The sequence below is a fragment of the Colletotrichum aenigma genome, assembly GCF_013390185.1.
Source record: "Colletotrichum aenigma strain Cg56 chromosome Unknown KSG_Cg56_contig01, whole genome shotgun sequence".
NCBI classification, from domain to species: domain Eukaryota; kingdom Fungi; phylum Ascomycota; class Sordariomycetes; order Glomerellales; family Glomerellaceae; genus Colletotrichum; species Colletotrichum aenigma.
In genome coordinates this window covers 2141059-2395871 of record NW_023500907.1, presented here as the reverse complement: position 1 = coordinate 2395871, position 254813 = coordinate 2141059, and the positions used below count along the sequence as shown (strand labels likewise).

The 254813-nt window shown below is 55.2% G+C and overlaps 79 protein-coding genes across 79 annotated transcripts; 32 read left to right on the top strand and 47 right to left on the bottom strand.

Moving 5' to 3' along the window:
* Positions 1–4297: 4297 nt before the first annotated feature.
* On the bottom strand, positions 4298–6184 carry sebA (C2H2 finger domain transcription factor sebA; the record flags this gene model as incomplete). The annotated part of the gene is made up of 2 exons (XM_037315904.1): positions 4298–5412; positions 5647–6184. 2 exons carry the CDS (start codon positions 6182–6184, stop codon positions 4298–4300), a joined length of 1653 nt encoding a protein of 550 aa, XP_037185845.1.
* Positions 6185–18826: 12642 nt separating this feature from the next.
* On the top strand, positions 18827–19234 carry CGCA056_v000642 (uncharacterized protein; the record flags this gene model as incomplete). The annotated part of the gene is made up of 3 exons (XM_037315903.1): positions 18827–18891; positions 18964–19063; positions 19133–19234. 3 exons carry the CDS (start codon positions 18827–18829, stop codon positions 19232–19234), a joined length of 267 nt encoding a protein of 88 aa, XP_037185846.1.
* A 7250-nt stretch (positions 19235–26484) lies between these two features.
* Positions 26485–28240, top strand: CGCA056_v000641 (uncharacterized protein; the record flags this gene model as incomplete). Its single annotated transcript, XM_037315902.1, has 2 exons — positions 26485–26800; positions 26853–28240. The coding sequence occupies 2 exons, from the start codon at positions 26485–26487 to the stop codon at positions 28238–28240; spliced, it is 1704 nt and encodes a 567-aa protein (XP_037185843.1).
* A 1019-nt stretch (positions 28241–29259) lies between these two features.
* Positions 29260–30919, top strand: CGCA056_v000640 (WSC domain-containing protein; the record flags this gene model as incomplete). The annotated part of the gene is made up of 2 exons (XM_037315901.1): positions 29260–29401; positions 29466–30919. 2 exons carry the CDS (start codon positions 29260–29262, stop codon positions 30917–30919), a joined length of 1596 nt encoding a protein of 531 aa, XP_037185844.1.
* A 3383-nt stretch (positions 30920–34302) lies between these two features.
* PHHY-4 (Phenol hydroxylase) lies at positions 34303–36469 on the top strand (the record flags this gene model as incomplete). The annotated part of the gene is made up of 4 exons (XM_037315900.1): positions 34303–34559; positions 34614–34993; positions 35048–36082; positions 36138–36469. 4 exons carry the CDS (start codon positions 34303–34305, stop codon positions 36467–36469), a joined length of 2004 nt encoding a protein of 667 aa, XP_037185022.1.
* Positions 36470–37204: 735 nt separating this feature from the next.
* On the bottom strand, positions 37205–38833 carry CGCA056_v000638 (uncharacterized protein; the record flags this gene model as incomplete). Its single annotated transcript, XM_037315899.1, has 1 exon — positions 37205–38833. The coding sequence occupies one exon, from the start codon at positions 38831–38833 to the stop codon at positions 37205–37207; it is 1629 nt and encodes a 542-aa protein (XP_037185021.1).
* A 714-nt stretch (positions 38834–39547) lies between these two features.
* CGCA056_v000637 (Methylmalonate-semialdehyde dehydrogenase) lies at positions 39548–41221 on the bottom strand (the record flags this gene model as incomplete). Its single annotated transcript, XM_037315898.1, has 2 exons — positions 39548–40602; positions 40654–41221. 2 exons carry the CDS (start codon positions 41219–41221, stop codon positions 39548–39550), a joined length of 1623 nt encoding a protein of 540 aa, XP_037185030.1.
* A 990-nt stretch (positions 41222–42211) lies between these two features.
* On the bottom strand, positions 42212–44274 carry CGCA056_v000636 (Calnexin-like protein; the record flags this gene model as incomplete). Its single annotated transcript, XM_037315897.1, has 4 exons — positions 42212–42712; positions 42775–43559; positions 43628–43907; positions 44131–44274. The coding sequence occupies 4 exons, from the start codon at positions 44272–44274 to the stop codon at positions 42212–42214; spliced, it is 1710 nt and encodes a 569-aa protein (XP_037185029.1).
* Positions 44275–46257: 1983 nt separating this feature from the next.
* MDE1 (Methylthioribulose-1-phosphate dehydratase) lies at positions 46258–47283 on the top strand (the record flags this gene model as incomplete). The annotated part of the gene is made up of 3 exons (XM_037315896.1): positions 46258–46409; positions 46570–47085; positions 47190–47283. The coding sequence occupies 3 exons, from the start codon at positions 46258–46260 to the stop codon at positions 47281–47283; spliced, it is 762 nt and encodes a 253-aa protein (XP_037185028.1).
* Positions 47284–47692: 409 nt separating this feature from the next.
* On the bottom strand, positions 47693–48384 carry CGCA056_v000634 (uncharacterized protein; the record flags this gene model as incomplete). Its single annotated transcript, XM_037315895.1, has 2 exons — positions 47693–48100; positions 48208–48384. 2 exons carry the CDS (start codon positions 48382–48384, stop codon positions 47693–47695), a joined length of 585 nt encoding a protein of 194 aa, XP_037185027.1.
* Positions 48385–51658: 3274 nt separating this feature from the next.
* Positions 51659–52979, bottom strand: CGCA056_v000633 (uncharacterized protein; the record flags this gene model as incomplete). Its single annotated transcript, XM_037315894.1, has 3 exons — positions 51659–52019; positions 52077–52592; positions 52666–52979. The coding sequence occupies 3 exons, from the start codon at positions 52977–52979 to the stop codon at positions 51659–51661; spliced, it is 1191 nt and encodes a 396-aa protein (XP_037185026.1).
* A 387-nt stretch (positions 52980–53366) lies between these two features.
* CGCA056_v000632 (54S ribosomal protein L44) lies at positions 53367–53767 on the top strand (the record flags this gene model as incomplete). The annotated part of the gene is made up of 2 exons (XM_037315893.1): positions 53367–53547; positions 53655–53767. The coding sequence occupies 2 exons, from the start codon at positions 53367–53369 to the stop codon at positions 53765–53767; spliced, it is 294 nt and encodes a 97-aa protein (XP_037185025.1).
* Positions 53768–54167: 400 nt separating this feature from the next.
* Positions 54168–55359, bottom strand: ipp-1 (Inorganic pyrophosphatase; the record flags this gene model as incomplete). The annotated part of the gene is made up of 5 exons (XM_037315892.1): positions 54168–54309; positions 54378–54461; positions 54516–54859; positions 54919–55038; positions 55177–55359. The coding sequence occupies 5 exons, from the start codon at positions 55357–55359 to the stop codon at positions 54168–54170; spliced, it is 873 nt and encodes a 290-aa protein (XP_037185024.1).
* Positions 55360–57175: 1816 nt separating this feature from the next.
* On the top strand, positions 57176–58479 carry CGCA056_v000630 (tRNA-dihydrouridine(20) synthase; the record flags this gene model as incomplete). Its single annotated transcript, XM_037315891.1, has 2 exons — positions 57176–57317; positions 57368–58479. 2 exons carry the CDS (start codon positions 57176–57178, stop codon positions 58477–58479), a joined length of 1254 nt encoding a protein of 417 aa, XP_037185023.1.
* A 288-nt stretch (positions 58480–58767) lies between these two features.
* Positions 58768–59626, bottom strand: MIC26 (MICOS subunit MIC26; the record flags this gene model as incomplete). Its single annotated transcript, XM_037315890.1, has 3 exons — positions 58768–59397; positions 59454–59540; positions 59600–59626. The coding sequence occupies 3 exons, from the start codon at positions 59624–59626 to the stop codon at positions 58768–58770; spliced, it is 744 nt and encodes a 247-aa protein (XP_037186018.1).
* Positions 59627–61879: 2253 nt separating this feature from the next.
* CGCA056_v000628 (Mitochondrial intermediate peptidase) lies at positions 61880–62365 on the top strand (the record flags this gene model as incomplete). The annotated part of the gene is made up of 1 exon (XM_037315889.1): positions 61880–62365. The coding sequence occupies one exon, from the start codon at positions 61880–61882 to the stop codon at positions 62363–62365; it is 486 nt and encodes a 161-aa protein (XP_037186019.1).
* Positions 62366–62990: 625 nt separating this feature from the next.
* On the bottom strand, positions 62991–64542 carry CGCA056_v000627 (uncharacterized protein; the record flags this gene model as incomplete). Its single annotated transcript, XM_037315888.1, has 5 exons — positions 62991–63100; positions 63174–63838; positions 64142–64164; positions 64219–64349; positions 64407–64542. The coding sequence occupies 5 exons, from the start codon at positions 64540–64542 to the stop codon at positions 62991–62993; spliced, it is 1065 nt and encodes a 354-aa protein (XP_037186024.1).
* A 581-nt stretch (positions 64543–65123) lies between these two features.
* Positions 65124–67279, bottom strand: Ache-0 (Acetylcholinesterase; the record flags this gene model as incomplete). The annotated part of the gene is made up of 7 exons (XM_037315887.1): positions 65124–65731; positions 65784–66201; positions 66254–66303; positions 66354–66509; positions 66619–66760; positions 66814–66990; positions 67052–67279. 7 exons carry the CDS (start codon positions 67277–67279, stop codon positions 65124–65126), a joined length of 1779 nt encoding a protein of 592 aa, XP_037186025.1.
* Positions 67280–70566: 3287 nt separating this feature from the next.
* On the top strand, positions 70567–74293 carry CGCA056_v000625 (uncharacterized protein; the record flags this gene model as incomplete). The annotated part of the gene is made up of 2 exons (XM_037315886.1): positions 70567–70682; positions 70741–74293. The coding sequence occupies 2 exons, from the start codon at positions 70567–70569 to the stop codon at positions 74291–74293; spliced, it is 3669 nt and encodes a 1222-aa protein (XP_037186026.1).
* A 1043-nt stretch (positions 74294–75336) lies between these two features.
* Positions 75337–76623, bottom strand: CGCA056_v000624 (uncharacterized protein; the record flags this gene model as incomplete). Its single annotated transcript, XM_037315885.1, has 1 exon — positions 75337–76623. One exon carries the CDS (start codon positions 76621–76623, stop codon positions 75337–75339), a length of 1287 nt encoding a protein of 428 aa, XP_037186027.1.
* Positions 76624–81831: 5208 nt separating this feature from the next.
* adv-1 (Transcriptional regulatory protein pro1) lies at positions 81832–84035 on the bottom strand (the record flags this gene model as incomplete). The annotated part of the gene is made up of 2 exons (XM_037315884.1): positions 81832–83738; positions 83930–84035. The coding sequence occupies 2 exons, from the start codon at positions 84033–84035 to the stop codon at positions 81832–81834; spliced, it is 2013 nt and encodes a 670-aa protein (XP_037186020.1).
* Positions 84036–95698: 11663 nt separating this feature from the next.
* pob1 lies at positions 95699–98321 on the top strand (the record flags this gene model as incomplete). Its single annotated transcript, XM_037315883.1, has 3 exons — positions 95699–95701; positions 95764–95967; positions 96021–98321. The coding sequence occupies 3 exons, from the start codon at positions 95699–95701 to the stop codon at positions 98319–98321; spliced, it is 2508 nt and encodes an 835-aa protein (XP_037186021.1).
* A 1699-nt stretch (positions 98322–100020) lies between these two features.
* Positions 100021–100988, bottom strand: CGCA056_v000621 (37S ribosomal protein S26; the record flags this gene model as incomplete). The annotated part of the gene is made up of 2 exons (XM_037315882.1): positions 100021–100643; positions 100787–100988. 2 exons carry the CDS (start codon positions 100986–100988, stop codon positions 100021–100023), a joined length of 825 nt encoding a protein of 274 aa, XP_037186022.1.
* A 1364-nt stretch (positions 100989–102352) lies between these two features.
* Positions 102353–103546, bottom strand: CGCA056_v000620 (uncharacterized protein; the record flags this gene model as incomplete). The annotated part of the gene is made up of 1 exon (XM_037315881.1): positions 102353–103546. The coding sequence occupies one exon, from the start codon at positions 103544–103546 to the stop codon at positions 102353–102355; it is 1194 nt and encodes a 397-aa protein (XP_037186023.1).
* Positions 103547–105755: 2209 nt separating this feature from the next.
* Positions 105756–106892, top strand: tpc1 (Mitochondrial thiamine pyrophosphate carrier 1; the record flags this gene model as incomplete). Its single annotated transcript, XM_037315880.1, has 3 exons — positions 105756–105788; positions 105890–105942; positions 106013–106892. The coding sequence occupies 3 exons, from the start codon at positions 105756–105758 to the stop codon at positions 106890–106892; spliced, it is 966 nt and encodes a 321-aa protein (XP_037185114.1).
* A 400-nt stretch (positions 106893–107292) lies between these two features.
* On the bottom strand, positions 107293–108760 carry URH1 (Uridine nucleosidase; the record flags this gene model as incomplete). The annotated part of the gene is made up of 4 exons (XM_037315879.1): positions 107293–107665; positions 107720–108379; positions 108436–108521; positions 108695–108760. The coding sequence occupies 4 exons, from the start codon at positions 108758–108760 to the stop codon at positions 107293–107295; spliced, it is 1185 nt and encodes a 394-aa protein (XP_037185113.1).
* Positions 108761–109683: 923 nt separating this feature from the next.
* Positions 109684–111337, bottom strand: CGCA056_v000617 (uncharacterized protein; the record flags this gene model as incomplete). Its single annotated transcript, XM_037315878.1, has 2 exons — positions 109684–111136; positions 111192–111337. 2 exons carry the CDS (start codon positions 111335–111337, stop codon positions 109684–109686), a joined length of 1599 nt encoding a protein of 532 aa, XP_037185110.1.
* Positions 111338–111791: 454 nt separating this feature from the next.
* rev1 (DNA repair protein rev1) lies at positions 111792–115410 on the top strand (the record flags this gene model as incomplete). The annotated part of the gene is made up of 2 exons (XM_037315877.1): positions 111792–112039; positions 112092–115410. The coding sequence occupies 2 exons, from the start codon at positions 111792–111794 to the stop codon at positions 115408–115410; spliced, it is 3567 nt and encodes a 1188-aa protein (XP_037185109.1).
* A 207-nt stretch (positions 115411–115617) lies between these two features.
* On the bottom strand, positions 115618–116198 carry CGCA056_v000615 (WSC domain-containing protein; the record flags this gene model as incomplete). Its single annotated transcript, XM_037315876.1, has 2 exons — positions 115618–115825; positions 115906–116198. 2 exons carry the CDS (start codon positions 116196–116198, stop codon positions 115618–115620), a joined length of 501 nt encoding a protein of 166 aa, XP_037185112.1.
* A 1412-nt stretch (positions 116199–117610) lies between these two features.
* On the bottom strand, positions 117611–118214 carry CGCA056_v000614 (uncharacterized protein; the record flags this gene model as incomplete). The annotated part of the gene is made up of 2 exons (XM_037315875.1): positions 117611–117613; positions 117672–118214. 2 exons carry the CDS (start codon positions 118212–118214, stop codon positions 117611–117613), a joined length of 546 nt encoding a protein of 181 aa, XP_037185111.1.
* A 1106-nt stretch (positions 118215–119320) lies between these two features.
* Positions 119321–121433, bottom strand: CGCA056_v000613 (uncharacterized protein; the record flags this gene model as incomplete). The annotated part of the gene is made up of 2 exons (XM_037315874.1): positions 119321–120821; positions 120880–121433. The coding sequence occupies 2 exons, from the start codon at positions 121431–121433 to the stop codon at positions 119321–119323; spliced, it is 2055 nt and encodes a 684-aa protein (XP_037185106.1).
* A 1267-nt stretch (positions 121434–122700) lies between these two features.
* On the bottom strand, positions 122701–124407 carry CGCA056_v000612 (uncharacterized protein; the record flags this gene model as incomplete). The annotated part of the gene is made up of 1 exon (XM_037315873.1): positions 122701–124407. One exon carries the CDS (start codon positions 124405–124407, stop codon positions 122701–122703), a length of 1707 nt encoding a protein of 568 aa, XP_037185105.1.
* A 780-nt stretch (positions 124408–125187) lies between these two features.
* On the bottom strand, positions 125188–126413 carry RED2-6 (Dehydrogenase RED2; the record flags this gene model as incomplete). The annotated part of the gene is made up of 2 exons (XM_037315872.1): positions 125188–125945; positions 126020–126413. The coding sequence occupies 2 exons, from the start codon at positions 126411–126413 to the stop codon at positions 125188–125190; spliced, it is 1152 nt and encodes a 383-aa protein (XP_037185108.1).
* Positions 126414–127677: 1264 nt separating this feature from the next.
* CGCA056_v000610 (uncharacterized protein) lies at positions 127678–128595 on the bottom strand (the record flags this gene model as incomplete). The annotated part of the gene is made up of 3 exons (XM_037315871.1): positions 127678–128043; positions 128094–128386; positions 128439–128595. 3 exons carry the CDS (start codon positions 128593–128595, stop codon positions 127678–127680), a joined length of 816 nt encoding a protein of 271 aa, XP_037185107.1.
* A 1756-nt stretch (positions 128596–130351) lies between these two features.
* On the top strand, positions 130352–132945 carry CGCA056_v000609 (Pseudouridine-metabolizing bifunctional protein; the record flags this gene model as incomplete). The annotated part of the gene is made up of 4 exons (XM_037315870.1): positions 130352–130786; positions 130892–131559; positions 131623–131916; positions 131970–132945. 4 exons carry the CDS (start codon positions 130352–130354, stop codon positions 132943–132945), a joined length of 2373 nt encoding a protein of 790 aa, XP_037186080.1.
* A 1044-nt stretch (positions 132946–133989) lies between these two features.
* On the top strand, positions 133990–135765 carry CGCA056_v000608 (putative U3 small nucleolar RNA-associated protein 18; the record flags this gene model as incomplete). The annotated part of the gene is made up of 1 exon (XM_037315869.1): positions 133990–135765. The coding sequence occupies one exon, from the start codon at positions 133990–133992 to the stop codon at positions 135763–135765; it is 1776 nt and encodes a 591-aa protein (XP_037186081.1).
* A 171-nt stretch (positions 135766–135936) lies between these two features.
* Positions 135937–136937, bottom strand: CGCA056_v000607 (uncharacterized protein; the record flags this gene model as incomplete). Its single annotated transcript, XM_037315868.1, has 2 exons — positions 135937–136131; positions 136194–136937. The coding sequence occupies 2 exons, from the start codon at positions 136935–136937 to the stop codon at positions 135937–135939; spliced, it is 939 nt and encodes a 312-aa protein (XP_037186074.1).
* A 5004-nt stretch (positions 136938–141941) lies between these two features.
* On the top strand, positions 141942–145523 carry CGCA056_v000606 (uncharacterized protein; the record flags this gene model as incomplete). Its single annotated transcript, XM_037315867.1, has 1 exon — positions 141942–145523. One exon carries the CDS (start codon positions 141942–141944, stop codon positions 145521–145523), a length of 3582 nt encoding a protein of 1193 aa, XP_037186075.1.
* An 899-nt stretch (positions 145524–146422) lies between these two features.
* SLD5 (DNA replication complex GINS protein SLD5) lies at positions 146423–147176 on the bottom strand (the record flags this gene model as incomplete). Its single annotated transcript, XM_037315866.1, has 2 exons — positions 146423–146963; positions 147052–147176. The coding sequence occupies 2 exons, from the start codon at positions 147174–147176 to the stop codon at positions 146423–146425; spliced, it is 666 nt and encodes a 221-aa protein (XP_037186072.1).
* Positions 147177–147857: 681 nt separating this feature from the next.
* Positions 147858–149142, top strand: CGCA056_v000604 (putative lactate 2-monooxygenase; the record flags this gene model as incomplete). Its single annotated transcript, XM_037315865.1, has 2 exons — positions 147858–148152; positions 148205–149142. The coding sequence occupies 2 exons, from the start codon at positions 147858–147860 to the stop codon at positions 149140–149142; spliced, it is 1233 nt and encodes a 410-aa protein (XP_037186073.1).
* An 861-nt stretch (positions 149143–150003) lies between these two features.
* rds1-1 (Protein rds1) lies at positions 150004–151113 on the top strand (the record flags this gene model as incomplete). Its single annotated transcript, XM_037315864.1, has 4 exons — positions 150004–150119; positions 150177–150324; positions 150382–150909; positions 150967–151113. The coding sequence occupies 4 exons, from the start codon at positions 150004–150006 to the stop codon at positions 151111–151113; spliced, it is 939 nt and encodes a 312-aa protein (XP_037186078.1).
* Positions 151114–151641: 528 nt separating this feature from the next.
* On the bottom strand, positions 151642–153411 carry cct4 (T-complex protein 1 subunit delta; the record flags this gene model as incomplete). The annotated part of the gene is made up of 4 exons (XM_037315863.1): positions 151642–152484; positions 152535–153190; positions 153247–153298; positions 153361–153411. 4 exons carry the CDS (start codon positions 153409–153411, stop codon positions 151642–151644), a joined length of 1602 nt encoding a protein of 533 aa, XP_037186079.1.
* A 473-nt stretch (positions 153412–153884) lies between these two features.
* CGCA056_v000601 (26S proteasome regulatory subunit 7-like protein) lies at positions 153885–155362 on the top strand (the record flags this gene model as incomplete). Its single annotated transcript, XM_037315862.1, has 4 exons — positions 153885–153887; positions 153943–154034; positions 154089–154203; positions 154253–155362. The coding sequence occupies 4 exons, from the start codon at positions 153885–153887 to the stop codon at positions 155360–155362; spliced, it is 1320 nt and encodes a 439-aa protein (XP_037186076.1).
* Positions 155363–156352: 990 nt separating this feature from the next.
* Positions 156353–157237, bottom strand: CGCA056_v000600 (uncharacterized protein; the record flags this gene model as incomplete). The annotated part of the gene is made up of 1 exon (XM_037315861.1): positions 156353–157237. The coding sequence occupies one exon, from the start codon at positions 157235–157237 to the stop codon at positions 156353–156355; it is 885 nt and encodes a 294-aa protein (XP_037186077.1).
* Positions 157238–158600: 1363 nt separating this feature from the next.
* CGCA056_v000599 (Cytochrome c1 heme protein) lies at positions 158601–159888 on the bottom strand (the record flags this gene model as incomplete). The annotated part of the gene is made up of 4 exons (XM_037315860.1): positions 158601–159273; positions 159324–159386; positions 159526–159683; positions 159823–159888. The coding sequence occupies 4 exons, from the start codon at positions 159886–159888 to the stop codon at positions 158601–158603; spliced, it is 960 nt and encodes a 319-aa protein (XP_037185960.1).
* A 727-nt stretch (positions 159889–160615) lies between these two features.
* Positions 160616–161913, bottom strand: AMT16 (Phospho-2-dehydro-3-deoxyheptonate aldolase AMT16; the record flags this gene model as incomplete). The annotated part of the gene is made up of 4 exons (XM_037315859.1): positions 160616–160776; positions 160832–161734; positions 161790–161847; positions 161908–161913. The coding sequence occupies 4 exons, from the start codon at positions 161911–161913 to the stop codon at positions 160616–160618; spliced, it is 1128 nt and encodes a 375-aa protein (XP_037185961.1).
* An 801-nt stretch (positions 161914–162714) lies between these two features.
* On the bottom strand, positions 162715–163470 carry CGCA056_v000597 (UPF0641 membrane protein; the record flags this gene model as incomplete). The annotated part of the gene is made up of 2 exons (XM_037315858.1): positions 162715–162889; positions 162941–163470. 2 exons carry the CDS (start codon positions 163468–163470, stop codon positions 162715–162717), a joined length of 705 nt encoding a protein of 234 aa, XP_037186325.1.
* A 738-nt stretch (positions 163471–164208) lies between these two features.
* Positions 164209–166183, top strand: cyp15 (Peptidyl-prolyl cis-trans isomerase cyp15; the record flags this gene model as incomplete). Its single annotated transcript, XM_037315857.1, has 3 exons — positions 164209–164272; positions 164327–165987; positions 166046–166183. 3 exons carry the CDS (start codon positions 164209–164211, stop codon positions 166181–166183), a joined length of 1863 nt encoding a protein of 620 aa, XP_037186337.1.
* An 802-nt stretch (positions 166184–166985) lies between these two features.
* Positions 166986–169864, top strand: CGCA056_v000595 (uncharacterized protein; the record flags this gene model as incomplete). Its single annotated transcript, XM_037315856.1, has 7 exons — positions 166986–166994; positions 168043–168368; positions 168414–168441; positions 168505–168510; positions 168564–168591; positions 168792–169720; positions 169778–169864. The coding sequence occupies 7 exons, from the start codon at positions 166986–166988 to the stop codon at positions 169862–169864; spliced, it is 1413 nt and encodes a 470-aa protein (XP_037186308.1).
* Positions 169865–170976: 1112 nt separating this feature from the next.
* On the bottom strand, positions 170977–172628 carry CGCA056_v000594 (uncharacterized protein; the record flags this gene model as incomplete). Its single annotated transcript, XM_037315855.1, has 4 exons — positions 170977–171854; positions 171907–172099; positions 172153–172562; positions 172616–172628. 4 exons carry the CDS (start codon positions 172626–172628, stop codon positions 170977–170979), a joined length of 1494 nt encoding a protein of 497 aa, XP_037186309.1.
* Positions 172629–172793: 165 nt separating this feature from the next.
* Positions 172794–174273, bottom strand: CGCA056_v000593 (uncharacterized protein; the record flags this gene model as incomplete). The annotated part of the gene is made up of 3 exons (XM_037315854.1): positions 172794–172918; positions 172974–173144; positions 174126–174273. The coding sequence occupies 3 exons, from the start codon at positions 174271–174273 to the stop codon at positions 172794–172796; spliced, it is 444 nt and encodes a 147-aa protein (XP_037186306.1).
* Positions 174274–175896: 1623 nt separating this feature from the next.
* Positions 175897–177560, top strand: GCD11 (Eukaryotic translation initiation factor 2 subunit gamma; the record flags this gene model as incomplete). The annotated part of the gene is made up of 3 exons (XM_037315853.1): positions 175897–176414; positions 176485–177471; positions 177530–177560. 3 exons carry the CDS (start codon positions 175897–175899, stop codon positions 177558–177560), a joined length of 1536 nt encoding a protein of 511 aa, XP_037186307.1.
* A 314-nt stretch (positions 177561–177874) lies between these two features.
* CGCA056_v000591 (Uncharacterized protein) lies at positions 177875–179521 on the bottom strand (the record flags this gene model as incomplete). The annotated part of the gene is made up of 4 exons (XM_037315852.1): positions 177875–178567; positions 178620–178930; positions 178993–179385; positions 179452–179521. The coding sequence occupies 4 exons, from the start codon at positions 179519–179521 to the stop codon at positions 177875–177877; spliced, it is 1467 nt and encodes a 488-aa protein (XP_037186304.1).
* A 782-nt stretch (positions 179522–180303) lies between these two features.
* NSP1 (Nucleoporin NSP1) lies at positions 180304–182595 on the top strand (the record flags this gene model as incomplete). Its single annotated transcript, XM_037315851.1, has 2 exons — positions 180304–182355; positions 182407–182595. 2 exons carry the CDS (start codon positions 180304–180306, stop codon positions 182593–182595), a joined length of 2241 nt encoding a protein of 746 aa, XP_037186305.1.
* A 370-nt stretch (positions 182596–182965) lies between these two features.
* On the bottom strand, positions 182966–183428 carry CGCA056_v000589 (ATPase inhibitor; the record flags this gene model as incomplete). Its single annotated transcript, XM_037315850.1, has 3 exons — positions 182966–183005; positions 183068–183199; positions 183298–183428. The coding sequence occupies 3 exons, from the start codon at positions 183426–183428 to the stop codon at positions 182966–182968; spliced, it is 303 nt and encodes a 100-aa protein (XP_037185317.1).
* Positions 183429–186546: 3118 nt separating this feature from the next.
* CGCA056_v000588 (14-3-3 protein-like protein) lies at positions 186547–187565 on the top strand (the record flags this gene model as incomplete). Its single annotated transcript, XM_037315849.1, has 5 exons — positions 186547–186607; positions 186664–186970; positions 187026–187267; positions 187320–187390; positions 187440–187565. 5 exons carry the CDS (start codon positions 186547–186549, stop codon positions 187563–187565), a joined length of 807 nt encoding a protein of 268 aa, XP_037185316.1.
* A 399-nt stretch (positions 187566–187964) lies between these two features.
* DPH4 (Diphthamide biosynthesis protein 4) lies at positions 187965–188525 on the bottom strand (the record flags this gene model as incomplete). Its single annotated transcript, XM_037315848.1, has 1 exon — positions 187965–188525. The coding sequence occupies one exon, from the start codon at positions 188523–188525 to the stop codon at positions 187965–187967; it is 561 nt and encodes a 186-aa protein (XP_037185307.1).
* A 412-nt stretch (positions 188526–188937) lies between these two features.
* CGCA056_v000586 (54S ribosomal protein L25) lies at positions 188938–189524 on the bottom strand (the record flags this gene model as incomplete). Its single annotated transcript, XM_037315847.1, has 3 exons — positions 188938–188973; positions 189032–189092; positions 189148–189524. The coding sequence occupies 3 exons, from the start codon at positions 189522–189524 to the stop codon at positions 188938–188940; spliced, it is 474 nt and encodes a 157-aa protein (XP_037185306.1).
* Positions 189525–190143: 619 nt separating this feature from the next.
* On the top strand, positions 190144–192294 carry PRP28 (Pre-mRNA-splicing ATP-dependent RNA helicase PRP28; the record flags this gene model as incomplete). The annotated part of the gene is made up of 1 exon (XM_037315846.1): positions 190144–192294. The coding sequence occupies one exon, from the start codon at positions 190144–190146 to the stop codon at positions 192292–192294; it is 2151 nt and encodes a 716-aa protein (XP_037185309.1).
* A 1593-nt stretch (positions 192295–193887) lies between these two features.
* arg-13 (Amino-acid transporter arg-13) lies at positions 193888–194957 on the top strand (the record flags this gene model as incomplete). Its single annotated transcript, XM_037315845.1, has 2 exons — positions 193888–194001; positions 194067–194957. 2 exons carry the CDS (start codon positions 193888–193890, stop codon positions 194955–194957), a joined length of 1005 nt encoding a protein of 334 aa, XP_037185308.1.
* A 324-nt stretch (positions 194958–195281) lies between these two features.
* Positions 195282–195970, bottom strand: CGCA056_v000583 (Translocator protein-like protein; the record flags this gene model as incomplete). The annotated part of the gene is made up of 3 exons (XM_037315844.1): positions 195282–195654; positions 195709–195802; positions 195859–195970. 3 exons carry the CDS (start codon positions 195968–195970, stop codon positions 195282–195284), a joined length of 579 nt encoding a protein of 192 aa, XP_037185311.1.
* Positions 195971–196741: 771 nt separating this feature from the next.
* CGCA056_v000582 (uncharacterized protein) lies at positions 196742–197482 on the top strand (the record flags this gene model as incomplete). The annotated part of the gene is made up of 3 exons (XM_037315843.1): positions 196742–196813; positions 196887–196955; positions 197390–197482. The coding sequence occupies 3 exons, from the start codon at positions 196742–196744 to the stop codon at positions 197480–197482; spliced, it is 234 nt and encodes a 77-aa protein (XP_037185310.1).
* A 100-nt stretch (positions 197483–197582) lies between these two features.
* On the top strand, positions 197583–200399 carry CGCA056_v000581 (Zinc finger protein; the record flags this gene model as incomplete). Its single annotated transcript, XM_037315842.1, has 3 exons — positions 197583–197706; positions 197818–199823; positions 199878–200399. 3 exons carry the CDS (start codon positions 197583–197585, stop codon positions 200397–200399), a joined length of 2652 nt encoding a protein of 883 aa, XP_037185313.1.
* Positions 200400–201479: 1080 nt separating this feature from the next.
* hpcH-0 (4-hydroxy-2-oxo-heptane-1,7-dioate aldolase) lies at positions 201480–202531 on the top strand (the record flags this gene model as incomplete). Its single annotated transcript, XM_037315841.1, has 5 exons — positions 201480–201648; positions 201711–201803; positions 201865–201890; positions 201944–202211; positions 202266–202531. The coding sequence occupies 5 exons, from the start codon at positions 201480–201482 to the stop codon at positions 202529–202531; spliced, it is 822 nt and encodes a 273-aa protein (XP_037185312.1).
* A 105-nt stretch (positions 202532–202636) lies between these two features.
* On the bottom strand, positions 202637–203069 carry CGCA056_v000579 (Glutaredoxin-like protein C5orf63-like protein; the record flags this gene model as incomplete). The annotated part of the gene is made up of 2 exons (XM_037315840.1): positions 202637–202768; positions 202863–203069. 2 exons carry the CDS (start codon positions 203067–203069, stop codon positions 202637–202639), a joined length of 339 nt encoding a protein of 112 aa, XP_037184623.1.
* Positions 203070–204141: 1072 nt separating this feature from the next.
* Positions 204142–205360, top strand: CHORD (Cysteine and histidine-rich domain-containing protein; the record flags this gene model as incomplete). Its single annotated transcript, XM_037315839.1, has 2 exons — positions 204142–204247; positions 204501–205360. 2 exons carry the CDS (start codon positions 204142–204144, stop codon positions 205358–205360), a joined length of 966 nt encoding a protein of 321 aa, XP_037184624.1.
* Positions 205361–207760: 2400 nt separating this feature from the next.
* Positions 207761–208835, bottom strand: CGCA056_v000577 (uncharacterized protein; the record flags this gene model as incomplete). The annotated part of the gene is made up of 4 exons (XM_037315838.1): positions 207761–208028; positions 208127–208276; positions 208331–208603; positions 208672–208835. The coding sequence occupies 4 exons, from the start codon at positions 208833–208835 to the stop codon at positions 207761–207763; spliced, it is 855 nt and encodes a 284-aa protein (XP_037184629.1).
* A 1051-nt stretch (positions 208836–209886) lies between these two features.
* On the bottom strand, positions 209887–211197 carry CGCA056_v000576 (uncharacterized protein; the record flags this gene model as incomplete). Its single annotated transcript, XM_037315837.1, has 1 exon — positions 209887–211197. The coding sequence occupies one exon, from the start codon at positions 211195–211197 to the stop codon at positions 209887–209889; it is 1311 nt and encodes a 436-aa protein (XP_037184630.1).
* A 1479-nt stretch (positions 211198–212676) lies between these two features.
* Positions 212677–214125, top strand: VRP1 (Verprolin; the record flags this gene model as incomplete). The annotated part of the gene is made up of 2 exons (XM_037315836.1): positions 212677–212805; positions 212869–214125. 2 exons carry the CDS (start codon positions 212677–212679, stop codon positions 214123–214125), a joined length of 1386 nt encoding a protein of 461 aa, XP_037184631.1.
* A 2157-nt stretch (positions 214126–216282) lies between these two features.
* CGCA056_v000574 (uncharacterized protein) lies at positions 216283–217620 on the bottom strand (the record flags this gene model as incomplete). The annotated part of the gene is made up of 2 exons (XM_037315835.1): positions 216283–217451; positions 217518–217620. The coding sequence occupies 2 exons, from the start codon at positions 217618–217620 to the stop codon at positions 216283–216285; spliced, it is 1272 nt and encodes a 423-aa protein (XP_037184632.1).
* Positions 217621–220241: 2621 nt separating this feature from the next.
* NSR1 (Nuclear localization sequence-binding protein) lies at positions 220242–221807 on the bottom strand (the record flags this gene model as incomplete). The annotated part of the gene is made up of 3 exons (XM_037315834.1): positions 220242–220575; positions 220632–221236; positions 221289–221807. The coding sequence occupies 3 exons, from the start codon at positions 221805–221807 to the stop codon at positions 220242–220244; spliced, it is 1458 nt and encodes a 485-aa protein (XP_037184625.1).
* Positions 221808–222351: 544 nt separating this feature from the next.
* CGCA056_v000572 (NADH-ubiquinone oxidoreductase 12 kDa subunit) lies at positions 222352–222749 on the top strand (the record flags this gene model as incomplete). The annotated part of the gene is made up of 2 exons (XM_037315833.1): positions 222352–222577; positions 222667–222749. The coding sequence occupies 2 exons, from the start codon at positions 222352–222354 to the stop codon at positions 222747–222749; spliced, it is 309 nt and encodes a 102-aa protein (XP_037184626.1).
* A 547-nt stretch (positions 222750–223296) lies between these two features.
* On the top strand, positions 223297–224027 carry CGCA056_v000571 (54S ribosomal protein L37; the record flags this gene model as incomplete). The annotated part of the gene is made up of 2 exons (XM_037315832.1): positions 223297–223690; positions 223771–224027. 2 exons carry the CDS (start codon positions 223297–223299, stop codon positions 224025–224027), a joined length of 651 nt encoding a protein of 216 aa, XP_037184627.1.
* A 329-nt stretch (positions 224028–224356) lies between these two features.
* On the bottom strand, positions 224357–225829 carry taf7 (Transcription initiation factor TFIID subunit 7; the record flags this gene model as incomplete). The annotated part of the gene is made up of 1 exon (XM_037315831.1): positions 224357–225829. The coding sequence occupies one exon, from the start codon at positions 225827–225829 to the stop codon at positions 224357–224359; it is 1473 nt and encodes a 490-aa protein (XP_037184628.1).
* Positions 225830–228273: 2444 nt separating this feature from the next.
* On the bottom strand, positions 228274–229362 carry CGCA056_v000569 (uncharacterized protein; the record flags this gene model as incomplete). The annotated part of the gene is made up of 1 exon (XM_037315830.1): positions 228274–229362. One exon carries the CDS (start codon positions 229360–229362, stop codon positions 228274–228276), a length of 1089 nt encoding a protein of 362 aa, XP_037185692.1.
* A 768-nt stretch (positions 229363–230130) lies between these two features.
* Positions 230131–231853, bottom strand: CGCA056_v000568 (Eburicol 14-alpha-demethylase; the record flags this gene model as incomplete). Its single annotated transcript, XM_037315829.1, has 3 exons — positions 230131–231267; positions 231330–231527; positions 231608–231853. 3 exons carry the CDS (start codon positions 231851–231853, stop codon positions 230131–230133), a joined length of 1581 nt encoding a protein of 526 aa, XP_037185691.1.
* A 4355-nt stretch (positions 231854–236208) lies between these two features.
* CGCA056_v000567 (uncharacterized protein) lies at positions 236209–238056 on the bottom strand (the record flags this gene model as incomplete). The annotated part of the gene is made up of 1 exon (XM_037315828.1): positions 236209–238056. One exon carries the CDS (start codon positions 238054–238056, stop codon positions 236209–236211), a length of 1848 nt encoding a protein of 615 aa, XP_037185700.1.
* Positions 238057–243811: 5755 nt separating this feature from the next.
* On the bottom strand, positions 243812–246769 carry kif11 (Kinesin-related protein 11; the record flags this gene model as incomplete). Its single annotated transcript, XM_037315827.1, has 2 exons — positions 243812–245967; positions 246019–246769. 2 exons carry the CDS (start codon positions 246767–246769, stop codon positions 243812–243814), a joined length of 2907 nt encoding a protein of 968 aa, XP_037185699.1.
* A 6169-nt stretch (positions 246770–252938) lies between these two features.
* On the bottom strand, positions 252939–254132 carry CGCA056_v000565 (uncharacterized protein; the record flags this gene model as incomplete). The annotated part of the gene is made up of 1 exon (XM_037315826.1): positions 252939–254132. One exon carries the CDS (start codon positions 254130–254132, stop codon positions 252939–252941), a length of 1194 nt encoding a protein of 397 aa, XP_037185698.1.
* Positions 254133–254813: the final 681 nt, after the last annotated feature.

Sequence of the window (254813 nt, the reverse complement as noted above, 5' to 3'; positions counted from 1 at the left end):
GACGACGAGGCCCTGGGAGACTGGAGATGGCGAAGAGGGTCCTGGCCTCATGGGTTGGTCTCATGGGTATGATGATGGCTTGCTTCCATGCTTGACTTCATGCCCATCCGTCCAAGGTCGAAATTGGCCCTGGGCTAGTGCAGTGTGTCTTCGTAGCGACGTCGTAGCCTCGCAGGCCCGTCTCGCTCTGGAACCTGGAACCGGGGGACCATCGCGGGATCCCATTTGCTACAACGTGCCGAGCAGAACTGAGAATGGCCTGCCCGCTGGAGAAAAAGACCCAGCGGGACCCCTCCCCTCCCCATGAACCCGGGAAAGACTCCACGGCATTATTAGGGATCCCAGTACGGATACGCACCTCAGTGTCCACCGTCCAGCAGGTACCTGACCTGAGGTGCCTTAGGTGACCTCGGGACCCTGGAGGTAAGGTAGGTACTGAAGCTTCTGAGCCTAAGAGGGCGGGCGACGGGCCTGTAGATTAGCGGGGGGGAGGGCCTTCGGGGCCGCACCGCTACCGCCTGGGACGACGGGACTCTTTGGAGACTTCGTCTGAGCGGGCCGCGCCAAAATTGCGCTGGAGCTCCTGCTGGAGTTCGCTTCATGCTTCATGGGCTGATTGTGCCAGACACCGTCGACAGACTCGCCTGTCTTGCTGTTTTTGTTGTTTGTTGACTTTGCGGTGTAGGGACGTCCAACCTGGCCCGGTCAACTCCAGTCTCCGAGTCTTGAACAAGAACCTGGAACTGGAGATCCGAAATGGTGAGCACGGGTGTCAAACATTTCTGAGTGGTGCTTCATCTTCATCTTCATCCTCAGGCAGACCGCTCTACGCAGTAGGCGAGCATCATCGTCGTCGCTGTCAAGGGAAGAACCGAACCGACCGCACGACGGATACCTTACACTACCTTACGGATACTCACACAACCCAAATCTTGTTGGGCATGTCTATCGCCATTCGGGATCCAGATCAATGTCCATCCGGCCCCAGCGCAGTGAACCGTGCTGGCCCCCCATCTTGTCAAAGGTCCGAGACACCACTGACCATTGCGACCTCCATCTTCTTCACCGCGCCGAACCTTCGCAACCTCGTGGCCTGGCCTGGCTTCACTGCAAAGAAGCGCGGTCAACCGGCCCCAACGGCCTCTCTCCGTCTGGCCCGTGGCGACCACGGCCCACGAGACGTCAAGGTTGTCGAACATGCTGTATCTGTACCTGCGTATGTGGTGTGTGCTCGTGCTCGTGCTCGTGCCGTGCGTGCACATTGCGTGCGGATACTCCAACACACACTCATCTCATCTCTTCTTCATCTCATTTACTACTGCTGCACGCACAGAGATAACTGACGCTTGACATGAGATAAACCCCCAAAAAGCTTGGGCCATGATCGAGAGGATGAGCGGTGAACCACTCACACTCACATGGCGTAGATTTCCTCACTTGTATCTTTTTTAATTAATCGGCTCATTTGCGAGGACTCGCGGTCTGGGTGTCACTTCTTGCCGTCAGTCGGCCTGTGCAATCCAATAGTCTACCCCAGGCGGAACGAGACCTTGCCATCCAACACGGGCCGTACGTAGCATTGAGGCAAACCGTATCGGACCTCGGTGTCAGCAACCTGGATATGTGGTCAAAGTAACACCGTCTTGAAGAAGTACATGCTGTAAGTCTGTGGAAAGTGAATGGCTGGCCAGCTACCTAGTAGGTATGCTGTTTATTGCATCCCGCATCGCCCCCAAAGCAACACCACCACCTTCTTAAAACTGCTGTTAATATTGGCTCAAGTGAACGTTGACGAATGAACTCGCGGGCATGCGCCGCATCTGAAAATCTCTGCTGCTGCAAAGGCATGGTATCATACAGGCTGTGCTTTGATTCGCCTTGCCTGACTTGACCAGCCAATCCCCCACCTCGTTATTACCGTAACATCTCGTATTACGGAGGTAGGGAAAAAAAAAAAAAAAAAAAAAAAAAAGCACACGTGTTTGGTGGTCTCTCACATTCTTTTTATCTTGCTGACATGCCAGACATACTTTCCAGTCATCGTCGCATTTGTTCTTACACTGCATTGCAGTAGGAGATTTCCCTAAAAATAAGAGGCTGCGTTTCTAATTTTCTCCTCGATCCGATCGACGCCTGACGCTGCATGATTTGAGTGACGGCGCATCATCATATCATGCCTCGCTCTCGCCCTGGTGCTTGTGGATTTCAAATTCGCCTACACGCGTCCCGTCCCTCTTGTACATGAAAAAAAAAAAAAAAAAAAAAAAGTCAGCCAACAGAAAAAGAAAGAAAGGGCAAAAAGACCCATGCCGGGGATGTACGGACATGCCGAACCGTTGGAAATGTTCTGGAGAAAGAAAGAGCATTTTTCTTCCACCTTGTCAAGACACAGCGCATACATGTGGCCTTGCCTCGTTTACTGAAAAGTGGTCTCTCTGTCCTGGGTCCCTGTCCGGCAGAGGCAGAGAATCGCAGGATTACCGTTACAGCCGGACCTCAGTCCGCGAACGCGGTCCCATGGGTTATGGGAGGGGCGCCGCCCGAGAGGGAGAAGCCGCGGAACGAGAGGGGTGCGCCCACTCCATTGCCTCGCTTTTGGTGCATGTCCCAATCGTTCGTTGAGGGCAGGGAAAAACAGAGACACGGACAAGAGACAAGGCCCAGCCAGCCATCGGATCGCAGATGACTTGGCTAGCCTTCCCACAGTGGCATTGTGAGGAAGAAAGACATGCCCCCAAGATAAACGTCACCTTGAATGCCGGGCGCCGTTGCAAAAAAAAAAAAAAAAAAAAAAAAAAAGGGCACCAGACAAAATGTGTGCATGTCAGCTAAGCCTCGCTCTTTCAGCCAACGCGCGCGCGCGCGCCGCTGCCGCCCCCAATGGTGAATCAATCGGAAGAAGCAAGACGAATAAGAAACGTTATGCTTCAAAACATCCGATACGAAAAAACCACACACCACACCCTCCTGCCCCCATGACGAAATCTGCGTCTCTCGGTAGCGCTGTCTCACTCGGGCACTTTCACAACACACAACCCATGCCTGAATGTGCCTCAAGTCCAGGCTCATCGATCGATGAGCTAGAACATTGTTCACCGAGTCATGGAAGGGCAGGCAAGCAGCGAGAAACATGTGCCAGTCTGGATTTGGGATCTCACCCAGTCATCTGGAGGGATGGAGGCAGTCAGGCAGTCACGATTCGAGATTTTCAGTGTGGAGTTTGTATTTCTGGCAGCGCGAAAAAGTGTCTTTTTTTGTTAAAAAAATGTGTTTGTGTACATGTTTACAAGCGGGTGTACCTGATCCTGCGAAACAGGATCCGGCCTTCCCATCCTGTTTGTGTCTGCTTCCCATGGCGAGCGCGAACTTTCCGATGATTTCGTGACCTGCACTCACACCCTCCTTGATCCGTGACCAAACAAGAAAAGAAGCTTGAAAAGAAGAAACCGAAGAACGAGAGCAAACTCGAACCTTGAATGTTGTAGTAGTGAAAAAGTAAACACATGAAGGCGACGACGGCCCGAAACGGCCCCGGAGGCACCGCGAGCTTCGGCGCCGCTCACCAGAAGAAAGTTCCCTTGTTCCAAAGCGATGGACGGCTGACCCAGCCTCCGAACATGCTGGAGAGATTACAACGAGCGTAAAGAAAAGTACGCTTGGGCCGCTGCCAAAAAAGGATGATTCTTGGTCGTGTCTCTCTCAACCACACTGGCTTCTTCTTGCTGCCTTTCCTTCCTCCTCCCTTTCCTTGCCTTTTGCCGTAGCATATCTCTCTCAAAAAAGTCAAAACTGAAAAACAATCATGCTGCTTTGCTGTGTCTGTTTGTGAAACAAAAGTATCCGCCGTACACGCCGTTTGTCCTGGATTCCGAAATCTGCCCTTGCGTTCTTGAACTTTTTGGTGATCATCATGCAGCCTTTTGAAACAACACATCCCTTCGACGCTTGATCCGTCCCGAGACCTCGGGCGAGGCTCAGCAGGTTTCGGGCGTCGGAAATATTGATATACAGAAGGCAAAGTGTTGACAAAATGCCCGAACCCTCGCTTGCGCTGCTTTGCATTTGGTACTTCCCCCGTCGGTGGTCTATCTGCTGGTGGTTCATGATAGGCCCCCCTTGGCGTGGGAAGGTCCCCCGTTTGACCCTAGTGACCGATCCGCGTAAACGCTAGCGGGGTAGGTCTGGAAAGAAGAAGTTGTCATCATAGTCGTATCGGGCGTAATCGAAGCGATTATTGGTCGCCGTCGATCGTGAAAACGCGCTTGAATGCAAAAAATCAACCTCGGACTGAGAAGACTCAGTCGGAGCGCTTCCTCTTCTTCTTGCCGTTGTCCTCTTCAGATGACAATTCGCTGGCACTGCCGGGAATCTCGGCAGCAACCTGGAACAGGACCTTGCCGAGGTGCTGGTAGTCCTCTGGGTGGCCCATCATGCCGTGGTCGAATGAGTGGACACCGGACTCGTCGAGCTCCATGACAATGGCGCCACTGCCGTGGGTGCGGGCGTGCTGGGACAGGTTGTCGCTGCGAGAAAACTTCTTGCCGCACTCGTTGCACTCAAAGGGCTTCTCCTGGGTGTGGAGCGAGCGGTAGTGGCGCTTGAGGTGCTCCTGGCGACGGAAGCGACGGTTGCAGAGCTCGCAGACGAAGGTCTTTGAGGGATCCTCGGTGAGAGACTGCTTGCGACCGCGGCGGTTGACCGGGGCGGGGAGGGGAGCAGAGGGGGTCTCAGAGTCGGAAGAGCTGTTGGCGTCAGAGGCAGGGGTGTTGCTCTGCTGCTTCTCACTGCTGGCGGCCTGGGAAGAACCGGCGGCGGAAGTCATGACGGGAGTGGACTCCTTGATGGAGACCCTGCGGCGCTTTTCCTGGTGGCAGTCCTCGTCGGAGCAGGAAGCAGAAGGGCTGGGGAAGCAAGCAGCAGAAGCCTCAAGGCCGTCGAAGGTGAAGTCCTCCTCAGCGCCGATGAAGCTGGCGTGACCGAGGGAGACGACACTTGAGCCGGTGCAGGCGCGAGGGCGAGTGGTTGAGGTAGCGTCACCAAGGTTGACCAGGCCGTTGACAAAGTCGTCCTCGGACTCCAGATCAGACAGGTCCTCGAAGGCGGGAAGGCCGTGAGGAATGGCAGGGTTGAAGTCAAAGTTGGAAGGAGCTGAGGTAGGGGTCTTGGCAGGAACGTCCCCCCTGAAGTCGTCACTGACAGTGAAGGCTGCGTACTCGGGGGCCAAGGTCGGGTTGGAGGTGTTGGGCGCAACAGCGACAGTCAGGTTGCGGGGGTCGCAGAAGTCAAGGTCCTGTTCAGACGCGACGGACCTGGCATACGGTGAAGGTGAGGGAGAGAGCGAAGGGCAAGATGCTGTGGAAAGGAGGTCGCTAGTGTTGGTGCTAAGCGAAGGGACCTGGTTTTGCAGGTACACTGCCGAATGAGGTTAGCCTCCACTCCCCCCAAAAAATAACGGTCACCTTTTTTGAGTTGGAAGGTGGGTGCCCCGCTGCAACTGCTCCAACCACGGGCAGCTTGGCCGCCTCTCCCACCGAGGCCGCTGGGACCGGAGCGCCATGGTTGAGAGAGATGATGGCTGAAAATTGATTGCAGCACCACAGCGAGGCAAACACCGCCCACTCACAACCAGGCTGGAGTATTACTTACCAGGCGTCATCGGGGGGGATCCGCAGCTGGACCAGTCAACCGCGAGGTTCTCGGGCACCTCCAGGGTCTCCTTGAAGCTCTCGAGGCTGTCGAGGCCATCGAGGCCGGAGAACATGGGGTTCATCGGGGTTTGAAGGAGCTCGCAGGTGTTGTTGGGGCTGCTGATGGCGCTGCCTGAGGTGGACAGAGGCGGCGTGGAGGGGTAGTAGATGTGTTCCGTCTCGCAAATCTCAGTCTCCAGCATGATTGCCGGCTTGTTGCTCATGGGCTGGGGAGAGGCGACGGGAGTCATGGTCGCAGGGCCGTTGCTGTACAGCGTGGGGCCCATGGGCTGTGAGCAGGAAGAGGTCGGTCTGGAGTAGATGGGAGTTGAGGGAAGAGTCGGAACCATGGGGTACATGGCCATCTGCTGGTGGAGGTTGGGCTGCTGCGAGAAGTGACCGCGGTGCCTTGAAGCATCGGGCTTCTGCTGGTCGGGTCTGTAGTAGAGGAAGGGAGCTTGTCCCAAAGCCTGGGCCGTCATCATGTGGGCGTCCATTGTGATGCGTCTAATCGCTCTAATCAGTCCCCGCTCTACCAAGGTCGAAGTTGCTTCTCCAGAAACGCACCAGACAGGGTTGTCGTGTGTTGGGCTGTGATGTTAGTCGGCGGGATTCGATCCGTCTTTATTGATTAATCGTATTGGGTTGATGTTGTTGTCGCGTTGGTTGTTGTACAATCGAGTTCTTGCGAACTGTATCGTTGGGGGCAGTTGGCCTAATGACGGATGGTGGTTCGGTTTTTCCTGTATCTGAAGGATAGGACGACGGGTCTTTGATGAACAATGACCGGTCTGGGGGTTGTGTTGACTCGATGAGTGATGGTGGTTGTCTTAGATGTACATGGAACTCGTCCTGAGTATGTGTCTATCTGGTCGTCTCGAAGTGACCGGGTTGGCGTTTGAGAGACGTGATAGAGTGACTGGCTTGAGGAGGTATTACGGGCTCGAGGACGGTTGTTGGATACTGGTTTGTCTTAAAGGAAGGACGGGATGGTTCGAGCAGGTCGAAGTGTTTCCCAAATATCGAGTCACAAAAGAAGGAAGAACCGAGAGGTCATAAGAAGAAAAGTTCACAGCGTACCGTAGACGACGGGAGTGTCGATCATGGAATAGCAAGAGGAAATGAGCGTGGGTGGTGAAGGGGGATAAGTAGAAAAGAGTCCAAGATCAACCGACTGGCCCAAGATAAAAGTCGTCGATAGGCTGATGGTAGGGACACCGAGTTACCAGACCCGAGAGGCAGACCAGACCAGACCAGACCCTAGCGTACCATGTCCATATCCTTGTGCCCACTGTCGACGGACCCTCGTCTCGTCCACGTCCCTCGTCGTCTCCCCTCTCCTCCACGCAGGCATGTCTCACCCACAAGTTGGACCAGGAGGGGTACGTATCTGTGGATACAGGGTACGTAGACAGCTGACTAGGGTGGATTGAGATACTCAGGTACGTACTGAGGCCCTCGTCGCGATACGTACCCCTCCCGGTCTCTGGATGTGGCTTCCGTACCTAGCGGGTGGGCATGGAGGGGAGAACAGGGGTAAGGGGGCGATGTGCCACCCACACACACCTCACCACCGGCTCGACTGGACTGGACTGGTGACTGTTGACTGCCACATTCTCCAGGTACTATCTGTACTTGCCGGCTGGTTAGTGAGTTGAGTGGACGGGACGATGGTGACGCTGGTGATGGATGGATGGACAGTAGCGGCGGCGGGCCAGGAACAGGAAAACACCAGCAGAAGAGACGGCGCAAAGGGTGGACCCTTCAGCGCGCAGCACACATCTTTCTCCAAGTCTCTCTCTCTCTGTATCGGTCTCCGCTCTTTTTTTCTGATCTTTTTCTTCTCAGGTTCAGGTTCAGGTTCAGGTTCATCAGTCTCTTGCTTGTCTGGCCCAGACAGAGAGAGCAAGCGGAAACATCAGACGGGTGGGCTCTGGATCTGTGGCACTACCGGCTGGTAAGATATGAGGTATGTAGTAAGTGGTGCGTGCGCGTACGAAGGTACCTACATCTTGCACATAGTAGAGCGCAATGTGAGTGTGTGAGAGCTGTGTGGGTGTGCTGGGACGAGGAGGATGGCGCAGCCACCAGGACGATTCTAATTCTGGACGGGCAACTTTTGGGCAACTCCCAGCAGCAGAGTCTCCCGGAAGTACCGCAGTCTGAAGGGTACCTGACAGCTTGCTGGTCCCTGTGCATGCCAAGGTACTATTGATCCGTCTGCACTCTGTGCCTGACGTCGTCGTCCACCATCAATCACCACACGTCCCTCTTGCTGGCTGCTCATCAACTTTTCCATGCTGCTGGCCCCCCGGGCTGGAGGCCCTTCCACGCCGCCGCCGCCAATGACCCGGTCTGGAAGGATTCCCGTACCGTCTTGTGCGGGATAGAGACTGCTGTCCATCTAACTGACTAGAGGCCGAGCAAGACGGCTACGACACCTTGCAGGAGCGCGCCGCTTTTGACACCGGTAGGCCAGTGCGTTTTAGATGAAAAGCCATCATTTCTGCAGCACGATCCCTAGTCCCGTATCGCGGATTCCGTCCCTCGGCCAGCTCCATCCATCTCCTCCGCAGCTGTAAAGACGATGCCCTGACTGACGGCCTGTTGCTGGTAGACAGCTACAGCAACGAAGCCGACTCAAGCAAATGGCGTTGACGGCGGCCGTCAGCGGGCGCTGTGTACTTGCTCCAGGCCCTGAGCATGAAGACAGAAGCAGCAGCGCTATACACAACTATCGCATTGCGAATAAAAACGGTAGATAGGCAGGCACAAGCCTCAAGTACCGGTTCGGCTCGGGTACAATCTCAACTCTCTGCCTGTGAGGATGAGGATGGACAGGAACCGGCACAGATGTGGAAAGTTATTCACGGGCCACCACCAAAGTTTCCATACGATGTGCCATACAAGATGAGACAGGCCCGACAGTCATTGCTGATCATTGAGTGCATCGAGGTAACTCAGAGAGAGCGTGCTGCATAAACCCGGGGGCTGTGTGCTCGTTGATAGGACGGGCAAATCAAGGCACAGGAGGATTAGTGCGCGTCGATGGAGCAGCCGACGTCCACACAACTTGCACAAATGGCTTCTTGGGCTCGTACTCGCCGTTCGGTGCAGACTGGCGCGTGTCCGACCGCCGGCTCAGGCACGGCCATTCGCTGGTAACGTTCTTTATCGAACCGTCACACATGCAGACACGCTCATGCTGCACACCAGTCGTATCGCTTGCTGTGGCCGGCACACCAACAGCGAGACGACTACCTAAGGACGGAGGCGCGGATGCAAGGCACCCAACCAACGAAGGAGGTGCCTGGATGGCGCTGGCGCCGCTGGTTCTGCTGGGTGCTGATCTTACTCGAGTCTAGGTAAGGTGGCAGCTAGCTGTAATTCGTAGTCGCAGCAGCGGCAAATGGTGATAGCAACGCGCAGTATCAGCGGCAACGAGAAGGATGTGCCTTGTTCTCGTCGCCAGCTTGCCGCCATCTGCCGCTCGTCTCCGTGGTCACGGTGGCTCTGTGGCCCCCCAGCCAGGTTTCGAGGTCGTGGACTGCGTGGGTGCATTCGTAACGCATCTTCATGCTTCGGAGCGGCTGAGTTGGAGCTGAGCTGAGCTGTGCGTGTTTGATGCTCCAGACAGGCGAGCAACAAAACCCTCCCTCCTCAACCCCAAAAAAGCTGCCTCCCGGAGGTCGAAACGCGGAGCAGCCCATCGCGGCAGATGCTGGACTGCCCGAGCAGCATTGACAATGACGGCCAGGGTGGCCGGCGGGTCGGATTCATGTTGCCAGAGCCGCAGCGCGCATCATCGCAACGTCCGATCCCCAGCAGAGACGAACGACGACGAAGCTTGTCAGATGTCATCAAGACGAGGAAACTGTGGGCTTGGGCAGCCTCAGCTCTGGAGAGGCCGTGTGGCTCGTCCATCCGATGTCGTCAGGCACAATAATCAATCAAGAGTTTGCTGTTAAGACCCGGATTTCTGTACTAAGAATAAAAAGCCGCAGCAGTCGATGGTTAATTCGTCCGAGTGTTGGATAAATTGTGAAAATGGTCCAGGCGGAGGCCGCACACCCACCTACCCGTTTATGCGCCGTTACCTCGCGCTGCCTTTTTCTTCCAATGGCATTCTCCGAACCGTTATGTACGAATGTGCGTGCCCTTGTGAATTCCTCGAGTGGGAAGCCAGAGGCATGCGAGGGGCCACAAGCCGGCGGTCCAGTGGTCGAGTGCTGCCCAGTTGGCTCCAGTCTAATGCCAGGGCACAATTAATTCCTTGGAAGCGGCGAACATGTGAGCGTGCTCGAATAATGTTGATGCATATCGGCGTGTGATCCGGATCCAATGCGATGCGCCATCACCAATCCCCTCGAGCCAAACCCAACAGAGGCCTCGCGCCTGAATTGTGATGGAGAATGGAGACGGTACGCTCGACTGGGCGACTGCTGGTGCGGTTGGTTGGTTGGTTGGCGGTTGTGCAGGCACTCGAAACGCACAAAGGATGTGCGATGGGGGTTATGTCGGGCCATTGAGAGTAGGCGGAAGCACACACCAACCCAACAGCACACCAGCAGCCCCTCCAGTGCCGTCTTGGGCGCCTCCATCTGTCCATCTGCGGCCCCCCATCCATGCGCACTTTAGGGCCATCACGACGTTTGCCATGAGGTGCCATCGCCCATACCACCACTGGGCGTCCATCGACGGAGGCTACTCTGCACTTGGCGTCCTGATGGTCGCTTGCACCATCGCGAGGGGTGCGCCGTGCCATTGAGCAACCCCGCGTCGCGCTTTGGACTCGTGCCTGTGGCTCTCATGGCATCGCGTTGGCCAGCCATGACGCAGCCGCCGCTAACACGGCTCTCTCGGTCTGTTTCTCGCTTCTTGCTTTCCGGGCGGGCGCCTGGCCGTGGGGCTCCATATCACACATGGACACACAATATGTTCTGTTTGGCTTGGTTGACGGACGAATCCAACGGGCGTGTTTCTCGTTTGGACTCTATCCCCCATTCTCTGATGGTGACGGGTGTAGGGTACTGAGTCGTCGGCGCGAGGGGCGTCGTTGGATCATGGATGCTGACTGCGTCACCCGACCACGGCCACGACTTGGACCCCGCCAACCCGAGTCGAGTCTGCTTGTCTAGTTTAGATGGATCTGGCAGTTGAAAGGTTGAATCTGGAATGGACGTTCGGTTGGTCCCAGAGCATGTTGACAGCCAAGCATCAACCCTGACATTTGGCCCATTGAGAGTGTGCGAAAAAGCATGCGGTCCTTCGCAGTGACGGCTGGAGCTAATCAAGCCTCGCGAGTGGCCCGCGGCCCGCGGCTGATGATCATGGCGGGAACAGGGCAGGTCCCGAAATGATGGTGAAGCAGGCCATTGAAGGCTGAAAGTCTGCCGGTTGGCGATGGGGATGGGGACCAGGTTGACCGGGACTAGGAGACTTGACTTGGTGGGAGAGAGAGACTTCCACCTTCTTTGGTAGTGTAGACGTGACGGGCACGGGCTGTGGGAGGAAGGTGCGGGCAAAAGTGACATCCGATCTTTTTTTCAGGTCCGAGTTACGTTAAATTGAAAAAAAGAGTCTATTGCCACCGCGTCGCGAGGAGGCCCATGCAGCAGGCATTTTAGTCGAGGCAGTGCAGGCAGGTGCAGATGCTTCCCGTGCATGCCGTCAGGAACAGGAGGATGAGGAGGAGCACTACAGACACTACGGGACAGGCCCAACAGGAACGCGAACGCCGTCAGGCACAAGCACAGGCACAGGCACAAGGCGCGTCGTCCGATGGTATACGGGACGGGTGCATGCAGCATCTAGGAACAGATGAGGTCACTTAATGTATCGATCCATGGATCGAGGTGAGGAGGGCGTCGGTTGATCCGGAAGAAGAACCAACACTACGTAGAGGCTAAACACCTGAACTTTACATGCTGAATGCGTAGTTTGCAGAAACGGGCAGGCAAGGCTTGCTTTACTATGCTATGCTCTGTTCTGCATTGCATTGGCTTGCTTGCTTCACAGGCACTTACTTGGCTTCAGCTTGGCTCTAATACGGATACTTGGGAGTTGCCAGCCTGCACAGTAAGTATGGAACAGACTCACAGCTGCATGCTGAGAAAAGAAAGCCACAGCCAATAGGATGTGTCTCCCAAGTCACCTCTCAACGCATAGAGGCAACGGAAGACAGGGTTGGCGTTGCCGTTGCATGCCGTTGGCTGCCCGTTGCAGTGGCTAAAGCAGGTAGCGGGAAAAAGCAAAACCTGCGGCGTTGAAATGCCCAAAGTCGGGTCTCTTGGAACTCAAGGCGACCTAGGTCCAGTGTTCCCGAGTCCCCGTCTTGCCCGTCAACCCGTCCCGTCTGCATCGTTCCTTCCTTCTGCCAAAGTGGGCGGCGATGCATCATCAGTCAGCCAAAAACCAAAAACCGTGCTGGAGGAAGGCAGAGACTTCCAAAATCGGATGGATACCCGCCATGATCGAACGAACATGCATCGCATCAACGCATGGTGTCCGCCTTACGTACGCACTTGTTTCTGAATAAGGCACCTGCCCACGTCCCGGGTGGCCCAACCACGGCTTGCACGGGCACTGATTGCATGTGTGGCTTCCTGTCCTTCCCAACTTGCTTCCCCTCCCAGGCATCTCGCGAAAAGTGAGAAAAATATCTCGCGGAAATGGGAACAAAAGAAACCAATCACTGCCGGCGCCGTATCTTGCAGGAAACGCAATGCAAGGAACGCAGCACAGCGAACCACCACGTGCAACGTGCAACATGCACTGCGTGCTGCGTGATGCGTGCTCCATTACCCCTCATTCGCCCTCCTTCCACTCCAGCGTCCCTGGCATCACCCCGCCTCATCCTCACCACACCTCACCCACATCACCTTAAGGTCTTATGGCACAAGGTACCGCCGTACGCAGTAAACTACCACACCACCACACCATCGCCAATGGTCGGATGGACGGTCGGACAGCGTCTCCTCCTCCTCCAAGAAGAGAAATCCTCCGCATCATCGTCCACACCACCCAGATCCTGGCCACACCAGGTCGCCATGCCTTGCCCATACCAGATGCAGCCCTTGGCGCAACCGCGACGACACAGGCACAGACACAGAGGACAGGCTACACCACACTACGGACGTCGCCCGTCTGTCGGGACGCAATATTTGATCGTGCTAACGACACGACGCGATGAAGATGATGTTCGCAAGGACAGCGCCTCGACACTCAGACTCAGCCATCCCGACCCGAACTCTGCGCCGCACCAACGCCTGGGAATCGACTCAAAGACATCCCTGATCGCTGCTTCACTCTCCATTGCCCACAGCCTAGCCTCGAGAGAGCCAAATCCGAGAAGGGTGCTCCCTACGCTTGCCCGCACACGGGGCACACGTCAACCCCACGACCGTCTCGTCCAGATCCCACATCACAGATCCCATAAGATACCCTTCGCTATCGGTCATGTCAGAGGCAGCCCACGGCAAATCCCTCGTTGCTCAAGGGACCTGCCAGTTTCTTAACTTTGAGCCAGCAAGTCGTCAACAGTGCCCGGGCCTACGTAACCTACTACTCTACTCCGAACCTTATGCATTTCAAGGAACATGGGCGCTGGTTCTGAATCCCGGGCAGACGGACCAACTCGCTGCCAGTGCAAACTCTCAGCATCATCCCATGGATGGCCACCCCGCCGCCGCCAACGAACGCCCATGTCGATGCCAACTCCAACGCCAACCGCCAACCGCCAACCAACAGAACAATGCACCAACGCAGTTCCAACAATCAACTGCAGAAGCAAACAACTTCCCGCGTGGGTTAGCTTCCTCCTCCTACCCCAGCTCAACATGACTGCTCAAGTAGCGATCGCCCGTTCGGGCGTTGCGCCGCTCCAGGCTTTGGGCAATAGCTGAAACGCAGCATCACCTGCAACGGTGGGCTATCAACTGCCTTTCTTTGACGACGTTTCTGCTCATCCGCTGCTTCACGTGCGGTTTTCAGGTACCCGCGTCGATTTCTTTGTTCATCGCCGCCCATCCCGCATGTTTGGACGGCTAACGTCTGCATACTCTTCCCCTCTTGCCTATTCAGGATCAGAACATGGAGCTAGGAAACAAGTCCAGTTGAAGGCCCCAACGCCCCGAGACTGAGCAAAGAACTCAAATCGCCACGTCCCTTGGGCTGAAGTTACGGACTGCTTCCTATTAGCCTGCAGGAAGAACGACAGCTTCAGTCGCGACGACCACACTAGGCACTGAATACGCTGCCACGTCCGTCGCGTAAAGCCCGCTCACGCTGTCAACGCTCTCAACCCAACATCGCCAATTGTCGGGCTAGGCCCTAACCACAGGTCCAGCCTGTAATTGCACCATTGACTTCCGGCAGCGCCCTACCAATGTGGGCTTAATCGAGTTGGCGACAAATTCTTTCATCATCGCTCATGGTTCTCAGCTTTAAGCCGCCCCAGGCCATATCGGACGGCCTTCCGCCAACTAATTCCTCTAGATGAGACGTTAGCTCTCTGCATAAAATTACACCAGAGTGCCTCTGGCATCGATTGTGCATTAGTTCCAGTGTTTGCTCCATCCAGCTGCGACTGGCCGATGGACGGAGGACGCACGCACAATGGGTCAAACAGCTGCGCCGCCGCAGCACAAAGCGGGCACAAACCGGCTCGATCCCGCGGCTTGCACCATTGACAACCGACTCGACTTGTCTCTGGCCTTATCATCTCGTCACTATCGCATGGCTCGTCCCTCTCTGTGTCCATGGGTGTGGCCCAGGCTCCTCTCACAGCGGGGACACTATACGCTCTCAGCACATCTTCCGGTGCAACTCGGTGTGAAATGCGGGCTGTGCTCAGCATTACGTTGCATAACTTGCATGTACCAACGGCTGAAGGCTCCCAATGGGGCAGCTTATCATGATCCGTCTCGACCACGCTGATCGTCCGCCGACGTTCAACCACTGGTCCCTGGAGCTGGGAAGGTTCCGGCGAGGTTCTGCATGGGATCCCAGCCTCCTCACCTCTGGAACCCCCGGGCGGTGGTCCAATCAACAATTTGCCTCCATTAATGCGGCCACGCATCCACCCTAGGCCTTCCATCCGACTGGTGTCTCTGCTTGTCCACCTGGGGCTGGCCGCTGGAACACGGCGAAGGATGGCGCCATGTACCTCTGGCCAGAAAGTACCTTACCTACTGCTCTGAGCATCTCCACGACACGGCGTGCCTTGCATACTGTACGTTCCGTCACCGTTCCTCGACGCTGCAGTTGGCCCAATGTACCCTCGTACATATGCAGGAACAGACGAACAGTTGCACCACCGTATGCAGGTACGGCGGAAATCCCACAATTTCCAAATGTTTTATCGTTTCTTTCGTCAACTGCCTTTCTTTCGTCCCAACTCTCAACGGATTGCACGCACTTATGCATATTTTCCCGACATCAGACATATTGTAATAGCTTGTCTCTTCGCGACGACGCCCGTCCTGTCTCATACGTCTGATCGCCTTGCTCTTTCTTCCCAGCTGGTGTCACAGTCTGTACCTCAGCTCTGTATCCTTAGCTTCGGGGTACATGCCGATTGACGTCGTCAGCAGTATGAACTGGCGGGCCCGAGCTACTGGGGTGCTGCGGTACGGCACTGCTTGACAACCCACGCCGTGCATCTTTCGTGTGGGATGGCTATTCCTAGCAGGCAGGCGGGTGAGAGGGCTTTGCCAAAGTGTTATCAGCCATCAAAAAGATCAGTATCGAAGGCCCGCAATCCGTTGCAACCAGTACGAATACCACGGCATGGTATTCTCGGTCGAACCAGGGATTGTAGTGGGGTCCAAACTGCCACCCAGACTTCGCGGAACCGGCATCGCAACGCTTGGGATTCACCTAGAGCCCTACAAGAAAAGCGGCGTGCGGATTGTGGGAATTCCAGTCGAATAAGAAGTCAGCTCATGCAGCCGACATGGGATGGCATGGAGAACGATTGCCCGCTAGCAACCTTTGTGGACTTGAGTTCAACTGAAGTTGTCAGGGCCGGGGTCTGACCGCATGCTTGTTGACCTTTTCTGGACCAGGCCAGAGTCGTAGCCCGGGCCTGTCAAGCTGCCAGGGCCCCAGGCTGGCCGACCGGGTGTTATCTCAGCGGATTCCACGGGCAAGAGCCAAGTGCCTGGCTCACGAATCCTCTCGCCACCGTTGGAGTGGTTGGGCCGTTCCTGGGAAATGGATCAGACAAAAGCAAACAGTGACACGATCCAATACACCGGAACACCTTAAGCCCAAAACAGCGGCTTCATCCAACATCCCCGACTCTTGGGTGGATGCCAGCACCCATGTGCAAAGTTTTCCGACAGCCACCCCAGACTTATTGAACGGCGACTGAAGGCGGTCTGGAAGGAGATGCTTCGACAACAAATTGTGGTTGCGAGTGGGAGCAAACATTGTCTTGACCGTGCAAGACGCCTCAACCCACCTCATGAGCTCACGGTCCATGGCAGATCGCCAGCGAACCTGTCCAACCATCGTCAATCGCCCGTTGGAAATCTCCGCAAGCGGCTTCCTAAGAGAAATCCACAGAGAGCCATTAAAATGCCTTGGATGGCGCAATATCAACCATCAAGGACGACAACTCAGCAGATCTGCTCACTGTTCTATCAGGGAGTCCCCGGCGATCCGTCGTTTGATGCTCATGAAGTTCCCAATTGTACCCGCGGGCCCTTCTTTTCCCTCTGGAACGCCTGGGAAGTCCCCTTCTCCGAGTCAACTCCAACGACCTGGGAGCCTGGTAAATGAACATGGTACTCTGAACGGCCCGGGTAGGTAGCCGTGGGGTCCCGGCCCAAGCCAATGCCACCGAGACAGCCAACGGCGACCGGGCCCAAAAACGGCTCTTATTCCGACCTTGCTGCCCCGGATTTTGGGCAAATCTGGCAAAGCCTGCCTGAAATTTAAGTAAAGCAACCACACCATCTTTGTATTGCTCGGCCACAAGGGTCTTCGCCGCAACTAGGCAGGAATCCAGAAGATCACCAAAGGGACCTCCAACAGGCCCGAGATGCTCTGGAGCCTGGGGCCGTCCTTTAGCCTGTCCCGAACAACCCCGACCATCCAAGAGCGGGATGGACAGATTTCCCGCCATCGCCAACCATTATCCAACTGTTGATAACTGCTGGGGTTAACGGTCCGGTTGCGGACAACGTGTTGCAAGGGGCTTCGCTTGGCGTGGAAAATCCTCCGGAATGAACTGGCTCCCGTCTGGGACTTGAGGCCTGGTCAACGCAACGGTAAAAAGCAAACGCCAACCGTCGCCAACGTCTCGTTGTAGCGGGATCCGAGCCAGGCATTCTGCTACTATTTCACATTGGCTGCCCACCTGTCTATACTCGTGCAACAGTGGCAGGGTATGACTTGCCGAAATGTTCATCGAACACGACGTTGGAGATCACGAGGCTGGGCAGCCCGGGCGAGAGATACCAAAACACAATGTTCTCTCTTTCTGTGGGCACGCGGCGTTACAGACAGCAATAGCTCGCCGGGTCACCCAGTGCTTTGCTCTGTTCTCAAGAGCCCACACGCTTCTGAGGATTCGGTTAATCTTTGGGAGCTGTCATTCTGAGGCTTCCCAGTGGGGGCATCCCTCTTTTGGCCAGGGGGACCCCGTCAGACCGGTCAAGCAAGGGTCGGCTCCGCAGCGACCAATGGGCATTCCCGCGGTCCTTAGTTCGTGGGCCTCCAAAGGCACCAAGACCTTCGAGAAGGTTTCAGGGCCTGCATGCTCCGACATCTGGGCTCCATCATAACGCATCCCGCATAGTCTCGAGGATGATCGAGTTGCCTTTTTAGGCCACCGTCGTTATCATGACGCATCGCTTCGTGCGGACTTTTGGAAACATTGGGAAACGTGAAGCAGATGGAGGGGGCGGCATGAATGATGAAGCAGCAACCCCAGAGTATGGGGCCGTTGTTGCGTCCTTCCATTGTTCTAGAAAGAATGGCTTCGTCACCTTGGACGATGTCTCAGACTGCTCGGGACGTGAGAGCTGCGGTCGATATTAACGGACAGACCTATAACATCAGGATACGGAAGTCACGCCGAGGTTCTTCGACGACAGCCGTTCGAAGTTGTTTCGAGTACGTGATCCTCGGGAACATCGCGGCCAGCAGAAACATTGGTCACGTTATTCATGAAAACAACTATTGTCGATCGAACCACGACCAAACCGCGTCCCAATCTCGGCAGACTCAATCGCCTTCTTCGACCCGGTCGCAGTATTACCATGTCGTAACTCGGCTCGGCGGAGATGCGAGGCTGCCTTGTCGCCCTATTAGAGTGCTCACGAATCTCACGAGCCGGAGCTCGCCATCGGCACGACCCATTGACGATGACACAGATAGCAACGTGGGTGTCGAGGAGGCCGGGGTCCTGAACGGCCTCCCGTTCGTCCCGCCACTGGTTTGCGAGTAGTTCATTGCCAAGCGCGATAGGCCCAATATCTGTGGCAGGATCACTTCCACTGCCACGGGGTCCACGGATGGGAGATAATGTCATTTCCATGTCTCTAACTACCGGCGTTCGTCAACCTTCTAGAAGTGATTGGCGTGGGGAACGGGAAATTGGGTGTTCCAAAAATCCCACCTCAGTCTTTGTCATCGAACCGACTGACGGACAGCTGGAGATGACCGACTCATACGACCATATTCTTCCTGTAAACGGACAAGAAGCCGGTGTATCGAGGCGTCGAGAAGACGGGAAACCTTTCCAGCAGAGCTAGCGTGTGCCGGTTGCGCGACTGATGAGCTAGTGGCTCCACGGTCAATAGATCAAAGCCTCGTACCGAACAGAGAGACGCCTCTACTTTTGCGCAGCTCACGGCCAGTTGATGCAGGATTCAGGAAGACGTCCGACAACAATACGAGCTTTATCTACCTGAATGAACAACGGCGGGCAACCACTACGGAAACTTACTGCCACCGCACGGCACATTGGAAAACCGCAGGCCGAGGACACCAATTAGAAATGAGCGACACTGTCAGCCCGCGTCAGAAAAGATTTTCGTTTCAATTGCTACATCCAAAGACGCCGGAGCGATACGATGAACTGAGCTGAAAAGCAAACTTGGAAAACCTGGACCACGCCATGCCGAGTGATGGAAGACGAAGGGGTGCATCGGTCACATTTCTCAGACCTGCAGTGCAGTGGTGTGGTAGTTTGGTATCCATTCGAGCGACACTGCTGTGGGAAAGCTAGCTCACTTGCAGGTTGCAGTTACAAACATGCGCGCACTAGCAGGCGCATTGGGGTCCGGCAGAGCACCTGCATCCAACCTCGCCGGCGGTGGTTACCATTGACGGTCGGAAAACGGCGTGTCTCAATGTCTGTCTGGGTGAGTGAGCGAGTGGGCTCGCGCCGCTGTATCTCTGGTTAGAGATTCGCTAAGAACGACAAGTGACAGGTCGAGTCCACCGTGGACTGGTTGTGGGCTTCAGTTGCTTTTCAGCAAACCGGCTGCCTCTCCGGCACCCGGGGTTCATCGGTGTCTCGAACCGGGGTTTAGGGCGGGCTTGGACGGAACTGTGGGCTGCGTCTGCGTTGCATTTGCTGGTGTCGGTCGACCGCCTGGCAAACATGGGCGTAACGAATAACGCAACGCAAGCAGCCCTCGGTATCTGATCTGATGTCCACTGCGACGAGTCAACAACATCGCGTCGTCGTCGCCACAAGCTCGTGATAATCAGGGACCGATGAGGGTGGGGGCTTGGGAGATGGCTTGCAACTTGCAAGGTACGAATACCTCTTACGCAGTACACCTAAGGTAGTGAAAGTTTCACGGCGAGGAGTATACTACTGCCCGTGCCATTCAAGGCTACTGGCCTAGCAGCAGATGGTTGCTGCCGCGCGAAGATCAACCACATCCACCGGATCCCCGTCGGATCCAGTGACGATGAACTCGCCGATGACTTAATTGCCCGATAATCAATCTTCAGAAGAGGCCCCCAAAGGGACCCTGAACCTGACCACGTTGACGATGTCTCTGCAACGCCTAACTTGAGTTCGGGGTTGATTGGGCTGCTAGCGGCTGCCTCTGATGGCATATTCCCAGGTCGAAATTGTGATCTTCAGCGTCTAATTGAAGATCCAGATGGGGCTCTGTCAACAGCGATGGGGGCTTGTTCATGCGGATTAGCCTTGTGTTACACGCTACTGACCCCGGTGAAGAAAAGAACATTTGTCTGCCAAACCTATCCTTGAAGAGGTTCTAGCCTCTGAATATCAAAATTCGACTGCCGACGCGTTCACCGACTGCTCTCGTCGATCTTTTCCTTTGCCAAATGGCGGCCTTCCTTTCTGCCGGCCCAGTTAGCCATTGCCCCATGGGTGGCATCTGGCCAGTCTGGCTGCTACCTCGACTTTGACCACTTGATCCACGCATGAAATGCGGAATGGAGAACCGGGGTGCGGGAAAGAAGTTCCGCATGATGAGTCGACCGCGAAGGCATCGCAGCGAGTCCGACCGATATCCTCAGGGTGCAGCAATCCATTGCTTCTCCGGGCCTCGGTCGCCGACAGGTCACACACACACACACCTCTTCCGCCCGGCACGGCGTCCCATGCACTCTCGCGACCGCTCCATCTCTAGCGGGACGGTTCGTCCATGACACCGACTTTTTGGTGGTTTTTTCCAATACCCCCCAGTTATGTGTGTGTCTGTCGTTTCTTTTCTCGCTAAGAATGTCTCGCAGTTGCTTTGACCTCTTTAGAGTCAATCAAGAAAGAGGGGTTTGACAGATGGGAGCGCGCTCGGGGATCCGATCCGCACAAGTCAAAGCCGTCGTGGCCCTGCTTGACTCGACGAAGCGTCCGTGTCACCATGCCGGATGGCACTGTCACGACGTTGACAAGCCAGGGGATCCTCGAGGGGATGGGGGCAACTTTGAGGGTCCAGACGGCGGATCGCCCACAGTGAGTCTGTTCGCCAGACTAGCAAGTTGTTGAACTTGAACGCTTGCTGTCAGTCCATCGCAAGCTTCTTGTCAGCCCAGAGCACGTGCCCCGATGCCACGCCACCAAGCCTCTCAAGCGAGGGTATTTGCTCCGACCGACTACGACGACGATAACATCCCGCCTCCCCTCCCCTCCTCCGTCTCCGCTCGTCTGTGGGCTGGGCTCTCCTGCGGGCGCGAGCGGGCTCGTGTTCCGGCTGAGTCTGGAATTTGTAATGCCGCGGCTGGAATCAACGGCAAGACGCCTTGGGGGATGCGCGATTGCGCTTCCCCGGAGAACGGCGCTGTCCAGTTAGTTGCTGCTGACGGGCGCGCGCCAGTTTGGCGCAGATGTGTGAGAGAGCCCAACTCAGAGCGTGTGGGCTTTAGTGAGTTTGACTACCGGAGCGGCGTTGGCGGCCGGAGGTTCGGATTGGATCGCCCGGAGAGCTTTCCCTCCAGGAACACGTCCGCTCTAAATCGGCGTGGCTTGTTTTAGAGGGGCATTTGGTGGATGACTTGCAGTGTTGAAACTCCTGCCGAGAAGCAAACTTTGCTTTTTTTGGGGGGGTGGCCTCTTGCCCCCTAAGCCTCCCGGAGTTGGCTGTCCAAGTTCGGGACCGCGCCGGTCTTCCGCCCCAGATCCCGCAGGAGGCTTTCGGGGCGGGACCATCGCGAGAGGGTTGCGTCCTGGGGTCCCGTTTCCTGACTCTGGCTGCATTGTGGCGCCGGGGGGGAGAGGCCGTTGGGCTCAGGTCGGCGACCTGAGGTCGGTTTGCTGCTGTGTGATATGCTGCGTGCAGGTGCGCCGCGTGGTTTCAGGCGGCTTGTGGTGTTGGTCGCAGGTTTGGGTTGGTATCAAGCCGTTGGTGAGGAAGTAGCTGGCGATCGTCAGGGATGGGGTTGTGTGATGGTGGTGCTATGGTATGTTCGCATTTGGAATGACGACTGTTGTTTGAGTGCTTTGCAACGACGGTCGTTTACGGGGCCGGGCTCATAGAATGACCTCTTGCCTGTGAGGCTTCTTGAGGGGTGTTGTGATGGTACCTATGACGTAACGATGTTGAGCAATGACAAGTAAGCTATGAGAGGAATCCGCGTCATGATGGCTTCGTTTGAAGCCAACTTACAAGCTCAATGCGTCATTTGGAGTCATTGAGTGAAGTTTGGCGTTCCTAGACAAGATCGGGATTACACACGCGTCCAACGTGCTCGCATTGCTGTAAGTCTTGTATGAGAAAAGATGTTGCTGTTCATCGTGGACGACGTCAGTGTGCCGGTTTGGATATCAGGCCATGTCTTTATTCTCATTCGTCACAGTCATGTGACCAGTGCTCGATTCATTTGATCGGGACTCCATGACACTTGCCATCGCCTCCTCGACATGTGTGGTTCCCTTTTCCAAGTTTCTCCGTGAGGCTGGGGCAGCAGAATGCCATTCTAAGCACTAGTAATGACCAAGGCGATATGCAACTGGTAGATACTCACATGCGGAGATACATCAACAGAATCAGCTGTGTTGATTGGTTATGAGAAATAGATCTCATCCTGAAAGCAGCCGGAATGTACTGACTAATTCTCACGAGGCGCATATCGTCTATCATGGGATCACAGTGAAGAGATCGCTATCGACACAATAACGTGTGCTTCTTGGACGTTCATATGCGAGGTCAACCTACCTCCGAGTTGGTCGTGTCTATTCGCCAGCTGGCTTTCGTATGTGTTGAATACAAGTTTCAATTTACACCTTAGGTAAAATAGTGCCCAGCACCGTTACATTCAAACATCAACCACCCCATGGCACCACGCGGGATTGCGAGTGTAATACATAACATGACTTCATCTTCAATGAAGAGTGCGGCATTGGCTTGGTCAACCATGAAGAGGCACACGCAACAGTTGCTTTCTTTCGGTCTGTATATTGATGGCTGGACTTGCGTATGGCAAGCTACCTCGTAACTCTGGTCATACTTAATCGGCAGATCTGTATTGCATGCTAGTCGAGCCCATCTTTGACTTCTCTGCCATTACGTCTGTTGATCCAGTTTACAAAAAGACCGGGACTGATTGAGTATGTGGTGTTGAGTAACACGTTTGGTCTTACGTGCGTTTGAGGTTCAGATTGCTAACCAACTTAGAGACTTTTCTATTAATACTAGTGACGGCAAACGAATGACTTGAGGTGAGTTCTATTTGGGCACTTCAGGTCATTGTGATCTACTAACTGTCAGACGCAGGCAAGATGCTTCTCTCTTTAGGGCCTCAATGTACGATCAATAAATAGCCTAAGGCCGGGAATGTCGATTGCTTGCTATCGCTATGGGAGAGATAGGCACCAAGGAACAAGGCAAGCAACAGCGCCAACATTGTAGACTTACACGCCCTGTTATATATATATATGTATATTGCATAGGTAAGTGAATACTCTATTATGACTCACTACCTAGTGATCTTATTTGAACAAGTAACATGCCGTCTTAGTAAAGAAACGTTCCCTCGTTTTGAACGCCACCCGCAGAAGGGCAAAAATAAGTGCACTATTAAGCTCATAAGGCAAAAGAGAATGATCAGTGGGAGGCTTGAACTCCCGACCTTGGCATTACTGAACATGTCAGATAACATATTAGTACCACGCTCTAACCAACTGAGCTAACCGACCGGGTTGGTGTCCGCATTTGAGGATGTGGATGCTCTCCGGAGCGGGCTCGAGGGCTCAGGAACCCACTGCCGGGCCGGGGACGAGTGTCTCAACGGGTCGCATGCGTTGGCATCAATATCCGGGAAAAAGAGACCGTGAATCGGAACGAGTGAGTGCGTTTGCTGGCGTTAGCTAGGGGCAATTCCTAGAATAGTGCGGTGGAATCTTGTTAAGTTTGAAGCTGCCGAGATTTGAGAGAATGCTAGAGGGACATCGAGTGCAGAGAACGGCGCAGAGAATGAGATCAACATGAGATGTGCTGTGCTACTATATCAATTTATGAGGAACCACAAACAGACCTTGAGATAGTGTCAAGCCCTCGATGCTGATGCAAATCGTCAAATGACCCTTCCGGATACCAACAGAGAACGTTTTCTACGACCTCCTGGAAAGCCAGTATCAAAATGACTTGCCAGCCAAGAACCGGCTGAAAAAGTCTGAGGCTTCTTGAAGAGCTTAGGGAAACCCAAGGCCTTTGAAGAGGAACTGCCCCAGCTCCGTGAGTTCAGAACGTTGGTGACCTCCGAAGCAGGCTTTAATGTCTCGATTCCCGCTCCTCCCCTTCAACAGACCAGGGGCATTTCCAGCTTGGTCTAGGCTTGACTCTCCTTTGGATTCACCGCATCCGTAAATTCAGCAGTGGCTGCTTGAATCCTGAATGCTTATATTAAAGAGGCAATCAGATCGCCAGGGGTACTCTCGCCCTTCTCAGCCGGAGGTTTACTTCCATATGGTCTGGACCTAGCAACCCTTATCCTCCTCTCATGTACGATCTCATGGTGTGAGATTTCATTCGCTTTACGAATTGTTGAGTCTGTGACCATATTGTACGATTGTGGTCGGAGGCTTTATGCTTTGACGAGGGACACACAGTAAGGGACTGTCAATGCACCTACTGCGTGGTCTTTACCAACCGAAAAAGACAGCAATATGAAACATGAGAGCTCGCAAAAAGCTCAGCTCAGGAAGGAGGTTTCTCAGGCGATAATCACCTCGCACCGGAAAAGAGTTCGGGCAACTGCACCAAGATACCGTGCGTGAGACATCTGATATCTCCGTGAGGTAATTAAGTCACTACCGGACGGCCCGACAAAGCCACACACACAGCCGTATTCAAGTGAGACCCCGCTGTGTTCACTACGATTGGTGATCTGAGACATTTGACGACTTTCCGTCTTGACCTTCGTGGGGGAGCGGATCGATCGCACCTGGAAGGGTAGCGAGCGTGGGATCTATCGCATTCGCACAAGTTTAGGCTGTCGTCGCTGAGTTTGACAGGGCCACCCACATAGGAGGAGCCTCCCAACTGTTCGTTGATACCGGAAAGAGTCGCTAAGAATCATTCGTTGAGGGATGCCTAGCTGCAGAACCTTCAGTTGAGTCTCGTTTGGTTTGCTTGCCCGTGAGTGCTGCTAGCCAATTACTCTCCTCCTTATCTCAAGTTATAGCCGCATGTTCTTTTAGACTAGACTAAAACTCAGTGCGGTGGTGACAAACGGTACACATCTTAGCTAGTAGAAATTAGAAAGAACACACAAAAAAGATACTGTAGATACCTGATCGAAGGGCAAAAACTGACAACTGTGAGATTCGAACTCACGCCTCTTTCGAGACCAGAATGCTAATCCTCTGAGAGGACCAAGTTGATCGCTTGAGTCTGGCGCCTTAGACCGCTCGGCCAAGTTGCCTATGACTAGAGGTTCCAAATTCAAAAATAAGTAGGTATGCGGCGATAAGCCGCCGGGCAATCTTATCGCCGCCTGCTATCGCGAGAAAGCTACAGGTTTTGACGGCATCATATCCCAAAATTCATGCAATCGGGCCTCTCTGTGGCAATTAGTCGCTTTGATAAGAGGCGCGACGAACGTTGTCACAAATTTCATGAATGGGTGAAGATCCTCCAGGCCAGTCAGTCATTGTGTTGAGAATAGTGATGGATCGTCCATAGCCATTCGCGTGCTTGACAGATGGTTGTGAGACAGAAAGAAGCCTTGCACACTTTATTGCGAATTCTGGACTTTACGACGCCTCACTCAGACCTTCCAGCTACAGCGACATCAGACCAAGTTGGATGGACCTCTTTCGAGTCCATTCACGCAACGATAGAAATTCAAGGGTGTGGATGCGTCCGGTTGCGGATGGAGAGGAATCAGTGTCTTGGCGTCTTCCAAAGTGTATGCCGCCATCCTCTTCCCAACTCTGCTGGTGCATGTCACACCGATGTCAAGGTCTTCCTCAGAGGAGGAAAATCTTTGGAAGCTCATCTCAGCTGCATCGTGGAAGTGGGCAGGTCGGTAGACAGGATCACGGGCGTAATTGAAGTGTCATTTGCGTCTTGCCGTTTCTGGAGAAAGTCGCTGAGATCGGTGTTAGTTGCGGCCATAACGACGATCCGGACCCATTGCGGCTCTGTTTTAAGCCCAAAGCATCTCGATTTAAGCAGTGACTACGGTTACACAACCGAAGCCTCCAATTATCGCCGCCACTCTGAACCGTTAAGATCTAGCGGAGTGAGACATCTCGTCGAATGCGGCAGGTTTGAGCAGACGAGCTCTCTGAATGGGCGACATTATGCTGTCAAAGCGGCGAATGCTTGGTGACCCGCAAACGTCCTCACTTCGTGGGATCTGGCCGTCTCGGATCTCGACGAGCTCGGCCCGACGATGTGCATCATAGATGAGAGCTACAACGATGCATCTAGCTTGTGCGTAGTAACACAGCAATGACGAACTAGGGTGCAACGGGAGACTGTCACTGCCAGCCGCGTGCAGCGCCACTCAGCTTAACTGACGGAATAGATCTCATGGAGGCCGATCTATCTCCATCGTCAAGAGTCTAGATTCATACGCTTGGCTGTTGTACTCGGATGCAGGCGGCAGCGGAGTTTCCGTGGCAGATGAGCCAATGGAGGAGCTTACTTTTCTTGGATGGCTTGCTTACCCATTGCGGGTTCATCGGATGGGGACTGGATGTAAGAGAAGCATCTCACTTATGTCATTTCCCAACGAGCTGTATAAGATGCCTGTCGGACCGGCCTTCAGACATACTTCAGAGATCCGAAGTACTTGTCCGGTCGAGATGCTACCTCAACAGGAACACAGGTGGTCCCCAGGACAATCAACGACCATGACTGGATATGAAGATAGCAACATGGTAGAGGCCCAGGCTCGGACGCCATACGTCTCAGGGGCCCCCGACGAGATGACTGCCGATCAATTTGACGAGAAAGACCAGCAGGGAGTGGAGGTCGAGGAGGAAATCCCCTTGAGAGATGACAATCCTGTCGTAGGTGACAATCTTCGACTTCCCACGGTCCCTTCTCGGCCACTGCCATTTTGGATTCGCTATCCAAAGGCCTTGCTTTGGTGCTTCGTCCCGAGCTTCCTGCACCCTACAGATCCAGCCAAACCACCAAAACAACTTCATCCGACGGCATGGCTCGGTAATGATCTAATCGGACTCGTCTCGAAAAGCATCGCTAACAACATCTACAGATGGCCTTCGAGGCATAGCGTCCTTCGTGGTCGTCTGCCACCATTGGTCACTCGTCGTTTACCCCATCGAACTGCACAAGGGGTACCTGTCCGATGATAAGCCCATGTTCATCCAACTACCCATCATACGCTTGGCCGTGTCTGGATATTGGGCCGTATGCGTTTTCTTCGTCATCTCCGGCTTTGCCCTCAGCTACAAGCCCATGAAACTTCTATCTCAGGACCGAAGGGCCGACTTCGCCATCGCCGCGGCCTCCTCTGCCTTCCGCCGATACATCAGAATCTTCGCCTCTCCTGCGGTCACAACGCTCGTCATTGCCCTCATGACATATGCGGGTTGGTTTCAGCATGGAGCGAGGCCGAAGACACTCATCTTCCCGAGGCTGAGGCCGCCTGTGGCCGGGACTTTGTATGGTCAGCTAGAGCATTGGTTCGTTAAGATTGTTGGATTCGCCGACCCTGTGTCGCGAAACACTCGGAGGGGAAACAACTTTCCGTACGACGCCGCTCTCTGGACTATACCCATCGAGTTTGACTGCTCAATGGTCATCTTCCTCGCCCACGTCGCCTTCTCTAGACTACGCCCCGGCGTCCGGCTCTTCTTCCATGTTTTCGTCAGCTGCTACACCCTTTGGTTCAATATGTGGGAGTTCTTCCTGTTCTTCGCCGGACTTCTCCTTGCGGATCTTCACTTCCACTTCCAACCGGCGTCGGGTGAATTTCACGAAGGTGAGGGCGGTTGGAACGCCCTCCCCAGATGGACAAACAGCTTGCGACGGGACAGTTTCGCTCGCTTCCAGTCCATGATCGCTGGCTCGCCGACCTTTTCCAACTTCAGGAGCTCTATACAATCCCGCCGCGACAGTCTCTCATCCTCGCCCTCCCTGCCAAAGTTCAAGAAAGTCATTGGCATCGCCGCATTCATCTTCTCGCTGTGGCTGCTCTCGTACCCGCACTTGGTCAACGATGCTGCCGCAACCCCGGGCTACAGGGCTCTGACTGCCATCACCCCCAAGCAATACAAGAGCGGGGATTCCCTCTGGATTCCACTTGGTGCCATCCTCCTCATCTTCACCATCGACAGGGTCCCTTCCCTGCAGCGCATGTTCAACAGACCGTTGATACAGTACCTCGGTCGCATCTCATTCATGTTGTATCTGGTCCATAACTCGATGTTGTGGGTGTATGGGTGGCACACTTGGCAGTTCATGACGTCCATCACCGGAGTCGCCACGTCTTGGCAGTACTTCTGGAGCGTTTTCTGGGCGAGTTGCTTCTTCCTGCCCGGTGTCATCGTGGTGGCCGACTTCTTCCAGCGATATGTGGACTCGAATGCAGTTGCGTTCGCAGCTTGGCTTGAGAAGAAGTTGATTGACAAGACGGCCTGAGCTTAATGATATGAACGGCTGTTGGCTGGGACTCCCACTAATAATTAATAATGTTTCTTTTGTAACAAGCATCATGGATTGAGCGGGCGTTCGGGTGCAAGAGGCCGGGTACTGTAACCCCAACCCTTCATCATTGGTTTAACTAGAGATTAATAAACATTTCTTACATCAATTTGCCTTACCTGCCTGCTATCTTCTAATCGTCCAAAACAAAATCAGCATACTGTAAGAACATCCAGCGTTTCCTCATGGATAAAAGAACGCCGGGACAGCGCATAGGCGGCCCAAGAACGACGAGACATGGGATGAACGATATTGACCAACTTATTCCACCGAACCACACCCAATCCGTCATCGTCTTCAGCCCTCGACTCGCGGCACTCCACAACCCTGCCGTTAATTTAGACCCCTGCTCCATCAGATAACTTTTTCGCATCTGATAATCACCCGCCGGGTATTCCGCGCGGGTCTGCCAACTGTTGTCATCATTTTTAGCTCAAGGAAAAAAAACATTGATGTTGATACGACCACGATTCTCCTGGTCCAAAGCCGAACGGAATCGTCCGAAACAACGAGGTCATCCATGCATTGTCCCTGAGTCCCTGCAGGAGAGGGGATGCGGGAAGCGGGAAGAAAGTCGCAACCGCATCGTCTGCCCGTTCCGCGATCCACGACGCAGCCGGGCAGAGATGCTCCATTGGGCCAGGGACCCGATGCAGCACATCCATCTTGAACGCTTGGCGGCCTGGGGCTTTTCCCTTTCCTCTGCATATTTGGCAAGAAAATACCCGCTCCGCCGCTATGGGCTATGGAGTCAATAAAGCAGTCCGTCGTTGGACGATGCGCCAAAAGAGAAGGAGAAAAAAATAAAAGAGGGATCCAATACGATGCTGGATATTAAAAGCACGGCTGCTGCCGTTCGCGCGACTGCTTGGCAGCACGAGAAACTCACACTTCCCCCCGCCCGCCCGTTCTGACCTGACTTTCGTTTGGAGAGTGCTCTCCTTGAGTTCGAAGCGATGAAGGCCAGAGTCGTGATCGCCGGCGCCGTGGCGTTGATGCGCTCGGCGGAAGCTGCATATGTTTGGCCTTCTCAGTACGACGAGATCGAGGACATCCTCTCCTTGCAGACGGGCTACCGCAGTAGGGGCTTCGTCGATGGTAAGACCACTCACTCCAAGCTTAGAGAGAGAGCCCCGAAGCCCACGTCTAACATTCTTCACAGGCGTAACTCCCTGCTCCTTCGGAGGCAACATCGCCGGCCGCCAATTCGCCGCGGAGTGGATCCGGACCGCGTTCCACGACGTCGCCACGACGAACGCCGCCGCGGGCGAGGGCGGCCTCGACGGCTCCATCTGGTTCGAGGTCCACCGCGCCGAGAATGGTGGCGCGGCCTTCAACAACACCTTCAGCTTCTTCGCGAACCTCTACTCCGCGCGGGCCTCCGCCGCGGACCTCCTGGCGATGAGCGTGGTCGTCGCCAACGCCGGCTGCGGCGGTGCGCGGATGCCGTTCCGCGCGGGCAGGGTCGACGCGCAGGAGGCCGGACCCGCGGGCGTACCGGAGCCGCACACGCCGCTGAACACGACGATGGCGCGGTTCGCGGGCGCTGGGTTTGGCCAGGGGGAGATGATCTCGCTGGTGGCGTGCGGACACACGCTCGGCGGGGTGCACAGCCGGAACAACCCCGACATTGTCGGTCTCGAGCCGACGCCTGACACGGTGGTGCACTTCGACAGCACCTCTGACGTGTTTGACGGCAACGTGGCGACGGAGTATGTCGACGGGACGACGACGAACCCGCTCGTCGTGAACGCGAACGCGACGCTCAACTCGGATAGGAGGATTTTTGGCAGCGATGGCAACAAGACGATCACGGAAATGGGGCGCACGGGGGATGGATTCAAGACGGCGTGCGCAGACGTGTTCACGAAGATGATTGATACTGTGCCCGCGAGTGTGACCTTGACTGACCCCATCGACGCGGTTGACATCAAGCCACATGTCAGTATGACGCTCAGCAGGAACGGAAGTATCGCGCTCAGTGGTTGGGTCAGGGTTCAGACGACCGAGGGAACTGGGCGGGATACCTCGGATCTGGCCGTCCACCTGACTTATGCTGACCGCAATGGCGACGGCGACGTCGTGGTGGCCACGACCCTCGACGAGGGCGGCGTAAGCACCGGCCTTCACGGAGAGACCTTCGCCTGGTACCAGTTCTCGACGGCCGTCGACGCAAGCCGTGGCATCAGCAAGTTTCTCATCCATCTTACCACGCCCTCCACCAATGCCACAACCGTCTACAGGAACGACGGCAGCGGGTACCCGCTGGACGACGCGCTCCTATACCAAGAGTCCGAGTCGTGCGTGAACCGGACGAGTGTCAACAACGAGCGAGCCTTCACCGTCACGGCGGCGGTGCGCAAGGAGCGCGCTTCGGACTCCGTGACGATGGACCTCGTGCGCCTTGTGAGGAGGCAGGGTGTCATTGTGCGAGGGTTGGAGGTTGATACTATCGACTTGTTGGCGACGGGTGAGGAGAGGGGGGAATATGTCATTTTCGAGGGGACGACGGGGCTTGCGACAAGCGGATGGAGTACGAGCTTCGATCTTGTGCTTGGTGGTGAAGAAGAGGTCAAGGTTGAGTTTCTGAAGACGCAGGCATGTCCAAGGTCATGAGAAAGATGACGATGCTGTAGAGATGGGTGCTTAGGGCAGCAAATAACACCATGAAGGTCTTGACGAATCCATGATTACTTTCTCTGACTGACTTATTGAAAGCTGCTTGACGCGTTGCTCTTGGGTTAGTGTGGAATCTCACTTCTCACCGTATATCTCAAAAGGACCCAGGACTTGTAAACCACAGAGCATGGTCCTTACACCGGCGAGGTACTCAGCAGACCAACACGGTGTGGAGTCTCCTACTTTAGCCATGCGGTACAAAATGATAGCTTTTGGAGTGGCTGAAGGTAAAATCAGAATCGAACGACATGGTTTGCTTCAACCTCGCACGACACATTTTCACATGACGGGCGGAAGCTGCCTGTGAACCCGGGGTAGCACACGTCTTCACACATCTTCAACGGTCTTCAACCACCAATAATGGACGCAGTCACGTTTCGAGGCCCCTCTTGACGTCCGATGATCTTGGTCGTTACCCCTGAGCCCCTACATCATGAGGACGGCAAAAGTTGCCGTGCTCCAAGCAAACGCCATTCTATTGCACTCGGGGAATTGCAGACAACCATGCCATTGTGTCAATCGAGCCGGGGCGTTGGGATAGCTGCATCGATAGGCGAGCCATGTGGCGTCTGAACCCCTCTCTGCCTTGGAAGAAGCAGGTGCTCAATCTGTAACCAGGGACGAAGCAATCGACGGTCGGCTCCGGGTTGCAGAGGCAGGCTTCTGGGGCGGGGACCCACGTCGATCAAGAAAGAAAACATGGGCAGCAAGCAGCCAATCTTGTCAGAAAAAGGCGGTCGGCATGGTGGTAGTGGTGTCTTGGCCTGTTGAGGGATAAAAAGAAGAACGAGTGGCTGGTGACTAAGACGCTCCAGAAACAAGCCCGGGGACGACCAGGTTGGCGGTATCCTCGGGGGGTCTGCTGTTCGTGGCGTTGGGGTGGGGTCAGATCGGAAATCTGGAGAGCATCCCCCGTGGTGTTGCGTTCACTGCATACGGCGCACGCATGAAGAGCAACAAGCCAAGAGAGAGGTGAGGGTTTCGAACGACTAGTAGGAGAAGTTGAGTCCGCCAGGCACTGAGGACGGCAGTCTAAAAGCAGCACACTATAGGATCAGGGGTAGGCATATGTCGTGCGATTTACCATGCTATTGTACTGCTGTGCCACCGACCTCATGCGAAGGAAGACATATACAGACTTCTGTGGTGATGATGATGTGATGGAATTGGACTGTCGGGCTCTTGACTTCAGAAGTCCTGCGCATGCATCAGGCAAGGAAGAGGTGGGAAGGGGGTTGCGGAGGGATTGGGAGGTGTGGAAGGTTGGGACGTGGAAGGGGCTCTGGAAGTTGCGGAAAGCCGGTGTCAGAAGTTCAAAAAAGAAACGAAAAGTGCCCCGCCAGGGATATTGACAGTGACATGTCAAATGCTGTGCTGCGACGTTGGGATGGGAGGTTCCGTACGTAGTAATACCTAGATGAGCGTCTGCGGATACGCAGTACATACGATGGATGATGCAGTGGGTTGCCTACCCTAGGTACTGCATAGTTATTGTCTTGAGGGTTCCATTGTCTTTTTTCTGCTGCTTCTGTGTAAAGCCGCATCCGGTAGCTATTGCAGAGGAGACCAGGAACAAACATCCGAGCTTGTTGATGAGCGTGCGGCATCGGGGGTTTCCACGTTTCCAACCTCTCCGTCTCCGCCGGACCTAGCCCCGGGGGAGGATAGGAAGAGTGGATGGCTAAGGGTATGATGGAACATGACGGGGTCAGACAGGACAAGGTATGTATAGTGTACTAAGGAAAGGTGGGATAGGGCGGCCGTTTAAGGGTTTGGCAGTCTGTCAGATGCCGTGATGGTGTTGGCAATATGCAGCAAGGTCGCATGGCATGTTTGTCGTTCGTGTGAGCTGCTCGAGCTAACATCTGAGAAAGGAAAGGAAGGGAACGAAAGGATCCATTCTGATCCATTGTGGTGCTTCTTCCCCCTCTCACTGAAGGAACCTAATCGCAGCCCACTTGGCTTGGAAGCTGCACAGGACGTCTCGCGAGATACACTTGCAGGGTGTTGTTGACGTTGGAGTTGTAACTCAGTACTTGCAAGTCAAGTAAAGAAATCAAAAGAATTGGACCGAGGCGTCTAGAGGGCAAAATGGTAACAAGAAGCATCCAATTAAGGCCGGGTGTTGTTCAAAAACGAGCCTAAAAGTGGCCTCATCAACGGTGCGGCCTTCCACCCCGCCGTGTACGTACCTTGATTCCATGCTTCTAACTGGTAGGCAGGTACCTAGGTAAGAGGCTAAGGTAGGTGCAGACCTCAGCGGGCAAGCATCAAGTCGAACGCACCTGCCACGTTCTGGAGCACTCCCAAACAGGATTAGCGGCTCGTCGGCTGGACCCTGGCGTCCGCTCGGAGGGCCTCGTCCAATGGGAAGGCGTTCATACTGGGGACAAGCATGCCTGCCACACTTAGATAATCCGCAAAATCAGCCCATTCTCACTCCATCCGCCGCGCTCCAAAGCTCATGTCATGCCATTTTCCAAAATCGTTTGAAGCATCCGCGAAGCAATCTCCAATTCTGTCGAACCACTTACCTCCGCCAGCTACCGCCCAGCTATCAACACTCACCCTCGCCGTCGCAAGCTTGTCCGGTTCCTGGCGCGCCCCTCCCCTCTTTTTTTTTTTTTTTTTTTCCCCCTCCCCCGAGCAATCGCCCTCATTGATTTTTTTTTTTCTTTTCCTCTTCTCTCATTGACACCCTTCACACCGTCTGTCCCGTGTCTCGTCTGGTCTGCAAGCCCTGGTCAGGTCTAAGGTTCTTGTTTCTGGTCTGCTCGCTCGTGGTTTGCTGCTGCTTCTGCTGCACCCACTGTTCTGGTCCTGGTTTCTGATCTGCCCTGGTCTGGCTGCATACCCAGCGACCCTACCCAGTACTATTATATCTTGAATACCACCTCCGGACCCAACATTTTTCCTGTCGCACACACACACATCCTCGGACGAGAACACCACTGCACCGCTCAACGGCTGGAGCCGTACCTCTGTTTCCGCCCTCGCCTCGAGCTCGAGCTCCACGCCCGCTTTAGTGTGTGCCGTGTGTGCGTGTGTGTGCGCCAGTGTGGTGTATCCTACTTCAACTGCGCATAGCACACGAGAACCCCACGTTTACGTCCACCTCCACGTCCAACAACAAGCCAACCTCTGCCGTGCGAGCGCGGCTTTGTCTAGACAACCCGACTACTACGAAGCCTCATTGCATTGCCTTGACCTTGCATAGTTAGCCCTCCAATTACCTCGGCCCCTCCACACAACTACCTGCCTGCTGTCCCCGAAAGGCCAACCCCGCCTGTCTAAGAGACTGTGATATCACTGTACGAACTATGGCACCCGGTATACTCAATTCCGACGGTTCAATGGACGACCAGCACGCCGGCACCGCCGCCGGGCGTCTCAACGCCCTGGACGCCACCGTAGATACCCTCACTCTCCTTCGGAGCTTGCCTGAGCCTCCTATAGAGTCCCAGGTATGCGTTGTCGGCGCTGGACCTGCCGGTCTCATGCTGGCTGCCAACCTAGGCCGTATGGGTATCAAGGTTGAGGTTATTGACGACAGAGCCGATCAGACCCCTGTTGGAAGGTAGAGCGCACATCAACCACGTCCGACTGTGTCGGTTCGCTAACACCCACGTAGAGCAGATGGACTCCAGCCCAAGACCATCGAGACCTTCCGCCAGATGCGCCTGGCCGATCCTTTGTTGCAACGAGGCGTCCGAGTTTACGACATTTCCTTCTGGCGAAGCACGGCCGATGAGCCTCTCCACAGACTGGGCCGCGAGATACACTACCCACCCATAATTGACGTGCTGGACCCCTACATTCTTTTGGTCCACCAGGGCATGGTCGAGGGCATCTTCATAGATGACTTGAAGAAGCGCGGAGTTGAGGTGCGGAGGAACACGGCGTTCGAGTCCTACAGCGTACCGGAAAACAAGGCCGGGCCCCTCCAGGTCAATTGTCGCACGAACGTCACCCAAGACAGGCGGACCATTTTGACGCAGTACCTAATCGGATGTACGTCTGGCAGAGTACTCTGTTCTTCCGATGCAAGCAGCTAACGAAATCCAGGTGACGGTGCCCACTCAAAGGTTCGTAAGAGCATCCCGGATGCGCGGGCCATTGGTTTGTCGCAGCCCGCCATCTGGGGTGTTCTTGACGGCGAGCTGATTACCGACTTTCCGGATATCTGGTCCAAGACATTAGTCTACTCCCAGGAGTACGGCTCGATTCTGATTATTCCTAGAGAGAGGAACATGACCCGCTTCTACATTGAGCTCAAGGCGAACCCCAAGGCCGACAAGCGAGAGCTTGGCCAGGAGTTCGTCATGGCTCGCGCAAAGAAGATTATGGCTCCGTTCGAGGTTGACTGGAAGTACATTGAGTGGTTTGGTCGCTACCAGATTGGTCAGAGAGTGGCCAGCCGGTTCTGCGATTCCCACCTGAGGGCCTTCCTTGCCGGCGATGCCAGTCACACGCACTCCCCAAAGTCTGCTCAGGGCATGAACACCTCGATGCACGACTCCTGGAACTTGGCATGGAAGCTTAACCTGTCCATTCGCGGACTTGCGAAGCAAGTTCTTCTCGAGAGTTACGAGGAGGAGCGAAGAAAGATCGCTGTGGACCTCGTCAACTTCGACTACGAGCATGCCAACCAGATTGCCGGCGGTGACGCTGTTGCACTGGCGGAGAACTTCAAGACGAACGTCCGTTTCATCTCTGGTATCGGTGCCGAGTATGCGGAGAGTCTTCTGAACAGATCGGATCCCCAGGGTCTCGTTATGGGAGACGCCAGACCCGGTTGCTTGCTCCCTCCCGCCAAGGTCACCCGCTACATCGACTCCAACCCCGTTGATATCCAGCTCGACATTCCCATGCTCGGCCAGTTCCGCATCTATCTCTTGATGTGGGATATTCAGGCTTCCAGCCCTTTCCTCGAGACATTCTGCCAGTCAATCGCCTCTGCCAACTCCTTCATCAGCAAGCTCTCTGCGTCTGCGAGTGCGTCATATGCCGCGCAGCCCAGGCTGCCATCTCCCGAGGATATTTACTACCGACCCGAGCGATACACAGCCGTTAGCCATCTCTTCACATTTGCACTGCTTAGTAAGTTGAATTGCACGTGGATCCATTCCTTGTACCTGCGCTGACAAAACCCCAGCCACCATGCCGAAGGCCGATGTGGAGATCTCAGACCTGCCAGCCCTGCTGCAGGACAGCCGCTGGACGTTCTACCTGGACGACATCCCAGAGCAGGACACGCGCGGCCAGCTCTGCACCAACAAGTGGCTCGGCAGCCTCGGCCCTGGCGAGGTTGCCATCGTCAACGTACGACCCGACGGCTATGTTGGATCCGTCGGCAGGTGGGACTCGAGCATGGATGACGCCGGCGAGGAGGCTGCCCGCTGGCTTGATACTTACTACGACGGCTTCCTTCAGCTGCCCAACGGCGGCGCCTCCCCCACCCCGACAGCAACGCCCATGGCAGTCTAGACATGTCAAATCATTAATATCTAGTCTGTTCTCAGGGGCGACTATTTTGAAGCGTTTCTGTATCATACTACACATCTCACATCACGACACATAATCAAGGTGCCTGGAAACAGGGCATCACGCATTATCAAGAAAAAAGCAACGCAGGCATGAACTCATCACACTTTCTCTCTCCTTCCAACTTGTCCAGCAGGTGTTGGGGAGTGCGGCGGCGGTGCGATTGTTATCTCGGCATTTTCAGGAGCTAAGGGGGTAGAGATGGAACAGTAAGCAACTTTGCTGCAAAGCGTGCTTGGTTTCTCTTGGTATCTCTTTACGGCATTCTGGGTTTATATTTGTGGCAGCCGATTCTCTTTTTTTTTCCTTTTTTCTGGGATGGACCACCATAGCCAGGCAGAGAGACACATGTCAATAGACGGAATCTTCATTGCAGATCACACATCCTTTCAGCTCCACGATGCCACGCGCAGACTGGGGCCATCATCGTGAGAACATGGCACCATGGCTTGGGATCCCTGGTGAGCTGTCATCTCCCTTTTTCCCATAAACCCACCGTGACAGCTCCCGATCCGTCCAGCAGTATGCCGAGGGAACTCCTCTGGCCTTGCCCGAAGGAGCCGGTGCCGCTCGCTGCCTGCCGCAAGCTCATGGCAAGGCAATGTCCCTGCACGGCGAAGCAACGGCTAGCTTTGAGGCCAGCTATCTTGCATCAGACGACCTTCCACCCCAGCCCTATCAGAATCGTACCACGCTCACGTCCCCCGCACCGTCCTCGCCGACAACCCACCTCTCATCGCCCGCCAGCGCCGCCCCCGACATAACGGCCCTCCACATGTCATCCGGGAACTGCACCTCTGCCCGGCCTGCGTCTCCACCGTCCTCCACTGCCTCGGCCGTCGTGGTCCCACCACCACCACCACCAGCAGAGAAGGACCCATCCACACTCGCGCTGACCGTCTCCATTGCGAAGCACCGCCTGCCGCAGACCCGCACCCCCGCCGCCTCGTCAACGACCTCGGCGACCGTGAGGTAGGGGAACTCCTCGTGGCGCCAACAGGGGGCGCCGGTGGCTCGTCCAGGGCTGCTGCTGGAGGAGGAGGAGGCGGGGCAGAAGGACCTTTCCGCGTCGCCCTCTGCGCCGCACTCGTCGACCCACGCCGGGCCGAGAGCCGTGAGCGGGACGCTCGTGCTCCGGAGAAAGTGGCGCGCCGGCGGGGTCTCGGAGGACTGCGGCCCCGCGGCCCACTGGTGGTCCTCCTCCTGCAGCACGACGTTGCCGCCGCGGGCCTCATGGGTCGTGTCGAGGACGAGGCGCATCAGGCGCGGGGTGTCGCGTTGCCGGATGCCCCAGTGGTCCAGGTCGCCGTTCGTCAGGCGCAGGACGATTTCCGGGCCGGCGTCGGTGGTGGGTTTGTGTGTCGAGGACGGGTCGAGGGAGGGTCTGTACGCTGAGGGGGCGTTGAGGGACCACACGACGAGGCGCTCGAGGGGGGTGTCCTCGCCCCAGGGGGAGCGGGTTGGCTGGTGGGCGTAGAGGGCGTAGTGTGTTGCGTTGTGTGTCGAGAAGAGGCGGTCGAAGGGGGAGAGGGGGAGGCCGAGGTAGTGGATCTTCCACTCCGAGCAGAACTCGACGATGGGTGGAGACGACGCGGAGGGGTGGAGAGGCGAGGAGGTGGTGGTCACGGTGAAGGCGGACGCGAAGTGGCGGTGGGCTGTTTCCGAGTCGTTCAAGGGGTGGGAGCCGTCCTCCTCAGCCCACTCTATGACCAAGAAGGCATGTGAGAGACGGACGCGACGGACGATTTTGGAGGACCAGTCAAAGGGGACGGTGGTCTCGCTGTTTGATGAGAGATCTAGGGCTTTGAAGACGGGCGGAGAAGAGGGGGCGGGGTAGATGATGATGCCATCGGAGCATGTCCACCTCCGGTCTGGGAGCTGGAGAGGAAACGTCATTTCATCGCGGCGGAGGGTGCGATTCCAGGGGTTGAAAGGGTAAAATTGTTTCCCATCTTTGAGAACCGAGATGGTAGTGAGAGTGTGGTACGTGCCGGACGTGAGGCTGTGGTAGCGGCGGGCCACGGAGGCAAAGATGGACGGCCAGTCTGAATCTGGGTCTGTTCCCAGCTCCGTAGTTGGCCCCAAGGCTGGTTGGCTTTCGGTTGCTGACGAGATTTGGCGTCTCAGAGTGCGGCATTCTAAGGATCTGGGGAAGAAGACGTGGAGGAGCGCCTGGGACAGGTCTGGTCTTTTGAGAGCCGCGTAGGACGCACGGGAGACGCGGCGGTGGACGACTATCTCGCGAGGCTTCAGGTGGGTGAGTATGTCGAGGAAGAGGGTATCGGGAAGGTCTGTCAATTGAAACATCGTGCCCTGCTCCTACAGCTCCTCCTCCTTTCTTCAATTGGGCCGTAGACGAGCGACCATTGGTGGGTCTTGAACGAAGAAAGTCTGAAGCTTGAATGGACACTACAAAGCTATGAAATGAAATTACAACCCATTCGATGCAGGTGAGGGTCAGTATGACATTGAAATTGTCAATTTGGTGACTAGTAGAGGTCAAGATACATTGTCGCAGCAGGTGCTCTGTAAGCTTGCATGAAGTTGAGATGCACGTCTGAGACGACCAAGAATATGGATCCATATTACTAAGGCGTCGCAGGCCAACTAGACTGGCTCGCCCTGTTGGACGATCCTCGCAGCCGACCAAGCTCTCATCAATAGTTCAGATTATTACAACCCTCACAAGTAAGAGGAAGAGATACCCATGTCGAAATGCTTCATTTTGGCAACTATGAAAATACAATAACTCTCAACCTCATTTATCATGCGTGAACTGCTTTAAATGCCTCATCCTTTTGATCAACCTGACATTCCTTTTTCAGTCCAGCCGGTTACTTATCAAAACCCTTGAGATAAGTTTCATTAGCCCGTGTAATTCGAAACCAAAAACACCGTTATCGCTCCATCGACGGCTCGACACCCGGCTGCGGATAGCATCCCGTAAAAAGCGGGACCGGCCCCGCCGACCGGAAAGTTATCGGAACCGGACCGGGCATCGGATACCCCTCCAAAACATGATTACGATTGGGTGGGCATGGAGACGTCGGCCTTCTGCGACACAGCGTCGGCGCTGGACCATAGAGCGGTGACGGTCTTCTGCTGGGTGTAGAAGTTGATGCCGGGCTTTCCGTAGAAAGTGTTGGCACCGCCGCCGGCGATAGACTTCTTGTTACCGGTGAAGGAGAACATGGGCAGAGGGACGGGGATAGGCACGTTGATACCAATCTGGCCAGCCTCGATGTTGCGGCGGAAGGTCTCGCCGGTAGCACCGGAGCGGGTGAAGATGGCGGTGCCGTTGCCGTACTCGTTCTTGTTGATCAGAGCAATGGCATCGTCGAGGGTCTCGACGTTGAGGCAGACCAAGACGGGTCCGAAGATCTCCTCCGTGTAGCACTTCATGTTAGGAGTGACGTTGGAGATAATAGTAGGAGCAACCCAGTTGCCGTTGGGGTACTTTGCGGGCTTGAAGCCACGGCCGTCAAGCAGGATAGTGGCACCCTCATCCTCGGCGCTCTGGATCAGGCTCTCAATGCGCTGCTTGCTCTGGGGGGAGATGACAGGGCCGAGATCGGCACCCTCCTCGAAGCCACCGTTGACGCTGAGCTTCTTGGCCATCTCGGCCAGCTCGGGAAGCCACTCCTTGGTCTCGCCAACCATGACGAGGGTGCTGAGGGCCATGCAGCGCTGGCCGGCGGCACCAAAGGCAGCGCCGACGACGGCGTTGAGGAACTGGTTCTTGTTGCAGTCGGGGAGGACAGCAGCGTGGTTCTTGGCACCCAGGTTGGCCTGGACACGCTTGCCATGGGCGGAACCCTTGTTGAAGATGTACTCACCGGCCTTGTTACCACCGACGAAGCTGACAGCCTTAATAGTGGGGTCTTCGAGGATGAAGTCGACCGTCTTGTGGGCACCGTGGACGACGTTGACAACGCCCTCGGGGAAACCTGCCTTCTGGCAAAGCTCGGCGAGGATCATAGCCGCACCGGGGTCGCGCTCGGAAGGCTTGAGGATCAGGGTGTTGCCGGTAACGGTGGCGATGGGGATGCACCAAAGCGGAATCATGGCGGGGAAGTCTGGACAGTTAGCATCACTTTCACTCATCACTTACACAAGAGGCAACTCACTAAAGGGGCAAATGGCAGCCACGACACCCAATGGCTCGCGGTAGCTTCTCGTCTCCATGTCCTTGGCAACCTCCAAGACCTCACCCTTGAGAAGCTCCGGGGCACCGCAGGCAGCCTCGGCGACCTGCAGGCCACGAAGAACGTCACCCCTGGCGTCGGCAAAGGTCTTGCCCTGCTCGAGGGTGATGCTCGCCGCGAGACGGTCCCAGTTCTCACGGATGAGCGCGACAAACTTGAACATGATCTGCTGGCGGGCGAGCACGCTCATGGCGCGCCACTTGGGAAACGCCGCCTCGGCAGACGCAACGGCGCCCTGGAGCTCCTCAGTGGTCATCTGCGGGACGCGGGTGACGAGGTTGTTGGTAGCGGGGTCATGCAAGTCGATGAAGTCGGTGGCCTTGGAAGTCACAAACTGGTTGTCAATGAAGTAGGGGGTATCTTCTGGCTTCGCGATCTTCTCGTGGGTGTTGGGGTAAGATTCGGCTGTCGAGGCGAGAGCAGCGTTGAGGTGCTGCGCCGTGGCGTGTATCCTCCTCGCCGCAACGGCGGGAACAGACTTGGAAGCCATTGCTGGTGAGGAGAAAATGGAAGAGCGGGCGAGAGAGAGTCCAGAGGAACGGCGCGCACCGGTAGTGATGCCTCGAGAAATGGCTCGACGCATTGTGAAGAGAAGAAGGCGGGGGAGGGGAAAGGGAGAGAGAGGTTAAGAAGGGGGAGCTCTGCTTGAGGACACAATTGGCAGACTAGAAACAGATGGTGCAACAATTGTCGGTCAGTTCGTCCCTACTGCAATGCGCACTAGACAGAACCAATTATCAGCCACGTCGACGGAGGCCGGAGTCGAGCGACATCGTAGTCCCTTATAAAGTCCAAGGGAACGCGGCGAGCTCCAAGAGTGTGGGGAAAGGTTGGGGTGGGGTAATGATAACGCTGCTTCGGATCCCTGCCCAGTTCCCCAAGCTCCCACAGTTGCCCTTCCCTCCTTTTCCTGCCGAAGCCGGCCCAAATGCCGCCATAAACCGAGTGGCCGAGCGTCAGGTGCACGCAAGCCAGCGGCGGGGAAAATCATAGGCGTAGCGTATCCAGCGTAAACGGCGCGATGGGATTCAACTGTCCCGTTCTTAAGCGGAGAACAGGCGGGTGGGCCTCTACCTTGATACAGACCCGACACAACTCGACAGATCCCGGCTGCCACCATCTCCCCGCGGGATTCAGATTACCTTATCCGTATCACTCGCGGACACATTCCAGATTCAACTGCACTCCATTCTCTCTCACGCGCATGACATCCAAAAACATTGGTCAATCCTTTTTTTGATTTGCTAAGGTTGCTATAATACACCTACGCCATGCTTCTCTGCCTGTCCCTCTCATGACCAAAACAGACATATAGTGAGGGAGGTTAACTGAAAAAAAAAGCAGCATCCGTATACCTCTTCGTTCCTGATGGTAGGACCCTGTTGCTCTGCTTCAGACAACTGCCACGGCCCATTTTTTTCACCGAGAGTATGAAAGAGAAAGCGAGCTAATTCACATTTCCACCTTCAGCCACGTTCATTTACGAGGAGCTTCTGGTGTTGCGCTTGGTGGCCTCCTTGGCGGTGTCGGCGCCAGAAGCGACGGCCTTGGTGGCCTTGTCCTTGACCTCCTTCGCCTTGTCCTTGGCGTCGGCGGCGGCCTTCTTAGCGGCAGGGGGAGCGCCACCAGAGCTGGCAAGACCGACAATGATGGCGATGAGGGTGACGAGAAGGGCACCGATACCACCGGCAACCTCAGGGACGAACTTGATGGCCTGAATGGGGTCCTTCTGGGCGATGGTGATGAAGAGGTCAAGCTTCTCCTTGATGAAGTGGACGGGGTCGTCGAGGAACTTCAGGTCGTTGGGGGACTTGGGCTTCTCGGCCTCCTTGGGCTTGTCAGAGAGCTCAGCGAGCTGCTCAATGGGGTGCTTCTCCTTGAAGGACTCCTCGGCAAGCTTGGCGGCATCCTCGACGGAGTGGCCAATGTAGATGTTGTCGAAGAGGATGTCGCTCTGCATGGTCCAGATCTCGAAGCCAATCTGTTCAATGAGTGTTAGCAGGTGATGGTCATTTCAAACCAGCAGATTGAGATGTAACTTACAGCTCCCATGGGCTCGAAGTTGGCAGGGGTCTTGTCCTCGTAGTAGTCGGGGTTCTTGATCTTGCGGGGAGCCCAGACGCCCTTGTAGGCAGGGTTGTCGATGTAGGGGGCAGTCCACTTGCCCTTGTAGTCGGGGTTCTTCTTCATGGGCTTCTTCCAGGGACCGCAGCCAGAGGCCTCGGAGCACTTGGGGTTGGGGACAGTAGGGGCGATCCAGTCACCGTCCTCCTCGTCATCCCAGTCCTCGGGCTTCTGGGCCTCAGGGTCGGGAATGGTGAGAGGCTCCTCCTCGAGCCAGTCCTCGGGCTTGGTGGCCTCCTCGTCGACAATCTCGTAGGGGGCATCCTCATCCCAGTCCTCGGGCTTCTTGGCCTCGGGGTCAGCGATGCGAGCCTCGTCAACCCAGTCCTCAGGCTTAGTGTCCTTGGCATCGTCAATCTCCTTGGGAGGGTTGACGGCGGGGGTGAAGTCCTCGAGAAGGGAGCCAGTCTTGACCTGGTCGCCGTTCTGCTGGATGATGTAGGTGTTGTTGGGGTGAACAATGAGGGTGTAGAGCTCGGTGGTCTTGACAATGCGAGCGGTGGGGGGAGAGTTGAGGTGCTTCTCCTCGTACTCGCCAGTCTTGGGGTTCTTGTGGTTGAAGATGAAGTGGACCTTGTTAGTGTGGCCGCACTTATCAGGACCAAACATGATCACATAGGGAGTGGCGTTGGAGAACTCCTCGGAGTGAAGAGCCTTGTTCTCGCGGAGGAGCTTGAGGTAAGCACCACCACACTCGAGGCCATCTAGAGAAATTTTGGTCAGCACCGCACACAATTGAGCTGTCGTGTTTTGGGGCATGAATGAGACTCACTCTGAAGCTTGACCTCGTACTGGACAACGAGAGTCTTGCCCTTGTTGTCAATCTTCTTGGGGAACTTGGCGGAGATGGCGTGGTGAGCAGCGGGGTTCTTGACAACAAGACCCTTGTCGCCCTCCATGCCCTTGTAGACCTTGGGCTCCTCAACAGCCCACTCGCCAACGTAGGCCCATTCCTCCTCGTCCTTGCTGTCCTTCTTGGCGTGGGAAGGAGACCATCTCTGCTCCCAGTCGTCGGTGAACTGCTCAAGGAAGGGGGCCTTGAGGGTGGTAGGCTGCAGAAAACCAATTGTCAGCGGCTTGCTACTTGTGAGGTTGGAAGGCATGAAGATGAAGAGTCAGGTGCGGAGAAGCTTCCCCAGGCATCCGGACCGCTGCCACGTGCATTGAGCTCGTGCCTTCAGGCCAGATGCTGGCACACGGCGGCGGTGAGGGGCGATCGCAACAAAGAAGGTGCTGTTCTGGAGAGTGTGAGAGGGATGGAGAGGAGCAGCTTACGGTGAAGGTAGGGATCTGAGGAGTGACCGAGGTAGCGGACTCAGAGGCAGAAGAGGCCTTGTCGTCGCTCAGAACCTTCTGGGCATCGTCGGCGTAGGCACTGCCAGCCAGCAGAGCCGCGGCCGCGACAGCTGTAATCTTCATGATGGAAGAGACCGTTGGACCAGGTAGAAGAAGGTGTGGGAAAGATGAGAGACCTCAAGCTTGGTAGCTTAGGCAGGTACGGGTAGGAAGAACTGTCAATTGAATGACAAAGTCGGTTGCTCCCAGCGCGCAGGTGTACGGAGGAGAATTGATCTGGTGAGGAATTTCCCAAGGAGAGGAAAATAAGTTTCGGAAGAAGGAATGGGGTGAGCGAAGGGAGACGGATTTATTATCTGTCTGTGAGGCAGGAGCTAGCAGAGGCAGGTGCAGGTGCAGGCGGGTGGTGCAGGCGTGGACGGGTTGTGCTCAACGTGTCCTTTTTTTTGGGTAAGGTGTCGGCAAGCAGCTGCACCCAGAAAAGGCCAGCTGGAGAGAGCTATCACCTCTCGGGGTAGAGCATCGCACTGCTCTGCACCGGGGAGCACCTCACACAAAGAAATAAAATTGGGGAACCTACCCTGCTGGGCCTGGAGGGTGCTAGGGGACCAGCACTTGCCGTGCAGCGCCTCACCTTACAACTTCAGGGGTCGTTGGGGTAGCCCTTCAGTGTTCACCTGCAATCCAGGCTGCTCACCGCACCAGCACACCAATACAATGAATGCCTCCAAGAGTGCTCTGGTACCTTTTACAGTGGGCTCTGGCCTGTGGCTGACTGGCTGGGCAAAGTGCGGGGACGCGGTCCAGAGGCCCAGGGGTGGGATCCACACCTGCTAGCAGTGAATGGAAGGAGGGGAGATTCAAGGTGCTTCGATGAGCTTCCAAACCACCACTGCTCATAGCCTCATCCCGGTCTGCTCTGGAACTGAAGACCGAGCTTTGGATGCTCCTTCCCTAGCTGGCAACATGGGGTATGGTCCTAATTTCTCATGTTCTATTTGAGCAGTTCGCATGTCACTTGGCCAGAGTCGTTGGTCTGCTCTACTCGAATAGCCTGCCATGCCCGCCTGGTTTGAGATGGTGCGCCTTACCAGCCACCAACATTGCGAGTGGTCGGGCCCAATGGACGCATGAAGTTGATGTCTAACTGGAGGAACTCTGAAATACGCCAGCATAAGGGACGCGGGCTCAGATATGCCTCGGCCCACGCCTGACACCAGCCCGCAATGCGATATCTCGGGAAAGTTTCAGCGTCCCAACGGCTGGGCAGGGCATGATGCTGTTTTGGGTAGGCAGGCGGGCTGCGGAAATGGGCGATTTAATATCACCCAGAGTCATTCCTTCAATCGCAATTATTACCGTCAATCTCACCTCACGATGGGGCACCCAGTATGTACCCACCCGTAAATAGCAGCACTGACATGGCGCACCTCACATATCCGTATCTCTGTCGCCCGTAGTCGGAAAGTGGTTAGGTGTCCTTTCGCATCGACTGCCCTGCGCCAATTCAGCCTCATCTGACGGGGCTAGCCGCCGATTCTTCACCGGTCTGTCACATTAGCCTTTAGTGCGGTCGACTGTCTATCCGCATATCCGCCAACCCGAATCTCTGTCTTGATCCAATCGAGTATCTTAGTAAGCCGCTCTCGTTCAGTGGAGAGAGGCGAGCACAGAGACCCCGTTCGATACCTAAACCAACGCAGCCAGCCAATCGATAGCCGCGGACTCGTTCTCGCATCCCACCCTGCCAGCGAAGAGACCTCACTGCAGTGTGTTCTGTGTCTTGCGTGCTATGCCATGTGGGGAAGAAGGAAGTCGTCACTGGCCAATTGAGCCTCATCTGTATGAGCGAGTGTGTGGCTGGTAGAAAATTTCCGTGATCTGAGCGACTTGCAATACCTGATTGTGACGAATTTCTTCAATCTACCTTTTGGACAACAAGAAACGTTTGTAAAAGGAGGCATACGACTGCTATACTTTGCGTGCATCGCCTCAAAATTTCCGAAATTCATCGCGCTCGTGGCCGAAGAGTCTGTTCCGGCGCTTTTACCCCGCGACTCATCCTCGTCCACCCGTCGCTCATCTCATCTCATTCCACAGCCCATCATGGCTTCTGCCAGTGAGATCGAAAACCCCGACCAGCTTGTTACCTCCGAAAACCCGGAACACCCTGCCAACCTCATCCCTTCTCTCTGCGCAAAATTCTGGCATCTCGGTTGGGTGACGGGTACTGGTGGTGGTGCCTCTATTCGTGATGGGTAAAGAATCTCCCCCAAATTGTCCCCTCATACAGAGCCATTGCGCTGCTATTGTTCACATACAAAATCTGTTTGTCGTATTGTTCCACCTCAAAGAACCATACTACACACACTATACAAAAACCGCTCACAAACATGATCGTACACTTACACGCTTTAGCGACCTCGTCTACATCGCCCCCTCGGGCGTCCAGAAGGAACTCATGAAGGCCCAGGACATCTACGTCCTCTCCCTCGCGGCCCAGGAAGCCTCGCTCAAGAACCGCGTCTACCTCCGCTCCCCGCCCTCCTACAAGCCCTCGCAGTGCACCCCGCTCTTCCTCGCCGCCTTCACCCGCCGCGGCGCCGGCTGCTGCATCCACACCCACTCCCACTGGGCCGTCCTCGTCACGCTCATCCTCGAGGGCCGCGGCCCGGGCAACGACAAGCTCTTCGAGATCAACAACATTGAGCAGATCAAGGGCTTCGGCAAGGGCTTCCACAAGCAGGGCAACCTCGGCTACCACGACACGCTCCGCATCCCCGTCATCGAGAACACGGCCCATGAGGAGGACCTGACCGAGTTCCTCGAGGAGGCCATGGACAAGTACCCCGACACCTACGCCGTGCTCGTCCGCAGGCATGGCGTCTACGTCTGGGGCGACAACGTCCACAAGGCCAAGACCCAGTGCGAGAGGTGAGTCAAATAAGTTGCCTGATTATGTTGACGCGCAGCATTGTCCCCCATCTTGCCTCTTGTGTGTCTCAGTGGATCGTCATGGCTAACACGGTCTGGTTTAGCTTGGATTATCTGTTCCAGTTGGCCGTTGAGATGAAACAGCTCGGCGTCCCCTGGCTCAGCGACATTCCAGTCACCGTACCTACTAGGAAATAGATGTAGCATGATATCAATAACCCAAAAGAATTCGAGTTTCCACTTTACCTATGCCCATGCCACAAGGACCCTTCTCGGTATCGATTGCGGGGTATTGCATGGTCGACAGCCAACACGCTCGCGCGAGGGAGGATATTGCCTGGCAAGTATCACAAACATATCGGGTGCACATCTAGACGAATCACAACGTGGTTGTCAAGGAAGTGGAATAGTTGATGATTTGCAGCAGACGATTTCTCGTCTACTGGCACATTACGATTGTTCCATATAGTCTGCCTACTCATTATTGACCGCATATACAGTATACATCTCCCAAGTGGTATCTTTCCATCATCATCACCTCCTGATCATCCAGCTCATTCGTATTTTTCCAACCTCAGATGCAAGAAACGAAGAATGCCTATTTCATTTACAGAAGGGCAGCAGCGACGACACCGATGACACCGAAGGCTGCGGAGCCAACGAGAGCGGGGGCAGCGTTTCCGGTAGTGGTTCCGCTGGCAGCAGAACCGGTGCCAGTAGCAGTTCCAGAGGCAGAGCCAGAAGCGCGGGTAGCAGAGCCGGTGGCGGCAGCAGTCTCGGAGCCGGTAGCAGTGGCAGCGGAGGCAGAGTTGCCGGAGCCAGAGCCAGAGCCAGAGCCAGAGCCGGAAGAGCCAGTGGGGTTGGGAGTGCCGCCGCTGGTGAAGTAGTACTCGGAGATGCAGCCGTCACGGCACTTGGCGAACTTCTCGGTGGCAGCGGCAGATCCGTCACCCTGGTCGCAAGCGGCAACGCACTCGGTGGTCTTGTTGATCTGGTCAGCGTTGGGGCTGGGGACCTGTATGAGCAGCACGTGTTAGCAATCTGTGATACAATCTCTGAGAAAGCTTGGCTTCATTGCGCCTCCGCCAGGGAGACACCCCAAACTTTGTATGTCAGACTTACAGCAATGCACTTGGCCTGGCAGTTGACGTCGGTGGCAGGGCAGGCAGCCAAGCACTTGGTGATGGCAGCCTGAGCTGAAGTCTCAGCAACGGCGGCGCTGGAAGTGGCAGAGGCTGAGGACTGGGCGCTGGCGACAACGGCGAAGACGCCGGCAACGAGGATGGAGGTGAAGCGCATTTTGGCTGGTGTTTGTGTGATGTGTTACACGGGTGTATTAAGAATATCGATAGTCGGTATTGGGTCACAACGAGAGTGATTGTAGCAGGCGTAAAGCAACGAACGTAGAGCAGAGGCTGAAGAGGGAGGGAGAGAAGGGAGAAGGGAATCATGTGGATGGACCGGAGGTGGGTTTATAATAGCATGTGCCCTGCGGGTGGTCTCTCCTCCTACACTAGGGGGAGGGAGAAAAAAAACCCATACCCATCTCTCCAGACGGGAAGTCGACATTGGACCAGGGCCTTTTCCTGCTTGGGGGTGTTGACAACCTGGGAAGCCAAGGTCCGCCCCAGGTGCCATGCTATGATTAGCCTCGAACTGGAGCGTTGCCGCCCCCCTTCTTCTCGTGGCTTCTCATCACACCCACCCCATCTCTTCAGCTGATGTCTTGTTCGTGTCCTGGGGCCCGGGTATGCACACTTGTGCCTGCACGCAAGGGCGGTGTCTGGAGGAGTGGCTAGACGGGGTCTTGGGTGTGAGCTCAGAGACTCCAAGGATACGGATACCCAACGACAGCACCGAGGGCAACAGCCAAGCAAGCCCAAGACTGCGCGAGAAAAGGCTCTGTCCTCGGCAAAGCAACGAGAAAGCGAGTGACTTGTGAGCCGCTCTTCCAGCCGGTTGCCCAGTCCCTGTTGCTGTGGGCAGAGACGCAAAAGCCAAACACAAGCGAGAAAGGGGAGCCATAGCAAGGTTGACTGACGATCGAATTGGATCGCGCCGCGTCCGGGGAAAGATTGGGGCCTCGAGACCTGCAGGCCGCCGCCCCTGGCTGCTCGATGGATTGTCCCAAGGAGGTTAAGGCACACGCCGTGCCTGACGTTAAATTGAAGAAGGTTGCCAGGTACTACTTCACGTAAGATTAGAGTAGAGGTACCTCCCGTCACCTTAACGGAGGTAAGGTAGGAGCCATTGAGAAGCCATTGGAAAGGTCGCGCTGGGCCCCTGCGAGGGAGACAGAGACCGGGAGAGATTGGGAGAAGGTTCCCTGTGACTCGTGAGGATGCCTGCGCAAGTGGATCTGCTCAGGACCAACTTGCCCAATTTTAAAATTGCGCTGGGCTTTTCCCTTTGGCGACTGTCGTGCACCCCCTCGTCTTGCCATGTTGATTCGCCCGTCGCCTGCTCCGTTCTCCATTGGAAGGACTTGCCGGGTACCCATTATTACATCAGTGTGGAGAGCCGTTGGTCTGGTGGTCTGTTCGTATTCCACTCTCGATGTTGTCGAGGCCTCTATCGAACCTTGCCACGGCTCCATCCACCATTTGTTGTTTGTTTGCACGCTGTTTTCCTCGGAGGGGCTTGGGATGGCTGACCTTTCGCGAAAGTACCAGGCCAGCGTGGTGTGGCAGTCGATTGACCTCGACTCGTGCAGACTTCGGACGAAGTTGGGTTGACAGCCAAGCAATGGCTAGGGGGGAAGGAGAAGGGGAAAAAAGAAAAAAAAAAAGAAAGAAAAAAAGGAGCACTCGTTGACCGTGACACGAAAGAAGCGCGTCTCGAGGAAATGCAAGGTTCCTGGGGAAATGGTACCGTATCATTGGCCCAAGTGACCTGCACCTGTTTCAGGGCCCCAACTCGACAGCGCACCTCAGTCGACCTGTCGACGGAACAAAGCGCTGGATGCTAGAGCGCCACACTCTATGCCACCGCTGCAGTAGCTTGGTGCCTGGCCTGCAGACTCGATTTTCTCGACGGCCCTCGTTTTTCTGCTAGAAGCAACAGACACTGGTACAAATGCCTGTCTAGGCCAAATTTCGGAACGTCCAGGAGGAATCAATGCAGCCGTGCGCCAACGGTCTGTTCTGAGGAGTCCAAAATGAGCACTAAATGCGAGGGAGTCTTAGCGAATCCCATCTGCCGCCAAGCTGTCGTACTTTTTCCTCCCAGGCACCATGGCTCGACACTCGACAATGAGTCGAAGGGAATAGCGATCCTCCATTCTTGAAGCGGCATCGGTGACTTCTTCTCCATCAGTCCACTGGGAATACTCCCCCAAGGCCCCTTGCGACCTGAATTCGTTTCAAACGACAATGAGTGACGGCTTCCAGCAGGGACGGCATGGACATCCGTCCAAACGAACTAATATCGGCCAGTTTCATTTGCGCACTTTACTCCCGACCGACAGCCGATCATCGTCATATGCCGTCACCCGTGAGCCAGCGCCGACTCCGAAACGGCAACGACTTACACAGGACCAGCGGGCTGGCATGGAGGGGATGCGCAGCGCCGTTTGGCACACACACACAGCATTCCCACCACCGCTCACATGCCCGTCGTCAGCAGCGGCGAATGGGAAAATCCAATGCCCAGTCCAATGAGTGTGTTCACTTCGCCTCATAGGATTTGCGTACGAAGTGCATGAATACGAGATGCCCATCAACCACACCACTCGGTCCTGGATCTGCGATCTACATCCTCCGGATGTAGTACCACCTCCCAAGACACCAATGCCGTGCCGGTAGGCCCGTACGAGCCACCACACCCGCCTGAGAGGAGGCGCCGTCAGGCCTCCGTGCGTGGCGATGCGCCAGTCCAACTCGCGTCCTTCTCCCGGTGTCATCGAAGAACGATTTGGAACGAAAAAAGGAATCCGTTCTGTTGTGGGAACGTCGACCTAAACGAAGCCGGTACCACCCCGGGCTGCTGCTACACAATTCTTTTGGTAATGGGAATAAACGAAATGGCACCGGCTGCATAGACCAATGCTGCCGTCCTGCCCGACCAGCCCATGGCCCGGAAATTTCACCACGTCATGCCGTTCTTCTTCCATCCGAACGTTAAAGGACTTTCAATGCGAAATGCGGCGATCCCTGCGCTGACTACACGCCATCTTATTGGCCAGTTGCCCAGTAGTTTTCGACTGCGTACTAGGAAGAGGGCATCTCAACGACATTTGTTAGATGTCAAAATAAGCTCGGCAGGACAGGACATGTGACGAGTCGCAAATCCGCCGTCTGATGTAAGACTGGTAGGGAGGCCGGCTTGAATATCAACCCAGGAGCGCCTAGTTTCAACGAAAGACTGGTGCCAGGAACAAAGAATAATCAACGGGGCATCTGACGGTTCAGAGACATGATGTGCGCCACCCCCAGCTCACCCATGAGCCGAGAGCTGGAAACACCATGGCGTGAATCGGGTATTTGACCATGTGATGGTATTTCTTCTTCTAACGAGACCGTCGGGCGTTTCGCGCCTAAACGATGCAATGCTAGCCTTGCACACCTGTCTGACTTTACAGCTCATCTCTCTGTCTAACCTCCTCTTGCGCCCCTTGCTTTAGATCATTGTCGGGCACCGGGGCAACCACGACCTCAGCATCAGGCTTCTCGTCAACAACACCATCGTCACCTTCTGTCGTCGCCTCTTCGCCGATCTCCGCAGGCATCTCCTCCACAATCTTACCCACCTTCTCAAGCAGTGATTCGGGATCCCCACCAACCGCCGCCGATCGTTGAGGCTCACGCACGTCCAATGTGGGCAAAGACTCGTCAGGGAGACCCTCGACGTCAATCTTTCCTTCGCCCCCAACAACCACGGACTCTGATGCGCCCCCGGAATTGGCGTACTTGACAACCGCCCTGCTGCTGCCGATGCTAACATTGAACATCAGCCGCAAGGGCAACCAGACCACCCACCACATCGGCCCATACAGCAACCTCCTAAACAACAGCCACGCCCCCGTAGCCATCAGCATGTAGAGAGCCGTCTGCAGGTACCACGTATCACTCTTTTGCGACCGCAACAATGTGCCCAGAAGATCCTTCGAGCTCGCCAGCATCGTGTCGAGGGAGCCGTACGACTCGTTGAGCTGCTTCAACGCCTGCGACGACTCCTCCAACGCTTGGTGCGCAAACTCGCTCCTCGCCAGCTCCGCAGCGATTCGTTCGTGCGTCTGTCGCAGCGCATTCGTGACATCGTTGCTCGCCCCTACCGTCTGCTTGTCGTCCTCTGTCAGGGAGCTCGTGTTCCAGTCGTCTTTGGCCTGGCGCACCTGCCGGTGCCGAACGATGTCGGGCAGCGGTGCCTTTTGCGCGCCGAGGGACGGGGAGGACGCTTCGGACACGGGTTGTGAATAGGACTGTAGGAGGAGCTCGCGCTCGAGGCGTTGCGCCTGTGTGAGGTTGCGCTTCGCTGTGAGCTGTGCCTTGCGGAAAGTGACTCGAGAACTACATTCCCAAGAAGTCAGTAAATGCCGTGAAAATCCCAGACAAGATGTTTGTGAACGAGGGAATTCCTTACCTTTTCAGCTCCTGCCTTAAGCGGTCGAGGCCATCTTTAAGCCGCGTCTTGGTGTGTTCCGCCTCGCTTCCCGGTCGCCCGTCCCTAAGGTCCTCGACCTCCTCGCCCAAAAGCTCAAGCTCCTCCTCTTCCTCCCTCAAGATCTGACTGATCTCGGAGCTCAGCTCTGCGCTGACATCGCTGTCCTCGTCCGCGCCGAGCGGCACTGAGCCAGGCTGAAACTTGAGATTCTGGAGCCTGTCGATGAGCTCCTTGAGCTGCCCCGTGGTCTCTTGCAGGGCCGTCAGGCGCTCCTGCAGACCCTCAAATGACATGTCGTCTCTGTAATTCGGCTTCGTTTGCTTGCAGAGTTTCGAGAAAGCGAATAATTAGAAGGCGTGCGGCGAATGTGGTGGTTTTGGCTTCCTAGGGAGCAAAGCTGGCCTTGCAGTGACGAAATGTCGTACCTGAGTGGGATCGCCACATCACCTATGCATGCCCCTGGCCCCGATACAGTGATATGCAGTAAACCCAGCCGAACACAAGCCACATCCGCCGTCCAAGCTCCCGGCCCCGAGCCACGCGGAAATTTTGGTGACAGCTTCACGATTCCGACCGCAGGGCCTTCAGGAAAAAAAGCTCCTCCGCCTTGAGACCCCTCCGAGAACGAGCATCAGGACATAGGAATCAATTGGCGTCACCGCCCAACACCGTTGCCCAAGATGATCACCAAATTCATGACCGAGATCACCACAAAGTTCAACCCTTTCTCTCCGGCAGCAAAGTCCGCACGCCTCTTCCTGTCCTTCATCCCGCCCACGGCCCGGTCGACGGGCATGGTGATCAACACTCAGCTCCTGCCCAAGGGCTCAACGGAGGCCCCGACTCTGAGCGTCAAATTCAGTACGTTTAGTCCCGCCCTGCCTCCGCTCGCTGCGGCTCTACGGGCTGCGATGCAGACCAGAGGACCAAGCGCCGGGAATGATCAGAAGCTAACTGAAAATTTGCAGAGGACGGCAAAGTGATGAACCTCGATTGCGAACGCTTGGGAGTCAAGAACCTCATTGAGGAGGTCGACCGGCACTCTCGTGGTCTGCAGAAGGCCGCCGACTTGACGGACTAAGGTGGGACATAGACGGAATGTGTATTATTATGGCATTTGCATGTACGGTACGGCGTTTATGGGATGGGCATGAACGATATCCCCAGGGAAATGTCGATTGAAGTATACATGGTGGCTCAAAAGGTGTAGCATGTTCGCAAAGCACAGAGAGGGGCTTAATATATAGCCATTAGCATGCAATAGGGCCGCTCACAGGGCTCATTTCCCAGCTCATCTTGATCTCACGCGCATTGGATCTGATATCATATGGGGAATTTTTACTTTTTGGTATTTCTAAGTTGACGCCTCCTCACAATCGGTCTTCGACTTTGTTTTCAGTTGCATTTACTAGCAAAGCGACAATACTTCCATGGAAAAGGAGGCGTCCGCTCGTACCTGCTCAGGCCGGCACTGAGCACGTTTATGCGGAGGCACCGCTGATGAAGAACCACTTGTCGATGGACGCGTCGATCTTCTCGGCGGGGAGCTCCTGGTGCTGGGGCAGAGGGGGGAGCTGCTCGGGGGCGGTGCGGGCGGGGGAGTGCTGGACGGTGACGTTGGCGCTGTAGGCAATGGTTAGTCGATGTGCTCTCTCAAAGGGTTTTGTCCAGGTGTCGCATGATGGACTTACGTAGAGACGGAGCCGGCAGCGGTCTTGCCGGTGATGAGTCTCTCCCAAGCCTCACCGCACTCACGAACGACGTCCATGGCGTAGCTGTGCGATATGTTAGCTATTGTCCAAACACGTCAAGCCATAGTCGAGACCGACCTCTTGTTCTTGCACTCGCCAGTGAAGGCGAACTGGTTCTCGGGCTTTCCGTCAGGGATCTTGTAGATGCGGAACCACTCGTTGGTGGCACGGAGAAGGCCGGGCAGGTGGCGCTCGACGTCCTCGACGTCGTTCAACTTGGGAGCCAGGGGGTCGTTGACGTCAATAACGATGACCTTCCAGTCGGTCTCCTCCTCGTCGAGAAGGGCCATGACACCGAGGACCTTGACCTGCTTGACCTGGCCGGTGTAGCCAACAAGCTCACCGATCTCGCAAACATCGAGCGGGTCGTTGTCACCCTTGGCCTTGGTCTCGGGGTGGACAGCGTTGGGGTCCTCCCAGGTCTGGGGATGGGTTAGACAACGTTGTGTGCAGCGGTTCTTGAGACGGCGAGCTATCGTACCTGGGGGAAGGCACCGTAGTTCCACAGGTAACCCTTGTGGGGGAAGCAGTTGCGGACGTAGCGAAGCTTGCCCTTCTTGATGTCCTGCTTGATGGGGTTGAGGAGCTCCTCCTTGGAGATCTGTGTTCGAAGTGTCGGTCAGCGCCACATGCCCATTGTGTGTTTTTCTACCCCCGACTAGAATCAACAATGTTTGCAATTGCCAACAAAGGCAGCTGCGTACATGAGATTCATTGAGGGGTTGAAGGTCAATCATACCTCAAGCTTGGCGTTGGTCCAGCGGGGGATCTCGACGACCATGTTCAGGATGGTCTGCTCGGCGTTGGCGTACAGAGGAATGTCGTGGAAAGGGGAGACGGGGACGCCATCCTTCTCGACGTAGACGCGGTGCTCGAGGGTGTTGGGAGCACCGACCTTGCGGACGGAGTACTGAGAAGCCATGGTGGTGTCTTGCTTGTGCAGGCTCGGGTCAGAGTCTTTGGAGATGGTAGAGAAGTGGCGGGCAATCTGAGCGGTGCGCCGGGAGGGAATTTTGGATTTAATATCGGCTGCAGCAGATTGTGATGGAGGAGGAGGGGTGCTGCGGTTGGCGGATGATGCAAGGAGGGATGGAGGGGGAGGGGTAGCAGACCCGGCTGTTAGCTTGGTGCGTGCCGCCAGGGTTGCTGAGTGATTGGCCCGGGACGGGGCCTGAATCGGGGACAGAGGTGAGAGGGTGGAACGGGCGCTGGGTCGGGCGGACGGTACGACGCCTGGGAGCGAGCCTGAGCCTGAGCCGGAGGGTGACTTCGCTGAGAAGAGACGTGTCTTGGTGAGCGTTGGCTGCAGCTTAATGCCTCGTAAGAGCGGCATGTATACAGTGGGTGAATGGAAAGACGGAAGAAGGGAAGGGTGTCGTAGATGGGGATTAGGGGGTTTAAGCTCTGTTACAGCACACGTCTTCAGAGGGATAACTGCTAAGTCGGTCTGTGAGCGGTGTCTGCATCCGAGGTTCGACGGGAGAGAAGAGGTGCGCCAGACGCTAAGGCGAAGACGAAGCCGGACTCTCAGGTCTTGTTGAGCTCGGTAGCTCGGTGGTTCTGCGGTGGGAGGGGCGCTGGAGCTCTCACCTTCGGATTTAGAAACACTGCGCCGTACACGCGGCAATCGGGGCTGCAAGTCTGCTGTTGATACAACGGGGCAAGCAAGGCAAGGGACGAAACCGGGAGAACCTCTTGGTCTGCGTTCTGGGGCCTCTGTCGCGACAGCAACCTTGCCGAAAAATCTTTACCAGCCTCAGGCGCTATTGTCTGATCCCTGTAAACTGCCCCTCAATTACCCCTCCACCGCATCTTGGACAGTGAATGCACAACGCAGTATCCATGAAGTGTCATGGCTATATCGAGTACAGCAAGGATATGAAGCCAATTGAGCCGTTCCCGTGAGGTGGCAAAGCTGTAGATAGGTATTGGTTTGCACACGAGAAGCCAGCAAACATGCCGAGTCGAATTGCGGCATGGAGTCAGCTACTGACCGACATTCCAGGTTCACATGTGAGAGCTATGACACCTTGAGGTCCTCTCCAACAATTTGGCCCGGACAAACCCAAGCTCATCAAGCCCATTCAAAGCTGTTTCTTCAAGACCGTCTGCGTCTCCTGCATGCCAATACTCCGCTTGTGTTGACATGATAGTTGCTGGCGGTTGAGGATGCAACAGGAATGATACAAGCGGTCGTTCGCTGGCAATCTCTATGTCTTCGTTATGTTTATTCTTGTCATTATAACTGCACTTGCTAGTATCACCCGAAAAGTCTGTCCTGATTTGCGCCGTACATCACAGAGAGGCGAAGTATAGTAACTGCTATGTGTTCCAGGAGGTGTACATAGAAAAGACTGCCCTAGACTGTTAGTATCATTGCATGTAATCTAACTCTACTGATTCGGGTCTGGCCAAATCTACCTGTAGGAGGAATAGTCGGTTAGACCAGAGAATCATAGACAACGCCAATAAAATTAAGCAATGCAGAGTCTTGGGCAAAGGGTCGGATTCAACGAGACCTTTCAATGTTGTGAGTTCGATTGAAGAAAGATTAAGTGGGTCCATTTCGATAAACGCTTATCGATAAGGCACAGCCTGTCACTTTTCTCCGTTGCTAACCCGTCAAGGCATCGCCGCATTGAAGATCCCTCGCGCGCAAGACTCACATCTTCTCCAGTCGCAGACTATGTGGCATAATTTCTGTCCCTGACATGTCGGTTCGCAGTATCCTCAAAACGATGGCATCCGAGATCAAGAGAGTTCCTATCCCCCGTCGCGGGGTCGACTACAGGGGCAAGATCGTCCTTGCGCCGATGGTCCGCTCTGGCGAACTCCCCTCTCGCCTCCTAGCCCTGCATTACGGTGCCGACCTGGTCTGGGGTAAGTCGCAAACACGCAAAAGCACAATGACTCAACTGACAAGTTCATAGGACCCGAGACTGTCGATAAAGCCATGATCGGCACCACGCGCCGAGTAAATCCCGTCACGAATACGATCGACTGGACCAAGGTCCCCTCCTTTGGCCAGAAGAACCCTCCTAAAACGAATCCCGAAGCTTTGATCTTCAGCACCCTCCCTGAAAAAGAGGCCGGCAAGCTGATATTTCAAATCGGAACGGCCGACCCTGAGCTTGCAGTTCAAGCGTCAAGGCTCGTTGCGGCGGATGTGGCTGGTATCGATGTCAACGCCGGCTGCCCCAAGCCCTTCAGCATCAGCGGCGGCATGGGCGCGGCCTTGCTGAAGACTCCGGACAAGCTTTGCGCCATTCTGGAAGCTCTTGTCACGAACATCATGCCCGAGTTTGAAATTGGCATCAGCGTCAAGATCCGTCTGCTGTCCACCCCCGAGGAGACAGAAGCTCTGGTACGAAGACTATGCGCCACTGGCATTACCGGCCTGACGATTCACTGCCGAACGACTCCCATGCGCCCCAGAGAACGCGCAATCCGCAACGATCTGCGCATGGTCGCTGAAATCTGCCATGAGTTCGGTGTTGCCTGTATCATGAATGGCGACGTTGAGGGCCGCGACCATGCCGTGGACCTCATTAAGGAGTACGGCGTCGACGGCGCCATGATCGCCACGTCTGCAGAGGCGAACTCGAGCTGCTTCCGTGCGGGCGTCGACGGAGGCGTAGCATCGTGGGAAGAGGTCGCTGCAACGTACGTCAAGTATGCCTTGGAGGTTGCCAACAAATTCGGCAACACCAAGTATTTGCTGTGCCAGATCGTCCCCGGAAAGAGTGGCATGTACCAGAAGATGAACCAGTGCAAGACCTACACCCAAATATGCCGAGCGCTTGGTCTCGACGATCTCATGGATCTTGCTCGACAAACAGACTGGGACAAGGGCATCGATCCAGAGGGCTCAGGCAAACCAGAAAAAGCCGAAAAAGCCGAAAAGAAAGCCAATCCCAGTGCTATGGCAGCTGGTGGTAACATGAAGGCGAGCCGGGACAGCCAGACATCCCGAAAAATGTCTGAGCGAGGGGTCACTGCCGCTGCTGAGTCGAAAAAAGCGGCTGTCCCTTTGCAGACATGAGATGGTGATTTTGACGTTTAATCGGGAGGTGGTTTGCATCGAAGGCGTTTAGCGGGGTAACAACAAAGCATAGCAACACAAATATCACAATACCCCAGGCCGGCCACAGATAATAGGGAAGACTAGATCTTTTTATGCACGAGCTGCGCATAGTCAGAAATATCAAGAAGCTGAGTAACTTCACTCAAGCACATTTCTTCATGATGATAAGTTTTGTGGAATTACAAAGGAACCGTCAGCAGCGGCTCTGGCCGCTTCTGCTTCTATGATACAGTCCCAACCCTTCTTTTATTTGCCCTTCTTCACCCAGTCCTCAACAGTCTCACGAGCATCCGTGACCTTCTCATCGACATATCGTACACCAATCTGGCTGTGAATCTTTGCCGCCCTCAAGCTGTCCTCGATGCTGTGGCGAATCTGGAGATGTCCCTGGGCGATGACAGGGAAGCGCTGCTCGTACTTCCAGGCAAGGTTGGAAACATTGCCCATGGTAATGGGCAGAACAGTCCAGCCGGCGGTGATACCAAGGGCCAAGGGCGCGGTGGCGCGGAGAATGACACTGCGGTTGCGGGTGATGATGCTGCCGGCCATGGCAGCGACGAGGACGTAGATGGCGCCGGGCATCAGCTTCTCGCCGCTCTCGCGGGGAGGTGCCAGGGATGCGATCGTGCTGGTGAAGGATTGCTCGAGGTTGAAGGCGCGGTCCATCGTGCGGTTGACGGCATCCTCAGCGCCGACGGCATATTGGTACAGACCCAAGCGGGCCTTGCCGATCTGGACGGCCAGACGTTCGGTAGGCGTAGGTCCTCGGGGCTTGGATGGCTCCTCGGCCGGAGGGAGCTGTTCCGTCGGGGGAGGAGGAGGGAGGGTTCCGCTGGTCGGGAGAGGCGCCGGCTCGTCGTAAATCGGCTTCTTAGACTGCGGAAACATTAGTATTGTGTGCGTATTGACTAGGAGTCCGGCTGCGGACGTACCTGGGCGGTCTCGGGAGCTTCAGCATGGACAGTCCGGGGAGCCAGGGCGAATCCCATCACGACGGTCGCTGCCAACGGCGCGGCGCGCTTTTGCTTTAATGTCAGCTGTCGAGTAAACCATGAAGCAACAGGATACCACGACTTACCCGTTGTAGCAACACTCTAGCAGCCATGGTCCACTCAATTGGTCGATTGAGGGAATTGGATGTTGGTCTCGCGAGAATATTTGGAAGTATGATGTACAGGAAAGTCTCCAGGCCCACGCTGCGGCTATTTCCGGAGCTCGGGAATTCGATAATGCACCTCGCCCAAACCTGGAAGCACCTACCTGGAGCACCTGCACAACCTTGCACAAAAATTCGGTCCATGCACCCGCATGCGCAACTAATCGCATTGCCGGCAATTCTACTTCACCCAAACATATTTCTACAATTCCGGATACAGATCCGAACTCACCCAACTCCCCATTTCCTTGTATCCTTACAACTAGATCTTTTGCCCCGACCAGCAGTTATGGTCTTTACGTCGAAGGGCTTTTCATAATGTTCAAACCCCCAAACCGCGGCCTCTGGGTCTGCACTCAATGTGTTCGACAAGCTTCCCGCGGCCAACAGCGCCGGTGGATGGCAGCCGCCTCCGGCGCCGCCCCCTCGAGTCTGCCCGCCGACCATGCACCCCCGGGTAGAAACGCTGACGATGCGATCCTGCGGGAACTCTTCGACTCTCCCTCCCGTGTAGCAAAAGCATTCAAGGCTGCTGGCCCAAGCGTCGGCCTGTTCAAGAACCGATACCTCACGAGCCCAAATGGATTCTACGTATTTGCTCGCCGAAGCTTGGACAAGGCGCAGAAGATTGTCCATCGAGTCCTCCATGCGTCGACTGCTTCCGAGTATCAGGACATTGTCAAGGACTTGGATCGGTTGAGTGACCTGCTCTGCAGAGTCCTCGATCTCTCAGATTTTGTCAGAATGACGCACCCTGACCCGAGGTTCCAGCAAGCAGCTGCAGGGGCCTGGTCCATGGTATACCAGTACATGAACCAACTCAACACCATGACTGGGTTGAGCGACCAGCTTGTGAAGGCGATGGCAAAACCCGACGTTGTTGCGGCTTGGTCGGAGGAGGAGAGAACGGTGGCAGAGATACTGAAGTTGGACTTTACGAAGTCGGCCGTCGACCTCCCCCAGCAAGAACGTGACCGATTCGTCGACCTCTCTCAGCAGATTAGTGAGGTTGGATCTGCCTTCGTCTCGAACATGGCCCCTGCAAAGAGGGAAGTTGTGCTGCCGTCGTCCAATTTCTATGGGTTGTATCCCAGCATCGCTCGAGCACTTACGATGAGGGGCAAGTTGCGCCTCCCCACCACCGGGCCTGAAGCTCAGGCCGCACTCCGAAGCGTCAAGGACGAGAACACCCGGAAGGAAGTTTTCACAGCGATGCGCACTGCTTCGAAGCAAACCGTGAACCTGCTGGAGACTATGCTGAAGCTGCGAGGTGAGCTGGCGAATCTGGCCGGCTTTTCCAGCTACGCCCACCTTGCCTTGAAAGACAGGATGATGGCCAAGTCCCCCAGTGCAGTGTTGCAGTTTCTCCACGCGCTGCAAAAGTACAACACGCCCATGGTGCAGGCGGAAATGGCAGACCTGTTGAAGTTGAAGCAGACCCGCCTTGACAGCACGTCTACTCAGATCCATCCCTGGGACAAGGATTTCCTAATGGATGGCATGAGGGCTGAAATGAGACTTCCCGTTCGTCATCCTGACCACCTTCCCTCCTTCTTCTCGATCGGCACCGTCATGCAGGGCATGTCAAGGCTATTCACTCGTCTTTACGGCATTTCGTTCAAACCTAGGGAGTCGCAGCCAGGCGAGACCTGGCACGAAGATGTGCGACGTTTGGATGTTGTCACTGATACTGGCGACTTGATCGCAGTTCTGTACTGCGACTTATTCTTCCGAGAGGACAAGTCGCCTAACCCTGCTCATTTTACGGTGCGATGTTCTCGTGCAATTGCTCCTTACGAGGTCCAGGAGGCAGCGGAAGACCTGCACCACAACTCGTCTGACTTGCCCAAGTTTGAAAGACCCGAGCAAGCTGCCAACGATGGCATGGAGAGCTTACAGGAGAACGGCGTCTTGATGCAGTTGCCAACGATCGCCTTGGTCTGCGATTTCCCCAAGCACGATGCAAACAGCTCTGCACCAGCGCTACTGTCGTACTATCAAGTCGAGACCCTGTTCCATGAGATGGGTCATGCCATCCACTCGATCCTTGCCCGCACGAAGCTTCAGAACGTTGCCGGCACGAGATGTGCCACCGATTTTGCCGAGCTCCCTTCCACCCTGATGGAGCATTTTGCCGCCGACCCATCAGTTCTTGGCTTGTTCGCGCGTCATTGGAAGACGGATGAACCTTTACCTTACAAAATGGTCGCGGAACGGATCCGCCTGGCCAAGCGTTTCGAGGGCATCGACACCGAGAACCAGATTCTTCTGTCTCTTCTCGACCAGTCCTATCACGCCCCGGAAGTCACCGAAGGTTCCTTCAACTCAACAAAGGTCTACCACGATCTGCAGAGGCAATACGCTCAGGGCGGCCCCGATCCTCCCGGCACCTGCTGGCAAGGCTTTTTCGGCCATCTTCACGGCTATGGCAGCACCTACTACAGCTACGTCTTTGACCGCGTGCTTGCTGAGCGAGTTTGGAGGGTCGTGTTCAAAGCCGGCGCGGATGGCAAGGCGCTGGACCGCGCCAACGGAGAGAGGCTCAAGGAGAAGCTCCTCAAGTGGGGTGGGAGCCGCGACCCGTGGCAGTGTCTCGCGGATACGCTACAGGATGATCGCCTTGCTAAAGGTGACGACAAGGCCATGGCGCTCGTCGGTAGTTGGGGTATCAAAGACGACCATGTTTGAGATCGTCCTTTTCCGCGCTGGATTGTACAATTAAGAAATACTATCGCTGCAAGATGCGATACTGTTCACCATAGACTTTGTTCTTTTGCTTTCAGCAACTCCACTATACAACGATAGCGCCTGCCCTGTTGTCGAGCACAGGATTGGGACAACCTGTTGCCGGTACATAAATTGCCGTTGCTTCAATTCGAGGCGACTTGCCGAATGGGGCAAGTTCCGAACCATAGAAGAAGACGAGTATATCATCTAGAGCTGCGCCTCTCTGCGAAGCCGCTGAGGGACAAAGGAGAGAACGACTGGTTTTCCACCGCGGAAGTATCACGCAGGGAATAATTCGCAGCAGCAGCAGTGACAATGCCATTGCGTATGATTACCATAGATGAATAGACGTTCATACAGACAAGAGGCGCTCGGGGTTCTTTGGGGCCGAGATGGTGGCGTCGACCGGTGCATCGTGAAAGCCCACCGTCAAAGCTTGTCGCTCTCACCTCCTTTCAGCCGCTTGGGCTAGCTTCAAACTAAAGGCGCGATCCTTCTCATCTCGATTGTATAAACACCCCAAGGATCCCTGGCTCGGCAATCTCTTGCTCGTCGTCGCGTCTGTTTTCTTGTGTTTCTCCTATTCTCATGATCCCGTCCCCATGATGCTCCTCCCGATCTTGCTGGTCTCGGCCCTGGCGGGGCAGGGGTTATCGCAGAGCACGGCGACGTCTGCTTCGCCGTCTGCTTCTTCGGCTGCCACGCCATGCTATGTATGTCAACCAATGTTTGTTTTCCATGTTTTCAAGATGGGCGTGTTTAAGCTGACAGAATTCTTTTTCCGCGCTGCAGGTCCATTGTTTCTCGCAGTTCCTGGTGGGCATGACCGACTCGTGCAAGACGAAATGCGCCTGCGCGGGCTCCTCTCTCCTGAGCGACTTTGAGTGCTGCATGGCAGACTGCCCTGCGGACCAACAAGCCAACATGACGCTCTCTGTGCAGAACTCTTGTACGGACGGCAAGGACCTGAAGCTCGAGTACACCTGCGCGAACACCACCCCAGACACCACAACAGCCGCGACATCGTCGACCCCGACGGCGCTGTTCACTTCGATAGTGCTGGTATCCGCCCAGACGGCCGAGGGGAGTGCCGCTACAGGTAGCGCGGGCGGGATCGGCGGCGGGATCGGGAGTGATGGCGGGGGAGGCGGGGCGTCGCCGACTGTCGGGCTCGGGGTGGGTCTCGGAGTCGGGCTGCCGCTGGCGGCGGCGATTGTGGCGGGCCTTGCGTTTCTGTGGAAGCGGTCGAGCAAGAGGAGGAGGAGCCGTGGGTTGGATTCCAGGGGCGGACCGGCAGGGGGGTCGGCGGATGGTGTTGGGAGGACCTTTGTGTTTCCGAGCACGATGGTTCTGCCGACACCGGGGCTGCCGCCGGGGGAGGCGCAAGAGTCGAAGGATCTTGCGGGTGAGATGGAGATTACGCCTCTTGAGATGCTGGGTGATTCGAGACACCGTCAGGAGTTGTCAGTTTGAAATGTAGATTTGACTCAAAATATTTCACGCAGGAACACTCTGCGTTGTATATGCTCTATTAATGTAATTCTATTGCAAAGCGTCCTGTTTCCGATACGACTCTCAGGCTTGTGGTTTGTCTTGCTACATATAACCATCTGGTGTGCATATCTTAGGTTGCAAAAGATACTGCCATGCCTAATTTTCCTGAGAGATTGTACGACAGGGGCCATCCGCAAGGTTGACGATGAATAAGTTTCCAGGTCCGGTGCTCAAGGTAAGTACATTGCGCCAGCAAAGCAAAACAACTAGACGCCGATGTCAGTCATGGAACTGGGTATGTTACTTGACGGAATACTCACAAGAGCCAAGATTCCTCCCTCCGCCTTGTCATCTTTTTCCCGCTCACGCAGCCTTCTCCGGCGACGTTCCGGCTCCTCGCGCACGAGCAGGCCCCGGCGAAGATCCGCAACGTCTCCTGTTAAGGAAGAGTCTTCATCGCCTGTCAGTGTCTTTTCTATGTAATGCAGTCATGCTCTAGCTGACGTACCGTTATCTTCACGCCTGGAATTCCGCTTACGTTCGTCCGTTTGGCAGTCTTTGGTCACCTCGCCTTTCACCGAGTCGTTGGTGCTACAGAGTGTGGCGCCATCCAGAGACTTGCGCTTAGAATCGTTTGGGAGCATTGTATGAGAATTCTTGCAAGGGCCGATTTGTGTGCTCTGCGGTATTCGGAAGCTGGGTGTGTTGTGGTCTCGGAGACGTTGAATTACAATTGATGAACGTCGTCGTGATAGTTATTGCCAGGTATGATGAACAAGTTCAATCACATGAAGGCAAAACACTGCCACAAATTTGAGGCATGGCCAACAAAAAGGCAACATAGGTGTCCGCCTGACGAATTGTTGTTGGGCGTTTGCGGCACAGCCCTTGGCAATGTGTGCCCGGGTTGTGTGGGTTGGCTTATGTTCACCCCACCATGGCTGTCATGATCGGTGAGCCAAGAGACCCCAGAACAGTTTCGTGCAATAGATGTGCTGATGTACATCAGCCGACAGCTGTGGGCAGTTCACTGCAAATCTGGACATGTAAAGGGGCTGGAATTATGCCTCTTGTAGTCTGAGCACACATTAAGGCCATGATTCAATGCTGGTATCAATCCAAAAAGAAAAAGAAAAATGCCGATCCTCTCTCGTGTGCACCGTAACCCGTATGTAAACGCCTCATTACCTCCAGGTCATTATGCCTCTAATCCGTGCCCGTGTGTCTATTGCTCCATGACCTCCGCAGCACCCTTCCAAAACTCGCATCGATCCTTCTGACCGTCGTCAACGTTCTCCATGCGGTTGTTGTTGATCTCGAAGACGAGTCGCGACTGGTTGTTCTTGCCTCCCCACGTCTTCCATTCAGGCGTGTCCGCCAGCTTGTGCACATTCGGATCCAGGCTGCGGATGAACGAGATCCAGTAGTTCATCATGATGGGCACGACGGGCTTGTTGTACGTGCGGAAGCTGTCGGGCGTCGGGCAGGCGTCGATGCCGAAGATGGCCGGGGCCTCGAAGACGTGCGGGACGCCGAGTCCGGAGGCGGTGTTCGTCTCGTCCTGTACGTTGAAGCGGTAGGACCAGCTCACGCTCGAGAGATTCGAGGCAGCATAGGCGTTCAGGATGTTGTTGGCCGGGCAAATGAAAGTCGTCTCGCCATATGCTTGGCTCGCCGAGGGAAACCAGGCGTTGTGGTTCGGCAGGGCGGGCAGGATGGGGTATTTCTCGAGCATAGTGTCGGTTTGGTTCTGACCGAGTTTCGGGTAGTTATCTATCATGAAGTTTGCGAACTGATCTTGAGTCTCGACGTTTGCTGCGAAGACGGATCCCTCTAAATATAGGTGAGCATGAGAATTGGTGCCTCATCCGTACGCAACACTTACCATTCGATCCAGTCCCAAAGAGCACAGGGACTTTGATGAACTTTCCCTGGTCGTACATGGCGTATGGGTAGTCTTGAATGAGATCTCCGTCTATGCAGGGGGTCCAGTAGAAGTGCGGGTTCAGTTGTCGTCCGGGGAATGGCGATCCTGCGTTGGCTTCCTGTATCGCCTTGATGTCCTTGCCACGTAAACAACCCATTTGATCCTTTTCGTCTTTGCAGCCCAAGTTCTCCGTCGTCTTGTTAAATTGATATTCGAGCTCGTTTACGCGTGGCTGGGCGGGGAAAAATACGGATTCGGCCATGGCTCCCACAAACATCTTTTCGTCCTTGCCGCCGTGTGCTGTGAGATGAAGGGCGACTGAGCCGGCGCCTGCAGAGACTCCATGAATGACGACGTGATCCGGGTCACCGCCGAACTGCAAGAGTGAGCCAAACCAATGCTGATATGAAGGAGAAACTGGTATTCACCTTTGAAATATGAGTCTTGACCCATTTCATCATCAGTCGCTGGTCGAGGACTAAAGTTCATCAGCTTTGATTTCCACGGTAGTACCTTATTCAAGCTTACGTCCAACGTTGAGATCGCCGTCTTTTCGTACCCGCTCACTCGCCAGAAACCCCCACAAACCAACTCTGTAATTAAAGCCGACGAAGACAATGTTCTTGCCCGAAGTTTCAACCACTTGAGAGCCGTTCCAGTTTGGATTAGCATTGGAGGTGTAGCCTGGATGGTGTTAGTGACCTTCGACACCTGGTCCATGCATGAGAACAGAGTGAGACAGGGCACTCTCTGGCTTCAGCTGCACAACGACAGCCTTCAAGGGTCACCATACCTCCACCTTGGATGAACAACCATACGGGCAATTTCGAGTCTGGTGTTGTGTTGTTGGGCGACCAAACGTTGACAAACAAGCAGTCTTCATCTTGTCCTGCCGTGGGGTAAGAGGCGTCTGTTGCGAGACAAATCGAGCCAAACTGAGTGAGATGCGGTCAGCCACAGCAACCACCAAGCAGAAGGAAATTCTCACTTCAATAGCATCTGTTGTGCCCTCTTTCTTCTCCGGATCTTGCGGTGCTCGCCATCTCAAGTTTCCTATTGGGGGCGCAGCATAGCGCATCCCCAGGAACTGATTCACCCCGCTTGGCAGCACATTTCCTGAATAATTGGCGTAGCCGAGATCAACCGCGACCCTGGGCAGGTTGAGCTGTCACGCAGTGTTAGCTTGCATGCGTGGGGGAGGTTCTTTGAAATCAGGAAAATCGAACCTGATCCCGCGCGCCGATGTATTCACGGATGTTAAAGTAGAGAACGACAGTGAGGGCAGCTAATATCATGCTGGCGATGGCGAGCGGGACAAAGTGTTTCCTCCAGTTGAGGAAGCCCTTCCCCTCGAAGGCCGGGTTGAAATTTGGGCGAACATGTTTCCAGGTCATATGGTCCAAGAGCTGGTATCCCACGTGAGAGGAGCCGAAGCACTTAGCAAACCAGCTCATGAGGGGTTTGAGGAAGCCGAGCGAAGCGCAGCGCGGGGTGACTGGACGAGTAAGAGAGAGCGAGCTTTGCGAGGGAGAGTCTAAGCTAGCGGCGGCGGCATGTCGTTTCCGAGGAGGGATCCGTGCCAGTCTCACAGACTTGCTGCAGCGGGTGAGATGGCGCGGGTAGGACGCCGAAGATGAGGCCCCGATGAGATGGACGTACACGAGCCTCGTTCAGTCGTTGATGTTGGGCGGTTGGTGATTTTGCTGGATTTTCCCCGTCCCGGCAGAACCAAGAAAATAGGGGCCAAGACGTATGGAATTGGCGATGATATCTCTGAGAACAAGGTGGAGGGTTGAACCTTGGCAGTCCCCAAGAAATGGCTTTGTTGACAGGAACGGTACTTTGGCCTGCTGCCAACGGGAAGTGGGAACGCGGGTTCACTGGGGTATCTACCTGCTTACTGCACAGTTCCTCACCTGTCGACAAGTCGATCGATACGCTGTAAGGTACAGACAGATAATCTGCGACACTGGCACACGCACTCTGCGGAAACCGAACCTAGACCTGGGAAGCCACGCTCTGCAGAAGTGATGGGGGCACGGCCGCCTGTGTCATTGCACTGCCAAGTTGAAGCTGCAGTGACGTCGCCAGGGGACATGTCGGTATACAGGGGGTGATCTGGCTTCCAGAACCTGGCACATCCGAACGGGAGCCACTGGAAACACTGGAGCGGCAGCCAACAGGATGCTCTAAAGACGCCGGGTTTTGGCTCTATTCGGCAACGGGACGGCAGCAGTTCACCGACGAGGGACCCGCGAGGCCCATCTTCATCTCTCCAAGCCCGGAGCAGCCAGGCCGTCCGCTGTACCTACGCATACACTACCAAAAAGCGTTGTCATTGTAAGGTAGGTGTTCGTCGGAGAAGGTGGGAAGAGAAAGGTTTGCTCAACCGGGAACCTCGACTGAACAGAGTTTGACGCAATGCAATCTGCTGCACTGGCAACAGAGAGTCCCCGGCACGCTTCGCAGCAGACAGACGGTTCCTTCCCCGGCGCGCAGGGTGCTGCCGGCTTGGCGCTTCATCTGATAGATGAGGTTGAGTCTCTTGCTGATGCTGAACATGGCAACTGAGCAACACTGGACGAGCTTCCATCCTTGCTGTATCTCTGTCTTTCCTCTGCCAAGGTTCGTGTTGATCGCTATCGTTATGGGCGCCTCTTATCGCTTCCTCCATCGGGGTTCACTGCCTTTTTCTCTGTTGCATTTCGTTGGGCCTGGAGGGGAAAAAAGCTGGAAATTTCTCCGGGGACCGTGGCATAGATGAAGCAGAAATACTGGGGAAGTCTCCAGCAAACATGGGGACGGAGACTTGAAGCGAACAGAAATAGAGCCGATGAGACCGATGATACGATTAGACGCGTCCATTCGTTAGCGCAGCCTGCTTCAGACCTCCAGGCTTTCCCATCAGCGAGCAAGGACCTCATCTCGGTCCCGAGAATTCGTGGCTTAGATAAGCGAGACAGATGGCTTGATGCCAACCAACACTGAAGCTGAAGTCCCGTGATGCCGCCGTCAAGTCAGCAATCAATCCGTCCGCCCTGGACAAAGACGGGGCGTTGCCGTCTTACATCTTCTCACTGTCCGCCTGCCTGTCTTACTGCTGCCGCTGTGCGAGGAGCATCTTCAAGTGGCGGCTTGGCCCGCACGAAGCACCCACTCTGATCCATTGCAACGGCCAAAAATAGCAGCATGACCTCGCCCGAATGTTGTGTTTGGCGTCTCGCTCTTGTTGGCTCTTTGGGGGAGGGTGGTGCAAGGCCAGAACACCGTGAAGAGCTGTTGGACGCAGCCGCATGCGGATATCCCGAGTCTCGACGGCGAACCGCTGGCCTCCGTGTGTGGAGGAGGGGCGACTTGACATGACTGATAATGGCCGCCGACTCCTGTTGGTGCTGGGCGGTTGGCGGCGTGGAGGCGCACATACTTGTAGGTAAGGTAGTGAGTGGGTGTGAATCATGGTGGCTCGCAGAGAAAGGCGACTGGAGGGAGGACTGGTTGCAACATGCCACGCTTGTGTGATTCGACCAGTAGGCAGAAAAGACATTTCCCTATTATTGGGGTCTCAACTTGATTCAGTTAGGCTCTCTCCCTGCATATCGCAGTGGTGTTGCTCAGGGTCTGCATGTTTCAATCCCTCTCCGCCGCGTCAAGGCGGTATCTCGCAGAGAAACGCAGCACAGCGCAGTTCGACGGGAAGCCAACAGCCACTGTTTGATCTCATGTCCGAGGTAGACACCCAGCACCCCTGGCCTTTGGTTGGGGTGAGGGGACATACAATTGCGGTAAGAAGTTAACATTTCCATTCGAGTGCCAAGATCGGAGAGCGGGAGAAACACGTTTGGCGATGACCAAAGGCTTTCATGTGAAGGCAGTCAGCGCTCTCCAATGACAGACCGAAAACATGTTTGTTGGTGACAAAAGGCGGCATTCCAGCCATCCAACAGCCTGCAAAACGGGAATCTCAACTTGTGTTGATAAACAGGCGGTTAGCAACATGCAGTTGTGGGTGTGATGATATGCGTGTTGGTGGTGTTGGTGGTGCTATCTGTGAATTTCATGTTCCCCTCTGCCGCTAGACTGCTAGGCTAGGCCGGTGAGAATGTGAAGACAGTTGAAAAGAGACTAGCACGGCCAGAGACTGACCAGTAGACAGCAGGACGCCTGGAGCCGTGTGCTAACAGTCGATACTTGGGGCGCTGACCACAGTGAGGTGCTGTCAGGGAAAGGGGTCCCCTGTCCGTTTGGTTTGTTTCCCCCCGGCGGCTCGGAAGATCTGGGCCGGGGCAGAGCTACGCCATTGGCCAGCCCAGGGGGAATGGGTACCTTCCGCTAAGAAGTGACGATGCTTTTGCTGGGGACCAGCAGGCAGAGACTTAAGATCCCGACATGGCCCTTCAGGTAGCCATTAGCGTCGCTTCGCCACACCTTGCTTGCGTTCGCGCAGGTGCAGCCGCGAACGAGCGAGCCACGCTGATGCATCTGTGTGTGATCCCACACTCTTCTTCCCGCCATACTTTCACTTTCAGCCCTCGCTGGCCTGGTTCGCTTCTAGTTCTGCTTTGGCCTTGCTCTGCCTTTTTTGTCTTCCCCGTCTGCATTCATCTGCTGCAGAAGACTGCAGTTGCCCTTCTCTTCGTCTCAACGCCGGCCCTACAACTCCAGACGATTTCATCATGACATATCCCACCCGCCCCTCGCGCTCTTAGCTCACTTGCGACAACAATTTCGAGGCTCTTTGACCATGGCCTCCGGCACTGACATCCGTGGGGAAGGGGCGCCGCGGTCGTCCATCGAGAAACCCCCCATTCTCTCCCAAGATCCCGCCTTTGATCGATTGCCCGACGAAATCATCCAGCAGTATGCCTTCTGTCCCCCAGCTCTAGGCTGCAGCATTTCCTAACCCACCCTGCTCTAGGATTCTTCAGCTTACCGACCCCGACTCGTTTGCCTCACTCGTCCTTCTCAACTCGAGATGGCGTCAAGTCTCTCAGCAAGCGCAGCTTTACGCTCTCCACCTCTCGAAATGCGAATCCTACTCCGCGAGCCATCCTCTGCGCGAAGCCGACGTCAAGGATGAAGACCTTCCCCGACTCAGGCGATTGTTTGCCAGAGAAGTCAAGCGCAACCTCTTTGAAGCCTACCTGCGACCCCGCGAGACCGTTATCCGCTTGATATCCAATTCCATTAGCTCCTCGTCATGCCCGGGCGGCGAAGGGATGCAATTCAGTCCGTCGCCCCGCGGTCACCATGTTCTGGCGTACAACTCTTCTCGAATCTATGTGCTTGATATGAGAGGGAAAGAAATAGACGTCAAGAGGGAATTCAAGATCTTGCGCCGACCAGTTTCAACCTGCATAAAGGACGACGGCTCTACGTTGGCCGTCTTGTCCTCGGAAATGCAGGTCGATCTTTACGATCTTGAGCCGTCACCTCCCCGCCGCACACAGTCCCTGATCTTAGACCATGCCCCACGCACGATCGCCTTGTCGCCATGTGGTTCCGTTTTGGCTGCAGCTTATGAAGGCGGCATTGAGGTTTCGATGGTCAATCCAGGCGCATTGCCTACGGACAGGAGAGCCGTCAAGTGCGATGGTGTCGATTCCCTTTCTTTCTCTTTTGACGGAACACAGATCCTTGGAACTACTGTCCACTCATCGCCTCCCAACACTGTCATCCTGACCGCTCCCTACTACGACCCCGGATCCCAAATGGCGGATGATAACATCAGCGCTCTTTGGACGACTTCAATTCTCTTCCCCAATACGAGTCGAGATTGTAGTCATGCCGTGCTTCTTCAAGATTCAAGCCAGGAGGAGGCAGCTTGGACCTTTACTTATGATCGTAGCTTTGAGACTTTCAGGGCTGTACGCATCGACGACTTGCGCAACGGAACGACATATTTCACTGGTCCAAAGCCTCACCCGGCGTCTCAAGCGAAACTCACGCCGTGTACGCTCCCAGCAGCTACCTATCACGGCGACCTGGTCAGCGCCGGCTTCCAAGGCAAGGACATCTGGCTGTACGGTGTACCAGAAGATCTTGACGCTGTGCCCGAGTTCTCTTCTGGGTCCGATTCATCATCTTCTACGGGTCAAGGACGACGCAACAGCGGTCCTCCGTCCCGTTCATCCTCTGCGCGAGCGCAAGAGAACCCCAGAGTGCCGCAATGGCAGATGCTTTGCGACAAGCTGCGGAACACCTTTGTCTGGGGAGCCAAGATTGCAGAGCTTGAGGGCGTGAGCACTGTGAAATGGGTTTCTGGCTTTGGCGAAACATCCTCACAGGAACGTCTGGTCGTCGCGGCTCGCGGCATCTCCCCTACCAAATCCATCGTGGACGAAGACGACATCGACTTTATCGATGGCGGCAGGGTCACTCTGCTTGATTTCGACTACGGTATTGAGGACGGTGTTAGGACCGAGATTGAGATCGAAGTTGGCACAAGAGAACCTGAAGTCCTAGAGGAGGAACAGAGGGACATCGACACCGAGGTTGCTATTGTTCGCCGTAGGACTGTAGCACAGAGACGGGGTGATCGCGGTCATTTGATCCGTGCCGCCACCAGTGCTGCGATCCGAGGCAACCCTATGCCCTCAATTCTTCCTCTGCCACAGCCGAGAGAAGAACCTGAAACTGCCGAGGACGAGGACGATGACGACGACCCGCTGGTTCCCAGGCGTGTGGGTGCCGCGCCCCGCATCAATGTCGAGCAGCCAGCATCTGCTACTACCCGAGACGAAGGAGGTGAAACAGCTTCCATGATTGAGGAAGAAGAGGCCGTTGAAGCCCCTTACGCTCATGATGGACCGCGATCTACAAACACGCTCCGCCGCGCCGCAACCGCGGCTGCAATGAATCGACGTCGCAACCCCGCGCCTCCCGTTGCTGGGCCGGTTGAATATCGGCGTGCTGATGGCCGACGTGAGCATCCTCATGAGAGCGATGCTGACAACTGGGTTCCTCCGCCGCCGCCATACCAAAAGGAAGACCCAGGCGACTTGCCGTCTTTCTTGCGAAACGCTGCCATTACACCCAACGGTGTACATGTCCCGCCCCAGCCATCTAGGACACAGACAGCCGCGCCTACGATTGGATCAGCCTGGCCCTTGCCCAGTCGTCCGACTCTCACTCAGACATCTCCTCGTCCTCTTAGTTACCAGGAACCAGGCAGCGTCAGTCCTGCCAATACGAGCCAGCATCTGCGGGTCGCTAGTGACACCGCGCACGTGAGCCGACCTCGCACAGCGGACTCAGATCGACCATTGTCTATTCCTGTCTCTCGTGTGGACGATGAGGACGACATCTACGACGTTTCACCACCTGATTCTCCTCGGGTCGCGGCGAGGAGACCGAGTCAACCCGAGCCCACGGATGAACGCGAACGCATCGTTAGCGAGGTTTCAGTCATTTCGCCGATGAGCAGAAGGGTTAATTCCGACTTGGTATCTCCACAGGATTCTTTGGCTTCACCAGTCATTCATCAAACCCAGTCTCCTCCCTCTTTGGGCTTGGAAATACCATCCGCAGGCCTTGGTATCATCGCAGGGCCACTCATGTCCCAGCCAATCGACGATACTCATACACCCCTAGTGAGGCGTCTGTCGAACGCACAAACATGGCCAAGATCTGCTCAGCCTGCCAGTGAGCCCCAACTTGGCCCTGAGGTTGATCCGTTAGCCAGCCATCCGTACTCGGCTCCCGCGATCAATGCGAGTGTGGACATGATCATGGCTTCCGCATTGCCGCCTCCACCCAGAGCCGACCAGCTGGCTAGCTTACAGCACCATGATCAGCAAGCTCCCCCTCGGCGGCTTTCTGGTAACTTCAGTTCTGTACAGCGCGTTCCTGTCGGCAGTCGTAGGCCCGGTTCACGTAGAGCGTCCGTTCCCCAGCCTGGGCCTCCGTTGAGCGCAGAGCAACCCCCGGTACCGAACAATGGTAGCACTTCGCCCGTTGAGGATCAGCCACTCATCATCAGCACTCCTGGGGGCGTTGTGGGTGCCTACGACTTACCCACACGCCAACAGTCCAACCGCCGAGGGGAGATGCCTTTGTTGGCACCCATTCCTCGTCATCCTCGTCCGGCGCAAATCGGCCCCCTAAGGCCGACGGTGGAGCGGCTCGAGACTATATACAGCGTCAACTCGACTAACCCTGCTGCGCCGGGGCCCGCTGAGGCCTCCGGAAGTAGAAGTCTAATGCCGGCCTGGCTCCAGGCGCCGTCGACAGCTTCAGCTGGTCGACAGTCACATTCATCTGTCAGCCGTAAACCCAGCCGTGCCGAACGGAGTGCAGCCAAAAACATCAAGGACGCGAAAAGGCGAGGATGGAACGGCTCCAAGAAGAAGAAGAAAAAGAAGATTGACCCCGAGGTTGCCAGCACTGCTGCGTGGACTGATGTCTCGGGCGTGAGCCGAAGTGAACACCACGGCAAACCAGAAAAAGAGAAGAAGTGCATTGTCATGTGAGGACTTGGTCGGAATCTAGCTCTCCACTGGGGGCAGCGACTCTGCTCTCGTGTCTGGCTTGGATGCATTGACTCTTACGATTTGAATTTTAGCACTGGAGTTGGACAGGTCAAGAGACGGAAATCTGGTTGATTATTTTGGGCACTTAGCGCGGAAGGAAAAGCAGCATGGTGATGATTTGGAGGGTTTTAGATTTCCTTCCTACCTGCTAGGGTCCACGGGACAGCCATACTCTAGTCACAGTCGATATCTAATGACGATCAGCATGCGTCGGTCGACGATGTCATTTCTTAGCGTATACCACTTCTCAGTACAGACGTGCACAATCTAAATGTATAAATTCTCAGAGTTCTATCGTATTTTCGCACCTGCCTCGTTCACCAAGCGGCCGTGTCGGCTGTGTGCATCCAGACTTTATGGGGTAAGAAGCCTATTCCGTCTGACGGATCCTCTTCGCGACTTCCTCATATATTTCCTTTCGTTATCTACACGGCTTTTGTGATGGCCTACATATAAATACTCGACCGGCGACGAAGCCTTCAGCAAGTGTGGTGGACGAACACGGTCGGTTGTCACACCAAGCCGCCGTTTCACGGCAAGTACGCAATAGTTTCGTTCGAGGCGGGGAGACATTTATAGTGTTGAACTTTGTATGTGTATACTCTCAATTTACTTTGGGTACAGCACCTAGTAGGTGACCGACAACCATTACAAAAAAGCGACCGTGGGGTATAATAAATCCTTTCCAAACAAACGCCAAACGTATCCCAAGCCCATCAACAGGAACGCCGTCGCCCAGAGGAGAGAGGGCTGTAATCTAAACCAGATGAAAAACGGACTAAAAAGCAAGAAAAAGCGAACGTCTATGCGATCTTTTCTCCAAATCCCCATGCCAGCATGTACCGTTATCATCCCCCTCAAGAATAGTATAGAAACGAAAGTCTTTGCACCGTAGATAAGGGGGCAGAAGAAACAGGAATTACAAAGAGTGATAAAACGATTCATGAGAACTTGTCAACCCACATCAACCCCGACGTCGTCCATCAGACTTGCCTCGGGGTCTGCGGCACATAGGGCTTGCCGCGCCGCACGTCGCCCAGCTCGGCCTCCTCCATCATCTCCGTGAAGGACGTCAGCCTCTTGTGCCCGGGTCGCAGGACGGTGCGCGGGTCCGCGAAGACGTTGATGCTCTCGCTGCTCGGCTCGCGCGGGAGCAGTGGGTTCTGCGCGCCGGGCGGGCGCCGCCCCGAGTTCGGACGCATGCCGCGGATCGGCGGGACGGGGATCCCGGGGCGCTCCGGTGTGCGATCCGGCGGGGTGCGCGGCTTCACGGAGTCGCTCCTGGCCAGGCCGATGGGGGGCTGCTGGTGCGCGGCGAGCGTCGTGGCGGTGGAGGAGGAGTTGCGGGAGTGGTTGTAGGCGCTCCAGCCGGTGCGGGAGTTGTGCGAGTGGACGGTGGAGGGTGTCTTGAGGATGAAGTCGGTGCGGTTGGCGGCGTCTGAGATGGGGATGGGGTCAGAGATGATGTTGCCGAAGGAGGAGGTGGACGTTGAAGGACGGGGGCCGCCGCTGCGCTTCTTTTCGGATCGGATGGTTGTGTTGCGGCGGCGGCGGCGGGCGAGGAACAGGAGGAGGGCGACGCCGAGACCCACGCCCGCCAGGACGCCGCAGAGGACGCCAATGACGATGGCTGTCGGGAACGTGCTCCCGTTGTTGTTCTCGTCCTTGCTGTCGCCGTTGCCGCCTTGTTGGGCCGGCGCGGTGGCGGTCGAGGTTGCAGAGGCAGACGCTGCGGTGGTTTCGGGGGAGGAGGTCGCGACGGTTGTTGGGATCACGGTGACGCTCGTGATGGGCACGCTGGATGTAGCACCCGGCGTGGTCGTGGGCAGCTCGGAAGCCGGCACCGTGGTCGGTTTCTGGGTCTGGTTTGCGTCCTTCACGCACTGGTTCGCGCCGTTGCAGGTGTAGCCGAACGGGCAGCATTGCGTGCCGCACGTCGGCAGCTTGCTCTTGAGAGCCGTGGTCTTGATCACGGCGTCAGGGTGAGCGTCGGGGTCTTGCAAGGAGACGGCGCAGTTGATGGGCGTGATGCGGTCACAGTTGCTCCCCTCGGGACAGCAGAGGACGGTGGTGTTGCCGGCCAGGGCGATACATGTCGAGCCCGACTTGCAGCAGAAGGACGAGGGCAAGCCGGTGCCGCTGCAGGGCGAGAAGCCTTCGGCTGCACATGTCGACTGTCGTTGGAAGATGGAGGGGAGAGAGGCTGCGTGAGCCGAGGCGAGGAGGATCGAGAGCAGCGTGGCTCGTGTGCATTTTCGTAACCTCGCCATAGCTGGGGGATGATGTCGAGTGTATGCCGTGTAATCGGCCAGATCCTTTTAGCAGAGCGCGTCGTGCGAAAGATTGACAAGTTTGCGTGGAACACAGTTCTTGCTCTTCGGAGTCAACCGCGTGTGTAAGTCAGAGGCAGGTGGTGGTGTGTGTCAACAGGTAGAGAGGACAAAGAGAAGACCAGAACCGTCGGCGGTTTTCGAACAGAGGCACAAAGGTGTAGAAGTAGGTCGAGGCTCGGAGACGTTTCGTGGTAGGGCGAAGACAAGTAGACAATGAAGTTGTCACTATTCGTGGAGTGATTTGTGAGAACAAGGAAACGACTACTTAGTTGTTCATCGAGTAGGCAAAGAGGCCGCACAAAAGAAGCGAGGACACGGCCCAAGGAAACGGGCAATGATGACCTCAGAGAAAGAAATGAATGGAATCAGATGTCGGGTAGGAAGAGGAAAGGAAGAATCGTTCGAAGGATGGGCTGGAAGATGACGATTCTGTTTCCACCCGACGTTTAGACAGAGGCCGTCCAAACCCAATCTTTTTTCGTCCTGCACATATCGCGGCAAGGCGGCAAGGGGCCCTCTACAGCCTCCAGTTCAGCTCTGCCACTCGGCAGGAGGACTCCCACGGCACCCATACGCAAGAAGCAGTCTAGCAGACTTTTTTCCTTCCTCGCCTGCTGCGCGGCTGCGAAACGATCGAGCTTGGGGTCCTATGCATAGGACGGTAGCCACCCGATCGACCTATGCTGCTTGGGGACCCGGCTGGACGGTGGCCAACCAAGCGGCCAGCGGGCGGCATCGCGGTGACTTGGAAGGGTTTTGCCTGCAAAACTCCTATGCAAGCGCGACTGGATCGCAGGGCATTGCTGCTATTCCTCGTCCGGAGCTGGGGTAAATGGGGTGGAGCGATGGTGTTGCACGAGCCGTATGGTTTGGTTTGCAATATCTCTGGTCCCCAGCGTTGCAGCGCTTCCTACCTTACGACCCCCAAGATTGGGCGGCTCAGAGTCTGGCCTTGAGGCAGTGCAGGTCTGGGTAGTCGCCGGGCCGTTGAAAACGAGAGGCTCTCGACGAAGCGCCGGAGAGTCGTCGCATGTGGGCCCCCGGTCCCCTTGAGCGGCGGCCGGTTCGAGCAATTTCTTGTGGTGAAGGCCAAGTTGTGAGAGGTTGAGACTGCAGTGCAGCGAGAAGCCGCCGACGAACGAAAAGGCGAAGGGGTCGCTGCGCAGTGCCAGAGTGTAGCCGCGCACCGCAAACGCGCGCCTGTGATTCGCCGACGGCGTCGACCACACGGCGGCCCCTGCATCTGATGCCCTGGGGCGACTCCATTGTGCAGTGCAAGTGCCCCACGCTCCCTGTTGTCGTTCCCTTTTTAGCGTCCGTCCCTCTGCTATTGTCTTTTGCTTTTTTCCGGCTTGTCTTCTTTTGGGAACCTACTGTTAGTTGGCCACTATTCCCACCGTTCTTCTGCATAGACAACGACGCCAGGAATAAGTCGGTATTAATTGAGGCAACTTGGCCAGGGAAACAAGGTTATTCATCAGGTTTTCGAAGCGAAGATGCCCTTGCCGGAGCCAACGTCCAATAGGCCGCCGCCACCTCATGCGTCCAAGCCACATGTGACGTACGCCTCCATTCCAGCCACTCGCCTCCTGGTATGTGGCATTTGGCCCCCGGCTTGACATCAGCTCCAGCTCCAGCTCCGCTCTCTTCCGGGCTCCCTCTCGGCGGCGGTCACAAGACCCGTCCCCCGTCTCGCGAAAGCCTCACCTTGGGGCGCCCGATCGGCAGCCGGCAGGACCTCGCTGCCACTGACAAGCCGCAGAGTCTCCCCAAAGGAAGAAACCGGACCATTGACAGCGGCCACGACCCAACGGCCTCCCCAATACGCGGTAGGCCTTGCCCGTCCGCTGCAGGGCCAGCATCATCAACCCGTCTGGTCTCCTTCAGCTTGTCAAGGGGGGAGGCGTGTGTTGTGGCCGATGTTCGTCTGCAAGTCAGTGCCGTGCAAATGTGCCCGAGGCAAGAACAACCCAACGACGACCACGTCCCATCGTCGCAATCGCCGTCGGTGTAAGTCGGACATTTCCCAGGGTCCCCATCTCCAAAATGTGAACCCCTCCGTGATCTACGTCAAAAATCCGCCTTGTCAACGTTTTCTCCCCCCCTCCCCTCCATCCTCCCCCCTCCAGTGTCGCGCCTGTCGCGCCCCTCCGAACCAACAGGCCCCGAAAATCTTCAACCACGCCCCTCCCACGCATCAAGACGGCATTCGTCAAAAATGCCTAACTGACAAAACAGAATCCTCCCCCCGCCAGAAACAGAGAATCGCACGCCCGATCCAGTGGTCTCTCCTCATGTCCTCCTGCATCTGCAGGGCCCCCTTCCTTCCCTCCACCCCCAGAGACAACCTCTCAAATCTCGAGGAATGGGTGCAACTTTGATAGTCATAAACTCGGCAAAGGGAGAAGAACCATACCATACCGCCAATATGGCAAAAGACAAATAGCAGCCGCAGTTCGGCCCATCACGTGGGTACCCATGAAAGGCGTGACCTACCTACCCTACCCCCTGGCCCTGGGCCTGCTCTGCCGTTTTCCCTGTTTTCCTGCCTTTTCGCTCGTCCCCTAAACCCTTTCCACTGCCTATCAACCCATTTTCCCAGCCCCAAAGAGGCCGAACGACGGAGGATGCCCGGCAACGGAGACGAATTGCCAGCCCAAGACTCCATCTTTGCCAATTCACGATGATTCACACTCCCGCGCGCTGTGACTCGAAAACGGCGGTGAACGTATTTTTTTCGACTCCCTGTGTCGCTTTTCGTTTTCCTTCCCGCCCTGCCATCATCCATCATCCACGTCCCCTGCCTTTTCTTGAACCGTGGGGTTGGAAGTGGGCTCTCCCGTCCCTCGTTCTTCCGTCATCCAAGACAACGAACCCAAAATGCTAGACCACACACCCCTGCCCTGTCTCTCGTCTGTTCAGATATGCCCACACAGAAAATACCAACAGAGGGGTGTATTGTAAATTCAAGCATTGGAATTTGCAGGTGAAGATCAAGAACAAGACACACTCTCGGTGTATCTTCCTCACAGTTATTCCAATACTGTGATGCCTTTTTCCCCAATCTACACACACCCCAAGAGACTAAGAAAGAATTGAACCATGTGACCTCCTCTATGGAACCTCCAGACCGCACGAGAGGCGCAAAACACCTCCCGTTTTCCCCATTCCCATTCCCATCCTCGTCAACCACCGTCCTATCACCCGTCACAAATTGTCATTGACCCAAGAGCCCTGACGTCGATGGCGGGCAGCATGGGATCTCTTTTTCACTCTCTCTGCGTCGCGAAACGTGAGTGAGAGAAAAACGCCTCGGCCTCTCTCCATAAACCCTGCCACTTACACCCTGGACGGGTTTCCTCATCCGTGCAAACCGTCGGCGTCGGCTAAGAAACAACACGGAACAATGAATAACGTCAGGTGGACAACGACGACGGGCAAGACCCCGGACAATATCTCACCGAGGCCCCTGCCATCCCTCACCGCTACCTACCGGCCGGAACCGACACTGACCTAGGTGAGTGAGTGCTACATACGTACTACCTCACGCACAACCCCACCTCCGGCATCGCAAGCACGAGGACTGCACCGTCTCGTCGTCTGTGAAAGTGGCGGGTGGGGCTGGGGTGGAAAGGAAGGGTTTCCAAGGGAGACTGGAGCGCGGGCGCGTAAAGTGCTCACGCATCGTTCAAATGTCTCAGTCGATCTAGATATTCTCCTCGCGGTAGGAAAGAATGACCAATGACGATTTACAGCTGGCTCAAGAGGTGAAGAAAGACCTGGGGGAAACACGAAGTTACAATTCTGCGAACCTTTTTTCGTGCTTACTCGTGCCAAACAAGTCGGAGCCAGTCGCCTTCCATCGGACGGACGCCTGCATGGGCGCGCACACAATGCCAGTGTCCCTCCTCAACCCGTGATGGGATGTGTTCCCGATATTCCCGTCAAGTAGACAGACCGAATCCACGTCCCCAAATAAACCTCTCACCAAAGATGAAGACTTTCTTTTTGGTTTGGCTTGGAATCGTCCCATGGTGCTGACCATCCCCACCCCCTCCATCTCTGTAAGTCGTAGGTAAGCTTCGGCTCAAGTGCTTCCAAAGGGAAGGTGGTGGTTGATCCGCCACACCAATCAGCAGTGCGGTCGTAGTCCGACACCCCTCCCCCCCCCCCCCCCCCCTTGACGCAGACTGGCCCAGACACTCGAACGATGGACACCAGTGAATTTGCTGCTGTCGAGTGCTTGCGAATCATTCACAGACCTGTGCAAAAAGACACGAATCATACCGAGAGAAAACCCTGAAGGTAATCACTTTTGAAATTGTTGGGTATATTTGGTATTACATGAATCCCAATTCCTGCTCGATTCGCCCCGATGACTCTAAAGAGTGAATGCGGTCGATCGAGCCCACCCCGTGTGTAAGAAGTCAACAGGGAAGCTAGCCCATCACAGCTCCCAGAGCCCTTCTTTCGTTTCCATCCGATCCAGTCCAGATGCACCGAAATGCTTGTTTCCCGAATGTCCCAAAAAACCCTAAAACTCCGAATGAAGGCGCCCCGATTCCTTGGCTCATGCTGAGGTATAATGTAGAGAGGGGAAAAAACGAAGATGAGATCAGGCGGAACCCTAAAAGATTGTCCGGTCTGATGAAAAGGGAAAATGTATCGTTCATCGCATCTCGTATCTCCAAGCGCATGTCAGGGCCTCATCCCAGCTGTTACCCGTCCTGTCTGTCATCCATCGTCATCGGTCATCCTGGCAGCCAGGCCTAGCTGCCCCGTGTGTGAACCCTCTCAGAGATAAAGTTGTCCAAAAAGAAGAAGAAAGTGTGGTCCAAGTGTCTTTGCTCTCTCGTAGTTCATGTCCGCTCCGTTCGCCTTGCGGCGGTGTCCTTCTAGTAACCCTGAAGCAACCTGGGATCAGGTTGGTGTAAATCAGAAAAATGTGGTATCAAAACAATGAAATGCAAATAAAAGAAAAATGGTTGAATGTCCAGCAGAGCAAGACTGGCTTGCAGCAGCCCCGGTTCACGCGAAGGGAAGTTGGCGATTGCCCGCATCACCTTTGCGGAGGCGATACACATACCACGCGGAGAGGGGAAGGCCTCTCTACTGATGTGCACAGCCCGGGACCAGCCAGGCCGTTTACATCAGCAAAAAGTCCCAGCCCTTCATCTGCATGACATCCCGCCAGTGGATGTATGGTACCGTCTCCGACCCATGCGAGGAGCCGGGGCTGGCAGCGGGGCTACCGCTGCACTTGATGCTACCAGTCTGCGTCCAGACTTCGTTGAGGAGCGAGGCGAGACGACCAAAAGAGCCGTAGTCGGAAACGTCGCCAAGCTGAGAGACGCGGTCATCGAAGAGGGCGCGGAAGGAGCTGTCAGGCAAGCTGACGGAACCACCAATGAGGTAGACCCAGACGAGACTGCGGTCGAAGCCTCCAGGTCCAGAGGGAATAAGCTGGAGGACGTTCGCGAGCTTCTCAACAAGGCCAACGCAAGAGGGCTGGGCCGGGTTGAAGCCGGGGACCAAGCTGCAGAGGTAGATGCGCGCAGCGATGCGGAAGGCAGCCGTGATGTTCTTGGAGAGCTGCTTGGGAGAGAGGCTACCGTTGGTGTTGTAAGGCATCTTGGGGCTAGGCTCGCCCATCTCGGTCAAGTTGATCTGCTCACCGAGGGCGTGGACATGCTGGCAGAGAGTGATGTCGTCCATGCCGCTGCCCTTGAGATTCTCGAGGCAGGCAATCTCAGAGATGAGGTACATGACACGGTCCTCGCAGCCCATGAGCTCGCGGAGGCCCAGGCTGGGTATGGTTGACAAGTGCTTCTCGCGGTAGGTGTGGGCGAAGGTAGGTGCCTGTCCTTGCATCGTGGCGCCAAGGATGTCAATCCAAGAGGTCAGGGTCATGTTGAAGGGAGTCTGAGAGACGGGCTCGTTGGGATCTGACACCACGCGGGGAAGATCAAGCTTCTGGACGAGACTGATGGCCGCCTGGAAGTGCTGGTGCCACGGGATGTCGGGCAGAGAGTCATCATAGCGACCGACAACACACTGGAAGAAGATGAGACCCAAGGCGGCCTCGAGAATCTCTTGGTGGTTCTCGTCCTTGTTGAGAGCATCGCACAAGGAGGAAATTGTGGCATAGCGGTGTCTCATGATGTCCTGGTCAATCTCCTCGCCGGGGACGTTCATGGTTGCCTTGTAGTGCTGGGCGGCGATGCTGAGGCAGCAGTGCAGGTAACCCTTGTTGCTCTGCAGAGCGGGGAGGATCAGGTCAGAGCCTACGGAGCCGTGCTGGTTGGACTCGAGGATTGGGAAGACGGTGGGCAGAACGAATTGGATGAAGTGGTCCAACAAGCGCTGGTCGTTCTCGTCAAGCTCGACTGCGACTTGGCGGTTGGACATGGCGGGGCCATGGGAGAAGTCGAAGAAGTTGACGTTGAGAGCCTCCTCGCTCAGGGACTCCTTGCGCTCGGAGTAGACCTGCTCAGTCCACTCGCCCTCAAGAGGAACCGAGGAAGGCAAGATGGTGCCGGCGGGCGGGGGAGTCTGGTAGGTGCTGAAGGTTGAAACATGCGACTCTCTCAGAGTGGGCACATCGTTCATGTAAACTTGGCGTTCCGTCTTGACATCGATCTCGTACGGCGAAGGGAAGGCGCCGAACATAAAGTCAGGGTGCATCTGGGGGTTGTAGGCAGCATACTCGGCAGTGGGCGGGCTGTTGAAGTTGAAAGCCGTGGAAAAGTGCGAGTCGATGGAGGCGGAGCGGGTGCGGTCAAGAGGGTCTGAGAAGGTGGCAGAGGTAGGCAAGGAGTGCGACAGGCCGGGAGGAGAGCCGACGGAAGTCTGGATGGTGTGCGACGCCTTTTCCGAGAGCTTCTTGCGCTTGATGATCATCTTGATGTCGTCCTTGTGCTTACGGCGGGCATCGTTGTTGCTCCACCACATTGGGCGCTTGTATTCGCATGTCAAACCAAGGTGTTTGCAAGCGGAGCACATTGGCGAGCCCTCGTCGCACTTCTTGCGGCGTAATCTGCAGGTGTAGCATCCTGTGGGAGAAACAAATTAGTCTGGAAGCTTCAATGGGTGAAAATTGGCGGTTGTTGCGTTGCGGCTCGGAGCAGGTGTAAGTGGCAAACTCGGGTGTAAGCCGAGAGAGCAAGGTTGAGAGTGAGAGAGAGCTCAAGCTGTGCGATAACGGCAAAGATGAGAAAGGACGATACAAGAGACATAAACGTACCTGTCCTGGAACGGCGGTGCATCTGTGTCTTTGCCTTGGGGTTGGCGCTGTTGGCATTGCTGGATTTGCAGGCCGACTTGGCCTTCGCAGAAGATGCGACGGCCATGTTGACTGCAGCTGTTGATTTCATGAAGTCGCTACGACTGTGGTTGGGGGGTAGTGTTGACATTTGTACCCTTCTTGTGGCTCGCGATGGAGGTACCTGCGTTGAATGGCAAGCCGAGCAGCTTCGTCTAAGCTGTAGGCTGGGCTGGGGTGGTGCGTGGGAGGGGAGGGAAGCGGACGAGGGTCGGGGGTGGGGGGGGGGGGGGGGGGTGTGAGGTGAGTGATGTGCAGTGGACCGTCCTAGACCGGGGTGATCAGGGACAAGGATGCAGCGAGGAGGGGGGTGTGGCAGGAACCGTTGCACTGTACGATGACTGCGCGGAATGGCACTGTGCTCTGGACTGGGGAAAGGCGGCCAGGGGTGCAACCAGGGTATGAGAGCAATCAGGTGCGTGCCTTGGATGCCGCTCTTCTGATTTGCCGTGCGGTCGAGAGAATTTGACGAGTGAGCGGCCGGTTCTCTGAGGTATTCTCCTTGGCACCCACGCAGGAAAAGCGGGACGTCCTTTCGGAAAATGAAGACAGCGAGAGATGAGGAGTCGAGTCGGGTCGATTCGAGTCCAGGGCCTGGCAGGGTAGGGCAGCTCGGTAGGGCAATCGCAGACGATGTGATGTGTGTGTGTGTGTGTGTGTGTGTGTGATGGTCGGATCAGAGAAATGTCTGTTCGCTGGTTCCGCTGTCAACGCAATTTGAGATGGGAGACCGGGTTGTTTGTCGGAAGGCTGGCTGGCTGCTCGTTGCTGTCGTCCAAACCCAATTCTCAGTCGTATCAGATTATTAAATTATTCCTTTGCTTCCTTGTCGATCTTGTTCGCTTCGTCAACTGAAATCAGTCTCGTCTGCGGCGGGGTTTGCAATAATTGCAAATGCGTGTGTGATTTTGATGGGTGCAGTATATGCAGTGTTTTGTGTCGAATGAATGACTGGTTTTCAAGCAAGGCCGGCTTGCCTTTCAACTGGATATTATCGATGAACTCGAGTGGTTGGGGTTCGGAGGGTGGAGGGAGATAAAAACACGATATGAAAAAAGAGAGAGAAAAACCTCGGACAACACTTGGATCGCTTTCCTTCTTCCTGACTTCTACAACACAACAAGAAGAGAAGCCAAAAGATAGCCGCTGGTGATGGATGGCCCAAAGTCTTATATTGTGGCCGCCTTCATCATGGCCATCTTCTTCTTCGTTGGCCAACTCGCCTGTGACCGCATCTCAGAGGCACCATCTGCTGTTGGCTACGTAGCCTGCCAGTAGTCTTGTTCTAAATTTGGACACACCTCCATCGAGCCCTTCCCAAATGTGCTCTTGTGTGTGCCTTCGTGCAGCCGGGCCAACATAGACACAAGGCAGGCCGGCCGGCCGCACTCACTCGAGTGCGTAAGACTTGGGCCTGCGCTTACAGGTGCCAATGAGAATGGGCCGCCAAACATGGTCGCACTCGGGGTTGGGGGGGCCATCGTTGGACTTGGACCCCACCCGAGAATAGAATAGGAATAGGAATGGAGAGACATCAGAGAAGAGGGGGGAGAGGAGCTTCCAAAGGCCCGACATGGGTCAAGGTAACTGTCGAGGGACTAAACGGGCAAGACGGTCGACGCCTGCATACGGTGGCTTGCCAAAGCTGACCTCTGTATGGTAGACGGTCTCCCATCTGGGCCCCGGTATGCCTTCAACCACACGGTCCACACGCGATGCAGAGACATGCAGAACCATACATGGGGGGTTTGCTGTTTGCTCAACCCGACTTGCCAACTTTGTAAGCACTCATCTGGCCATCTGCCTCCCGGCTGTCCGCCGTCGATACCGCGTCCAATACCTCGCCCGGGTGCTGTCCGCTCGCCGTCCCTGGTGCTGATCTCCAATATCAGCATGAGTGTGTTACTGGCGATGCCCAAGTGTTGTGGCCCGGACAGATGCAAGCTCATTCCGCGGCATGGTCCTGCGCTGCCGGAGCTGCAAGAACACAGAGCTGGCGTGTCTTGCCCGTTGTCTCCCCGTGTTCCCGATTTCTGCATTCCGATGCCATCGATGTGTGACCCTCTTGGCCGCAAACTTGGCCTGTCATGACACGATGCGGGCGAGAAATTCGGGGGCCGACATATGGAGAGACGGCACAATGGCTGGCTGGGCTCATCCTTGCAGACAAGGTCCGTCTACTGCACCGTCGAGCCCTCTTCTGCGAACAAGCTCCGTCTTGAGGTAGTACGCACTTGCATGGAGCTCGCCAACCACCAACAGAGCCTTCAAAGCATGTGGAGCTCAACTCAATTTTGAAAGGCCGGAGTTTTCAGCGTCGGCGAGAAGGCGATGAAAAGTACAAGGGAAAGAGGCCCAACTTCGCCGGCCCTACCAACCTTGTTCTTGCGATAGCCCTGTCTCTGGCAGACGAGGTGGATTCATCCGATCATCCCATGAGAAGCCTCGCTCCACGCTTGCATGATGGATAACGATGTGCGGGACCTGACTTGCCCGTTGGGCTCCCACTCAGCATCTTCAAATTTGGCAATTAGCCTGCAAAGGTTCTGGGCAAGATCTTCAATCTTGGCAGTATGTTGCGGTTGCGATTTCCTCGTCAGCCCTTTGTCCTTTGCCTTTGTTCCAGTCCTAGATCTTCAGCAGAGCTCTTAGCGAGGTCAGAGCCAGACCTCAGTCGTCGTCGTCGTCGTCGAGGGCTTGCTGAACTGGACTGACGATGCAGAGTTGCTGCAAAGAGAATCCACAAATCAGAATGACCAGAATGGCGGTCAAGTGCCGGATTGGCTGGTGCACCCGGCCAGTCGCCGTCGGTTGAATGTGGCTGCCGGAGTTGCTCAAGACGGTGGAACCAGGACCTTCTGTCGTGCATGGTGAGCGTTCAGGGTTGGCGGGAATGGAGAAAGAGAGAAAATACCTCTCCCATCGTGGAGGCAAGCGTCCCGTCGTCCGTCAGGTCAGAACAAGGACAATGGCAATGGCGTGCAAGCTGTGCGATCCGAGGGCCCGTCGAAGGCGGAAGGATTTTCAGAGCCTGGGTTACAACAACGGCGACGATGACAGGGGCAGATGCTTGTCTCTCCCCAGTTTTCTCTGCTTTCTTTTCCAACGAGTGGTTGCGTGCTTCGCAGTCGTCTCGTACGTCTCTAGCGTCATTGTTCGCCAGTCGAGGGCTCTTTGTCAAAAAGACCTTCTGCCACGTTGATTCGACGAGAGGTGTGACGAGTTGAAGTCTCGTGCAGGGCTTCGGGACCAACCGTTTATTAGCGCCTGTGATGCGGCAGGGATTTAAGCTCTTGCCAGAGCGCCGCAACGGCCCCGGATTGGCTGCTGGGTCCTGCAGCCAGAAGAATCGTGCATGATTATTGACCAAGGGTCCCTCGCTAGCTCCACAGGCGGAGAGGAGCTGTGGCCACTTGAAGGCGGGAGCGCAGCAACTGACAGGGGCTCTGCTTGCGGGGTTTGCATGCCCGCCCCACATTGTCCGCCCGCTAGAGGGAAGAGCGCTGCAGCCACGGGCACGTCCCTCAGACCTATGTTCAACAGCCCAATCTGCCCGTACCTGCTCTGAGAGTGAGTATTTCGGCCAATCACATCCTCCTAATACTCTTCTCCTCTCTCTCAACAAGGCAGGTTTCTGTCTGCACGCAAGACTCGTCGGGCAAGGTCCGCCGATGATCTCCCGCCGATAATGGGCAGCTGCCCATGAACGGCGGACGGACACGGAACACCCTAGGTCGTCATCATACCATCCCTCCTCCTCCTCGCCGTTCATCTGACGGTTCGCATGCACCAGTTGGCAGCACAGCTTACGTGATGGACCTATTTCTGGCGGCCTAATTAGCCGCCCAGCTTTTGGTAAGTGGTCAAATTAACCCTCTTCCGGACTGACATCCGGGGCTAATTTGAGCATCTAGTGTAGCAGCATGCCATCAACTTTCACGTCACACCGTCTAGCCGCTGTAGATGTTTGTCGTCACCCGCAGATTCACGCATGACGACTAACAGCAACCTATTTTTGTTTTACCCCCCTTCTGCGTGACTTAACCCGCTTGGCGGTCAGTTTAGCCCGCATCTCATGATCCTCCTCACATCGATAGTTGGGCTAATTTTGGAATTAGCTCGACTTCCATCTCGGAGCTTTTGGCTCCTGTTCTCCCGGCCCCGCGAGCATCTCACCTTGGGCAGGATGCCGTCAATAACGGTTGTCTCTTGGCGGTTGCGACCAACAGCCCCCAAGCCAACCTCCACATCATCCGCACGGCTACTGTGCCTCTCCAATGCACCCTCGAGCAAACTCTCAGCCGGGGTCTTGTTGCTTTTTCGCGCTCCAGCCCGCCCAACCGCCCGCAGACAATGACAAACACGCTCCTCGGCCTGCCATCATCGCCAATCTCCTCCTCGCCGTCCACCGAGCCGATGTACATACACGATTCAATACCCATCCCGCCCGCCTGCGCCGCACTATTGCCTGCCGTTCGTCAGGCTGCGTGCCGCGGATAACGCACGTTTTCCCGGATGTACGCCAGCTAAATCCTAACGCTATCGCTGTGCCTCTCAGCCTTAGGTTCAGTTCCTGCCGGCACCTGGTCGACATCTATGCTCTGCTACGATGCCTCGTCCGACTTTGATGCTTTTGCTTTCAGCTGCTGCGGCACATACAACACATCATTGCATCTTTTGCAACCACACGGCCTATTTTCATGGATCGACCGACATCTGTGCCCTCGTCCCTGGCCGTGTCCATGATCACTCATTTCATTTCCTTTGCCAGAGGGTGGGATTGAGCCGTTCAATCGTCTCCCGCTGTCGCCAAAAACAAAAACATTGCATCCAAAATTGGGCGTCGAGTATGCTGTTTTCAGTCGGGCACCACGAGAAAACACGCCGCTGCCACGCCGCAATTTCGATTTCTGCAGTATCACACATGGCATCGCCTCGTCAACAATGTATGTCGTCGGCCTCGTCGGTTTTGTCGTCGTCGAAAGCACGACGCGACCATCGGAAGCTCAACATAATCCGCGGACGGGGATTGAGGCGTCGAAGTGTGCCCATTGTTCATCACCACTCGCCTGTTGTGGCTAGTGTGATGTGATCCGATGTGAATAGCGTTGCTGAACCTTGAGGGTTCCCGATATCAGATTGCAGGGAGGCGGCCGCTTGTTGTTTTTTGCGGAGAACATGGCCGTCGCCTGGGCATCCCAGTCTTCCCGCCTTTCCGCCAACAGCTCGCGAACGGCGCGACATCCGCTTGCTTCTAGACCCCAGCCACCACGCACGGCACATCACCACAGACCCTTGTAGGGCTCGCAGATTCTAGCGCAGCCTGGATGAGGATGGGCCGCATCGTTCGCCTTTGACGAGAATGGAATGCTACCACGGTTTACCCTACGTCCGTAACCCTCTGTAGGGCCAGCAAGCCGTCGCAGGTGCATTGCGACGTCGTTGACATTCAGCCCGCAAGACAGGCAATTGTGGGTGAAGCTCCAAATCTCACGAGGCGAGGAGACCCCAGCCAACCCCCTCAGCTCCAAGCTCCAAGCTCCATACCATACGGGAACACTGTACCATATCCATGTCCTCCCGCCTTCCCGCTGAATCGGTGGATCTAACCTCCCAGGTTCAACCCCCGACTTCTGCCCAATTCACTCAAATCCCTTTTGCGGCACGGATACCTTGCACAAATCCTGCACTGCTCGAACCGAACGGTTCACCAGGGTCAGCGAGGACGACGGTCGCAGAAAGTCAGTTGGATGCCGACCCCATCGCAACGATGACGGAGTTTGCATGAAATTCAACGTCGCATGTAAGGGATTCTCAGGATGACTTGCAGCCCTACAAAATGCATTTCCAATAGCCGAGACAACACAAATACCGCTGGGATTCGACGACTCGTCACCAACATTCAGTGCTTATTGATAAATGATCAATCTCGAATTCGAGGTTGCATCCAGACCTGGACGCGAATGTCAATGACAAAAAGAGCCCTTGAATGCGTTCATCAACGGACAAGGCACCCCTCGTCCCCGTTGTGATATCGACTGCAATACGACTCGTGGCAGATTGCCAAGCATAAAGCAGATAAGCCTGGCATCTCAGGCTCTCAGCATGAGCTTGCCCTGTCGATTGCGAAAAACGGGCGCCCATTTTCGACGATTCACATGGCACTAGTGGACTGCCCGTCGACGGACCGAAATCACAATGACCTGCATCCGTCTCGCTCAGGCCATCTATTCGTATGCGCCGCATCGCCATGCGATCTGACAAAGGAAATTTCCAGGGTCTCGCGAACGGCCACAACGAGGCAACTTTGGACCTGCAAACAAGGACTGAGAAGCTCAACACCATCAAGAGCTTTCCGCATCGCCGCGATCCACTGGCTGTGCTTACTTCAGTTGGAGAGTCGCCCATCCACAGAAGATGGTGCGAAACTCGCATTAGCCCGCCATCATGTGAGAGCGCGTGAGAACGTGTTCTAGGAGGTTCATTGGAGGGCACAAGTTGCGCACTGGAGAGCACTGGAGACATGTCTGGACAACCTCGTCCTCTCACGAACACACACACACACACACACACACACACACCACAGAATATGAGCGCTCAAAGATGCGCCAATTCGCCCCGAGGAAGACCTTTCCCAAGCCAGAATCAACCCCCTGGCCCCATTGTGGGCTGAGGGGTGTGCACTGTGCACTGTGCTCTCCTTAGGGTTAGCCATGCTCGATGATCCTCCTCCAGGATCAGAAATTGAACTCGGAAACCCTGGCCCAATTGCTTTGGGGATTCAGCCATTCGTGCACAAGATTTTGAATACCCGTCGGGTAGACTCGGCCGCGGAGGTCATTAATCGACAATCACTTATCCATTGCCGGGGTTTCCATGAGGCATTCGCATTTCACCAAATCACCATCTCACTACAATTGTCGACCCCAGCTAGGTTGTTCCGCCTTCCGTTGTCAGGTGCTTCCATTCAACACCCGGACTCCGGTCGGACATCACTTCGTTGGATGCCGTTGAACTCAGTGAGACATCGCGAGCTGGCTTTGCTTGAGACATTGTACCATGGTCGGACACGTCTCCCTGGCGAGCGGAATTCATCGGATGAGGTCATCCCCGAAGATGCCAGGCAACGTGAAGAGTCGGTGAAGAACGACGAGACCGTCGACCGCAAATGATTCACATTCTCTCTCGTCCCGCCCGTCGGGTCTTGCCACGGCGTTTCTATTGTCTCGGAGACTGCATCGAACACCGCCTGGAATGGATATCGAAGACGGGGACGCATTGGTGGGAGCGTGCTTCCTGCTTCCCTGCAGAGCGTCACACTGCTAACGCAAGAACGGGGTTCGATGTTCACAGCATCCTTAGCCGTCAATGAGTCAGCGGGAGAGGGAGGGGGAAAAAACTCGCTGTGGTGTGGTCCAAAGAAGACATGCAGCGCTTTTCTCGCTCCCTTACATGTGGAGTGTGCGGGTTTGCTTCACCGACAACGACACACGAGAATGCGATGTATGTCGCGCAACTCAAGGATCGCAACCCAAGGGGTTGGGGAGGGTAACAACCGGATACTATGTGGCTGCAGCGGGATCCAGCGAAACAATGCTCCCGCTCTCCGCGACTGGGTTGACCAGAACACCATCGCTTTGCCCAGGCCGGACGAGAAATCATACTGGTTCAACAACAGATTTCGCGATACCAGATCCTGTAGAGATCATGTCGAATGAGTGAGAGCTAAATCCTGCGCAGTCCGATACGGCATGGCTATCAGATATCACCATTAGCATGTCACCACATCCCCAATCTATCCACTTACACACGCAGTGTGTGCGTGTGTGTGTGTGTGCGCCAGAACCGAGCCTCTGCTCTCTCCAATAGTCGACGACGCAGATTTGTCTCAACTGACTCTGCGGGGTAAGACTTGGACTATCCGAACTCTTGCCGTACCACCATCTTGAGACTCCCAAATCGCTCAACCACTCAGTCGTCTCCGCCAGCCACCCCTTCTCTCCCTTCCACGGTGGCTTACCTGATGTCCTATCCAGCAAACAAGGCCAAGAAGATTCGTTCCACCGCATCAAGCTGTGCGGGCTTGCATCGGGAGCACGCATACGGACTGCAAGAGTCAAATGCAGCTCCTGCATCAACCATGTCTTCTCGTCACATTTTGACCGCCATCTGCAAATCCCATGGGATATGAAGTCATACGTGGGTAAAAGGTGACAAGGGCAGTCTACAATCTTGTGAGAGAGTCGTTCTCGCTGCGGTCAAATCTCCCCAGTAACGACGGTGAGCCAGTCGTGCAGGTCATGTGCCTTGAAAGAAGCTCATCTGGTCACGCTGTCGTTATCGGCGGGGGCCCATTGGGCAGCAAGTACAGGGACGTTTGATTTGCGAGCGAGCTGAGGGCAAGGCGAGGCGGGCGAGGCTAGTCGTGATCAACGGGCAGCGCCGACGGTTACACGCCATGTGGAGGAGGAGGATCGCGAAGGGCCAACGGCCTGAGTTGAAAGCTTTTGACAGGACCCATTGTGATGCGGGATAGTCCCATCGCACTATTCGTACCTACGCGAACAAAGGCTCGCCTATGAAGACGTGCGAGCAAAAGTTCGCCTCATCTTGAACGTTCCGTGAAGAGAGGCCGTCTTGAGAGGCCATTGGCCTCGTCGCCCCCGGCCGGAAAAGGAGTCTCAGTTTGATGGATTTCACCGATGGAGGCCCGACGAGCAAAGCAAGTGGCTGAAAGGGATTGGTGAGGGGCAATCGGTTTATGATGGTGGGGTATCTAGCCTCTGGCCACGAGCATTCGAGACTCGTCGAGATCGGAGGTTGCGGCGGTGGCTGTAGCGAGCCGGGGGTGCAACGTTGGATAGAACTCAGAAGCCGGGGTTGAGGGCTTTCTTTTTTAGCCTTTCCGCCGGTGGACGGTCAGCAAGCGAGTGGCCGGCTGTCTCTGGCTGCTTCCGCCTCCGGAAAGGCAGCAAGAAAGGAAGGAAACGGCGCAAGTGCTGCGAGAAGCGATGCAGGTCATTGTCTAGATTCTGATTTCCCCAGCCAAAGGGGCCCGGCGCCATCTTTGCGACGGCGCCGTTGACGGCATTGGCATGGCGGGATGGCACGGGATGGACGCGAAGTTCTGGTCCGGTCCACATGTCCATGGCATGCCATTCCCATTGAGGTGTCAAGATGCAAAGCCTGTGCGCCAGGTCGGTCTGGGGAAGGAGGACTTGATAAGATGAAGGATGGTGATGACGGGAGCGATAGTGACAGTGACAGACTGGCTGGCTAGTTGATGAGGATGGTGTGGTGTAGGGCGCCGCGGCGGCGGCGGTGGTGGTTCCCTAGAGACTGAAAAGGGAGCCCTGCAGAGGGACTAGGTGATGGATGGCGGCGAGCGGGAGGGCGGGTAAGCAGCTGTTGCTTGCTGCTTGCTGCGCGCTGGTTCTTCCGCTACGGAGTTGCTGCGAGGTCATCAAGAGTGTGTGTGCCGGGGAAGCTCATCCTGCCCGTGGGCCCTGGTCGAAGGGTGACATTGCAGAGGTGATGGACAGGGCCTGTAGATTTTGACTCGATGTCCAGAGTGGGGAAGCCGAGAGTGAAGGCGAGAGAGAGAGAAGAAGCAGCGAGTCGAGGGCGTACAGGAGGAAGAGTGCGGACGAAGACGAGGGGACGAGGAGGAGGAGCAAAAGCGTGGCATCGGGGGTGGGTGTGTCGCTTCAAGGTGAGAAGAGGAAGAAGCGATTGAATGAGAGTGAGTGAGTGACGAGAGAAAAGGTCCGGTCCAGGGTGTGAGGTGAGTGAGCGAGCCGAGCTTAGCGTGGCAGGTGGTGGATGCGGCATACGGACCTTTTGCTTGACTGTGAAGTGATGTGTAGCTATGAACAGTGCACTCACAGCTGTGGCCGGCCCCCACTTAAAGGCAGATGTCAGGCGACGGCGACTGGCTGGCGGCGGCAGACGCTTGGAGGTTCTCGACAGGACGCGGGCGCTTAGAGCCCGTGGTGGCAGGACGGGGGTCACTGGTTAGGTGGTGTTCTGTCTTATTTTCAGCCAATGGCGTGTTAGCGCTTCCTCAAATAAAGTAGCACAATGTGAATTTAGGCCAATGGGAAGCTCCAGCGCCGCCTCGCAGCTTCGCATTCATGTCCGTCGGCTGCGCTATGCACGGGAGTTTTCCCGCATCCGCCCAATCAGCAGCGAGGGACGGGGGTAGCTTCGCGCCCATCCCGACCCTCCATCCCGGTCTCCTCCTCTGAGCTCCATCCCCATCAACTCTTTCCATTGCTCTGCTCTACGCAGTGCTCCTCTCCTCTACCGCAAGCTGCAGTATCTGTACTCGTTCCACACAGTCAGTCCTCTGCATCTCTACCTACCTCTCTCTCTTCAACCATCACCCCTTCTCTCATGCCGGCCGGCTCTTCCTGCTGTTCCTGCCCAGTCGGGTCTGGGTCTGGCTGCTGTGCTGCGTCGTGCCTGCGCCGTGTGTGTGCTGAGAGTGCGTCTGGAAGCATGGCATGGCTTCTTTCTCCTGCTGCTCCTACTGCTTCCGGCTTCACTGCAACTGCAGGTGCAAGTGCTTGCTTCTCGGTTGTGCGCCGTTGTCCACATGGATGTCGTCCGGCACACACACATCTTCACACCCCCCTTTTGGCCGGGGAACCAGGTCCTGGCCAAATTCCCTCTTCTCCTCACCACCTCTCACCTCTCAACGGCCGCGCAGTACGGATACGCACCCCAAGACATCCCGCCGGTGACGGTCTCGTTCGCCCAGCCCCGAAAAGGGCCCCCCTTTCGTTGCTCCCTCGTCTATCCTCGTCTAAGTATTCGTACGCCATGCCAGGCCATGCCATGCCATGGGGTCCATGGGGTCCATGGCTGGGCCCGTCGCCCGCTCGACCACCCGATCCACGCAACCACTGGGGCCACTGGGCGCTATTATTATATTCTTTCTCAACCTGACAGACACCCAGGTGAGTGCCTGGCCTGTCGACACTGCCGCTATCGCCGCCGGCTGCGAGTGCTGCCCCTCGAATCACACCAGAACCAGCTTGCATATGGGCAAGGGGGGTCAATACCTACCTACCTTACCTCCCTAGGGGATTGTTGTGTGTGCGTGCGTTGCGTTGCGTTGCGCTACAGTAGCAGGGTGCTGCTGGCTGTGTGATCCGACCTCAACCACCATGGGTCTCTCTCCTCCTCTTCCTCCCCTCTCCTCTGCCAGCCCTGGTAACTATTTACCGCCCAACTTTACCAGGCCCCTGTTCATGGACGCACTAGACATACATAACTCGCGGTAGGCGCCCATCCTGTGCAGCATCCCCTCCTTCTTCTCTTTTGCGACCCGTGGCATACCATCCGAGCATATCCAGCTTTGCTTTGGTTTTGGTTTCTTTTCCTTTTTGTCTGCTGCTGGCTTCATTTGGCTTTCCTATCTTGATTCCCAAACCCGAGTCGTCCCAAGCGTGCGTCTCGACTATCTACAGGCTTCATCATCAGGAATATCTCTCCCCCTCCCCATAGACCAAAAGAGCTGCCGGCAACGGCGCTGTTTTACCCGCCTTCTCGGCCGGAAAAGCAAAACAAGCCCCCGGAGAGGCTGCACTGCGCTGTAAGCCGCAAGCCGGTTACAGCCAGCTCAAGCCTCATTGTCACCCCACTTTCCGCATTTGCGATCTCACTTACACACATATAAACAACAGAATGGTACGGACTCTAGCTGCAGGCTTTGGCTTCTGGTATCAATGATGCTGACTCTCCTGTCGCAGGGATATGTACAAGAATACGCCAGGGGTGACCGTCACCTGCATCGCGAGATGCGTGAGAAGGTTCCCATGCGCGACACATTCTTTGGCCTGAAGAGCGAGCCTCAAAGGCCAAGTTCAGTAGCAACCGAGTTCATGGATATGGAATGGGACGATGAAGTGCTCAGCGAACTTGAAGACAACTCTCCGCGCATAAGTGTCAACTCGGTAAGTTACCGCGCACGGCGACCATTACTTTGCAGTTGCTGATTTGCGCGCAGTCGAGTGGTCAACCCAGTATTACTACTCTTTCGTCTTACGATGAAATCCCAACACCGAGGTCAAGCCAGGGTCGGGTGGCGTACCCCGATATTCAGTCACTAGACAAGCCGATCGAGGGACCGTCGGGACCGCATCTGTTTCGCTCTTCTGCGGAAAGCTATTTCGACGAGGCCATCTTGACTCTGTCTCCTGTCACTCCGAAGACAGCACGACCATTCGACGATTTCAAATACACGAAGCTGCCGCCACCGCCGGTACCAAGACAACAGAATGGTCCTTTTCAATTTACCTATGAAGAGTTTCAGTCGAGAGAGCTTGTCTCGTGGACCCCTGAGATGGTGGCGCAGTCGATGCTTAATGCTGGCATTGAGCTCTCTGTCGCTGGCCGTTTCGTGGAAAACGACATCAACGGACCCATCCTCATCACTTTGAAGTTTGAGGATCTTAAGGAGTTGGACATCCCGTCATTTGGCATGAGGACAAGAGTGTGGAACCAAATCCAGCTTCTGCGCGACAGCAGGCCGAGCTCTCCTCGCGCTCCGACGCCCATTCAAGATGAACCGAGCCGCGAAGTCAAGAAGGAGGCCCGCGAGATCAGGGCGGCAGAGCGTCAGACAGACGAGTGCAGCCTCAAGCCAAGAAAGAGCAGCAGGAGGAGGCAAAAGAAGGCGTCCCACGACGACATCATCACCCCCATGGAGTCTGTGTCGATTGTCGGCATCGAGCAAGTGGTTCCCAAGCCTCATCACTGCCCGAAAGGAGAGGACTGCTCCCGTTTCAAAAAGCAGCAACGTCTCATCGCGGCGTTCAGAAAGGAGCATCCCTTCGTCGATATGGAGAAGGAGACGGTGGTCATCACTGGCAACCCCGGCAACCCAGAGACCGCCAGAGCTTTGACTCCCAAGGAGATTCTTCGACCCATCTCAGACTCGGGCCCGTCAGTCGTCGCATCTTCTGACGTCCTGGGTCCCGGCAACGCCACACCGTTGCAGTACCTACAGGAGGCTACTCTGCGAAACGTCACCTCAAGGGATCCTCAGGATAACGTCCGTCAGTTCCTTGACTTCCAGAGACGCCAGAGCAACAGCGTCCCTCCTACTCCCCCCTTTGAGATGGGCGCTCCTGCTATGAAGCCTCAGCCTGATGGTCTTCGCAAGCTGCCGAAGCTGTCCATCCCGGGCAAGCAGGCTCCTGTCCGTCCCAGCAACCTCAGAGCGTCCACGGTGCCGCCCGTCACTCAGCCAATCGACAGAGTGATGTCTCCTCAGCAGCAGCAACAAAGCTTCGTCCCGTATGTCATGGACCGAGCCGAAGCCATGTCGCCTGACTTGCAGAGCCCCGTCAATCCTTACCGCTTTGGCACGCCCTTCTCCGAGATGGACGTCCCCGTCACTGCCATCCCCATGGACCGTGTCGCTCGCGACATCTCCCAGTCCGTCCCCCCTGAGATGAACTATCGCGCAGGCACGCAGAAGCAGCAGCCCCTCGTCCGCACGCAGTCGCGCGCCTCTGCCCGACGTCCCTCGTTCCCTGTCCTCCCTGCCCTCGACGAGAACAATGCTACTCCTATCGCTCGTACTTCTCCCATGCACTATTCTCCTCGTTCTCCCCGTTCATCCACCCGCACTCAGCCTCTTCAAGCTCCTCCCCGCGTCAATTACCCCTGGTCGCCCGTTGGGCGTACCCACCCCTTTGAGCAAGCCATCCCGCCCATCTCCCACCTTGCGGGCGCCATTCCTGTCAAGCAAGCCGTGGAGGAGGCTCAGCGTGATGGTGTCACCTTCCAGGGCCCCATGAAGAAGCGCAAGACAAAGATGCTTCGTCACGAATGGAATGACACCTTCTGCACCCTTAAGGGTACCCGTTTGGCTGTTCACAAGGACGAGCGCACCGTCGACCGCACTCTTGAGTACGTCGACATCGACGACTACGCCATTGCGTGCTCCAGCCTGGCTTCGCAGAGCAAGCTCTCCGCCGCCTTCCGCGCAGTCCACTTCTCCTCTCACTCGCGCGAGAAGAGCGACCCCGTCGCTGCCTTCAGCTTCCAGCTTATCCCCCAAGACAAGAACGCCGCCAAGCTGCGTAAGCGCGAGAGCGCCCTGAACGGGTTCACCCACCAGCACTCCAACTCGACCTCGTCTGTCCCTGCCGAGGGTGCCAATGGCACTGGCAAGACCCACCACTTCGCCGTCAAGAGCCGTGACGAGCGCATCGACTGGATGCGCGAGTTGATGCTTGCCAAGGCCATGAGACAGAAGGGTGATGGTTTCGAGGTCAGCGTCAACGGCAACATGATCTAAATCTTCCTCCTCTCTCCCACGACTAATTTCCTTTCCGCAATCTTTCAATCTCCTGGGAGGCGAAAGTCATACACAAAACGAAAATGAACCAAAAACACCCAAAACAAAATGATGGATAATGACCCGCGTTTGCATTTCTTATTTCACTTCAAAGAAAGCAAGCACGCACCCTGCCTCAGGACCAAAGTCTGCAGTGGCTCAAAAAGGATACCTTCTTGTTTACGCGTCTGCTTTTTTGTTTGCTTGTTTCTCTCTTTTTCATTACGTTGCATAGTTCTGGAAGGCGGCATTTGTTATATCCTTGCTCAGATTCTCCTCCCCCCTTTACCTGACGCCGGGTTGATGATGAATTTTTGACGAAATCAAAAATACGGGGGGGAGGGAAAGGATAGGAACGGGGATTTGGTTACTGGCTTAATCTTTTTCCTCTTTTCTACCAACCTTGACCTCATACTACCACACGACCTTTGCATACAACAAACATCACACACAAACACGCCCCTCAACACTCTCCGACGAAACGAAAAGACGCTCCTTGATTTTGTATATAAGTTTAGGGATGGCACCTATGATACCTAGCTAGCTTTTGTAGCTCGAAAATGAGAAAGAGATCCGTGAGGGGCTTCGTATGAGGCCTGGGTCTGGTTATGCATGACTTTTTGGTCTCAACTTGTGAAGTGGATTCATGTTGCGAAGTGACTAAAAGATCACGTGCCGGGTGGTACGTTGTAGGGATAAATCGAATGATTACATGTCGCCTTTGACCAACCTTCCCAGCTTAGAACTTCGGGGTCTATGTCGGAGACATGATATTGAAGCTACATCGTTTGAGGCAGTCCTGCCTCCTTTGCACTTAGCAATCAACCTGGAAATAAGTATTAGAGAAACACGAAGACAATAAATGTAAACGGAGACTGGTATAAGTTAGGCCGTAAAGTTTCTCTTTTCTTTTCTTGTTTTTGAAAAGAACAAGTTGTTGCCAGCAATTTCAAGGTAGTTGGGGTAAATGCTATACCCACAAGTGACGAGGTCGATTTTTTGTTCTCAATGGTATCACTCAAGAATGGATCATTCCAAGAGCTCCAATCATTGGCCAAATTTAACGAGTTGCGAATAAAAGAAAGGCTGTGGCTGAAGTCGTGTATCCGTCAAGAGTATTTCTATCCTTAACGAGCTTTTGGCAGCATCTCGGTAATCGATAGACTGCTTAAGCGTCTATACTCTTGAGTCTGTAAATCCATACCACTTTGTAGATCTGCAATGTCTTTCATGTGGGCTTTACTAGAAGTAGGAGGGAAATTATGCTTGTAGCCTGGTGTTTAGACGTAAGTGAGGGTTGGAGAAATTTGTATCCTGGCCGCCGTACAATCTGGGTCGAGCAGTGCATGGAAGGGCCAGCAATTCTGCGGTCGAAATTTCCCCCAGACGCAGCGTCAACATCAACTAAATCACCTGTGTCAGGCCAACGAGCGCGGTAGCAACGGGTTGAGATCTTTAGTAGTACAGCATAGTACATTTTGGCTTCATCTGTATATGCGGATGTCTATTCATACAATTCCTTTTTTGTTGTAATTCCCACATCACCACCACCGCCGCCACAGCGCATGTCCAGGCGGGAGATCCGTATCACAGGATCTCAGCTTCATTCCTGACTGCCGTGCACCACCCTCTCCCATGCAACAAAACGCCTTCATCGACTTCATGCCCTCATGGCAGGGCGGCTAGTGAGATGGGCCGCCTCATGCACGGCCTGCCAGTCGATAACCTCCCACCACGCCTCGGCGAACGCCTTCTTGCCGCCGATGCCGCCGACGCCGAGGCCGTAGTCTCGCAGCCACGTGTGCTCCCACGTGCTCAGGCACAGGACGGGGTGGGCCTCGAGGGCGCCGGGGGGCTTCGAGCCGGACGTCTGGGCCTTGACGACGTTGTCGAAGTAGGGCCTGGCGGTGCCGGTGTTGCCGACGGTGTTCATGTCGACGTTCTGGCCGCGCCAGTGGGCGCCCGGGTACGGGCTGCCGGCGAGGTAGGTGGTGAGGACCTTGAACTCGTCCTGGGAGTTCTTGACGAGCCAGACGAAGCCCGGGCCGAACATGGCGGAGGCCGTGAGGATCATCTCGCGGCGGAGCGTCTCGATCGAAGAGAAGGAGCGGAGGAGCGAATCGGCCAGCGGCTGTGGCATCGGTTTCGGGTCCGGAGTGAGGTGCTTGAAGAAGAAGTGCGTGTTGTGCGCCATGGAGGCGTGGTTGAAGATCGGGGCCTGGTCGGGGTCGCGGGCCGTGGCGAGGATGATCTGCTTCGGGTCGCGGGGCTCAAGGTCGGTTCCTGGGAGGGTGAACGTTAGCCCTCAGTCTTTCTCCAGGGTTCAATTGGCGTGTGGCATGTCATTCCCCGTTCAGAGCTCCGGGGTAGGTAGGTACGTTGCATGCTGGTACATGGCGAACGAGGCGAGGAGGAACGAGACGAACCTGCTGTCAGAGCATTGAGCTTGTCGATCATCAGCGTCATGTACTGCGTCCAAGCCATGTCGTAGCCGTCGGCGGAGAGCAGCCCCGGGACGCCCTCGTTGAAGTCGTGCCTCAGCTGGGGCACGTAGTGCACTGAGCGCTGCTGGCGCACCACTCGCGCGGCCACGCTCATGCGCGGTATCCTTAATGTTGAGCGGAACATGGCTGTGTGTGTGGTGGGTGGTGATGTTCCGCCGCGTTGGTTTCGACCCGTCACGACGTCTCTCCCAAGTCTGGTGCAAGTCGCTTTTTGGTGGTGAACTTTTTTTGGGCGGCTCGTGGTGGTGCGTGCCGCTGCAATTGGCGCTTGGTGGCCTTACGATTGAGGCGTGAACGGTGCGCTGGGCCGGGGCGGGTACATTTTGCCCACTTTAGGGGGGTAGTTCGGCCAATGGGGAAAGAGGGGTTGCTTGTTGGTGATGGCTTCATCAGGACTTACAAGCTACTTTCCACGTCCAACATCAACATCTTTGCATCTCATGTTGGTGACCATATTGAATTCGGCCCTCGGGAATGTGACCCAAGCTCTGGGTCGATTCCTACAACCTAAAGAATGACTTCCGTTTTGAGCAACCCGAACCACCAACATCAGCAGACCGGCAGTCTGTAGATTCAGGCTCAGGCCGTTATGCAACATGCCATCGGAACACTCTCATCTGTCGATCACCAACATAAATGCCATCGAAAACAGGAGATGGGGAATAGCAACACCAACGGCGGCGGCACGTACGACTCTTGACCCTGGCCGCCCACTTAGCCGCCCATCTCTTTGAAGGGCGCTTAAAACCGTAAGGGCGCATCGCACAACCCTGACCCTGGGGAACGGTGATCTTGACGCGGAGACGATCGCGTGGGCGGCTAATCTCAACCTTGCTAGTGTGATCATGCGGGAGAGGTTCTGCCATTCCATGTTTGCCCAAAATTGAACGCGCTTATTCCAGTCAAGATCGGACGGCCCCGGCATGCGTCGCCTCATTTTACCCCTCTTGCTGGACCGATGAAGGGTGCCGAGGCTCGTACAGAGTTCACAACAGTTGGGACTGGCGCGATAGCGGGCTACCTGACAATCCCTCCTTCGACATGATCATTTCCAGTAGAACATCAATATTTGCCGTTGCCAAAGCACCCTCATTAAAATTCGCTGCCTCCTGATTCAATTCGCTCTACATTTCGTTCCCTCGACTCGGTCGCTCTCTCGAGATTAAACAGCACATTGCACATGCCGAGAAGGTATTGGCTTAGCACTGAGACTAGATCTCCGTTCCTAGCTGCTTCGAATTGTTGAGCTCTCAGATGTTCAAGACCTTGAACATATCTGTCTCTTCGCTTTTGACACCACTCTTCATTTTCTTCCAATGATTAATCTGAATAGCTTTCGCTTTGAATTGTTGATGTATGGCCAAGACTTAACGCCGATACACATGCAGCCGACCTATGCCAAATGATCATCCTGACCCAACGGATATCCCCACGGAAAACCACCAAGCACAAGAACTCCTTATATACAAAAGGCCGTCAGCCTCAAAATCACTCCTCCTCATCCTCAATCATGCCGAGGACATCCAGCTCGGTCTTCACGAGCCGCTCAAACTCCTCCCTGTCAATGCCAGACGAGCGTGCCAGCAGGAAGAGGCTGCGAAGGCTTCTTGACACGTGCTGCTTTACGCCGAACTCATTCGCGCCTTGCTTCTCGGCGGTCTCCTCGAGCTTCTCGACCATGCGGCTTCCGTTGCTGCTGGCGCTTGAGGCCGGGCGGGGGTGGAGAAGTACGGCCGCCCGGTCCTCGTCTTGGCTGTGGATGGAGGGCGAACGCGGCGGCTCAGCCATAGTCCAAGAGCCGTTGGTTTCGGTGAGTCCTGCCTCCGAGATATCTTGGCTGACAACGGTACCCAGACCCAAAGGCGGTGCGACATCGAAGCCCTCGACCTCCTCATCGGGATCGTGAGCATCCATCGCCGGCTGCACAGAATCGTATTGCGCATAGTAGGCATCCTCTGCCGACTCTGTACGGAACGCACCGAGCTGCGACGCTTGCGATGCGTGTGGTGCAGGCGAGCGCTTGACTGCTGGCGTTCGGTTGGCAGGCGTACGAGCAGGCGTCGCGTCATATCGGTCCCAGTAGCCGTCATCCTCATCCTCGTCGGCCTCGGCAGCGTCAAAGCTTGCAGCCGGGGTTTTGGAGCTGCTCGTCTTCGATGCCTTGTCGTCTGCATGGGCCTTCTCAGCCTCCGCTATGGTCGAGTAGCCACCAAAGTCGCCGAACGGAGCATTCTTGTCGACGACGCTGACCTCGCCGACTCTCCAACCGTCACCGCCGCCGTCCTTGTCGCCGACGCAGTAGATGAGACGAAACGACAGTTCGAGCTCCTCGAGTACAACGAGCGCCTGCAGCGTCTCCAAGTCGAGTCGCCTGTATCGCGTCTTCGCATCGTACTCCCAGTCCACCTCGACCTCGCCTGATACAGGATGGGGTTCTAGTCTACCGCTCTGGACAATCTCGCTCAGTCTTGCTGCCTTGTCTGTGTCGTAGGCAAGCAGGCGAATCCAGGGTTCAGTGCTAGACTCTGAGAGGAGCTGAACTCTTTGCCTCAGGATTGGGCTAAGCAGCGGCAAGACGCCGATGGCCGGCTGTGTGGAGATAGAGGCAGGAGGCAAGGCGGGCAAGATGGGAGCCAGCAGGCCGCCGATGTTGGGCATAGGCGGTGATGTTGTCGTCGCCATTGTGGTTGTGATGTTGGAGGTAAAGATTGGTAGTTTGGGATTCCTCGCCAACACTCCTCGCGGGGGATACGTGGAGTATTATATGGGAGGCAAGGGGCGGTGGCCAAGTCACAGAGACGGCGGTAGTAGTAGTAGTAGTAGTGCGGATGGCCAGGTGTACGGTATGGTAAGGTAGGTAACGATATCACATGCAGCCACTGCTGGGGGTAGATGGATGTCTTGCTGGTCAGCCTGACTCGGAAATCTCTGCCTTGGCGTATCGAAGTTGGGTGAGTAGTAAAATAGGTATTGAGAGAGCAAGAAGATATGATCGTGACGACACAAGGGGAAGTCGCGTCTATAATAAAGAAAACGGAAAAGAGGAGGAGAGGAAGGCGGGCAGAAAGTCTAACTCGGTCGAGTCGACGGGGCTGTTACGCAGGCGGAACGGCAGTCGGCGGTGCCTTGGGCGAGCTTGAGGTGCAGTGTCCAGTTGCAGTGTAGTGTCTAAGGTAGTGTTGTGTCGTAGGCTCCGTGTGGCTCCTGCCCCATCCAGGGCTGGACTGGGTTTTCCCGCTGGTCGCGCATCGAGTTCAGCGTTCGGTCGGGGGGCTGCTCCCCACACTGAGGGGGGCGAGGGGCGGCCGGGACGCCAAGACTGGCGGTTCCAGCCAATGCGGAGGCACCTCAAAGGCAATTGCGACTCCGCCTAGGGGAGTCGTCTCGGACGGAGGGAACCACTAGCGATGAGCCAATGACCTTGCCGCATCTTGCTTAGGAGCAGGCCGCTCGAGCGCAGAGACACTGACGAGCTAACTTTGGCACGTGTTACTGGAGCCCCCAGAATCCGGGTGAAGCTGCCCACTTGCCTCGACCTGCCCTTTTTTAGGTCGTCTTCCATTCGTCTCAACTTCGCTGGTTTCTTACCCCGACGACAGGGAAGTACATTGTGGCCATGCTGGACCTCGAGAGTACCCTCCCTCCATGTCCATCTGTTGCCGTCCCTCGTTGCCGTACACCGGGTCCTTCGCTGCGAATTCAAGGTACCTTGCTGCCTACACTACTCGAGTGCCCCTCGAAACAGCCAGTTGCCGGGCATTGATGAGACAAAGACATTTGTCAGGACGCTTCCATGGGAGATTCACATTGCGATACTTTTTCCAAACATTCAAACACGTCTTGGTGATTGTCTACCTGCCGACATCGTCCTTCCTTCCGAGTTCTGATAAGATTGTTTCTTCTCGGCAACTCCTCCTGACTGAGGCGTTCCCCTCTCATCTCTTTCAGATGCTAATCCAGATGGGTAGGTTGTCAACCAGTGTCGTCAGAGCTGCCGGTGGTCACAAGACGCAAGCAGTCACGAGAACATGGACAAGCACGCAGCCTCGTGGTTTCGATGAGATCAAAAAAAAAAATTCCTCCCAATTCTTGCACGTCTCGCAACGAGTCCCGTGAGATGGCAACCCGCTCTCGTCGACCATCAGTCCAAATAAGACTTGCATTTGCATCTTGCATCCGCTCCCTCTCTCTACGTCTTTGATCTCCTTCGCCTGGCCCGCACGGGTGAAAGGGACCAGACCCTGCGTGGCTATGCCCACTAAATTTGCATGGAGAAGGCGGGTGCCCTTGCTACAGTGACGCCCGCAGTGGGGTTCCAGGGCGCTATCTCTCCCAAGATGCAGTGGTAAATCTCCCTGACAGCGCGCTACCATCAGCATTGCGTCACAATGCTTGGGGGGTCCTGGGCGTGGGTGGACGGGAGCTATCTCACCCAAGATGTCCATCTTAGGTAACCTGAAAATTTCCCACGCGAGCGACGAACAGACGTACAACGGAATTGAGATTAACCAAAAAGAACCAACATCGAAACGAACAGCGGACAGACCCTCGACATCGGTTTCTAGCTATTACCGGGACGATCCTCAAACAAGTTTCTACTCAATTGAGACCCCTCAGCCTCGCTCGCTGGAGCCGCCATCTGGTTGTTTCGACTTGCCGAGCAGTGCCACGCTGATAGAACTGCGGGAAGACGCCCCGTCGTTGAGATCTCGGACCGCGCCGCTTGGACGAACTCCCACAGACACGCGACTCATCTGACCCTGATAAACCTCGTCCTACGGTCCCGAAATCAAGTCGCGCATCTCCGACGACTACCACGAGCTGCCCTGCCAGTCTCGTCCTCCCTTTACACGCCTTCTACGCAGGTCCCCACGAGGACACAGCCGGATGCATGTCGCCCAGCGGCGAACGCCTCAAAGATGAGGTAAGGCGACACTGCCCCCACGAACGGCCTCTCCGATTTCGCTGCCGTCATGTCTGCATGTGCTGTCGAAACGTCACGATGCTTACACACTGTCCGCCCAGGGCTCCCGCCTGCAGGTTGTAACGGCCGGCGCCACCGCTGGTCTGTTTGCTCGGTATGCCATCCATCACCTGCCAGATGGGAAGTCAAACACTTGTGACCCAACGCTGACTTGAATGGGAAAGCTTTGTAATCGCTCCCCTCGATGTCGTCAAGATCCGCCTCCAGCTGCAGTCACACTCGCTCTCCGACCCTCTGTCGATCCAGACCGCCAGGGGCGGGCCCGTGTACAAGGGCACTCTGAATACCATGAAGCTGATCATCGCGAATGAGGGAGTCACAGGCCTGTGGAAGGGCAACGTACCAGCAGAACTGATGTACGTCTGCTACTCGGCAGTCCAGTTTACGACCTACCGCACGACGGCCCAATTGCTCCAGAGTATCTCCGATAACCGACTCCCCAACGCCGCCCAGTCCTTCATCGCCGGAGCTACCGCCGGAGCTGCCGCTACGACGGCCACATATCCGCTCGACCTACTGCGGACTCGCTTTGCCGCGCAGGGGAACGAACGGGTGTATACTGGCCTTCGACACGCCGTCACCGACATCTACCGAAACGAAGGACCCCGCGGCTTCTTCCGAGGGCTCGGGCCCGGTGTGGCGCAGATCGTACCGTACATGGGCATATTCTTTGCATTGTATGAAGGTCTGCGCTTGCCGCTAGGTGACTTGCATCTACCATGGGGCGGTGGCGACGCCACGGCTGGTGTTATGGCCAGCGTCATGTCCAAGACAGCCGTTTTCCCCCTTGATCTGGTGCGGAAACGTATCCAGGTACAAGGCCCCACGCGATCGCGATACGTGCATAAGAACATTCCCGAGTATCCCGGGGCGGTGCGTGCCATGCGAATGATCTTTGCAAGTGAAGGCATACGGGGACTGTACCGCGGTTTGACGGTCAGTCTTATCAAGGCTGCCCCAGGAAGTGCGGTTACGGTGTGGACTTATGAGAGGGTCCTGAGAGTGTTGATGAGATTAGAGAACTCTGATGAGAAGCGATTTTGACTTTGGAAAATGGAATATAGAAGGGCATATGATACCCCATGATAGAAGACAGGATTGGGCTTCGTTGAAAAGCGGCGGCTCTGTTTGAGCAGAGGAGTAACGGAAACCGCGAAGTTTTCAACAAAGAGTCACATCTAGACCTAATACATATCCAGTTGGGTTCATGTTAACGTAGTAGGAAAACTTGAGCGTGAAGCAACTTGCGCTGCTGAGATTGACGCTCAGCGTTCGGGGTCGGAGTTCTTTTTCAACCTTCAAAATCTTCCCGTCGCACCGTGAGTGAGAGGACTTGGCAAAGCGCTGAAACTTGTTGGTCTATCAATACTGAATGCAGACTCGCTAGACAATCGCGGCTTGACACGGCGTATGCAACCCAGACCTCGCACCAGCAGACAACTTTTTAGTTCTCCAGAGGACCATTCTCCTTCAACCCCGTCACCTCACCGGCGTTGACCCGATCCGCCCGCTCCGTACACTCCTCAATGACCTTCCAGAACATGGGAATGTCGAGACCGCGGGGTATCCTGACGCCCTCGCTGCCCGGCTCCAGCAGCTTCGCGACCGTCCTGCCCAGCTGCGCCTTGCCCTCCTTCGCATCCTCAAGAGACCCCTCCGTGATGACGGTCAGGTCGAAGCGCTCGTGGTACTTTACACAGTTGCCCTTCTTGGTGTCGAAGTCGTAGAAGGGGATCTCGTGCTTGGTGCCCGTGAGGACGGCGGCCACGGCGAGGGGGTCGTGGAGAGGCGGCCCGGCGGTGATGCCGAAGACGTCGCTGTACCGCCAGTCAGTTTCCCACACACACACACAAGCATATCATCACACATACCTATACGTCTTGGCAAAGAACATGAGAAGCTCGACCAGCATCTGCCGCAGCGTGGTCTTGCCCTTGCCCGTCTTCTCGCCGGCGGCGTCCTTCCCGTACAGCAGCAGCTCCCTCACCTCCTCCGTGGCGAGGACCTGGTGCGACAGGTCGAGGGGCACGAGGGTCGTCTTGGCCGCGAGGGCCTTGTTGTGGAACACGGCGGCGGCGGCCTCCGGGTCGATGATGATGTTGAACTCGGCCCAGGGCGTCCAGTTGCCGACGCGCGCGACGCCGTCGACCTTGCCCATGACGATGTCCGTGAAGCCGTCGCCGATGGCGCCGCCCATGATGCTCAGCCCCCTGATGTGGGCGACGAGGTCCGGGTACTTTGCGAAGAGCTGCGCGACGTTGGTGAGGGAGCCCGTGGCGACGAGCCAGGCGGTGCCGGGCGCCTGGACGGAGAGGGCGGCGGCCATGGCGTCGATGGCCGGGGTGGTGCGGTCGGCGGCCTTCAGGGGCTGCGGGAGGAGGTCGGTGCCGTCGAGGCCGGACTCGCCGTGGATGTCGGTGGCGGCTTGCATGGGCGGCCGGGCCATGGGCTTGGCGGCACCGACGTAGACGGGGATGTCATTGTGCTTGCCGATCGCCGTGAGGATGGACGAAGCGTTGGCGGTTGTCTTTCTGGGATGTTGTTAGAATGAAGTACACTAGGGGGGTATCGTGTGTGTGTCGCTCACTCTAGGGGGGCGTTTCCGAAGACCGTTGAGAGGCCCAGTAGCTTGATTGTGGGGTGGTAGGCGGCCAGGAGGATGGCGAATGTGTCCTGGTGAGGTTCGGTCAGCGTGAGTTTGGTTTCCGTACAGGCCGATAGTGGCTAAGTGCAGTGTCGTGCATGACTTTTGTTTTGCATGCGGCGTGTGAGTGTGAGACTCATGAGGCATGCAGGTTCATCATGGCCCCCTCACACCACACAACATGATGACGGCGGCAACTCACATCGTGGCCCGGGTCGCAGTCCAGCCAGACTGGGACTGTGGGTTCCGTCAATTTGAGGTCAACCATGGTAGCTCAGAAAACTGTATTATCCAAAATTGAGGGATATGGAATTCCACGGAATCGCTGAGGATGTCGGACAGAGATGAGGGCGGCGGACAGCCAGGTATGCGAGGGTTGGCCGCCGCGGCAGGTAAACAGCCACGGACTGGTCGCCGTGAGCTTCATTGGAAGCGTTCCCACTCACAGTGGATAACACCAACCAAACGGGCACGGGGGCCCCTCCTCTGGGGCTTTCGATACGGGGGCGGGGGAGCCGTTGGCCTAGGAAAACAGACGGAGACAGGCGGAGGATGGGTGGATGGGCACCTGGGCGGGTGCCCAGACGGGGAGAAAAAAAGATTGGGCCAATCCCATCACATGATAATCATGTATGCGGTGTTTTATTTTGATTCTGATTAGACGAAACCTTATGAACGGTCTCTCCTGTCACCTTCACTGGTGCCTACGCCCTACAGACACACGGAGTGCCGAGATCTTGGGGCGGTGGACCCCACGGGCGATTACCTCAGAGAAACACTGCGAGACGAAGCTTCAAGCGGAGGTGCGCGGCTATTGATAATGAGGCGGTGTCCTCCGAGCACTCGACATGCGCCCGTTTCGGAAGGTCCAGCAGACCCAGCACCACCACCGAAAACACTTCCGTGTTTGCCGGGTCTCGCAGCAGGTCATCTGCTGCTGAGTCATCGAACTCTGATATCTTCAACGTCATTTTTCCCTCTGAAGCTAGGTTAGGTCCACGTTGCCCCTATGCAGCACGCCTGAGGCAGTGATGAAGGCATGCAATATATACGTCGTCCAGGCGGCGTTGAGAGGCCAAGACGAGACAATCAAGAGGGCGTGACTATGACGATGATACTGTTGGTCGCCTTGCAAGTGTAGCCATCACTTACTTGTAGTTACGGCTTTACTCACCGTGCTGCCTCCGCTATTCAGGACTTCTCTGCCGCCTTCCGCTGTTCCATGACCCTCAACACATCTGCTGCGTTGTTACCGTCGCCCTTTCTCTTCTTGGGACCTCTCTTTCTCTTCGTCTTGCCACCGTGGCCACCCTCGTCGTCATCGTCGTTGCCCCATTGAGACAACTTAATTGGTTGGTCGTCAAAGTCGGCCTCATCCTCAAATCTGCTGGTGCCAAAGCCCATGTCCAGATCTTCGGCATCACGGTCGACCGACTCCAGCATCTTCCTGCGACGTGCCGCACGGGCCTTGGCCTCTTCGTCGTCTTCATCCTCATCATTATCCTCTTCCTTATTTGCTGCTCTGAGCTGTGCGGCCCTCTTGAACGCTGCCATGATTGCAGGGTCTTCCATAGAGGGTGCCTTGATGGATTGTGATGAAATAAGCTCCGTCTTGGAGTCCTTGAAGTAATTGCGCGGGGCGGCTGGCTTGGGAGGTGGTGCCATTGATGTCGAGTCGGATTTGGGTTCTGCCTTGGCGTCCTCCTTCGCCTCCTTGTCCTTTACCTTGCCTTCGTCGTCCTCATCCGAATCGCTGTCCATGCCAGCAAGCGGATCGTAGTCGTCTCCCGCATCGGCGAAAATGTCATCGTTGTCATCTTCCTCGGCTTCCTGCTGCTGCTGCTTCTTGTAGAATGCAGGAACCTCCATGCCAAGCGGCTTCGCGTCCTTATCCGGAATGAACTCCTTCCTCTGCTCTTCTTCTACCCCTGGTTGTACTTTTCGGACCTTTCTCTTCTCGTGACCGTCTTCGTCGACGATGATAAGAACCTCGCGGCCCTTGCTGTCTCGCTCAATGCGAGTCCCGGGCTTTTGCTTCGCTCCAATCTTCCTGAATTTGTCGCCCAGATTATCTTGCGCTGCCTTTGCAGCCGCTCTTGCAGCCTTCATCTCCGCCAAAATCTGGTCTCGTGTTCTCTTTTTCCCAGGTGCAAGCGCTATAGATGCCATCTGGCCCTTCTTCTTGACCGTCTCCTTTTCAATGGCTTGCACCTCTGACTCCTCCAATTCGTCGAATGCTTCATCAATGTCCTCTTCGGGAGGCGCCTCCTCCTTCTCTTCTTTGTCTTTTTCGTCGTTCCAAACGTCTTCACCTCTTCGTATCCTCGCCAGGAGCTTGAAGTCCAAACCCTTTACCAGATGCGTGCTGGAGATGTCGCCTCCCGCAATCTCGTTGCGGAGCTTCTCAAACGTCTCCTTGTCAATCTCTTCGTTCTTAAGAGACTCCTCCAACGCCTTTATCCTTTTCGCACGGTCGTCTTCCTCTTCATCGTATCGCTCTTTCGATCGATCCACGTAGCCTTCGGCGAGTCGGGATCCTTTGGGTGCTGACGATCGGAACTTCTTCTGGGGCTGAGCTGCTTGATTTCTAGCAGCAAGTTGTCGCGCAAACTCGTTTCTAGGGTTCATACCACCAACAGATCGGCTGCAGCACGCGAGTTAGTCAGATACTTGAAGCGATGCGTGTTAAGAAAGCCTACGGCGTCATTGGGATGCTTGATCGTTGTCGCGATCCCAGAGCACCAGCGCCAGATGGCGTGGCGCTGCCTGGAGTGGCTCCATTACTGGGTGATGATGATTTGGTTGAATTCGCGCCTAGCAGCTTCCGAAACTGCTCGTTGTTCATGGTCGCAGTTCCTCGATGGTTCTTGGGTCTGGGAGGTTGTCGCAAACATGCAAAACAACGAGCTCTTGTAAGTCGAAGTGCTTAACGCCGAAAAAAACGTACCCTTACTTTGGGCGGTTACAGATTAGTCATGCATCTTGACAGACAGGGGGCCGTGCACCTACACGCGTGAAGGCCCCACTCCACTTTACGCGGTCATCCGCGTCGCAGGCATCTACGCCGTCGGTGCTCCGTCAAGAGCATCTCATCGCCAACTCACTTGTGCGCCCCGGTCTCGATCTCCGTACCACACGGGCGCTATCCTTACTCTTCGATGAAGATGTTTGATGTCATGCGCTCGATAATTTGGACAGGATTTCGTGTGAGGGATTCATTGCAACGCTAGCATTTGGGTCATCGGCTGTGCTCCCAGACATTCGCCATCTATACGAAAGCACCGTGACCACCGAACAAGATGGGGAGCCGTCTCGAGAAAAACTCCTCTCAAGTGAGGAAAAGAATCGAAAGTCATGAGTTTACCGACGAAGGAGGCGAGGAGTATGAGCCAAGCGCCTTTGGCGGCTTTGGCGACTACTTCAGAAGAAAGAAGATCAAGCTACAGAATCTGGATGCCGATATGAGAGCCTCTTCAAGCGAAAAACCTCAAATATTCAAGGGTGTCGTTGCGCATGTTACGGGCTATACGCAGCCTCCCCTTCACATGTAAGTCCCAAGGATGAGACGCGACTGCAAGCGGCTGACCGTGGTTTTGTAGCCTTCATCGAGAGCTTGTTCAGCATGGCGCAGGCTTCCTGCAGTACTTAGACGCGAAGACCATGGCCACTCACATCATCGCATCCTCTGTACCGCCCAAAAAGTCTGTGGACTACAGCAGATACCGACTGGTGAAGCCTGCCTGGGTCACTGATTCTATTCAAGCCGGGCGACTTCTGCCCTGGTCCGATTACCGAGTGGACAACGACGGTCCTCGTCAGAAAGTTCTGAAGTTTGATGAATCCAATAAGCTCAGTCAAGCAACACCTCAGTCCAGGAAAGGGTACAGGGAGCAGACGGACAACAGTTTCTACACAAGTCAGTTTAAAGCATCTGCTGCCAGTCCTGCCACCCCCTCACTGAGTCGATTTGTCGAGCGCGCCGAATCGCCGCTTGTCCGCAAGCATGCTCGCAGTTCTGACAGCCCTGAAACCATCCCTTTCCCCTCGGCTCAGAAGGTTAAGCTGAAGGAAGAAGTGGAAGAGTTTGACGACATGGAAATCGACGAATTGATGGTCGATATTCTTCCTGGGGGCCCAGCACCCAAGTCCGAGCTGTCAAACCCCGAGAAGCACAATACCAAGCAGCCGCATGTTGCTACGGACCAGAAACTTGACGAGCGGCCCAAAGCTGTTGGGGAACTCAAGATCAAGCAGCCCAGCCCCGAAGCTCCCGAGATCGACGTTGGGAGAGACACGATCACACCTGCGTTGATCGAGGAGGAGATGAAACGAAATTCCAAAATGCCTGAGAACATGACTTCCGAAGAACATAATGCCTGGCTTCTCTCAGACCCGAAAATGTGGAAGTCTTCAACGGCGAACCCGGACTTTTTGAAGCAGTTCTACTCCGAGAGCCGGCTCCATCATCTTTCGACCTGGAAGGCCGAATTAAAATCAAAGATGCAGAAGCTTGCCAAGGAAAAGGGCACCTCAACCATAAAGAGAAAGGCCGGGTCACGACGGTACATCATGCACGTCGACTTTGACAGTTTCTTCTGCGCCGTTTCCTTGAAGCGCAACCCGGAATACGTTGACAAGCCAACCGTGGTCGCTCACAGCAGTGGATCTGCCTCAGAAATTGCAAGTTGCAACTACGTGGCGCGGAAATTCGGTGTAAAGAACGGCATGTGGATGAAGCGGGCTCTGGATTTGTGTCCAGATATCAAGGTTCTGCCATATGATTTCCCTGCCTATGAAGAAGCCAGCCGTCACTTCTACGAAGCCATTCTCGACATTGGCGGAGTCGTCCAAAGCGTCAGTATTGACGAAGCACTTGTTGATATCACGTCCATCGTCCTCTCCAGCGTCGGTTCAGAAGGCGCTGGTGTAGACGAGGGTAGTATCTGGAGGGAGCAAGACAAGGCGGAGCAGATTGCTCGCGGCCTGCGCGACAAGATCAAAGCATCAACCGGATGTGCTGTCTCGGTCGGCATCGGAGGAAATATCCTACAAGCAAAGGTCGCCCTGCGCCGAGCAAAACCTGCCGGGCAATTCCTGATGAAGCCTGAGGAAATGCTCGAGATTATCGGAGAGATCGAAGCGAAGGACCTTCCCGGTGTTGCATACAGTCTTAGCGGCAAACTCGAGGAGATCGGAGTCAAGTACGTCAAAGACATCCGAAACGTGTCAAAGGAGCGTCTGTCTTCCTCTTTGGGACCCAAGACCGGCGAAAGGCTGTGGGAGTATGCCCGTGGCATCGACCGAGCTGAAGTTGGAGAACATCCTCCCAGAAAATCCGTTTCGGCGGAGGTCAACTGGGGCATCCGTTTCATCAATCAGCAGGAAGCTGAAGAATTCGTCTTGAATCTTTGCAAGGAGCTTGAGCGTCGGCTGCTCAACGAGCAGGTCAAGGGAAAGCAGTTCACCATGAAGATCATGCGCCGTGCCCAAGATGCCCCCTTGGACCCAGCAAAGCATTTGGGGCACGGCAAGTGTGACAGCTTCAGCAAGAGTGTGATGTTTGGTGTCGCCACCCACAACGCGGAAACCATTGCGAAAGAAGCTGTTTCTGTCCTCCGATCTTATAGGTTCAGCCCTGGCGACCTTCGAGGTCTTGGTGTGCAATTGACAAAACTCGAACCTATCAAGACTGGTCCAGCCGGCCCTGAGAGCAGTCAACGCAGGCTTACATTCCCAACTTTCAACAACGCTAACTCGTCTAAAAAGAGTGCTGCTGATCCCATTGAGGATTCGAAAAGCCCCTCAAAGGCCAAGACGACCCAGGCGCGGGGGAGTGTTGCACAAGATCCTATTGCAGACGATCCTTTGACACCAAGGAAACCCAAAGTGCATCCAGCACTGGCACTGGCGCGAGCTGGTGAGAGGGATGAGAAAGCAAACACACCACTGAACATCATGGGTACCCAGTTCATCCTGCCATCGCAAGTCGACCCAGCTGTGCTGGCTGAGCTGCCTAGCGATATCCGATCCAAGCTGCAGAGGGGCCAGAAGCCACCGCCTGCAGCTAGACCAGCATCGCCGAAAGCCAAGTCAAGGAGTCAGAGCCCTGCGATACCAAACGATATCCCATCTCAGGTTGACCCAGAGGTCTTCAATGCCCTGCCAGAGGATATGAAGGCAGAGGTTCTTGCACAGTACGGACGGAAGAGCGCGCAAACCCGGTTACCACAGTCACCGCGCAAAGACAGGATAATCCAGCCAAAGAAAGCAATCACACCAACAAAGAGGGGTAGGAACTTGTTCAATAATGCAAGGGAAAGACAGCAGGATGCCGCAGCAAACCGTCTGCAAACAAGTTTCCTGCCGAGCAAGGGGGCTGCCCCCGCAGCGCAGAACGATGAGCCAGAGGAACTGGACCCGGAGTTTCTGGCCGAGTTGCCGGAAGACGTCCGCCGGGAAGTCATCGAAGACCACCGGAGAAAACGCCTCGCCCAGAAATCCGGTCTCAACTTCAACGCGCCCCGGAAGCACCTCCCAGCCGAGGCCAGCGACTTCTTACCCGGCGGACAAACCAAGCTTCAATTCCCTGCACCTCCGCCAAAGGTCAATTTCATGGGATCTGCGGTGAAGTCGGTGCAGGAGATCAAGGACATGATCGAGGCCTGGCACGACGGGACTCGGGCGGAGGGTCCACACCAGGAGGATGTCGTCATGTTTGAGAAGTATCTGGCCAAGGTCGTGGCTGAGGAGCGCGACATGCACAAGGCATCGAAACTGGTCCAGTGGCTCGAGTGGTTGGTGGAGGAGGACGGCAGCGAAGGGCGAGGGAAGCGGGCTTGGAGGAGGACAGTCTTGGATATCAAGGCGGCGGTCCAGAAGGCCGTAGAGCGGAGGGGCTTGGCGCCCCTCAAGCTATGAAGTTGTATGATTCACGATTGATGCCAGGATACCATTGGGTGGCGTTTGGGAGGCACGAGCTGTAAAGATTTTATCGTTCAAGTGTCATCGTTATTCTATTCATGGCTGCTTGAGAAGGATTAAAGATCATTGCCGTCCAAACTTAGGGGTATCTCCTAAGAAGTTTTTCCAAAAATCAGACGCGCTTAGCAAACCCCAGTCAAACTCTCAAAAAGACATAACCGCCAGTGTGCCAGAAAGCACCAAGCCCCAGGCCGTCGCCGCAACCCGAGCGCTGCCGCTCTGCATCATGTAGACACTCAACTTCAACGCGCCTCCACAAGCGACGTCCCGGTTTCCGTCGCATGGGGTATTGCACGCCGTATCATCGAGCTTCGTCGCTAGACTGGACAGCCTCTGGGAGCACCAGCATTCGCTGCGACACATTCACAAGTCAAAACGCGCTCGAAGACCTGAGACGATTTCTTATTCGGGGGACGGGTGTCGCAGACTCACCGAGAATACTCAACACCAGCGTACTTGTACTGGGTGTCGGTTCCGCTGTTGCAGAAGCTGAGACATATCGGTACCGTCATGTTGCCGTCGACGGGGTATGTCTTGCTCGCGCCATCGGCGAGGGCGCGCACCTTGGCCGTGTCCGCGAGGTCGACGGTCTCGTTGAAGCAGCCCTGGTACTTGTACTTGTCGGAGTCCTGGTAGATTGAGAGGGACTGCGCGGATGCCAGCGGGGAGAGGAGGGCGAGGAGGATGAAGGAGGCGATGAGCTGGATAAGCATGTTGCGAGCCATTTTTTGAGTTCGGAAGCAATCTGTCGACGAGAGACACGACTTTGAGAGGCGATGAATGGTGGGAAGGTCGGCGTTCAAGACTCGGGATCGCGATTCGAAGTGTCGCCCGATCGTGAAGATGAAGATCGTGAAGATGAAGATCGTGAGATTGGTTACGGAAGCCTCGCTGGCGTAATCGGGGGTCGCAACGTTGCTGACGGCGGACGATTTAAGGGATCAGGCTGGAATCTCACGGCAAGCACGGCGCGTTCTCATAACGGGACCATATCGGTGGCAGAAGTCGGACTGCTTCAGGAGAAGAGAGGGAGGGAACAAGCTGAGGCTAGACGGGAGAAGGTGAGAAGACGCTGAGGTCGCAGCTCGCCTCAGCTACGTTAGCAAAGCCGCCGGCCGGCCCATTGGAGTAATGATAATTTTTCTTTGCGACGGACACAGCGGCCGGCCAGCAAAGCAGAGACGCCAAAAGGAGATTATGCACCCGACCACTGCGCCGCGATGGCGCGCCTGAGGTGATTTAGCCATGCGCACCAGGCCCTTCGGGCGTCTTGATAAACGAGAGGAACGGGCCTAGCGGGGTGCACGCCTGTGAGCCCGCTGTAGGCCTGCCGCTGGCGTCTCAGGGACTGGGCCTGTTGGAGCCCGTCGAGACCCCACCACAGCTGAGATGTGGCGGCGGTCTAGGCCCGAACGGGATGGGGAAGGAGGGAACTCGCCGGGCGGTCTGTGTGCCCCGGCAGTGTTCCTGGGGGTCTTGAGGGTCTGCTGGGAACATCGCCGCGAGATGCAAACCTTGATTGGAACAACCACCCATCCTTGGCTGCGACAGCACGTTTCTTTTCACCACGCCGCCGTGATCTGCGTGTTGTACAATAACGTTCCACGGAACGGGTGACTCGACCCTGCGTCTGCGACATGATGACTTTTATTTGTCTATCATTGTTTCCTCGGTCTGTGGCTGAAGGGGCAGCCTGCAGGCAAGCCAGCCAGCGGCCACGATGCCGTGTTCTCGGTTCCATTGCAAATTTCCCCGAACGATCTTCGTTGGTTCATCAAAAGATATTCACAGACTTCAACTCAGCACGTCTACGAGTTGCTTGTTGGTCTTTTCGTCCTTTTCAACTCGCAGACTGAGTCCCGTCTGGCAGCTTCATCTCGGCGGTTGCGGATACCCCTCGGGATGGCATCACTTGCCGATCTCCCTTTTCCCATGCACTTCAAACCATTTCCAAAGCTTCCAACGATGTTTCTTCCTTTTTCCAAGCGGAAAACCTCGTGGTCTTCATGGAATGGCCAACGAATTAGGTCTAGAGGGAAATGAAGCATATCATTTGACACCTCCGGCTCATCTTACTGTTACAATTTCTCCTTTTCTTCGTTCGTGGTCTCGTCGAATCTATCGTTTTCATAACTCGTTACTTGCAGGGTATCAGCGGCAATCCTTCTTACAGTTGACAAAGCCAGTCAACCACTTACCAGCATGCTTAGCTCCAACCCGCCGTACACCCTTGCTTTCAGGGACACCTCAACATTGAGATTTAATCCCAAATGCACCGCAAAGCTTCGACTCTCCCTAACCGTTGGTCCCTTGGGCTCTTCTGGCTTGGGAGAATCGTGCCTCATCGGCGGTCGTCTTCGTTGCCTTCGCTTCCCTCGGTTCGCATCCTGTGCGGGCTCCCTTGGAGGAACATCTTTATCGGATTCGCTTTCTGAGCTTGACGGATCTGTCGGTTCGTCTGGTATATGTACGCTCGGGGGCGGGGACACCTCATAGTCCATGCTGAGATCGATGCCGGAATCTCGATTACGATCATAGTTCTTCGATACGGGTTCCACTACCGGCTCACGGATGTCGATCTCTGCTTCTTCCTCCTTCATATGGATAAACGACGTTTGTTCCAATGGTAATGAGTCGTCGAAGGGCATGGGGCACCAGATGAAATGTTCTGGGTCGGCGAATCTCTCAACGGAACTGTACAGCTCTTTTGGGAGCCATACGATACTATCTCTCGACGTCATCTTCGTTGCTTGTAGCGAGTGTATGTTGAGCGAGTGTAAGTGGATAAAATATTGTACAAAAAAGATGTTCAAGAAAGCGAGAGATGATGGAACATGGCTGTGGTCTTCTTCCCAAAGACGGGGTGGAGAGCCTTTCCATCATAAAGGAGAGCCCAAGGGGCTCGAGGAGGCCACACTCATTTTATCAGCATCTGACGACCATCAACAAAAATCTTGGCACACAAGCACAAGCAGGATTGAGGCTCACCTCCCAGAACGCTCAATGAAATCATGTATGGGGTCGGGTTGCACTGGTTGGCTCCGCGGCTCCGTGCTGTGAGCAGGACTTGGCCAGGCCCTGGCCGAGATCTGCAGGCCGATCGCTGTGGGGCCCAACGGGCGAGAACCCGGATTTGGGTCCTCCCCTCCTGGAGTTGCAACCTGCACGCCACCGACGACATTCCACCACGTTTTGCCCTGGGCTGTTTTGTGGTCCGTCGTGATTGGATTTGGGAGAGATGATTGAATATCATCGACTTGTTTCCACTTTTAGGACTTTTCAGGGTCCTTTAGCTCAGTCCACTTAGGTATTGTTAGTGCGCCATCGCCCTGGATTTTGAGAAGAGTCCCCCCTGAGATGCAGAGCTAGCATGTAGGCCATGAGAATCGCGATCGATTTCTCCAGACTTTGCGACAACCCCAAGGCTTTCTGTATGCATTCCACTACACGCATTGACTGGCATGGATGGATTGTTTTCTGGCGACCTTCATATTCTGCTACGATATCTGAATTACGTTGGCTTGGTCTACCCCCAGGAAGAGGACGAATCGTCCCACAAGTGAACTGTCAGAGCATATAGAACATACTCAGCCCGGCCACAGAGCCGTTTATCTTGGCTCAAGAACTAAAAAGAAAAAAATAAATTCAGGTCTGGCGAACTACCATCTCTAAGCTAACCCCAACTCCGGCATCCAAATGCACTGAGGATCTCAAACAAGCATGAATGACCGCTGTATGTATGTTTGAGACTTCAAACTTCATCTTGAATTCTGGACGGTTCCTTCGTAACATGAACCAGCTCTGGACCCCCATCCGAGTCCTCAAATTTCACGTCCAGACTTCTCACCTAGGTTGCGATCTGTTCCCCATCACGCGCTTCTCTCAAAAGCGCTCTCGCCTCCACGCCGAGACCATGGGCCAGAGTTGCCAGAGAACTTCCCCGCCACGCCGGTAGCCCGAGTCCTCGAGTCTCGAAGATGGACATGAGACAAAAGATGCAGCCTCCCAGGAGCGATCCAATGGGCAGGATCAGAAAGGACCAGCTGACCCGGATCCGAACAACCCACTCTTTTCTCGCCCCGACGAAAGATTCCGTCTGCAACGAGCGGTTGCGCATCCATTTTGTCAGACTGGCCGCCACGGTTTCAAAGGTTTTTGTAAGGTTGGTTGAAGCGCCTAATCTGTTGATGACGAACGGTTGTTCCGTTTCACCCGACTGTATTACCGGGAAGTTCAGTTGTTTGCTCCATTCTAAATCGGTTCGGGAGAACGCGCCTGAGATCCAGCGCAGGAGGCTCGTAGTGTTGAACGTGATACGGAACCGTAAGTCGTTGGGCACGCTAATTCCAGTTTCGGAAGAGAACTCCTCTTCAGGTAGCACGAGGTAAAGGTCGGAACGTGGAAAGGGGGATAGCAGAGTGTAGTTAACATACTTATCGTAGACTTTCGACTTTTCATCAGGTTGGTTGACGATGGCGTAAGAGTCCATGTCTCGGAACGTATATGAGCCCAAGATTGTTTCGTTCAGCCTGCCCTGCTCGATGGCGGATCGGTACACGTTAGTACAGAAATATAAGGCGCACTCCTCCGCCGTGACGGTACTGTCCTCCCAATTTTGTTCCCTGTTGCGGTAATTTTGGCTTGCTTTAAGCATGGAAATGGCTGTGATCAGAGTCTTGGAATCCTGGAACGCGATAGTTCGCCCAGGATTGTTTATTGCTCTCGCAGTCAAGTACGCGCTGTTTTTCCCAGTCGGTGACTGCGCGTTGGTGTGCTCTTTCGTAGCGAGCCCGTTGAAATTCGATATTGACAAATTCTGACTCTTCAACTCATGCCGAGTACAGTCGAATGTCAGATTTACGATCTGCATGTTCGAATGATTGTCATGATAAACGGTAATGAGCGTGCCGTCAGTGACATCCGCAATGCCGCTGGACGTGGTGATGTGGCTCGATACGTCTCTGCAGGAGCTGCAAGTGGCTATCGACGCATACGAGGGCCAAGTGCAGTTGCCTGTAGAACATCGGAACTCTGGTTTGAGGTTCTCTGCCGTGTTGATATCGGAGAAGCCCTCCCAGACAGCCGCAAGCGCACCGAAATCGTAACCCCACCGAAATGGAGCTCCGCCGAATTGTCCCCATGGCTCTGGCAGGGGCTCTACAAATACGGGACTCTCTGAAATCTCCGTGAACGTTCCAGAATCCAGAGTTACGGTTTTTCCGATACTGGTGGAGTTTTCTGACCCTACAAACTCAACCTCTTCTCCAGAAAATGTTATAACCGCTTGCAGGAACGGCTCGAACCCGACGAGAACGACGGCCGAATGGGCTCCAACAGCCTTCCAATGTCTTTTCACTTATGTCAGGCTCATGGTGCTTGGAGTTTATGAGGAATCAAAAGACATACCTAAGTTTGGTCCACCATAGCAGGCGGAGGCTTCCCCATGGGCCACGACTGGCCTCCTCGAAGCGATCAAACACCATAATATTGTCGTTTCTTTGGCGGAACCAATTCCACTTTCCCTGACTGATACACGCACTGATGGCAAAAGCCAGTGATGCCCGGGAAGTAGCCCCAAGAACCGAGATGATAGCGTTGAGAGACACCGGCAACGGCCACGAAGCCAATGGTCGGTTCTCAGAGATGGGTAAAAGGACAAGTATGGCAACCAGAGAGGAGATGCTGATTATTATCGCCCCTATTTCAAGAGCCCAATGGTATTCGCCCGAGGGAATCATTTCACGGCTCTTTTCCCATGCAGTCTTCTTGGTCGTCGAGGGTCGGTTTGATTGTGTTGACTCGGCATCGGCAGCCAGAGCTGCTTCCTGCTCAGCTCTCAGTGCATGCATAAAACTCTCGCGGGAGTCTTCGCCATTGTATGATGGCGGACGTGAGGGAAAAGATCGAGCAGATGAAATATCTTGTCCATGGACTTGATCGGTCAGAGCCAGAGACGCCATGGTAGAGCTGAGAGACCTGAGGTCAAGCCGTTGGAGAAACCTGCCTGTAAGAGCCGATAACAAACGTTGTCTATATACATGACTGATTCGCTTCCTCGACAGCCTGATCAATACCATCCAACAGGAGTGCCATCGCCCGCTGCAAGTCATCTGCCACCAAGGTTGGCCAACAAAGTATTCTCAGCTCTGCAATAAGTCCAAATGTAGTTGGCTGACCAACTGCCAAGCGTCTTCGTGTGGGCATGATGTTGGAGGAAGTATCATCATGATTGGTTGCCTGACTACGATAACCAAGCTTGTCATACAATGACGGCATGCGTTGGGCAGATATGTCTCAAATGCTGAATGTGGCTCAGTCCTTTTCAGCTCGATCCTTTGAACGCTTCTTATGCGGCCGGCTTTGAATAGGTTGCATGACGAAGCTCTGGGAAGTGTACAGCCTCCACCCTGCGAGATGAGCGTTCGCAAGATGATGATATTCACTCAATGCAAGTCCTATTTCTCTGCTCCTGTCGGTATAGTCGATGAGGGGGGAGGGCGTCGAAGCTTCATATTGACACAGGGAACAATCCAAGTTGGAGCGTATTCAGGACGAAAGTGGCTCTGATGAATTCCCTGATTCACCGGGGCTGCAGACGACATTGATCCATGCAGTGATGGTGTTCATGAAATTGGGTACTCGTTCGCAACGGAGAAAAACGCGGAATCCATGCATGCAATAGAGCGGATGTCGATAAAGTATTACAGCTGCTCAAGAAGACCCAGCCACTATGTAAATATATGTAGGCAGTGGGTTGCACGCATTCCTTCCGTAGTCCTGTGCTTCGCTATTCAAAGGCAGATTGACTCATAGAATTCCGAATTTTGATGCAGTAATACATTTGACGGTCGTCACGATCAGTAACTCGCTGGGTATGCATGAGGCATGAGCAGCCAGCACTACAATGAGAGCACTATACGAGATGCAGTGCCATCCTGGAGACTCGGTGCAACACCGATTCTCAGCTCGATCTGCTAAAGACCTGAAGAGCCGTTTGTGAACAGAATGATTGATCTATCTCTTTCTTACGTTCGATACAAATTATTTCATTTTCCACAGTCTAGCATCTTAACCCTAAAGAGCGATTTGTAATAATCTGAAAGCGAACCTTGACGAAGGTCGGAACTCAAGAATGCTAGGGAAGCTGATGATATAGAAATCTAGATAGAAAAATTGCTCAAGAGCTCTCATTATTTCATAAGATACCTTCAGAGAGTATCAGTACCCCTACACATTGGACCGCCAGTGCCCCAAAGCCACCATCTTGTCACGCGAGGCATACGGCCGCTCAAATCTCGGCTCAAACGCATCTTTCTCTATACCGACGCCCCTTTGAAGCCCGTAGCCCGTGAAATCTTCTGGGAAGGGATTCTCGCCGTTGCCATAGATGAATTTCTGTACCTCGTTGTCGAGCCACACTTTCCGCGCCGCGACACGGGCGTCCGAGTCAACTCGGACGGAAACACGAGGTCGAACGGATCTCCCGCGCCAGTCAAGCTCGTCACGGATACCCTCAAGCAGACCCCTAAAGCTTCCGGAATTTTTCATGAACCAGAGAGAACTCAGCTCGACAGATTGAAGTGTTTCCGGAAGCGCCCCCAGGAAATCGAGGAGATCCCGTTGTTTGACGAGGAAGGCTGATAGCCCAAAGTGTGTTAACTGCGTCCACGACTCGACCGGGAAGACGGAGCGCAGCGGAACGAAGAGATCCGGGCGAACTGCATTACCCCAATCTTCTTGTAAATCATAATTCCGGTCCTGATCTAACTCCAATGTGACCCTTTGAAGATTCGCAGATAACAGCTTTCGGAGACGACCGTTGCGGAAGGCACGATAGCTTTGCCATTCCTGGCCACCCGTCATTAGATGCAATGTGAGCGCGGAGAACCCCGGCTTATGGACCAACGCGAAGAGATCGTCGTACTCCTTGCACTTTTCGTCTCTTGAGAAGATGTCAGCTGTCAGGCCTGACCCGATCTGATTGCCCTCGATAATGAGTTCCGGGACCTTGGCTCGCGTCTGTTGCGCCAGGAGTGCAGTCACGAGGCGGAAGCCACGCCACCTCTCCTTGACGTCCTCGTTGTCCCAGTTCTCGGCGCCCATTGTCCATGGATCGGGCGATGCGGGCCAGCCGCGGGGGATCGGGTAGTTGAAGCCGTGTGGAAATTTCCGAATCATGGGTGTAGGGTACAGAGGCGTGAAGAGGACGCCATGCGCGAGGGGGGTTAAGGTGATCTTTTTTAGGTTGGGAAACATATTGCCGTCTAATGCCCATCTTAAAGCGGCGATGTCGGCTCCAGAAGCTAGGACATCCCTCTGCTGTTGGAGGAGACCTTGATAGTAGGCGTATGCGACATCCACGGGCAGCTGCGCGTGGACTTGCTTCGCGGTTTCGATATGTTGCGGCAGGGTTTCAACGTCTGCGTGGCCTAGTGCCTGTAGATCCTCGATATTCTTTTCGCACGCTCGCACGTAAAACCAAGGCACGCTTTCTACAGGGTCGTCTGACTCTTCGTCATCAGACTCCTCGCCGTCGAGACGAACATCTTCGAATCTATCTTCGTAATCCTCAGCCTCCAGCAAGCGAGCATCATCCCACGCAATCTCACGAACGGCATGTCGGAATGTTTCGTGTTCTGCGACCGCTCGGAAAACCTCGATGTTGCGAGGATTGGCCGAGATGAAGACTCGCTCGAAACGGAAGTAAGGACGCACAATCTCAGAGAACTTGACGCAAGCGAGACGTAGGCTTTTGAGATGGCGATTAGATAGGTGTGAGAAGATCTCATCAGCCAGCTCGGTGGGTAGCTGGGCTATACATTCAACGACAGATGGAGATCCCGTAAATGAGTCCGGTAGGGTTGGCGGTCCTGGTAGTGGTAAAGAGGCGGCTTTCGCAGAGAAAAGGTTGCGATTTCCACGAACTTTGGGCATCTTGTCGGTATCGCAGACGGAATGGGATGCGTGTTCGAGAAGTGGAAAACGGAAAGGCGCTACTTGGCCCGTTGGTTAAGTACTGTTGGAATGCCAAATGAAGGGTGCGTGTGGACCAACAAGCTTGCAGGGAAGCTCAAGACAGCAGCTACCCATGCGATTTACGTATCGAGTAATGTCTCAACGCTCGTGATATGGATGGTAAATAACAATATTTCGATTGAAGTGTGGTCGAGACTGGGTGCAGTATTAGTCTACCGTTGTCATCCCGCCTACCGCGCACCAGTCGCTTGAGTCAATAATTTTGGCGAAGAAATTGCCCAGCGTACGAGTCTCGAGAAGGTCATTTGACTATCTAGTAGCTTCCCAGGCCCAAGACGATGATGAAAATGCTTTTATCGTAAAGGTGAGAAGGGGTCACGTGAAGAGAGAGTCGGCCCAAAAGATATCTAGGGAGGTCTGCGTCAGGCCTGAGCAACAGCGCTCGGAATAAGTGGCCGTGAATATGCCCAGTATGGTAGAACTAGTATGCAAGCTGAACACAGAGATCATGATTATCCAGCGCTGGAGCCCATGGGTTCGAGCCACTTTTTGAACTTTTTTTTCTTTTGATGTTCCTTCTTCAGTACCTGATCAATGGAAATTGCCGAACCAATACCTCCCGGGAAGCGCTATGAAATACCCACGACGGGGAAAATTAGAGTTACAACACCCATCCGAGCATAACACTCACTCGTTTTGATGTCCCTTTAAGACACTACGTCCTTCACCTGTTCCACCTCATTCGATCCCATTCGCAGCCTGCTGCTCCCCGACGAGCACGGTGCTTTCCTCTGGCCTGTCCTGCTGGTCCTTCTCCTCGTAGTACTTCTCAACATCCTTGACAACTTGCCTTCCGGCAAAGTTCTTCATCAGCTTTTGCCCGTCGCACCGCATGTGGTGCTGGTACCAGTGTGGCATTCCTCTGAAAGATCCCAGCAGAGACCCAACGGCGGGCAAGATGACTTGTCCGCTAGTACCCTCAAGCACCTTCTTAACGATTGCTTCTGCCACGGTCTCAGGCTCCAGGGCGGGTATCAAGAACTGCAAACCCTGCTCGTAGCCGGTGAATAGCGGCGTCTTGGTGTATCCCTGGTTGATCAGGACCGTCCGCACGCGAGGGGCGTTATACTTGGTCACGAGTTCAGCAGAAAGACCTTCGTGGAAGGCCATGGCGGCAGCTTTGGAGGCGCCGTAGTCGACCATGTTGGGGACTGTCAACCACGCGGCGTAGGATGCGATGGTGACGACCATGCCGTGGTTGGTAGCGATCATGTTCGGGAGGAATTCCTTGACGGTCCAGAAGTGGGCAAAGGTGTTCACGTCAAAGGTGAACTTGACATCGCGCTCGGTGGAGTCGAGGATCGTCTTGCCGCGGGCGACACCGGCGTTGTTGATGAGGACCGTCGGGTGGCCGATGCGAGCGCGGATCTCCCGCGCCACAGCGGCGAGCTTTTCGGTGGAAGTGATGTCGCAATTAAAGTAGTGAACGTTGGAGGCTGTTGATTGTGTTAGTCAACGACTTGAAGCTAGATGCCAGGAAAACCTCGAACGATAGGGGGGAACGCTTTACCCGCAGTGTAGGTCAACTCCTGGATGTCGAGCACCACGACGGTCGTGCAACGCTCAGCGAACAGTTGAACTACTTGACCTCCAATACCACCAGCGCCACCGGTCACGAGGACGATCTCCTTGGACCAGTTGTAGCGGTCAGAGACCCAGTTGTTCAGCGAGCGCGACGAGAGCCACTGATCGGCCGTTCGCAGCACCGAAAGCCATGCCAACTTCTTGAGGCCCGAGAACACTGTCGGGTGTAGAATGGCAAGGTCGCCGCCTTTCTTGGTGTAGCGTGCCAGCAGGAGCAGCGGCAGCACGAGGGCTGGGTTGAGGGCGGTGCGCCCGATGAGGCGGAAGATGGGATCGGCGACGAGACCCTCGCGAGGGAGGAAGCCCTGGTGCATCGGCATTCTTGGGTTCGACGCGGTTGTTACGCGTGGGCCGTTCCACGAGAGGAGGTTGGCGGTGGAGTGTTGGGCCAGGTGAGTTTGTGGAACCAGAGGCTCTTATACCTGGGAGGGCAGGAGCGGAAGCGAGGTGTGGTTGACGGCAACCAGCACAACTGGAATCAGAAAATCAGATGGCAGCTCAGGGTCGGAGCGAAGCCTGGCGATGGGTTACAAGAATAACCGTAAATCGACCAAACTTCTGGGCGCGGGCTCAACCTTTTCCAAGAAGCTTCTGCGGGTGCTCTCACAACGTCATCAACACTATCAAGGGTAAGATGCGAAGGTGGGAAAAAAGAAAGCAGGCAATGTCTAACATCACACCACCGCGTTTCCGGCAAGCGACCCCCATACTTAAAGGAGTTTCAACGGCTGGGGGGAAAGAGGGCGTCCGGGAAATAGACGAGCAAGGGTCGTTGGACCTCCAAGCTCCTTGATGCTGAGTACCTTCATAGTGTAGGTGTTGCTTGGCGAGAACAGCTGCCGCCATCCATGTGCTGTGCTGTTTCTGCCCGTTTCCCAGCCTTTTGCAGCTTGAGCAGCGGTAGCGGCAGGTAATGCGCAGCCGAGGTTTGGTGCGGCCGAGCCAAAGTGCGGGGAATCTGGGGGAGGCACCGTTGCAGTTGACGGGACCAGGGACTAGGACTGCTGATTCGGACGCGAAGTCCGCCTAAAGCGCGTTCTGATAGGGCGAGCCATTCACTGTTGTACGAAGGGAGAGCTAGAAGGTCGGTGGGGATGGTTTTGCACTTTGCACATGTGAGGCGGTTATCGGGCGATGGGCGTTGCCATTTCTGGAGAGCAGTTCGTCGGCGAATGATTGGGGAGGGGGGCCACCGGATGGCATGGACGTCGCGGATGGCCACCGACCCGGGGGCTCTGAGAGGAGGGGTGGAGCCCCGGAATGGGGTTCCAGCTGTGTGCGTAATAGACTGGCCGACCAGATCGCCTGAGAAGAAATTGAGTCTAAATGGATTCTTTCTTTTCTTGTAAAGAACCCCTGGCTGGATTCGCCAGAGTTTAAATTGTGGTTTTTCTAGAAGGGGAATATTGTTCGGCCGTTAAAGCGTGTACTACCTTACTACCAGGTCGCTGCTGGTGTCATCCGTCCCGCCAACGAATACGAGCAAGTCTCTCGGCTCGATTAAGCAGCCATGTCCTATTATGTACAGCACATCGTCCCGGGTATCACGAAAATAGGATGATTACGTCTGATCCGCCGTCTCACTTACAGCATCAGTGCGGCTCCGATGCTCAGCAGGCACAGCCAATGCGCCCCGTCTCTCCAGCTGAGCGTGCTGCCGGCTCCGAGGCCGTCGCCGGGCGTCGCCTCCGGCTTGGTGTCGCCTAGCCCGTCGTCGTTGCCGTTGCCAGCCTTGACTTCAATCTGCGTCGAGTCTCCCGGCGCGAAGAGGACGCCGATGGCGTTTGCGGCTGTGGCGTTGAGTTCTTGGTCGCTGAGCAAAGGGTTGTTCAGCGCATCGCAGGAGGGCCGTCCGTTCTTTTGTGAGATGCTGTTTGTGACGGAAATCGGCACGTCAAAGATTGTGTAGTGGTCTTCGCCGTTTAGGCGGTAGTTTTGGCGGATTGAAATCTGGAAAGCTTGTTAGCGCGAGGGATGTGTGGAGGAGGCGGGTGGCGCACGTTGTAAGCGCCACGGTCGCTGCCGGTCGAAGCTGGCTGGCCATCGCCGACCAGGCAGTCGGGCCAGATCCAGTTGACATGCTTTACCGTGCTGCCGGGCTCTTGGAACATGATGTCGCCCAAGCTAGCGTTATTGGCTGATGCCGTGCCGTTGGTGATGGTGAAGTTACGGCCAGTGGTGTAGCTCGACAGGAACATTGTGACGTTGAAGATCTTGGTTGGGCTGTTGGAGGCATAAGGCGGCAACGGCATCTTGCCGTTCGTGGATACGTCCAGCGCAACATGGAGATTGTCTGCATCTGTCAACACCAAAAAGCTCACCATTATTGAAAATCAGATGCTTACCTCCTCCGAGTGGTGTGCCGGGCTGTGGGGCGTCGAGAATGACCAGACCGGGCGTAAAGATCTGGCCGTTGGCAATCGTAAAGTTCAGGTTCTGGGCCGAGCCGGAGGCCGCGAACAGAGACAGCAGCGCCGCCGCGAACGAAAGGGAAGAAACCATCTTGACGGAAGTATGAACGCTGCGTTGCAGCTAGACGGCGACAAGTGAATCGAGACACGCGAAAAACGGGTGAAGAGGATCAGAGCTGCAAGCCCTCGGAAGGACGGCAACAATGAGTATTTAGGCCGCCTGAAGCATCCAAGACTCTGGGAATGACAGGGTCCTGGATTCAGCAAAACGAAGGGAAAAGTGGGAACCGGCCCTAAAACAGAGGGTATTTAGATGCGGGCTCACTCTCAGGAAATGAGCATTCAACACCCGCGGGATGGGTGCTGGGATGGGTTGGATGAAGAGGGTGGGAGGACGGAAAAATAAGACCAGAACAAGATCCCAAGAGACTGGGACGTCCGCAGGTCTTGACTCTACCAAAAGAAGCCGACGCTGGCAGAGAGGGCAAAAGCCTGGAACCTCCCATCCGTTCCATGAACACCTCCTCGCCCGTTGACAGCGGCGATCCGACACGGCGAACGGCAGATAACCTTGAACTTAAGAGCATTAAAGTCATGCCGTGTCCCTCCCGGATGACAGCACCGGGCCAGGCGTTCCATCGCGACAGGCTCAGGCTGGCAGGCTCACGATACGCGATCTGCCCTTCGTCTGTGCATGACGTGGGCAAGGGCAGAGCGAATGGAACACGACAGAGAAGCCATATAACAGCTGGGGATTAAGATGGCAGCCCCGCGGGTGTCGAAGGGTGCGACGCCCTCTTGATGCAGGGCAGGTTTCAGATTGAACAGGCGTAGAGACGGTGGAGGACGGATTCCTGCAATGTCCATGAAGTCGAATGGTGGCCCCCGCTGAATGGAAATGAGACGCTGTGACGCACGAGCCAACGCCTAATTAAACCCACAGCACACGCTTTACGCTAAACCAGTGGAGTTTTTGGCCCCCTCGGTCTCTTCGGCTCGCTGTTCCGCCGCCAAGGAGCTTCAATTCTCTTTCCCTCATGCTTCCACTCACTCATATCGTCACAGGTCATATTCTTTGCCTAAACTCATAAAATCTTGATATCTCCCCCCTCCCTTTGTGTGAGAAATGTTCTTGCCTCTATCATTCTCGATGGCGACTGAGCAGCGCATCTGAGGCGAAGAACACATGAAAGTGTATTCTGACTTGCCGCCGTTATCTCATTTATTCAGCGTTGAATCCCACAAGATGTTCAAGTTGACCGGCCTTTGCGCGGCCGATGCCCAGGGCAGAGCTTGACGAGACTCGCCGCGCTTACTCTGTTTGAGATCAAGTCCCTAATTCCGTCAGATGAGAATTTAATCTCTTGTATTCCAAAGACTACGTCGCAGCAGTCAAAAGGATGTCCTTTTGATGCACTGCGGTGACTTCCATGAGACAGGTAATAGTTGAGGGTAAGAGTGAGACTAACGGCGCTGAGGGTCTAGGTAGGTTAGGTCGATTGAGCTTGACCTGATAGGCGGAGACAGTGTGGTCCAGTGGATCAAACCGTGTTCTTCAGTGGATCGCCCTCCCGATTACAATGTCTTCGAGAGGGCGTGTGCACTTCGGCCGGTTCCGACCTCATCCTCAATTCATATAAAAGTCTCCCGGCCTTGCTCGTACAGCAGTTGGCTCATACGCATCGCGATAGCATCAATTGACCACATCTGAACTACAGTGGACTCGCTCACACAGTAACAGCACCTTTCGATTCTTGGAACGGGTTTGCCACCGACCAATTCCGCGCCGTTAGCTACCTGTTCGTCGCTCGCACGCCGTGTGCCGAGGCACGCTCCAGCCAGCAAACATGATCGTCCCGCGCTCCTCTTGCCGGCTGGCGAGACAATCTCTCTCACAGCTTCAGCTCTGCCGGAGGTCAAATTGCATCGCCCCCGCCGGCACGATCCTCGGGCGCCAGACACAGCGGTACATGAGCGCCGCCGCCTACCAGACCCCGGCCGGCTTGAAGGATCTTCTGCGTGTATCGGACGAAGTCGCCGACGCCGTTGCAACGAACAAGCCCGTTGTGGCTTTGGAGTCTACCATCTACACTCATGGCGCGCTAGGCAATGATCTCGGTCTGGAGGACGTCGTCCGTCAGGGCGGTGGTGTGCCTGCTGTGTGCGGTATCCTCAATGGACAACCTGTCGTGGGTTTGAACGAGGAAGAAGTTGCTTTCATGGTCAACTCTGGAACCGCCAGCAAGGTCTCCAGACGAGATGTTGCTCACTTGGTCGGCTTGGTAAGTCCCGTCACATTGAGTCTGCTCATTACATTGGACTCGCTGTCTGGCATTCTCCCTCCTCGCTTGCCCGACATGAAAATCACGTTCACTAACACAGTGCAGGGCATGACCGGCCGTAAGGTTCACGGTGGCACAACCATTGCCGGCACGATGCTCCTCGCCCGCCTCGCCGGAATTCGCATCTTCGGCACCGGCGGCCTCGGCGGCGTCCACCGCGGCGGCGAAAACAGCATGGATGTCTCCGCAGACCTCACTGAGCTCGGCCGCACCCGCGTAGCCGTCATCAGCGCCGGCTGCAAGGGCTTCCTCGACATCCCCCGCACTCTTGAGTTCCTCGAGACCCACGGCGCCTTCGTCGCCACCTTCGCCGATGGCCGCACCGGCAAGGTTGACTTCCCCGCCTTCTGGGTCCGTGAGAGCGGCACGAAGAGCCCCCTTGTCGTCGAGACCGAGCGAGAAGCCGCCGCCATGATCCTCGCCCAGGAGAGGTTGAACATTGAGTCCGGCATGCTCTTCGCCAACCCCATCCCCGAAGAACACGCGATTCCTCGTGAAGAGATGGACGCCGTCATCGAGACGGCCGTCAACGAGGCTCTGGAGAAGGGCTTCACGGGAGCGAGAAACACCCCGTACGTCCTCGGCAGGATCAGGGCGCTGACAGAGGAGAGGAGCACGCTGGCCAATGTAGCGCTGGTGAGGAACAACGTGGCGCGGGCCACCAAGATCGCCGTCGAGCTGTCCAAAATGCTGAACGAGGGCACGGAGTCCGTGTAAGTGAGCTGCTTCGTGTGTATATAGCCCAGCCAGAAGATAGGTTCTGACTGCGTAGATAGCTCTTCAAGCAAGTTATTTACCGGATATGACGCTGCTGCAAAGCCTGCGACGAAAGTCGAAGCCCCTAAGTCGAGCAAGGCGGATGTCCTCGTTGCAGGCTCGGTAGCTATCGATCTAAGCTGTGACTACCATCCTCTGGGCGGCGTGAAGGAGGTCTCGCCTCACATGCACACTTCCAACCCCGCTTGTATTAACCAGTCCATCGGCGGTGTCGGTCACAATGTCGCCCTTGCCGCACACAGAGTGAGCAAGGATATGAGCGTCCGCCTTTGCAGCATGGTCGGAGACGATGTGTAAGCTATCTCCCTTCCCCTATTCGAATGTTACATGACTGAATTTCCCGCAGCGCAGGAAAGACGGTCCTATCCTCCCTTGAGTCATCCGGCCTCGACACAACCTACATCCGCCAACTTGGGTCCGAGTACCACCACTCGAACCGCACCGCCCAATACGTCGCCGTCAACGACGCCGAGAAGAACCTCGTGGTCGCCATGGCCGACATGGGAATCTTTGCCAACCACTCCTTCCCCGAGTACTGGAAGTCTGCCGTCTCGGGCGCGAAGCCAGGCTGGCTCGTCGTCGACGGCAACTGGAGCCCCAAGGACATCCGCGCCTGGATCCAGGCCGGCCGCGAGCAGGCCTGCGGCGTCGCCTTCGAGCCCGTGTCGACGGCCAAGTCGATCGGTCTCTTCCCCAAGGAGCACCCCCACCTGGGCGTGTTCCCGAACCCGGGCATCGATATTGCGTCGCCGAACAACTTTGAGCTAACGGCCATGTACACGGCTGCCAAGGAGAACGGTTTCTTCGACACGCCGGAGTGGTTTGAGGTCATCGATGCGTTCAACATGCGCGGTGCGAGGGATCGCTTCGTGCAGCTTACGTCCGCCGAGATGACGGATGCGGGTATTACGGTGCAGACTATCCATCTTCTGCCGTATATCCCCACACTTGTGACGAAGCTGGGGTCTAAGGGTGTGCTGTTGACTACGATCCTGGGACGGGACGATCCCCGTCTCAAGGACAGGAACGAGGAGAGGTGGCTTCTTACGAGGGCGCCTGTTGATCATCCTACTGTTGGAGGCGTGTACATGCGTCTTTTCCCACCGGCGGAGAAGGTTGCGATTGAGGACATTGTGTCAGTCAATGGTGTTGGAGATACCTTCCTGGGTGTCATGATTGCGGGCTTGGCAAAGGGAGGCAAGGTTCAGAACTTGATTGATGTTGCGCAGAAGGCGGCGGTATTGACTTTGAAGAGCCATGAGAGTGTGAGCCCGGATTTGGGTCGGTTAGATGAGGCATTGAAGGCTGCCGCGAGGTCTTGAAGGCGGAACTTTCAGGATTAGGACTTTACTGTGGAAATCAGCCAAAGGTCTAGGCAAATTTCAAGTGCAGCAAAAATGCGAATCTCAGGATCGGGAGGCTTTGGAGGAATGTTTCTTGGCATCGAGTATTCACGCTGCAGTACTGCCTCCAGGATGGTTAAAATTGCAGTGAAAGGAAAGGTAAAGAGACGATGTGACGGAGGGTACGGTAACCGGTAGGATTCCTGACCAAAGTGCGGCATGGCCTTTGGTCACTGGGCCTTCATGCTGTAGTAACATCTCTAAAGTGGTTAAAATCACAGAGAAATCCCGACAAATTCCATACTGGGTTCCCTAACCGAAGGACTTCCTAATCATCCGCGATCCTGCATTAGCTTGCTCCAAATTTCAGAAGCGTTGGCGCCATGATGCCCGGACAGAAGGCAGGCTCGTCATAGAGGAACAACACCAGAAATAGCCTCAGATACGTTTCAATGGTAACTTTCTGGTTATTTTCAGACATACTTTTATGTATAGAAACACACTCTGACCTGAATACCTTAAAATGCTGTCGTCTGCTAAGGTCGACGCCCCGCAATGAACTGAGAAAAAGAGTGAAGACTCCAGTCATGGTCGGCCAACTCCCGTCCTCAACAATGGCGTTAAACAGGTCTCTCGATATATCGGTATTTCGAATTGCTTATTACACTGAACCAAGGGAGCATAACTGTTCACTCAGCATACCCTACCTACGTACGCACCTTGGGTGATAGAATGTGTAGTAGCTCGGTCTGTGAAAGTGGTAAGAATGTTGTCCAATCCCTGGCTTCCTAGCTGTGATGAGGGGCAGTGTCCCACTTTCAGCCTGAGGAAAGAGCTTCGTCTCATTGGCTACCAGCCACTTGTGGCTGATGTCATCTGCCAATCAGACTCTGCGTCTTTCTGCAAGGCTGTGCGCCCCCAGTAAAAAAATTCTGGACGTCTTTGCAGTCGCCAACCCGCTCCCACCTCGATCGCTGGTGCGCCGAAGACCTCAAAATCCTTGTCATTCCCACGACCCCGACAATGGCCAACGAGCAGCCCTTCGAAGAGTTCCCCGACGAGGAGGAAATCACTTCCTCTTCGGAATCTGAGCAATCCGAGCTCGAAGAAGCCATCCGCCAGCGCAACCCGCAGACTGTCTTTGACGAGAAGGATTCAGACGAAGAGGAACTTGAGCGGTTGGTACTGGGAGGCAAGGCCGACTTTCGCGAACAGCTCTTCCGCAACGATGTTTTGGGCGATATCGAACGGTTGGAGAAGGAGAGGAATCAACAACTTGTCGCGCAAGACAAGACCACACTAGAGGATGCCGCCGACCATGACTTCTTCATGCTCGACACCGGTGTCCCCTCGGCCAAGGGCTCGCAAGCCGGCAAGCAGCAACCCGCCGCTGTTGATCCCAATGCACCGGCATGGGAGGACAGTGATGACGAGCGATTGACGGTGTCCCTGGCGAACGCGACGAGGTTACGGAAGCTGAGAATCAGCGAGGGCGAGGATGTCGTTAGCGGCGCCGAGTACAGCAGAAGGTTGCGACAGCAGTTCCTCCGACTGAATCCCCTGCCGAAGTGGGCTCAAGAATCTGAAGAGCGCCCCTCGAAGAGGAGAAGAAGGTCGTCAGCCGCTGCCTCCGACTCCTCCATCAGCTCCGACGAGGAGGGCAGCGACGATGACCTCTCCGCCGCTCCGCTGGAGAAGTTCCTTCGCGACGTCCACCGCCTTGCTGGCAAGGACTCGAATGGCAGGACCCGCCTTAGGCCAGAGACCATCGACATCCAGCGCACGCGCGAGATCCCCGACGCTCACAAGGCCTCTGTCAACAACCTTTCCTTCCACCCGAAATACCCCGTCCTCCTCTCCTCCAGCGTCTCGTCCGTCCTGTACTTGCACCACATCAACCCGACGGCACACCCTACTCCGAACCCGATGCTCACCTCAGTGCAAGCGAAGGGTGTCGACGTCCGCCGCGCCGAGTTCCTCTACCCGTCAGGCAACCAGATCTTCTTCGCCGGTCGTCGCAAGTTCTACCACAGCTGGGACCTCGAGACCGGCCAGGTGCAGAAGACCGCCCGGGTGCAGGGCCACCAACACGAACACAAGACCATGGAGCGCTTCAAGCTCAGCCCTTGTGGCCGGTACATGGGTCTCGTTGCATCCACCAGGAAGGGAGGTGGTATCGTCAACATCATCAGCACCGAGTCCAGGCAATGGATCGCCTCGGCGCGCCTCGACAGCAGACACGGTATCGCGGATTTCGTGTGGTGGAGCAACGGCGAGGGTCTCAGTATTCTTGGCAAGGACGGCTCCGTCGGCGAGTACTGCGTGGATGACCGCAAGTTCCGCGCCGTATGGCATGACGAGGGCTGTGTGGGCGGCATCGTCATCGCTTTGGGAGGCCACCAGGGCCCTGAATGTTTGGGCGAGGACAGGTGGGTGGCGATCGGTTCCAGCAGCGGTATTACCAACATTTACGACCGCGAGGCGCTCGTCACAAAGTCCAAGGCGGGCGAGGTCAAGGTTGTGGAGCGCCCCGAGCCGACGCGCACCTTTGAGCAGCTCGTCACGCCCATCACGACGCTGACGTTCTCTCCGGACGGCCAGCTGATGGCTTTTGGTAGTTATGAGAAGAAGGACGCGCTGCGTTTGGTACACCTGCCTACTTGCACCGTCTACAGGAATTGGCCCACGGCGCAGACCCCTCTGGGTAGAGTCACTGCTGTTGCGTTTGGAAGACAGAGCGATCTGTTGGCGGTTGGTAATGACACGGGCAAGATTAGACTGTGGGAGATACGGTCCTAGAGCAGAGAGCACGGGCAGGAAGTTTGTATAGACGGCTGGCGTATCAAAAGTTGGCTGCTGGGTAATTACTGTTCCATGAATACCAGAATCCCTTCATACCCCTCCAATGATCCCTATCCATCTCTGATTCCAATCCAACCCAAGACAAATGGCCGAAGTTCGTTTCCATGCTTAGTAGCAGCGACTGAGCTCACGCATGAGGGCGCGCATGGGAGTTCCGCGGGTAATGAGATCCTTGGGAACCAACTTCTTGCTCTTGCGCGACCAGTGGGCAAGCTTGTAGACGTTCTTGAAGAAGATGACGGTCTCGGGCTTGGGGACGGCGTCGAGGAACTGACGAATATTGACGTGGACAGTTCTGATAGCCTGAGAGATAAAACCCGTGGAGTTAGCGTGTATTCGAAGGCTATGAAGTCTCAGACGCTTACTTTGCGACACTGTGTCTTGCTAGGCAGGTCGGTGGGCAGACCCAAGTCACCGCAGAGGCGCTGCCAGTCGTCGAGGTCACCATCTCCAAAGTACTCATCCCAGTCCGAGATGAGCTCAGCCAAGAAGGCCTCCTTCTGGGTCTTCTTGTCGGTCTCCTTGTCGGCGATTCCAATATCAGACATCTTCTGGGTCATCTCCTCGTTGAGCTTGTCGACCATGTTCTGCGCAACCTTCTGCGCATTCTGGAGACTGCGGATCTCATCGTCAATCTGCTTCTTGGCGAAGGTGACCTCAGCCAGGGTCTCGGCCAGCTTCTGATGGTTCTGGTCGGAGATCTGCTCGTTCTGGTTGGTGACATCGGCGACGGTGTCCTTCTCCTGCACCTTCTCCTGCACCTTCTCCTGGGCGCGTCTCTCCTGGGCACGCTTCTTGTAGGCACGTCTCTTCTCTCTCTTCTTCTCTCTCTTGGCAGCCAAGTTCTCATCGACGTCCGTGGTCATGTCCTCCTCTTGCTGGTCGGTTACCTCGCCGTCGGCCTGCTTATCGTCGACGGTGGGGCTCTTGGTGACGCCGTTGACAACAGCATCGCGGGCAGACTTCTCGTTGACAGACCTGTTGTCGCCAGACTGATACTTGAAGGAGTACTCGTGGACAAACTCCCAGTCCTCGACATCAGAGCCGGGCTGATCGACCTCTTGAACACGGCCGCCGGTGTTCTCCTGGTTAGTCTTGTCGGTAGCCATTTTGTTGTTGCAGGTGCAATTAATTTGTGAAGCCAAGTTGTCGATCCGAAGAGCTGTCTGTGCAATTCTACCTCAGTAAGGTAGTTCCTCTGAGCAAGAAGAGGCTGATTAGATGGAATTTCGTTCCTAGGGACGTGTTGGGGGGCAGGCAGATAGGCTGCCAACCTATGTTGTAGGGTTGTGATGATGTATGGTGAAAACTTCAGAGAAGAAATCGGAAGCAAAATATAAGACAAAGGTCAAGGTGAGATTTAAATCGAGAGGGCACAAACGAAGGAAAGAGCTGCAAGGTCCCGTTCGACTTGAAGGGTACCGTTTGATGGTCTTCGACATAAGGCCTGCCAGAGAAAGTAATGCATGGCCAAAGAAGCGGGCTGCAATGACAATGGGTGAACCCAAAGAACTGCGCAAAACTCATATCACAACCACGACAATATACTGAAATGGACTACTGCAGTGCACGGCAGCTCCGTCTGTCTTTGCTGGGTAACCTCACTGACATGGAAGTTAGAGTGCCAGGGAAATGATTGAGGTCAAAGCTCGCAAAGATGGCCTGGCCAAAGACTCAAAGACTCGGGAGTTTTGAATGAATGAATTCGATTCTCTGCTTTTTAGTCTTTTGACGAATGATGAGTTTCATCTTCATCACAACTGACATAGTGTGTCTGAGAACTGATACTGGGCTTTGAAATGGAATAGTTACTACTATAACAAACAGATCACAGCCAGTCATATAAGCAAGTGAGATGAGTTGAGCCTACAGTAACTGTAAAGTCCTATCAGAAAGATTCATGGAGCTATCATGTTTAGCTTTGAATGATGGATCAGATATGATAACTATGGTCTTTGTGATACTCTGCGAAAAGGACTGTCTTGTGTATCCTTGCTAAGCCTTAACAGCCAGTTTTATCTTTTATCCTCACTCACAACTTAATACATCTTATCTTGTGTGAGGTTATAGCAGAAGCTAATGTGCTTGAAAAGCTTCTTGGGATGAGTGCTATATGACCTGAGTACGTACTTGAGACCAAGTTTTGTCCACATCTCTCATAGCCTTCCTGAGATGTATTTGGCAGAGCCTCGTGAATGATGGGCGTTGGGTATGAAGGGTGGAGGACCAATAAAGTAGTTTCAAAGAACGCGCCCTGCCACCGAGTAAGCATGTGCTCACCTGTCAGAGCTCCATCAATCCTGAACGTTAGGCAAGATTTAATATCGAAGGGTAGCCTTTGCCTTGAAGCAATGGGTGACCCCAGTACATTCACTACGGAATGAACATGAGCAGCTTCGATGGTCATGATGATAACATAGCAATTAGAGGGGGCTTCAGGTTTGAGTAGTGCAGCTTTTGATTGATCTCTGACGTGTGACTTACACGATGTGGCCAGAAGCCTAGTCATGTTGTTGATGTCGAGACAACTAGGCAAGGCGGAGGTCGATCAGATAGGAAACAATCAGTTGAATGCTCATCGTCTCGTCACCTTTACCATTTATCTACAATCCAGCTGGCAGTGGCCGACCAAGAAAGGCCGAAAGCAGATATCGAGCCGACTCAGCGACGACGACGAGCCAATATGTTCATGCCTCCTAGCTTCATCAGAGCTCCCATTCCATTTCTCGAATGGACGCCATGCAGGTACTTCATCTTTTGGCTCAGCTGCGGCTACTTTAAAAGTAGCTGAGAAACGAAAACCGTCTCATGTCTCGGGCGAGCTAAGCAGCCCATCCGAAGACGACAGGCATCATCGTTCCCAATTGATACGGAACGAACGGATCTAGAATCTCAGTGTCTTCAAGCCACCGGGGACCCCTCGAATAAAGTGACAAAGTGGGACGAGGACGCTTTGAGGCTGGCAAGCTGGCATCGATGACGACTCACAGAACGCGGGTTTGGCGATTAGAGTTCAACAGCTCTTCAACCGTTTGCGGGCCGGATGAACGCTATCTCAAAGTGGTGACGCCAGCAACGTTCAGAGGCTTGACGTCGTGACATCTCTTGGCTGCAGGACGGACTTCCCTGGAGCTCTGGAAGCAGCAAGGAGCTTGAGCCTTGACCTCGATGCATTTCCGCGACTCGATCGAGACGAACTGATCTGTGCGCGCGCACTTAGAGTTTAGAGTTGATCAATGACTCTTTTCGTAGGATGGCTTCTCTTCCAGCGGTGATCGATGTTTCGAAATATCGACTAGCAGACCGCCAGATGCGCGACTGTGCGACTTTGCGACTCTGGACGCCGCCGCGGAGTCTTGATATACCTCAGGTCTGATAAGGGTGAAAATTCACAAGCATTTCCCCCACAGTCGCCAATCGTCGGTGAGAACTTTCGCATGACGGGGCTGCAGAGGGACTGCGCGGGCGGCGGTTGGCGTGCTCATGTCTCGGAACTACTGCAGAGCACGTAAACGGCCTGCATGTTGCTTGGAATGAAGCCCACTCTGCCATCGGCTCGGGACAGAGGGGTTGCGGCAGTGGGCACGAGACAGTCAAACAGTGAGGCGGCGGCTGAGAGAGAATGTGCGTGGCTGGAAAGATAACCGCGCAAGAGTGACTCTTCGATCGCTGGAGAGAGTAAAAAAACGACGTCGTCGTTGTCTTGCTTGGTCCCTGGGAAACTCAGTGTCTTCCGTTCCACACGGTTCCCACTTTGGCGCATTCTGGGTGGATTGTCCCATCCCATCGGAGTGGACAGAGTGGACTGACCACGCATCGCAGGCGTGGGTTCGACAGGGATGGTGGCGTTGGCGGCCCCGGGGCTGACCGACCCCTTGACACTCTGGGGTGCTGCGGTGCTGCGGTGCTGCGGTGCTCCTCGCCTTCCGTGTTGATGTTGGCGTGCAGTTGCGTTTGCGGAGAGCCCTCACTTATGTAATACGGAGCCCCGATTGGCGCGCATTGTGGGTTTTGATGCTTCCACAAGTGTCGCTTCATCTTCATGCAAGGACTTCCATTGGCCAGTGCAGTGTTAATGCGGGGGGTTTCTTCAAAGCGAGTTGAACGTCAAGATTTTTCCTTTCCTTTTTTCTGCTACCCGTCTTCGCTTCCCTGACTCTGCGACAAGTCTTGGGCAAGCCGCAACTGGGTCAAGCAACGGCTCGGAGGCAGGGTGTTGGCTGTTGTTTCCTGGGTTCCAGGTTCTGTCTTGCAGGACGCCCTACCTATCACCGTCAGACAAGTTCCAACGGCACTTCGATATGCAGCAGCAGAGGAAATACTTGCCTCGCCCGCCCGCTGGTGCAGCTACTGCGAAAAACGTGACCGAGAAGAGATTGAGGTCAGACCGCCAGCCAGGCCCGCGAGCTCGCAGTCACAGCCTGCCTGCTGTGGCCGCCCCTCTCTCCGATCTGTGCCGCGCTTCTCCTCACCCTGGGTCGGTATCTGGCAGCTGGTTCTGACGGAGATCATGCCAGGATCTGATGACGGATGCGGGTTTCTTCAGGCGCTTTAGCGAGAGTTCCCGACGCCCAGGTTCAGCCCAGGCCGTCACCCCGTCCAGTCCGGCCGTCTCGCGCGCGGCCTGGTCTCTCGTCCGTCTGTCGTGCGCCTGACCCATGGGCCTCTGCGAGTCTGGTCAATTACACAGCGCCATCGCTGAGTCGTCGATCGACTGGTCAAATCGCTGACGCCGACGACCGACTCAGGGAGGGGGAAAAAAAAAAAGGCCCCGTCGACCCAAACGGTGCGGTTTGCCGCCCACCTGTGCCCGCTTTCGCTACCCTTGTCACTGCAGTTAGTGGTATCCAGCGGTGTTATGCGTTGCAAAGAGGCAGGACACTGCAATGCGAGGCACATGCTAAACACAGGAAAAAACACCGCACAGCATGCAGACGCACGAAGGAGGAGCAGCTCCAGAATGAGGTGCAGCAGTTAGCAGCAGCCGCAGCAAAAACGAGGAAGACTCGGCACCTGGCCAAGCGGCACCTTTGGCCTTCCTTTTTTCCTGATAGACGTCGCAAATATCTCATGCAGTCATTCAGCGCAGCGCAGCGCAGCGCTTCGCCGCACTCCTTCGAGCGCAACGCAACGTCGTGTTGGGTTGTCCTTCGGGTTGCTGGATTCGGAACTGAGATAAGCAACGGACGGGACGGAAGTTGAACACGGTTGGGATTGAAGCCGCTTTTGTTGTCATGTTGTGTTGTCTTGCCATCATTCGCTGCGACGGTACAACGCAGCAGCCGTCCGGCCGTGTGGCAGTCAATCAATCACCACGGCAATCACTGCGACACTACGCCTTCTTCTTGGGCCTTCAGGTCGTGTTCTCGACCCAAGCAATGCGGGTGTTATTCCACGACCTGCTGCTTGTTTCCCTTCCATTTTCAGCCTTATCCCCACGAGCGTGGAACTGCGACCCTGACCTTAATCTCCTACGGGGAGAAGGGCCCCAAAGAATCGCAATCAGAGGTTGTCCTGCGCCGGAAAGCTTCCTCAGCAGAGGCTTCCCCGGTTGGCCGGCAATTCCCTGTTCTGGGCCATAATGGGCATAATCATGCCATGGGTTCCCAAAGGTCGCCCAACCTCTTGCGGCGGCGCGTCACGACCACACCACCATCATTGCCATAACATCTCATACTTATTCCTCGCGTGACCCGCTCCCGCGCATTTGGCTGTTTTCTTTGTCTTGCAAGCCTCTTGCGCCTTGTTCGTGCTTGACATATGCGCTTCCCCAAGCCTTCCGCCTCCTACCCTTTTTCGTCACTTTGAGTCTTCCTTGGTCCTGTCGCTAATACCTTAGCCTTGGAACTCTTGGACCTTGCTTTCCCTGTCGTACTACTGCACTTGAATGGATGATTCGATGGAGCCTTCCTGCACTAGGGCTCCATTTTCGACTTTGTCCTTCTCCGATTCGAAACCGCTTTTTTAAACCCCCGGCGTCCCCCTTCCTCCCCCGGGCGCCATCTGAAGGAGATTCGGTTTGAGCCTGGTGGAAACTAGTAGCCGACCTCGACTTCACCACCACCATCAACCAACTTATTGGGGTTGCTTCAACTTCAAATCATCTGACGGTCATGGCCGAGGCCGACCTCGTTCGCCCTGCAACGTCGTACTCAGGCGCCTCGGGTATTCAGAGGAGGTTCCTTCTCTCCAGCCCGGGGCGACCTCGAACTGCTTCAGGACTCGGCGATCCTAAATTCGAAAAGACGCCATCGACTGCCTTGTCTGTGAAAGTCACAATCAAGTTTCAGCCGTCCCTCGATCTCACCTACGAAAGGCAGTATCAGGCCTCCCACGGCTTCCGACCGACGGACCAACTATGCCACACCCTCATCCGTCGTCTCACACATTGCTCAACCGAGCTGCTCACCCGCAGAGACTCAACCGCTCTCGAGCGTTCCATCCCTCAAATTGGAGATGGTAAGCCGCTGCGGTTCGAGCTAATCTACCAAGTTTACAGAGGAGGACCGGAGCCATGGGCAACCAAGTCCTTCAAGTCATATCAGAAGTTCCCTCTCGACAAGTCAACGGCTATGGAAGTCGCCCGCTCTACCGACCGCATTATCGGTTCCTTCCTTAAGCTCCACGACCGGTCCTTCAGATGGATGCATGGCAAGATACGCGAGAGATCAGGAAGCGAGCTTGAGATTCTCAAGCCCCTGAGCAACCCCGTATCTCTCCTTCACATTCCACAGTCACGTTTCATTGATACCACCCAAGACTGGGAGTTTGTCCCTGGCTACGAAATCACCCTGCATTTCCGAAGTCGATGCAAGTCCCGTAGACAAAGGGAATGGGAACGGACCATCACCCTCAAGAGCACTCAGAGCTCTCCACTAACGCTGTCTCATGGCGAGGACATGGCCTGGGTCTTGTCGACAGCTATGCAACGCTCTCTGGATTCTAGAAAGATGTCCTTCGATAGGCAACATCGGTCCTGCAACAGATTCGATTACCTGGAGGAGTGTCACCATTCAGAACAGAACGCCGTTCACGTCAACTTCCAAATCCGAAATCAGCTGGGCTTGGATCACAGACATCTCCGCCGTGAGCTCGACAGCAACTTGCTGCTGTTTCAAGACGCCAATGGTCTTGACTGTGAACAGTTTGTAAATCAACTCGAGCACGCATTTACTGCAGTGCGAGATGACACCGACAAGGAGCTGAACGAGATGGATGATCTCCGACTGACAGTTTACGAACTCTCTGGCCGGGGTTGGAAGGCAGAGAAACCGTTCGCCGTCTGTCTCGCCTCGACTGCTTGTTATTCTAGGAGGACTGTTAAAGCCGTCCTCGATCGAGTTCAGACAGGTGTCGCAGATATCCTCGGTGGTCACGACATGAGCATCACTCTCATGGTCCACAAGCGTGGCCATTTGGTTCTGGACAAGACTCTCGTGGCCCGTTCGCCATACTACGCAACGGGACAACGCCAAGGCGAAGATCCTGCGACAATCAAGGAGATGTTCTTGACGAGACTCAAGGACCGAATCCGATCCGACATCTCCATGGTGGTGAAAGACACGTGCTCGCTGTCCGATGCCGAACCCCAGAATATCCGTGTGGTCGAGCGCCCCGTCTCTGCAGCGAATGACCCTGCTGAGATGGAAGCTTTGCCGTCAAGCAGCCCGCTCCCGATCCCGACGCCGCATGGGCCCGTGCCGGACTCCTTCGATGAGAGTTCCAACGAACCGTCCGAACCTTTGGCACGAGATGAAACGCTTCAGAGTGATGGTGGGGTTGAAACGATGGCCGACGGCGTCATGGGCACCGTGGGGCATTCGCAACAGCCTGAAACTCCTGCCAAAGCAACATCGAAGAGTCTGTCCTTTTCGTCGGCCGAAGATGCCACTTCTACTTATCAGTCTTCGTCGTCAACTCCTAGTCTTGTTGACAGCGACATTGGTACGCCCCGCGAGAGCTTGTTGATTACGCCCACCTTCTTGCGAACGCTATCAGGCCGTCCCCAGCCGTTTGATGCGAACCCGAATATTGCGGATTCCGAGACCTCCGACAGCGAGCTAATTGAAGATTCAGCCGTAGGACCGTCGACTCTAACAATGGCGCGTTTCAACGGACCACGACAGTTCAACTTATTTGGCAAGGGACCTCGCTCCATCTCTCGGCAGTCTTTGACATCGATTGACTCCGATGCCGACAAGCGCTCACTGGCTGATTCGCAGCGCACTCACGAGCCCGAAGATGTCCAGGTCCCAGAATCCAAGTCCGGGTTGAATTTGGCTGAGTCTCGATCGGCACCTGTGGCCGACTCACTCGAGCCTCAGCAGGCAACGGCCACCCAAGAGCCCGTCTTCGAGGGTTGGTTGGAGTACTGCTGTGTGCCCGTCGAGGAGGAAGAGGTTGCCGCGCCTGAGGCCCCGGTTGAAGAGCTGACTCCTGCAGCCGAGGAGCCGATAACAGAGCCTGTGGTTGCCATTACCCCCGACGAGGAGTCGACGACAGAGCCTGCGATTGTCATTACCCCGGAAGAGGAGCCAACGCCACCGGCATTGCCATCTCTGCCCTTGGAGGGTTACTTGGAGTATGCGATTGAACCAATTATCGAGAAAGACGAAGACGACTCAGACGGCGAATATCACGATGCGGACTCTATCGCACCAGCAGCGTTCATGTCTAGTCCCTCTAGCTTTGCCACCGCGGCTGAGACTAGCCTCAACTCTCCCATCAGCCTGGATTTCGCGATGTCCTCTAACTTCAACGCCAACAACACCACGAGCGCGCCTGACTTCCTCGAGGTGACAAAGACCGATCCGGTTGTCGAGGACGCGGAGCAGAAGCCCGCCCCGACTTCTCAGGTCGATGCCTGTACGTCTTCACATGACACCACCAAGCCTACTCCAATCCCTCTCGTTCCCGAGACCATCGAAACCTCTCCTATACCCGAAGCCGAGAAGCCTTCTCCGGTTCCCGCAGAACCCCGCGAGCCGAGACTTGACCCTGCCGCCGAGATTCACCGGGACCCGTCCTTCCTTGTTCTGAACGAAGCACCGTCTGTATCGTCGGAGGCCCCGCGCACGCCGACGTCAGACTCCGCCTCGTTCAGGGACAAGGACGATGAGCCCCATGAACCCTCCACCTCTCCGCTGATGACAGAGACTGAAGACTCGGACTACTCAGAGCCTTCCGAGCCAACTGTGCCGTTTCCCGAACTCGCAGTCGATGATACCCCAGGCCCCGATGACGCAAAATCAAAACCACTATCCCATTGGACACTCCCGAGAGCTTCTTTCACTGCCGACGACTTTATCGACAATTATCTCGGACATCACCGCAAGATGTCGATCCCGCGTGCATTGTATCCTCGGCCAAATCCGTTGTACACACTGAAGAATAGGAGCACAATGTCGTTGGGCCACGGCCGCAAAGTTTCATTGCCAACAGCGGGCATTTTTGGTATTCACGAATCAAGTCGTCTTGATCTGGGGCTCCGCGGCGCCCTCTTTGGTCTAGCCTCGTTGAAGAAGCAGGGTGGTTTGGAGAGAAAGAGGTCACAGGTTTTGTTGAAGCTCGAGAACGATAAAGGCATGGTCATTGTGCCAGGCAGTCACAGCAATCCAAGCAGTCGCCGCAACAGCGAGGCGAGAGGAATCGGGGGTGCTGGTGTACTAGGACTTGGTAATGCTTATGCGTTTTGAACACACGCACGAATCCCTAGGTGGATGGGGTCATTGACTTTGGGAGGATCGCAACTGGCATTGGGAGGCATTGGACGGCACATAGGATAATTGGAAACTGGGAATCTTGGGTTAGGAGTTCGGAGACGTTGTCCGGATGGAATTCCGTTGACTCTTTGCGATTTGGCGTTTTGGGGGCATTTTCTGGAATCTGGAAAGGTTCCATTTCATCTCGCAAGCGATGCATGGCGGGCACAGGTCATTTAGAAAAAGAGGGCTCCAGCTGGACTCCCGCAGAGTCCGGCCGCAGCAGCATTGCTAGACATGCACGAGTATTGGAAAATGTATCAAATTTTTGCCATCATACCTCATGATTCTCGTGATCTATCTTTGATTTGCAAGCACCATAGCGAATATGGCTTCCATCCAAATTGCAACAGCACCCTTCACGAAGGAGTTGCGTCAATTTGCCCCTCCTTTCCGGCCTCCTTGACAAAATCTGGCCACTTTCCCCTGTCTGACCACCATTAATTGACGTTGATCTTGTAGCTCGGCAACGCGGAGATGCTCAGCCTGACTTCGGAGAGGCCCGACGCGGGGCAGACGTACGACTGTCATTTCCGAACACGCGGGGGGGGGGGGCCATCCCCGGGCGTTCGTCCCCTCCAAGGCTGAAGTTCCCCAGAATAGTCGACTGACCCAGGATCCTTGACCTGAGTTGACATCACCACGTGGGCTTAGCGAGTGAATGTCACGCCACCCTGCGCAGGGCAGGTCAACGCCGCGAAGAGAAGGGCTGTTGCCAACTCTCCGGCTTGACCCGACCATGCAGTCGCCGCGTCTGCCGTGACCCCGGGATCCGCGTCGGCGAATGCATGCTTCGCAGCCCGTCTTGTATGTCCATTCCGTGCTCCAATCGCTCAGACGAGCTCAGCGCCGCCCGAATCAACCACGGTCTTGGCGCTAGACCACCTCAGGATCAAGATATCACCCGTCTTGCCGTCCACAACACCATCCGAATCCGTGCCCTTTCCCTCCACAGCCACGTCCCGCAGGAGTCGAATGAATACGGCCGTATCCAGGTCTGGACCGTCAATCATGCTGATGTTCCCCGCCGTATCGTTCAGATTCTGCAGTGCGGGCGGGAAGGACGACAAGAAGGACGAGAGGTAGTGGTTATGCAGAAGGGCCTGGTGGCGCGTCGCGTAGGCCAGCTCCGTCTCGGACAGGCGGCCGCGGAGGAGCGGGGAGGAGAGGTAGTGCAGGGTGTGCTTGTCGATCTTGGCGATGCGGGCGCGGAGGAAGCTGCGGACGAGGAACTTGAAGCGCTCGAGCTCGGTCTGGATCACGATCAGGGCGAAGTTCGTTTTGGGGTCCATATCGCCCGTCAGGTCTTCCACTTTTTCGATTTGGGCCTTGATGCGGGCATTGACGCGTTCGAAGAGGTTATCTGGAGGCCATCTATTTTATTTCGCGATAAAAAGTCAGCTTCGTCTCTCTTTCGCCCATCGTCTTTCTTTATTTGGTTCAGAGTGAGGGGGGGGGTTACTCGAGGAGCTCTGGGGCGGAGCGTTCTGCCACCCAGGCGCGCGTCAAGGCTTGCAGGTCGCGTGTCTCGGCGGGGATCGATTGGAAGACGGGGTCGACCTCCCGGAGGATGTCGTCGATATCCATTTGTGGCGGTGGTGCTGGTTTGGCCGGGGTGCGCTATGGCATTGTGTGAGGTTCGGTGTAGAAAGCGACGGAAGTCGAAGACTCGGCGGTGGGATTGGAAGAATGAGAATCGCGGGGTGTAAGGCAATTCACAATTCGATGGTGGGGTCACACGTCGCGCTGTGGATGCAGCTCACTGCAGGGGTCTTAAGGGGTACATTTGGGGGTACCGGGAAGAGACTGTGGGGAAAGAGCAACTCTCTATCTTCATGATCGAGAGTTCAGCTATTCACTCTTCAATATGTTACCCCTTTCGACTTTCTCTTCAGAGTTCTCGGCTACGATGATTTGCATAGCGGTTCAAGTGAACCAAGCTACACCGGGATCTGTTCCGCAGCTCCATGCTCGCAGTGGGGAACTAGCATCACAGCTGGGACACAGGCAGTGCCTTTTGATGTTACTATGACGAAGCTGCACGGAAAGCTTATGCCGAGGCATCTCACTCGACCCCAACTCCGCAGACTCCGAAGTGTTCATAAAGCTAAACAAATCCAATCTCACTTCAGCAGCTCTCAGACTTGAATCACAAACCAGCTATCATCTTGCATGTTCACCGGTTGTTCAACAACTCTTACAAAGTCGGCAAAGCTGTCAATTTGATCAAATTCAATTTCACAACCGTAGACGAATTCACTTTTCAAAATGGGCGACGATGGCGAAGGCCGCCATCCCTACTCTTCCTATGCCGTCAGCATCTACCAACAGGGCATCATGACGGGTCAATTGCCCATCGTGACGACAGACCCCAACAAGTTGGAGGAGCAGGCCAGAAAGGCCATGGGCAAGGAGTGCTTCGGCTATGTCTTTGGAGGTGCCGGCGAGCTCTCTACCATGGACGCCAATCGCCTCGCTTTTAGGCAGTGGAAGATAGTTCCTCGTTTCTTGAAGCCAACCAATCCACGAAACCTGAAGACTGAGCTCTTTGGTGTGACCTACGGTACGTCTGAAGCCCCGGGGGAAGTGGCTATTCAAGGCTAAGACATGCCCAGATTCACCGGTCCTTATGGCTCCCATCGGTGTCCAGGGTATCTTCCATGAAGACAAGGAGACCGGACTCGCCTCCGCCTGCGCAGAGCTTGGCGTGCCCTACACCCTCAGCACAGCTGCGACCTCTACAATTGAAGAGGTGGCATCCGTTATGGGCGACAGTCATCGTTGGTTCCAACTCTACTGGCCTATGGACGGCGACATCACTGGCTCTCTGCTGCGAAGAGCAAAGGCCGCAGGATACAAGGTTCTTGTGGTGACTCTTGACACCGTGACGCTGAGTTGGAGGCCTGCCGATCTGGATTCCGCCTACCTTCCGTTCATAACCGGCACGGGCAACGCGGTCGGCTTTAGCGATCCTGTCTTCCGAAAGAAGTTTGCGGCGGAGAACGACGGTGAGGCGGTCGAGGACAACGTGATCAGCGCATCCCGGTACTGGATCAGCCAAGCTTTCCCGGGTGACCATCACACTTGGAAAGACTTGGCTCTTCTCAAGAAGAATTGGGATGGGCCCATTGTTCTGAAGGGCGTGCTAAGTGTAGAGGACGCCAAGTTGGCTGTTGAACATGGCATGGACGGCATCATCGTCAGCAACCATGGCGGAAGACAACTCGACGGCGGCGTCGCCTCGCTGGAGATGCTCCCTGAGATTGTGGGTGCCGTGGGCGACAAGCTTACCGTCATGTTCGATTCGGGCATCCGCACTGGAGCGGATATCGCGAAGGCGCTCGCATTGGGAGCTAAAGCTGTCTTCATTGGTCGGCCAGCCATCTACGGCCTGGGCATCGCCGGCAAGGAGGGGGCGAAAGCCGTTATTGCTGGCTTGCTGGCTGACCTGGATCTGACTATGGGATTGTCTGGCTTCAAGGGCGTGTCGGAGTTGAAGCCATCCATCTTGCGCCAGGTTCGTTATGGCGGGGACGTTAAGGCTAACCTTTGAGTGTGGACCGCGGCAAGTGGATGAAATCATCCCTCTTTGGAATAGAAAACCCATCGTTAGGCCGACATGTAAGCTTAATTGGAAAGCGCAGATCGCAAGCGATTCCCCATCGAAGCTCTGTGTTGACAAGGTAGTAGTGCCGCGAGCGACCAGTCTCGGAATGCATATCATCCGGTGATATTGAGGACGGGAATGAGAGATGCCACCAGGCTAACCTGTCGGCTGCTGGCGTTGCCTCGAGCTAACATACTCTAATGCAAGCACCAATCTCATCGTGCACCAAAAACATTCCAGATCTGCTCCGCACTTTCAGAGAATTCCGGACCTTCATCCGACCGAACTCGTTGACCCAAGCTTCGGTAGTCATTTCTGCTCATCCCTGGGGTAAAAGCCCCTCACTCACTAACACACTTGAATTCATAGACAGTGTCTCACGCGGCTTCGGGCCCTTCGGGTCATCTGGCTGGCCCTCTTCTTTTGGGGGCGACACGATATTGTTTGATGGCAACGCGCCAAGTGACGGGGTCGATCCTTTCTGCTTGGAATGCCACGCCTGGTCACCACGAGATTGACTATCGCTAGCATGCATCCAGTGAGCCCAATAGCCTCACGGAACGCCTTCAAGCCGCGGAGATCCGTATGCAATGTTTCTGAGCAATCTCGCCGTGAATTCTACGGCTCAAGCATCGTCACAGCCCACATGCTGACAGCCGGGGTGAATAAATACGATGACTGCTCCCAAGAAAAAGAGAGAAACGAAAGAAGTATAGCAGCATCCCTCTATCCACTATCCAACTCTTCTACATTCTCTTAGATCCAAGCTCATAATCTTCGTTTGTATCCTTGTTAATAATAATCAAGATGCGCGCATCGTCAATCCTCGTCGCTGCTGCCTCGGCGGCTTCAGTCCTCGGTGCTCCCTTGGAGAAGAGGGCCAACTACGATCCTCTTCCGGGCGGCGATGTAGCCATTCTCCAGTAAGTCCATGTTGCAGGTATTTCTCTTCTTGATGCCTGAACTAACCACCCGCGAAGGTATGCCTTGGTCCTCGAGTATCTGGAACGCGAGTTCTACGGACAGGGTCTCGCCAACTACACCGAGGCAGACTTCTGCGAGTTCGCCGGCGCCGATGATGGCAGCAGATTCTACAAGAACCTGAAGAACATTTACGAGGATGAGAAGGTCAGTTCCATCTTGATGAGTGAAGTTTCCTAAAGAATAATACTAACAAACCTGTAGACCCACGTGGACTTCCTCAAGACGGCTCTCGGAACTTCCGTCTTTGACGCACCCACCTTCAAGTTCCCTACCACAAAGGCTCACGACTTCATCGCCCTCGCCTCTGTCCTCGAGGGCGTAGGTGTGTCGGCCTACCTCGGCGCCGCCGCTGTCATTGCGGACAAGGCCTATGTCACACCCGCCGGCTCCATCTTGACCGTCGAGGCCCGGCACTCGGCCTACATCCGCGCTGCCCTCGGCGCGAAGCCCTTCCCCAAGGCCTTTGACACTCCCCTCGACTTCAACCAGGTCCACAGCCTCGCCGTGCCGTTCGTTGCGGCGTTGGCCCCGAACACACCTGCCCTGCCTTTCAAGGCCTTCCCCAAGATCCAGACCAGCTTCGTTAAGGGACGCAACATCGTCATCTTTGACGGGGCGTACGCTGCTGCCTCCGCCGCGGGACTCGTCCCGGCTGGTGCCAAGGTGTATGCCGTCTTCTACAGCGGTCTGGACATTTACTATGTTGAGGTTACTGTCAGCGGCAACGATGTGAGTTTTACCCCTTTCTGACTCTGCGCGTTGTTCATAGACTGATAAGCGATGCAGTACGTTGCCAACGAGATCCCCGATGGCGCCGAGGGCCAGGTCTACGTCGTTCTCAGCACCGCCGATGGTACCGCTGCCAAGGTGTCGGACGAGAACACGATTGCTGGCGTTGGAATCGTCGAGGTCGGCGACGCTTCTTACCACTAAACTCTTTGAGCGAGAGTCCCAAAGGGGAGGCCTGGGAACGTGGTACATACTTTATCTAATACCTCTTTTTACTTTTTCATATCCGGGCAGCCGATTGCCTCAGTTTCCCAGCGTAATTCTATGTAAATCATATTCATCCGCTTCGGGTTACTGAATAAAGATATTTTGAGTTACTGAGACGGGAGTTTCAACTGAATCGTAGCTGAGTGATGTTCATTTGTGGAGTTACACCTCATGTCCCCAATTCGTATGTACCATTCAAGGTGAGATGCGCAGTGGCTGAACAGTTGGAACTCAGGTAATCGCCGACTTATGCATCGTCTTGATCAGTAACATGGGCTATCCTCAAGTGTCATCAAGGTATCTGTTGTGATCAATTGCTCTTAGCTTCTAATAGTTCTGACGCCTTAATCCCAGGCCCACGTCTATACCGTGATTAAGCCAGGGCAGCCGTAATGTACATGATCACCAAGCCCGGATATCCCCTTTTGCTTTTTACTTTTCATTTCGTGACTCATATCTCCCCATTTATCGGGTGAGAGCAATGTCGTCTATTCGGAGAATCATCTTGACCGTCTCGGCAGCCAGCTCGATGGCGCTAGTGCTCACCAACAACGGTTGCAGGACGTTCTCCTTGGAGATGTTGGTGTTGACGCCGCCGGACTTGATACTGACACCAGCATTCTTCTCGCCCAGCTCGTGCCTGTGGCGGAGCTCGGTGACGACCTTGATGCTGTTGAGACCGGCGTTCTCAGCCAGGGTCGTAGGAACCACCTCCATAGCATCCGCGAAAGCCTTCCAGCAGATGGCCTCGGTGCCCGTCAGAGCACGAGCCTGCTTGGCCAGCTGGGAAGCGATCTCGATCTCGGCGGCACCACCACCGGCGATAAGAGCCTTCTTCTTCACCAAGCAACGCACAACGCAGTGGGCATCGTGCAGACTGCGCTCGGCCTCATCAAGAATGAGGGAGTTGGCGCCACGAACAACGACGGAGACCGTCTTGCCAGTGGCCTTGGCGCCGCTGACCTTAACCATGCGGGCACCGTTGGACTGGGCCTCCTCAACGAGGTCGGCCGTGCCGAGCTTGTCCTCAGTGAAGGAGTCGATGTCGGCGATAGGCTTGCAGCCAGTGGATTTGCAGATGAACTCAACCTCGTCACGCTCAATATCCTTGACGGCAAGGATGCCCAGCTTAGCCAAGAAGTGCAGGGAAAGATCGTTGACGGCGTCGCGCAGAATAGACTTCTGGATGAAGAGAACATTGCACTTCGCCTTCTTAATCTTTTTGACCATGTTCAGAAGGTAAAGACGCTCCTCCTTAACGATTTTGTCCATCTGTCTGTAGTCGTTCACCTGAATGGTGTTTTCCATCTTGATTGGTCAGCGAAGGTCGAATAGGGGTATTTCCGGGGCAAACATACATCAGGCTTAGGAGGGCTGAGCTGGAACTGAATAAGACCAATCTTGGCCTTCTCAATTCTCGCAGGTCCTCCGGCGCCCTTGAGAACGGGCTGGGTCAAGACCAGACCGTCCACAAGCTCACTGTCCTCGATAGTTCCGCCAACCTTCTTGATTATTCTGATGTTCTTAAGATCGACATTGTCGGCCGTCTTCAGGTCGATGGTCTTGACAACAGAGTTGACAGCCATGGGACCCAGAATGTTCGAGTATTGCGATACAATCTTGGAGGAAAGGGAGGTATTGGCTGCCTGGAGCAGGGAAGCGGTATCGGTGAGGGAGATAGGTTGTGACATGTCGTGAAGAACCTCGACAGCGGCGGCCGCAGCTCTTTGGAAGGACTCCGAGATTACGGAGGGATGAATTCCTTTTGACAGAAGGCGGTCCGCAGCACCCAGCAAGCTACCGCAGATAACAACGACCGACGTAGTACCATCTCCCGCCTCCACATCTTGCGCTGCCGAGAGGTTGACCAACATCTTCGCTGTAGGGTGCATGACCGACATGCTCTTGAGCATCGTGTTTCCGTCGTTGGTAATGATCGTCTCGCCCTTCCCGCTTCGGATCATCTTGTCCATGCCTCGGGGGCCCAAGGACGTTCTGATGGCATCGGCGACAGCTAGCTGGAAGTCAGCTTCTGCTCTGTGGAGCTCGTGAAGAAGTCGTGTTGCTTACCTCTGGCAGCAACAATGTTGGAAGAGCGGACCGCGACGGGCTTCTCCTTGTCCTAGGAAATTGTCAGCAACAGCTCTGCTACCAGAGCTTCGTCACCGGCACTCCCCGCCATACCTTGAAGGCAGCTTGGTGACCCCCGGCGGGGGCAGATGCAGCTGTGGCCATTTTGGATGTTTTTGCTGGTTTCCTGGGTTGTTTCTGAAAATTCAAGGTCGGAATAGCAAGATAAAGTTGGCGGGGAGAGATATGGGTATCGTCTTGGTCGTGTCCCGCTGTCGCCTTCTTTTGCGATCGCCCACTTTCTCTCAGGTAGCAGCCCCCCAGCGGTGGGATATTTTTTAGCGGGCGGCAGGTTGTTCCTTCCCCGGCACCTCTGTTTGCATTTTGCCCCAACCGGCCTAGCTCCACAGCAGCCTCGCAGCTGTGGCCCGTGCTTGGGGAGCTCAAGGCAACCTGGGATTACGGAACCGTCTTCCATTACCATCTCCAATCCACCCCAGCATTACCATCTTGACGACCATACCTCCCACTCGAGAACCTCACGAATTTACGCAAAAGTCCTGCCTTGATCTCTGAACTTCCAGACCTCAATCCACAAGAATTTCCGGCAGCAGGACGCCCAGTCCTCATTCTGCATCATGGTATTGATGACCCTTGCGTGTGCATCCCGGTGACAGATGCTAACCAGTCAATTAGCCTTCCGCTACCGGCCAGAACTGGGAGAAGTACCAGAAGACCTACGCAGACGACGAGATCGAGGAGAAGAAGATCACGCCACTGACCGATGAGTGCGCATTTCCGAAAGCTTCGTAATCCGTATCACGTCGACTAACGATACCCAGAGATATCCAAGTGCTCAAGACCTATGGCGCTGCGCCCTACGGTGCCGCCATCAAGAAGCTCGAGCAACAGATCAAGGAGAAGCAAACAAGTGTAGATGAGAAGATTGGTGTCAAGGTAGCTCTCTTATTTTGCTGGCAAATTGGTCAATGACTGACTCGGCCAGGAATCCGACACGGGTCTTGCCCCTCCTCATCTCTGGGACGTTGCCGCCGATCGTCAACGAATGTCAGAAGAACAACCGCTCCAGGTCGCCCGGTGTACGAAGATCATTCCCGACGAGAAGGACGACTCCAAGAGCAAATATGTCATTAACGTCAAGCAAATTGCGAAGTTCGTCGTCCAGCTCGGCGAGAGAGTGTCTCCGACGGATATCGAGGAGGGAATGCGAGTCGGTGTTGACAGAAACAAGTACCAGATCCTTCTTCCTCTTCCTCCCAAGATCGACGCCAGCGTTACGATGATGACGGTCGAGGAGAAGCCCGATGTGACATACGGAGATGTTGGTGGATCAAAGGAGCAGGTTGAGAAGCTGCGTGAGGTCGTCGAGATGCCCCTCCTGTCGCCGGAACGCTTCGTCAACCTCGGCATCGATCCCCCGAAGGGTGCCCTGCTGTACGGACCTCCCGGAACGGGAAAGACTCTCTGCGCGCGTGCCGTCGCCAACAGAACGGATGCTACGTTCATCCGTGTCATTGGTTCTGAGTTGGTCCAGAAGTACGTCGGTGAGGGTGCGAGAATGGTCCGTGAGCTGTTCGAGATGGCGCGGACGAAGAAGGCCTGCATCATTTTCTTCGACGAAATCGATGCCATTGGTGGTGCTCGTTTCGATGATGGTGCTGGTGGAGACAACGAGGTCCAGAGAACTATGCTGGAGCTGATTACGCAGCTTGATGGTTTCGACGCTCGTGGTAACATCAAGGTCATGTTCGCTACGAACAGACCCTCTACCCTCGACCCTGCGCTTATGAGACCCGGTCGTATTGATCGTAAGATCGAATTCTCCCTCCCAGACCTCGAGGGTCGCGCCAACATCTTGCGCATTCACGCGAAGAGTATGTCAGTCGAGCGCGATATCAGATGGGAGCTTATTTCCCGTCTTTGCCCCAATGCGACGGGTGCCGAGCTTCGTAGTGTGTGCACAGAAGCTGGTATGTTCGCCATTCGTGCCCGCAGAAAGGTGGCTACGGAGAAGGACTTCCTCAGCGCCGTCGACAAGGTCATCAAGGCCAACCTCAAGTTCAACTCTACGGCCAGCTACATGCAATACAACTAAGGAAATCAAGCGGAAGAGGCACGGAGTTGATTCAATTGTTTCAGGCTGTAAGAATAGGCTTGGGGTTAGGGAAGGTCTAGAGGGCGGGATACCTTGCTCGAGAGAAATAGATCATGCTTTTCCATGCGCCAATATGACGATGTCGCCTCAACAGTGACGTTGAGAAATGTGAGACTGGACTTGGTGGGCGTATTGATCAGTCGCAGCGCCGATGGGTAGTATTCAGCAGCGTCCCACCAGACTCCTATGGAGGCAAAGCCTTACTCGGAGCCAAAAACGCAACTTGAAGGACTTGCTTAATATTTCCAGCATCTGCACGTCGAAGCCGAGAGAGGGGCCCTACTGCTGGCCTCATCTACGTTTCTTCCGGCAGACATTGAGACGATGAAGCAAGCTGGCGCCTGTAGGCATTCGTCCTGGCATACTCGTTTGGCCTTGCTTGCGCATGAAAACATGGACGATATAGGCATCCTCGTTCTAACATCTTCGAAATGACAAGTATCCTATAGCCTTCAGAGTAGTTTCTGAATGAGGCACCACATGATGCTGGCATGTTTGACGCGCAAGGCTCGTTGACAACACCTCAAAGATTGGAGATCAAATTATAGGTCAGACATGCAGACCCGCTGTCTCTTACTCGATTGTGATATTGATTTGTAGAATTACATTTACCAATGGGGCTCTATAGCCTTCCATTCTATGCATAGAGCCTTGCTGTTCACTGGCCCCTTTCCCATGCCTGATGTTGGCTCCTCCACTACAGTAAAATCCCATCATGCTGCCTCAGCGGTGCCCAAAAAGTTTCCAATGCCAAGTTATGATAATGCATGCCTTCATTAGCAGCGCCTCGCACTCACCAGTGCGCCAGTCCGGTGCGACCACCGCTGTTGTTACGTCCCTCCTCATAAGAAACCTGTTGGAATCATGTGAACATGAATAGAATCCTCCGCAGTCTCCCCATTGCAGCTTTCGAGGAACGGCACCTCGCTTTTAAACAGATTCCATCCGTGACAGACAACCCAGACAAGCGACGTCACCCTCGGCGCCCTTCTCTATACAGCACCGACTGCAGACCATGGTCCTGTGCCCGCCGCCCGTCCAGCCGTCATGTCGTTTCTCCTGTCCATTTCGAGTCTCTCTCTCGTTTCTCTGTCGTTGTCGTGTGTCGTCAATGTCGTCCATGTGGAATGACCTCGACATATCCTCCTGCTCAACTTCGTCGCCATCACTAGGCCGGCCGTCCTTCTTCCAGCCTTGGCATTGTCTGATGCACACGTAGCACGTCCGTTGACCACAACCCTCGCAGTCCGCAAAGGAGTCCAGGTCTGACTTCTTGGTTGGCCGTCGATGGCAGATGTGGCACGGGCTTAGAGAGGAAGCCGGGGTTCTTGACTTGCTGGCCGTGTCGGCCTGGTCCTGGGGCCCGCGGGCAGCTTGTTGAGGTGGGGGCGACTTGCTCCGTCGTTGCCTATGCGATGATGTTGCTGTGTCCCATGCACCCGTCTCGGCGCTGTCGTCTTCCTCGTCGAACATGCGTTGTCTTTTGGAACCAGGCAGCGGCGCTATCTTTCTAGGAACGGCGTCAAGGCTGTGGTATTGTTGGTCGCCGAGGCCGCCGTGTTGGAAGACGATTCCATTACTGGGCAATTGGGGGGAGAAGTCTGGATGCTGCTGCTGCAGTTGTTGCTGTTGCAGCTGCTGCTGAATGGGCCTGCCAAAAGGGCCGTCAGCTTTCCAGTTCGTCGAGGCGATGGCCGAGTACTGGGCGAGTTTCTCGTACAAAGGCCCCTGTATCTGCAGGTCGGTTTCGTTGTCTCGTCTTCGCTTTCGGCCTGGCAGCATCAGCCGAGGATGCTCCTCGGCGATGGACGGCATTTGGTGTGGTTTTGGGTGGGTATCGGGTGTCGTTGAGATGGGAGGCGAACTGCAGAGGTGGTGGTATATCGCTCGCTCCTTGCACAGATTCGTGAATTCCAGATAAACTCCGCAGGAACGACGATGGAATATGGGGAGGGGATGGAGGAGAGAGAGACTTAGAAAGAAGACTTGGTTTGGAGATCTGAAGGAGGGGGGGAAGAAAAGAGGAGAGGCCGTTAGAAGAGGAGAGACAGAAAGTGTGATGATGGTGGAAAGGTGTGTCTGCCTCTCACTCAGCGCTCTCCTTGAGTCGGGTTGATTGCTCCTGCAGGTAGGTTCCGTTTTAGGTGGACATGCCGCCGTGCGTTTATGAGGGTGGACTGGCACGGCGCGGAGCTTTCACGCCTGATTTGCCTGTGTAGGGTGCCTCGGGTGGGTTCAGCCAGCGGGCGGCGCGGCAGCCAGATTCGCTCAAGAGGTGCGGGCTTGTGTTCCCACCACTGTCAGCAGACTCAACAGCGCTCCGTTTAGGTGCTCGGAAACCGCGCCGGCGGCTGGAAAATCTGCAGGTCGTTCTGTCCAGCGTTTTCCCAGCTCGCTCAACTGAGCAGGTGCTGTGCAGCTTTCACAGGTTGAGTGTTGTTGACGGCAAGTCGGGACTGACTGCGACCCACTGATTCGTCTATCGCACCCGCCAATTGACTCTAAAGGTACCTCATACAACCTACCTGCCTGACCACTGTTCCTCATCCAATGTGAGTTATTTGTACTTCGAATGTCCTCTCACACTCGTAAGTGCCGTGACCACACAGCATCTTGACATGCAATCCCTAGAACTTTCTACGAATTAGGGGTCTTGGAAGCAATTCGGACGAAACATGTCAAAGACCCGATAAGAAGTCATTTGTGAAGTTGCCTCCGATGTTGCATTTGACCCTTTGTGGGTTGACTCCGTCTCGGTCATGGATTCGCCGAGGTGACTCCAGGATGCATTGTTTGTTGGTGTCGTTGTCTGCTCAAAAGTTCTCTCTCTCTGCAATCATATATCATGACAGTTTGCAACGTGAAGGCATTGATTACCATCTTTGCGATTCCATGTGCCCAAGTCGTCTTTCTATTGTCGCTTGTGCGTGGTCGGCAAGATGATGAATGAGTAAATCACACAAGTCATTGTTAGGCACGTGAAAGAAGTAAGCGTAGACATAGAAGACTTGTCATTATCAAGAAATCAGGTATTGAAAAAGGACCATCTGATTTACACTCTATCGCTCCCCCGTTTGCTCCCAACGATGAATCTCGTCTCTGCCGCCTCCACGAACAAAGGAGCTGTTTTAGAGAGCCTAGTATAACATACACAGAGACAACCGAAAGTTTGCGTAATTTAGTGGCGAACCTTGGTCTCCTTGGGAGGGTCGTACGCGAGCTTCCTCGACTTAAGCCAAGCCCACTTGTACTTTTTAACCCAGACGCTGATAGCCCAGAGCGTGGCCGAAACGACAAGAACCTTCATACCCATGCGCTTGCGGTCATCCATCTCGGGCTCAGCGGCCCAGTTGAGGAACTCGACGACGTCCTTGGCCATCTGAGAGGTCGAAGCCGGGGTCTCGTCCTCGTACTCGACGAGGCCGTCGTAGAGGACACGGGCCATGGCGATACCGGTACCGGGGAAGTAGGGGTTGAAGTTCATGCCGGGGGCGACGACAGCGCCGGCGGGGGGCTCGTCGGGGTAACCAGTAAGCAAGCTGAAGATGTAGTTGCAGCCACCGTGGCGGGCCTTGATGATGAGAGACAGATCGGGGGGGAGGGCACCGTTGTTGGCAAAGCGGGCAGCCTCCTCGTTCTTGTATGGGTCGGGGATGTAGTCGGACAGCTTGCCGGGGCGCATCTCGATGTCGCCCTGCTCGTTGGGCTCACCAGGGTACTCGTTCTCCTCGGCCATCGCCTTGGCCTCGTCGACGGTCAGGACGGTACCGACCAGGGCACGGTAGGGAACACGGCTGAGGGAGTGGCAAGAGGCGCAGACCTCGCGGTAGACCTGGAAACCACGGCGGAGACTGCAATTGTGTGAGCGTCATTTACCAGGTATCGTGGGGGGATTGCTTACGCCTGGTGGTCGAAGGTCTTGAACCATTGCTCGTGAACCCAAGGGTAGTTGGTAGGGTGCAGACTGGTATCGAATGTCAGCTCGACATGCCTTTGTTTCGGTGCCTCCGGTGCATTTGTAGATTATGCCTCAACCCAGCAAGGGATCTCGGAATCCGAACAAATTGGCCCGCAGCAACCTTTCTCGGATGGGGAGAACTCACCCCTCCTCAGCGGGCGTGGCAGCGTTCGCCGAAGGTCCGTAGAGGTGGTAGTACCAGGCCATAGAGCCCAGGGCGAGAGACGTCGACGCAACGGCGGAGATGTTCAATCGGGAGTGGGAAGCTTCGGCACCAGCGCCGGTGGAAGTGGACGCCGCACGCTGCGTGGATCACTGTCAGTGTTCGGTCCCAAAGTCATTGATATCTCTCGATGGCCACTGAGGCGGTTCCGGGGGTGTCGTGTGGCGGTAGGTCGGATTGCCTCGGGAAATTGGCTTCTTGATCAGCTCATGTGCGTACCTTGGAAATGGTGACGGCGCCATTTGTGAAGGTGCGCGCCGAGCGCAAGCAGGACCTTGCCAACATGATGGGCGAGCTGTATCCGCAGCTACAGAGACAGCCGCGAACAAAATGATGGGGCAATGGGTGGTAGGTCCTCTCGTGACGGAGGTCGTTTCTACGGTACAGTAGTCGAGGCAGGAGAAAATCGCTGTGAGGCAGTTTTCGAGTGCCTTAGGTATGGGACGTCTCTGATTGGCTAATGGCTTCGGTCAGCAACATGTTCCGGTCCGGTCGTTTTTCGCTTGATTCCTCCCACCCGGTGTTGCCCGTCGACCAGAAGTATTTCCGATCGCCCGTCGCACCCAGCGCCGTCGTGTCGTCATGCACCGACCTGAGAAATATGCCTCGCTTGATTGGCCTGAACCCATGCAGCCAGCCAACTTGACCTGCATCACGATACAACATTGGACGAACATTCTTTCCTTTTTGACGATCACTGTAAGTATGCAAAAGACAGAAACCAGCAGCGTTTCGCGTTTTTGGCTGTTCCATGGCCAATTTCGATTTACCACCTAGCACACGCAATATTCTCTTGAAGTGTGCGACAAACATCTCACGACAACGCAATTGACGATGGTAAACGGGTATCAATGGCCGTTTTTAATTTTTTTCAGAAAACACGCAACTTTTATCTGAGCCCGCAGGCTTGTGTAGCTTACACCTACGTTGATGGCAGGCAAGCTGATGGTATTATGCACAATTCCCTTTCCCGATCCAAACTCAATGCTCCGAAATCAATAGCTTTCCACTCTCAGGCGTGGCCATTTCTGCTGAGGATTTCGCGGCGTTGCTTTACTGCGCTGGCGAGCTCATCCAGAACTGAGACGGTATCGTCCCAGTGGATGCACGCGTCGGTGATGCTGACACCGTACTTCAAAGCACTGGGGCCCTCCTTGGGAACCTTCTGGTTGCCTGCAACTTATTAGCTTATGCTTCCATCATTCTCAGCGCCGCGACAAGTACTAACCCTCATTGATGTTACTCTCAATCATGACACCCATTACGGCGGTCTCGCCCTTGGAGATTTGGGCTGCGAGCTCGCTGGCGACCTTGGGCTGGTTCTTGTGGTTCTTCAAAGAGTTGCCGTGACTGCAGTCGACCATGAGCCTCTGGGGCAGGCCAGCCTTCTCCAGCGCCGCCTTGGCCTCGGCGATGCTCTTGGCGTCGTAGTTGGTACCCTTGGTGCCGCCTCTCAGGATAACGAAGCAGTCCTCATTGCCTACTGTGCCGACAATAGCGACGACACCGGGCTTGGTAACAGAGAGGAAGTGATGGGGATGTCTGACGGCGCCAATGGCGTCGATTGCGACTCCGAGCGAGCCATCGGTACCGTTCTTGAAGCCGACGGGGAAACTGAGACCGCTGGCCAACTCGCGGTGCAGCTGGCTCTCCGTGGTTCTCGCGCCGACGGCGCCAACGGACAGCAAATCAGCGAGGAACTGGGGCGAAATAGTATCCAGCATCTCGCTAGCAATGGGCATACCCTTGTCCGTAAGATCGACGAAGAGCTGTCTTGATAGGCGGAGACCCTTGTTGATCTTGAAGCTGTTGTCGATATCGGGGTCGTTAATCAGACCCTTCCATCCAACAGTTGTGCGCGGCTTCTCCAAGTAGGAGCGCATCACAATGAGCAGCTCATCCTTGTGCTTCTCCTTCGCGGCGAGAAGAAGGTCGCAGTACTCGAGAGCGGCCTTGGGGTCGTGGATCGAGCAAGGGCCAATGATGACCAGAAGTCTGCCCTTCTCGTCGGTGCCATTGACTACGGCTGCAGCCTCCTCACGGCCCTCGATAACGGTTTGCTTCGACTTGGGAGTTTGGGCAATCTCGTGCTGAAGCAGGTCGGGAGGAGTCAGAGGGTTGTAACCGCGAACTAGAAAGCCAATTAGCCTTGAAAGTTATTTTGAGGTTGCCAATTGAAAACATACTTCTCCAGTCTTCACTCTCGGCCTTGTTGCCAACGTTCTTGTTCTCGATGTAGAAGCTCTATGGTGGAAGGTGAGTCAGAGGTAGGCGCAGACAGGGTGTCGAGGGGCGCTGACTTACAGACATGGTGAATGCGGGGAAGGAAAGCAACAAATACGCTGGAGTGAAATGGTAAACTTGGGTGAAGCCGAGTCTGCAACAAAAGTCTCTGGAGGTAGACAAGTGAAAAGGAAGAAAATAAACTTTTCTCTCTGCTTGGAGGTTGTGTCGAGAAGAGAGTCACAGCAGCGCAAAGGTCGGAGCTTCGAGGAATATCAGCAATGAGCGAGGACTCATTCGTTCCCCCCCTGCCCTGTGCCTGTACCTGTCGCCCCGTCGCCCACACTTGCGACCCCCCGGTCGGCAGTACCCCGCCGAGGACCGCTCGAGAAAGAAAAAAGAAAAAAGTTGGTCGACGTGCAACTTGCCACCAGTGAGGGGCATCCTTGCTGTACTTTTTTCGCCGTCTTTGCTGTGACGTGCCAGTGTGGGACTGTCCGACTGCGCTGAGCATTAGACATGGCGCCACACACTGGGTCTCACCGCCTGGAGGGTATCCCCAAGAGCACCGGACACCGGACCTTTGCAGGCGATGCGAGGCCTGGAGGGGACGGCAGTCGGGTGAGCAACAGCATTGTGTGCCTTTGCAGGTGAAAGTGCAGGACAACTTGGGATGGCGACACACCTTCAATTCATCCCATGCATCTGACCTATCGGGGAGGCATACTAAAAGCACATGTCGTTTCATTCTCAATCTAACTCTAGCGGCACATTCTACTAGTAACATCTCAAGTCTACCCTTGCCGACCTCGCTGGCATTTTCGTTCAATCATAGGGACAACGTCTGCCTTACCCGGTACTAGACCAACGCAAGCACCAACACCCCGCCTATAAAGTCTTCTTAAGGGGCTTGTAAGCCTCCTTCTCCATACGTTCAACGCCGTTGAATCGCCCGTAAACGAACTTGAGAAAACTCGTGCTCAATGTCATCAACATGGCCGAGAAGGTGAACAACCCTACTCTCTGTGCCGTATTCAAGACTGCGAAGATTGGGTACGGGTAGCTGGGACACGTTAGCCTCCTAAGTCTTCAATTCGGACATCTCCGTGCTTACGCTCCGTTCTTGCTGAAGCACAACTCAACCCAGCCCCAGTACAAGAAAGCAAACACCATGCTAATAGTCATGGCTGAGTACGCGCGGATAGTCCATGGAGGGCTGAACAGGATCAAGTCGAGGGTCAGGACCACTGCCGGCACAAGGTGAAAGCCGACATCTGGAAGCCAGTGAAGCTCGAAACCCTCGGGAATCAAAAGACGCTCGTCGATTGACCGAATTCCCCAGTACAAGATGCTGATGAGGACTTCGAGGGGAGCGGCCGTAGTCGAGAGAGCGTTCTTGACGGCGAACAGTTGAGGGATCAGAGTAATGTCGGCTAGCAGACCAATCCCAAAGGTGGTTGCAGACAAAATCAAGCCGATGTTTGTGAGATGCTGATAGTTGCCTCCAAAGCCCATGGAGATCTCGTGCGTGAGAGTGCTCAAGAACTGGAACGAAGCAAAGAAGGAGCAAAGGCCGGCAACATGAAGCAAAAGCGACAGTGTTCTCGACGGGGACTCAAGCCGCTGCAATCGGTGACGAGCCATCTTGGTGAACTGGCAATTGGTGTTGATCTCGCGCGATTCGTGTTTGTTATGGTCTAAGTTGTTGGGTGAAGGGATGACAGGTCCAAGGCCACGATGGCGGGTCTTCTAAGAGATGAATGTAGAGGGATGGCGGCGGGCGCAAGGGAGGATCACGTCCGAGCCACTGGTTTTTGTAGGTATTTGAGACGAACTTTGTTAAGAGGAGAAGATTATCGAAGACATGATGCTCGAATCATTTTTAGACATTGTCCCGACGGAGCGTTTTGGGGCCAATCAAGGGACAATGGGAGGCATCGTCAAAGTGACGGGGCCGCGGCATGTTGCAACTTCCCGGCGCCTTCGGCAGGCTGGGCTTCGTCATGAGGTCACTGATGGAGCAGAGTCCGCCAGAGTGGCCCCTGATCTGAAGTCCCAGGCAGATCCACGCAGGCTGGGTCCCCCGAAGAGCCACCCTTGAAAGCCCAATCGGCATGTGCTCCAGGGGCAGCCAGGGCGGGCTAAGCTTCTTGTGGAGCCGGACAGAGTAACGGCGTCGAGGAAGCAACAAGGCTGCACTAGCTCACGCCAACGACAAGTCCGATTGGGCGCAAGGAAAGCTTCCCGAAAACCATCACCTAAGCTTCGTGCACTCAATCTTCAGCCTTACATCTTTTGAATCAGGAGCTCGGGACCCCGTCAGGCTACTTTCAGACGGCAGCTTTTCTCAGACATTGACCGAACTACACATCCACCGACACAATGGCTGACGAAGACTCCAAGTCAAACAAACGAACACACGAGGACTTCACGGGACAAGATGATGGTACGTGAAAATGTTGCGCGACGATGGGCTTCGGTACTGACAATGTTTCGTCAGACAGCTCCTCCGACGATGATATGGGTCCTCAGCTTCCCAGTGAGGCTCCGAAGAAGAAGCGCCGAGTCCTCCCATACGAAAAGCTTTACATCGCCGCCCTACCCAAGTCCTCTCGATACTCGAAGTCCCTGATGCACAAGGAGCAGCTATCCTTCGTGACCGTTACGCCCTTGACCGACTTCATCATAACTTCCTCGACCGACGGTGTTGTAAAGTTCTGGAAAAAGGTGGCAGAGGGCGTTGAGTTTGTCAAGGAGTTCAAGGCACACAATGGCGAGATTAAGTCAGTCTCGGTCAGCCAGGATGGGAGAAGCTTCGCGACAGCTGGAGAGGACGAGACCATCAAGATCTTTGATGTTATCACTTTCGATCTGCTAGCCATGTTAAAGCTCGCTTTTGTGCCTCGGTGCATCTGCTGGGTCCATAACAGGGGCGCTTCGCTACCGCTGCTCGCTGTCTCCGAGGACGCGAATTCAAACGTCCACATTTTCGACGGGAGGGGAGAAAGACAGGATCCCATTCACACGATCAAGTCGCTTCACAGAAGCCCTGTGTCGATAATGGCCTTCAACAGCGTCTACGACTGCGTGGTCTCGGCCGACGACAAGGGTATGTTGGAGTATTGGCGGCCAGGTGGGGACTACGAGAAGCCCGACAACGTCTTCGAGTTCAAGGCCTCTACGAATCTCTTCGAATTCAAGAAGGCAAAGTCAGTTCCCACGTCAATCACCATCTCACTGACAGGCAAACATTTCGCAACCTTCTCCCAACCCGACAGAAAAATCCGCATATTTGACTTCGCGTCGGGCAAACTTTACAGGACTTACGACGAGTCCCTGCAAGTCATTGAGGAGATGCAGCAAGCTGGATCTGGACTTCAGAAGCTGGATCCTGTTGAGTTCGGGCGCCGATTCGCGGTGGAGCGCGAGATTGACTCCCCAGCATACAAGCACAAGGCCAATGTAATTTTCGACGAATCTGGCAACTTCATCCTCTACGGCTCCATTGTTGGCGTCAAGGTGCTCAACACTTATACTAACCAAGTAGTCAAGGTATACGGCAAAGAAGAAAATTTCAGAGCCGTCAACTTGGCGATATACCAAGGTCAACCTCAGAAGAAGGGCATTACCACTGTAGAAATGGGTGCCTCGAGCAACCCCCTACTTCAGGAGTCAGAGTCGCGAGATCCGATTCTGATTGCCACAGGCGTGAACAAAGTGCGGTTTTACATGTTCACCAATGATGAGGACATATCCAAGTCGGTCAGAGATGTGCAGAACGAGAAGCCAACTATGCTTGGACAGAAGAAGGCTACCGAGGCTAAGAAGGCAGAGACTGGAACCGCAGCGGTGATCCACACGACATACGGCGACATCCATATTCGCCTCTTCCCTGACGCGGCACCGAAAGCCGTCGAGAACTTCGTCACTCACTCGAAGAAGGGATACTACAATAACACCATCTTCCACCGTGTTATTCGAAAATTCATGATCCAGTGTGGTGACCCCCTGGGCGATGGTACCGGCGGCGAGAGTATTTGGGGCAAAGAGTTCGAAGATGAATTCAGCAGCTTGAAGCACGACAAGCCATACACTGTCAGCATGGCTAATGCAGGCCCGAACACCAATGGCAGTCAGTTCTTTATCACCACAGAAAAGACGGTGAGTGGCGGCCCAGCCCCCTTAGATGTGCTTTCGCTAACGTGTGGGTGTGATGAAGCCTTGGCTGGATGGCAAGCATACAATCTTTGGACGTGCCACGCAGGGTCTGGACGTCATTCACAAAATCGAGAACGTCCGGACGTATAAGGAAAAGCCTGAGGAGGACATCAAGATCCTGAACATCGACATCGTGTAGCCGGTAGAGCGGCAAAACAGCAGAGAGCCGCCAGACGGAAACTAATGAGACGAGAGCCCAATGATCCCGCACGACCCCACGTAAGGGCTGAGTGAAAAAGCAATGCGACGATGCAGCATCCCCGCAAGTCCGATGAGGCGGCGGCTAGTCAAATGAGCTTCACGATGCAGCCGCATGCCGATTCAAGTCCACCCAACTGAGTGAGGCTGTTGCTGCTCACGTGGACGAAAGAGGCCAGCATTGGGCCGCTTACAATCCCGCAATCGGCGCTGCATCACCGCAACCCAATTCGGGCCTGATTTCGTCGGCCAATGACTTTACTTAAGGATGAGGTCGGGACGCAATGCTTCTGTTCTTTCGATTTCGCTGTCGCATGAAACTGACGTTGTTTTCAAAAACTCTCATCAATCCCAGTCCGTGGATATCGTGAAAAGTGAAGTCGGCTCACAATTCCACTGCAAGCAAGTTTGCATAGACACTCGCACCGCATCGCGTACCTGCGCTGCATATCTGCGTATCGTACCTACCGAGCCAATCATTCTCCCTCGACCCCGCCCTTTTGTCCCAGCTCGTCCAGACGGCGCCTTGAGACTGGGCATGAACCTCGGGTTGTAGGATGCCGCGCCCAAAGAAGCCGGGGGCTCCAGAACCGAAAAGGCGAAGTCGAAATGGATGTTGGTGAGTTCCGTGGAGAAGTGCAAGAACCTCCTTCAGGGCCCCATTTTCCTGTTGTGCCATGCCACTCACTCAGGTACAGGCCATGCAAAGGTCGCAAGGTAAAGTGCGGTGAGGAGCATCCAACATGTCTCAAGTAAGTGCGCATTTCTTTCGTCGAACACGCCTCCCGAAGACAGACTTCCTTGATCGGACCAACAGCACTGGCTGGAGAGAGGTTTGATCGTTTTGCGCCTAGCATAGTTCGAAATATCTCATTCCGCTCTGATGGCGAATTTCTAGTGGAAGCAGGATGCTGCAAATTTTGGGCAGACTCTATGAACGGCGTCCATGAACATGGAATCGAATCATTGTTTCTCCCGATCTTTGAGACCTTCTCTTCATTCAAACACCAGATACTTAACACAAAACTTTAAGCAAGATTCGACTAACAAACAGCAACTAGTTGTCAAAGGACAGGAGAGGTCTGTGATTATAGCGTCCGATTAAACTGGGAAGGTCGTCGGACGAAAAGGTCTTCATCGTTTGGGACCCCAAATCAGACCAGTCTACCATTGCAGGAGGCCACGGCTTCACAGATTCAACCACCATCGTTCACCCACGCATTCTCCGTCAATGCCGCATCCACCAATATACAACCAAAGCCGATAGTACAACGCATACAGACGGCTTCGAGTAGTATCGAGCCCACAAGGAGGAACCAAGAACCCACGGATATGCGTGTCTTTGGTATAAACGAAGCCGGAACGAGCTCCTTTTATTCCACACCACCACAAGAAATCCAAGCGAGTGTCCCATCGCCTATCATTCCCAAACATGTCGTTGACAGTTTTGGCTCTCTCCGTCGCAGTTCATCTGGGACTGTAAGCCCGTCATCACAGCGGCCCCACAAACGATCCAAATCGTTCGCCGAATCAAGTGACTCTGAGTTCCATCGCCAACCTAGCCTGCTAGCTTCTCCGGCATCACTTGTTGGAGCGAGTCCTCCAATATGTCGGATGCGTTCTAATACTGGGCTCAAAGTTCGGGTATTGTCTTTAACGCCAGTGTCCTCAGGAATGAATCCCGACGATGACGCAGCAGCTCCATTGCTTACCCTTCCGTCACCAGCGTCCCCTGACAACAGCAGATTATCGGTAGACTACCTATTATCGGGGTCCCCGGACTTAGCTCATCGACCAAAGAAGCACGCTCAATACAACTTCGGACCACCTCTGCCAGACCTACGGCCTAAAGAGGATGTATTGGAAGATGCCATCTTCTATGGCTATGACCTCGGGTTTCGAGACGCCGATATAAATCAGAACAACGATTTAGACGCTATCTCCAAGACAACCTCGAACGGTGAGAGTTCTATGACTGTCATGGGTGATGGACGTGGTGGCTTCCCGCCTCTTCAATTCAGTGGCATTGGTTTGCAGAGCAGTGTCCTACCTCGAATGACAGGGGGCTACTATGACAGGCCCATCTTGATTCGAATTCCTCGTAATCTCGAGCCCCTCCCTTTGAAGTAAGTAGCCAGTCGCGAGCCTTTTGGCGATTCTAACAATGGTAGGCTTCAAGACAACCCGATGAATCTCTTGGTAAGTCAATCCGTGGTCTGCGTGGCACCATGTTTGTTGAATAAACCTGCTAACTGAAATCAGTATTTTGTTCGTGACCTCAAATCTCGTCTCTGGAGGCTCAAACTGACTTTCATACAAAGCATCATTTTCTTAATCACACAGCCAAGAGTAAGATTTCTGCTCGGTGAATCAAGCACGGCGCTTACACATAAAGTTCTTGTTCCCTACGATGACCCAAGCTCCAATCCATTCCGCACAGTCCTACCGCAAATGGCCACTCGAAACGATCACCTCTTGAGTTTGCTTTTGGCATATTCAGGCAAGCAACATGTTCATGCTCTGGGGACTCCAAACTAATCCCTCAGTAGCGTCCCACCGGGCCAAGCTTCTTCGTCAAAGGGAACCCGAGATGAGAATCGCCCTTTGGGTCCAAGATATTTTCCCCGTCCTCCGCCTCGCGTTGGGTGACAGGGAACAAATCATCTCCAACACAAGCCTCGCAACCGCTATCATGCTTGCGTCTCTGGAGATCATATCCCCCACGGCATTCGGCTACGAAATTCCTTGGCAGACGCACTTGAACCTTGCTCGCGATCTCATGCGAAGACGTCTGGCCGATCTTCGAAGAACCTCTTACAGTCTTGAAGAGGACCGCGTCTGTTCCTTCTTATGGAGTTGGTTAGCCTACCTAGACGTCTTGGGAAGCCTCAGCGGCGGTACGGGTTCCGACCCATGTAGGTCATGGGTACTCGAGTACACAATGTATAACAATGCCGACGACCAGTATGAAATCGACTGTATCATGGGATTCACTACGAAATGCGTTCAGTTGCTTGCACAAGTATCAGAACTTGCCCGCCATTGCGATATGCAGCGCATCAGATCCGATGGCCAAGCACGACCGGAATGGATCCCAGACACTGACTGCGTCCGCCGTGCCCAGCAGCTTGAGCGAGAGTTGATGGAGAGCATGACGCAGCCGTCGCATCCTTGCAGACATGTGCAGAATGTCGAGGCTAGGGATAGGCAGGAAATGGTGCTGATGAACGAGGCCTTTCACTGGGCTGGGCTGGTCCACATACACCGGCGTGTGTTCGGCAAGTCGTCAGGCCACGCGGACGTCCAAGGACCTGTGCAGAGAATCTTCTCTTGCATGGAGTACGTCAGGGCCGGAGGCACCGCGGAGACGGGGTTTCTGTTTCCAATGTTCACCGCTGGGTGTAACACGCTTGACGAGGATCAGAGGTCGAGGATTCTTGAGAGGTTTAGGAGTGTGGAGGGCAACGGGATGACACAGGTGCGACGCCGTCCTCCACTTGCGTTCTACTTATTGAAAGCTAATGTCTCGGTATAGGTCCACAAGGCGAGACGACTGATGGAGAGAGTCTGGATGACAGGACAGCCATGGGAACCACTCTTGTGTACGGAGTTTATTGGCTGATTGATGAGTTCAGTTGTTGGTCTTTCTATCTTGTATGTTGCTGTCGGCTCTGTTGTCAAAGGGATTTTTCGATTGTCCAGGTCGAGGAGCATTGTAGGAGCATGGATGGGTCCTTAACGACCTAAATGAATCATGATACTACCATACACGGCTTGGGAGGGTATAAGAGATTAGGCAGGAGCATTGGAGATGCTTGATGAATTATGAAGAAACATCTTGGTTTTGCTGCAATTTGCGTTTACTATAATATTTTGTTGAAGAGCAGCTCCCCATAGAGGCTGAGTTGTTAATCTGTCTTCCCTTCTAGTTATATGTGTCTTGAATTGGATTGACGCCTCGTAGATACTAGAAAACAACGAATATTGAAGGGGCGTCTAAAAGCAAGAAAAAAGCGTGGGCACATGAAAGTCTGAGAGAGAGAAACAAAAGGCGAAGAGAACGACTTCAATGAGCAAAGGAAAAAGTCCAAAAAAATGAATGCTGGTCAATCGCGGACGGGAATTGAGCCCGACGTGGGGGTCGAACCCACAACCTTGAGATTAAGAGTCTCACGCTCTACCGATTGAGCTAGCCGGGCGATTGGAACCCAGCTGGTGTTGTTGAGGTCGGCGGACGATGGAGACAAGGATAGTGGAATTCCGTCGTCGGTGGTGGTGTCGTTGGTGGGAGAAGTGGAAAAGGGCAAGGGCACGGAGGAGCCGGTAAACTGGGGCCATCCTTCCCGGGCCTCGCCGGGGTACTCACTGGCAAGTAACCATGACTCAACTAGGTCGCCGCATCATTAAGACGAGAACCAGGTATAGGAACAAGAAACGAGGAGTTAAAAGAGTTATACAAGGGTTGTAATTACTGCCTATTCGCTAACGTATGTCCAAAGAGCCAATCCTCATGACATGTGGACGAAATGAAATGGACGTTTCCCATCTTCGTCTTGCCTTTCCCAACGCCTGAATGGTATATAGATCGACTCGTGTCGAATTGTAAGAAAAAGGGGACTTGTAAAAAAATCCAGCTCAGCTGATACAAAAGAAATATAAATAGTTTTCTTTTTTGGTGGCATGTCAATTTCATCCTCATCCGTCTCGTACATCATATCAATCTTTTCCCCCGTCTTATCTGGTGCCAAAGTTGAACTGGTGTGGTGGCGGGCTCTTTACCGGAGCATCCGCGTAGGCACCTGGGATAGGCACGGCCTCGTAGACGGGCTCGTCGGCAGCCATTGGCGCGTGGCCTTGAGGCGACTCTGAACGCTGTTGCTGCACTGGAGGGAAGTTCGGCTCGGGGCCGGTGGCAGAGGTCGGCGTGAAACCGGTCGCGTTGGTCTTTGGTGTCGCAGACGGGGCCTTCGTTGGGGGAGCCTGGAGCTTGAAGGTAGACTTGGGCTTGGCGAAGCTGGACTCGGGCTCGACGAATCGGGTTCCGGGAGTGAAGGGAGAGGCCTCCTCGATGCGGGACAGGTTCTCGAAGGTCGCCTCCGGGTGGCGAGGAGACATGGTGTACTGGGAGTAGAGACCGGGAGACTTGAGGCCCGGAGTGTTGGGGGCGGACTGGGAACGCAGCTGGGCGAGGTAGAGGTCGGAACGAGCACGGTCGCGCATGTCCATGGACTTGTGCAGGCGGCGCTTGGTGTAGTAGCGGTAGAAGACAATGCTGTAGAGGAGAACGCAGATGACGTCGATGACGATCTCGATGACCATGCAGATGAGGGCCCAGTTCTGGAGACGGCAGAGAAGAGCGTAGTCGACCTTCTCGCTGAAGACCTCGGCACGCTTGTTCTCCTTGCAACTCCATCCCCACATGTCCTTGCCTCCGCCGTTGTTGCGGCTTGACTGGAAGATACCGGCGGCAACAGCCCAGAGAACCATGGAGAGGATGAACCAGCCGATGGCGAAGAGCGTGTAGTATGTTGCGACTTTCTCGGCTCGGTGGTGGCCACCACGGCAGTATGCGATGAAGACTCCTAGGCAGACGGCGAGAGAGATGGAAGACACTATTTCGACCATTAGCACAAGACGTCGGGTTAAGAAGAGTTAACTACTGACTGGTAATCACAAGGACTTGAGGCCAGATGGCGGTGCCTTCAGCCCATGGTGGCAGACCACTCTGGGCGGGCAGCTTCCTGGTAGCGTTGAAGATCTGTAGGGTCGCGGCGATCATGGAAATGATGATCAAACTGCAGCTGAAGTTGACGCCACGGAGTGCAAACTTGGCCATGCGAACGCGTGTCTTGATTTTCTGTGAAGATGTTAGCCAAGATTAAGCTTTGGTAATGGGATAAGACGACATACGAGATCACGAGCCTGCTCCTTGTCGGTTGCAGCTTCACGCTTCTCGAGAATTTCCTCTTCTCTGAAGGTCGGGCTGAGGGGGTTATCAATCTTGCGTGCCGGTGTCCCTGGCACCCTCATGGCGCTCTTGAGTGGTGATCTCGGTGTCATGGGGACGGCGACGGACTCGCGGTTGCCGTTGTTGCTGATGTAGCCGAAGCCAATGTCGCCAGGCTGGGATTGAGGAACTTCTGATCTCGCGGGAGGGTCGGCAAATGGCGATCGAGTGCCTTCGACAGGGGAGTGTACTGATGTTGCTTCCGCGAAGCGAGGAGTACGAGGGGGCTTCAACGATGAGTCGGATGAAGACGAGTCTGTGGATGCTGATCGAGTCGGCGCGAGGTTTAGTGCGGCAGGCCGCCTCTTGTCATCTGGCAAAGATGTCAGATTGTTGCTGAACAGCATGTCTTTGTTAGAGACGTACCTTGAGGGTTCATGGTTGTGGAGGTTTTTGTCTGTGTCTCCAGAGACCACAGAGAACAAGAGAAACGAGTCTAGTATGTAGGAAAGGCAACCTAGAACTTGGGTCGCCAACAGGAAGGATGAACTCAGGACATGCGACAGATAGCGAAGATCAAAGCAGTAATGAGGCACGATAGGAATCAGATTTGGCGAGACCAGCTGTCGAAAGGGAGGAGAGAGAGGTCCAGCAGACCGGTTCCTTGGGGATGAAGGTGGTTTTGAATTGGCGCCGCCACAGAGTAGGTCCAAGGCAAGGCCTCTTTTACTAGGAGGGAGATCAGCATGGTGTAAGTGGGACGAAGCGGAATGGGGACTTCTACCTGCAGAGCGGAAGGGTAGGATGGCGCGAGTTGAGCAGGGCTCTGATAGGTGAACCGCCAGGTTCCAGGCCGGCGATTCGGTCGTGATGGAAATAGACGCCCACGAGAGTGGACGGGGTGGCGCCGAGCTGTGGTTGGCCCGATGCTCTGAGAGCTGTCGTGGAAACTCGCCTGTTCCTAGCTGGCGGGTACTAAATCGAGCGAGCTCGTTTTTGTGGACAGCGACTACTGGCACAATGAACGGGTAGTCTCTTTAGTTTCGAGAAGATTGCAGCAGGTGAGGGACGGTTCGACTTGTTAAGCAGAAAAGATGAGAGAGAGGAGCAGCCGGAGGAAGAGGCAAACCAAGGCGGAGGAACTTTCAATAAAGCCAAGGATTGCGCAGTTTTTCCAACTCGCTGGACGAATATAGAATATCCAAAGCAACCCCAAAAGGCATCTAGAGAGGGGAAAAGAGGCACGGGTGAGGAGAAGATGCACACTCGGTCATCTCTCAGAGTAACCGACCTCCCCTACCCAACTTGCAGCTTCTACCTGGGTGGCCATGTACGTACTCTAACTGTACACTGATACAGACAGCGAGAGAGACCTCGACAAAGCTCACTGGAGCTTGGCGGCAGTTGCAGTTGCATCCGCATGGTTCGACGATGGACATAAGGATGGTGATTGGACGTTGACGTTCAAATTGAGAGGAGGCAGGCCAGTAGCAACTGGGTGAACAACGATATGGTTGGACGGAGGATGGAAGAGGAGGCTTGCGGAACCCTTGCTCCTGATCACCCACGGGCGCCAACTCTTCCAAATCGACAAGTCGACCCTTGCTGCCGCCCGCCCCCCCTGTCCGTCAACTGCAGTCATGATAGGCTCAAATCGTACATGCGCTCCGGATGCCACATGCTTGCACGTTGGCGCAAGAACACCCGGCCAATCAGCGAGTAGAAGTGCGTGATGAATGTCCAGCCACATGCAGCTCCGGCGGTAAGCAAAAGTTGGGGGAAGAATTGGGTGAATGGCAAACACAGAATGGCCACAACGCCAGCGCGGCCGTTTTTGTCTCTTGCGACTCTGCTCCTCAGTCACTCGAGTCATCTCATTGCGCTGAACTTGCTCCAAGCGGTACAGAAAAGTGCTCTTCGCGGTGGGTCTACAGACCATCAATCAAGGTCTGCCCATCCTTGGCTCGCAGAGTAGGCAAAGCCGCAGAATGACAGCCCGGCGAGTTGGCGAGTGACTGTAGCGTGGTGGTGTTTGCATGCAGGCTGGCTGTAAGATACACAATGTGTGATATAGGTGTAGCCATGGATAGCATTTGCCCCTCCACGTCTACCACCCTCGACGGAGGCACCAAAATCTCACGTTGGCCATGCTGGGATTTGGGGTAACCGACAATCGCAGGCGCAGTTCGGGCATCCGAAAGCCTGGCGACACCATGTTTTCGAGCCTCGAAGACGATGTTGCGTGTGCTGGTGCGACTAATTGCGTCGAGCCTAGGTGTTTGGGGTCGAGTGCCGTCGATCCGTGAGACGCGCCGACAAAGAATAGAAATGGATATCACCACATCTTCCCACGCGTGTCGCCCTCCACCTGATGTTGAGAAATGAGCTAGGCGCCGTCCGGGCTATCTGTCAACCGTCAGCGATCGCCCTTGTACTGCAGATGGTGGTAGGCAGGTTTAAGGTAGGTAAGACTTGGCCCGTGTCCCGTGGTTTTCCATCTCGTCCGAACCTATTTTTAGGAATCTCGACCAATCAGAGAGACGTGATGGGAGACGAGCTGCTGTAGCCTTTTTCTTGTACATGGCCGATGGTGTGGTGTCTATCTGTTCGTCTAGAACTGTGCCGTGATCCCATGGCTAAACTTCAACGCCGGTTGACGGGATGGCTGACCTTCTAATGCAATATCATCCCGAACCTATCGTCTTTTGTCTCTTCTATTCTGGAAGGAGCAAAATGTTCCTTCGCCCCGGCACTCGTTTCAACTGTGTGATGTCCGTCGCTCACTGAGGCTAAGGGCTACACGCCGACTTCAGTGAGTGACAAATCTACGTAGTAATAAGAGCTGCTCGTTGAAATCACTGGCAATGATGTTTCCATGTCGCGTGAGCCTTTCTGGAAGCTTTCGAGGAGACTCAGAAGCATGGCTTTTCTTTGTTGGAAGGTGACTCAGGAAGCGAATAAAGTGGCACCATGCTCTGGGCCGTGGAATGGAGCATGCTAGTCGTTTGTGCCGTTCTGCGAGTACCAAGATGTATTGGATGGATCGTTGGCTCAATATGACGAAGTCGTCAATGTGAGGAGGATCCAAGCCTCAAAAGTCTCTCAAGGTGTTGATCAGAGACATCAGCCAAAGTTACTAAAAGTGCTGGTTGCTAACTGTGTCGAAATTGATTCAGAGACGACACGCTGGTGGAGAAATTGTGACGGGTTTGTCCCGCCTCGACATGGTGGTAGCTAGAGAAAAATATGCCTGCGATGAAGGAAGCACAAACATCGCCTGGCTCTTGAAGCTCCTCAGAAGACTCTAGTAATGCTATCATTCGCATCATACTGAGATGGGATTTAGAGTTGGGGAGAAGGGGTTCGCTCTTTGGGCATTCACCTCCTCCACATGAGAATTGCCCGGAGGGGCACCCTTATCTTATCAGTCCAGAACGGGACTAGTGTCGAGTCACCTCTTTCCACAACCTAGAATTTCAAGAGACGCTCATCGGCGAGGAAAAATCAACCGACCCGACGTCACGAAGCCCACGAACTGAAGCGTCATCTTTCCCCCGGTACCGTCGAAACCGTCAAGGCCAATACCTGAGTCAACAGGCGAACATAAAGTCCAAATTTTTCGACGCCCTCCCCCCGTCGCAAATCCCCTCGACAAAGCCGCCTCGACAAACTACCCCGCCATCAAAACCATCAAACTTGTCGCGACAATGTCTGCCAACGGCGATCCCAAGTACGACGATATCGACTCCGAGTCTGACTCTGGCGAGTCCGTGGAGGAGCAGACCGAGCTCAACGAGGAGAAGGGTCTCAAGCCTGCGCTCAAGAAGTCTTCGAACCCCGTTACCGCCGACACCACAGTCCAGCGCCCCCCTCTCCCCCCGCAAACCGACCCCAAAGACCTCGACGTCAAGACCCTCACCCCTCTGACCCCCGAGATCATCGCCCGCCAAGCAACAATCAACATCGGCACCATCGGTCACGTCGCTCACGGAAAGTCCACCGTCGTCAAGGCCATCTCCGGAGTTCAGACCGTCCGTTTCAAGAACGAGCTGATCCGTAACATTACCATCAAGCTTGGTTACGCCAACGCCAAGATCTACCAGTGCGACAACGCCGAGTGCCCTCGCCCGGGATGCTTCAGGAGTTACAAGAGTGAGAAGGAGGTCGACCCTCCCTGCGAGCGCGAAGGATGCAGCGGTACCTACAGATTACTGCGCCATGTCTCGTGAGTTGTCTACAGAAAGAGCTTACCCCGGAATCGTGAAATGCAAGGTGGCTAATAGTGCTCCACTTAGCTTCGTCGACTGCCCCGGTCACGACATTCTCATGAGCACCATGTTGTCAGGTGCCGCTGTCATGGACGCCGCTCTGCTGCTCATTGCCGGCAATGAAACCTGCCCCCAGCCCCAGACCTCCGAGCATTTGGCTGCTATTGAGATCATGAAGCTGGACAAGATCATTATCCTCCAGAACAAGGTCGACCTTATGCGCGAGGAGGCCGCTCAGCAACACTACCAGTCGATCTTGAAGTTCATCAGAGGAACCGTTGCCGGGAAGTCTCCCGTCATTCCCATCTCTGCCCAGCTGAAGTTCAACATCGATGCCGTCAACGAGGCCATCGTCAACACCATCCCCGTCCCGATTCGTGACTTCACCCAGGCTCCTCACATGATTGTCATTCGATCTTTCGACGTCAACAAGCCTGGTGCCGAGATCGACGATCTGAAGGGTGGTGTTGCTGGTGGTTCTATTCTGCACGGTGTCCTGAAGCTCGGCGACGAGATTGAGATCCGCCCCGGTATCGTCACGAGAGACGACAAGGGTGCCCTCAAGTGCACGCCCATTTTCAGCAGAATTGTCTCCCTCAACTCCGAGTTCAACGACCTCAAGTATGCCGTTCCAGGTGGTCTTATCGGTGTCGGTACCCGTATCGACCCCACCCTTTGCAGAGCCGATCGTCTGGTCGGTTTCGTCTTGGGTCTCAAGGGCCAGCTGCCCGAGATCTACAGCGAGATCGAGGTCAACTTCTACCTCCTGCGCCGTCTTCTCGGTGTCAGAACCGCCGACGGAAAGCAGGCCAAGGTCGCTAAGCTTACCAAGAACGAGGTCATCATGGTCAACATCGGCTCTACTTCCACTGGTGCCAAGGTTGCCGCTATCAAGAACGATGCCGCTAAGCTTGTCCTGACCAGCCCTGCTTGCACAAACATTGGCGAGAAGGTTGCCCTGTCTCGTCGTATCGAGAAGCATTGGCGTCTTATTGGCTGGGCCACCATTGCTGCGTAAGTCACCTCAGATCAGTGCTGAATGTGAAATTTGCATATACTAACCGTGAAATAGTGGTGTCACTCTTGAGCCCAGCACCGCCTAATGTCGGGCCGGACACTGAGTTTAAAAAAAATAAATCTCAAAAGCCCCTTCTTCAGCATCACAGGAGTCTAAAAAAGAATCAGTCTGGTAGAGCCGACGGGGAGTAGGGGGTTGACGGCATTTTTTGAGTACCAGGCGGGTAATGAATGCTTATGACAGGACACACCACCGCGTTAGACTTGATGTAGCCGGGGCATTAGGAGCTCTAGCAACTCGAGACGGCGTAGTGTCACGATTTCACAGGGAATTGCGAAAGGATACTAGACGGTGTATGCTGATAGATAGGCCCGGAAGATGAACAAGCCTCTTCTATTATTATTTCCTGACCTTGCGTGCATGCTTGACCAGGTTTTCTATCACGCCTTCGAAGGCTTCTCTGTCGCCTATCTTTTCGTCCGTCTTTTTCGTCCAGTATTCCAGCACCTCCTTGGCGGTGCCTTCCATTGCCTGTAGTTTCGCGACGTGGGCCTTGATCTCCTCGTCCGTCATGCCGTTCAAAGCCTCCTCCGTCGTGGTGCAGAGTTGCTTTGCGGACACAAGGTCCAGATCCGGTGCAGTCGGCGCGCCCTTTCTCTTGGCCACCGATGGTTTCCCTTTGGAGTCAACTGACGTTGTGGATGCGTTTGCTTCTTGCCGTACCCTCGATACTGAACGAGAGTCTAAGGAAGTCCTTGGTGAGCCTGACGAGTTGACCTGCAATGAAGGAAGTACAAGCTTCTTCTGCTTGGACGCAGGGAGAATCTCGTCCAAGTCAACTGGCACGCCGAGAGAAACGAGGAAAAGGCGCCTGATGCGAGAACGAATCCAGTCTGGCGGTGCGAGCGGTGGGGGAGCCACTAGTTGAGACCATAGCGATGCGCTCCGTGGGGTGAGGAAGATGGGGTTCTCCTTCGTTAATGGCGGGGGTGTTGAAACGTCAAGCGATTCTGGAGGGAAGAGTGTGTTGAGGTATGGGTCGACCGCTTGGAGAACGTCTTCGCTATCCAGGCCATCGAAGTCGGGTATAGACTGAGATATGGACGTTAGCTTCGTCGAGCGCGTACTTTATCTAGATACTTACGAATGGCAATGACGGAACTTGCGGCAAGGCCGGCGCAGGCGCAGGTGCTGAGGCAGGCGCATCGAATTCTGGTTGTTGGAATCCATCGTCAAAGTCGTCAAAGCCACCGTCCCCTTCCTCCCCCTCTTCGAAGTCGTCAAAATCGTCACCAAAGTCGTCGTCATCGCCATCGCCGTCTCCGTCTTCCCCATTGGGCGGCGGTGCGAGGCCAGCACTCGAAGGAGCAGAGGACAAGGTATTCTTTGACGGTTTTCGTCTCATACGAGGGGAGGCTGGAGGAGCGGAAAGCGCAGGTGATACAGGTGGGACATCTACGAAGGACGCCAGGTCAATGACGAATGCTCTTTAAATTTCAGGGATCTCTACATCGTACCGGTGTTGCTGCCATCATCCTTGATATCGTCCTCCGCCTTGAGGACCAAGTCGGCCGGTGCATCTGCCTTACGCTTCTCTGCGTATTCCTCTGAATGCGGCCCTGACGTGCCCGGCACCTCCTCGACAACCGTCTTGGGGATGGGTTGCCCGCCTGGTGATGGTGGCGGAACGGCATCTGAGGAGGTCTCTTCTTCGCTTTTGTTCTCCTGGATAGCAATCTCGTCCGGTTCAGCGTCGCCCTCCCTCATGCGGTAAGCCTCCGTGCCGGGAACCTCGCCATATGACGGCTCGTCGTCGACCTTCTCTACACGGGTCTTGGGAATAGGCGACGTTCCGGGGCTGAGAGGGGCGGACTGCGCATCGGAGAAGTGATCTTCTGAGTCGGACTCAGCTAATGAATTGTTAGACAAACTGGGACGATCATCGAGGGAGCGAGGGGTGACAAGGGGGGTCTTACCCAGATCGTGCGCACCAGGATCGCTGATGCTAGACCGCTTGGGCGGCGAAAGGGTCTCGTCTTCTTTCATGGTTTTGAGATGACGCCAATTGCGAGCTGTCAGGAAGTGATCTGGGAGGATGCAAACACTCAAGGCAGTTTGAGAGTTATCGATGATGAGGAATAGGAGTGGATGTGGAGGGGGTAACCTGTCGATTAGCGGATACGTCAGGTGTGGGCCAAAGGAGGGACGTTGCACGATGGTATCCCCAGGGTTAGAGTTCTAGCCCGCAACTCTTTGAGAACCAGAGGTGAAGAAGGGTTTCGGCCCCTGAGAAGACTAGAAAGAATAGACTTCTTGGGCAGGGAGGCAGGGCATCAAGCAGACCCGAAGATGGCCATCAGGACCTGCGCAGCTCTAGGTCAGCTCGCCAAGCATCACGTGGGGCTAGACCCGGCAAAATCGCGCTAGTACCTATCAGTGAGTCTGAAGGTCACCATAAGTCCCTGGTCCCGGCGCAGCAGGTACCAGTCCAGCCCAGCGCGCCAGTGCGCCAGTCGCGTGGAGGCAGACCTGAAAGGCTGGAGCATCACAAAAAAAAGCCGTCGGTCGTTGTCAACAGCTATCCTTCCTCCGACAAGCAGCCTTTATACCCCATCGCAATTTCCCTGCGCAGCTCGACACACGGCTACCGACTGCGATTAGACGGCGAGAATACTTTTGAGGGTTCGATTCGCAACCCAATGCGAAGATAGTGAACAGCAACAGTCCAAAACCCCTGACGAAAGCAACTTGCGACTTGCAGCCTGCGAGAAATCGTCAACCATCACCTAGACAACATCAACCGATCGACATACGAAGCTCCGACCACGATGTCCTTCAGCTTCGGAAACACAAGCGGCACGCCTACATCAGGCAGCGGCACGAACCCGACAACTTCTGCGCCAGCATCCGGAGGTCTTTTCGGCGGCGCGGCTACTGGAGGAGCGGGCAGTGGCTTTTCCTTTGGCAACTTGGGCAGCAACACGCCTGGAGGAGCTGCAGCAGGCTCAAGCAGCGGCACTCCTGCTGCCGGCGGAGGTCTCTTTGGTGCGAGCACCGGTCAGAAGCCCGCAGGCGGTGGCCTCTTCGGCAGCACGACACCAGCATCGACTGGAACACCGGCATCGACTGGCGGCGGTCTCTTTGGAGCGAAGCCTGCGGCAGGCGCATCCACCCCGGCCGCTTCTGGTGGTCTTTTCGGAAACACAAGCTCGAGCACACCCAGCACATCCGCTCCGGCGTCCGGAGGTCTTTTTGGCGGAGCCGCGAGCGGCACTCCCGCCGCTGCATCGGGAGGTCTCTTCGGAGGAGCTGCGGCGTCTAAACCAACCTCGAATCTCTTCGGCGGTGGAAACACGGCAAGCCCTGCTCCTGCCGCTGGCGGTCTCTTTGGACAGAATGCCTCATCAACTCCTTCATCAGCCCCTGCACCTGCGGCTGGAGGACTCTTCGGCGGTATGAAGCCTGCGGCATCTGGCACACCAACCGCCCCAGCAACAACAGCGACGCCCGCGAAGCCTGCCTTCTCCCTCGGAGGATCAACTACACCTGCTGGAGCTCCTCCGACTGGCGCGGCCAATCCTGCCGCTGGCGGTCTCTTCGGCGGTGCCGCGGCATCTGGCTCTGGCTCAGCTGCCCCCTCTCCTTTCGGTGCTGCGGCCGCGGCTAAGCCGGCAGAGAGCAACGCCGGCGGTCTCTTTGGCGGTGCTGCCCAGTCCAAGGCTGCTTCAACCGCACAGCCTGCAAGCACAGGAGGCCTTTTCGGTGGTGGAGCTCAGACAACACAAGCGCCTGCCGCCGGTGGTCTCTTTGGCGCCGCAAAACCAGCTGCCTCTCCTGCTCCAAGCGCTGGGGGTTTGTTCGGCCAAGCTGCTGCTACCACATCTGCTCAGCCCGCTTCCACAGCTACAGCAGCTCCTGCTGCCGGTGGGCTCTTTGGGGCCACTGCTGCCGCGCCCGCTGCTGCAGGTGGTCTCTTCGGCAACGCAGCTTCGACACCCGCAGCTTCAACAGCCCAGCCGGCGGCCAGCGCCGGAGGTTTGTTCGGTGCAAAGCCCGCTGCCACCACGGCCGCCACCCCGGCTGCTACGACTACTGCTGCCCCTTCATCTCTGTTCGGCGGCGCGTCGTCCGCCGCCGCCGCTCCCGCGTCCAAGCCTGCCGGTGGCCTCTTTGGAGCTGCCCCAGCTGGCACATCTCAGCCTGCTGCCGCCACCACTGCGGCAGCTACTCCCACAGCAACCACAACGTCGGCTACCGCTGCCACCCCTGCCGCCGCTGGCGGTCTCTTCGGCGCGAAGCCATCTACTCCCGCTGCTACTACGACCCAGACCAGCACCGCGCCCGCTGCAAGCACGGCCGCTGCCGGTACTTCAAATGCTACGCTTGGTGCCTCTACCACTGGCCCAACTTCCCAGCTGCCTCGCCTGAAGAACAAGTCCATGGACGACATCATCACTCGCTGGGCCTCAGACTTGTCCAAGTACCAGAAGGACTTCAAGCATTACGCCAACCAGGTCGCCGACTGGGACCTGGGACTCGTCGACAACGGCGAGAAGATCCAGAAGCTCTACCTCAACACATTTGAGGCTGAGAAGGCGAGCCACGAGATTGAGCGCCAACTGCAGGCTGTCGAGAGCCAGCAGGATGAGCTGGAGGAGTGGCTGAACCGCTACGAGACCGAGGTGAAGGAGATGTTCTCCAAGCAGATGGGTCAGGGCGAGACCCTTGCTGGACCTGATCAGGAGCGCGAGCGTACTTACAAGCTGGCCGAAAAGCTCACGCAAAACCTTGACGAGAAGAGCAGAGATCTGTCCAAGATGGTTAAGGAGATTAATGACATTTCCGGCACTCTGAGCAAGGGCACCAAGCCCGAGGATCCTGTAAGTTGCCCACGAAACTCGCTTAGACATGCAAACGCTAAAACCTTATAGCTGAGCCAGATTGTCCGTGTTCTCAACGGCCACCTGTCGCAGCTGCAGTGGATTGACACCAATGCTGCTTCTCTACAAGCCAAGGTGTCTGCTGCTCAGAAGGCAAACAATAACCTGGGAAGTCAATACGGAGCTCCGGAGACGGATGCGGCGGAGAGCTTCTACCGGTCTTACATGGGTCGGCGTTGAAAGGAACGGGATAGATCAATTAATTTTCACGGTAGCACACGAGAGATTGGGAATCAACACGAAGACTCCAAGACGGAGGGACGTTAATGGCTCAAGCCTGGACTTTTGAACTCGCTCGGATTGAGTGGGATGGTCGGCACGTGGGGCGGGTGCATCCCATATGTACATGTACACTAGCCTAGAATGTGGTGAATACCAGGTGTTGACAAGACAGCTTTCGATTTCGATGGTTTCGATGATTTGTTTGGGAAGCAGCTACAAAAATGCGCCAGTTCCTGTGGATATCAATCTTCATGCGTATGCGTCCATTCCGCGCTTTTCATTTATGTTTTTTGACCGGCTCTGTCGGGTACTATGGCAATGACGTTGCTTAGTTGTGTTCTCCACCCTGGTTCTTGGTGATCTCGTCGCTGTTGAAACCGATTATTAGTGGAGCTGAAGCTGGTGAGAAGACATGTTTTGCGAGACATACATGTGGTCAGAGAGCTGCTGCAGGTGAGCCTGCTGCTCGGCGAGCTTCTTCTTGAGCTCGAGGAGCTTCTCGCGCTCACGTTGGCGGATGGCCATATCCTCAGCGGCCTTCTCACGGCGCTGGAAAGCGTCACTGCGAATGATCAGCATTTGAGGAGCAGGAGAATACAAGAACGATCGGCGGCAGTTGCCAAACCGTCGTACGATGCAATTGAGCGAAAAAGAACTCACCCTTGACCACCCATCTTGGGAGGAGCTCCAGTGTCGCCCTCAGACATAGCTCTGCTGGTGGTGGTGAAGGCAGCTCTGGAAGCAAGGGTCACAGGGCGGACAGCGGCCTTGGTGGCAGCGACGCGAAGCATTTTGGCAGTGTTTGGAGGAGTGGTTTGGAAGAGGAGGATGTACAATAGCAAAACAATTGCAGTTGAGGTTTGGGTTGTCAAGATGGCCGATGACGATGGTGCTGGGACCTTCGCTTTTTGTGATAGGTTGGATTGTGGAGGTGGGTGGTCGGTGCTGACGAGCGCTAGAACGGAGGAAAGGGAGACCTCGGTGCTGGTTAAATGCCTATTGGCAGGAGGGACCGAATAGAGGGGAGCTGCGGCTGTGATTTTGTGTGGCTACGCTCCTCTTAGGCCCTTCTGCCTGCCATGATCTGATCCTTGGAACGAACCTGGCCTTGGAAGGCGTTGGAGGGCGAGGGAGCTTTCGGTCAACTTCTTTACCCGAGTACGGGAAGCGATACGTCATTTTTACTGTAGGTTGAGGTACTTTGCTAACAAGGAACCTGCCGGCATTTCTCGGCTTCGATGCTTGGTGGGCAGAATAATTGAATAAGACCATATTTACTCAGGCCACTGATATCGCCCGCTTCCGGCCAGCGGGAGGGCGCTTTGCCTTGTCCAGACTGTTGGGACTGGCAGCTGGACGAGTAAGCATTTCGTCCATGTACCAAGCCCGCATAATTCCGCGATAGATGGCGGCCTTGTCCCTGCAGCATGGACGACCACGACCAATCTGCTGACTGCCTTTCTGCTAGAATCCGTGCATGATTGATTGTACCTCATCAGGGCGCCTGTAAGAGTCATCAAGCTCGTGACTTTCTCTGCCCGGCTCGTGTGGTGATGGACGACAGACCACGAAACAGATTCGGATAGGCTAGCCGGTCTCCAGATCTACGACGTGCCGTCCGAGAGCAGTAGGGTAGCCTTGAGGCCATGTCATCTCCGGCAAGGCTGAATCTGGTTCACGACTGGGATTGTCCCTCTGGTAGCTTGAGATGGGAAAGATGGGGGAGATGGGTTGGGCGATCTGTCTCTTGCGAGATGGCGCGGCTGACGGGGTTTGTCGCGCACGAGTGGTGCGACGTTCTCCGTCTTTGTCTTGCAAGGTGAGGTGCCCTTAGTGGAGAGAGCGAGGCGGCTACTAGGCGCCGTATGTCGGCCGCGTGTGTAAGTGCTGCCTCGACGAGCATGTCTCCGCCTTGCTGAGCCTGGTTCTTATGATGATAGCTGCGATTTCGCTCCGTCTCGATGCATTGGAAATGTACAAAAAGGGCACATGGTTTCTGGTCTAGAACCCAGACAGGCAGGGGCCACCGAGGAAGCACCTAATTATGGTTCAAACGGGACTGCCGCTACCCAACTACAGGCAAGGCAGCGGGACTGCACAAGTGCCTGAACTCAAAGGACGACACCGATGGGCACGGAGGACGGCGATTGCATGAAAAGAAGAGACGAAGTGGGATGGGGAGACGGGAAGGAGGGGTTCGGCTTCGGTTTTTGGCATTTGGAGTCCCTGATATGCGTGTGGCATGCCACCTAGCAGACTGCAGAGCTGGAGAAGCCTGCGGTAGCTCACTGTCTGAGCATGCCTCCTTATCACCGTGGGCTAGGAGGAAGCATGAGCATCAACATCAGCATCAACGTGCTGGACAGTGACGCGAAGAAACGCCGCATGGCTTATCAATAAAGTCACGGCTGCAGCAAGAGACAGGTATTCGTACTTGCTGAGGTCATCAAGACTTGCTCCCGCTGGTGCACTTGAACTGCCTGGTACCAGGTATTGCTTGTCAGCCGGCGGCAGCAGAGGCATTCGTGCTGGAGTCCACCGACCAAGGCCGACGGCCCTGGGGAAGGGGCGCCGCGTGCTGGGGAAGTCGATCCACGCAAATGAAGAGCATCCGACGCCAGGTACCGCTTTGTACCTCTGCTGTCCCCCCACCGTGTGTCGCAGAGTCAGGTTCGCAATAAAGGGGGAAGGAAACCCAGCAATTGAACGCGAGGAAGGCACGATTCAAACAGACTTTGGCGGCGCTGAGGGGGAGATTCGATAGCACTTTCCCCTCCCCAGACCCTCAAAAGGCATACGCAGTCTCAGCCGCAGCGCACAGCCGCCACGCCTTATGCTACCTCGCGGTACCTTACCTCACCCGGGCTGGGCACCTACTATGTAGAGGTGAGGTAAGGACTGGAAGGCATCTCTGTCCAGTCAGTCCCGTCGTCTGGGCTGCTCTAGGCCGCCTAGGTACCTAAGGTAATTCACGTGAGCCAGCCATTCCAGGGCTAGCAGTACCAAAACACAAGGGCACCTGCTACAGTGGATGCGAAAAAGGGGATTGGCCAGCGTGCTTGCTCGTCCAAGCCAGCCAGTAAGGTACTGTCTAGTGAATGTCGGGCCCCCGTTCCCAGTCCAGTCCCAGCAGGTCCCGGTCCACGTCCAGTCCAGTCCCCAGCCAGTCCACCACGTCCAGTCGCTCCCAGGCCCAGTCACTCACTGGTCAGTCGCCGCCTTGTCTTGCCCGGTGCAGTGTCCAGAGCCCCTTCCTCAATTTCCATCCATCACCTTTTCGTCTCATCAACTTTCCCAACTTCAAAACTCTCGCACTACATTAGCAAACGTCAACACACCCGCCTCTTTTTACCCTTCGACGCATCCCCTTCCCCTGCTCCGGATCTTTCGAGTTTCGACACGGGATTTATCCATTGCCAACTATCCATCGTTCCACCAGAACATCCCCGCCGTCTTCAAAACATCGCACCAAGGTACGTGGTCCCCTCCCCCATCCCCCGTGCCCCCTCTGTCGTCATCGCATCCCTCGCCGCAATCTCCTTCCACCGATTCCCAACAACCGCCCTCGCCAAAGACCGGGCGACCGCTCCGAGACGATGCCGTCCATGCCTTGATCTCTTCCCGATTGAACGCCTCAACAAGTTCGCGCGCCCTATCAAGATCGGTCAGGCGCGAAACCCCACCAGGAGCGGGGAGCCTCATTCAAGTGATGAAGTCAGCGAGGCGCATACGCTGCCGTTCGCCCTATCCGTCCTCAATCGCCATGCCCGCCCTGCCACCCTCAATTTGCCTTCTTCGGCGCCTCTCGTATCGAGTTCTTCCTGATTCTCCATTTTGAGCGCACAATCACCGTCGCCGCCGCCTACACGTGCTAATCCGTCTCGACCGCCACAGATCATAACCGCCAAAATGGGTCACGAAGATGCTGTGTACTTGGCCAAGCTTGCTGAGCAGGCTGAGCGCTACGAGGGTACGTGGTTTCCGTTGCTCATGTCCGATGGATTATACTGATTAACGGGCTTCCAGAGATGGTCGAGAACATGAAGATCGTGGCCTCTGAGGACCGTGACCTGACCGTCGAGGAGCGCAACCTGCTCTCCGTTGCTTACAAGAACGTCATCGGCGCCCGCCGTGCCTCCTGGAGAATCGTCACCTCCATCGAGCAGAAGGAGGAGTCTAAGGGCAACTCTTCTCAGGTCGGTCTGATCAAGGAGTACCGTCAGAAGATCGAGGCCGAGCTCGCCAAGATCTGCGACGACATCCTTGACGTTCTCGACAAGCACCTCATTCCCTCCGCCAAGTCTGGCGAGTCCAAGGTTTTCTACCACAAGATGTAAGGATGGACGTCGAAATTGGCTATTCGAAAGCAATACTGATTACGTGAACAGGAAGGGTGACTACCACCGCTACCTCGCCGAGTTCGCCGTTGGTGATCGCCGCAAGGACTCCGCCGACAAGTCTCTCGAGGCCTACAAGGCTGCCACCGAGGTTGCCCAGACCGAGCTTCCCCCTACCCACCCCATCCGCCTTGGTCTCGCCCTCAACTTCTCCGTCTTCTACTACGAGATCCTTAACGCTCCCGACCAGGCCTGCCACCTGGCCAAGCAGGCTTTCGATGATGCCATTGCCGGTTAGTACTGCCGATATCTATGCTATGATTAGTTTGCTGACTATGCTATCAGAGTTGGACACTCTTAGCGAGGAGTCCTACAAGGACTCTACCCTCATCATGCAGCTGCTCCGTGACAACCTGGTAAGACAAGTCAACGTTTCTTTCAAGGATAGTCGCTAACTCCTTTTAGACCCTCTGGACCTCTTCTGAGGCTGAGCCCGCGGCGTCAGGCGCCGCTGAGGCCCCCGCTGCGGCCAAGGAGGAGGGTGCCGCCGAGGCACCGGCTGCTACCTCTGAGGAGCCCAAGGCTGAGTAAGGGGTTGGTTTCGTAGCATTCATTCTCTGCAAACCTGCGTTATTCGCCGGAATTTGGGTGGACTGGTGTCTACGGAGTGTGGACTGGAGATTTCATTTTGCGAAAGGCATCGTTTAGGCAATACACAAGAATCGTGAGGGGTTGATTTTTCCTACGGGACTAGCTGAGGCTAAAGAAGAGCATTTTGGAGGTCGTACCCAGGTTTGCTTTCTTAGACTCTAACGCAAGACCGTCTGGACAACAACAAAAAAAGACTAAAATTGCTTTCAAAAAAGCACACCCGGCAACTTTTGAACATTGGCAGAATGTGATGCTTGCACTGTAGAGATTGACCACCAGACTTTGACACGGCAACTCACTTATCTGCAGCTAGGGCTCGATTTGTGTTTATAATTCATCTCACTCATCCACTATAGCGAAATGGACCTTCATCCACAGACTGCAATCTTGACATCCAACAAGCAGTTCCCCGTTCTCACCCGCCTCCTCCAGATCTCCCTCCGTGAATAAGAAGCCTTGGGAGTTCCCGCACCTACAGCTGCGGTACCAACACTTCTGTCCTTCGTCGAATTCCAAATCGTCAAGATCCACGTTCTCGATACCCGTCTGGAACGCCTCCTCCCGCTTTAAGCCTTGGTTGTTGGGTGCGAGATCGAGAGACCTGTCATAGTCCGCCTTGAGCTTGGTATCCGAAAGGACCTTGTATGCCGTGGAAATTTGATCAATTGTCAAGACGTCAGATTTCGCTGGCGACCTTGAGCTTGTCGAATCTGAGGCTGTAGATCCGTCACCCTTTAGTTGTGGGTATTTATCCGGGTGGTTCTGGAGAAGAGCCCTGTGGTAGGCCCGCTTGATGACTTGTTGCGACTGATCTGCCGCTTGTTCCTGCAGCAGCTTGCGGGTGAGACCGAGGACTGTGTAGTGGGTGTGGCCGCCCGGTGCTGCAGGGGAGGAACTCATGTTGAGCGTGGAAGGGGGGTGAAAATCCCCTTGTAGTTGATGCTGGGCGATTTTGTAAGTGAAATTTTCTGGCGAATTGGAGCTTGAGGAGACACTGATTATGGGTCACGTGAGGGGAGACGACTGGATGGCCCAACTCAACTTGTGCATCCAAAGTGATCATGGGAGAAATGATGCGCAATGCAAAATCCAGTGAGGTGCTGAAGACACTTGTCCAAAGTCACTGTGAATGTCACAGAAACGCCGTCATGGGAGTGGCAGGTATGGTCGGTGTGAGCGACGAGTCGCAGCATGACATGGGCGAACAGCTTTGGGAGTTGTTTGATTCGTTTCTTGTACATGATAATACATGGTATATGTACAGCGTCTAAAGCCATTGACGCCTCATAAGTTGAACAGGGAAAGAAATCGTTTATTTGGGGAACCTCTTCCAGTTTCTCTTTCCAACCTATGCACCTCGTCAGTATACATCCTCCGAAAACACCACGCGTAAATAGTCGACTTACCTTCTTCCATTCCTTGATAAGCTTGGGCATCGCCAACATAGCCTCTCTCCTCTTCTCCATCCTGAAGCACTTGGTCAGTTGCTGGTCCTCCAAGACGACGTGGCATGACAACATACCTGGGCATGACCATTCTCTCGTGAATCTTTCCCTTGACCTTTTGTCCCACACCCGTACCCTTGACCCTCAGACCAAACTCGACACGCTTGGCGATGCGAGCCTCCGTACCCTTGACCGTTGGTGGCAGAAGCTCCTCGACGCCATTTTGGCGTGCGAGCTTGACGAGCTCGGCTTGTCGACGCAACGAGTAGACAGGGTCATGCCACTTGCCGGTATCGGGGTGCTTGTGGGCGGCGAACGGATTCGGCGTGAGCTCTTGGAAGCCAGTCTTGGGAGCGCCGGCGGGAGCAATAGAGGCGGGTGGCCAGCGAGCGAAGAAGCGCTGTAGTTGCTCCGGCAAGGCCTTGGCCAGCGCGATGTGCTTTTGCGCTGACATTTTTTTTTCCGTGGTTTCCTCCTCTTAGGTGACCTCCTTTGGTCGATTGAACGGGTATGCCGTACAATTGAACACCCTCCCTGGACGTCGAGAGAATCGTGTGCCGTTCGCAGGTTCGGGGAGGAATTGGAGGGGTTTCGCTGGTCGACACGGGCTTCTCTGTACGATTCGATGCCGGCGACGATGTTGGCTGCGAGACAAATTTGGCCAGCCTTATCCACCCCTGTACATGCAGGTGCAGGGGAGGGAAGCTCGGTGCGAGAGAGGGGCAAGTATTGCCGATCGCGACGCTATATGATTGGCCTCTTCAACTGTGGCAGCTAAACTGTGGCGCGTGTTGCAGCCTTCTCCATCTGAGGAATGATATCCGTCAGCACGATATTTGTCGCCGCAACTGCAGCGGCAGTTTCAATCATCACCCGGCGGAATTTGATAACTTCCTTCGTGTATTACACAACGGAAGGAGGCCACAGGCTAAAGCGACGTGTGGAAGCTTTTCATGAGTGACCTAGATGGCCCGTGCACCCATTAGACGCGCCACGATAGATTGTGTAAGGCTACAACCCAGCCGACCTTCGCCGTCTTTAAACACCAACCCATCATTACCATCAGGCCCAAGATGAGCAAACGCGCCCCTTTAGATTTGGAGGAGATCCTCCGTCAAAAGAAGGCCGCAGCCGCCGAGGCAGCGAAGCCTCGTTTCATCCCAAAAAAAGAGCGCGAGAGACGGGCGGCGGAAAAGGCAGCAGCAGAGCAAGAGGAGCAAAAGCGGAAAGCCGAAGCTGAGGCGCGCGAAAAGGCCGAACGGGAGGCAAAGTGGCTGGCAAAGGCGAACACCAGTAACGGAAGAAATGGCACGAATGTCACGAACGGCACAAACGGCACAAATGGCATCGGCGCCGGCGATCGAGTCCCAACCGGCCCAAAGGCTATGAACCAGCACGACGATGGCGGACGACGACGAGGACGGGACAAGCCCGAACCGAAAAAGGCGACAACGAAAGACGGAAAAGAGAAGAAATCAGCCGACACGATCGAAGCAGAGCTACTGCGCAACCGATATCTCGGCCCGGAAGTCAATAAGGAGTCGAAATTTTCCGTCAAGAAGAAGCGGAAGAGAGCAGCCGAGTTCAAGTTCGATTGGGACGCCGAGGAAGACACCACGCGAGACGATGATCCTTTATACGAGTCAAGCTTGGCGCTCAAGTCATACACTTTTGGCAGTCTCGCAGGCGAGTTCAACGCAGAGGCTGAAAGTATTGCACTTGCCAGAGCCAAAAGGATTGAGCAGACGGACGCTGAGAACGGCAAGAGACGCGCTCAGGAGTTTATGGACGACTTTTACAAGGCTCGAGACCGAGCGAAGGAGCGCGCAGATCGTACAGGTCTTACGAAGCACTGGTCCAAGAAGGCCCTCGACGAGATGCGCGAGCGAGACTGGAGAATTTTCAAGGAGGATTTCGGCATCGCAACGAAGGGCGGTCTCATCCCCAACCCGATGCGCAGCTGGCAAGAGTCTGGTCTACCCCGACGATTGCTCAATATCATCGATCAAGTTGGGTACACGGAGCCGTCGCCCATTCAGCGAGCCGCCATCCCCATCGCGCTGCAAGCCAGAGATCTTATCGGTGTTGCCGTCACAGGTTCCGGTAAAACTGCTGCGTTCTTGCTACCGCTGCTTGTCTACATCTCAGACTTACCGCCACTCACCGAGGTCAACCGCAACGACGGCCCCTACGCACTCATTCTGGCACCGACGCGTGAACTGGTTCAGCAGATCGAGACCGAGGCGAAGAAGTTCGCCGGCCCTCTTGGTTTCAGAGTAGTCAGTATCGTCGGTGGTCACTCTCTGGAAGAACAGGCATTCGCGCTGCGCAACGGTGCTGAGATCATTGTCGCAACCCCCGGTCGTTTGGTAGACTGCATCGAGCGACGCCTCTTGGTCCTCTCGCAGTGCTGCTACATCATCATGGATGAAGCTGATCGCATGATCGATTTGGGTTTTGAGGAGTCGGTCAATAAGATTCTCGATGCCTTGCCCGTGACGAACGAGAAGCCAGACACCGAAGAAGCAGAGAATGCAGCTATTATGAAGAGGTATCTTGGTGGAAAGGACCGGTACAGACAGACAATGATGTACACGGCCACGATGCCACCGCTCGTTGAGAAAATCGCGAAAAAGTACCTACGGCGACCAGCAATTGTCACAATCGGTAACGCTGGCGAGGCTGTTGACACGGTCGAGCAGCGGGTGGAGTTTGTATCCGGCGAGGACAAGCGCAAGAAGCGTTTGCAGGAAATCCTTGCGTCCAACGAGTATGCTCCACCCATCATCGTATTCGTCAACATCAAGCGCAATTGCGACGCTGTTGCGAGAGACGTCAAACATATGGGTTACTCGGCGGTCACCCTTCACGGAAGCAAGACCCAGGAACAGAGAGAGGCAGCCCTTGCTTCCGTCCGAGCTGGTCAGACAGATGTTCTTGTCGCCACAGACTTGGCTGGAAGAGGTATCGATGTGCCGGACGTGTCCCTGGTCATCAACTTCAACATGCCGTCAAGCATCGAGGCGTACACCCATCGTATCGGTCGTACGGGTCGTGCGGGCAAGAGCGGTGTCGCCATTACGTTCCTCGGCAACGAAGATACCGATCTGTACTACGACCTTAAGCAGATGCTCTCCAAGAGTTCACTTTCCAGGGTACCGGAGGAGCTTCGTCGGCATGAAGCCGCACAGTCGAGACCTGTCAAGAGACATAAAATGGCCTAGCGGGGCCTGTAGACTAGGTTGTTATGAATAATGGAATGGCGTACTCGGAACGGGGTTTCTCGGGAGGGCAGCCGTTGTGTCCTGTAGTCCAAAAAAGTAATACCGGTGCACACATACCATGTTTCGTTCTTGTCGCCGGGTTTCTGTATCGCCTCTCTTCAACCAGTATATCATCATCTTCTCCATCGCACGTTTTGCTTTCAAAAAACGTTCCAACAAAAGGTTCTGGTGAATAATCTTCAGCGGGAAACAGTTCAGATCGGAACAACCCCATTCTTGGGACGGGGTCGGGGGTCGCTTGCGCACTTTTGAAGCCCACAAGCCACGGGCGCACTGAAACCATCGAACTGCAGTACCACCCAAATAGATGACGACCCCACCACACGATGGACCTCCTGCCGCGATTATCGTGATAATCTACTATGTCCGAGCCAAAAGCGTTCGGCGCCTCGGGGCTGGTGGCGGGGCAGATGCTGCTCCCTGCCAAAGTGTGCCTGACAGCGGGGAAGGATTCGGGGTTTCCAAGGCTAGCTCCCGCCGACCAAGCCAAGTCAACCCCACCACGGGTCACTTTTTTCTCGGTCTGATGTCAGGGCCCCGGGGCGTTCTGGGCCTGGGCTGCGCGAGGCGCCTGCAACTTGGTTGCTGCAAAAGAGTGCGGAATCAGTTTGAACCCAACCTGGAAGACTTTGAAGAGAAAAATTTTGACATCTTCCCTTCCCTTGTTCCGCATCCACGGAGCCCGAAGGCTACTGGGTACGGTAGTGCTAGCTTCACAGTTTCCTGCTTCTGCTGCGCCTAAATACTCCACAATTTTCGGATCTTCACCGTTTCCCATTTCACATGGTTTTTGTATAAGTATTAACCCTGAGGGGTCGCCGGCCAAGTCATGATTTGAGAGGGTTGGCAATTACTCCCCCGTTCCCCTCTCTCTCCGTCCCTCTCTGCTCTTGGGCTGCCTCCTCGTCCTTTTCGACCTCCACGTGTTAGCGCGCGCGGTTTTTTGTCCTTCTTGTTGAACAGAGGAGGCACTTTGTCACTGCTGGCTAGCTCGATCGACACTGTGATCCGGAGCCACTAAGCCCGCCCCGGTATCGGTAGACTTTTCTCATTCGCCCAGCCTGCGACAGCAAAGAAAAACCGACAAGAAAAAACGGTCTCTTGGGAACGCGCTCCGAGTGACCGACACTCTGTACGGCTACTTTTCGCAGTTGCCCCGCGCCCACCGTCCTATGGTCATCCCACCTCCCTGATTCAACTCAGCACGAGGGGGAGCAGTGAGGACAGTGCTGAATAGACTTCTATTCATCCGTCCTGCACTTGCTCCTTTCTGGCGCATCTGTTACATTTTGCTGCCTGCGGCCGCAGCAGCTGCTGAGCGATATTGCGTCTTGTGCGGCAAAACGGCCAACAAGCACCAAGCAAACATATAGGATCAGCCAGCAAACAACCAATCCATCCCCCTCTTTTCCACCGACCTTTGCTGCGGCATTACTGCGAGGGGTTTTGGCCCTTCGTCCGCCTTCTGTCCTACCTACGACGACGACATAAAGCAGAGGTAGATTGTGCGACATAACTGTTCCAGCTATCAACATGATGGACACTGCAGGCGCCGCCATGGACATCCCCCACCATGATGCTCCGGTCTCGTTGAAGAAGAGCCGCACCGCGGCGTTGGAGGCGATTGAGGACATTGTATACGGATCTGTAAGTCGCGCGCGCCCCGTCCCTAAAGCTGTAGAGGAGTGTTCTAACGAGGTCATTTCGCACAGGTCGCCGGCGTAGTCGGCAAATACATCGAATACCCCTTCGACACGGTCAAGGTTCGACTCCAATCCCAGCCCGACAACCAGCCCCTCCGCTACAAGGGCCCGCTTGACTGCTTCCGCCAGTCTATCAAGGCCGAGGGTGTCCTCGGTCTTTACCGCGGCATCAGCGCCCCGCTCGTCGGCGCCGCTCTTGAGAACAGCAGCTTGTTCTTCTTCGAACGCATCGGTCGCGCCGCGGTCTACTCTTCCGGCATAACACCCCAAGGCCAAGAGCTTTCTCTGGGCGCGCTCTGGTTCACAGGCGCCTTCTCCGGCTTCTTCACATCCTACGTCCTGACACCGGTCGAGCTCGTCAAGTGCAAGATCCAGGCGCCCGCGAGGGCAGACGGCTCCGCGCCGCCACAGCTGCGCCCGCTGGCCGTCGTGCGCGATATCTACCGACACAATGGCATCAAGGGTTTTTGGGTCGGCCAAATGGGCACGCTGATCCGCGAATCGGGCGGTTGCGCCGCATGGTTCGGCAGCAAGGAGACAGTGACCAAGCTGTTTTACCACCTCAACGGCAGGGCGGCGAAGAGCCAGTCGGAGAAGGAGGCGCTCGCTGCGAAGCCGTTGCCGCTATGGCAGCAGGCTCTGGCGGGAGCCTCTGGTGGTGTCTCGTACAACTTCCTCTTCTTCCCCGCCGACACGATCAAGTCGCGCATGCAGACGGCAGCCATCGGCGATGCGAAGCGGGGCCGGACGTTCTGGCAGGAGGGTGCTGTCGTATGGCAGCAACATGGGTTGAGGGGGTTGTACCGGGGATGCGGCATCACTTGCCTGCGCTCCGCGCCCAGCTCGGCCTTCATTTTCATGGTTTTTGACGGTCTCAAGCGACAATTCCCCATGCAGTAGACTTTCCATTTCTTCGTTTTTGATATCCTAGACTTGGGCGGGTAGATGGGTTTTGCTTTGGTCCATAAAATGGCATTTGGGAGGGCGTAGCGGGACGGCTGGTATATACATAAACAGATGTAAAATGATCTTCACATGAGATTGGAAGAGGTAGACGTGAGCATGGATATCAACTTTTTTCTGCCATTTATTGGTTTTAGAAAACCTAGGGGAGTTTTTTTCAGAAGACAAATTGAACGCCTACAAAAGTCACATTTGATTTCACTCTTGTTTTTGTTCTTTTCCGCCCTGTTCGGTGCCAACGCAACCTGAACCCAAGTAGCACTACTCCTTCTTGCCAGTGGCGGCCCTCTCCTCGGCGCCCTTGAGATCCCAGTTGTTGAGGTATCCAGCACCGGCGCAGAGGTAGGTAGCGAAGCCGAGCCAGCCGAGGTAGGGGACAAGGAGACCTCCGGCGACACGGTCGACGGAGCCCCACAGGTAGGTCAGGTAGGAGTTCACTCCGAGCAGAGCCACGATGTCGACAGTGGCCTCAATTGGGCGCTTCCAGACGAAGAAGAGGGGCATCCAGATGAGGTTGAGGCCGAGCTGGATGGTGTAGAGGGTCGCGCCTTGCTTGGTCATGTTGATCTGCTCAATTGTAGAGAAAGGAGAGAGCCCGTTGTGGACGGCGCGGTAGGCGGCGTAACCCATCATGCTTTTTATTCCGTGTCAGCTGATGCATGGATGGAGGCGTCGAAGGGAGGCATACCCATAGAGGAGAGTCCATACGGGACCGAAGACGTATGGCGGGGGGCGCAGGGGAGGGTTCTTAATGGCGGCATAGGTCTTTTGGGTATCTTTGGCTGCGGCCGTTCGGGTTAGCAAATTGAAGTACGCGCGGATAGACACATAGACTCACGTCGAGATGAGTAGCCGACGGCTGTTCCTAGAGCAATGGGCAACAGGATCGAGGCCGCGGCATTCTCGAATACCTGGTGGGGTAAGGTCAGGGCGGGGATGAAGGTCGTCATGTCTGTGGCTCGGTAGGTTATGGGAACCGTATCAACTTGAACGATGCAACGTCAGCAGATGCAGTTGAGAAGAGTTGGCGATGTTTGTTATAATATAGGAGAGGTGCATCGAGGTCTATGTTCGTCTGGAACATGCGATGGTATGCCTCGGGGCGGGTCCTGCTCCGACATGCGAGATAGCTACAGAGCTATGACGCAATGTATTGAATTTCACGGGTAACTGGCACTTTTACGCGACCTTTGTAATGAAAAGGGAAATGGGGAACACAAATGCCGAAAGTGGGTGATGAACTTACGATTCAACAGGTGATTAGCAATTCTTGAGAAAGGACTGGCTAGCGACAACTGTCACAAATCGTCGCGTTGTCACCCTTTTTAAACTGACAGATGGGGACTCCATTCCTTAGATGGACATGTTCCTGTCGCTACAGTGTACAGGGGTGAAGCTCTGGAGATCGCTGGGGATCGGCCACTGTTCTGCAGCCCAGGGCACCTCTAGCTTGACGGGAATATTTGACGTGACCCACGGTCAGTTTGCCGCGGCTGTGAACAGCTGGGAGCTATGCCGCTTGCTGCGCGACTGCCGATAGCCTTGCAACATCGTGGCTTCCTTCCTGGCACTTGAGTAGGAAAACCACGTTGATTCCCTTTAGTCGACGTTGGTAGGTGACAATTGCTTCTCTTAACGACCCAGACTCACCACATATTGACAAACCCAAAGGTGGTACCACAAGTCTCAGCCACAGCGGGTAATATGCCACAATAAGATATATGCACCAAAGAGGAGTCTCTGGGCACGCTAGGCCTCCTTTGGTAACAGTGGGTCTCCCCAGCCGAACCTTTGTTCGTGTCTCGTCGCCCTTTGGCAGCAGCTAGGTCAGCCTCCCCGTTCCCAACTCTGCTTCGTCCATCTCAGAGTCCTCCGCTTTGGACTACAACGACTCTGCACTTCATCGTCGAGGCAGTCGCCCTCGCAACCGAAATAGTTCGTTCTCCCTTTTTATTTCTGCAGCATCTTTACTCGGCGCACCCATTGTCCCTTCATCCCCTTGATCCGGTTGCCCCAAGATACCTTACAATTTACTCCTGTCTTCCCTCCTCCCCAAACACATTCTCTACTCTCCCGCCCGGCTCCCTGTCCAGAAGAAAAAAGTCACCCATCCTCCGTTTGTCAATCCACATTATCAAGCCGGCCTCATTTGGCACCAATACTTCTTCTTCTTCCGTTTGCTCCGTTGCTCTTATTAGAGACGAGCCGTTTTTATTCCATCTTTGCCAGACGGCAATTGCACCACTTTTCTGCTGCTGCTATCCTCCCGAATTCTCAATTCTCTTTCTCTTGTTCCCATTTTTCCACAGAAAGCCGCTCCTTCCTGCAAGAATGATTTCTCTAACAGCAATCGCGTTGCCAAACAACAGGCGCCCTCTTTCCTTGCTTTCCTTACCTCCGATCGAGCAAGCAGCCGACACCACATGAGAAGCGAGAACGCGGCTACCCGACGCGATACTTAATCTAGGCTGAACGGCCGCCCATTTCCGCACGTTAACAAAGAGCAACAGAGACCATCCATTCTGGTTTTGCTTACCGCGACTTAGCAACAACAAGGCAAAGATGGATTCGTACTCTTCTCACCGAGACACCTCCGCGCGCTCGCCGGGCGACAGGACGTGGAGCAGTCGCGACGACGCGCGCAAGGACGATCGAGGCGATTCTTTCTACCGCGGCAGGTCTCCTGGTGCGTACTTCATTCCCTCAACCCCGTCAGTCGAATCTCTGTAGATTCAGGGCCTGCCATCAATGGCGTCGCCTCCGGCAATCAAGGCTCATTGCTTACCTCATCTTGTAGGCCACGATCGTCGCGATAGACGTCGTTCACGATCACCAGCTGCTGTCGACCGATACGAGCCCAGAGGCCGCGGCCGCGATGACTATGCCGGCGGGCGGAGAGATGACGATCGCAGGGGGAACAGAGACGACCGCGGAGACAGACGCATCAGCTCCCCGCCATCTAATATTGATCGATACGTCCCAGGACAAGATAACGGCCCTGCTCCAATGACTGTCAACCCCCTCGCAGACCCAGTCAAGCTCCCCTACCAAGTTGGGTTCTCCTACTTTGGCGAGTGGTGGCGCATGAACGAGAAGATCAAGGAAGAGAAGGAGCGCCAACGAAGTGGACGTCGACGCGAGCCGGAACGGGTTCGCGGCCCTCGTGAGGCTCAAGAGGAACGCGAGAAAGAGAAGTCCAAGATTCAGGCCGCGTACGATGCCTACAAAGAAGAGCTTCAGGCCAAGATGGCACGCACTTTTGTTGCCGAGCACAAAAAGGAGCAGTGGTTCCGCGAGCGCTACGTTCCTGAGATTCGCGACGGCTTCAGGTCACAACTTAACGAGTTCCGCCGGGGCGCTTATGGTCAGTGGGAGCAGGACCTTGAATCTGGCACGTTCGACGAGTTTTCTCTCGAGGGTCTGCCCAAGAGTGAAAGCAATGGACTCGGTGGTGTCGTCGAAAAGGAAGAGGGCGAGGCGACAGCTGCGAACGAGATTCTCGGTGTCGGAGATCTTGTTCCTGCCAATGGTGCCGATATCCGAGATGAGAACCTTTACCAGCCGACCTTGCTTATCAAGACCATCGCGCCTCATGTCAGTCGCCAGAACCTCGAGACCTTCTGCAAGGAGCATCTTGGAGAGGACGAGGGTGGCTTCAAGTGGCTCTCACTTTCCGATCCCAACCCCAGCAAACGGTATCACCGCATTGGATGGGTCATGCTTCATCCGTCATCAGAAGTCGCCCCTGCAGTGGTTGACCGTGTGGACCCCAAGGATGAGGATGAGGACATGCCGTTGAAGTCACCTGCCGTAGTATCCACCGCTGAGAAAGCCTTGGACGCCATCAATGGCAAGACTGTGAAGGACGAAGTCAGAGGCGACTTTGTTTGCCACGTCGGCGTACACAACCCACCCACTCACCCTAGAAAGAAGGCACTTTGGGACCTCTTTTCTGCCCCGGAACGGGTCGAAAAGGATTTGGGTCTTGTTCAGCGATTGGTCAACAAGTTCGAAGAGGACTTTGGCTCGGACTTCAACGCTGTTTTGAAGATTGAGGAGAGGGTTGATGATCTTAAAAACGCTGGCCGCCTTCAGCCGACCGTCACCGCCAAGAAGCCCAAGGCCAAGCGGGAGCGCGACCTTGATGTTGATGACGGCATGGAAGACGGTGAAGACGGTGCCATCGACGACGATGAGGATGAAGGCGCCGTCGATGAGGACGAGACCGACGATGAAGAGTTGCTCGTGAAGAAGAAGCAACTGGATCTCATGATTGAGTATCTCAGACGCGTCTTCAACTTTTGCTTCTTCTGCGTGTTTGAGAGTGACTCCATCCACGAGCTTACCCGCAAGTGTCCCGGTGGCCACTTGCGCCGCCCTAGAAGCACTCTTGGCTCTGCCGCGAAGGCCGTTGCTCGTGCTAGCGCCAACGGCGAGCCTTTCCCCGGCAAGAAGCGTAGTGAGATCGAAGAAGAAGGCGAGGCTGCCGATGGTGACAAGAAGTTCCGCAGCACCACTGGCAAAGCGGAACAACAGCTGCTGCGCGCCTACAACTGGGTCAAGACCTTCGAGGACAAGATTATGCAGATTTTGGAGCCTGACACCGTAGACCTTCGCAAACTTGGAGGCCGCTCAGTTGAGGAAGCCGTCAGTGACGAGACGCTCAAGTACGTCAAGCAAGAGGACGAGCACAAGTGGAGATGCAAGGTTCCGGAGTGTGTCAAGCTGTTCAAGGAGGAGCACTTCTGGCGGAAGCACGTTGAAAAGCGTCACGCCGAGTGGCTCGAGAGCATTGAGCAAGAGGTAAGCACTTCTATTTCCCACTTAACACGTGCTTCCTTGGCTAACATGTAGCAGTTCCATCTCATCAATGCTTATGTTATGGATCCATCTCATATCGCTCCGTCAAGAACGGATGCCAACTCAAATGGCCACTTCCCGCCTTCGAATGGTCAGCCTGCAACCGGAACTCCTAGGGGTTTCAATTTGCAAAACTTCACCATGAATGGTATGATGCCGATTCCCGGATTCCCTATGCCTCCTGGCGGCTTCCCTCCATTCCTGGGCGGGGGACATCCGGGCGTGCAGTCTGGCTGGAATGGCGGCGGTGATGAGCGTAGTGGGCCTGGTCCGATCCGCCGCGGAGGCATGGGAGGTGGCCGTGGCAACTACCGAAGCGGTCCCTATGACCGTCGCCCCAACCCGCGCTGGGACGGCGGTATGGGTGGAAGAGGCCGTGGGGGCGCCGGAAAGTGGGGAGATGGTGCTGCTGGAGGAGCAGCAGTTGGGCCTCGTGAGGCCACCCAAGGCCGTAGTCTCAAGAGCTACGAAGATCTCGACCATGTTGCTGGCGGCGGTGGTGGAGAATTGAATTATTAGGGTAAACAACGCGCCAGCCGTCTTGGCCGTCTGAAGGCCGAGATCAAGAAAACCTTGGGGCTTTAACTGCAGCAGGCGTTATTTGCAGCAACAGTCTTACACGCAAGTTAGCGCGGCATTCGCACCATGGAGCTACATTCATGTGCTGTACTTTGTAAATTACAAAATTGGGGGCTAGCTAGGAATCGCAAATTTGATCTTACTACTTTACATCAAACTATTTCTCTAATGTGGACCTTGTTGTTACTCTTATCTCTAATAGTAGTATATTCCACTTTGACATTTGCTTGGAGCGGCACCATTGTCTTCCTCCCTGAACATGAGTAGGTACTGCTATAGGTCCTGACTAGGAGTGCCTTTCAACTCAAAACTTTTATTGGCCTGATCTACGATTCTTCTTGTTATATTACAAGTGTTAAACGAGTCTGCTGGCAATTACATGACGGAAAACCCAAGAATATATATTGGACTTTCCCAATCCTCAGATAGCCTATACCCACCCTGTGACAGCTTAGTTAGAATTACGCTAGATCGATTATTAGGTCGAAGCAATTATTGTGATATTTCATAGACGGAACAGCCATCGACGCCATGAACCAACGACTTACTCGAACAGACGCCAGAGCCAACCGCCCGTACCCCGCTCTCACGCAGCTTTCCCCACGTCTGCCCGCAATAAACCCCAATCACGCTGAACTATACCCCATCCCGCCCGAAGCTCTATCTCATGGGTTTGGTACGGGCCCAGGTTTCGTAGCCCCTTTCCGGTTCGCCGCGGGAGAGGCTATCCGACCGCCGGGGGTTTGCTAAGTGATTCCAGTACGTAGTGCCCTTTTTTGGTCCTTTGGGCAGGGGCTCCAGCTTCCCGCGGCGGCCTTCACCCCGCGCAGGTGATGACCCCCGCACTGAGACCTCTGACATAAGGCGCGGAAGACAGGAACGTGTGTGGTTCAGTGAGCCGATTCCGGGAGAGAACATCGTGACATTGAGACGTACATAATAAACACCTTTGCGGTCGAGAATTCACCCTCAATCTCTAATATATCATACCCTTTTTACACTTTATTAGTTTGAGCAATCATGTCCGCAATGCAGGCAGCCAACAGGCTCAGGACGGCCTTCACCAAGGGAGCCGGGCCCAGCTTGGGCCTGTGGCAGATGATTCCCGGCGCCAACGTTTCCCGGGTTCTCGCAAAGAGCCCGGGCATCGACTGGGTCTTGGTCGACTGCGAACACGGGAACATTGACGGTAACGTGGGATCCTTCCGGGTTTTGCCAAGGACACCGAACTGACGGCGTGACTTCATCCAGACGGGGCTATGCACGATGCCGTCCCCGCCATCGCCGCCGCGGGCGTATCGCCAATAGTGAGGTTGCCGGACATGCAGGGTTGGATGGTCAAGCGTGAGGGCTCCCAAGTGTGGCGATGAGGCTTGAAGAACATACTGCTGACGACGTGACGCAGGCGCCTTGGATTGTGGTGCTCACGGGGTAAAATCACGAACACGCAAAAGAACACGGGGCATCACTGACACGGAAGACAGATCCTCGTCCCGCTGCTCCGCACGCCTCAAGAGGCGAAGGACCTCGTACAGTCCGCCAAGTTTCCCCCTTGGGGACGACGAGGTTTCGGGTCGCCCCTCGCCATGGAGAGGTTCAACCCGGCGCCGACCATGACCGAGTACTTGCAGCAGGCCAACGACAGTCTGTTGACGATGGTACAGATTGAGACTCAGGAGGCTTTGAACTCGGTCGAGGACATTGCTGCGGTTGAGGGTATCGATGTACTGTTCATTGGGCCCTTTGATCTTGGTCAGTCAGAACGTCACGGGTACCAGTCACGAGATGAGTCTAACCCAGTTACAGGAAACAACATTGGCCACCCAGTGATCAACGGCGTCATCAAGAAGGAGTTGAGTGATGCCATTGACCGCATCCTCGAAGCCACCCACAAGGCGGGCAAGAAGGCTGGCATCTTCTGCACCTCAGGAGAGCAGTCGAAGTTCTTTGGAGACAAGGGATTCGATATGATTAGCGTAGCGACGGACTACACGGCATTGCAGTACACCCTGGCGGAATCTTTGAGCATAGCCCGCGGGGCGACGAAGCCAGCCAAGGGTGGATCATATTGAACGACTGACCTGGGCGGTTGAAATGAAGAATTAAGCGATTATGTAGGCTATGTTCTTGCTTCGGCTCCGGGCCAAGACCTTTGCGGCCGCGTTCAAAGTATCCGTTTATTTGCCCTCAACCTGGTCCATCTTGGCTTCGATCTGGTCGGGATCGAAGCGATGCATGAGCTTGACGGCCTTGCCCACGACTCTGGGGTCTGGGTCCTCCTCAGGGGCCTCGGCTTTGCTGATGTGGATCTGGGGAAGAAGTGAACGTGAGTTTGGTGTAAAGTGCACTCGAGCTGCCAACATCGGACGTCTGCCTCCCTCGTTGTCGCTCAGGTAAACTTACCACAGGCACATCGAAATCGTATAGGTCTTTCCACCGTTTAAATTCTGGCTTCGTGATTTCAACCTCTGTGAAGTCAAATGGCCTCTTATCCCACACGGCGGAGAGGGCCGATTTCCCCCTTACACACAAGCCGCACCCATCGCGAGTGAAGAGTGTGATCCGGCATGCGAGGGCTTGTTGAAAGAGCCGCCGTGTTGGAGTAAACATGTTTGACGATCAATCAAGCTAAGAAATTCAAATAACCGAAAGATTCGCGATTGCCTCTATAAGTGACGTGTTCGCCGGAAACCACGCCCTTGGTGCAGATGTATCCGTTCCGAGTACGTACTGCTGTGAGATGCCAGGATGGCGGGACGGGAAAGAGGCTCGAAGGGCTGTGAAACAGCCTCGTTTTCGCTGTCAGCTGAGAATGGAAGAATGGGAATGTGAGCTGTCGAGCTGAAGGTTAGGGGGACCAAGGACAAGGGTCTGAACAGCGTGGGAGACTCTCAGAGGTGAGATGACGGTGCTGGCAGGCAGTATGGAGGGTGTGAGAAGAGCGCCCGTTGTGTTGGTTTCAAAATGTCCGATGAATGATTGGGTGTGGGCGGCAGAGTTGTTGTAGACAACCCAGGGTGAAGAGTGAAGAGAGCGTTGCAATTGGCAATGTCTGTGAGGAAAGAGACAGCAAAAGCAAAAGTGTGGGCTGGTTGTGGTTGGTCTGGTCGCACGGAGGTATGTTTCCAACTGAACTCCTACCCCGGCCTTCGCGCCGATATTGTGCAAGGTCCTGGCTGGTAGGCCTTTGGTCGATTCTTCCAATGTCAGCTCACAGCAGGGTATGTTATCGAGGAAGGCGGTGAACCAATTGAGACAGACGCAGCGAGCGCGGCGGACGAATCAGAGGGGGCATATGACGGAGCTTGTGCCTAACATGCATAATTTTGAGCCGCTACGGCGCAAGTAAATGGCGGCCGGGACCCCTGGGAAATTCTGGAATCCTGGAGAACATAGCAACCCCTCCACCGAAGCGACGACATCGACGTCGGCCACGACTGCCCCTCACCTTCCACTTTACGGGGGCTCCTTTCGAGCAATTTACAAACAAGCAGGACCCGCCCGCCGCCAGCGTGCCTTTCCTTCCCTCAAACGTCACCACTTGTCGCTTCTGGATTTACTTTCTTTCTTGTTCTCCTTTCGCGATCCAGCTCCCTCCTTCAGGCTTACTTACGGACTCCCGATCGCAACATCATCAAATCCCAAACAAACACGCGAAAACGACAGCGAGCCATCCCACACCATGGCGGAGAAGTGCGTCCACCAAGGCTGCGGCAAGGTCTACACCGATGCAGAGGAGCCATGCGTCTACCACCCCGGCCCTCCCATCTTCCACGAAGGCCAGAAAGGTACTCACTTTCCGCTTACCATGCAACACCGCACTGCCGATTTCATCTTACCTTTATTTTACACTTCGTCATTTCAATGGAGACTCCCATCGCTCCCGTTCTTGTCCCGTGAACTGGGATAGGGATCACCCTCTTCCCCCCATCCTCCCGCCCAATTGAAGCTTTCCGAACCTTTCGCATCCCTTGCTTAGCCTCCCTCCTCCCAATAATGTCGTCGATTGTAACACACAAGCTAATTGCAAATCACTGCCAGGTTGGAAATGCTGCAAGCCCCGCGTCCTTACCTTTGAGGAGTTTATGACCATCCCCCCCTGCACAACCGGCAAGCACTCTACAACCGACCTGCCACCCCAGATCGAGAAGAAGAAGGAAGACGCCGCTGCGGCCGCCCTCCTCGACAAGCTCGCATCGGCACCGGCCCCGGCGCGCAAGCCCCTCTCCCAGACCCAGGCCCAGGCCGCTCCCTCTCCTCCTCCTCCACCCCCGGAGTCCGAGTCCGATGACGCCTCCCTCGAGATTGCCGATGGCGCGACCTGCCGCCGCAAGGCCTGCTCGGCCACCTACCGCAAGGGCTCCTCCCGTGATGCAGAGTCCTGTTTCCACCACCCTGGCGTCCCCATCTTCCACGAGGGTTCCAAGGGCTACAGCTGCTGCAAGCGCCGCGTGCTTGAGTTTGACCAGTTCATGAAGATTGAGGGTTGCAAGACCAAGAACCGTCACTTGTTCATCGGCAGCGGTAAGAAGAAGGGAGCCGCCGCCAATGGAGGCGAGGAGAAGCTTGACACTGTTCGCAACGATTTTTACCAGACTCCCTCTACTGTTATCGCCTCCTTCTTCCTCAAGAAGATCGTCAAGGACTCTGCCAAGATTGAGTTCAAGTCGCAGTCCATCGCGCTTGACTTGCCTACTTCCGACTCACCGCCTAAGCGCTACACCGCCGAGGTGCCTCTGTTCGCGCCCATTGATGCGGAAAAGTCCACCTTCAAGGTCCTCGGCACTAAGCTTGAGGTGACTCTCGCCAAGGCCGGCGGCGAGTCGTGGCCGGTCCTGCGCAGTGACGACCGTCTCACTGGTGAGATATTACAAATCGGCAAGGCGGGGCGCTTGCAATAGCCGTTATAGCACATGACCCAGCTACAGACTTGACCGTTTCCTGCCATATCAGACCCGGAATAGCATTCATACGGATGTATCAGGGAAAAAAAAAGGGGGTGGGAAAACACCGTCAGCGAGAAGGATAAGAGGCGGGAGAGATAAAGGGGTGTTCAGCATACATTATCCCGTCATCATTTGGCATAAAGAAAAAGGAAAAGCACGCAAGATACCTCTAGTTAGGCATGTGAGACATGGTGTCCCGCCCGCGGGAAGGACGCGGTGTCTGCGGTAATCCAAGAAACCGTAAAACAAGGAAGAAAATCCGAGATAACTGAAAAAAACATTCTACCGCTACGATGGTGGGCTGTGTATGTGATCTGCGTTTGTCCTATCTCTGCGTGTTTCATTTCACTCTTGGCCAAGAACATGTGCCCGCAGCACGTTGCACGGCCTCGTCCATCGACTCGATCTTTTCGGGGCTAGCGGGAGAAACATGTTTTGGAAAACTTCGTTGAACCAACAAGACTGATTGCGGCCAGCTCGAACACTGCAGACTTTGTGATGATGTACGCAATCCAGGCCCTGAGGCCCCGAGCGGTGATAAGTGATGCCAAGAACAGGAGCAAAAGCCACGGACCCTGAAAGGACCACACAAGCAAGCCCTCCTTCCGTGCGCGCGCTCGTCCTCTCCAGCCTCTCTTTACTCCTTCTGTCTCTCACACTACTCTCAGCATCATCACGGTTGTTGAGATGACGATGATCACGACCCAAAAGACTTGGCATTCGAACCATTGGCTTTTGCGCGGTGACGGTTTCCTCTTAGCCACATGACAACGCACAACGCACGCTACCACTACGCTTCAACATTCCTTTCCGTTGCAAATGAGTGCCGAGAAATGTGAACTCGCGGCTTATCCGATTTCCGTCTTCTCATCGTCCAAGCCTAGTCTCATTTTGTCAATGACCCATGTCCAGAGAGAGAACTCCGGTGAGAAGTGACGGCATGTGACAATGTTACAACAGGAGCCACCCGGAGTCCGTTGTTCTCTGCCCAACCCGTGTCCCGTTTTCAATTCTCGTAGGGCCCAAGAAGAACTAATGCCGACGCTAGTGACAACACCCCTGGAGGCTGGCTGACGGAAAACCTCCCCGTCTAATGGTAACGAAAAACAAAAAGGAAAGCTGATCAGAGTCAGGGGTTCGACTTTTGTGATAACCAACTGACGCGCCAACAAGTCTTGGCTCGTGTAGCGGCCTGATGCACTTAGACAGAAACCCGTGTGGAAAGTAAACTTTTTTTATTCAATTTCAACCCACTCGCCCGTGCCACAGGGATCATTACAAGAGCACGGATAATGGTGCGCACAGCACACTTCGACACATGCGTGCACACCCCTACTCCAACCGTCTCCGAAGGGCCATTCCCTCCCGTCTTTTCCCTTTCTTTCCAGTCTTTCTCCCTCTCCACTCACACTCTGACTCCCGTCCATAGCCCGCCAGTGCATCTCCCATAACGCCAAGCCCGCAATGTGGATTCAGGAGCATAACAAAACATACACATAAGAATGAGAGGAGAAAAGGGGTGCCAAGAAAGCCGGCGAAAAAGACATGCAGAAGAGAGTATCCGCCAAGAAAAGCCAAAAAAGAGGACAGGCGTGTAAAAGGAAAAAAAAGTGAAGAAAGCTGGAACCGGTCGGGGTGATGGGAAAGACGGACATCATCATCCCGCCTCGGCCGGAATCCGCAAGGAGACGAGGTCCCCTTCGCAGCCGTCAATGATCGGCCTGGTGCTCCGCTTGCTGTTGCCACCAAGAGTCCGTCTTCTGGAGACCGTCATTCCGGCGCCCGCCCGGTAGTCAGGTGGTAGTGGCTTTGCCAGCTAGTGCGGGAGGACGTGTCCGGGCTAAGAGGCTGGGCGGCCCGTACGGTAGCAGCTGGGTTCGCTGCCCAGCCGCCTTAGTAGCCGGTGGTAGAGGCTGGCGCTTCTCCGTTGCTGGTGGTTCTGTATTCGTAGGGCCGCCCGCGCAAGAAAGTAAAACGACAGGGATGTTTCTGCCAAGGCGCCGAGAAAGGGAGAATCCATAAACCCAAAAGGGACAGGTAGAGGTGGCTGCAGACAGCGGGTGGGGAATGAGGGCTATGCCGCTCCGGGCGGAAACGGGCGTCTCGGAGTCTGTAGAGTCATAGTTCTCCAGTGTATGCGTAGCTGAAAGTGCAGCGTGCCGTAGTAGAGGCGTTATGGCGGTCCCGATTGCAGGGACTCTGCTCGTTCGTGCCTGGTGTTATGACGTGGGGGTTGCCGTATGCTGGTCGATCTGGCGGGATCTAGACTGTGACCTATTTTGCCTTTGACTTCGCCGCACCGATGCAAGGGTGGGGCCTGCCGCCGCGGGATGTAACGGACCCGTCGTCGCCGCCTCAACCACTGGCACCAGGCTTGGTAGCCGGATTAGGGGATGGCGCTCTCGAGTCCGTGCCGTTGTAGATTAGCTGGAAGCCATCGCGCCGGCAGACAACAATAGGCTTGTCGTTGGAGCAGCGCCCAATGATCTCGCTCGAGTCGGGCATGCTATAGGGCACGGCGTCCTTGAAGTGGATGATTGGGCCGCCGTCCATTGTGAGCCCGATAATCTCGGCTCCCTGAATACCCTCGTCCTCATCAGAGGCTTCAGCTTGAATGGTGTTTCTGGAGGGCGTGTTAGCACGGATCGTTTTTCTCCCTTGGCAGGTATCATCGGGCAGCCACGATGCCTGCCAGGTGAAAATTTTTGAGATTGCACTTACACTTGGCTCATTGGCAACGTGTTGGCGTCGCTCATCTTCCTCTTCCTAGCATTGGCGGCCCTCTTGACCCTCCTAGTGATGCAGCCGTGAAGGTAGTGGAACAAGCCTGCGATGACGAGAACCGGTGTGCCGAGAGCCAGAGCCCAAGGTCTGTAAGTCGTTAGTAAATGAACAGTGTAGACAGTAGCCAAAGAGGTGACATACGGGTTTCTTCGTTGTCTCAACGAGTGAACCAGAGCCAAAATGACTCCGCACACGGCAATGAGAGATCCGACCTGGATCATGGTGAAAGTTGACCAGTAAAGTGACATGAGATCCTCTCCGTCGCAGAACTGCAAGGCCATCAAAGTGAAAACCTCCATGATGACCGTTACCAAAGAGACACACACGCATCCCAAACTGAACCAGATACACCGTCTAATTGCCTGCTTTCGTTTTGAGTCTGTCGGTGGCAGGTCCGCAACGGCGTCTAACGTCCTGAACAGTTGGTCAGTGAGACAGTTTGAGAAAAGACCGTGATTACAACGGCGTTGCGGAGATCTTACCGAGTGTACCCCCATGCTGCAAGAAACAGAATGAACAAGTTGAAGACGAAGAGGAGCCAGTAAAGGAGATCGAATTGCCATCTGTCAAGATGTGAAGCAAAACGGGCGTAGTGTGCGCATCGAATAGGGTCATAAGGCGTGAAGTCTTCTTCGTTGGCAACCATCTTGGGCAACGGTCTGGCGGCAAGTTGTGTCGTTGTTCAGGTTGAGCGTAGTCCAATTCTACTGTGTGTTGCTGTTGACACTGGTGTTCAAGTTGTATATGAAAGTCTTCTTTCGATGTCGTCTGGTGGTTCCGGATGACAGAAGGCTGATGGTACTGACACTTTGACAAATAGTGATGCAAGAGGCTCTGCTTCTTTATACCAAGTAGGAAGGACTCGTTTTGTAAAGTCACCGATCCGCAGGGTTATTCTAGCATGGGGCGGACTTGCCCAGGCTTGCGTGTGTGCGGCAGGGGGGTGTTTTCACAATCTGATGGCGGGCAGGGGTCGTCGTGGTCCTACAACTACCGAAGGGCCACCCCGGTGTGTGCTCCTACAGAGGCTTGGGGACGGACGGGTGGGGATAGAAAGACAAAGCTCCAGAGAGGCTTGTCAAGTAGATTGCGATTGCAAGATTGGCTCAGAGTTGACATGGGCACAAGAACAACGCTCACGAGCTGCCAGACGCTACTGCAACTCAACTTTGCGCCGTCATCTTTAGACCCGCCTCCATTTTTCAGTCGACGACCACCTGCACCAACCGGTGGATCCATCGTCAAACTCATCTTGTCACCAATGATGCACTGATGCTGAGTCGAGTGCGGAGGAAGGCTAGGAATAGCGCTTGAAACAAGATGACAGTGACAGCGTTGTCGACCTGGGCTTGCGGTGATCCGCATGTGGATGGCGATGCTGTCTGGGCGATGTCTGGGCAGTCTCTTGGCAAGATGCGCGGGATAAGACGTAGATTGCCGATCTGTAGGCGGGTCCTGGTGACGGCCGATTGTGGATTTGGATTGGTCGGAGGTCGCATTATTCTCCGGACTAGGGGGGGCTTAGCAACGACGTTCAGACTCGACGCTCAGAAAACCGCCCATGGTTCTCTGAGCTCGACGACAAGTCGAGCTTCCCTGGTCCACTAACTGACTCCGTCCAATGGCGCCCGAGGCCGCCGTCGGTGCGAAAAGCCACCCCGCACGTCTCATGAACGAACCCTCAACACATTCTCAACTCAACTCATTCCCTCCATCAGCTCAACTCTGTCGAGCATCATACCCTTCAGACCAAGATACTCTCTTAGAGAGTCCCACTCGATGCCACCCTCTTCACCGTGCCTCCATTTCTCCTTGTAACCCCACGCGCATGCAATGTCATCCATGGCAGCGCGCTCCTCCTCGCGAATCCAGCGCTGGTGCAGCGGGATACCTGGAGCCCAAGTAACACGTCGCATGTGATCGTTGACAGTGGTCCTCGCAACCACACCGATTGTGCCAGTGAAGCCCAGATAAGCCAGGATAGCAACAAAGGCGAATTTGGTGGCTGTCACGGGCTCCATTGTGTTCTGGAATGCCGAGAGATTGGAGGCTAGAGCGTAGACCCCAATTGGGGCCGCAACCACGGCCGAGGCGGGCAGAAGCGCCTTCCGCAGAAGCTTCTGCCGGTAGAATGCTTGTGTCGCATAGCAGGCCTCAACGATGCCAACTGCAGCGTCCAGATTCTTGGCGTCGATGGCGGCCCCCAGAGCTGTTTCGGCGACAGCTGCCTCGATGGCCTTGTCTGCTCGCTTTGGGTTCTGCTGTACGTAGGTGATTGAACCCTCGACTGCCTTGGGTTTGGGCTTTGATGCATACAATTCGAAAACTTGGGGTAGTGTCTCGGGCCTGCCAAGCCTAGCTTGGATGTTTACGTACAGCTCCAAGACCTGGGGACCAATGGAAACGGTGGGGTGTGCGATAATTTGGTATGCTGACTCGGAGATTGTGTCGACTGTATCCTTGACGGAGACTGACGGGATCGACGTGCTACCAGAATTAGCTGCAGTCGAGTTCGAGTCCAGGGATAGCAGATTTGACGCGGTCGACGCCGTGAGGGCAGAGGCCGGACGAATCTCCGACTTGGATAGATATGGTTGAATCGCATTTGCGGCGCCTTGGCACGTTTTCAAGGCTGCGATGACGAGCTGTGGAGTAGGAATTCCGTCCGTCGACATGAAGCGCTGCTTGCTCTGCTGAACAATCGCAGCCAGCTTGTTCAGGTCAGGGAGCTCCTTGGACACAGCCCTTGTGCCGACAGGCCTCTCGTGACCATCGCTCCTCAAACCCGATGTAGATACCGTGCTCGTGAAGCGGCTTTCCCCAGCAAATCGTCTCAATGTGGTATTCTCGTGAAGCTTGGCAGATCGCGAGGAGACGATCGCAGATACGTTTGGCTTGGCGGTATGAAGGAATCGAGTCTGTTGCCCAGCGCGTGATAGGGTCACGCATAACCGACAGAGGGATCGTGGTTGAGCGGCCGCTGGCCGGATGATGGCGGTCCGCATCATCTTCGTGACGAAGAAGGCTGAGGATTCGGGCGTTGGCGTAGTAGAAGGGGCCTGCGACGGACCGAATAGAACGCTATGAAGTCGAGCGCGCGAGCGAGCGGGAAAGGAAGCGTCGTCGACTGGTCTCTGAGGGCTGCTGTAGTTCGAAGTAGCACAGCGGTTGGTCGTGGGTTGTGAATCGTGGAAACGAAGCCAAGAGAATCAAGCAAAGGGGCCGTCGGGCGGGTGAGGCAACAGCCGTCCTCTGGGCGAGATCCCGGGAGAGGCCGTCTTGGGGTCTTGGACAAAAGAGTGGGAGGCCGACGCGGAGACCGACGAGTAACCTAGCTGGTGTAACAGGTGCAATGCGAAGGAGAGTGAAGCTTTCGAGGAGACGGACGTCCCGGGGCAAGCTGGGAGCTCCTGCAAAATTTCCACCCGTAGGCCCAATCCACCCAATAGCAGGAGCTCTAATCGACCCCCCCTGCCCCTATCTCACAGGCGATCACTCCAGGTTCGGAGAGGCTCTTCGGCAGCGCTCGCCGCACCAATGAGGCCGGCACTTGCCCCTCCAAGCGGGGTCCGTCAGCGCTGCAGCAGTTAGCGCACAGCAGGCTGAGTACCTAGAGGTAGGTCATCGAAGAAACGTGGTTCGGGTACAGCCACAGCCGCTGCGCCAACCATGAACTTGCACCTCACGCCTCACCAAACTTCAGTTTATCCTGCATATTTCTCAACACCGTTCTTTTCCAAGACTTTGGGACTGTAGATCTTTCTGTAGCACTGCATTAGGTTTGATTAGATGAACATAGTGTATCTCAAGCTTCTTGGCTCTATTCCGGCTCATTTTCTTGGTGCATCTTTCTTTTCCTTCTTCTCATGTACGGCGTATGCTACTGCAAGCCGCGTTGGGCAACTACGTCAGGTATTCGTACTCTCCAGCCACAGCTACTTGCAAATACTCCCCAGGCTGATGGGGCTTGTGCGATACTTTTGCTTTGGCGGTGTCCACCCGCAAAAATGGAAGTAGCTCGAACCAGGCAGCGGTGCTCAGCCCACTCATGCTGTAACGGTAGCAGTGCCAGCGCCCAACAGCGCCGCATCTCGAGCGTACGTCCAAGAACTGCCCGAGGATGACGAAACACCACGCGGCTGAAAAGCTACCCCAGAGTAACATCATCTAATCGCCCCTGGGAATGCACTGATCGACCCTCGAGAGCCTCACTTGTCGTTTATTGAAACGGTACCCTGTCATCTGACAGCACTGTATCTCGACGACATCTCTTCCATCGCCGTTGTTGTCGACACGACCGCTGTGCTCCAGCCTCCGTTCAACCCGGTCCACTACAACGAAACGACAACGACATTTATTGACATCGACAACGCACTCACTGCCAGCCATCGGCGACATCCATCTACCACCCTCATTCTTTGAAATCACTCATCGTTCCATCGAAATAAAGAAACACACACGGCCGAGTCGACCGAACCGATCTCAACATGCCTCCTCCACCTCCCCCGCCGCCTCCGATGCCTGGAATGGGCGGTCCTCCGCCTCCGCCTCCGCCCGGGGGACCTCCAGGACTAGGCAGTCTGCCATCGAGGCCGGCCGGAGGAGGAGCGAACAGAGTATGGCCTCAATCAAGACGATATCCCTTTGCTCAGACAACAGCCTGCTAATGTGGTCATCAGGGTGCCCTTCTCTCCGATATTTCCAAAGGCAAAGCTCTCAAGAAAACCGTCACGAACGATAGATCTGCTCCAGTTGTAGGAAAGGTGTCAGGCGGTGGAGGAGGAGGAGGACCGCCCATAGGAGGTGCGCCCCCAGTTCCTGGATTTGGCGGTGCACCCAAACCTCCAGGAGGTCTCGCGCCTCCGGTACCTGGGAACAGAGCTAGAAGCAACAGCGATCAGAGTGGTAGTGCTCCGGCACCGGCAGCTGCGGAACCCGCACCGCAACTAGCTGGACTATTTGCTGGGGGCATGCCGAAGCTGCGCAAGACTCGCGGTGCTGTCGACACCGGCGCGGCTGCCGATTCATCATACCTGTCGGATCCCGAGAACAACGTACGATCGTCTTCCGCGCCAAAGGTGCCTTCCTTCGGTGCGCCCAAGCCACCTGCTGGTGCGGCGCCAGCTATTCCTGGAAGACCTCCTCTCCCGCCTCCAGGTGGTGCTCCAGCACTACCACCATCGATCGCCCATCTGCGAAAGACACCCAGCGATGTTCCCAGGCCGAGCTCCTCGGCATCCATGAAGGGGCCCCCGCCTCCTATTGGCAAGAAGCCACCACCACTGCCTGCATCTCGAAAGCCCTCTACAGCTCCATCGAACAATCCACCTCCTCTGCCTGGTGCTCCAGCTCCTGGAGCCCCTCCCCCGCCTCCTCCATCAGCTGCTCCAGCACCTCCCCCATCGGCACCTCCCTCGGCGCCGCCACCACCCCCCGCCGCTGCTGCACCCAGAGCCCCAGCGCCTTCACCCCCTTCTCGATCTCCAGCACCTCCACCTCCTCCACCCGCATCAAACGGGCCTTCGCCTCTGGCAATGCAAGCTGCCCTACGAGCAGCTGGACAGGCATCACCCAGTGCCGCACCCCCGCCACCTCCATCCACGGCGCCTTCGCCTCCCGCGGCCGCACCTCCCCCGCCGGCCGCCCCTTCGCGGGCCCGGTCCGGATCTGGACTTCGCTCATCTATGCTCGACCCTAGCGCCTTTACTCTTGCCCCTAATGGAGCAAAGAGCCCGCCTCCTTCACGTACCAACACAACCACGAGCCTGAGTACGGTTGGCGGTGGTGGTGGTGGCGGACGTTACGTTGTACAAGACTCACGTTGGAGGTTCCAGGACGAGGCTATGCTTCCAAAGCCTAGGGAGTTTCTCGGTGGCCCCAGACGCTACAGGGCTGGCAGAGGAAGCAGTGTTCCCCTCGACCTAAGCGCATTGTAAGGAGGTTCATGATACTGGGGATCAGTTGTGTTCAGCCTGCAAAACCTCACGGTGACTACGATGGCTCAACGCCTGCGATGGAGTCTCTACGTACGCTGTGTTCTACCGAGGGAACATGCGACGAGCATGGGGGAACGCGTTCATGGACCATCCCACGCTCTTCCAACACTATTACCTCTTGGCGTTAAGGAGGATGACTGTATTTTAGGCAAGCCATCATCTTGTGAATAATAGCTTCACAGAGCGAGTACCTTGCATCAAAACGTAGCGGAGTAGCCTTTCAATGATCCGAAAGTCCGCAGGGCGTCGTTGTAACGAAACGATCGCCGAGACGACATCTAGATCGCTTGGTTCTTGGCGTCGGTGACTTTCTCAAGGTCAAGACGATGGTTCACTTGTGACATGGTTCCATGGTTCCCAGATGGATCCTATTGGGGAATCTCTACGACATCGGGATTGGTCTCGGGGGGCGTGGAGGAATCAAGGACGGCTTACAGGCATACGAGCGATGCGGAGGGTATGGTATCACCGTGGTTCAAACAGGTTCCCGGCGTCTGTTCACTTGTGATCGGCGGAGTCCATCTAGACATTCCAAAAGACTTTAGGATCCAAAAATACCTGAGATTGACTAGCAAAGAATGCGTACGTGTGATGTGTCTACAGCCTCGCGCATCCCGGATTTCTGGCTTTTACGAGATTTGCGCCGAAATTGAGACGAAGTTTCTCAGTATCACGCCGACAATGAGACGAGGTTCCTATTGGTCTTGGCAGACAATTGCGTCTTCACTGACTGCCCTTGTTGGTCCAAGTTTTCTCTTCAAAATCTGCCCTTCCAGAACCACTCAAGGATCCATCTCCTACGGTAGACGACGTCTAAGCCTCGCCTCGTCTCGAAAAAGTTCTGTGACAAAACTTGACAGCCCTGTCTGCTGCCCGCCTGCCCTTCACGTGCTCTGCAGAGGCTGTTGCTGGGCCGCGCAGAGTCCGCACAACCGTCCGGGCCAGTTTCGCAAAAGGGCAACTCGTTTCGAGTAGCAACTTCGAACGTGTGTCAACGGAGTTGTCAACGAAACTTTTTGCCCGTCCTTTCCCTCCCGCAGCCCAAGGCCAGCCAGCCAGCAAGCAGAATTTGCGGACTGTCCGGGCTGCGCGAACGACACACGACACCACATGTGGGTTTTGCTTGTTGCTGGTTTCGGGTGACTCTGGCCTTGCAGCCACGGCTGCGTGTGTCAGAGGATGGACTAAACTCTCTTGCATTTTTGGCTTGCTGACTTGCAGCGGAGACAAGACAGACGTACGCAAGCAACAATCACGTAAACACAGCCAACAAATCTAATCAGATTGTTCGGGCGAAACTCTTTTACCCACTCACCCATGCTCCCCTTTTCACTTTCACATGTGTGTGCTTGTAGCGAAGTTGTCTGCCGCGTACCATGCCCTTCGATTGTATTAGACTAACCGTGTTAAAGCTAACCCGCAAGATGAAGTTGGTTTCACGTATGCCGGCGTCGCAGAGCCCATCTTTGCCAAGAGATTGAGGGCAAGGTAAAGGGTGTACAGACAACCCAGAAGCCAAGCCTCAACCCCCTTTCGCAGATGATCCCCCGGGTGCGATCGCAGCGGAATTTCAAAACCAGACCCATGATGACCAGAGAGAGAGATGGAAAAAACAAGCAATTGCAAAGGAAAGAACGGGGGGGTAAAAAAGCTTTCACGCCAATGCTGCCCAGCCCCCCTTGGCTTTCCAAATCCCCGATCGTTGATCATTTCAGATGAAGCTGAAGAATAATAATGACTTGTTGTGAGTATGTCCGCACCCAGGCAGAACACAACACACATAAACACACGCCCACGCCTATCCCCGTTTTCGTTTGTCAGGCATGTTCCGCGATTTCCCCAAAATAGGAAGCAAGAGGTATCCATGGTTGATGATCGTCTATATTCGTCGCAGCCCGCATTCAAACCCGTTGGTGACGAAAAAGAGATGGAGACCGGCTAAAAAAAAAAAAAAAAAGTGAACAAGAAAAAATGTCGGAACCCATCACACCCATCAAATCCACCCCCGTACCCCGGATTCCCCCGGACTAAGGGTAGAGATAGGGACGTAAATAGTATCCGACGCCTCATGATTCAGACGAGATCTTGGAATCTGAATCAAGCAACAACGCTTCGGCCAACCTCCGCACCCCACCTGAGGCGACGAAGGCCACCGCCGGAAGAACGAATAACTTCTCTACCGCACGACGAGGAGTCTGCTACGGTCGAGGCGTTGACGCCCGCTCCCGCCGCCGAGAGCACTTCTTGACGTCCAACCTCGCGGCCGATCACATAGCCCGCGCCAAACCCGACCACGGAAACAAGCACCACGACGCCAGCGCTCACAACCCAGGTCAGCAAAGTCGGGCTGATGAGCGCGTCCTCGCCGGCGGCCACCTTCTTCTTCTTCGTCGCCCTCGACGAGCGAGTTTGTGAAGAGGAAGTCCTCTTGTGCTTGTCAACGCCTTCGCTCTTGGGTGATGAAGGCGTAGAAGATGTGGCGGTCCGTGACCGAGCAGGTGTCTTGGCTGGTGATGGGCCTTGAGGTTGTGGTTGTCTATCAGTCATGAGTTCAGATTCAGGCATGAGCCTCAGTTCTACAGGCTGAGAACTAGGTCCGACTCCGGTAGCGGCTGGTGCGCCCTGCTGCTCACTGTCCTTGTACTTGGGCAGACCCCGAGCGGCAGCAGCACACGAGAGGAGGGTGGTGAGGGAAGCACGGAGAGCGGCATCGTTGTCGGCTTGGTACGCCGGCGACATGAAGTTTGGCGGGCTGCGGTGCACTCTCGTCTGGGACCGGTGGGAGAGCGACGGTCTTACGCCACTATGCGGGTGCTGATGGATGGCCGAGCCGGCGGACTGACTCCTGTGCAAGCCCGACGGCGGATGAGAGAACGCATTTGGGTGAGGCCTGAAGACGGGGTCGTCGGGAACGCGTGCTCCTAGGGCAGTCGCGATCTCATCGCCGTCATCCGAGTCCTCTGACTCCACCTGGGCCGACTGCTGCTGTTGGAACGGCGCCCGAACAGAAGGTTGCACGTTCTCGGTCGAGCTCGTCAGACATCGGTCCTCCTCGCTCTCGCTCTCTTCATATTCTTCCTGACTGCTTGTGCCGGCGTGGATAGCTGTCTGGTCGACATGGAAAGACCGAGGGGCGGGTGGGTGATGTAAGCGACGTCGGCGAGCGGCCATAGACCCGCCGACTCGGAGACCGGTCGTGACGATCTCGTCTCCGATGGACGAGAGCGAAGACGAAGACGGCTGCGACGCGATTTCAACCCACGATTCTGAGGCAAGTCGTGTCAGTATTTCATCATCAGCTGCACCGAGTCCCTGGGATGCAAGCCACTGACCGTCATTTCTCCTGCGCGGCCCTGCGACGGACTGCGCTCCGTTTACTGGGACTCTATTGTTCTGACCGGCGCGCTCGTCGCGCTGCTGCTGCTGTCCATCCATGATGCTATGCCTTATTTTTCGACGCCGTTGAAACAGAACAAAATGAAAAAGCAACAAGTTCGTGGCCTTGGTTCGTAAGGGATGAAGTTGTCGTCGACGTCGGGGGATGTGGCTGGACTGCTGTGGGGGGGGGGGGGGGGGGAGGCGCTTCCTCCGTCCGAAACCCTGCGTTTTAAGCAAGATAAGAAGTATACGCTGGAGATGCTTAGCTCGCGGTCCGAGATGTCTGTTCGCGCGACGTCGACGATGGTTCGAGAAAACGTGGTGTACAAAGGTCAGAGGAGCGGAGGAAAGGGAGAAGTTGGAAAGTTAGGAGAAAAGATGCAGCAGACCGCTTCGACTATGGCTTAGCTCACCAAGGCACGCAGGGTCGGTGAGATGGTGTTGAGGCCCTGCCCGTTGGCTGGCTGGCTGGCTCTTTGTTGCAGCACGTAAACGTAGGAGGTTAGGTAGGTAGGGGGTGGTGGTTGAGGGGGAAGGGGATCAGTCTCCATCCAGCAGGCATGCGATACGGCGGAGACTTGGAGAGACTGGAGTCTTGGAGAAATGGATAACGGAGCGGACCAGGAAGATGATGTACACCTGCAGCCCCCGTGTGGTGCAGAGTGACCTGCTGCTTTGGGTCGGCGCTTGTAGATTCCGGCCATCGCACCGTGTCAGGTGCTTGGGCCATCACGTCGACATCAGACGGTGCGCCCGAGGTGATTCTGAGGCATTCCAGCTGCGAACAGCCTAGATAAGGACAGTGCGGATATTAGCAGGTCCATGACGCTATTATAACGGCGTGCTGCGATACTGTTCGCCAGAGTGCGCAGAACCTGGGTTGTGCTGCAGCCAGGCATAATGATCGGTACCGTGCCTCGAATCCCGTACCGTCTGCCGGCCCCCAAACATCCCACCCGCACACGTCTTCCGGGCCGCCAAGTGCTGCGAGGTAGCGGGGTCAGGTGCACGTCAGTGGAGAAACCATACTGTGGGAAAACAGTGGGAAGCGCGAGCTGCGCCTGCTTTACCATCAGCATCAGCGCCAGACCGGCATTAGCATTCCACCCTCATGTCATCGTTGTCAAGCTGCACCGGAGCACCACCGACACCGGCCCTCGACGTTGGGCCTTAAAGCTGCGACCCGGTGCTACAAAACCAGCTGTGAACCTGCAGAACCGTCGCCTGGCGCCAGCGAGCGGTCTGCGACTTGCATCCCGCGACAAGGACGATCCCAAGACAAGCCGTGACACGCCGCGATTGTCGTCTTATAATCGTCCCCTAACTCATGCCAGATTCCACTGACGTGACCTTCTCCTCTCCCCGCCGCTCCACCGTTCCGTTCCCCAACAGATTCGTCCGTTTCGTTGCTTTAAACACAGCAACGCATACTACGTACACATGCGCTCCTTACGTACTGCAACGGCTGAACAAGTTTGCGGCGCTTCCACCCGGGGCGTCTCAGCCCATCCAACGGCGAACAGGTGTTCACCCGTGACGTTGCTGCTGGAGGGCGCGGATGGCGAAGTGACCAATGTCTTCAGTCGCTGTTCTACTATGGTATTATGGGTAAGTAAAACCTCCCGGGCTGGTATCGTGGGGACTGCTGACCCACAGGAAGCTCTGGAATAACTGCTGAATGGCCGGTCTTTCGCCTGTGAGCGATGTACCGCACCTGGTCTGCCCAAGCCACAGATACCTGACAGGGTGGTTTTACTTTGGCCTGCAACCGCAGTAGACTGATGGGAGGGTTGTAGATTACCCGTCATCACGGGGGTGGCTGGAACTGTACCTCGTGCCGCCCAATGACGCACCGTTGCGCGGGAAGCTGAGCCACGAGGTTGCTGGCGAATGGGAGCGAAGTCGGGCACTTCCCTGCTGTGAGACAGCCATCCATAAACTGCCTGAAATGTTAATTATTGCCAGCCACGCCGACCTCACTATATACGTATAGTCTTCACAACATCATCATCACAAAAAGCACGGAATGGAACTGCAAGAACGTGTTCATGGATAAACATCAAAACTTTTGTATTACACTAGGAGCCGATCCCTAAACGCCGAAGTCCTCATGGCCAATATTTTGCCCTGCCGAATAATGACATTCACGGGGAGAAGGTATACTTACTCCATTCTGCGTCGCAAAGCATGGTATCGTTCCAAGTTCAAGAGTAACCGAAGGAGAGAAAACGCCTGACCAGCCACATCAACAGAATACCCATAGGTAGACTGCCGAGAGCAACCCCCAGAGCCCACAGAAGCCGTCGTCATCGTCAAAGTTGATCCCCTCGCGGACATGTCTGAGTATACAGACACACAAGATTCTTCCCAACTTTTGGATAATAAGCCATCTGCCCACTGTGAAGATGTTGCTTATGCAACATGTGCCCTCTTGGTCAACCCACAATAGCGTACAGATCCCACAATATGCCTCTGTGATATACAAGAGACGCCACAAGCCCACGGTCAAAGTGAAATGCCCTCAGGTCCATCATGTCTCCAAGGAGACTGCTCTCAAAGCCCACAATCCCCGCGGGGAAGAAACTTGTCTCGAACCGACAGCCCACGAAGCCCACAGTGTGTACCCGCGAAATATGCCCTCTGAAGTATCATCATCATCGTGCGGCTTGCGTCACCAATTAGAAGGTGATCTTGGAGCCCTTGAAGTCACCAAAGCCACCACGGTTGGTGGAGGAGAATCCACCACGGCCACCGCCGCGACCACCACCACGTCCGCCGAAGTTGCCACGGCCACCACCGCGACCGCCACCACGGCCTCCGAAGCCACCGCGGCCGCCACCACGGCCACCACCGCCGTCACGGTTAGGCTTCTGGCCAGCATAGTCCAGACGGACGGCACGGCCGCTACGGCCCTCACCGAGGTACTGGCCGTTGAGCTGAGAGAAGGCGGACTTGGCGTCCTCAATGCTGTTGAAAGAAACGTAGCCGAAACCCTTCAGGTTGCCGCTGTCACTGTTGACGTTGTTAGTCTTGAGGATCTTTTAACACCATGATGTGGTATGACTTACGGGTCGGTAGGCAGGCGAACGCTGGCGACCTCGGCAACCTCGCTGAAGAAAGCGTGGACAGTGTCCTGGTCGGTGTCGAAAGGCAGGTTACCGACGAACAGAGTCTCGGACTCGGGGCTAACGGTGTCACCGTGCTTCTGGGCGCGGTCCTGGGCACGAGCCTGGTGGTTGCCGTCGCCGGCGGGCTTCTGGCCAGAGAAGTCGATGTTCATGGCGCGGCCAGCGAGGTCCTTTCCTTGGGAGGCCTCGAGAGCGGCGGCAGCGGCCTCAGGGTTGCCGAAGTCGACGTAGCCGAAGCCACGGCTGCGGCCAGTCTGCTTGTCGGTGACGACGCGGGCACCGGTCAGGTCGGGGAACTCCTGGAAGGCCTCGTAGAGGGTGTTGTCATCGACAGCCCAGGCAAGGGAGCCAACGAAGAGGGTAGAGCTCTTGTCGGAGATGTCGGTGCGGGCCTTCTTGCCAGGGATGACGGGGTCATCCAGGGCCTTGCGCTTCTTGGAGGGCTCCTCGGTCTTGGTCTCAGTCTCCGAGGCTTCCTTAGAGTCGGAGGAGTCCTCCTCCTCATCGGAGTCGGAGGAGTCAGAGTCAGAGTCGGAGTCGGAAGACTGTCAGGAGCTATTAGTGGATGTTTACACAGCAGGCGAAGTTGGTGCTTACCTCGGCCTTCTTCTCAGCCTTCTTCTCGGTCTTCTCGTCCTCGGAGTCGTCAGAGTCCTCCTCGCTGGAGTCGCTGTCGGAAGACTCGTCCTTCTTGGCGGCGCCGTTGGTCTTAGCGACACCGTTGGCCTTGGCCTTGGGGGCCTCCTCCTCAGACTCGGAGGAGTCGGAGTCAGAGTCGGAAGCCTCAGACTCGCTGTCGGAGGACTCGGCAGCCTTCTTGGCGGCGGCCTTGGGAGCGGCCTTCTTGGCGGCAGGCTTCTCCTCCTCAGAGTCGGAAGAGTCGCTGGAGTTGGACTCCTCCTCCTCCTCGGACTCGCTGCTGTCTGAAGACTCAGACTCGGACTCAGGCTCGACGACCTTCTTGGCCTTCTTCTTCTCCTTGGTGGCGAGGTCCTTGGCGATAGCCTTGGACTTGGCCTTGGGGCTCTCAGAAGCCTTAGAGACGCCGGCGTTCTTCACCTTGGTGAGAGGGTCAGCGGCCTTGCTGCCCTTGGTGGTAGACTTGGTCTTGCCCATTGTGATTTGTGTGGGTATCAAAGATTAAGGGTATAGAGAGAGGGAAGTAAGGATAGAAGGATGGAAAAGAGCAAGAGAAAGGCTTTTTTCCAGAGATGGGAGGATGCTCGAAGAAAATTTCAGAGGTGTCTCGAGGTGGTAGCTTGACTTATAAGGCCAGGGTCCGGTGGTTGGGGCGAAGGGTCCTGCGACAGAGTTTTTTTTTTGCGATTTGCCAACTTTTCAGCGGGGCGCCCGCGACTGGCGCGGGCGGTGAGCGAGGGGCTGCATGAGCGGTGGGTACGTACCGAAAGCCGTAGCCGAGTCGTGTGCCTGGGGGAGGCTTCGGGCCTGTAGCCTGCGAAGTAAGGCCGCCGCATTCTGCTGACCTTTAGCTTGCTCCTCCAGTCCCGGTGCAGCCCAGGCCAGCCAACCAACCCGGTCCCGAAATCGATCACCACCAAAGCTCAACGTCTCGCCGCGACGCACCCCTCGACCTCCGGTGCCCCATTGACCAATTCGACCCCGTTCCACCCGAGACGACTCGATCCCACCACCAGTCAAGATGCCGACCCCCGAGTCCGAGATGTTCCTGGCCCAGAAGCCCAAGGTCCCGCCGACGTTCGACGGCGTCGACTACGACGACACCAAGGCGTTCAAGCAGGCACAGGACGCCATCATCCGCGAGCAATGGGTCGGCGCCATGATGTTGCGTCTCGTCGGCGAGGAGTTGGGCAAGTGCTACAAGAAGGAGGGTGTCAACCACTTGGAGAAGTGCGGCCACCTGAGGGGTTAGTCTCATCCGGCGCGAGGGCTTGTTGGACAGCAACAGGCAGAGTCAATCCGTTCAGGAGGTCGAACTGCTGACGCATGAATACAGAAAAGTACCTTGAGCTGTTGAAGGAGAAGAAGGTCAAGGGCACACTGTTCCAGCAGCAGAACTACATCACCAAGCAGGCATGAATGAACTATGTCTAGGCGTGATGGTTTATGAGCGTTCCGATGCGGAATACGGCGTCGCTTTGATAGAGGTTCCCGTTGACAACTGGAAGGGAAACGGAGGATCTGGGCCATTTCAATATCATGGCAATTGGCCGCGTGATGGAGATATCCCTCGCGCTATATGTACAAACGAATCAATCAAGGCTTTTTGAAGTTATGCACTTATCCGGCACGGATATCGATTTGCAGACGAAAATGTCTGGATCAGTTGCTACTACTCGAGAAATGGTTCAAACCTTGAAAACGCACTCAATTGATTGTTCAATGGGCCCTGAAAAACCTCGAGGAGTGTATTGCAACATGTCTGTAGCTTCAGTGCACATCACTTGACGTGGGCCTCCGACGCCGGGTGCGCAACAGGCCCGTCCGGCCCGCCCCAGAATTTTTCCACCGCATCCCAAGCTCAAGCTCACGCATTTCGCAACACCACGATCAGGACCCCTCCGTCGACGACCAATACCAAGCGCGCCGTTCCCGTCCCGTCGCGTGCACACATCAGAGAACCAGCATGATTTGCAGAACATGCATGCGGCGAGCCACGGCTCTGCCCCGTCTCCAGCCCAGCGCCGGCGCCCTCCTCGTCAGATCTTTCTCCCTCTCAGCGCGGACAAGAAACGCCGCCGCTGGTACCTCTGCCGCTCCCGATGCTGCGCCAGCACCCCCCGCCAACCCGGAGGCCCCCCCGAAGCTGTCCAACATCAAAGACGACACCGTCAAGACGCCCGCGAAGCCAGTGTCCTCCTGCCCCGCCGGCACCATCCTCAACGGCCTGAACTACACAAAGGGCAAGACGGATCCCGTTGCCCTGCCTGACGAGGAGTACCCCGACTGGTTGTGGACATGCCTCGAGACCAAGAAGGAGACTACAGAGTCTGCGGATGATCTCGCCGCCGAGATGTTCTGTATGTGTGCCCGCCGATCAGACCTAGGAAACGGCTCTTGTGATCTAGTTCCTTTGCTAACATGCCCATGCGCCCACCAGCCAAATCCAAGAAGCAACGTAAGCTTGCTGCCAAGCGCCAAAAGGCCATCGAAGCCAAGCTCCTCGCCTCCGGTGATACGGAGGCCCTCGCTCCCAAGATCCCCATGCCGCAGCAGTCCATCAACTTACCCGGAGAAAAGGGCAAGGACGTTACGCACAACCTGCAAGCCCTGGAAAAGAGAGAAGACCTGCGCAAGGCGATGCGTAAGGAGCGCAAGGCCAAGATTAAGGAGACTAACTACCTCAAGTCTATGTAAACATGGTCTGTGGTATAGGTGTGGGCATGCACGGGATTGCGGCGGTCGCGGGCTTGGGTCATGTACCATAGAGAGCATGAAAAAGGTGGTTTGGCTCTTGTAAAATATCTACTGTCGGCGTCGCCGGCTCTTATATCATCACTTCAATGACGCAACTAGAGGAGAAAGGACGTTGCAAAGCACCTTGGCTTTCAATATTATGCTTATGTGCCTATGATTCTGCTCTAGGCATACATAGCTGTAGAAATGTGTGTGTATGTGACCCACGACAGAGGTCAAACCATTTTGAAGAATGCCCCACGCTATTCCCAGTGCTTCGATGACACCAACTAGTCCTCATCCTCTTCCTCTTCTCCTATAGAGGTCATCTTGAGATGAAGCTCTGCCTTAAGGTCCTTGAGACGAGACTCCACGCGGCCACGCAAGATCTTGTTGCTTATTGTAGCCATCTCAGCCTCCTTCTTGCTGATTTCATTCTTGAGTTGTGTAATATCTTCACGGACGGCCTTGACTTCATCCAGACGGGCTCTGTCGTCGTCATCTTCATCGTCGTCGTCGTCGTCGTCCTCATCTTCTTCGCTCACAGCGGATTCCTCTCCATCGCCACTGTCTTGCGCGTTGGCCGCTGGTGTACCGGTGTTCATCGTCATCGGCGTAGCTGCCTCAAACTGTGTTGCCGGCGTTCCAACCTCGGTTGTTGGTTGATTCATCTCCTCCTCAAAGGCAGCCTCCAGCTCAGCTTCAAGGTCATCGTCAAACAGTTCGCCGTTAGCGTAACCCTCGGCCGGGAAGTAGCCACTATCGTCTGCCTCGCCGTCGGCATCTTGTTCGTCTTCGGAGTACTCCTCGTACGTGGGTTTGTTCTCATCGATGAGTTCGTACTTGGAGGATACAGCAGCCGCGTCGGCCGCTAAAAGCTTCTTAACCTCATTTTCCTTCAGTTCGATCTCCGACCGACTAATGACCTTTGCAAATCTCTGATTGGCAGCGTCGTGCATGGGCGGTGTCAGACCGTGAGGCCATTTGAATCCGGGTTGGATCATCGGCGGTAACGGTACCTTCCTCGCCTCATCCTCACTCTTGACTTGTTGAAAGACGAGAAGCATGTGGCAAATGTCGGCCGACTTCATGAAGGTTTTCCTGTCCCAAGACTTCATGCCCTCTGTGATGGTTGGCAACTCCACCATAACTGCCGCGTAATGCTGGCCTTTGACTATAACCAAAGCGCGTCGGCTTTCGTCGTCGATAAACTTGATGGCAATATCCGCGCCGCCGTCTTTTCGTGCCACGCCGACCTTTCCTTCCTCTATACATTTCCTGACATATTCGCAGTGTTCGCCGGGCATCATACGCAAGATGAACTGTTCCTCGATGACGGGGTCCTTCTCTTGGTCGCTAGCCTCCGAATCGTAGCCATCGCCGGGGGGGTGAACTGGTGGTTTGCCTTTGGCCTTAACCACAATGTGACGGTTGCCTGGAGTCGCCACGGTAGGCGTTTTGAGGAGCTTAATCTTCTTCGCCGACCGGCTTAAGCCATCGTCGTCGATCTCGTCTTGTTCGCGCTTCTTCGATTCGATGAGCTTGCTCGTCGGCTTCGGTTGACGTCCCGCCTTCGTCTTCACAGGTTTCGGTGTGTCGGTGCTGGCGGGCGTTGGCGGTTGTGAGGGTTTGAGCTTGATCTTCGTTGTCGAGAGAGGAGTCGACACTGACGGCGTCGCGGGCGCCCCGTTTGGTTCGCTGAATGATGCCTTAAGCTTCAACTTGGGTCGCGGCGGCGGCGGCGGAGCGCTTATGTCAGGCATATTGAGGAAGGTGTAGTAGGGAAAAGCTTGGATATATCGATTTCGGATGCGCTGCGAGATTCACTAGATGTGGCGATGGGTGAAGCAGTCGCGCCAGGGGTGGCAGGCGCCGGTCGGAGCCTCCCTCGTGACTAGGCGGATCGCATTCGGAGGTGGTAGGTAGCGTATGAAGCAGAGTGCCGCGACAAGATACTTGCTAACGATGGGATTTGTTGACCGTGAGAGGCTGTTTGGAGTGGAAAACCTAGAGTCGTCGCGGAAAGTTCTCTGGGTCCGGTCCTTCCTGTTGGCTTGGAGGTGTGGCGCACCGTCCCTGGACTTCCAGATTCAGTGGACTATTGCAGCGCGGGAAAGGTACCTGGGCGAGGTATCTGGGGTACCTAGTGCCGCAGCCTTGCAGGACACGCGTGGTAAGTTTTAGCGTGACAAACACACCCTTCGCGCCAAACTCCACTAACAAGGTAGGGGGCGCACAAACGTTCCTCGTCGCTTCGACAGCAGGAGACGTTGTCACCATTTTCCATTCTATAACTGAAGAGACTCTATTCATATCTAGAATAACGATCAAACCGGGAACTCTGCTACGGAATATAGTTTACGTCAGGTCTCCCAATGCGCCTCATTCTCGCCAAACAAATACCAATAGGCCCAAAGCCCTTTAATCACCCAGCACCTAGCGAAAAACTTCTCTCCCCATCCTTCAGTTCTAGTCCTCGGCAACATCAATGGAACTGGCGACTCGCGAGACATCCTCCCATTTCAAAGTACCTCCCACAGCAACAACATGTCGCCAACCGTATTTGCTTTTCTTCCCCTCTCTAAGATAATCCGGCAGCACTGTGAGCAATTCCAGTTGGAACTTCTGAGAAATTTCGAAGTCGGAAATGTTCTCGATGAACTTGTACACGAATGCTCGCACTGTATTGAAGTTTGTGGATTTCAGCTGCAGATATGCGTCATGAGCATCCTTCTGGTGCTGGCGAAACTCTTCCATTCGAGTCTTGGACGCCTTCTCGCGACTGTTGTCGGAGATTGACTGCTTTGGCCTGGTTTTCGATCGAGTTTGCGTCGGCTTCGGGGAGCTAGACTGTGGGTGCCCGCGCGTATCTAAGTCAACCACTGGCGAAAGTCCATCCTCTTTTCTTCGCTTGACTGCTACTGCCTCATCTTACAGCGGTCAGCTCATCTGCGAAACCAAATTCCTTGTCGACTTACCTGTCGTGATAGGTCGTTTGAGGTCGCGAACCACAGGCAACGCTGGTGCTGGCGCAGTCTGTTGGCCTGATCTGAGATCTATGTTCCTTTGAAGATTACGGATGTCGTGTTGCACTTTTTCGGCATTTGCGTTTTGTGTGGCCTTTTGTGTATCAAGTTGGCGCTGCATTGCGTCTAGCCTTGCTTCCAAACGCTCCTCTGACTGGCGGAGCTTCTTCATGAACGCCGATGTCTGACCTTTGAGCTGCTTTTCTAAGGCGTTGAGTTCTGCTTGAAAAGTGGTCCGAAAGTTCTCCTTCTCCTTCTCGCTGGTGTCGAGCCGTTTCTCAAAGTCCTCTTGCTTCTGGCGCTGCTTCCAGAGCTGATCATAGAGATTGTAGTACAGCAGCGTGTCTGGTAAGATCGGACCATTGCCAGGAGCCTGCGCATAATGGTTACCATGATTTCACGGACCCTCTTCTGACCAGATCAACGAAAGATTGGAAGGGGCTGCTTTTACCGGCATGGAAGAGGATGTCAACTGATCCGTTGCCATTGGTCTGGCGGGATAGGTCACGCTCATTCTGATTGAATTGTTGAACGAATGTCGGGTTCGCGACGGGAATACAAGACAGCAGCTTCTGGATACCAAAGATTAAGGGGAACGTGGCTAGATTGGAAAATAGAAATCGGAAATGAATGTGAGAAGAAGCCCATTCAGCAGTAAAAAAAGACGCGGGGAGGGATGCGGCCGACACTGTGCGTCGGTCGGCGTTGGGAATCAAACGAAAGGCTCTGATAATGGGAGAGGGGAAGTTTAACGACGGAAGGCAGCCACGTACTAGGGCAGGTGACGGGCTCCAAGGCAAGCGCCGGTGCACGCCAAGGACTGCCTTTTACTTCATATAAGTACCTTGTTTTGGGAAAGAAGGCCCTCGCCTTTAGTCTCCGGCGGCAGGAGTCTCCCCTTAGCACCTTCCTCGGTTGCGGTGACGAGGAAGGAAGCCCCTCTTCAGCAATTCTGTTGACACGCAACTTCTTGGTCTATCTGAACTGTCATGTTGTACTCACCTACTGTTCAAGGTGTCCAAAGGCACAGGAACTGGACGGCTGAGTACCGATCAAAGATGCATCTTCGACGTGGCCCGGCAACGAAACAATGCAATTGAGCGAATTCCATAAGTTGCAAATTAGGGTAGGGTAGTTAGCCGCCTTCCATTATTTCCGTCCAATATCCCAGAACGCGCCGTTCAAACGTGTGCTTGCCCATTCGTCCCTGCCCTCGTCCCGTTCAGACTAGCAGCCGGTTCCTTCCCGTGTCTCGACGACACCCCCTGTCTTGAGTTCCTTCCCTGCGAGGAAGATTCGCCATCCTCAAGAGCAGTCGATGCTCTGCGGTTGGGATCGGTTCTGTTCCCCTTGACGGCAGTCCACTTGCCCACGCTCGTTCCCTTTTCGCGCTCCTCAGCGATCCACCCCAGAAAGAGCGCCACGTCTTTGGCAACCACGCCAAGCACAGCTCTGGCCTGTATCCAAGCAGGCAAGACCCCCTTTGCGTCCGATGCCGTTGCCATGATCCATTCGATTGCGCCCGTTGGCATCTTCCTCACTCTCTCGACGCTCACATAGGCTGCCATGACGATCCCCTTCTCCTTCACCAGTCCGCCGTAGTCCGCCTTGTCGAGATCTGCCATGGGAATAGACACGACGATGAACTCGTCAGCTTCCCTCGCCTTTGCCGTAATGATCAACTCGGGAAATACGCGGTTCTTCAGCGGCATCCCGAGTTTGTGTTTGATCTCAAATACGCAGACCCTGAAGTCGTCCCACGTCGAGCCGCCCTCTTCAACAGCGACCCCGGCACAATCCCAGGCCAGTGCCTCTCTCGCCTCCATGACATTCGGAGTAAACGCCTTCTCGGCCTCAACATGGTCGTCCTTGAAGCACTTTACAAACTCCTCCCAAGCCGCAGTCCCCTTCGAGGGCCTGTCCTTGTGAATACTCCTCCGACAAGCCCACGTCTCAGGAGCATCCACGCCATTAGACAGACTGTTCCTCGCCGCCTCCTTTTCAAGCTCTGCGGCGGGGATAACGCGCTCGTACAGCTCAACCTGCGCCGTCGACTCAGGGTAGGACTTGGTGCCCTTCGCCTTCCACTCACTTGGCCGTGCAGTACCATCCTTGGGCGCGACGGCATCGATAAAAGGGACGGCTTCCTGCAGCACGGCGATGAGGAACGGCGCCAAGTCGGCGGTAGTTGCGCTCGGCGCCGGGAGCTGCTCCGTCCGGAGGCCCCATAGCCGGACCAGGGGCCCCAGGTTCTCGTCCTCCGCGCTCATTCCGACTGTCAGCGTTTCCCTGATTCTTTGACGAGTAATGCGACCGCACGAATTTGCCGTCGCAGGGCGAGTCTCTGGGCTGTTTATCTTTCACGCGGTAACGTCGATATATATCGAGTGACGACGGACGGTTCGGGATGCAATTGACGTTGGATGCGACGTCAAAGGATAAACTCAAAAACCCCCACGCCAGTTGTACGCGGCTGTTCGTAAGGCGATTGCGTGAGTGACGGCTCTGGGTATGAGTGAGCCTAAGGTGTAGGATTGGCATGAGGCGAAGGTTGAGAAGGGGGGATGTCCCGGTCTGAGACGTCGTCCAGACCACCCCAGTTACCGCACTGACTTTGAAACAAAACGCTGTGCCGACCGACCGAACAAGTCCCAGCATGGGGAAGTCGTCAACATCACCATCCGGCCGGGCCCCGCACCCTTGACATGCGCCTGCACGGGGACACAGAACGGCCTGTGAGCTTAAACTTCTGATTGACAATATACGTCAAAATTCATCAGCGCGGTTACGGTTTGCGCCACGGGGATCGGCAATTTTTTTCTTTCTTTGGTGGGAATTGATGGATGTTGGTCGTGATGTCATAACGACTTTTGTATTAATATTATTCGACAGCGACCATCTTTAGTCTGCCATCTGCGCCGTAGCGCTCTCATGTCTATGTCTTTTTTTTGTCTCCGGCCATGTGATATAGTCATAATGGCTTACAATATACATTCCCTAAAACCCAAAACCTGACCAAATCCCGCTCCCACAAAAACTTACGCCTCACGCTTCTCCCAGTAAATGTTGGCAGGCTCCAGAGGCCGTGAGAAGAGAGAGGCATAGTCTGTGCCGATGAGCTTGTCGCTGCCGTCGGCGTTGCGGAACTTGAATTCTCTGACGATCATGGCGGTAATGGTCTGCAGCTGCACGTTGGCAAACTGCTCGCCGATGCAACGGTGACGGCCGGCGCCGAAGGGCAGGTAGGGCGACGCGGCACCCTTGCTGACCAGACCGTAACCGTAATCAACCTTCTCCTCGTCCTCGGCATCCTTGCCGCCAATCTTCGGGGCGTTGGGAGAGTCGGCCTCCCAGCGGTGGGGGTCCCAGACCTCGGGGTTGGGGAAGTAGGCGGGATCGGTTCCAGAGACTCCGGGGGCGGCGAGAAGGGTGTGGCTGGTGGGGATAACGAACTTGGTGCCGGGGACGGGCATGGGAGACTTGACGGCGCGCATGATGGAGTGGATGGGAGCGTGCAGGCGGAGGGTCTCCTTGATGATGGCCTGGTTGAGGGGCAGCTTTGCGAGGTCCTCGTACTTCAGGGGAGGCAGATCGGCACCGAGAACGCGGACTTGCTCCTGGTAGAGCTCCTCCATGATCTGGGGGTACTGGGCGAGACGGAGCATGATCCAGGAGCTGGTGGAAGACGAAGAGTGCTGACCGGCCATGAGGAGAGCGATCATCATGTGGGCGATTTCGTGGTCGGGAACCTTGGTGCCGTTCTTGTAGGTGGAGTTCATAAGGTGGGACATGATGTCAAGACCGTCAGTGCGGCCGTTGTCGCGGCGGTCCTTGATGGCGTCCATGTAGATCTGAGCAACGGTGCGCTGGGCGTGATCGCGCTTCTTGTTCCAGGGGAGAGGCGCCCAGTGCAGGGTGAAGTTGATGGGGGTGAAGCCCATGTCGAGGTCGTGGTACAGAGCAGCGAGGGTCTCGTCGAACTTGTTGCGGATCTCGGCACCCTGGAGCGCGTGGGAAGCGGTGAAAATGGTGATCTCGGCCATCTTCGGAGGCAGGTTGACAACGCCGGAGTTGGCCTTGAAGTCAGGGTTGCGCTTGAAGTAGTTGGAAACCTCGTCGGCGATGATAGGGACGTAGGAGCGGAAGGCCTCGGTGGTCAGGGCGATCTTCATGAACTGGAGGGGCGGGAGCTGTCAGCAACAAAGCTTCCGGCGGGAGAGTTTCCGCGGCAATGTACCTTCTTCTGCTCCATGAGCTTGGCGTTGGGGCAGTCGTAGACGACGTCGCGTCCAAAGACAGGAGTGGTCAAGACGGTGTAGATCTCCTCGGCGTTCACATCCTTGAGCTTGCCGTTGAGAATGAAGTCGTTGCCCTGGGGGCCGACGGCGACGGTGGTTCTCTTGCCAAGGAGGACGAAAGTGAAGATATCACCATACTGTCAGGGTGATGCTTGTCAGTACGGGAGGCTTGTTCCGGAAGTTTATTGCGACACTGGGAGTTTTAGGGTGCGCATACCTTTTCACGGTTGACCTTGAAGAAGGTCGGGGGGTCCATGCCATATGTGATGGTGCTGCCGACGAAGGGGAACCAGTGGAAGACCAGAGGAGGCTCGTTGGCGTTCTTGAAGAGGGCCTGGGACAAGACATTGAGGACGACGGAGAGGACGATGACGGCGAAAAAGCCGACGGTGACCTGCAGACCAGTTCCCAGATTCTGGAACTGGTCCGACAATGGTCCTGCGACCTCCTGCAGGAGACCCATCCTCGAAGGCGCGAAAAGGGGTCGCTGGTAGTGTGAAGGGAAGCGAAAAAGGAGCCAATTGAACGCGGACTGGCGATGTCGTCGAGTTTGGCTGCGATCGCAACTTTCTTGACCGGAGGTAGCACACGAGCAGCAGTGGCGCGAGAGAGAGCAGAGGGCGTAGGTTATCGAGAAGGGGGGGCTACAGAGGTGGTTTTAAATTATCACATAGTGAGATTAGATATCTGCCGCGTTTTGTTGGGTCCCACATTTTTGCGCAGGCAACCTGCGCGATGAGCGAGCCAATGCATGGTCCATATGGGAAAGCTCCCGGCGGTCAAGCGCATCTCGCATATCCATGGAGCCCAGAAGCTGTGACATCTGGCCAGTGGCACGGTAGCCACCCGCAACGCATTTTGGGGGCGTCTGTCCCAGGGCCCCTAGGCCGTCCCTAGATCGTCCCTAGTGCCTAGAAGGCCTTCCAGGAAACAGGATGCATGGCTTGAATTTTTTTTTTAATTTTTTTGCCTAACTTTCCTGCCAGACCTTTGCGGCTTGCCCCTAAGTGCTTTGGAGCCTGCTGCTCCAGCTTGCATGTTGCACCAGAAAATCGGGAGCAAGGGTGTCGAATGGGCCAATGAGTTGGCACCGGCTACCGACCAATGACGGGCCGTTCGTATTCGTATAAATAGACCCTCACTGCCTAATCGAGCAGTGGGAGACGAGAATGATTCGATAGAAGGCCAACACCGAGAACTCTAGAAGCAAGTCTTTCAATGCGATGAAGCCACTTTCAAATTGCCCCCATCCAGTCGCCAATCGACGCCCTTTTCCACCTTTGAAACACTGTTGTCGTCAAGGGCTTCTGGTGCCCTCCGTCTTCGATTCGCTAGAAACAACCCCAGCCGACCCCCGTCCTTGTTGGCGGAAATCCGCGAATCTGCCCGAGGCAGGTACGAATAATACAGCGTCCAACGGTGGAATCCTGAGGTGGTCTGTGGCCACTCACATGCTCGCAATTGCCAACCTGGAACCCGAATAAGAATCCGAGGGCCAACCTCACCACCATCTCCATCTGCGCCTCATCATCGCACATATCCTGTATTTCCGATGGGACTCCAGCTTTTACCATGTCTTCAGCTTCGCAAGGTTCTGTCAACGTCAACTCTGCCATTGCATTCGTTGCCATCACTTCTTCCAGAGCGTGCGTCCGATATTCATGCTGGACGAGGGGATGACAGTTGCCCCTCCATTCTTGACACTTGCAGGAGAGACACCGATTAGCTAATCGTCGTTCTTGCGTCAGCCACAATCAAACGTCATCAGATCAAACTCGTGTTACTTACTCATCACGATTGTTCTTCGTGAATATGTCACTAGTCTAGGATGGAGCTCAAGCTCTTGTCGTTTCTCTGAAGCATGAAACGGGCTCTTACCATTCTAGTTGACGCTTCTGCAGCGTCTGACCGTTTCTGCAAAGCTGGGGGATTGGTGCAGCATGTAAACTTGGTATTAACCACTCCTCAATCACCGGCTTTATCAACATGTCATTCGTAGGTCCCATCGCAATGTTGTTAGACTGTCTTCAATCGAGAACACGTGGAAGACAATATGCCCCTGTCGCTTCTACGTACTTCGCTTTCCAGTCTTGCCATTGTACGAGATATCAGGGACCAAGTACATCTCACACTCCTTAGGTAAGATGGATGAGCTGCGGCACCTCGGATAACACTCCAGTGTTCGCAGTTGCGTTGCGGTAAGTTGGGACTCCAAGGACCCCGAGGGCCTCAGGAGCCGAATACGAGGTGCGGGTACAAGCCCGCTTGCAACAACTCGCCAAGCTCACGTTACTCAAGTTCCACGATAGATATATCGACGATGGACATGCGCGTGTGTGCTCGCGTCTAAACCTTTGACTTTTTGTTCTTCTTTTTTCTTACATACAACTGATGGACTCCTGGACTCCTCCCTTTTTGATAGACATCACCTAGCTATTTGTTCTTGATAGAAAGCCTAACGAAGGTCTGCTGGCTATCGCGCTGTTCTGAGGACATGTAGCTTACTCGACTCGGCGCAAGCGAGGTCATTTGGTGGCCCGATTTAAGCTGTATCTACGTGAGAACTTTGGCAGGGCTGTTGAATTGAAATCAATCGCGTCCAACTTCGTCGGTAGTCTACATTCTGTGTTCGCTTGCTCGCCTTCTATGTGATTTCATGACGAACTCGGGATATTCACCTTAAAACGGTGGTGTACGCCTTCTAGACTAAAGTTGTTGCGTTGAAAAGGACCAGAGTACTTGTTGCAAAGGGGTCTGCTACAGAGGGGTGGATGGCAGCCAGCAACGCTTTTTCCCACACAAAAGGGAGAGACTGTGAATTCCAAACGATCATGGTGACTTTACGTGTGGCGGAGGGTGTTGACAGTTTTGACGACATCAAGGTTGCATTAACTGTTATCTAAACACCTCGTTCCTTTTATCTAGCTTCAGTTCGGAGCGCTGCTAGGTTGAACCCGCTCTCCTGGTTGAAAGAAATCGATTCAATCCTGTGTTTATTTTTCATGTAAGATTTAATTTTAAGCTGCTTTTACCTTGATCAAAGTACGGGTCTTGCAAGAACGGGTCTTGGTATCTAGAGCGCACCTGCCAGAATAGGTATACACTCACGAGCCTCACCCAGGCGACGGAGGGCACCCCCAAAAGTCATACACGACCCGTAAAGACCACACTAGTCATCAGTAAAGGAGTACAACACTCCATTCATGTATATTTTGTCTTTTGGAGAGAACTGGACACTAGCAGCGCATTCACTTCGCTCCGTTTACATCGTGCTATTCCAAGACTCAACTAGGGCTGGCCAGCTTAACTACGGCGAACGCCAGCGACAACAGAGAGAGGCAAGAAAAGTTGACTGCAGAATGTCAACAGAGGTCATGCTGTACCTCAGGCTATCAGATAAAAGCTCTGCTAGTACTTCACGTGAAGCAGAGAATAGTATCGAGGGCCGAAAGGTCTCGGCACCAAACGGACGGCAAGCGATCTCGACAACAAAGACAAAAAACAAAAACAAAAAAGAAATCACCCTTTTTTCATGGCCCTCGACGTGTTTCGAATGAGCGCCCCCCTCAGACTCAGTTTGCATATCTGGAGGAGAATTTGTTTTAGCTATTCGCTTTTACCAACTGGGCCACTTGGCAGCCGAACTGTTGAAAGGCTGTGAGACGAAAGCTGGCTAACTAGCTTCGGGGCTGGGAAGGAAGCTCACTTGGCAAAAACAAGAGGTTCTATAGTGCCTGCCTGCCTGCCTGCCTGCCTGCCGTTGGTCGTGAGAGTTGGGTTGGCCCAGTCGACTACGCACGTCGCACGCTCGTCATCACCCACGACAAACACACCGCAGGAAACGTGAGAGAGAAGAGCAAGAAGAAAGTGCTTTCCGTATGACTTACTTCTTCTCTGAGAAATCAGCTCCAGCCGATTGTATATGGATCTAGTCTCACGGCATTTCATCCGGCACTCCGCGTTTTTAGTAAGGCGACTGCCACATGTATGATGCAACATCGTTTACCCTAAACTGCGGATCATCGACATGATATATATATGACCATGTGCATGATCTGCGAGACCAACGCAATGCAAAGTAGATCAATCGTCCGGGGTCTATCTAAACCTCAGTCTTGACGTGGTCGCAAACAAACGGGTGAGGTCGACGATCCCCCGTATTACGCAGCAAAGGGGCACCTGCCTCCAAGCGAGAGACAACACCAAGTAGCCGGCTGCACTACATCACCAACGGGTAGGAACATGCATCCGGGCAGCGTACGATGGTGACAGAACAAATCATTTAGCTGAAACCCAGACATGCCCCCTCCCCGCGTGATCCAAAACATATGCGCCTCTGGGGTTTGCGCATTAGTTTCTTTCACGGCAGCGAGAAATAGCACACGAGTCTAATTTTACTGTTTCTTTTATTTTGTTTTGCTTGCTAGCTAGCTATTGTCTCGAATGCAGCCGTGCCTCGAAGGAACACAGACCGCTTCGGCATCGTGGTATAGTGTTATGTTTGTTTTGGTTTTTTGTGCGTGTAATATGATTAGATGTGGCAGTAACGACCGTCGGCTGTTTCTCTGTTCTCAGCCTCAATGCATGCGAAACGCTGCTCCTTGAAGCACGTTTGCAGAGGTATCTCTTTGATGAATCCCGGGAACCTTTAAAAACCAAAAACCATGTCCAAGTATCGTAAAGAAAAAGGAAAATAAAGACCGCATGGGCCTTCGCTGTTGACGCCGTACACCTGGAACCGTGCAGATGAAGTAGATGTTGAATGCTGTCCTCATGGCTCGGCTGAGCGAGCCATACATGCCCTCCTGTCGAGTCTTCTTAGAAAGTAAGGCCAGTCCACCCGTACGGGCCGTCGACATTGATCCAGTTGTGGTGCTCCATTGCGCGCTCCCAACCCATCATGACGGCCAGCAGACGGCAGCCCATCGCACTGACGGTGCAGATGACCGTGTCACTAGCATCGGCCAGCACGGCCAGATCCATCAAATAGGCGCGGCCAACGTAGCTCCGGAGACGGAGTGCTTCGGCCGAGGGGGCTAGTTGCTTGTTCTTGGCTGTCGCAGCGTTGGAGGCACTCATGGAGGACAGGCCAAGGTTCCAGAACATGGCGGCAAAGAAGCCGCCCTCCCAGCCGAAAGCCTCATCCTCAAAGTGGTGCATGACGTGCCTGTCGGGGGTAGCCTTGTGGACTTCCTGCTTGGACGCCAGGCGAATCTGCTCCTGTGCACGCATAGAGCCCTTGAAATCCTCAGCATCGTAGACTGTCGGGTCGTCGGAGGCAAGGACAATGAAGGACTTGCGCTTGGCGAGCTCGTCGTCACCCCCATCGACACCGGTGCCGTTGTGCTTGCTGTCAATGACCTCCTGAGCAGCGTTCGCAATGATCTCCATCGGAATGTAAGTGCCGTGGTACTGGTATTCGGTAGGGTGGCAGTCGCCATGTCGGACATGAACGCCGACAACGACGCCGTTGTTCGGGTTGCCGTTGCCAACAATAGTCTTGTCCTTGATTTCCTTGACACGCTTGCTGACGTACTGAGCGTCGTCCTTATTGAGGTCCCAAAGAGCGCGGTATCCCTCGTGTGCCAGCTCAAACAGCTCCCGCAACCCCTGCTCGTCCTGTGCGCGGAAGTCGGAGTGAGGTTTGCTGATAGATCCCGCCCACATCTCCTTCGCTGTCTCGGATGTGACGACCAAGTGGCGAGCTCTGGGAGGACAGGGAATCATTTCATGGCGGGGAGGAGGGCGGCAGAGGGGCACGGGAGGCGCTTGGAAGATATCGGTGTACTTGCCGTACGCCCAGCGAGAATCGTCGATGAAGAAGGCTCTACCTTGCCTCTTAGCGAGCCCGTAAAATGTCCAGAGCTGCATGATGGTGTGGCCAATGCCGGCGTCTGCAGTCTCCATGATGAAGGTCATGGAGCTTTCGCACACGGGCTTTTCAACCAGCGAGTCCTTGTTCTCCCCAACCAGGTCTCCATCGTGACCTTGGCCGTTGCTTGGCCATTTGGCAGCGACGTCCGGGAGAAGACCGGTCTTTTGAGCTTCTGCAACGTCGATGAAGTACGGATCATTGGGGGCATCTTGACTCAAGAGGTTCTGATCAAGAATCTGAGTTCGGTGGCGCATATCCCTAACGCGCGCGGCAACCTCCTTGCACTTCTTGCACATGTCCCCGTACTCCTTCACTGACAGCGGGAAGTCGTAGCTTGGAGGGATTGAAACGGTCCACTTGGATTTGCCACCGTGGTCGGACATGACGATTGGCGTGGGAAAGTCGGGTAGATCGTCTTGTCCAACCATCTCGAAATCATCGTGGGCCGAAAATGGTAGGTTGATGGAGGGGACGCCAAAGCTCGTTCGGAATGGGAAAGTCGCAAAGTAGAGCAGCAGCACCGTGAATGCGAGCCAAAATGTGAATCTGAATACACGAGTAGGTCGGGGGTGGATGGGTGACTTCCGGGGGGGCGGGATAAGCGCTGGTAGGCTTGGTGATGGTGGTGGAGAGGAGAAGAGGAGGTGGTTGAAGCTGAAGCGGGAAGAGGTGGCGGATAGAGGCACCTTTTCCCACTTTGAAGAGCCGGTGTGAGAGGCAGACCGTCGGAGGTTCATCCGCGGATCAGACACCGACAGCTTCGATTTGCTGAGGTCTAGAGGGGCTGGCATCTTTGCTCGCATTATATGCAACGGTTGGTGAAGAAATATTGGTATCTTCAGAAGAAGTAAAAAAGGTCGTAGAGTCGTTCTGGTCGTTTTTGTCCACTAACACGGATCGAACCAATGGGTATCTTGGAAATTTGGGAGCTTCGACGGAATAAAAGAAGCTGAAACTTTTGAGAAGAGAATTTTGAGGTGCTTTTGGCGATTTAGTTAAGGAGCGTCGGTGGGCGTCGAGCCTGGTTGTAGGTCATGGATGGGAGATGGCGGTCTTCCTCCTAGGAAGCGTTCATGATAGTAAACGGTTCCGGTGACAGTCGTACAGAAAGGAAGCCGAGGAGTGCAGGCGGCAATGCGGTGGTCAGCGCGGTGGAAGACGAGCAAAGCAGCTCCTGCGTATCCGTACAGCACGAGACCGAGGCCGGTGGCGCTGTCGGTCGAGGGGGAGGAAGGAAAAAAGAAGCTGAAGAAACCGGGGATGGCGGGGGTAAAGTACAGTAGTGGTAAGACTCGGCCGGAAGCTTGCCCTCGTTCTGGATGGACTCTACTTTTTTTTTCTGCTCGTTTGCAGCTCAGGGTTGCAGCTGCAGCAGCTTAAAGGGATCCAGCGGCAACAGAAAAGGAAATGGGCCCTTGTCCGAGATTTGGCAGAAAACGCAGTGAACAGGACCCAAGGGGAAGACCAAAGAGGACGAAAAGTGCGATCAACTGCGTGAAGTAAATGACCGATGGTGGGTCTTGGCGGCGATCATCAAGACCGGGGTCGAGGTTGTTGGAGCAGGTGGAAAGAGAAAGAGTGGGAGGAGACAGTTCCCTGTTGCCTGCGTCTGCGTTGGGATCGCTCCTTCGGCCGGGCTGAAGACGGAAGAAGACCAGAAGACTGGAGATTTTTTGGAGCCCAGAAACTGGAGAGAGGAGCCTGGAGACTGGTTCACCGAGACGAGACGGCTTTGTATGCCGGGCCGCATGTGATGGTGATGTATGTTGACGCGGTCCGTCTGTCTCGTCCAGTCTGTGGTATATTGTTCACAGCAATGCAACGACCGGCTGACGATTGCGGTGCCTGTTCTCGGCCCTTGTGGTCCCCTTTTTGCTGTCCTGCAAACTCTATCCGATGCCAGGCCAGTGACAGTCAGAATAGAAGGGAGTGCGGTGCTGCAAATCAATTGGATAGAAGCGAAGTAGGAGATGGGACGAGAGGGCTCGTTCGTCCGGGCTCTCTGACCTTGATACCTGGAATAACGGACGAGACGAGAGAGCACGGGTGGGGGGAAGGGGGGGTGGTGCCGCAGTTTGGCCAGCAGCAGAGATGGTGGGGAAACGCGGAAGACGGGAGATGGGTGAACAAGAAGTATCGGCGTCAGAGCTTCCAGCGTGCCAGATCAACCAGTCGTGCCGTGTCTTGTGTCTTGGTGCTGTCGGGTTCGTGTCAAGTCTCGTGCGAAGCTGCAGCGCCAGCGTCCGTGGGATAAAGTGTATGTCAGGCGTTGGATCGTCTCTGGCTGGCTTGACTTGATTGACGTGTTTCGCCTGTCTAAAAGAAACCCACGGGCGTCGGGGCGTTGCGTTTGTAACAAAGGACAAAGCTGCGCTCTTAGCTGAGGGCAGATGGTGCTATATTGTCTTGGACTCTCCCGCGTACTGTACGCTACTCGGTGCGACTGCAACAGGCAGCGCGCGTTGGACCAACCAACGAAACCGGCAAAAGCGAAACGAGTGCTCGACATATGACGATGGGCAAGGCGGACCGGACATGGAGCAGAGGGAGCAACAAAACGAGGAACCGAAGCTCCCGCGTGGCGGTGCGGCCGACGACGACTCGTGGGACTGGGACTGGGTTTGCGACTGCGGTAGTGCCGTCCGTCTTGTCGGTCACCTCACTCAACGCAGGGCTTGACGGCCAGCAACCAGGCGTGGATCAGGCTCGTCGGGTTTCCTCGAGCTGGAGAGGGCTTCGTGATCGACCCCCGAATAGAAACTCTTGGTTCAGGGTTTCCCCTCATCTTCAGCTCCCCTCTCTGCTGTCAGCTAACGGCTGGCGTAGCGTTGCGTAGCATTTTGTCCACTGCTGAGGCACGAAGAAGGAAGAGGCCAGGGAGATCCTCACGGGATCGTCATACCCAAGCCGATCCATTGGTGACGAAGGAAGTCAGAGCCCTGCGCCGGCTCGCTGCCGTCTTTTCCCACTCCCGTCCTTGGTGACGCTTGACTCTCTGAGCCTGAGCCCCAAACCGAGAGAAGCGAGCGTTACCACCAAAGAAGCCCCAATCCAGAGTCATGGATGAGGATGGGCCTCGGGTGGGTGTATCCGCTGTTGCGCCGTTGCAACTTTGCGCCGTTGTGCATATGAGCGAGCGGCGTTGGGACCTGGGCAGACAGGCGTTCCCGACATGAGAACCACAATACTGGACCTAGCGAACCGTTGTCAGCTCCGCCGTAGCAAGGCAGAAAAAGTGAAGGACAGCCAGAGAGAGGCGGAAAAAAAAACCAGCGAGCGTCTGCAACACGCAGCGAGAGAAGCGGCCAGGGGTCCAGGGCCTGTAGGCGCTGACAGAGGAAGCCCAAAAAGGAAGCCGGTGGTTCAAGGATGATGCCTCTCCCCCACCTCTTGTCGTCGCCAGTCACGATTTAGGACGTTTCAGAATCTCCGGGGGGCCGCCTGGAAGGCAGTCGATGAAGCAGCCACTCACCGTCCTCGCTGCTGGGAAGGAAGCTACCAAATGCAGCAGGGGTTCTCGGAAGAGATCCGCCCCTCACCGCCTCTCGGCCAATCACGACACTTCCCGCCTTGTCCATTGTCCTGCAGGGCCTGACAAAGTGTGCTGTTAGCCTCTTAGTGCGCTCGCTGCAGGCCGTCTCTGCGCGGCTGATTGGCTTCACACGCCGCCACATCTCCATTTGTGGCTTCCCGGACCTCCTCCAGAGATGGGAATCACTTCCTTCTCTGTAAATGACCCAGTTGTCAACTCATCAATCAACCGCGCCGGTTCCATGTCAAAACGCTCATCACCGAGCCAAAGCGGTCCCGTCGTGAGGGAGAAAAAAAAAAAGTCAATCCATCCGCAAAAAGTTGACCAGAGTGCCCGACCGCCTTTTTGCCTCTACTCGAGTCGTCTCCCTTTCGAAAATCCCTCTTGTGATCATCGCGGAGTCGGTCCCCCCGTCCGTCCCCTCGTCGGCCAACGGCGGCGCGTCCGTCTCCTCTCCCTCCTGCAGGGCTCCAGAAGGCGACGATGTCATGATTAGAGAATCCCAATTCAGAAGGCCGCACGTGGACAGCAATATGGGGAATTACAGCCCCTGCCCCGACCCCTTTCTGGGTCCCTTCAATTTAGGTAGGCCGCTGCCGAGACTGAATTTTGACGAGAGCTTTCCTTTCCTGCAGCTTGCATGTGCGGGCAATAGAGAAAATCTGCTCATAAATGTACCTCATGTGAGCGCGCGGCACGGGATCCGGTCCTAATTCAACTTGGTTTCGTTTGAAAAGTTCCGAACGGAAGCGAAGGATTCGGGAAAGGAGAGCAGGACAAGAAGGAGGGGGGGAAAAAAACCCAACATCGTCAGACGGGATAGAGAGAGGGGCGGGAAAAAACAACAACAACGTACAATTGTGGCACGACAGGCAAACACCAAGTTTCGACGTCTCCCGCTACAATTGTCGGCCTCACGATGGCGACGCAAGAGTCATGTGCGGGCAGCGAGGCAAGAGAAAAGAGGCCCAAGCTCGTTGGGTCGTCTTTTTGACTTTTTCCCGTTTTCTGCAGATCCCTATTGCAAACGGGGTCCAATCCAATTAATTTCGTCATACACGAAATTTTGGCATTGCGATCTGTCGTCGTCCATCGCGCGGCAACCAACGAAACGACCCCTCATCGTCGTCGTCTGCCGGCCTGCGGCCTCCCGTCTTCGCTCGACGCCGGACAGGCATAAGCCAACAAGAACCGAGGCATTATCGCCATTCTCCGTGACAAACGCATTCACAAACAAGACGTCCAAACATGAAAATGAAATACCTCTTCCACGGAGGGTACACTTCGAGCCCCCCCCCCCCCCCAGCCACATTCAATATGTGGGAGGCTTGCTTCACTTGAAAATGAAATACTCGGAAGCATGGGACGGGGGGCGGTTCGCATTTCACATTTCATCCGAGGCGTCTCACGAGCATCACAAACTCAAATCACAACTAAACTTGTTTCCCGACACGAGATGCGCGAATAGATCCTCCCATGAACAATCAGCAAGCTCAACCTCCCAATTATCATGATCATCCCAACACGACACGGGGATCAACCAGGGGTAGGAGGGGACCAAATGTGATCTGTCACTGGACCCGGACGTCATCACACCAAGCAAATGCGACCCGTGCTGAGTGAACGACCGTGCACAAGCCTTCTCCTGATATCCCGCAAGAGAGCGCCAAAAGAGAACGAGAGAGAGGATGAGAGCAAGAAGAGGACTCTGTTGCAAATCGCAAGCCACGAACTCTCACGGTCCCCAGCCTGCCCCTTCCCCTTTGCCATTTCGTCTCACTCACTCGATTCAAATCGACCTCGGGCGCGGGGACTAAAAATAAGCTATATCCCCTTTTGCGACTCCCGAGATCTAACACGGCGGCGCGCACGCCTCGCCCGCCACCATTTGAGGCGCAACCTTGGCTCCCACGCTGCCCCCCTAAAAAGCCGTTCGAACTTCGGCTCAGGCTCCCTCCTCTTCACTTCGTTCCAAACCGCGGTCCTGGGAACGGTCCCAAAGTCTGTTTGTTCCGCCCAAAGCTTCTTTCCTCGCCCTTGAATTATGATTGCCGTCCGTGGTTCAGTTTAGTCAGGTCCACCCGCCAATCTTGATCTGCGCCAGACTGTCATCTCAGAGCATCAGCCCCCTTTTTTGCTTGAACTCCTATCACGAACTGGCCCGGGAGAGAGCTGAGTGAGCGGCTGTTCCTTCTGATGCGGTCATGGATTGGTGGTGGGATTCGAACCGAGGGGGTGTGATGTCTCGTCAGCCGATTCGCGTGCCTCCAAACGGAATCATGGTTACAAACAAACAACAGTAAGCAAACGACAGGCTGAACACCACTCTCTGCCGTGGACACTATGGGATGCAAGATCCCGAGCTGAAGACTCGGCATATGCCCATCTGGATAATGATTCGTCACTGACCTGGCGACCCGAGTATCCTACACGTATCCAACCGTGTAGATCAGAGACACACCTCAAACTGCCGTCAATAGAAAGGGAAGCTGCGTGTGATAGATCATAGTCTTCTCTTTTTTCGTCGCTCCTCGTCCCGTAATTAGCTAGCTGACCAGGCCTGCTTTCTGATGTACATGATCCATCACAATCATCTGCCCAATATTAAAAGCCATTGACAGACCTCGTCGCTTTTTCTGCCGCCCGTAAAACTCTTCCGTCCAAATGATAACCTGATCCCGATGCTCCGATGTTGCACGGTTCGATCGTGACAAGAAATTCATCAGTCCTTCCTCCTGCCCATATCAATGCGCTAATAAAACAGGCCGATAGGTAAGGCTGGTTCCGAAAAAAAAGAACGAGGCATAATCCGCCTCTTCAACCATTGACCATGGCGAAAGAAAGTTGATGGCGAAAGAAAGTTGTCGGGTATAAGAAGAAAACCAATATTGGGTCAGTGGTAAACCCATCCTGAACGCCTTTCCTTGCCTTCGTGAGGCTCCCTGTATGAGGCCCAAAACTACCCCGTTCTCACAACACAAAAGACTTAATCAGCAACGTCCCGCAGCATTTCCTCACGCCTGCACTGCTGATGCCCTGTTGCCATCATCGAATGACGCCGTCTTCCTGAGCGGCTCCATCTTCAGAGAGTTCTCCGGGTGAGTCTCGAGTTTGCGATCACTGGCAACTCGGACACTGCCTCTCACGCCTCTGACAAGGTGACCAGTCTCCACACGGTCCTGGATCATCTCGTCCAGGATCTGATTCACCTCATCAACGCTTTTTGTACGGGTGCGAGGGTTTGTCAGAGAGTTCGAACGAGCTGTGAGGGAGTTTGAGCGGCCGGCCAAGGCATTCGAAGGTGCCGGGGGCGGGTTGATCGTTGGTGGTGGGCTGTGCTCATACAGAGCAGATGTTCGTCCATCCATAGCACCCTCTGCCACCTCTCGAGATCGAGCGGCAGAGCGTAACGCTGCCAGCATGCGATCCTTGTCATCTAGCCGAGCTCTCAGCTCAGCAATTTCGGCGTCCTTCTCTCTCAGCAACGTCGACACACTATGGTCTTCGCCCACCATGATGCCCTTATTAGGAGTAGAGAAGCCAACCGATGTCCTAGATGAGCTGGCCCGTCGTGCCTGCATCAATCTCTTCTCGAGCGTCTGGATGTACCTCGTCTTGTCCGCAAGATCGGCCTGCAAGGCGCGGTTCTGTGCTGTCAATGAGGCACTACCATCACCGTACTCGCCAACGCTGTCGTCATCCGTCATTACTCCGCCTCCTTCACCGCTGGACAGCTGCTGGCCTCCACTCGACCGTCCGCTTGATCGACGGCCGATAGTTGACGATGCCGATGTCATTGATGCGGTTCTCTCGAGTATCGGTCTGCCGCTGACTGAAGTGGCCAATGACGACCGGACGGAGGCCATAGACGATCTCGTGTGGATGCCCAGTGCGCTGTAGGACCCGCTCGCGTTGACGCCAATTGATTTGGAACTCAAGATCAGACGGTTAAGGTGATCGATCCGTTCTTTCAATGCTGTACGGGCCAGTTGCATTTCGAGCATTTGCTCTTCATGCCGATGCTCAGCCTCCAATTCCCGGGCCTTCTCTTCCTCGGCGTCTCGTTCCTTTTCTGCCTCGGCGTGTTTCGCGTTTTTCTCCTTGGCTTGTGTGTCCAATTGTTGCCTCAACTCTAGGATCTCCATGCGATACCGTTCCAGCAAGACTCTGGCGCCGCCGTCACCCCCTGCGCCGAGCGCTTCCTCGGCTTTCTTCGCATGGCTCACAATATTGTTCTTCGCTCTTGAGGCGAATTTCAGTGTGTTGATGGTTTCCGAGGTATGAGAGTTGGAGGATGCTGCGCTGCCGGCTGCGCCAATCTGGATCGTGCAGAGGATACTGACCAGAGACCCGCCCGATAAAGCCCCTTGCAGAAGTCTAGTCAGCTTGCTGTCTCGGTATGGCAAGTGTTTTCCATCTTTGTCGGCAGCCTTTCCGTCCTTGTCCTTGTGCTCGGAGAGTTTCGAGATGACGGTGCCCAAGGTCAGCAAACTCTTGTTGATGTGTGAACCTTCAGTCCGTCGTTCCTTGGACTCGGCAGCCTTTTCGGATCCTGCAAGATCGATCAAGCTAAGTGTCGAGACACGCACGCCCCCGGGCAGCATTCCAGATCTTTTACTGTCGCCACCTCCAGGGTTCCCTGGTATCCGCTCTCGGCTCTCCACCACAATCTGGACCACCGCATGACTTCGAGAGCTGCGCGCATTGAATTGGGTACTAGCCGTCCGCCGCGCTTGGTCTCCACGAGCAATCACTCTCAGAAGCTGGGTTGGGCTCTGAACGATTTCTTCCTTCAAAGGGCTGGCGTAGACTCCGCGTTTGCTGTCCTCGCGCAGCTTGATCTCTTCTTGCCCACCGTTGGCCCCAGCGCCGGGTCCAGTGGACATGCTGAGGAGGTCGTGGATTTTCTCGTTGTAGATTTCCAGATAGCTGACGCGAAGAAGGAATTCGCGTGACGGTGTTTCCCTGATGTAGGAGAAAATATCGGTAATCGCAAGCGGAATGACACCAGGCGAAGAGGCTGTTCCTTGCATCGAGAAGGTCTTTCCGGTACCAGTCATACCATAGGCAAAAACGGTTCCATGATAGCCTTCCATCACTCTGCGTACCAAGCGCTTAGCAATACAGTCGTATACGCGGCTGTTGTCGTCGTGTGTCGTGAATACATTATCTTTCAAACACTGTCAGAACCGGCTTTACAAATCGAATGAGAGAACCTTACCGTAGAAATAATCACCGCCCTCTTTTCCTCGATACGCAACGAGAGACTTGCGTCCATCAACCATCCACTCGCCCTCGGTCTTGCTGTTTTCATTGCCGCCAGCGTCTGGACGCACTCTTACGCTGACTACAACATTACCTTTGCCGTCCAGCTTAGAGCCTCTTTTGTCACTGAAGGTGTCAGATGAGGACTTGGCCGTTGCTCCATCAATAGGGTCATCATACGTCGTCGCGGAAGTTGAGTAAGAATCCTGTGCTGATGAGCTCCTGCTTTGAGGCGGTGATGATACACTGATGAGGCCGTCTGACATGCGCACACTTGCGCTTGATATCGATTTCCCCTCGGCATTGTTGTTCAGCAGGCTCGGGGCGCCGTTGCTCAAATGGGAGTAGTTTGACGCGATAGAGCCCTTTGATTTGCGTGTTGAATTCCGCGAGGAGTCAGCACCAAGTGGACTCGGGGGAAGGCTATTGACGCGATTGTCGCCTCGTGGTGGCTGGGGGAACGAGTTAATGCTCACTGTCTTGCGCAATGTCTTTATTGAAGAATTGCTCATGGCAGAGACCGCACGCGGTTGCGGGAGTGCTGATGTGGGAGCGGGGGTCGTGGGAGGGAGGAACGCCGAAGAGGAAGAAGGGGCGCGAAGGCCACTCTTCGGGTTGGGTGTCGACGGGCTAGATTTTGATGCCGGCGTCGGAAGGTTTCCAGTGCTTTTCCTAGTCTTTGGGACTGGGAGAGCTGGTAGTGCCATGGTCGGCGGGCCGTTTGAAGGCCTCGCTGGCCTCGGGAGCGTCGTCGCCATTCCGTACAGAAAACGAGAGTGGGAGCTAGTTGTCCTGCAAAACAACAATAGACCCGAAGTTGGGCGAGACGCCTTCTAGTTTGTCGGAAACAAGCAGGAAGTTGGTCGGTCCATGAACACGGGAACGTAAAGGGGGGATTGGTCGTCGGGAGGCCGATTACGTCGATAACGAGGGACCTCTTCGCGTGGGTTGAATTCGTCCCAAGGCCGAAAGCGTCGTCGGGGGGGCTGGCCTGCGAGTGGCTGGTATCCCGGCACGTTGGACACTTTCGAGAACCAGGGACGTATGAAACGTTATTATGCGTTGAGGGTGTGCTGGGTGACGTGGGAGCTTTTCATCGGATTTCGAGGTTATTGCTGGTAAGTAAACTTGTCAGTGCACCGGGATAATGACAATCATAGCGGCGAGCACGGGAGTCAAGCATGACATGCAGATTGACCAGCGACGAGGGCGATCCCATGAGGCGGGTGATGGCAGGGAAGGGGGGAGAAAAGCAAACTTACGAGATCGTAGTGGGTGGCTGGTTGAGCGGTATTTCTCGTGTTGTTTGTTTGTGGGCCGAAGAGTGAGGAGGAAGAGATGCCAACGACGAGACTTTTTGGGGGTTGTCCCTGGATAGGAGCCAGCTCGTGTATGTCTTGCGGAGTATTCCTTGCTGCAGTGCCGAGCCTGTCGCCTCTACGCGGCAGCGGTACTGAGGGAAAACGAAGGTCTGACTCTGGTGGGTTCTTGGTCGAGCTGTATTCCTTGCGCTAGCGGGCGGCGTACAGCGTGGGCTTTCTTTTTCGTCCGGCTTGCGAGCACGGTGCCTCTAGTGCCTCGCGCAGCTAAAGTCGCAGGACTGGGATGGCGACGGGTACTCAGATTGGGCGGCAGGTCGGGGAAACTCAAAAATTGGACGCGGGAGGGAGGGAGGGGGCAGTTTCGTCCAGTGGAAATGTTTCGACGGCAGCGCTGGGCTTGGGATAGACGAGCGCGGATTCGCTGGGAGCCGTGGAGTCTGAGCTTCGAGAAAGCGAGAAACACGTTTGCGTGCGGTATAGAGTTAAAGAGTTGGGGGAGACACGGTATGGAATTCGGCCGGGACGGCTGGGCGGGAATTGAATTTGCGGGAAGTCTGATCCTTGAGATGTGAAGATTTCGGTACGAGGCGATGCGATCCGATGCTTTGTGGAAAGGCAAGATCCGGGTCTCGAGCGACGGGAATGTTTGGGCTTGGCGGAGAGAGCAAGAGTTGCCGGCGGAAGCGAAGAATGGGAGAAACAAGCCAGGAAATCCGACTGGCGAGAGAATAGCGTGGCGAAGGTTCTGAATGTCGGCGACTGAGACCGGGAACCGTGTGTGCAAAGACGAAGAAAGATAGAGCAAGAGCGTGCGCCTGTCTTTTTTTTTTTCCCCCGGGCGCGTTTTGAGTATGCGTATGACAGGCGAGATGAAAAGGAGTGTTGGGTCGGCGAAATGGAGAAACTGAGAGAGAATGTGGTGATGAAAAGTGCGTTTCGGTGCGATTAGTGTCGTCGACGGTAAGGCCGCGTAGCGGGAAAAGGGTCGTTTGGTGTCCAAGAGGTGAAGAGCAAAGCTGGGTGGCTGATTATTAGATTCGTCGGGGGAGTTGGGAGCGATATGGGACCCCGACGTTAGGTTCGGGATCGAGGCCTGGGCTGTTCCTTTTCCTATTCCTGTTCCTGTTGGCAGCAGGTCTTTTCCGTGTTAGGCGCGTTGTTGGTTGTTCAGACTTTGGGAGCATGGATGGGGGGAAGCCGAGGAGCAGCAGCAAGTGCAAAGTGTGAGGTACGGATAGGATAGGTAAGGTAAGGTACTCCGTAGTGTGGTGCGCATGCCACTCTCCACGTCCCTCTTTCTCTTCTCTTCCTCGTCTCCCCAGCGCTGCTCCTTTCCTTTCACGGGACTGGCTGCAGTCTAGAAGAGGGAGGTAACAGCGGACGTGGGTGTGGGCTGCGGGCTGTAGACTGTGGACTGTGGACTGTGGACTGTGGACTGTGGATTGTGGCCCGGCATGCACACTGCAGCGCAAATGCAAGTGGTGTGGGTACGTACCGTTTTTTTTTCCCTTTGCTTTTTCAGGACGGGAGCTTGTGAGACCCCACTAAAAGTTGTGCGTGGGATATGCCGACAACGGGTGCGGAAGAGGCACTGAATTGCGCAATACAAGCTATCAATCAAACCGATGAATAAAACTGGCGATCCTTGGTATCAGCGCCGATTAAGGACGGGCATCAACGAGGTACATTGATGGAGAGAAACAAAAGATCAGGCTGGAGCAGGAAGAGCCGCCGCGTCGTTTGGAGGGGCAGCAGCAGCCAGAGCACAGCAAGCGTTCCGAGAAGCGAAGGGAGCGCGGCGCAGGAGGCAAGAAAAAAAAAAGAGGAGATGATGTTTGTGTTAAGAGAGAGACAGGCCAAAAAGGGGATCAGAGGGATAATTGGGAGAGATTTTTCCCTTCTGCTCGCCGTCCCCTGCTCTCGCTGCCATGCCAGTTGCCAATACCAACGCACTTTGGGCGAGACTTGCGTTGCTCATCTCTCTGCTCGTGTCATTCCCTCCACTGATGTGTCTCTCTTCCTTCTGCTTTCCCCCGGCTAGTATTCGTCGATTCGCCGAGCCACTGTTGGTCAATTACCTTAGATTGTGCTGCTCCTACTCTGCATCCGGATGCACCCTCCACTTTGCGATTGCAAGTGCAACGTCGATTAAAAAGTCATCCAAGTCAGTCAGCATGCTCGACCAACACGGTTGGCGCCTTCTTCACAGGCCAGGGGGTACCTTTCCATTACCGCAATTATCGACGGCGAAATCTCTGTTCTCTCTGGTGCTCGTCGCCTCTCATCCACTGCTCCCTCAATAATGACTAGCCAGGGCTAATGGGGTCCGTTCAGTGCACCACTCATCGTCGCTTCCACCCCAGAAAGTTTCCCTTGCTAGCCCGCCCATCGTCAAATTGGTACCCAGACTTTGGAGATTGTACCCCTGTCAATATCCCCTGCAAGGACCAGCTCTCAACTCAGGCACAGCAGGGGGTCAGTCTCTTTGCGGACTAGCCCCCAAGTACGCGCCTCGTCGCCGTGCGATACAAGCATCCCAGGTAGCCGGCAAGTCGCGACGCCCCTTTAATCGCGAAAGCCACGCAGTCGCTTGGATCAAGCTGCCAGCTAACGTCTCCCTTTTCTGCCAGAAGATAGCCCGCGTCGCCTTGCGGCCTGACTCCCTGCCGCTACTTGACGTCCAGGTCCCGAGATACCTGCATCCCACAGGACCCCTGCTGTCAAATCCGAACTGGCTCACTCCTGGTACAACGCTTGTGAGCTGCGAGCATGTCGCTCGTTGCTACGGACGGCACTTCAAATCCATCATCGGATCAACAATGAGAAGGACAGGGCAGCACGCACATGTGCCAGGCCCGTACAGTGTCGCACGCGTATGCAGGTGCGAGGTGCCGCGCAGCCAGCAAGCGTGGCTCAGCTGTCGTGAAATGGAATTGTCGTCGACGTCTCTCATCAGCCCAGCTTGCTTGCTGGCTCGTCCCACGCCGAGAAACAATACCGCCACATGTCTTTCGTCCATCTCTCTGGGTCTTGACAGCACGGAAGCCCGCCTCGCACATCGCCAGCAGCTGCGGCCTGCCTCGTGCTCCGAATGCTTGGCTTCGACCTCCACCCTCGGTGCTCTCTCCGACCCTCGACCCAAGGCATCCATGAACCAACCCACACAAGACCTTCGATGTCGATTAGGGAAAGCCAGTCGTCTGGATCATCAACGATGACTCCACCCAGCAACTGGACAGAGCGCGCCAAATGGAAAGGCTGGGTTTCGCACTTAGAGTGCCAATCGTGGTCGCAATCAAACTAGGCCTGCGAATTGGCAGCAACATGCTTCCTACCCCCATATGGACGGACCACGCTGTAATTTCCGACGCCATCATATCACTACCTCATCCAGCCAACGCGCGCTCCCATCAACTCTACAAGTCCCATGTGTGGCGTGCCCGTGCACACAATCGCCCAGCATATCGCCCAGGCACACGCTCGTCAGCATCCGTCAACTTTCCTGCACCCGCACCAGGAGCCGGCTCCGGCAAGCTTCCTAGCACCACCTAGTGGTCCCAGAAGTCAAGAGAAGACACACACTGGCGTCCGAGTCTGTGTGACGACGAGCGTGCTAGCTGCAGCCTCGCCCACTCCCCGCCAGTTCCCATTCGTCGATACACAACCTCTCGACGTGACCCGGATCCAACAGTCTCTAGGGCCTCGGCCGTCACACCAATCCTGTCAGGCCCCTCGTTCGAATTGACCAATTGCTCTCTGGCCACTTGAAGATCTCTCCGCAGACTCATCTGTCTTGCCGCCTGATCGCAGCGCAAGAGATAACCGGTGGACAAGCGAGAACAAGAGACAGCAACCCCGACACCGGGACAGTCTCGCCGAGCCGTGCTCTGTACCGTGTGTCCATGTCTCGTTGCGACGGTTGCCAGCTGCTGTTTGTCTATGATCCATCCCGTGCCTTCGCGATTCCGTCATCCGACGAACCTGGCACTTGGAGTTGCTGCATTCTCCGCAATCCCACGTCGCAGGACAGTAGCGCAAGTGCCTCACCATGGTTGTTAGCACCTTGGTCGCCTCACACAAAGCCCTCGGGAAAATTGTCTTCTACTAGGCCGTCTCTCGAAAGGCCAGGCCGTGGCCAAAGCTCACTTTACCTCAACTTCTGACGGGGGTTGAACGTATCCGCCCTTTGCATTGCAGCTCAAGTTGCTTTTTTCCCTTTCCAATTCGGGGTTTCAACGCGCAGACAAGCTGCATAGCCCGCCGTTTTGCAACGGTCAGGAAGCTTCGGAGCAGCCCCCGCGTGGCTTGGTCATCGCGTCGTTGACCTCGAGGTGGTCGATTAAGCCCCTGAGCTTGATCTCTGTTTGTTAATCCCGGCATACAAGCGTTTTGCGTTACATCCAACGTCAAACTCCTCCCCAGCAATCAGCCACCCCGAACCCCGACGTCGAATCGCTGCGCCTCTGTCCTCAGCACTTCGTTCGAGAAGTGTCTGATCTTTGAATGTCAAAGCTTTCAATGTCAACTCATCGACTACCCAAAACGACTACCTTAACATGCAGCACTAGTTGCAGACGTGCAAGCATCTGCCGTCGACGCCATCTCCACTACGCCTCGGGTCCCATCTTACGAGAACTTCGATATTGCATCAAGACCAGTTGCGTGTTTGTACGATTCATTCGTTATGAGAACCAGCTAAACTCATGCAACTAGAAAACGACGGCGTGTATCGCGTTCTGCAGAGAAAGCCCCATAACCCGCACGATAAGGCTCGAGGTCTGTGATCTTGACAGGGCCACGCGAATCAGTGGAAAGAACAGATGAGAGGTGATTGACGTTCATGCTCTGCTCATGCTTTGGAGTGCTCCATGACTCGAAACTCTCGACCCTCGAAGTCACATTAAAAACAAAGCCGTTCTCGCCTAAATTTTGTGCCCTCTACGAAAGACGCTGCGACTGGGCGAAGCGTGGGAGATCAAACCGCAAACACCTGGGATTTACCTAGATCACCCTGGAGCCGCATCGCCACTTCGCTCTTACTGCGCGCTGTAAGTGTGACCCCTCACGGCCCTCACCACATTCCCGTGCTTGGCGACAGATGAAAGACAGGGAACCGGGGCTTTGGGGAAGACCTCACGAACAGGCTTCTTCCCCCTTTTCCCGTTCCCACGTAATCATCACGGATTTGCCGCAGCTCGAGCGCACACACACACACACACACACACACACACACACACACACACACACACACACACACACACACACACAAATGTTGCCCTGACTCGATCTGCGTGCTTCAAATGTGTTCATGATTTCATTTTACTCTTGCAGACATCGGACTCGGATGAACATGCCCGAAGGCGGCCACACCATCCCCGAGTGATGGTGCCGTGGTATGTCAAGCGATACCACAGGGCTTTGGCAGACAAGTTTCATCCGCAGCTCCTTCTTGCTGCCGTCTATGGACCGTTCGAGATTTGAAGGCTATCCGCGATCTTCATGGTATCAAGCTTAAAGTACCCCGCTCGCCGTTAACACATTCGGGCTCCCGGGGCTACAACAAACGGACTCCCCTACCTACGCTCCGTGTCTCGAAAACCTCAACCAGACCGGCCCCCATGGCTTCTTCCAAGACCCAGTTGAATTCCAATCCGTAAAACTCCTTCCACCTCTTCGTCCGTCCCGGCAATACTCCAGCAAACTCTCCCCTGGCCCTCCTTGCCAGGCGTGCCTCGTCACGAGCCACGCCACCTTCCCATCTCTCTCTTAGCATAGACACGGGCATCTCCCTAAATTGCGATTTGGACAGCAGTTTGCTAAGATGTTCCACCGCGGCGGCAGTTAGCTTGAGAAAAGAACCGTTCCCGGGGACCGCGATGGTGTAGTCGGGAGATGACGTGTCGGCGCGGGACAGCCGCGGTGCCCCTCCCCCACCACCCGCGGCGTGTATTGCTCCTTGCCCGCCCACGGCGTCAAAGGTGCCGGACGCTGCGCGGGACACCGCCTCGATACTCGTCAGGCTGGCGCGCACCTCCGGGCGCAAGTGAAGATTCATCAGTGGCGTGTTCACGTCCTGCGAGTGTATTTTCGCTGTGAGGAACCCCGCCCGCACCAAGGCATCAGCCTGCTTGTAACTGTAGGCAGCCCGCGGCATCGTCTGCGCCTGCGGGTTCTCCTTCAAAAAGCTCAGGAACATGGCCTGCGTCTCCCCGTCGAGCTCGGCGGACTGCGTGATCATCTCCTCTAACTCGGAAGACTGGATAAGCGCCTCGCCGAGCCCGCCGCGACGTTGCACGTAGATCTTGCGAACCACTCCGCCGCGCTGCAACTCTGCGACCTCGCGCTCCACCGCGGTGGGAGAGGCCAGCAGCGCGTGGAGATGGGAGACGGTCACCAGCCCCGGCATGGCTTTACGGTAATTAAGCACCTCGGCGATGCGCGTAGAGTTCATGCCCGCCGCCTCTGCGGGGACCGGGCCGAACATGTTGTTGCGGGTGTACCTGATGGCCTGCACGACATCGCGGAGCGACATGTCCGTCGCAAGCGCCGCGACCAACCCGACGTCGTCAAGCCTGTCATTGAAATAATCATTGCCACCGTCGTCAGAGTCTGCGTCGGGCAGCTGCTTCTTGTTCTTGCTCCCAGCCCTCGGACTGCTGGTGCCACCGTTCTTGCGAGGTGACGAGGCCGACGATTTTGGCTTTGCCTTTTTTACCCGGCCGCCGCCTAATATAGAGCGTAGACTCATGTCTCTCTCTCTCTCTCTCTCTCTGTGTCTCTCCCGGGTGCTGCGCCGCGATCCGATCAGGACGGGATGGGATGGGATTAATCGAGGAAAAGCAAGATAAAAATGGACAAAAAGTTAGAAAAGGGTAGGAGGATGAGGTGAGGATATCCGGGACGCAGTCCGGCGCGGGGTTCCACTTCCGTTTTTAAAGGGCGGGTTGCGTCTGACGCCGCCGCAACGCAACGCACGCCCGCCCGCCTGCGCCTTTCCGGAGGTCGATTCGGGTGGATCTTTGGGATGGGGTGGCAAATCCGACGACACGTCCTTTTTGGTCCGGGCGTTGGGCTGTGATTGGATGGACCGTTAATCAGCGAGGACCGAACAAGATTCGCGGCTCCAAATTGATGCAGGATCGAAGGTATCGGTTGTTAGATTTGGGTATCATTGAACGAAAAGATGACAGCTTTTTTTTTTCTTCCCGTTGGTGTCTGCGACCGGATTAAAGTTTTCGTGACTGTCACGTTGGCTAAATTATTATTCTTGGTAATACAGGAAAGAGTTGGGACGAAGGAAGAACACGGTACGGGCGCTTGCTGGAAAACCTTGGGACGAACATCAAACGAAACTCTGGGCGTTTGTCAACAGGAGCACGTGGACGGATGTTATCGAGGCTACTTGGCTTTTTTCGGTGCTTCATGGCGG